General features: G+C 47.1%; 6 protein-coding genes and 1 long non-coding RNA gene across 20 annotated transcripts; 2 read left to right on the plus strand and 5 right to left on the minus strand.

Annotated features, from left to right (window-relative positions):
* Positions 1 to 24,337: 24,337 nt before the first annotated feature.
* Positions 24,338 to 47,951, minus strand: LOC137300246 (coatomer subunit zeta-1-like). Of its 3 annotated transcripts, none has more exons than XM_067969358.1 (10): positions 47,755 to 47,949; positions 41,784 to 41,852; positions 41,592 to 41,673; positions 38,798 to 38,889; positions 35,245 to 35,300; positions 34,313 to 34,390; positions 33,754 to 33,805; positions 30,861 to 30,899; positions 27,494 to 27,526; positions 24,338 to 25,885 (listed from the first exon to the last, which is right to left on the minus strand). In XM_067969358.1, the coding sequence occupies exons 1-10, from the start codon at positions 47,839 to 47,841 to the stop codon at positions 25,838 to 25,840; spliced, it is 636 nt and encodes a 211-aa protein (XP_067825459.1). In that variant the 5' UTR covers positions 47,842 to 47,949; the 3' UTR covers positions 24,338 to 25,837. The 3 variants fall into 3 exon arrangements, 2 of the variants coding, with proteins under 2 accessions (XP_067825459.1, XP_067825460.1); XR_010958047.1 differs by lacking the exon at positions 27,494 to 27,526 and adding an exon at positions 33,520 to 33,627 and having other exon boundaries at positions 25,813 to 25,885; positions 47,755 to 47,951; XM_067969359.1 differs by lacking the exon at positions 27,494 to 27,526 and having other exon boundaries at positions 47,755 to 47,940.
* Positions 47,952 to 63,545: 15,594 nt separating this feature from the next.
* On the plus strand, positions 63,546 to 99,249 carry nfe2l1b (nfe2 like bZIP transcription factor 1b). 3 transcript variants are annotated; one of them, XM_067969354.1, is made up of 5 exons: positions 63,546 to 65,104; positions 86,898 to 87,110; positions 94,462 to 94,551; positions 95,719 to 95,895; positions 96,748 to 99,249. In XM_067969354.1, exons 1-5 carry the CDS (start codon positions 64,601 to 64,603, stop codon positions 98,053 to 98,055), a joined length of 2,292 nt encoding a protein of 763 aa, XP_067825455.1. In that variant the 5' UTR covers positions 63,546 to 64,600; the 3' UTR covers positions 98,056 to 99,249. The 3 variants fall into 3 exon arrangements, with proteins under 3 accessions (XP_067825455.1, XP_067825456.1, XP_067825457.1); XM_067969355.1 differs by lacking the exon at positions 95,719 to 95,895; XM_067969356.1 differs by lacking the exon at positions 86,898 to 87,110.
* Positions 99,250 to 109,146: 9,897 nt separating this feature from the next.
* Positions 109,147 to 124,990, minus strand: cbx1b (chromobox homolog 1b (HP1 beta homolog Drosophila)). Of its 5 annotated transcripts, XM_067969369.1 has the most exons (7): positions 124,905 to 124,927; positions 119,931 to 120,152; positions 119,639 to 119,714; positions 115,801 to 115,975; positions 113,769 to 113,943; positions 112,367 to 112,461; positions 109,147 to 111,755 (listed from the first exon to the last, which is right to left on the minus strand). In XM_067969369.1, exons 4-7 carry the CDS (start codon positions 115,938 to 115,940, stop codon positions 111,614 to 111,616), a joined length of 552 nt encoding a protein of 183 aa, XP_067825470.1. In that variant the 5' UTR covers positions 115,941 to 115,975; positions 119,639 to 119,714; positions 119,931 to 120,152; positions 124,905 to 124,927; the 3' UTR covers positions 109,147 to 111,613. The 5 variants fall into 5 exon arrangements, with proteins under 5 accessions (XP_067825470.1, XP_067825469.1, XP_067825468.1 ...); XM_067969368.1 differs by lacking the exon at positions 124,905 to 124,927 and having other exon boundaries at positions 119,931 to 121,160; XM_067969367.1 differs by lacking the exons at positions 119,639 to 119,714; positions 119,931 to 120,152 and having other exon boundaries at positions 112,367 to 112,458; positions 124,905 to 124,990.
* LOC137300248 (sorting nexin-11-like) lies at positions 124,893 to 240,886 on the plus strand. Of its 6 annotated transcripts, none has more exons than XR_010958048.1 (9): positions 124,893 to 125,075; positions 126,804 to 126,927; positions 130,074 to 130,128; positions 131,940 to 132,026; positions 134,157 to 134,257; positions 135,161 to 135,259; positions 206,870 to 207,079; positions 209,292 to 209,517; positions 209,645 to 209,731. XR_010958048.1 is itself a non-coding variant. In XM_067969362.1 (9 exons), the coding sequence occupies exons 4-9, from the start codon at positions 130,105 to 130,107 to the stop codon at positions 209,733 to 209,735; spliced, it is 612 nt and encodes a 203-aa protein (XP_067825463.1). In that variant the 5' UTR covers positions 124,899 to 125,075; positions 126,804 to 126,927; positions 128,489 to 128,633; positions 130,074 to 130,104; the 3' UTR covers positions 209,736 to 211,959. The 6 variants fall into 6 exon arrangements, 5 of the variants coding, with proteins under 5 accessions (XP_067825466.1, XP_067825463.1, XP_067825464.1 ...); XM_067969362.1 differs by lacking the exon at positions 209,292 to 209,517 and adding an exon at positions 128,489 to 128,633 and having other exon boundaries at positions 124,899 to 125,075; positions 209,645 to 211,959; XM_067969365.1 differs by lacking the exons at positions 209,292 to 209,517; positions 209,645 to 209,731 and adding an exon at positions 240,079 to 240,886 and having other exon boundaries at positions 124,896 to 125,075.
* Positions 147,450 to 164,540, minus strand: LOC137300247 (uncharacterized protein C17orf113-like). The gene is made up of 6 exons (XM_067969360.1): positions 164,347 to 164,540; positions 160,866 to 161,000; positions 158,339 to 158,515; positions 155,499 to 155,684; positions 153,389 to 153,568; positions 147,450 to 150,543 (listed from the first exon to the last, which is right to left on the minus strand). The coding sequence occupies exons 1-6, from the start codon at positions 164,459 to 164,461 to the stop codon at positions 148,733 to 148,735; spliced, it is 2,604 nt and encodes an 867-aa protein (XP_067825461.1). The 5' UTR covers positions 164,462 to 164,540; the 3' UTR covers positions 147,450 to 148,732.
* LOC137300198 (tigger transposable element-derived protein 3-like) lies at positions 165,141 to 179,639 on the minus strand. Its single transcript, XM_067969281.1, has 2 exons — positions 178,850 to 179,639; positions 165,141 to 165,322 (listed from the first exon to the last, which is right to left on the minus strand). The coding sequence occupies exons 1-2, from the start codon at positions 179,304 to 179,306 to the stop codon at positions 165,141 to 165,143; spliced, it is 639 nt and encodes a 212-aa protein (XP_067825382.1). The 5' UTR covers positions 179,307 to 179,639.
* LOC137300251 (uncharacterized) lies at positions 219,087 to 224,883 on the minus strand. The gene is made up of 3 exons (XR_010958049.1): positions 224,777 to 224,883; positions 219,712 to 219,831; positions 219,087 to 219,612 (listed from the first exon to the last, which is right to left on the minus strand). It is a non-coding gene; the product is annotated as an uncharacterized lncRNA (long non-coding RNA).
* Positions 240,887 to 243,793: the final 2,907 nt, after the last annotated feature.

Consider the following 243,793-nt stretch of genomic DNA (forward strand, 5'->3'; position numbering starts at 1 on the left):
AATTTCTCCTTTTCAAGTATTTATCCAACTCACCTTTGAAAGTTATTATTGAATCTGCTTCCACCGCCCTTTCAGCGCATTCCAGATCAGAACAACTCATTGTGTAAATAAAATTCTCCTTTTCTCCCCTCTGATTCTTTTGCCAATTATCTTAAATCTGTGTCCTCTGGTTACCGACCCTCCTGCCAGTGGAAACAGTTTCTCCCTATTTACTCTATCAAAACCCCTCATGATTTTGAACACCTCTATTAAATCTCTTAACCTTCTCTGCTCTAAGGCAAATGATTCCAGCTCCTCCAGTCTCTCCACATAACTGAAGTGTCTCATCCCTGGAACCATTCTAGTAAATCCCGTCTGCGCCATCTTCAAGGCCTTGACATCCTTCCTAAAGTGTGGTGCCCAGAATTGGACACAATACTCCAGCTGGGGCCTAACCTGTGATTTATCCAAGTTATGTATAATCTGCAAAGTTTGAAATGATGCTCCCTCTACCCAAGTCCAGGTCATTAATATATATCAAAAAGAGCAGTGGGCCTAACACCGACCCCTGGGGAACACCACTGTATACTTCCCTCCAGTCTGATAAACATCTGTTCACCACTACTCCCTGCTTTCTGTCTCAGCCAATTTTGTATCCACACTGTCCCTTGGGCTTCAAGCTTGCTAACAAGTCTATTATGTGGCACTTTATCAAACGTCTTTTAAAAGTCCATATACCCATCATCAACCGCACTACCCTCATCAACCCTCTTCATTATTTCATTGAAGAACTCAATCAAGTTTGTCAGACACGACTTGTCTTTAACAAATCCGTGTTGGCTGTGTCATTTGTTCACCCATGTTCTTCCAAGTGACAATTCATTTTGTCCCAGATTATGGTCTCTGGAAGTTTCCCCACCACTGATGTTAGGCTGACTGGCCTGTAGTTACTGGTTTATTTCAGTCCTCTGGTCCCACTCCCATGTCCAGATCCAAGGAGGATTGAAAGATTTTGGCCAAAGTCTCTGCCATTTCCACCCTTATTTCCCTCAGTATCCTAGGATTCATCCCATCCTGACCCGGTGACTTTTCTACTTTGAGTGCTGCCAGCCGTTTAGGTCCCTCCTCTTTATCCATTATAAATGTGAGGTGATGCATTTTGGTAGATCGAATCAGACCAGGACCTACTCCGTTAATGGTAGGGCGTTGGGGAGAGTTATAGAACAAAGAGATCTAGGAGTACAGGTTCATAGCTCATTGAAAGTGGAGTCACAGGTGGATAGGGTGGTGAAGAAGGCATTCAGCCTGCTTGGTTTCATTGGTCAGAACATTGAATACAGGAGTTGGGATGTCTTGTTGATGTTGTACAAGACATTAGTAAGGCCACACTTGGAATACTGTGTACAGTTCTGGTCACCCTACTATAGAAAGGATATTATTAAACTAGAAAGAGTGCAGAAAAGATTTACTAGGATGCTACCGGGACTTGATGGTTTGACTTATAGGGAGAGGTTAGATAGACTGGGACTTTTTTCCCTGGAGAGTAGGAGGTTAAGGGGTGATCTTATAGAAGTCTATAAAATAATGAGGGGCATAGATAAGGTCGATAGTCAAAATCTTTTCCCAAAGGTAGGGGAGTCTATAACGAGGGGACATAGATTTAAGGTGAGGGGAGAGATACAAAAGGGTCCAGAGGGGCAATTTTTTCACTCAAAGGGTGGTGAGTGTCTGGAATGAGCTGCCAGAGGCAGTAGTAGAGGCGGGTACAATTTTGTCTTTTAAAAAGCATTTGGACAGTTACTTGGGTAAGATGGGTATAGAGGGATATGGGCCAAGTGCAGGCAATTGGGACTAGCTTAGTGGTATAAACTGGGCGACATGGACATGTTGGGCCGAAGGGCCTGTTTCCATGTTGTAAACTTCTATGATTCTATGATTCTATTTCTATCTTATCCGATTTCTCTACCCCCCTCCTCCTTTACTGTGACATTCGCAGCATCCTCTTCTTTAGTGAAGACAGATGAAAAGTACTCACCGAGAACCTCAGCCGCATCTTCTGCCTCCACAACATCCCAAAGTGCTTCAGAGGAGCGATTATCAGACAAAAATTTGACACAAGGAGATATTAGGACAGGTGACCACAAGCTTGGTCAAAGAGGTAGGTTTTAAGGAGCAACTTAAAGGAGGAGAGGGTGGTAGAGAGGCAGAAGGGAATTCCAGAGCTTAGAGCCGAGGCAGCTGAAAGCACGGCCGCCAATGGTGGAGCGATTAAAATCGGGGATGCGCAAGAGGCCAGAATTGGAGGAGCGCAGAGATCTCAGAGAGTTGTAGGGCTGGAGGAGGTTACAGTGATGGGAGGGGCGAGGCCATGGAGGGATTTGAAAACAAGGATGAGAATTTTAAAATCGAGGCGTTGCTGGACCGGGAGCCAATGTAGATCAGTGAGCACAGGGGGTGATGGGTGAACGGGGCTTGGTGCGAGTTAGGATATGAGCAGCAGAGTTTTGGATGAGCTCAAGTTTATGGAGGGTGGAAGGTGGGAGGCCGGCCAGGGGAGCATTGGAATAATTGAGTCTGGAGGTAACAAAGGCATGGATGAGAGTTTCAGCAGCAAATGAGCTGAGGCAGGGGTGGAGATGGGCGGGCATCGAAGGCTGGAGATTCAGGGAACCCTTTTGGTCCCCAGAAGCTTCGAGCGGTCACGAAAGCTTCATTTATTCTGTTTGATTAAAGAATATCCCAGAACCCTGAGTAATGAGGTGTTTGTGAATGGTGAAACGATCAGGGTTGTTCAGAGTGGGTCGGATTAGGGTGGGGGAGGAGTAACAAGGATGGTGCCCACACCTATAGGCCTTTTATTCCACAATCCTCTACTTGGCACCATAGTCAGTTATCACTGTGATAATGTCAGATGTTTCTCCTGGCCCTGAAAACAACAAAAGGGGCTCATCCTGCATTTCACATTCTCCAGTAAGCACTAAAAGCACAATGCTTTGGAAAGACGCTAATGATAAATAGATACCAGGAGTATCCAATCATCAGCCGAACTATCCATCAACAGTGACAGACAGCAGAGGCATGAAACAACAGCAGCCTCTAAAACCAGCCCCTCTGCTTTGTTTTGATAGAAGAGATACAGTGGAGTGACAGGATGAAGGCTGAGAGATTAATCAACTCACCCACCAGATCAACCTTTCGCTAAATTTAATAAATAAGATTCCCTTCCCTCATTGGACAGCTGGCTTAATCTGCTCCTTTTTTTTAAGACCAGATGTAGTCGCCTCATCTGCTAGTCGAGTCCCAGTAGCCCGGTAGGAAGCAGATGTTGCCTTGCAGAATTACTGGCAGGCCTCTCCCATAGCTGTCAGGAGCTGCCCTCTTTCTCAAACCCTTTGCCATGGCAACTGCCTCCTGCTGTCACCCTAGCCTGCCTGTCTTCCTTAGTCTGCGATTACTTCCATCTCCCCAGCAGTCGCCAATGCAGCCCAGATTCTAATCATGTAACATTCAGTTCCTGTGGGCCTTAGTCGGAGAGCATTCAACACTCGTCAAAAAAAAAAGAATACAGACAAGATGGTCTCCATGGATACTGGCCTTGTAACCAGAGGAAAAGAGGCCAGCAAAGTACAAGAAATTGCATTGGAGGCATGAGATAGATATAAATTAAATGTTTGCTTACAAGCCATCCAAATTAACTGGCCATTAACCCATTGCTGTTTGTGGGAGCTTGCTGTGTGCAAATAGTCTGCTGAGTTTGCCTACGTTACAACAGTGACTACACTCTGAAAGTACTTCATTGGCTGTGAAGCACTTTGGGACATCTCTGAGATTGTGAAAGGTGCTAAATAAATGCAAGTCTTTTTTTCTATGGCAATTTTGTAGCACTAAATACTGGGCTCCCATTTACAGGGGATGATCGATCCTAGATGTTGCTGGCAGCATTGGGAGATTCAAGACTTAAATCACTGTTCTAGGGATGGGAGATGCAGAACCCTCCTGATCGTCAGGGCTGTGATCGCAGAGTTATATGTGACAAGTCATACATTCCCTTCACTCAATGGGTTCCTTTGATGAAGCTCAGAGACAAAGCATCAAACCCAATATAAATTTAAATAAACTTTCTGTCTCTTTAACCAAGTCAGAAGGATTTGAAAATTAATTCCATATTTCTCACATCTCCAAGGTTAGGAAGCTATAGCCAGGTTGAAAAAAAGCTATTTATTGCAATCAGCAACAACTTGCATTGAAATAGCACCTTTATTGTAGTAAAATGTCCCAAGGTGCTTCACAGGAGCGATTATCAGACAAAAATTGACACCGAGCCACGTAAGGAGATGTTAGGACAGGTGACCAAAAGCTTGGTCAAAGAGGTAGAAACATAGAATCATAGAAAATTTACGGCACAGAAGGAGGCCGTTCAGCCCATCGTGTCCACGCCAGCCGAAAATGAACCACCCAGCCTGATCCTACTTTCCAGCACTTGGTCCGTAGTCTTGTAGATTACTGCACTTCAGGTGCATATCCAGGTACTTTTTAAATGTGATGAGGGTTTCTGCCTCTACCACCCTCTCAGGCAGTGAGTTCCAGACCCCGACCGCCCTCTGGGTGAAAAAAAATTTCCTCAGCTCCTCTCTAATCCTTCTACCAATCACTTTAAATCTATGATGTGGATCTATGCCCACTGGTTATTGACCTCTCTGCTAAGGGAAATAGGTCCTTCCTATCCACTCTACCTAGGACCCTCATAATTTTGTACACCAGGTAGGTTTTAAGCAGTGTCTTAAAGGAGAGCGAGGTAGAGAGGCGGAGAGGTTTAGGGAGGGAATTCCAGCCTAGGCAGCTGAAGGCACGGCCGCCAGTGGTGGGGCGAAGGAAATCGGGGATGTGCAAGAGGCCAGAATTGGAGGAGCACAGAGATCGCGGAGGGTTGTGGGGCTGGAGGAGGTTACAGAGATAGGGAGGGGGGCGAGGCCACAAAGGATTTTAACCAGCACACGTGTTGGCCAAAACGCAGGAAGGTGAATCTCGAAAAATCTGTGGGGATCCCAATTCAGATTCGAACCTCTCCCCTGATGTTCTTGGGGGAGTGGGGAGGTGGGAATTGAAAGGCCATTAGTGGAGGTTTTAACAAGATCCATCAGCAGGTCAAGCATTGAATCTTCAACCAAATCCAAATTGACCCTGTTGAGACTAGGCTGCTGAGGTAAGTATCGCCTCGGGCAATGTGTGAGTCAGGACAGGGGAACTGGAGAGCGGAACAAAGGCTCACGGAGGGCCAAGTTAATCAATATCGTCAAAAGTATCCGATATCATAGACTCTTGCTGAGCTGAGGAGGCAGAAACAGCTGATGAAAGTTATACAATTATAATGTAATTTATATCGTTGAACTAGCTCACACAGATTATTAAGGGTGTGGCAGTGTGGTGGTTATGTTACTGTATCTAGTAATCCGGAGTAATAATATCAGAGAACATTAAATCCCATCGCGGGCAGATTGAGAATTTGAATTGAATTTTTAAAAAAATCTGTAAATAAAGAACTGGTCTCAGTAAAAGTGACCATGAGGCTGTCAGATTGTCATAAAATCCCCACTGGTTCACTAATGTCCTTTAGGGAAGGAAACCTGCCGTCCTTACCCGGTCTGGGCCTATATGTGACTCCAGTCCCCACACCAACATTGTTGACTCTTAACTGCCCTCTAAAATGCTATAGGAACATCCCAAAGCAGTTCGCAGCCAATGAAGCATTTTTGAGCTGTAATTCCAGTTATTGAAGTTCAAACTGCAAATGCCGGAAATCGAGAAAGAGCGAAAGAAAGAAAGACCTGCATTTCTATCGGGCCTTTCATGACCTCGGGACTCCCCAAAGCGCTTTACAAACAATGAAGTACTTTTTGAAGTGTAGTCACTGTTGTAATGTAGGAAACGCGGCAGCCAATTTGTGCACAGCAAGATCCCACAAACCAGCAATGTGGTAATGACCATATAATCTGTTTTTAGTGATGTTGGTTGAGGGAAAGATACTGGCCAGGACACCAGGGAGAACTCCTCGGCTTTTCTACAGATAGCAGCGTGGGATCTTTTACATCCACCCGAGAAGGCAGACGGGACTGTGGTTTAACATCTCATCTGAAAGCTGACAGTGCAGCACTTCCTCAGTATGGGCACCGGGAGTGTCAGCCTGGATTATGGGAGTGAAATTCAACTTTGGCTGGGGTGTAAATGAGCAGTAGTGGATCGGTGCCCAAAGTACACCCTCCCTATGTACACCCTCCCAATGTACACCCTCCCAATGTACACCCTCCCTATGTACACCCTCCCAATGTACACCCTCCCAATGTACACCCTCCCAATGTACACCCTCCCAATGTACACCCTCCCAATGTACACCCTCCCTATGTACACCCTCCCAATGTACACCCTCCCAATGTACACCCTCCCTATGTACACCCTCCCAATGTACACCCTCCCAAAGTACACCCTCCCAATGTACACCCTCCCAATGTACACCCTCCCAATGTACACCCTCCCAATGTACACCCTCCCAATGTACACCCTCCCAATGTACACCCTCCCAATATACACCCTCCCAATGTACACCCTCCCAATGTACACCCTCCCAATGTACACCCGCCCAATACACACCCGCCCAATGTACACCCGCCCAATATACACCCGCCCAAAGTACACCCGCCCAATATACACCCTCCCAATGTACACCCTCCCAATGTACACCCGACCAATGTACACCCGCCCAATATACACCCTCCAAATGTACACCCTCCCAATGTACACCCTCCCAATATACACCCTCCCAATGTACACCCGCCCAATGTACACCCTCCGAATGTACACCCTCCCAATGTACACCCTCCCAATGTACACCCTCCCAATGTACACCCTCCCAATGTACACCATCCCAATGTACACCCGCCCAATGTACACCCGCCCAATGTACACCCGCTCAATGTACACCCTCCCAATGTACACCCTCCCAAAATACACCCACCCAATATATACCCTCCCAATATACAGCCGCCCAATGTACACCCGCTCAATGTACACACGCCAAATGTACACCCGCCCAAAGTACACCCGCCCATAGTACACCCGCCCAATGTACACCCGCCCAAAGTACACCCGCCCAAAGTACACCCGCCCAATGTACACCCGCCCAAAGTACACCCGCCCAATGTACACCCGCCCAATGTACACCCGCCCAATAAACACCCCCCCAATACACACCCGCCCAATACACACCCGCTCAAAAAACACCCACCCAATGTACACCCGCCCAATGTACACCCGCTCAATGTACACCCGCCCAATGTACACCCGCCCAAAGTACACCCGCCCAAAGTACACCCGCCCAATGTACACCCGCCCAATGTACACCCACCCAATAAACACCCCCCCAATACACACCCGCCCAATACACACCCGCCCAAAAAACACCCACCCAATGTACACCCGCCCAATGTACACCCGCTCAATGTACACCCGCCCAATGTACACCCGCCCAATGTACACCCGCCCAATACACACCTGCCCAAAAAACACCCGCCCGATATACACCCGCCCGATATACACCCGCCTGATGTACATCCACCCGATATACACCCACCCGATATACACCCACCCAATATTCACCCGCCCAATATACACTTGTCCAATATACACACTGCCCAATATACACCCGCCCGATATACACCCGCCCAATGGATAGGGAAATTGGGAGGGGTGTATAACAGGCAAGCAATCCGCTACCTCTCATTTTGCACCCCTGCTGATGTTGGATGGTAGCCCTTTGTGCTCGAGTCTCTGGAGTGGGGCCTGAAACCACAACCTTCTGACTTAGAGATGAGAGTGCTCACACTGAGCTGACTCAGACTCGAGCACTCCCCTCGAGGCTCAGCGAGTATATCGGGAGTGTGGGTGCACTCCATTCTGACTAGACAGTCCCGGGCTTGATTCAGCTGATCAGACGGAGATGACTGTGTAGATGAACCCAACCTTTATTCTCACTGCCCCCGGACTGGAGACAGGTTAGAGAAGCTTTGTTTCATTCTACACTGAGAATTGGGCTTGGCTGTGATGCTTTCCATGGTAGAATAACCTGCTCAGGTTCAGTCTCCAGTCTCGTAATTCGAGTGAGGTACTGGACGGCAGGAGGAGAGTAAATGGGAACTTATGTTTTCATTGTTCAGCTGCACAGTGATTGTGGGTTTGTTTTTTGGGGCCGGGCTGTTGTATTGCAGACTGTTTCAGAGCAGTCACCATGGAACGTGTTACCTTGGTTACCACCAGCATTCACCGCTGGGGACAGACACGGTGTAAGACTTTTGGGAAAGTCATTCTGCGGGAATAGAATCTCACTCAGCCTGACAGCAAGATTGCAAAATACAGAGAGACCAGGGAGGCCATTCCAGCTAAATTAGCCCAACAATCCAGTGGGAGCCCCAAAGCCCCTCCTCCCATTCCCACATCCCACTGATTCTAAAAACAATTCCCGCTTTTTCCCTCCACTAGGTTAAAAATCTAGAACTTGCATTTATATAGCGCCTTTCACAACCTCAGGACAGCCAATGAAGTACTGTTGAAGTGTAGTCACTGTTTATAATGTAGGAAATGCGGCAGCCAATTTGTGCACAGCAAGATCCCACAAACAGCAGTGTGATAATGACCAGATAATCTGTTTTAGTGATGTTGGTTGAGGGATAAATATTGGCGAGAGTGCTACCACTGAGCCACGGCTGACACTAACCCGTGCTATCCCAGTTCTGGGAGTGTTTGATGTGACAGTGTGGAGGGAGTTTTACTCTGTATCTAACCCGTGCTGTACTAGTAACCAAATGAGAGTCAGTGCCTGTGGAACAGTCCCCCAGTGAGAGTCAGTGTGTGTGGGACTGTCCCCCAGTGAGAGTCAGTGTCTGTGGGACTGTCCCCCAGTGAGAGTCAGTGTGTGTGGGACTGTCCCCCAGTGAGAGTCAGTGTGTGTGGGACTGTCCCCCAGTGAGAGTCAGTGTCTGTGGAACTGTCCCCCAGTGAGAGTCAGTGTCTGTGGAACTGTCCCCCAGTGAGAGTCAGTGTCTGTGGAACTGTCCCCCAGTGAGAGTCAGTGTGTGTGGGACTGTCCCCCAGTGAGAGTCAGTGTGTGTGGAACTGTCCCCCAGTGAGAGTCAGTGTCTGTGGGACTGTCCCCCAGTGAGAGTCAGTGTCTGTGGAACTGTCCCCCAGTGAGAGTCAGTGTCTGTGGAACTGTATCCCAGTGAGAGTCAGTGTCTGTGGAACTGTACCCCAGTGAGAGTCAGTGTCTGTGGGACTGTCCCCCAGTGAGAGTCAGTGTCTGTGGAACTGTACCCCAGTGAGAGTCAGTGTGTGTGGAACTGTACCCCAGTGAGAGTCAGTGTGTGTGGGACTGTACCCCAGTGAGAGTTAGTGTGTGTGGAACTGTACCCCAATGTCTTCAGTTGAGGAGAAAAAATTGGGGGGAATGCCGAAAACCCAGAGAGATTTCATTAATCTGAATATTTCCCATTACAACAACAACTTGTAATTATTTCGTGCCTTTTATCGCAGTAAAACGTCCCAGGGTGCTTCACAGGAGCGTTAGTGACAAAACCTGACACGAGCCCCGTGAGGAGATACTCGGACAGGAGCCCAACAGCTTGGTCAAAGAGGTCGGTTTAAATCCTCATCCTGAAAATTCCAAAATGTTCTTTTTCCTTTAAGTGATTCAAAAAAACAATCATCGGCTCAAACAGATGTACGAAAGGACAGTGCCATCGGGGTCAAAGGTCAAAGGTCACTAATGTGATCAGGGCAATTAAAGCACGGAAAGTCTTTGTTTTGTGTCTAGCCCGGTCCAGTCATTCACTCCCCTCGCCCACTGGTGCAGCCTGCAACTGACAGAAGTCAATGTCACACGTCTACAGTCTGCCGGTGACTCTCCCGAGCACTTTATCACCAGTGTCAGTGTGTGTACACGTGACGGCCAGTTTATTAACTGTTGGGAAATTATTTATCTCTTAGATGAATATATCTAAGTGTCTGTGTCTAACTTTAGTGTGTCTGTGTGTAAGTCTGTGTGTGTGTGTGTCGGTGTCTGTGTCTATGTACGTGTGTTGGTGTGTGTGTCTGTTTGTGCGTCTGTGTCTTTGTGTGCATCTGTGTGTGTCAGTGTGTACGTCTGTCGGTGTGTGTGTGTGTCTGTGTGTCTGTGTGTGTCTGTGTGCCTGCCTGTATGTGTCCATGTTTGTATGTGTGCGCCTGTGTTTGTGTCTGTGTATTAGTGTGTGTCTGTATGTGTGTTTGTGTGTGTATGTGTGTGTCTGTGTACGTGTGTGTGTATGTGTGTGTGTGCGTGTCTGTCCATGTGTGTGTCTGTGTTTGTATGTGTCTGTGTGTGTGTATGTGTCTGTCTGTCTGTCTATCTGTGTACGTGTGTGTGTGTGTGTCTGTCTGTCTGTGTACGTGTGTGTGTGTGTGTGTGCGTGTCTGCCCACGTGTGTGTCTGTGTTTGTATGTGTCTGTGTGTGTGTCTCTATGTATGTGCATGTGCCTGTCTGTGTTTGTATGTGTCTGGGTGTGTGTGTGTCTGTTTGTATGTGTGTGTGTGTTTGTCTGTGTGTATCATGTTTATGTCTGTGTGTGTGTGTCTGTTTGTATGTATGTGCGTGTGTGTCTGTTTGTATCATGTTTATGTCCGTGTGTGTGTGTGTCTATGCTGCCCCTCTCCTGAGCCCTTTAACTCTTGCTTAGTGTCCTTCAATATATTGCCCGAGTGCTCAAATTTCTTTTGTGAGCCCAGACAGTGAGTGACGGATGGCTATTCAGCTGCAGGGTCTTCACGGTCTGCAGATTTTATGAACTGATGCTCGCTGGGAATACGTATCGGAATTCAAACACAGATGGCAACAAATCCATTTACATTAAAAGGGTTACTGTCTGCACTGGAATAGTGACAGAGGAATTTGATACAAATCTGTTAAATATCCCTACGATAATATTGCACAGCATCGCACACTGGCTCTGATTTGACTGGAGAGAAATTTCTGCCCATGCAATTCTACAGATAGGACTTCTTCCAGAGGGTCTGTGAGGTACAGTTTCAAAGTTTAAAACCCAGGAACAGGGGAGGGACTAAGAAACACCAGGAAATATGCCTGTGGCTGTCCTGAGAACTATTGGGATTATATTGTGATGCAAGAGAACACACTGCTTCTTTAGAGGGATAGAATTGAAAAGCAGGGAAGTTATGTTAAACATGTATAGAACTTTGGTTAGACCACACTTAGAGTATTGTGAACTGTTCTGGTCTCCGTATTATAAAAAGGATATAGAGGCACTGGAGAAGGTGCAAAAAAGATTTATAGGAATGATACCAGAACTGAGAGGATATAACTATCAGGAAAGGCTGAACAGACTGGGGCTCTTTTCTCTAGAAAATAGAAGGCTGAGAGGTGACCTGATAGAGGTCTTTAAAATTATGAAAGGGTTTGATAGGGTAGACGTAGAGAAAATGTTTCCACTTGTGGGGGAGACCAGAACTAGAGGCCATAAATATAAAATAGTCACTAATAAATCCAATCGGGAATTCAGGAGAAACTTCTTTACCCAGAGAGTGGTGAGAATGTGGAACTACCACAAGGAGTAGCTGAGATGAATAGCATAGATGCATTTAAGGGGAAGCTCGATAAACACATTGGGGAGAAAGGAATAGAAGGATATGCTGATAGGGTGAGATGAAGTAGGGAGGGAGGAGGCTTGTGTGAAGCATAAACACTGGCATAGACCAGATGGGCCGAATGGCCCTTTTCTGTGCTGTAGACTCTATATAATTTTAACTCTATGTAATAACAGTGTTCATGTATGAAATATCATATCTATAATAACTAAAAATCCTGTGTCTGTGCACACTTCCTGTCTACAAAACCTTATTTCCCGTTGTCACGTTTTTGTCACACTTTTGTGACAACTTTATTTCCATTCTAAACTCTTCTGTCCATGGAACTTGTCTATGTAAACTTGTCACGCTGTAATTATGCCTCCCCACCAATGGTGGCACTGTAGCCTCAGTGTCGCAGACCTGCACTACAGAGAAAAACTCCTTTGCTCCAACGCTCTCCTTCTCCGCTTTCCAAATTGCCATGAGTTTTGCGAATTAACTGTATCGAATCAAAGTATTATATAATAACAAGGACAGAATGTATGACATTAAAATGGGGTCTTTATTCATTCTCGGGATGTGGGCGTCACTGGCAAGGCCGGCATTTATTGCCCATCCCTAGTTGCCCTGAGAAAGTGGTGGTGGGCCGCCTCCTTGAACTGCTGTTAGTGGGTTTGACACAACTGAGTGTCTTGCTAGGCCACTTCAGAAGGCAGTTAAGAGTCACATATAGGCCCAGACCGGGTAAAGACGGCAGGTTTCCTTCCCTAAAGGACGTTCATGAACCAGTTGGGTTTTTAGACAATCCGACAGCTTCATGGTCACTTTTACTCGCAGCTTTTTATTTCCAGATTTTCACGTTCTCTGGATTACTAGTTCAGCAGCATAACCACTACATCACCGTGGAAATAAAAATCAGGAGAGATGTAAAACGGACGGGTGATTCTCTATCACCTGTTTTACACTATTACACAAAGTCAAAATCTATCCCAGTCTGAGATGGAGAAAGTGGGACAGAGAGGGGGAGTGAGACAGAGTGTGTGACAGAGAGAAAGAGTGAGAGAGAGAGAGTGAGTGGGATGGAGAGAGAGTGGGACAGAGAGATAGTGAGACAGAGTGTGGGATAGAGTGATAGTGAGACAGAGAGAGTGTGGGATAGAGTGATAGTGAAACAAAAAGAGAGTGTGGGATAGAGAGATGGTGAGACAGAGAGAGAGAGAGTGTGGGATGGAGAGATAGTGAATCAGAGAGAGAGAGAAAGTGTGGGATAGAGAGATGGTGAGACAGAGAGAGAGAGAGTGTGGGATGGAGAGATAGTGAATCAGAGAGAGAGAGAAAGTGTGGGATAGAGAGATGGTGAGACAAAGAGAGAGTGTGGGATAGAGAGATGGTGAGACGGAGAGAGAGAATGTGGGACAGAGTGGATCCCTTGTAGGTGATACTGACCATCTCTCGTACTGTGTGTTTTTACAACATTAAAGGACAGAATTGCGATGAACTCTCAGTTATTCCATTAAATGGGACTGGATCCTGCTCCAGGACAGCCCAGCGCGCCACCTTGTGGTGATGTGCTGCCACATCCGTACCCAGGTGCTGGGAGCGGTTCAGGGTCCTGGTGTCGGGGGACTGAATTACGAGGAAAGGTTAGAAATATTTCAGAGTCTTCCTTGAAAGGCAGAGAATGAGAGGGAACCTTATTGAGGTAAGATAGTAAGTGGAATAGAGAAGGTTAATCTCGAGCATTAATTCAAGTTAAACCAGGACAAGGGGACACAAGGACAAACCGGGAAAAGGCAAGTACAGGACTGGTATCCAGGAAGCCCCTCATTACAAAGTGATCAGTACCTGGGGAGGGGAATGCAGCAAAAACTCTGCAGCCATCCAAGGGGCAGTTGAATGGTGTATTAGTGGGTCCCGTGTTTCCAGGGATGGATGGGTTAGATGGGCTGATTGGCCGCCCCCATCTCTACTTCTCTTTGTGTTGTAATTAAGACCCCTGGTCAGCTCCCTCCCAAAGGCAGCCAGTCATTCAGAGACAATCTGCTCGACAGGAAGTGTGGGGCTGTGGCAACAACAACAAGAACAACAACAACACATTTATATAGCGCCTTTAACATAGTAAAAACGTCCCAAGGCGCTTCACAGGAACGATTATCAAAGACAAATTGACATCGAGCCAAAAAAAAGAGGTATTAGGACAGGTGACCAAAAGCTTGGTCAAAGAGGTAGGTTTTAAGGAGCATCTTAAAGGAGCAGGGAGAGGCGGAGAGGGCCCAGGCAGCTGAAGGCACGGCCGCCAATGGTGGAGCAATGGAAATGTAGCAGGATCTAAAATATTGGCGCTCTCTTCAAAGGATGTTCCTGCTCGTGAAATGTTCGTGACGCATCGTCCGATCAGATTGGGGTTGTTAAATATTTAATGATCTTTGTCACAGCCGGTTTGTCGTTCCCGGACACAGAGAGAAAGTTGAGGAGAGACGAGCGATGGCCCTCTGACTCGGCGATCCTAGTGGGGAGTGGAGTGGAACAGGGATCCGGTGACGGATAATCACAGCCCGCAGGCCCGCAGGTCCCCACGGTGCACTGCTCCTTGTCAGGGGCATCGGATTGTGAAATCACCGCTCCAGCCCAAACTGTGGGGTAAAACACAGCGACCTTCCCCTCCACGGTGAGTCAGACGGAGCGGGGGAGTGCTGGACCCCTGGTCTAGTATCATCCAGGGCAAAACTAAAGAGAAAGAAAGAACTTGCATTTATATAGCGCCTTTCACAACCTCAGGACGTCACAAAGTCTTTACAGCCAATGAAATACTTTTGAAGTGTAGTCACTGCTGTAATGTAGGAAACGGAGCCCCCAATTTGGGCACAGCAAGATCCCACAAACAGCAATGACATGATGACCAGATAATTTGTTTTTTGGTTGAGGGATAAATATTGGCCCCAGGACACCGGGGAGAACGCCCCCCTGCTCTTCTTCAAAATAGTGCGATGGGATCTTTTAACGTCCACCTGAGAGGGCAGACAGAACCTCGGTTTAATGTCTCATCCAAAAGACGGCACCTCCAACAGTGCAGCACTCCCTCAGTACTGCACTGGGAGTGTCAGCCTGGATTATGTGCTCCAGTCTCTGGAGTGGGACTTGAATCCATGACCTTCTGACTCAGAGGTGAGAGTGCCGCCCACTGAGCCACGGCTGATGTATCTCCCGATCAGCAGTAGGAACCCTGGATGATTTTTCCCCTTCCAAGCCCAGGGTGTGATTTGCTCCCATCTCTCCCCAGCTGAGGTTAAGCTGCATGGGCTTCTCAGTGGCCCCAGAGTCAGAGAGAAGATTCCTGGCCTCTTGCACCACCCTGTGGTGACGTTGGATGTTGCAGCAGACGGACTGGTGATCGGACTGGTCCTGGTTCAGCACGGTTTGCAGCACTTAACCCTTTGAGGACTGAGTAATGTTTACGGTCAAAATAAAATTCTACTTATTATTTAAACTATTTATTCTAAGACATTTTAACTTGTAATCTGGGTTTTAATCATTTGATATGTGCAGAATTGCTCAGAGATATTAACCCAGTGTGTCAAAGAGAAAGTGACGTGGGACTTACACAAAGACACAGAAGCACAGAGGTACACACAGACAGACACAGAGACAGACACACACACACAGGCACAGGGACAGACGCACACACAGACACAAACAGGAACAGACCCACAGAGACATAGAGATACACATGCAGACAGGCACAGACACAGAGACAGACACACACACAGGCACAGGGACAGAGGCACACACAGACACAGAGACAGACACACACACACAGGCACAGGGACAGAGGCACACACAGACACAAACAGGAACAGACACACAGAGAAATATACAGAAACAGAGACATAGAGATACACACGCAGAGAGGCACAGACACAGAGACAGACAGACACACACACACACACAGGCACAAACACACACACACACAGGCACAGGGACAGAGGTACACACAGACACAAACAGGAACAGGCACACAGATGGACAGACAGAAACACACACTGACATAGAAATATACAGAAAAAGGAGACAGAGACACACACAGGCACAGAGCCACATCAAGACAAACACATACACATAAATGGAGAAAGGTGGTCAGAGAGAGACACATACACAGATAGAAACAGACAAAGAGACAGACACACGTACAGACAGATACAGAGATAAAGGAAAAACAGGCAGATAAAATTGGAAGTAAAGGAACAGGATGAAAGAAAGGGAAAAAAAACAAAGAAAATTCCAAAAACACAATAAATATAAAATGTTATGTTTTTATTGGTTAAAGAGGAATTAGAGATGTTTCATCCCAATCCCTTTAGATGCCAGGAATTGTCTGTTTCATTGACTGTGGGAAGGGGACTGATACTAAGGTTGGGTGTTGCCCTGTGACTGCTCAGGGCTCTGTTTGACTGGGGCCCATTCACCGACAGAGGGGACCCTGCGTCACGCCCACTCAGACATCCCATCATCCTCACAGGCACACACGATTGGTCACATTATGGCGAGCAGCAGCTGATTGGCTTACCAAAGTTGGGGGCGTGGCAGAAACGATTCCTCGAATTAGATATTTACACATTAACCAATAAAAGGACTTTGCACCTTGTCCGTCATTCCTTGCGATTCATGAACAAAACACACACAGTCCTTTTCAGGGAGTATCGAGGTGGTGTTCAGTGATATTGTAATTAGGTCACTGCTGATTTAAAAAGATAATACTCCTTTACAGCTGAGGGTACTATTTGGCCATGGCAGGCTCACTTTCCTGCCACTTTTAGATTCTCCTTCACCCTCATGAAAAAAAGTACCCCACAATCTTTAATCTTCCTCCCTACACTCCTGATGAACCACTGGACCTGGGAATCACTGGACCTGGGAACCACTGGACCTGGGAATCACTGGACCTGGGAACCACTGGATCTGGGAACCACTGAATCTGGGATCCACTGGGCCTGAGAACCAGTGGACCTGGGAAGCACTGGATCTGGCTCTAGATGGAATCACCGAGCAACGCTTCACACTGAGTGACTCAGAAACACACCGGTTCACGTTTGAATGTCCTAGAATCATAGAAAGGTTACAGCACAGAAGGAGGCCATTTGGCCCATCGAGTCCGCGCCGGCTCTATGCAAGAGCAATCCAGCTAGTCCCACTCCCCTGCCATTTCCCCGTAGCCCTGCAAATTTTTTCCTTTCAAGTAATTCCCTTTTGAAGGCCATGATTGAATCTGCCTCCACCACCCCCTCGGGCAGTGCATTCCAGATCCTAACCACTCGCTGAGTAAAAAACTTTTTCCTCATGTCACCTTTGGTTCTTTTGCCAATCACCTTAAATCTATGTCCTCTGGTTCTTGACCCTTCCGCCAATGGGAACAGTTTCTCTCTATCTACTCTGTCTAGACCCTTCATGATTTTGAATACCTCGATCAAATCTCCTCGCAACCGTCTCTGTTCCAAGGAGAACAACCCCAGCTTCTCCAGTCTATCCACGTAACTAAAGTCCCTCATCCCTGGAATCATTCTAGTAAATCTCTTCTGCACCCTCTCCAAGGACTTCACATCTTTCCTAAAGTGCGGTGCCCAGAACTGGACACAATACTCCAGTTGTGGCCAAACCAGTGTTTTATAAAGGTTCATCTGACTTCCATACTTTTGTACTCTATGCCTTTATTCATAAAGCCCAGGATCCCGTATGCTTTTTTAACCGCTTTCTCAACCTGCCCTGTCACCTTCAACGATTTGTGCACATAGACCCCCAGATCTCTCTGTTCCTGTACCCTTTTAGATTTGTGCCCTCTAGTTTATATTGCCTCTCCTCATTCTTCCTACCAAAATGTATCACTTTGCATTTTTCTGTGTTAAATTTCATCTGCCACGTGTCCGCCCATGCCACCAGTCTATCACTATCCTCCTCACTGTTTACCACCTTTCCAAGTTTTGAGACATCTGCAAATTTTGAAATTGTGCCCTGTACACCCAAGTCTAAGTCATTAATATATATCAAAAAAGGCAGTGGCCCCAGCACTGACCCCTGGGGAACACCACTGTACACCTCCCTCCAGTCCAAAAAACAACCGTTCACCACTACTCTCTGTTTCCTGTCCATTAGCCAATTCTGTATCCATGTTGCTTCTGCCCCCTTTATTTCATGGGCCGCAATCTTGATGATAAGCCTACCATGCGGCACTTTATCAAACGCCTTTTGAAAGTCCTTATACACCACGTCAACTGCATTGCCCTCATCGACCCTCTCTGTCACCACATCAAAAAAACTCTATCAGGTTAGTTAAAGACGATTTGCCTTTAACAAATCCGTGCTGGCTTTCCCTAATCAATTCTCACTCGTCCAAGTGACTGTTAATTCTGTCCCGGAATCCTGTCCTGAGCTGGTTGGTGATAGTTCCATACAGCTACATCGCACATAATTCAGGACATTTAAATCTGCACATTATAGGCAGGGGTTTATTTCACGTGGTGACTGTTATCGACACGTGCTATTAACATTCCCACAAGCTCCAATTCCGAATTTATTTAATTGTTAAACTTGTGAATTAATCCCTTCGGACAGATTGTCTGTGCTGCAGTACTGCTGCTGGCCAGAGGAGGACCCCACAGCACTCTTTATTGGACCAGGTTCATCAAAGGAGTCAAGTGATGGGACGTTGAGAGAAGGTCCAATGGATCCAGGTCAGGTAACAACTCAAGTCTCACTCACAAGATTCTTGAGCCACTTACGAGGGAAGAGTAACTCAGGTGGTTTCCCGTTGCCTTCCTCACGGTTTTTATCTTCTCCTGGTTGGGCCGCAACCAAGGCTAAAGAGCTTCGCCTTCCCTTTACGATGGGGAAGGGGGACACCCGCACCCATCCCCCGCTGGACGTTAACCCAGAATTCAGAGCCGGCACTCTGCTCATCCAAATCTCTGCTGCCCCGTATCCTGACTTGCACCGAGTCCCGTTCACCCATTACTCCCGCCCTCGCTGACCGACATTGGCTTCCGGTCGGGCAACACCTCGAATTTAAAATTTAAAAGTGCTGCATTGGTTGGAGGTGCCGTCCTTTGGATGAGATGTTAAACCGAGGCCCTGATTGCTTGTTCTTGTGGTTTAAGTGGATATATTGGAAGAAGAACAGGGGAGTTCTCCAGTTTTCCTGGGGCCAACCAACACCAGCAAATACAAACTAACTGGTCTGTTCCCCTCATTGCTTGTCTGTGTGATCTTGCTGTGTACAAAATGGCTGCCACAATTCAGGACACTCCTGCGAGCAAAAAGCCAGGAGAAAAATCACAGGGGGATTAAAACAATTCAGAGTTTTTTTTCAATTTCCTTGAACACTTTCATTTATTAGTTATAAAAACTGGGTGGGGCAGTTGGAGATTGGAGATCATGTGATGAAACCCCCAGGAATATGTCCAACCCTAGCAGTGCTTCAGGATGTGTCTGAGATCTGTGGTAGGGCACGGAGTGAACGTAACTTATTCCTTTCTCTTGTGGTGTGTGAATCTGCACCAAGCAGCCCTTAAACTGATACCTAATTTGCAATCTCACTCAGGATGACTTTTGTAGCATCTATTATTTTGTCCTGTTCCTCCAACCCAGTCCCACGGCCAGAAGGGCTGGACTGGGACTGCCCCTTCAAGTCTTTATTCCAAGCTGCGGGGGAGACACGCTCTGCTACCCTCCACTAAGTTAGTGTGGATGTCAGCGATTAAGATCATTTTGCCGTGTAATAGATCCATTTGGTTAATGATTACATTTACTTAATTAACTGAATGGCCAAATTACACAGTGCGTAACGATCTTAGATGCAGCAGCGTCCACATTTAAATCCCAGGCATATTGCAGGAAGCCAGTCAGTGCTCCCGGTGTCTCCGCACCGAGCGAACTCTTAAATAAAGCAAGAGCAAGCTTGGCCGCGAGACCGGTCCTTGGCCGCAGGAACGGGTCAATCTGCAAAACGCCCAACTCGACTGATCCCCATTTCTAAATATCACCGTCTCATCTGTGTATTGTACTATCACAACATCAACAACTTGCATTTATACAGCACCTTTAACGTAGTAAAACATCCCAAGGCGCTTCACAGGAGCGATTATCTGACAAATAGTTGACACTGAGCCTCATAAGGAGATATTAGGACAGGTGAGCAAAAGCTTGGTCAAAGAGGTAGGTTTTAAGGAGAGTCTTAAAGGAGGAGAGAGAGGTGGAGAGGTTTAGGGAGAGAATTCCAGAGCTTCGGGCTGAGGCAGATGAAGGCACATCGTTAGTACTCACTTTGGGCTCCATTTTCACTGGCCTCGCCTGGCATTAATGGGGGATAACGGCCTCAGAATGGGGTCAGTCACTTTCTTGCCCCGGGAACCCCAGCGATGCGGCCAGCTCCATTTTGAAAGGGTCCTACCGTCAGGTGTCCAAAGCACCCGCCTGTTTCAGGCGATTGGCCCCTTTTAATATGGAAATCGTGGTCCTAAGACGGAAATATCACCGGAGAAAAGGGGAGCCCTGATGTGACCTCACTGTGCTCATGTCTCAATCACACAATCACAAATATCAAAAATAATATATAACATGCCCGCCTCTCTGGCTCAGTGCCCAGTCTGGGCTCCGCCACACATTCCAGAGTCCTGGTTTTGCCCCCTCCTCTGTGCTGAGCTCACTGATGTACCTGATGCTGTTGACTTGTGTCCCTAAGACACTGGGGTTAATTCCCCCCATTCCTTTCCTGGGCGCCTCACAGTTCTCTCCCAGCTCAGAATAATTTTTTAAAAAAAGTTATTAATAATTTCATTTCTGATGCTGTAACTCTATTCAATCATGGCCTTCAAAAGGGAACTGGATACATTCTTGAAAGGAAAACATTTGCAGGGCTGCGGGGATGGGGCGGGGAAGTGGGACTAGCTGGATTGCTCTTGGATAGAGCAGGTCCGGACTCGATGGGCTGAATGGCCTCCTTCCGTGCTGTAACCTTTCTATGATTCTATTGCATCCCTCGGAGATTTTTTTTGTTTTAACAAGTGCAAAAAGATACTTTCCCCCCTAATTCAGGTCTCTTATAAACCCCAGAGATACAGGCCAGCAGGACCCTGAGGTCTGGAAGTTTAATGGGACTCGGATGTTTGGGCAAAGAGGGTTGTGTGGATGGAGCTGTCGACCGATGGGAATCAGGTACCAGCCCCGGGACAGCAGAGTTCAGTGTGACGGACAGAACTCACTCTGAAACCTCTCGCCCTCCGAATGAGGACAACGAAATACTGGATTTTTTTGCACGTCCACCTGAGTTTTATTTCTCAATATTATTATCATCCATTTGTTTCCCTGCAGTGCCCCGTCTGGGAGTTCACAGGGGCTCCTCATTAATACACCGCACGGAGTAACGCAGTGAATGAGCCTCAGGCGGCTCCTCATTAATACACCGCACGGAGTAACGCAGTGAATGAGCCTCCGGCGGCTCCTCATTAATACACCGCACGGAGTAACGCAGTGAATGAGCCTCAGGCGGCTCCTCATTAATACACCGCACGGAGTAACGCAGTGAATGAGCCTCCGGCGGCTCCTCATTAATACACCGCACGGAGTAACGCAGTGAATGAGCCTCCGGCGGCTCCTCATTAATACACCGCACGGAGTAACGCAGTGAATGAGCCTCCGGCGGCTCCTCATTAATACACCGCACGGAGTAACGCAGTGAATGAGCCTCCGGCGGCTCCTCGGTTCGGCCGTGAATTGATACAGAAAAAGCTGCAAATTCCGCTTTTATTCTGGTGAGAAGTTGCGGGAAGTTGTTCGAATCTCGGGGTTCCGCGGATAAACCGCGCCTTTAACCCGCGGGGCCACAATCTGATACTTTTGCCGCTGTATCCAATGCCCTCATTAACGTCTTATTTGCATACCACGCCTCTTCTCCAGCGATACCCAATCACATCCAACCTTCACTCAACCCCGCCTCTATTTACGCAAATAATTCCAATTACACCGTCTTTTTCCCGCACTGATTGGTCCGCGCTCACACCGTATTTACATAAAGTGGGCGGGCGCCGTATGTTAATCAGCGGACGTCACAATGCCCTGGTTATTGCTGATTGGTGACTTGAACCGCCAGCCCATTATAACAAAGTAGCCAATAGGAAAGAGGGATGCAAATTATCTCCGCCCCCCCCCAATTGGGCGCGGGCTGCGAAACAAATTAAAGGCGCAGTAATGATTAAATGTCGGCCGGTTGAGAATTAAAAGCCGCTGCGAGCCGCTCCGTCCCCAGGCTGAGCGCTGGTCCGCCCCAAAATCTCATGGGCTCCTTCACCCAGCAACAGCTCCAACAGGTGCTTAATGTTTCCTGCATTACAACAGTGTCCACACTTCCAAAACACTTCATTGGTTGTAAAGCACTTTGGGACGTCCCGAGGTGGTGAAAGGCGCTATATAAATGCAAGTCTTTATTTATATATAGAATAACAGATCCCTGGAGTGAGTCACAGACTGGAATCTAATCGAGGGGTTCGGGGGGGGGGGGTTTATATATAGAATAACAGATCCCCGGGAGTGAGTTACAGGCTGGAATCTAATCGAGGGGTTCGGGGGGGTTGAATTTGGGGATTGGGAGATGAGGAGCCAATGATGATTAGTAAGGACAGGGGTGATGGGTGAGTACAGGATGGGATGTGAGTGGTGGAGTTATGTAGTGAGAGAGTTTGGAGGAATGGAGAGTTTGGAGCTGGGTTTGGAGGAATGAAAGTATAGAGGATTTCAGTGGCAGTGGGGTGAGACGGAGGTGGGCTGATGATGTGAGGTTCAGTGGTCCTGCTGACAGAAAGGTGTGAAGCTCAGGTCAAGGCCAAACAGAATATGCTGTGGATTCTGAGAGACAATTGGAGCTTTCAAGACTGAGATCGATACATTTTTGTTGGGTAAGGGTATCAGGGGTTACAGAGTAAGGTACAAATCAGCCATGATCTAATTGAATGACGGAACAAACTCGAGGGGCCAAATGGCCTCCTCCTGTTCCGATGAGGCGTGGCGGAGGAAGGGGGAATTTACAGAAAGACAAGTGAAGGCTGATTTAAACAGGGTTAAAAAGGGCTTTTTTTTAAAACTTGAAAGGTATGTTTTTGTGATTATATCACCGGGCAGTTAATTATATGAAACGTCTCCATATTAAAACATGAGACAAACGGACAACGGAGAGAGAACGACACACACAGACACCCCGATCTTCTTGATGAGAGGTCACCGTGGTAGGTCGATGTCCGACACCCGCGGAACGTGTGCGTGCGGTCGCCAAGGCGATACATGCAGCTCGCTTCCGTGACACGAGGTCGAGGGAATGCCGTGTGGAGTCAAAGCCCTCCACCAGGAGATGGCATCAGACATTGAGGTAAATCTGTGAGATCCGCTTTACGGCTATCAGGAAACAGCTGACAATCAGTCTCACACAACGGGGCAACGTTCCGACTCTGCCCTCCCAAAGAGGAGCCTCCCCCAGGGAGAGCACGCATTGGAAATTGGGACGTGTGCTGCCCATGATGTCGGGGAATCGCAGCCGGAGGACACTTGATGTCCAAGCGTCTCCGACAGGATGGTGGAGTTGGAAATTCCCTTTTTCCAATTGCACTTTTCCCAGAAATTCAGGCCTGAACATTATGATGATCTGTAATGCACTGTAAGGGCGGTGGAAGCAGATTCAGTCGTGACTTTCAAAAGGGAATTGGATAAATACATAAAGGGAAAAAATTTGCAGGGCCATGGGGAAAGAGCTGGGAGAATGGGACTAATTAGATAGCTCAGCAGAGGCAGGATGGGCCGAATGGCCTCCTTCTGTGCTGTATAATTTTAGATCAAAGTGTGTTTCTACTAAATAGGATTCCAGGACTTTTACCGTGATCGTCCATTTTCCCTTGAAAGCCACAAACCCTGAATCTCAACCCCATTCTTGCCTCCCATCGTGTCCCCCATAAGTGTGAACAGCCCATCACTACTGAACACTTGTGTATGGGAGAGGGTCGCCAACTCTTGGTTGGACGTATTCCAGGAGGTTTTGTCACATGACCTCCCGCCATTGGTCACCTGACCCGCCCATCCTCGCAGTGCCCCGCCTTCCCACACTGATTGGAGGGCGAACAGACTCTTCATTACTTGATTGGACGATTCTTGACTGTCAATCAATCAGCCTTTCCCTCCTATCTCCAATATCTTTATAACGAAAGTGGTTCAAAGAAATGCCCCTGATGATTTTTCTCTCTGGTTTTTGCTCGCAGCAGTGTCCGGGAGATTAATCTTCAATTCCGGGAGACTCCGGGACAATCCGGGAGGAATGGCGACCCTAGTGTAAAGGGTGCACGATCGTGCCTTTTTGCACGAGAGGCAGATGGTCACAATGCCTTTTAACCCGCAGCTCATGTCAGAGTTTGATCACCTCCGGGGGTCCCTGCATGCGCTGACATTAAGCACGGGGGGTGGAGGTTATTATACTGGTCCTGGAGGAACCCGTTCACAATCCGGGCCTGTCGAGACTTCCCCTCCCCCTCCCCCCCCCGTGGTGGCCTCGAGGATCGCCCGCTGCAGGTCACAGTCCTAAAAAAAACACACCGTTCATGGAAAAAAGTTGTCACAGAAGTGTGACAAAAATGTGACAACAGGAAATAAGGTTTTGTAGACAGGAAATGCGCACAGACACAGGATTTTTAGTTATTATAGATACGATATGTAATACAGGAACACAGTTATTGCATAGAGTTACAGTTACATAGAGTCCACAGCACAGAAACAGGCCATTCGGCCCAACTGGTCCATGCTGGTGTTTATGCTCCACACGAGCCTCCTCCCTCCCTACTTCATCTCACCCTATCAGCATATCCTTCTATTCCTTTCTCCCTCATGTGTTTATCGAGCTTCCCCTTAAATCCATCTACACTATTCACCTCAATTACTTGTGGTAGTGAGTTCCACATTCTCACCACTCTCTGGGTAAAGAAGTTTCTCCTGAATTCCCTATTGGATTTATTAGTGACTATCTTATATTTATGGCCCCTGGTTCTGGCCTCCCCCACAAGTGGAAACATCTTCTCTACGTCTCCCCTATCTAACCCCAACGTAATTTTAAAGACGCCTATTAGGTTCTGGATCTTAGCTGTGCCCATTGGGAGAGGGAATGGGAAAGTGACCCCTCACTTCCTGCCGTACTGTCTGCCCCGGGTTTTACCAAGACGGCCTGGCAGAGGCTCGAGATGAGTTGGCTAGACTCTCGGCCAAGAGACTCAGAGATCTAGAGGGCGGTGGGGGAGGGGATTGGAAAGCCCAAAGTTGCAAATAGTAGGATCACGATCCAAGAGTTCAGTCTGCAATTCTCTCCCGACTTCATTCAAAAAGTATTCAGCCCTGAACAGATTATCTGGTCATTTATCTCATTGCTGATTGTGGGATCTTGCTGTGCGCATATTGGCTGCCGTGTTTCCTACATTACAACAGTGACTACACTTCAAAAAGTACTTCATTGGCTGTAAGGCACTTTCAGACGACCTGAGGTCATGAAAGGTGCTAAAGAGAAGCAAGTCTGTCTTTTATTAAAATGGGCTCCTGTGTACAGAAATGGACACTAAAACCTGGAGTCATTCAGGAGTTGGATGTTGTGATGGGTGAGACTGTTGGGACTGGACGGGCGGGGTCTGGATGGGCGGGGTCTGGACGGGCGGGGTCTGGACGGGCGGGGTCTGGACGGGCGGGGTCTGGACGGGCGGGGTCTGGACGGGCGGGGTCTGGACGGGCGGGGTCTGGACGGGCGGGGTCTGGACGGGCGGGTGGGTGGGGACTGGACGGGCGGGCACTGGACAGGCCGGGGGGGGGGGGGGGGGTCTGGTCGGGCGGGGACTGGACGGGCGGGGTCTGGATGAGCGGGCAGGGATTGGACAGGTGGGTGGGGACTGGTCGGGCGGTGTCTGGATGGGCAGGCGAGGACTGGATGGGTGGGCGGGGTCTGGTAGGGCAGGGATTGGACGGGTGGGCGGGGACTGGACGGGCGGGGTCTGGATGGGCGGACTTGGTCTGCCTTCCTCGTCTGTATCTGTCTGCTGAATGACGGTGCCACAGTTTGCGATTCTGAATGACACGGTTCACGGTGTTTGACAGACGGGAAGAGCAGAGAGGGGAAAGGGAAAGATTCCCGCTTTATTTTAACAGCGACCATTTAATCTGTTCCTTTGCTGACTGGAGAACCTAGAGAAGAAAAGAAAAAAGACAGGAGGTTATTTAATACACTGACCCTCCTTAAAGTGTCACCGTCAGCACCCCATTTTATTATTGAAATATATTTCGCTTTAAAAGAAACCCGCCCTTGACCTTCTCACCACCTGCCCTCTCACCCCTGCCCTTGACCCCCTTTTGGTCACGTGTCCTAATATCTCCTTATGTGGCTCGGTGTCAAGTTTTATCTGATTACGCTCCTGTGAAGCGCCTTGGGACGTTTTACTGTGTTAAAGACGCAAGTTGTTGTTGTAGTGTCCCGATTGCCCCGTGAATGGTCCCATCGACCCCCTCCCAGTCTGCAGCTGACACCACGATCCCCAAACTGGCCACATGACTCAGAATAAAGCTCCCCGGGGCCAAGACTGATGTCGGGGGGGGGCCCACAGTGTTAATCCATCCAGTGACCCCGGGGCGGGATTGGCCACTGACTATACCAACCCACACCAGCAGATGGTGGTGCAGGCCCAGAGTTCCTGATCCTGGGGGTTCGGGGGTTCAGTCGGGGCCTTTGCTCCCCCGGCCCGGCCCGGCCCTGACACACACTGCAGCCCCCCACCCCGACTCCCCACACCCCGCAAACCCCCCATCTCCCACTCCCCACACCCCGCAAACCCCCACCTCCCACTCCCCACACCCCGCAAACCCCCCATCTCCCACTCCCCACACCCCGCAAACCCCCCATCTCCCACTCCCCACACCCCGCAAACCCCCCATCTCCCACTCCCCACACCCCGCAAACCCCCCATCTCCCACTCCCCACACCCCGCAAACCCCCCATCTCCCACTCCCCACACCCCGCAAACCCCCCATCTCCCACTCCCCACACCCCGCAAACCCCCCATCTCCCACTCCCCACACCCCGCAAACCCCCCATCTCCCACTCCCCACACCCCGCAAACCCCCACCTCCCACTCCCCACACCCCGCAAACCCCCCATCTCCCACTCCCAGTCCCAGTCCCAGCAGATGAGAACTTACAGAAAACTGAAACTAAAGGGATTCAGTCAGGTGGATTCAGGTCAGATCTCCGTTTTATATCCACTCGGTTTCATTCCCCTTTATTGGATTTAAGGGGAAGCTGGATAAACACATGAGAGGGAAAGGAATAGAAGGATATGCTGATAGGGTGAGATGAAGTAGGGTAGGAGGAGGCTCGTGTGGAGCATAAACACCAGCGTGGACCAGTTGGGCCGAATGGCCTGTTTCTGTGCTGTAAATTCTATGTAATTCCCGCCCAGTGCATTGGGTTAAAATTATCCCCTAAATCTCTCGGGCTAACCCACAGCTTCTCCTGGGAGGGGATCGGATGTGCCCCTCAGACTGAGCAGTACAAAAAAGCAGCCTTCCCACGGCTGGAAGGTGGGGTAAATCATTGCCTCGACTTTGCCTCCTGGGAGGGGAGAGGGTAGGTGGGGAGAGGGGGGAGCTGCCCTCCTTGCATTCGATCACACACTCAGGCTGGGGGACCCTCCGTGCGAAACGCTCGTGCCCTGGCACAGGCCTGGACTGGACACAACCCACCCTCTCAGGTACGGGCCGAATGTGTAAAGCTCACACAACAGACATCACTGAGACTTACATTGTTAGTAACTCCCAGCTTCTTGGAGATTTGCTGCACAGGGGAAGACGGAGACAAAGGATTAGAGAGTAACTCTGGGTGAAGGCTGAGATCGATAGATATTTTGGACACTAAGGGAATCAAGGGATGTGGGGATTGGGCGGGAAAGTGGAGTAGAGGTCGAAGATCAGCCATGATCTGATTGAATGGTGGAGCAGGCTCGAGGGGCCGAGTGGCCTCCTCCTGCTCCTATTTCTTATGTTCGAACTTCCACCACAGTCACACCCAGCACACGCATTCACCCAGCGACCGTGACAGTGACACAGGGTTACCTGGACTCGTCATCCCTTGAGTTTAGAAGGTCGAGAGGTGACCTGATGGAGGTGTTGAGAATGATAAATGGATTCGATAGGGTAACTGCAGAGAATCTATTCCCTCTGGTGGGGGGATCCAAAACAAGGGGGGCACAATCTTAAAATTAGAGCCAGGCCGTTCAGGAGTGAAATCAGGAAGCACTTTTCACACAAAGGGGAGTGGAAATCTGGAACTCTCTCCCCCAAAAAGGCTGTGGATGCTGGGGGTCAATTGGAGCTCTCAAGCCTGAGATTGATAAAGTTTTGTGAGGGTATCTCGGGTAATGGAGCCATGGCAGGTAAATGGGTTTGAGGTACAGATCAGCTAAGATCTAATTGAACGGTACAGCAGGTTCGAGGGGCTGAATGGCCTCCTCCTGTTCCTATAATCTCCCTCCCCTCCAGACAAACAGCTATTTTGTTCCTTTTATAACATCACAGTGTTCGCTCACTGTTTCCTGTCATCTTTCATCCCCTGACATCAATACTCTGACATCTGCTCCACATATTCCCCTTCCTGGGGAATTTTCTACCCTCTCCTCTCACACTGGGGGTGGTTACGGGACTCAGTGTCACTGACTGTCCTCCTGTATCGTGCTCGAGGGACCATTCTCCAAGTGTGAGTCTAAACAGTGAGTGTCAGCCGGGTATTTATTTATGTGACGGAGGAGGGGAAATTGCAGTCGAGGCTGGCCACATGCTGACCCGACTTTCACACACACACAAACACACAAACACGCGCACACAAACACGCGCACACACACGCACACGCACACGCACACACACAAACACACACACACACACAAACACGCGCACACACACACACAAACACGCGCACACACACACACACAAACACGCACACACAAACACGCACACACACACACGCACACACACACACACACGCGCACACAAACACGCACACACACACACAAACACGCACACACACACAAACACGCACGCACACACACACACACACACACACACACAAACACGCACACACACACACGCACACAAACACGCACACACACGCGCACACAAACACACACACACACACAAACACGCACACAAACACGCACACACACACACGCACACACACACACACACACACACGCGCGCACACAAACACGCGCACACACACACACACATACGTGCACAAAAACACCCTTAACCAGGCAGCGAAGCGATGTTAAGAAAGCAGCAAAAATTACAGAGAATAAAACTCACAGGAAGGTGTGAGAGACAGACACTGACACACAACAGGAATTGCTGGGATAGACTGGACTTTCACACTGACACAAGGACAGAAAGTTCTGGAGTCTCGATCTCGGTAAATATCAGCACAGTGAGAGAGAGGTGATTTGCCCCAGTTTAGCTCATCTTTCCAAAGAAGCTTTCAGTTCTCCCCATCACAGCCTGTAACTGCCTCTTGAATCACTCCGCAGTTCTGGCCTCCACTCTCTGACCCTGAGTCCATTCAGGTTGTAATCACTCTGTGTGCTATGGGGCTTTCCTGATATCAGTCTTGAATCTGTCTTTTCCCTGTTTCTATCATCGTCCCCTTGTCCTACAAACTCAGTACGGACCAAGAATCTTCACCAGACTGATACCAGGGCTAAAAGGGTTAAATTACGAGGCAGCTTGCATAGACTAGGCTTGTATTCCCTTGAGTATAGAAGATTAAGGGGTGATCTAATCGAGGTGTTTAAGATGATTAAAGGATTTGATAGGGTCGATAGAGAGAAACCATTTCCTCTGGTGGGGGGAGTCCAGAACAAGGGGGCATAACCTTAAAATTAGAGCTCGGCCGTTCAGGGGTGATGTCAGGAAGCACTTCTTCACACAAAGGGGAGTGGAAATCTGGAACTCTCTCCCCCAAAAAGCTGTCGAGGCTGGGGGACAATTGAAAATTTCACAACTGAGATTGATCGATTTTTGTTAGGTGAGGGTATTGAGGGTCACGGTACCAAGGCGGGTAAATGGAGTTAAGATACGGATCAGCCATGATCTAATCGAATGGCGGAACAGGCTCGAGGGGCCGAATGGCCTCGTCCTGTTCCTATGAATCGAACCGGAGACCTTCCCACAATCCACTTGGGTTATCATTTCCTCACACTAGTCGAGGAGTTTGGACAGATAGGATCGTCCCCTTCTGAATCCGTGCTGCCCACTGTTAACCGGGTACAGATAATCCTCGAGATTACTCCTGATAATCGATTCCTTTATTTTACGTGGACTGGAGGTAAGACTAATGGGTCTGTTGTTCCCGGTGTCTGTTTTGTCCCTCTTTTTAATTATAGTCACCACATTAGTTCCAAGCCACTGGCACCTCCCCAGTAGTAAACAATTTTACAACACCAAGTTATAGTCCAGCAATTTTATTTTAAATTCACAAGCTTTCGGAGATTTTCTCCTTCCTCAGGCAAATGTTTCAAGAGCTCCTTGAAGCCTTCAGGCTTCAAGGAGCTCTTGAAACATTTGCCTGAGGAAGGAGAAAATCTCCGAAAGCTTGTGAATTTAAAATAAAATTGCTGGACTATAACTTGGTGTTGTAAAATTGTTTACAATTGTCAACCCCAGTCCATCACCGGCATCTCCACATCATGACCTCCCCAGTAGCCAGAGACTCCCTCCTAATGATTCTCAGTGCCTCACAAATCTCCGCCCTGGTCTCTCTCAACCCTCCGGGATAAATACCAATGGGTTGAATATTCGGGGGTTGGTTCTCCCGATTGTCCACCGTAACTTTGGCGGAAAATCCTTGGAAACCCCGGGGGAGAAGCAGCAGAAATGGGGTTAATTTCTCCCCCTCCTCCCTGTGGAAATTCAAGCCCCCCCTTCAATTCCTGGGGATACTCCCCACACCAGCCTCTCTGCGTGAGGGTCAGTCTCTCATCTTGACTCTCTCAGTGCCTTTTAAATAAAGTTTACATCATTATCTGAGAGTCAGTGATGAAGATGGTGGGGGAGGGGACGTGAATCGGAGGGGAAACACCTTGAATGTCCAAAAGTGTAGTGTCGTCACAAATGGGTCTTACCTGTGCCATACTCTGTTCTGTTAAAGGAGTATCATCGACCTGGAAGGACAGATTACAAGGTCTCGGTAAGACTCAAGCCTAGCAAATAATTAAAGCTACAGGCCCGTCCCGTACATCCTTCAAGATTTATTTTGCACCTTTCGAAATCGGAGGAGGAGAGAAAGAGACAAAAGTTCAGCGCAAATCAGAGGGAGAGAGAAACGATCACTCATGTGAGTGAACAAAAGAAGACCGGACCAACTTGCCTTTCACGGTCTCCGGACGTCCCAAAGCGCTTTACAACCAATGAAGTACTTTTAAAGTGTAGTCACTGTTGTAATGTAGGAAATGCAGCAGCCAATTTGCGCACAGCAAGATCCCACAAACAGCAATGTGATAATGACCAGATAATCTGTTTTTAAATGTTGGTTGAGCGATAAATATTGGCCAGGACACCGGGGAGATCTCCCCTGCTTTTCAAATAGTGCCATGGCATCTTTTACATCCACCTAAGAGGGCAGACAGGACCTTGGTTTAATGACAGCACCTCCGACAGTGCAGCACTCCCTCAGTGGGGGCACTGGGAGTATCAGCGTGGATTACGTACTCAAGTCTCTGGAGTGGGGCTCGAACCCACGACCTTCGGACTCAGAAGCGAGAGTGATACCCACTGAGCCACTGCTGACCCTGTGAACAGGGAAATCGTTATATTAGAGCTCTGGAATTCCCACATGACCCCCACCCCCCCCGATTCTCACTGAGCCCAATTTCACAACGGGAGCAGATTCACAATTCCGAAAATGAGGACTCACGGGGTGGGGGGGGGGGAAATCATGTGTGTCGTAACCAAACCGTAAGCCTGTTTGTAAAGAACGGACTTACGATCTTGTTAGACAGAAGCCGAAGCCTACAGCCGCCTTAATTTAATCGGAGAGCAGGGCAGGGAGAGAGAGCGAGCTCGGGATTTTGGAATACCAGTTCATATCCAGAGAAAATAAACAGAAGAAAATGAGTGTTTAAATCAGAGGATAATGGGAAATAATGGGGAAAATCGTTGGAAGCCCGAAGAGACGGAGCCCCATCAATAACAACCTGCATTTATATAGCGCCTTTAATGTAGTAAAATGTCCCAAGGTGCTTCACAGGAGCGATTATCAAACAAAATTTGACACCGAGCCACGTAAGGAGATATTCGGACAGGTGACCAAAAGCTTGGTCAAAGAGGTAAGTTTTAAGGAGCATCTTAAAGGAGGAGAGAGAGGCGGAGAGGTTTAGGGAGGGAATTCCAGAGCTTGGGGCCCAGGCAGCTGAAGGCACGGCCGCCAATGGTGGAGCGATGGAAATCGGGGATGCGCGAGAGGCCAGAATTAGAGGAGCGCAGAGATCTCGGAGGATATCAACAAAATATATCGGACGCTGTACAGACGCGATTGGCTATTTACAGAACTCATCGAGCTCTGAGAAAAGTTTGTGCCTGAATCGTTAACCTGTCATTGACCCTTGACCTACACTCCCTGACCTGCTGTGCACTTATAGCATTTGCGGTTTCCATTTCGGATTCCCAGGGCTGGTTTCCTATTTACTTTGACCGTTCACTCCCCACACAGGTGTCACACTGCACTCTGGGGGCAACATTCTGGGTGTAAGCCCCATTAGAATTTCAACCCAGACAGTTTATTCCCCTCCTGTCCTCCAGGTGCTGACTCGTAGCCACAAGTCACCTTCTTGCTCTTCACCCAAGGGCTCATTATTCACGTGCGAGCCTAGACAGTGGTTAACAACAGGCCTGTTGAACTATATGGGACATCGCACCCATGCCCGACCCTGATGCACACAAATTTCAGCAGGGGTCACTGGACAATGATCAGGAGCAGGAACCCCTGCTGAGATTATCTCCTCCCCAGTCTCGGGGCCCAAAGGCTAATTGTAAATCCCTTAAGGTGTCAGCCGTGGCTCAGTGGGTAGTTCTCTTGTCAACTAAGTCAGAAGGTCGTGGGTTCAAGTCCCACTCCAGAGACTCAAGCACACAATCCAGTGTAATATTGAGGGAGTGCTGCACTGTTGGGAGGTGCTATTGCTCGGATGAGATGTTAAACAGAGGCCCCGTCTGCCCTCTCAGGTGGATGTAAATGATCCCATGGCACTATTTTGAAGAAGAGCAGGGGAGTTCTCCCTGGTGAGTGGGACCAATATTTATCCCTCAAACAACATCACTAAAAGAATTATCTGGTCATTACCATGTTGCTGTTTGTGGGATCTTGCTGTGCGCAAATTGGCTGCCACATTTCCTATATTACAACAATGACTACACTTGAAAAATTACTTCATTGGCTGTAAAGCGCTTTGGGACGTTGTGAAAGGTGCTATAGAAATGCAAGATTTTCTTTACTTTGCATAGAATTAACAGCATAGAAACAGGCCATTCGGCCCAACTGGTCTGTGCCGGTGTTTATGCTCCACACGAGCCTCCTCCCTATCTGCACATCCTTCTAACTTTCTTTCTCCCTCACTTATGCCTCCTCAGCTGTGAACAGCCAATAGCACCAATTCTCCTGGCTTTCGTGATGTTGTATAAATAGCCAGATAAAGGCACTTCAGTCAGGCAAGTCTCCATCAGGCTGACAGGAACAGCATGCAGTGAGAGGGCGGACTGACATCATTCAGCGATCCACACGTGTACCTGCACTGCCGATCGCTAATTCTGCGGCCGACGGGACTGGTCCTCGCTGTTATCGCTGGTCGTCAGATAGTCGAAGAGAACGAAACCATAGGCTGGCTCAGAAATCGCCTGACACGGAGAGAGGGAGAGAGAAAAAACGGGCAGAGGGAGAGAAAAGAATGAAGATACAGTCGCCAGAAACAGGAGAGAGCAAAGGGGAGGGGGATCGAGGAATGTTCCAGAACAGACACTTACCCTAAAATTCACTTTCTGTATGACCTGCTGTGGATCACTCTCCAAAATGACCCTGTCAGAGGGGCAGAAGGATAGAAATCAATGTAAAAACACAGGACAACACGTACAAAACAGTGGTTTCAGTATGTGACAGACTGTATCTCTACTGATGTTAATCCAGCTCCCCCACACTGTCATTCAGAATTCCAAATTTCCACCACTCCCCTTTGTGTGAAGAAGTGCTTCCTGACATCACCCCTGAACGGCCTGGCTCTAATTTTAAGGTTATGCCCCCTTGTTCTGGACTCCCCCCACCAGAGGAAATAGTTTCTCCCTATCTACCTTATCGAATCCTTTAATCGTCTTAAACACCTCAATTAGATCACCCCTCAACCTTCTAAACTCAAGGGATTACAAGCCAAGTTTACGAGACCTGTCCTCATAATTAAACCCTTAAAATGGGCAGAAACTCACAGGCCGTGGGCCTACAATCTCCCACGATGCACTGCCCACAAACATGGCCGCCTCGGGGCGCGCAGATTGGCCTGAAAAACCACGGAAAACGTTAACGTAGCCTCACCCTCGATCCACAATCTCATCCATGATGAGCAGGACCCCATCCATATTGTCCATCAGAGACTTCTTCTCCACGTTCTTCCTGAAGAATATAAAATGGATCAATAAAAAAATACAAAGTTATGGTTTATTATTTCATTTACTGACCTCCTCACTAATGTGATTGGGCAATGATTGGTACCGGGGAATTACAACAACAAGTTGCATTTATATAGCGCCTTAGACGTCGTAAAACGACCCAAGGTCAAAGAGGTAGGTTTTAAGGAGCGACTTAAGGAAGGAGAGGCAGAGAGGTTTAGGGAGGGAATTCCAGAGCTTAGGGCCCAGGCAGCTGAAGGCACGGCAGCCAATGGTGGAACAATGAAAATCAGGGATGCGCAAGAGGCCAGAATTGGAGGAGCGCAGAGATCTCGGAGGGTTGTAGGGCTGGAGGAGGTTACAGAGATAGGGAGGGGCGAGGGCCATGGAGGGATTTGAACACGATTTAAAAATCGAGACTTGCCAGACCGGGAGCCAATGGAGGTCAGCGAGCACAAGGGTGATGGGCGAACAGGACTTGGTACGAGTTGGGATACGGGCAGCAGAGATTTGGATGAGCTCAAGTTTATGGAAGGTGAAGATGGGAGGCCGGCCAGGAGAGGATTGGAATAGTCGAGTCTGGAGGTAATAAAGATATGGATGAGGGTTTCAGCAGCAGATGAGCTGAGGCAGGGGCGGAGATGGAATTAGGTGGTCTTTCTCATGGAGAGGATATGGGGTCAGAAACTCAGCTTCAGGTCAAAAGGACGTCTGGTTCAGCCTGAGACAATGGCTGGTGAGGGGGATGGAATCGGTGGGGAACGAATGGAGGAATCGGGGGATAGAATGTTTTCACCAGGCTGTAATTACACAGATTAAAGGCTGAACAGGAATGAGAGTTTTAAAGGTCGCGCTTACCGTAGCATTTGGCTCAAAGAATCGAAGAGGCAATTGAGAACGGCCATTAACATCAGCTGCAAACAGACAGACTCCTGTTACACATCACATGATATTCCAACTGGTGTACGTCATGTACTGATACTAATGTGTTATATGGGGAAAACCACACTTACACTGATACAACAACTTGCATTTATATAGTGCCATTAACATAGCAAAAGGGCTCAAGATGCCTCACAGAAGGGTAATCAGTCAGAGGAATGGACGTGAGCTCAAGAAGGAGAGATCAGGAGCATTGACCCAAAGCTCAGTCAAGAGAGCTGGGTTTTAAAGAGGGTCTTAAAGGCGGAGAGGGAGGTGGAGAGGTTTAGGGAAGGAATTTCAGAGTGTGGGTCACAGATGGCTGAAGGCATGGCCACCAATGGCGGGACGAAGGGAGGGACAAGAGGTCAGAGGGCAGTGGACTATAGAATTAGTTACTGGAGAGAGTCACTGAAGTGGACAATGTAAGTGGATTCAAGAGGCAAGTGGGTGAGTTTCCCAGAGAGAGATGGGATTGAGGGATATGGGGAGAAGATATGGGATAGAGTTCAGGTCAATCAGAAAGGGAAGGGACCGATGGGCATGGAGGCCTTTGCCTGTTGTTTATAGGGTGGAATGTCCATTTTGCTATCAATGGTGAACGCAGGCAATCAGCCCATTCTGTTCTTGATTTTCCACTCGGTTCCGTGTCACTGCGATCATTGGACAAATTACTCACTCAGGGTGTAGTCGGGTAAAAAGAAAGAAGAACTTGCATTTATATCGGCCTTTCACAACCTCAGAATGTACAGCCCTTGAAGTACTTTTGAAGTGTAGTCATTGTTATAATGTAGGGAAACACGGCAGCCAATTTGTGCACAGCATGATCCCACAAACAGCGACGTGATAATGACCAGATAATCCCTGTTTTTTAGTGGTATTGGTTGAGAGATAAATATTGGCCCAAGACACCGGGGAGAACCGCCCCTGCTCTTCTTCAAATCGGTGCTGTGGGATCTTTTACATCCACCTGAGAGGGCAGACGGGGCCTCGGTTTAACATCTCATCTGAAAGACGGCACCTCTGACAGTGCAGCACTCCCTCAGTACCGGCACTGGGAGTGTCAGCCTGGATTAAAGCGCTGGAGAGGGACTTGAACTCATGACCTTCTGGCTCACAGCCAACAGTGCTTCAGGACTTGAGTTTTTTTTTCTGGCAGTGACAGGGGCGGTAACCGGAGAACCCCAAACTCACCCCCACCTCACCCGGGAAAATGCGGCCCCCCCAACAGGAATCCCGCTGGTTCTGCCTGTCTTATTCCTGCACAAAACAGGTAAACCTGCCGTACATTGAGAAGTAATTGGGCCCCCGCGACGTCACATCCAAATGGCAGCTGATCTAAAAACCTAAGAGACATCGGTTGGCTTTTGGAGAATGGCGAAGTGCCATGAGGTGGGGTCTGTGCTCCCACCCACTAGGAACAGGAGTAGGCCATTCAGCCCCTCGTGCCTGCTCCGCCATTTGATAAGATCATGGCTGATCTGTGATCTAACTCCATATACCTGCCTTTGGCCCATATCCCTTAATACCTTTGGTTGCTAAAAAGCTATCTTATCTCACATTTAAATTTAGCAATTGAGCTAGTATCAATTGCCGTTTGCGGAAGAGAGTTCCAAACTTCTACCACCCTTTGTGTGTAGAAATGTTTTCTAATCTTACTCCTGAAAGGTCTGGCTCTAATTTTTAGACTGTGCCCCCTACTCCTAAAATCCCCAACCAGCGGACATAGTTTCTCTCTATCCACCCTATCTGTTCCCCTTAATATCTTATAACTCCTATTACAGAGAATTTATAGCACAGAAACAACAACAACTTGCATTTATATAGCACCTTTAATGTAGTAAAACGTCCCAAGGCGCTTCACAGGAGCGATTATCAAACAAAATTTGACGCCGAGCCACAAAAAGAGCTATTAGGACAGGTGACCAAAAGCTTGGTCAAAGAGGCAGGTTTTAAGGAGAATGGTTCCAGGGATGAAGGACTTCTGTTTTGCTGAGAAATTGGAGAAGCTGGGGTTGTTCTCCTTAGAGCAGAGAAGGTTAAGAGGAGATTTGATAGAAGCGTTCAAAATCATGAAGGGTTTTAGATAAAGTAAATGAAGAGAAACAGTTCCAATTGGCAGAAGGGTCAAGAACCAGAAAACACAGATTTAAGGTGATTGGCAAAAGAACGACATGAGGAAAAACTTTTTTACGCAGCGAGTTGTCATGATCTGGAATGAGCTGCCTGAAAAGGTGGTGGAAGCAGATTCAATCGTGGCTTTCAAAAAGGAACTGAATAAATACTTGAAGGGAAAAAATTTGCAGGGCTATGGGGAAAGAGCAGGGGAATGGGACTAACTGGATTGCTCCAACAAAAAGCCAGCACGAGCTCAATGGGCCAAATGGCCTCCTTCTGTGCTGCAACCATTCTATGATTCTATGTGAAAGGGTTGATGGTTGTTACATTTTATAAAGGTGTGCGAGATATTGCATAAATACTTGAAAGGAAAAAATTTACAGGGCTATGGGGAAAGAGCAGGGGAATGAGACTAATTAGATAGTTCTTTCAAAGAGCCGGCACAGGCACGATGGGCCGAATGGCCTCCTCCTGTGCTGTACCTACTATGATACTATAATATCTCACAGGAAAGAGAGAGGATAATTGGATGGAAAGGTGAGATGTAGCAATGCTACCCTGCCTGAGTTATATGTCTGTTGCTCTAACCTAGAAATGACTGTTTGTAGTATTAGAGTACAGGTCTCTGTGACATCTCTTTGTTATTTTAAAACAACCTGCTTAAAATAAATGGGTTAAAATAGTTCACAAAGGAGTATCACTAGAAAGTATTCGTACACTAATATCACACATGGGGTAGATTTTGACTCTGTGCGATAGTGTAAATCACTCTCCCAATACTTCTTCCTGTTGAAGTCAATGGGGAGAGATTTAAAACAGGCTGTCGACTCACTTTCACCCGTTTTACACAATCGCACAAAGTCAAGGTCTACCCCACAGTCATTACTATGTTACAATCCATTACGAATTCTAAGTTACTAGTTAACTTTATGTTACTAGTTAACTTTATGTTGCTACATTACTGTTCCTCTGTTACTTTTTAACTCTACCTTGTAATGCTACTCTTTATTATCTTACTCTTTGTTACTATGTCACTATTTCTTACTATATTACTCTGTTACTACGTTACTCTACATTACCGAGCATTATTATAGAGATGATGAATTCTGTAAAGTGTGAATGCCTCCATTTTCTCCCCAGTTCTTATTGATCCTTATTGTGCCAGTTGTAAGGAAGAGAGCCAGAAAGTGGCTGATACCCTCGAGGCCCCTGCTAGTGTTGCTCTGAGCTGTTCAACCAGGAGGCTCTGTCAGAATGAGCAGGCAACAACTTCCCTCTGCTCTGTGCAGATGTACGTGGTCTCCACGTAGTGCTTCCCAACATGTGTGTGTGGCATTTCACTTACTGAGCGAAAGAAGGGTTTGCTTTTTACCTCATTTTCCTGCGGACTTCCTATGATGTAGAAATACAGATCAACAGAACTTTTATAGATGATGGTCAGTCCCTCCAGGAATGCAATTTCACCTGTATCAGTCAAAGGACAGAGAGGATCAGAATTCTGCCGGGATCATCAAACACTTTTTTCCCTCCAGTTTTCCCCTCTCCTCTCAGACTAGTGCCCAGTCTTCATTTTTAAGCAGAGCTGGAGCCAAAAGGGTTAAATTCTGAGGACAGGTTTCATAGACTAGGCTTGTATTCACTTCAGTATAGACGATTAAGGGGTGATCTAATTGAGGTGTTTAAGTTCATTCAAGGGATTTGATGGGGTAGATAGAGAGAAACTATTCCCTCTGGTGGGGGGAGTCCAGAACAAGGGGGCATAACCTTAAAATTAGAGCCAGGCCGTTCAGGGGTGATGTCAGGAAGCACTTCTTCACACAAAGAATAGTGGAAATCATAGGAACAGGAGGAGGCCATTTAGCCCCTCGAGCCTGTTCCGCCATTCAATTAGATCATGGCTGATCTGTATCTTAATTCCATTTACCCACCATGGCTCCATATCCCTTGATACCCTTACCCAACAAAAATCAATCAATCACAGTCTTGAAATTTTCAACTGATCCCCAGGGTCAACAACATTTTGGGGGAGAGAGTTCCAGATTTCCACTCCCCTTTGTGTGAAGAAGTGCTTCCTGACATCACCCCTGAACGGCCTGGCTCTAAATTTAAGGTTATGCCCCCTTGTTCTGGACTCCCCCCACCAAACAAAATAGTTTCTCTCCACCTACCCTATCAAATCCTTTAATCATCTTACACACCTCAATTAGATCACCCCTTAATCTTCTATACTGAAGGGAATACAAGCCTAGTCTATGTAACCTGTCCTCGTAATTTAACCCCTTTAGCCTCAGTATCATTCTGGTAAATCTGCAATGCACTCCCTCCAAGGCCATTATATCCTTCCAGGTGCCCAGAACTAAATGCAGTAACTCCAGATGGGATCTAACCTGAGTTATATAACTGCAACATAACTTCCACCCATTTGTATTCCAGCCCCCTTGAGATAAAGGCCAACATTCCATTAGCCTTTTTCATTATTTTTTGTACCTGTCCACCAGCTCTTAGTGATTTCTGTACTTGGACCCCTAAATCTCTCTGCTCCCCCACCGTTCCGAGCTGCTCACCGGTTAGAAAATACCCTGGTCTATCTTTCTTAGGTCTAAAGTGTATGACCTCACACTTTCCCACATTGAACTCCATCTACCGTTACACAGGGAGGATTTCATAATCTTATTTTTTAAAAAGAACTTCACGTCAACTCTTGGTGCACATAAACAAACCTGATATCAAAGACGCAGCCACCTGCTTTCCGTAAGCACAGCCCACAAACCCTCAGTGACCTTTGCCTGGTCTCAGTACCTTTTAACTGTTTTACAATTCAACTTGATTGAAACCCCCATCCACTGGCCTTAAACATCCACTCCCTCCACCACCGGCAAACCGTGGCTGCAGTGTGTACCATCTACAAGATGCACTGCAGCAACTCGCCAAGGCTTCTTCAACAGCACCTCCCAAACCCAGGGTCTCCACCACCTAGAGGGACAAGGACAGCAGGCGTATGGAAACACCATCACCTCCAAGTTCCCCATCAAGTCACACACCATCCCGACTTGGACATATATCAGCCGTTCCTTTATCGTCACTGGGTCAAAATTCTGGAACTCTCTACCTAACAGCACTGTGGGAGCATCTTCACCACACGGACAGCAATGGTTCAAGAAAAAGGCCCACCACCACCTTCTCAAGGGGAAACTAGGGATGGGCAATAAATGCCAGCCTTGCCAACGCTGCCCAAATCCCGAGAATGAATTAAAAAAATTCCGGTTTTCCAAAACGATCATCTACGGCACTGCCACCCCAATGTGTAGTGCACCACCCAGTGTGATACTGAGCCAAACAAACCAGACTCCCAGGGCCCCATCTCTGGTCAGTGTGGTATCAGTTGATCTCAGCCAGGCAGCATTATGGGCACCAGGGTTGGCTTCAGTCCCTTTGGGCTAGAGAGGGTGGGTGGGGAATCAGCCAGGGTGCCCATTCCTGATTGCTGTCCAGTAATAGAAACAAGAGTAGGCCATTCAGCCCCTCTAGCCTTTTCTGCCATTCAATTAGATCATGGTTGATCTGTATCTTAACTCCATCTACCTACCTTGGTTCCGTAACCCATAATACCCTTTGCCTAACAAATATCTATCTATCTCAGTTTTGAAATTTTCATTTGACCCCCAGCCTCAACAGCTTTTTGGGGGAGAGAGTTCCAGATTCCCACTCCCCTTTGTGTGAAGTGCTTCCTGACATCTCCCCTGAACGGCCTGGCTCTAATTTTAAGGTTATGCCCCCTTGGTCTGGACTCCCCCCACCAGAGGAAATAGTTTCTCTCTATCTACCCAATCAAATCCTTTAATCATCTTAAACACCTCAATTAGATCACCCCTTAATCTTCAATACTCGAGGGACTACAAGCCTAATTTATGCGATCTGTCCTCATAATCTAACCCTTTTAGCCCCGGTATCATTCTGGTGAATCTGCGCTGCCCCCCCTCCAAGGCCAGTATATCCTTCCTGAGGTGCGGTGCCCAGAACTGAACGCAGTTTGCATGAGGAGCGGATCAGGTTTGACAGTGACGTTCTCCAAACCCAACAAAACCCACAGCCACTCTGAGGAGGGGAGTGCAGGTAGGAGAGATTAGGAGAGGGTAAGCCAAGGTGGGGGGGGGGGCTACACTTACCGTCATTTTTATGTGTCTTGTTGAAAATATTCTTTTCGAAACTCCTTTGTTCCTTGGTGGAGGGATAGGTATCATCGTAATACTGTGGAGAGAGAGAGCGAGAGGGGGAGAGAGAGAGAGAGAGAGGTAGGATCATTCCCATGGATGTCACTGAGGAAACAACACCTTCAAACTGCAACCTTTAGGAGTTACCTTGGCGTACAGCCGCTCCCCATCATTGTCCAGGATGACGATTGCTTTGACGGTGTAGAGAGTCGGCTCCTAAAACCACAGCATGAGGGAAACACAAAGAGCGGACATTTTCAACCAGATCCAACATTGGTGCTCGTTTTTAAAATCGGTTACAGCTTCCACCCCGTCACGGTTTGAGTTGCTGTCAATGCTTCATCTGCTTGCCTACCGGGAGCGTGTTTAGTACCTGAGGGTGAGTCTGCCTGCTGCTATATTTCTGCCCCATGAGAACCTCCATCTCGGGCCCCAACTGGGAACCTGGAAACAGCCCGGTTCAAACAGCAGCAAAATTCACTGAGGGAGGCAGCTTGGGTAAGAGTCTCCTCTCATCCAGTGAGAGTGAGTGACAGGCGGTGCTGGATTTTTGTACTCTGGGAGAGCTCTGCCGACCTGTACCAGTGTCACCCTTTGCTCTCTGTGGCACTGTCTGAGTCAGAAGGTCATGGGTTCAAGTCCCACTCCAGAGACTTGAGCCCATAATCCAGGCTGACATTCCCGGTGCCAGTGCTGAGGGAGTGCTGCACTGTCAGAGGTGCCGTCTTTCAATGAGACATTAAACCAACGCCCCGTCCGCCCTCTCAGGTGGACATAAAAGATCCCACTGCCACTATTGGAAGAAGAGCAGGGGAGTGATCCTGTCCCTTAACCAAGCCAAAACCAAAGAAAACAGATCATCTGCTCATTCGCTGATTGTGGGACAGAAACATACAAAATAGGCCATTCAGCCCTTCGAGCCTGCTCCGCCATTCAATATGATCTTGGCTGATCCTCTATCTCAATACCATATTCCCACTCTCTCCCCATACCCCTTGATGCCTTTTCTGTCTAGAAATCTATCTAGCTCCTTCTTAAATATATTCAGTGACTTGGCCTCCACAGCCTTCTGTGGTAGAGAATTCCACAGGTTCACCACCCTCTTGAGTGAAGAAATTTCTGCTCATCTCAGTCCTAAATGTCCTACCCCGTATCCTGAGACTGTGACCCCTCATTCTGGACCCCCCCCCCAGCCAGGGAAAACATCCTCCCTGTATCCAGTCTGTCGAGCCCTGTCAGAATTTTAAATGTTTAAATGAGATCCCCTCTCATTCTTCTAAACTCTAGTGAATACAGGCCGAGTCGACCCAATCTCTCCTCATACGACAGTCCTGCCATCCCTGGAATCAGTCTGGTGAACCTTCGCTGCACTCCATCTATGGCAACTATATCCTTTCTTAGGTAAGGAGACCAAAACAGCACACAATACTCCAGGTGTGGTCTCACCAAGGCCCTGTATAACTGCAGTAAGACATCCCTGCTCCTGTACTCAAATCCTCATACAATGAAGGCCAGATCTTGCTGTGTGCGGACTGGCTGTCTCACTTGCCTACGTAGTGCTTCAAACGTAATTCATTGATTGTGAAGCACTTTGGGACCTCTTAAAGATGTGATAAGATCCTGTGTGAATGCAAACTCGCTCTTTCTAACCAGCCAGCATCATGATGCTGATCTGCCCTGTGCATCAACCTTACCCCATCATCCAGGGTCCAGGATCAGGCACTTAGGACCCGATATTAAAGGGACCCACGGGTTCAGTCCCCGGCAGTGGGGGGGGCGGGGTGGGGGCCCGGGGTAAGGGAGGCCCAAAGCTTTTTTGTGAGCTTCACTCCTGCCCCTCCTGGCCCACAAGGAAACCTAAAATAAAACGTATAAACTTACCTGCATGGACCTCCTCTGGCCTACGATGCCCCTCCCGGCAGGTCTGGCCTGGTGGGGGGCGGGGGGTAAGCCATCACTGCTCCCCCCCGCTCAGGCCTCAGACTAAAATTGCCAATCGGGACCTGATCTGCATATTTAAAGGGGACCCCTCCAGCTTGGGGCTGGTCAAAAAGAACAGGTTAATATCGGGACCTGGCGGGAAGGCAGGGGGGTTAGTCATTCCCCTCATTTTAACTGGCCCCCCCAACCCTCCCCCGGGCCGGTTTCTGCCAGGTTGTGGTGGGGGGGGGGGAATTAAAATCGTGGCCTTAGTCACAATCACAGCGTGGAAATAATTGCGCAGACTTGGCTCTTAGTTTTGCAGTGGAAATGGGGCATCACTGAACCTCTTTATGTGGCACAAACTCTACACTATAAATGGGACGTAATTATACAGTAAGAGGGAGCAAGGCTCCAGTGGCAATGTCAGGAACAACACACCGTCACAACATGAAAGGTAAACATGTTTTGTAACACAATATTTACTGAGCCTCTGCATCTGGCAGTAAGCCTGAGCTGTCCATTCAACAGAGAGACAGACAGAGAAGGCCAAATGAATCAAACACAACTTTGAACTTTCAAGGGCCTGGCTGACAAAATGATCAGGTCAATGCAACACCAACATAAGGTCTGAGCCAAGGGGAGAAGAGGGCAGAAGTACGGGCCTCTGACTGTCCCTGCGTTGCCCCGATCCCAGTTTCGCTGAAGTACGGGACATGCCAGTTTGCACACCTCAGTCCCAAACCCTTGCTCTGCACACTCAGGTGGAATATTTCAACCCGGGGTGATCAGATGTGTGGCTCAGCGGGTAACACTTTTGCCTCTAAGTCAGAAGATCGAGGGTTCAAGTCCCACTCCAGACACTTGAACACATAATCCAGGCTGACATTCCCGGTCCCAGTACTGAGCGAGTGCTGCATTGCCGGAGGTGCCGTTTTTTGGATGGGATGTTAAACCGAGGCCCTGTCCGCCCTCTAAAGTGGACGTAAAAGATCCCCTGGCACTATTCTGAAGAAGAGCAGGGGAGTTCTCCCCGGTGTCCTGCATTTTATCCCTGTTTATGTTTATCCCTCAATCAACATCACTAAAAACAGATTCTCTGGTCATTTATCTCATTGCCGTTTGTGGGATCTTGCTGTGCACAAATAAGCTGCCATGTTTCCTACATTGACTACACTTCAAAAAGTATTCATTGGCTATAAAGTGCTTTGGGATATTGTGAAAGGCACTTTATAAATACAAGTCTTTCTTCCTATGTTCGCACTTCCCATTCTGGGAGTGAGGGCAAGTGTTTTGTTTCATAGTTGGCTGACTTAGCTTAAGAGTTGTGCAGCCAATCAGAAGTCCAGGATGTAAAGATTGAGAGGTCATTCGCTGACATTTTCATTTCCTGCTGCCAGTGTGTAGAATGGTCAGAGTCTGACCGCCCCTCACTGTCCCACAGCACACGGACAAATTGCCCGAGACTCTCAGGCTTTATAGAGTCGCACATGGGAAAGACCCAGGTTCGAGGACCACACTGACATTGTTCCCATTGTGGAGCAAAGGATATCATGCAGTTAACGAGGCCGCACTCCAAATGGATGTTGTTAATCACTGAAGGAAACAAGCAACATAAATAATGTTGTTTCTGGCCCATACTACAGAGTACACTGGCTATTTAAAGCGATTGGGTACAAAACAATGATAAAGTGTCTGCTAGACGAGATTTCATGTAAATTGTGTGCTAATGTGTAAGGTGTATTAGTGTACAGCACTGGTGACATAGGACGCTAGTGTGTTAGTGTACAGCACTGCTGACACAGGATGTTAGTGTACAGCACTGGTGAAACAGGACATTAGTGTGTTAATGTACAGCACTGGTGACACGGAACATTAAGGCACTAGTGACACAGAATGTTAGTGTACAGCATCTCAAGGTTTGGTAAGATCCTGGTCTGAGCCCTTGGTTTTCTGTGTGGTAATTTCCCACCTTCAGTTCAGGGGCCACAAGGAGGAGGAGTTGGTGAATGCAGAAAATTAAAAATATAAAAAGGAAAAAAAAACTGCAGATGCTGGAAATCTGAAACAAAAACAGAAACGGCTGGAAATACACAGCAGGTCAGTCAGCAGCTGCAGAGAAAAGGTGGGTCGATGTGTGAGGGGGGGTCCCTCCGCGATGGATCTACTTTCCCTCTCAGCTGACTGCCTGTATAAGAGAAACAAAGTGACTTGCAGCAAATAGTAAAACCTGGCAGTGGGACTGATGACCCCCCCCCCCTCCACTCTGGCCCCACCACCCTGCCAACAGTTTCTGACAGGGTGGCAGTGAGACCAGCATTGCCATCCAGCTGGTTATTGAGTGAACTGTCCTGAAATCGCCTCGATTTTAAAATTCTCATCCTCGTGTTCAAATCCCTCCATGGTCTCGCCCCCTCTCCCTATCTCTGTAACCTCCTCCAGCCCTACAAGCCTCTGAGATCTCTGCGTTCCTCCAATTCTGGCCTTTTGTGCGTCCTCCACTCCCTTCACCTCACCATTGGCGGCTGTGCCTTCAGCCTTCCAGATCTTAAGCTAAGGAATTTCCTCCCTAAACCCCACCTCTCTCTCTCCTCACCTCTCTGACCAAGCTTTTGGTCACCTGTCCTAAATACCTCCTTCTTTGGCTTGGTGTCAATTTTTTGTCTGATTACACTGTGAAGTGCCTTGGGACGTTTTACGGCTTTGAAGGCGCGGTATAAATGAAAGCTGTTGTTGAAACGTAGAAAGTGCCAAAATCTGTGTTTTATTTTTAAATAAAAGTCAGTTTTTTCGACCTACTTTTGCACCGTGCGAGGTGTAGACCCTATGTTCATATAGCACTTTATCACCTCTCAAAGTGCGTCACATACAATAAATGACTGTAACATATGCAAACGAGTCCTTTTAGTGTTTAACTTTGCAGAGAACTTAAATCAGCAGCAATGAAAAGGCACAGAAATTAACCCTAATCCCTCCCTCCCATCCGACTTGACTTTCTGAGATTTGTAGGGAACTCTGCACATTCTGTTTAAAAGCAACCTGGTGCACGACTGTTGTGAAAAGGCAGGCTTTAAGCTGCGTTTAGTCACGATGTTTGGAATGGTTGCTCCCAGTGGCTGAACCAGTTCTCTACCTGCGATTCACACCAACATTTCTCTTTACGCAGGCTGCCCGGAAGCGTTACACGTGTCCCCGCCAGCGCCACATCACAGATTGACTGAGGACGATCAGTAAAACTTCACACAGACACAATTCAAATCATTCACCGAGCAGAGAAATCAAAAACTCCACCCAAACTTCACAATACCTTCCATGTCTCCTCGCAGCTCTTGAAGTAACTGTGTTATCAAAAAAAAGTTAACTTTTAAAAAAATATATATATAAAACTATAAATCGTCTTCTGTTTAACAACTGGGAGAGTTTGCAGCCTTTCGCCAGTTCGCCTGGTTTTAGGTCGGAGTTCGGGTCTTCCCAAAACAAAGTTCTGTCATGCACTGACTTTTCTCAGGTACAGAGCCGGAGTGTATGACAGAACCTTCGGCTTGGGAGACCTCGGCACACGGTGGGTCCTCGGGGGGGGTGAGGGGGGAGGAGTCAGGAATAGTCTCATCGGACAGTATTTTTTTTAAATCACCTATTTTTTTTAAAAGGTCGGAATAAAAACCTTTCTTTAAATGTTTTCCTTGCATTTCAACGTGGTATCGACATGATCAGTTTCAGCAGACGAGCCCGGATCTGAACCTGCAAAAACTCCGAACTTTGTATCAAATTAAAATCAACATTTCGACCGATTTTACACCAGCTGACGCTCAGTTTTTTTCTTGAATTTTTTTCCCCCTCCCTCCACACACAAACTGGGAAGGAACAAACCAGCCCTTTAGTTCCATTTTACTGAACCAGCTTCTAATTTTATTTTCACAAACAATAACAAAAACTTAGCAACTGATCTTGTAGCCGGAGTCCGGTGAACTTTTGTTACACAGAGTCTTACTGCCCGGGCTCGATATCTGTACAAACTGGTATGTGAAAAATGCCAGAAAAATAAATCTTAAGCCAAATCAGCGAGGAAAGAAAAGGCCAATCTGAAGAGAAAGGGCTGATCTCACCCTCCTCATAGTCTGGTTCACAAGAGGCATCTCCCACCGAAGGTGACATGGCCTAAAGGGGAGAAAAATGCTTAAAATATTACACACCGTACCAGCGCTGAGGGATCCATGGTGCCGTAGTGCCGACGTGGACAAATCTCGCATCCACTCCCAGCCTCTCTCACTGGCTCCCTTTCCATAAGAGGATTTATTTAGGCTGGAACGGTGTATGACGGGATTCTGGATGACTCCCAGCTCCCAGTAATTGCTCGCTCTTATGCGGTTTGACTCAGATTCCCTTCTTTTTCTCCATTCCAATTGTGTTTTTGGTGAGAGTGCACTGGCAAACATCACATTCACAGTATTCAGTACACGTGGTATACATGCTATGGTATACATAGTACAGGGTGCATGGTATTCTATACATTGTATATGATGCATGGTATAGTATACACAGTAGTGTGCATGGTATAGCATACATGGTATAAGTATGTGTGGTATATTATACATTATATAGGATACTTAGTATAGGATGCATGATATGGGATGCACGGTATGGTATTCAGGGTAAAGTATGCATGGTATAGTGTACAGCATGGATGGTATAGGATACATGGTATACGTATGTGAGGTTTGGCATACATGGTGCAGTATACGTTGTATGAGATACATTGTATAAGATACATGGTATAGTGTGCATGGTATAGTATACATTGTATAGGATGCATCATATAGTAAACATAGTAAGGGATGTGATGGAGAGAGGTTGGAGGCTGGAGAGGAGAGAAGGATCAGCAATATATTATTTTTAGGGATTGGGGATTATTCATATAGAACTTTACCTCAGGAGATTAAATTGGTACAGTGCAGTCCATGATAGGGTGGAGTAGAGTCCCAGCTAGAGTGGAGCAGAATCTATTTAGGGTGGGGAAGAGTCCATTTTAGGGTGGGGTAGAGGCCATGATAGGGTGCGGTAGAGTTTATTTTAGACTGGGGTAGGAGGAGTGGGTTTGATGGGCCAAGTGGTGTTTTCTTGTTCTTAACTTTTGTTTCTTTTCATACATTTGATGTAAAATGATTGAAACATTTATAAAAAACACACAACAATATAAAGCGCAATTAGGCAAGATAAGGATTGCCAATCAGATGACAGTCTTGTTCTTGCATCTTGTTCCGAAGTATGTGCGAGGATTTAGAAGGGCTTCTCTTAGCTTTGACTAAGTTCTAACTGAGGAACCACAACAGAGTCAGGAGCCCCTTTCCTCTGCTTGCCATTTTTATGCCTCCTTACTAAGCAAATCCTGCAGAGATGTTTCTGATTAAAAGCTCCCAGCTCCAAGCATGCCCCCACCCCCTCGCACCTAATTTAGAACAATGCTAGCTGGTTTGTTCTCACTGCTCCCAGTGCTTACTGCCCTGTTTGTGCTTTCCAACTCCTGAGCTCACATTCATGGTGGGTCACCGTGACCTGAGGGGAATGCAATCTCCCAGGGCAAGGGTTTTTCTCTCGTACAGCTCACGTGTCTGGAGGGGTTGCTCCTGCTGCTAGCCCAGGTGATGAGATCTGCACCTTCACCAGCAGGGTCGGACCTGATGGACTGACTGTGAGGTCAGGGAGGGGAAGGTTCTTGCTGCGAGTGACCATCAGAAAAAAACTGGACAGTTTCTGTGCTCCCAGTAAAGCCTGGGAATTACCCTGTGAGACATCATCCTACGAACACTTAATAGAAATGGGTTAATGGGTTAATGCCTCTTGCAGTAGACAGAGGAGTTTGTTACAAACACATTAACTATTTGTAACATAATGTCGCACAGTGGAATTTTCAACTTTAATATTCCTAACAAATTTGCATTTGTACAGCACCTGATTCCTACATTACCACAGTGACTACACTTCAAAAGTACTTCATTGGCTGTAAAACGCTTTGGGGCGTACTGAGGATGTGAAAGGCTCTATATAAATGCAAATTGATTGATTGATTGACTGATTAATTCCTGAGATGAGAGGGTTGTCCTATGAGGAGAGATTGAGTAGAATGGACCTATACTCTGTGGAGTTTAGAAGAATGAGACTTGAAGTCATTGAAACATATAAGATTCTGAAGGGACTTGATGCTGAGAGGTTGTTTCCCCTGGCTGGAGAGTCTAGAACTATTGGGCATGGTCTCAGGATAAGGGGTCAGCCATTTAAGACTGAGATGAGGAGGAATTTCTTCAATCAGAGGGTTGTGAATCTTTGGAATTCTCTACCCCAGAGGGCTGTGGATGCTCAGTCATTGAATATATTCAAGGCTGAGATTGATAGATTTTTGGACTCCAGGGGAATCAAGGGATATGGGGACTGGGCGGGAAAGTGGAGTTGAGGTCGAAGATCAGCCATGATCTTATTGAATGGCAGAGCAGGCTCGAGGGGCCATACAGCCTACACCCGCTCTTATTTATTATGTTCTTATGTAAGTTCTTTTTTTCTGATCACATATGTTGTACAGAGCCTTGGTCAGACCCCATCTGGAGTATTGAGTTCAGTTTTGGGCAATGCACCTCAGGAAGCATATTGGAGGTGGTCCAGCACAGATTCACCAAAATAATACCGGGGATTAGAGGGTTAAATTCCGAGGACAGGTTGGCTCGTATTCCCTTGAGTTTAGAAGATTGAGGGGTGATCTGATCGAGGTGTTTAAAATGTTAAAAAAGATTTGTTAGGGTAGATACGGAGAAACTATTTCCTCTGGTGGGGAAATCAAGAACAAGGGGACATAATCTTAAAATTAGAGCCAGGCCATTAAGGAGCGAAATCAGGAAGCACTTTTACACAAAGGGTGAAGGGGAGAAAAATCTTGAAAATTCCTCTCTGAATCCTTTAGGAATCGAAACTAGTCCAGGAGATCACATGGACCCTGCCTTATAATACAGGGCACCTACCTCTTCTACAAAGTGATTTCCTCCCTAGCCAGAAACAGGTTTCTGTGATCATCCTTAAGGATGAAAGAAACTGGGATTGGGACCTGGAAATGAAACAGTAAAGTACATTAGGAGCAGGTGCAGCTTGATGCCGTGGGAATTCAGTGGGGAGTTTATTTGCAACTGTTTGTTTGCTCCTGCCATCTTAGGATAAGTGTTTATTAAAAAGAAGAATTACTTATTAATTAGCTGTTAGAAATTGTTTAGCTTCTCTGTCACATATTGAAAGGAACAGGCTGACACCAGGTGGTGGAAGAGGGATAGAGTTCAATGTGGGGCTGATAAAACTTCCATCTGACAGGTCCTGGAACCTGCGGTTGATTAATACACAAAAACAACCTTGAAAAGTAACACATTTCATTTGAAGGAACATGGAACAGTAACCTCATTGGTCAGTGTCAGTGAAAGCTCTGAAACATCGATTTGCTCATTTGAAGGAGTGCATTCTAAATCAGTCAATCAGCAATTCTTGTTCGTAACTGGGCTGGTTTTCCAGAGGTAAAGTTATTCCTCTATTTTCCCCATGCATGTTTTGTTTATCATAATGAAGGATGCTGGTGCTCTGCAATCAAACGCTTACTATTTTTCCCACTCTGTGTCGGCATTAAGTCTTCCCAGGTCGTACAGTACAGCTAGAGGCCGAGTAAACCTCCCTCTGTTTTACCCCAATAACGCCCAGTACCTCAGCTCCAAACTCAGAAGAGTGCCCCCTTCTGTACCACTGTGGTATATTGGTGCAGTATCCAGCCAGGTGGCGAGACACACAGAGTACAAACCACTGATGCTCCTCTCCCTCCAGCAAAGGAGAAATATTCAGAGAGGGTGAGTTAACCACTGGTGCGTCTCCTCTCAAGAGCAAGGCAGGGTCAGCCATGGCTCAGTGGGTAGCACTCTTGACTCTGAGTCATGGAAGGTCATGGGTTCAAGTCCCACTCCAGAGACTTAAGCACAAAATATAGGCTGATGCTCCCAGTGCAGGGAGTGCTACAAATGCGATGATAAACTGAGGCCCTGTCTGTCCTCTCAGGTAGACATAAAAGATCCCATGGCACTTTTTCTAAGAACAGTAGATGAGTTCTCCCTGGAGTCCTGGCCAGTATTTATCCCTCAATAAAGATCACTAAAACAGATTATCTGGTCATTTATCTCATTGTCTATGTACAAATTGACATTACAATAATGACTACACTTCAAAAGTATTTGATTGGCTGTAAGATGCTTTAGGATGTTCTGAAGTCACAAAAGGTGACTTTTGTGTAGTCCTTCTTTGAATACTAAAGAGGCCTGAGTATTATGTGCCTGCCTGCTCTCTTGGACAGGGATGGTGCGTGAACAGGGAGAGACATTAAGAAAGGTTGTGGTGTTCCTGCACACAGCAGTGCTTGATGCTAACACTGGGTAGCAAGGTTGGAGGAAGTGCTCCACTCACCAGCAGTGATGTCCCTTCATCTTGATGAGCACAGAATTATTTTGACAAGTCTCTGCTTGGCCTGGGGTTCTATAAAGTTCAGATAGAAACAGATCATTGGTAAACCTCTGCACTGCAGCCCTCTTATTTATACGATGATTCAGTTAGAACAAAATGCAGAGCAAGAACCTAGATTTTACACATTAAGGATCATATTTCCAAACACATTGCTGCCTCTGAATGGAACTTTCCAATGGATCATCTGTATTTAGTGCACTGAATATTCAAAATGAGTAATCAGGGAACATCTTTTACTTGGAGCAGCAATTTGAAACAATGGGAGTAACTGGATAAGTAGTTTGGTCCTTGGGACTTTATACAATGGGAGTAAATGGGAAGGGGTTTAGTCCATTGGGATTCTATATAATGAAAGTAAATGAAAAGGGGTTTTGTGCTTGGAATTCCATATAATGGGAGTGAATGGGAAGGATTTTTGCTCCATTGGGATTCTATATAATGGGAGTGAATGGGAAGGAGTTTGGTCCACTGGGATTCTATATAATGGGAGTGAATGGGAAGGAGTTTGGTCCATTAGGATTCTATATAATGGGAGTGAATGGGAAGGAGTTTGGTCCATTTGGATTCTATATAATGGGAGTGAATGGGAAGGAGTTTGGTCCACTGGGATTCTATATAATGGGAGTGAATGGGAAGGAGTTTGGTCCATTGGGATTCTATATAATGGGAGTGAATGGGAAGGGTTTTTGCTCCATTGACATTCCATATAATGGGAGTGAATGGGAAGGAGTTTGGTCCATTGGGATTCAATATAAAGGGAGTGAATGGGAAGGGGTTTTGCTCCATTGGGATTTAATATAATGGGAGTGAACAGGAAGGGGTTTTCTGCTTGGGATTTTATACAATGTCAGACACCTGGGAGCGGGTTACCTGCTCATCCAATGGGTAACGGTATGTGGGGTGGGGATATTTCATACAATCCAATAATTGCCCTGCTCAGTCCACCCATGAAGAGGGACCTCCGACTCACATTCATTCCTCCCAGGTTACGCTGTGAATAGTAGGGAGTGCGGAGAGCGTGAATAGTGAAGAATCTTAGCTTGAGATAAAACCTTAGTGTAAACATTGGGATTCCAAGCAAGCCCCTCGCCGATTGTGTTGCCAAGCAACAATCCACTTGTTGCTCTCATTGAAATTGACCAGGGTACAGTGACATCTCTGTACTTTTTCTTGATTAAGAAACAGGAGAAAAGGAGACAGATCATTTGAAATAATTACAGCAATTTGAACGGGGACAATGCCTGTCTGTTATTACGATGCTCTCAGACCTTGACTATAAATCACAGCCAGTAATTGGGAGCCACTGGTTACTGAAGGAACTGAGTCAATTCCATGGCTTTGTGTGGACACAAACTCCTGCTCCATCTCCTCTAAACATCAGTGCCCATGAATACATTAAGAACAAATAATGATAAGAAAAACTTACATTTATGTAGCGCCTTTCATGTCTGTCCCAAAGCACTTACAGCCAATTAATTACTTTTGAAGTGTAATTACTATTGATATATGGGCAAACACGGCAGCCAATTTGCGCACAGCAAGGTCCCACAAACAGCAAAAAGATAGATTACCAGTACGTCTATTTCGGTGGTGTTGACTGAGGGATGCATGTCGGACAGGACTCCGAGAGAGCTCTCCTGCTCTTCTTTAAGTAATGCCATGAGATCTTCTGCATACACCTGAAAAGGTACACGGGGCCTCATTTTTTGGGGGATGCTGGGATTTCTGGCAAGGCTGCCATTTATTGCCCATCACTAGCTGCCCTGGAGCGAACCTTTGGCTTAATGGTAGCATTGCTGCCTCTGAGTCAGTAGGCGCAGGGTTTGAACCCTTGGTCCAGACAGTCCCGGTGAGTAGAGACCGGAGCTCCAGACAGTCCCGGGGAGCGGAGACCGGAGCTCCAGACAGTCCCGGGGAGCGGAGACCGGAGCTCCAGACAGTCCCGGGGAGCGGAGACCGGAGCTCCAGACAGTCCCGGGGAGCGGAGACCGGAGCTCCAGACAGTCCCGGGGAGCGGAGACCGGAGCTCCAGACAGTCCCGGGGAGCGGAGACCGGAGCTCCAGACAGTCCCGGGGAGCGGAGACCGGAGCTCCAGACAGTCCCGGGGAGCGGAGACCGGAGCTCCAGACAGTCCCGGGGAGCGGAGACCGGAGCTCCAGACAGTCCCGGGGAGCGGAGACCGGAGCTCCAGACAGTCCCGGGGAGTGGAGACCGGAGCTCCAGACAGTCCTGGCGAGTGGAGACCAGAGCACCGACTCTGAATTCTTGGTTAACATCCAGCGGGATTCTCGTGTCCGGTGGCCCCTCCTCATCATATGGGTTGTGGGAGCCCATAAAACCCTCCCGCCAGACAGGACTAACCCCCCATCGAATGATATAAAGATGGTTGTGGCCATGGAAGGAGTGTTCATGTCACGACCTGTCAGACTGTTAATCAGCCTGTGAATCCTCCCACTACTTCACACTGTTCTCCAAGGGAAGAGCGGGGAAGATATGAAAACACATCTAGTTGCCCTGTTACAAATGAGGGTGTTGCTAGGCCACTTCAGAGGGCAGTTAAGAGTCAACCACATTGCTGTGGGACTAGAGTCACATATAGACCAGACTGGGTGAGGATGGCAGGTTTCCTTCCCTAAAGGATTTTAATGAACCAGTTGGATTTTTACGACAATTCGACAGCTTCATGGTCACTTTTACCGAATTTTGTTTTCTAAACTGTATTCAAATTCTCAAACTGCCCTGGTGGGTTTGAACTCAGGTACTGGGACATTAATAGCATAACCACTACACTGCATCTCATCCGAAAGATGGCACCTTTTTTTTTATTCATTCATGGGATGTGGGATAGGCTGGCAGGGCCAGCATTTATTGCCCATCCCTAATTGCCCTTGAGGAGGTGGTGGTGAGCCGCCTTCTTGAACCGCTGCAGTCCGTGTGGTGAAGGTTCTCCCACAGTGCTGTTAGGGAGGGAGTTCCAGGATTTTGACCCAGCGACGATGAAGGAACGGCGATATATTTCCAAGTCGGGATGGTGTTTGACTTGGAGGGGAACGTGCAGGTGGTGTTGTTCCCTTGTGCCTGCTCCCTTGTCCTTCTAGGTGGTAGAGGTTGCAGGTTTGGGAGGTGCTGTCGAAGAAGCCTTGGCGAGTTGCTGCAGTGCATCCTGTGGATGGTACACACTGCAGCCATGGTGTGCCGGTGGTGAAGGGAGTGAATGTTTAGGGTGGTGGATGGGGTGCCAATCAAGCGGGCTGCTTTGTCCTCTGACAGTGCAGCGCTCCCTCAGTACGGACCCTCCGACAGTGCAGCACTCCCTCAGTACGGACCCTCCGACAGTGCAGCACTCCCTCAGTACGGACCCTCCGACAGTGCAGCACTCCCTCAGTACTGCACTGAAGTGCCAGTCCAGACTATGTGCCCAAGTCTCTGGAGAGGGGCCTGAATCCACAACCTTCTGACTCAGAGGCGAGAGAGTGCTACCCACTGAGCCATGGCTGGCACTTAATAAGACCCCCCTTTTGCTTGTCCTCGCCTTCCCCCCCCCCCCCCCCCCCCAGGTTGGCTCACTCAGACTGATTTTGTGAATGTGCACCCCTCCTGGGCTGAAGCTCCCCCCGGCATATTGGGAATCCATGGGCACGCTCCCACCGATAGAAAACGATGAGGTATGCGGTATCCAATACGCGCCTCCCGTGGGTGAGGTCTGTGCCAGGACCACAAATGCGAACCTTCGGACTGAAGCAAAGCCTCCACGAGTCCTGTCGCAGTGGAGAGCGTTTACCTGGTGAAACATTCTCCATCCCAGGACGCAACATCAATCCGACCTTAGCAATTACTGGAGCAGGAGGGGTGGGACCATGTGTTGGACACCTGATATACATTTTGCTCCAAAGATTAGCATTTTTTTTCCTCTATGCTAACACACAGGCTCCAATCAGTCCAGACTGTTATTAAAATTGCAAAATTGAGTGTGTCAATCTGAGGCTTTTTAGGGACCAAAATTAAGGGACTAAGATTCTTCCATTTTTGGATTTTTTTTTTTTGTTTGAGTTTGAGTGGATGCTCTAGATATTATCTGGGGGAAGATTTTAATCCTGATAGTGTGAGGGAGTTACTGAGACCGATAGTGTGAGGGAGTTACGGAGACTGATAGTCTGAGGGAGTTACAGAGACTAATAGAGTGAGGGAGTTACGGAGACTGAAAGAATGAGGGAGTTACAGAGACAGATAGAGTGAGGGAGTTAGTGAGGCTGATAGTGTGAGGGAGTTACTGAGACTAATAGAGTGAGGGAGTTACAGAGACTGAAAGAGTGAGGGAGTTACAGAGACAGATAGTGAGGAGTTACAGAGACCGATAGTGTGAGGGAGTTACGGAGATTGATAGAGTGAGGGAGTTACAGAGACTGATAGTGTGAGGGAGTTACAGAGACCGATAGTGTGAGGGAGTTACGGAGATTGATAGAGTGAGGGAGTTACAGAGACTGATAGTGTGAGGGAGTTACAGAGACCGATAGTGTGAGGGAGTTACGGAGATTGATAGAGTGAGGGAGTTACGGAGATTGATAGAGTGAGGGAGTTACGGAGATTGATAGAGTGAGGGAGTTACAGAGACTGATAGTGTGAGGGAGTTACAGAGACCGATAGTGTGAGGGAGTTACGGAGATTGATAGAGTGAGGGAGTTACAGAGACCGATAGTGTGAGGGAGTTACGGAGATTGATAGTGTGAGGGAGTTACGGAGATTGATAGAGTGAGGGAGTTACAGAGACCGATAGTGTGAGGGAGTTACAGAGACCGATAGTGTGAGGGAGTTACTGAGATTGATAGAGTGAGGGAGTTACGGAGATTGATAGAGTGAGGGAGTTACAGAGACCGATAGTGTGAGGGAGTTACAGAGACCGATAGTGTGAGGGAGTTACAGAGATTGATAGAGTAAGGGAGTTACAGAGATTGATAGAGTGAGGGAGTTACAGAGACCGATAGTGTGAGGGAGTTACAGAGACCGATAGTGTGAGGGAGTTACTGAGATTGATAGAGTGAGGGAGTTACGGAGATTGATAGAGTGAGGGAGTTACAGAGACCGATAGTGTGAGGGAGTTACAGAGACCGATAGTGTGAGGGAGTTACAGAGATTGATAGAGTAAGGGAGTTACGGAGATTGATAGAGTGAGGGAGTTACAGAAACAGAATCCCAATGGACTAAACCCCATTCCATTCTACACAATTCCTTCCTCAATAATACTTAAACAAAAAATCCTGAGCCAAGAATAAAATATTCCTCAAGTATCCTGTGTTTCTTGAATTGGCTTTGGGTACAGTTCACTGGCACACTGCTGTAATCCCATGATCTTTCCTTGTATATCACATGGGTGCAGTTACCTGGCAGGAAGTTTGTGATTTATAAATGGATATTACGTAAGAAATCCTATCTTATGTACAGTAAAAGAAAGTTCTTCTGTCTTCTTGCTGTTTCAAGCTGTGTGTAAATCAGTACTGGGATTGCAGAACTGGGCACGGAATGTCTCTTTTGTGACTCAGTTTGACGCAGTGCGATAATAAATTCTAATGAATTACTGTATGAGATGTGCTCAATAATCTCACAGCTCTCCATCAGCCAATGGGCAGTTATAGGTGTGACTGTTTGTAACGTTTAGTAAATATATAAAGACAATTTTTCAGTCCTTAGGAACAGGCTCCTTTGAAGAAAGACTTGCCGTCTTTCAGATGAGATGTTAAACCGAGACCCCGTCTGCCCTCTCAGGTGGATGTAGAAGATCTGACAGCACTATTTGAAGAGCAGGGGAGTTCTCCCCGGTGTCCTGGAGCCAATATTTATCCCTCAACCAACATCACTAAAACCGATTATCTGGTCATTATCACATTGCTGTTTCTGGGACCTTGCTGTGCGCAAATTGGCTGCTGCATTTCCTGCATTATAACAGTGACTGCACTTCAAAAAGTACTTCATTTTCTTTAAAGCGCTTTGTGGCATCCTGAGGTAGTGAAAGGCATGATATAAATACAAGTTCTTTCCTTCTTTTACAATTCAGCCACAGTCAGCTTCAACAATACAATTGAATAGTAATTTTAAAGTGTGACACTTCAACAGAGGTTTAAACAAAAAATCCTGAGCCAAGAATAAAATATTCCTCAGGTAAAGGAAGGGGGGGGGGGGGGGGGGGCGGAACGGAGGCAATATAATTTTATTCAAGTTTGTTCCTGGAACTCAATGGCCCCAGATTTATAACTCAATTACAAGGATCTTTTTTTCTCCCCTCATTTTCTGATGACTCTGATTCCACATTGGGACACGGCCCCTCTGGTGCCAACTGCCCCCCCGGTACCTTGCACGAGTGGCCGTTATTCATATATTAGTCTAATCAGTGAGTGTGGCTAGTTATTGGGCCATGTAGGGCTTTACAGCCAAGCCCAATCCTGTCGTCACTCGACTTGCACCCTTTCCAGCAGGGACCACTAGGAACATACAAATGTATGAAAATGTAGGACAGGAAAAGACCAGCTGGTCCATCAAGCCTGCCGCATAGGGTCAAGGGGCAACGTAGTACACCGTGACCCCAGTCCAAACCCTTTTCACCAAACACCAGCCAGCCACACAATGAAGTGCGAGAGGCAAAGAAACAGAGAAAAAGTCCTAGGTCAATTTAGGGAAAAAAAACACTGGGAAATTTCTTTCCGATCCCAGAAGGCGAACGAGCAAGTTCCAGGAGACCACAGGAGTTGTGAGACATGTCTCCCAATACCCCGCCTACTTTCCATATGTAATGATGTCGGCCACAGTCAGGAACTTGTCCAGCTCCCTTTTGAATGTTTGCAGCAAATCTGAACTCACTGCTCAAGCTGGGAAATTGTTCCATGGGTCGACTACTCTCTGTGGAAAGAAAACGCCTCCTGACATCTAACCTAGTTCTAAGCTTATGTAACTTATACTCTTGTCCCCAGTCCTAACCAAGGTCTTATGCAAGGACGGTACAGTATTTCATGTTTTGTATTTATAATCGTTCTGGCAATACATCCTAGATCTCTATTTGCTCTTGCAATAGCCTCTCAACACTGGTCTTTGACCTTCACAGATTCACATATAATAAAACCTGGACCATTCTCCCACTCAGCAGCCTTAAGCTCATACCTCTGCATGTACGCATGAATACACACACGCATAACACTACATTAACCTATATTAAATGACACCTGCCAAATGCTGCCCATTCCCCCATCGCATATATAGATCTGCTTGTTATCAATTTTTCTCAGCTAATGTCCTAACACTTGCACATATCTTTGTATTAGCCGCAAATTGCGGGCTGTTCAGCCAACGCTCTCATCCAGATCGTTGATTAAACCAGTGAAAAACAACAGCCTTAATGATTAATCCCTGTGGGACTCCACTAGTGACCGGTCCCCACACAGAACCGACCTTCTGCCTACGAGAATGCAACTAATTCCATATCCAACTCAAAATCTGCCCACCAATCCCACAGGACTCTATCTCATTAAGTAGCCTATTGTGTTAAGCACCTTGTTAAAGACTTTCTGTGAATCAAGGTACAATGTCAACTGGGCAACCGACACCACAACCCAGGTTAATGCCCCCCCCACCTCCCCCTCCCCAACCCAAAGGCACTGAGGCCAATTGCAGCCCTCCAACTGCCACCCTGCCCGTCACTTTTTTTTAGTACAAAAGGAATAAGTACACTAGCTCCCCAAATGGCTTAGAGGCCCTACTCTTTGAATGGAAGAGCCATACAGATAAGGAAAGGTCCCAGGGTCATTTCCTAGTTTGAGCTGAGTTAGCTGAACTTAGCTAAGGCAGTGGTAGGCGTCGAAAATTGGCCTCCGCTTCCTGGGAAGAGAAGTGGAGTTAGAAATTAGGCAGGGTTATGCTCCCGATGGTGGTGGAAAGTGTGCAAGTTGGATGAGGGCAGGATCGGGCTTGGCTGTAATCTGTCCTGCACTCAAATTACTCACCATCCATACTCACAGATTGGGGGAAATGGGAGAAGAGTACCAGCATGAACTGAGCGAGTTGGAGGAGTGTGCCAGTGAACTGGGCAGGGAATTGGCGAGAATATGGGTTTTGTTCTGTTATTGTTTTAAGATACAAAGAAAAACAATGAATTCTAAAATGGCAAAATGAGTGTGTAGTTTTCAATAATACTGAGCAAATGTCCCTTGCATTGCAGATGAGTAATGCACATTGGCCAATGTTCATTGTAGATTCAAAAATAGAAATGTACCACATAAACTGTCAAAACTCTGAATTTTCTGGGAAGGATGATGCATTTTGAAAATAAATCCTAGCCTTCAACACTGGCACCTGTCTTCAGGCTTCCGTTTTCTCACATTTTATCCCTGAATACCGGTGAAAGAATGTTTGGTAAACCCATAGCATAAGTTAGAAGCCTCTGCACTGCTGCACTTTCTGTGTAATTACTTGTTTTCACGTGTCATATAGTTTATATTCAGGACCGTTTTTGAGTTATTAGCTTTTGGGGGGGGTGGGGGCTATGTCATCTTTTGCTAGTTTTCTACATCGGCACTTAAGCTTCTCGGTCACAGGTGGTTGCGCAGATGACTAAGTGAGATAGAGGAACTCAATACTCTTATAAAATAATCAGTCAATAATCACAGCGATTTATTGCTAAGAAATTCACATTTGCTCTGTCTTGGGAAATTCTATGCAAAATTGTGGTACTAAGGCAACAAATCCTGCTACACATGGCAAGAGATCTTCTGTGGCCAGTGGGCACTGCAGAATTGATAGATAAAATGAAATACTGATTTAGTTTGTCTCTTAATTTAAGTGCCTTGGGATGTTTTACTACATTAAAGGCCCTGTATAATACAAGCTGTTGTTGTTTGATTAGCACTTGTGGTACTGATTTGTTGTCTGGTGGCACTGGGGAACCTGATGCCACCGTTACTAAATTAATTAGAAAGGCTCATGGCAAGTGTTGAACTTACATCGAGTCTACAGCACAGAAACAGGCCATTCGGCCCAACTGGACTATGCTGGTGTTTATGCTCCACACGAGCCTTCTCCCGCCCTATTTCATCTAATCCTATTCAGCATATCCTTCTATTCCTTTCTCCCTCATGTGTTTATCTAGATTCCCCTTAAATGCATCTACACTATTCGCCTCAACTACTCCTTGTGGGAGTGAGTTCCACATTCTCACCACTCTCTGGGTAAAGAAGTTTCTCTTGAATTCCCTATTGGATTTATTGGTGACTATCTTATATTTATAACCCCTAGTTTTGGTCTACCCCCCCCCCATCTTTTAGAATCATAGAATGATACAGCACAGAAGGAGGCCATTCGGCCCACCGTGCCTATGGCTGCTCTTTGAAAGAGCTATCCAATTAGTCCCACTCCCATGCTATTTCCCCATAGCCCTGCAAATTTTTCCTTTTCAAGTATATATCGAATTCTATTTTGAAAGTTATTATTGAATCTGCTTCCACCACCCTTTCAGGCAGCACATTCCAGATTATAACAACTCGCTGCATAATTCTTTTTTCCTCATGTAACCCCTAGTTCTTTTGCCAATTACCTTAAATCTGTGTCCTCTGGTTTCCAACCCTTCTTCCACTGGAAACAGTTTCTCCTTATTTACTCTTATCAAAACCCTTCATGATTTTGTACATCTCTATCGATTCTCCCCCTAACCTTCTCTGCTCTAAGGAGGACAACCTCAGTTTCTCCACGTAACTGAAGACTTTCATCCCTGGTACCATTCTAGTAAATTTCCTCTGCCCCCTCTCTAAGGCCTTGATATTCTTCCTAAAGTGTGGTGCTTAGAATTGGACACAATATTCCAGCTGGGGCCTAACTAGTGTTTTATAAAGGTTTAGCATAACTTCCTTGCTTTTGTGCTCTATGCCTCTATTTATAAAGCCAAGGATCCCATACGCCTTTTTTAACAGCTTTCTCGACTTGTGCTGCCACCTTCAAAGTCTTGTGTATGTGAACCCCCAGGTCTCTCTCTTCCTGCGCTCCCTTTAAAATTTTACCAATTATTTGATATTGCTTCTCCTCATTCTTCCTACCAAAATGAATTACTTCACAGTTCTCTGTGTTAAATTTCATCATGATGTGGAGATGCCGGTGATGGACTGGGGTTGACAATTGTAAACAATTTTACAACACCAAGTTATAGTCCAGCAATTTTATTTTAAATTCACAAGCTTTCGGAGACTTCCTCCTTCCTCAGGTAAATGTTCAGGATCTCCTTGAAGCCTACGCATTTATACATATAGAACAATACATGGTGTTTACAGAATGCCCCTGCAACTGCCCGTTGCCAAGGCAATCACCGTGTTCAGACAGAGAGGTGTCACCTGCAGAACCCCCGAATACACATTCAACAAAAAAACAAACAGGAAAAAAAACAGAGAGAGGCAGAAACATCCGGAAGGCAGAGAAAGCCAGCAAAGATCTTGGGTTCATGTCACGCTACACGTAACCCCACCAGCGAACAAATGTTATCTGTTTTTAATATAATAGGTCATTTGCTGGCTTTCTCTGCCTTCCGGATGTTTCTGCCTCTCTCTGTTTTTTTTCCTGTTTGTTTTTTTGTTGAATGTGTATTCGGGGGTTCTGTAGGTGACACCTCTCTGTCTGAACACGGTGATTGCCTTGGCAACGGGCAGTTGCAGGGGCATTCTGTAAACACCATGTATTGTTCTATATGTATAAATGCGTAGGCTTCAAGGAGCTCCTGAACATTTACCTGAGGAAGGAGGAAGTCTCCGAAAGCTTGTGAATTTAAAATAAAATTGCTGGACTATAACTTGGTGTTGTAAAATTGTTTAAATTTCATCAGCCATGCGTCTGCCCATTTCACCAGTCTGTCTATGTCCTCTACTTGAAACGGATGAGACTTAACTTTCTGTGGCGAGTTTAGTTTGTGTCTACTGCGCAAACACGGCAACGTTACAGCATTCAATGCATTTCAATGGTGAATCAGACAGCGCGATGCCGTTTTCACAAAGCTAACGGCAGAGTGGCGCAACTCAGACAGCAACTTTTGGATATTTGCGTTTAACCACACGTCTGCCCCTCGCCTGAAGTCGCTGCACCATTTGCGCACAATTAGCCTCACTGTTATTTTGACAGCAAATTCTGACCTATTATTTTTAGTGACGTTGTCTTAAAAAGATTGGCACATGTGGTACGGATTGTTTGTCTAGTGACAAAAAATAAACACGTGGCAAGTGGTGAACTTGGATGGCATTCGATGGCTTTCCCCAATGGTAGTGGGTGAACAGTTCACGGGTCACAAGCTCACTGCCCCTCTCCAAAATGGCGCCCCTGCCAACACTTCAAGTCACGTGGTAGCGGCACGGTCCTCAGCTTCGCGGAACGTCAGTCCAGCACACGCATGCGCGACAACCCCAGCGTCGGCCCGACCGAATCTGCAAGTCATGGTGGCGCCTCGAAGGGGGGCGGGGGGGGGATCGGACGGTCGACGAAGCCCAGCCGGCGAGAGTAGCGTCCACCGCGGGGCACGCGGCGACAAAGTTTTAATCAATTAAACGAACGCGTTGAGCGCAGCCGAGCCCTTCGCAGCACTCTCCGTCCACCGCCTCAGGAAAATAAAAGCGAATAGAAAAGAAACAAAGAGAATCGGCCGGGTTACCTCCAGCCAGCGCCTGGGGCCTGAGCCGGCTTGCCGCATAGCAACAGGCCCCGCCCCTTCTGCCGGGCACGCCGATTGGCCGCTGGAGGTGGGGCGGCGGCGAGCCATCTGACGAAGCGGCGGGCGATTGGTCGGGCGACGCGTCAATCAGGCGGCGGGTGACGTAATCCGTCGCCAGGATGAGGAAGTGGCGCCTGGTTCCCTAAAGGGGAGCCGCTTCCTGGTTCTTTTTTCAGTCACAAGTTGAGCACGTTTGTGTGTGTGGGGGGGCCGGCAGCGAGAGTCACAACAAACAACAAGCGCAGGAGGGAAGCGGGCTGGCCGCTAATAAACCACCGTTCAACATTGGGCCTTTCTTTTAATATATATATATATAAAGGCCCTAAACCACCTCCGCACTCAATCCCGGGCCTAGTCACAGAGTGGGAGCAACAAGGAGCCTGGAGCAAGAGTGAAGCCGCTTGGGGAGGAACTTTTCTTCCGCACGTCTGGGCCTTCCGAGCAGGAGGAGGAGGAGGAGGAGGAGGATGAGCGGTGAGGGACGTCGGTGAAAAGGGCGTAGGAGGCCGTCTTTTGGAGCAACATCACAGGGAGAGGGGGGGCAGAAGGCGAACCCCCATTTTACAAATAAACACCCCCCCCCCCTTTCCAGGAGGGAGAGCGGGGCGAAGGGCGGCCCCGCTGGGACTTTTGGCAGAAGTTTCTGTTTCATTGTGCCTTTTTGTTTTAAAAAGAGAGCAGGAGGGCAGAGGCCGTTGACTGTCTGGGGATTGAAGGTTTTTCCCCCCTCCTTCCCCCTCCCCTCCCTGGTTTCTTTATTTAAAACATTGACTGTAATATTGGAGAGGGAAGATGCTCCCCCTGAAGAAGTATTTCACAGAGGGTCTTATCCAGTTCACCATCCTGCTGAGTCTGATGGGGGTCCGGGTGGATGTCGACTCTTACCTGAATGCTCAGCTCCCCCCATTCCGCGAGATCATCCTGGGCCAGAGCTCTGCTTACACCCAGACCCAGTTCCACAACTGGAGGAACACCCTGGACGGCTACGACCTTCACCCCAAGAGCGTGGACCTGGACTACTACTTCACGGCCCGCAGGCTCCTGAACGACGTGAGGGGCCTGGACCGGCTGCTGGTGCCGAGCACCGAGGTCAGCGCCTGGCTGGTGCACAGCGGCAGCCGGGAGGCCGACAGCTCGGTGGCCGCCTCGCAGCCCAGCCTCCCCTTGGCGAACTCGAGCGGGGTGAACGAGGTGACGGACCCGGAGAGCAGCGGGAGAGACAGTAACCCGTCCGAGCCGACCGAGGAGAACTTGGGGGCTGTAGGATTGCCCATGAGCAGCGATTTAACCAAGGAGGTATTTCAAAAAAAAAACCTAATGTACATCTCCAGTGATGAGTGACCCAGTCTGATTCCCACATACAAAAATAAATCAGTTTTATTTTTATTAAAGTAGAAAACTGGGAGTCTCCTACCAGGAAACAAAACTACAGCTCAAAATAGAATCACCCTCCACCCTTTTATATACAGATGTAATCTACACGTGCTCTCTTCAATGAAAGCCAGAATTCCCCTTCCCACTATCAGATTGGCACCAGGTAATCTCGAATCCAGAGAAACAACCATGTTGCACCCAGCGGTTTTTGTTTTGTGAAAGTAAAAACTTTTTTTAAAAAAAAATGTTGCAAGTTAAAGGAAATAAGCCACGGGGAGGGGGAGGAGGGGGGGGGGGGGTGATCTCCGGTTGTTGAGCTGACGCTCGATTTAAAGGGCAGAGCTTGACTAAAATGGCTGCTCAGGAACTCGCAGTACCCGCAAGGCCATGAATGGCAAGTAACCTAAATTGAATAAAATAGCAAATCCAGCACTTGTTTAAATATACTGCGGTTTGAACTTGGTCTTCTCCCCATCTCCATTCCACCTGTTTATTTTTTTAAGTGGGCTATCTAGAAATTTCTAAACTGGGGGGGGGGGGAAACTTTTGTTCCCACGACATTTGTTCCCACACGTTCAGACATAAAAACGGGGACAATGATTGGTCATTAAGGTTTGCAGCTAACTTGAGCAAACATCAATTCAGGCAACGATTGCACTTCTACAAAGGTGGGAACTTCTCTCCTCCTCTCCACCCCCCCCCCCCCCCCCCCCCAAAGTATTCACACCGTCTCCTTGTGTTATCACATTATCTTATCAGTCTGCCATGAATTATGACTTCCTTGATAGTTCAGCTCTTTGGTTAGCTGATTTGTAGTGGTGTTACATTAACCTCAGTGCCCCATGGTTATTAGCAGCAACAACAACTTGCATTTATATAGCGTCTTTAATGTAATAAAATGTTCCAAGGTGCTTCACGAGCGTTATCAGGCAAATATTGACACCAAGCCACATGAGATATTGGGACAGGTGACCAAAAGCTTGGTCAAAGAGGTATGTTTCAAGGAATGCCTTAAAGGAGGAGAGACAGGTGGAGAGGTTTAGGGAAGGAATTCCTGAGCTTAGGGCCTAGGCAGCTGAAGGCACGGCCGTGGAGCGATTAAAATTAGAGATTCACGAGGCCAGAATTGGAGGAGCGCAGAGATCGCGGAGGGTTGTAGGGCTCGAGGAGGTTACAGAGATAGGGAGGGGTGAGGCCATGGAGTGATTTGAAAAAAGGATGAGACTTTTAAAATCGAAGCAGGACTCATTGTAAGCCCAGTAGCCATATCTACCCACCTCCCCTTCACCGGTGGCCTTCGGTGGGCCTCCCACTGTCCTACATGGTTGTGGGCCTCCTCGTGGCTTGCACAGCAGCTGTGGGGGCTTGGATTGGAATTCATTGTTTGTCACGTTCCTTAGTGACGTCCAGTTTGGAAACAATTTGCATTTATATATAGCGCCTTTAACTTCGAAACATCCCAAGGCACTTCACAGAGGCCACATGACCACACGCGAGCAGCTAGGGAAGGTGACCATAGAGGCAGCTTTCCAGGTTACTTTAAGGTTGGAAAAAGATGTAGCAAGGTGGAGGGGTTTAGGGAGAAAGTAGGGTGCAAACAGCCGATGGTGAAATGGAATTGTGTGTGTTGAGGGGGTGGGTGGGAGAGGAGAAAGAAAGGACCGGACAGCCAACTAAGGTCAAAGAAAAGGGTGCCAGCTAGTACAATGGCAGGAGGAAGTTGCAGTGGTAGGGAGGGTGGCATCAGAGGGATCGGTAAATGGGGATGAACATACTGAATGCAAGGTGTTTGGTGACTGGGAGCCAATGGTGTTTCATGAGGGCAGGAGATCATCAGGGAGCATCACAGTTGGAGTTTATGCAAAGGGAGGGACACAGACTGCTGCAAGAACAGTGTTGAAGTCAAGCCTGGAGGTGATGAAGGGGCAGATGAGGGTTTCTGTAGTAGTGGGGGCAAGTTGCAAAAGTGAAAATAGGTGGTCTTGATGGAGAAAGTAAGGGAGTGCTGATGGGAGCTGGAACAAGGCCAGAATCCACTAAGCAAGTGAAAGGGCTTAAAGAGAAAGGGCCTACAGTCATAACGGAATGCATCAGTCCTGTAGTTTTAGTTTCTCTCTCCTCCCACTTCCTTTCCCTTTTTTTGTGGGGATGGAAATGACCTTCACTTGGCAACTGCCCACACTGCAGAATTGAAACCAGGAGCTCATCACGTTGTGAAATACAGGCACAGACATGTCCTGTCACTGCACTCTGCAATAAATGTATTTCAGCGTGTTTAAATGTCCCTCGGGTAATGTTGCTTCGGACTGTAGACCTGGACATGAAGCAGAACTCCCCAAGGCTGATTTACATCAGGGTCCATTTTAAAACTCCAATACTTAAGAGAAATATGATTAAACTTTTGAGTTACATTCTACCTTGCTGCAAACTACAAATTCTGACTATGCGCAGGGAACTGGGTTAAAGTTACCAAACCAATACAGGGGCATTTAGTCAATATTGCTAGTGATTTTGACAGTGCAGCAACCTTAGGTTGCTATCAACTGTGTTGGACCAACTCCCTCGCAATGCCACACTCGCAGACTATTTCAAACCAGGAGCCCCCAAGATCAGCGCACTCAATTTAAGATAACAAAACCGCACAAGCAATAAGAAAAACTCTTTAACTCTCCCCAACTTCCAACCCTGCGCGCCCCCCTCCCCACTCTTAAGGCTTTGGTACTTTGCAGGAGCTCTATTCCACTGGGGCAACTAATGGGCACGTGGTACCTCGCTCAAGTGACCATTATTCACATTTGCCTCACCAATGGGGAGCTATTCCACCTGAAGGAACATTACAGCTGAGCTGATCCTGGGATTGCACGCCAACCACCCACACTTTCAGCAGGGTGCTGGATAGTGATCAGCAGCAGGAACACTGGCTGATTTTTCTCTGCTAGCCCTGTTCACCCATCACACCTGTACTCGCTGACCCACATTGGCTCCTGATCCGGCAACGCCTCGGTTTTAAAATTCACATTCTCATGTTCAAATCCCTTCATGGCCTCGCCCCTCCCCATCTCCATATCCTCCTCCAGCCCGACAATCCTCTGAGATCTCTGCACTCCTCCAATTCTGACCTCTTGTACATTCCTGATTTCCATCGCTCCGCCATTGGCGGCCATGCCTTCAGTTGCTGAGGCCCTAAGCTCTGGAATTCCCTCTCTAAACCTCTCCGCCTCTGAGGCAGTACTGAACGTAGTACTCCAGATGCAGTCCAACAGCTGCTTTATAGGACTACAGCCTAACCTCCACCCCTTTTACAATCATAGAAATTTACGGCACAGAAGGAGGCCATTCGGCCCATGGTGTCTGCACTGGCCGAAAAAGAGCTACCCAGCCTAATTCCACTTTTCAGCACTTGGTCCGTAGCCTTGTAATTTGCGGCACTTCAAGTGCATATCCAAGTTCATTTTTAAATGAGTTGAGGGTTTCCGCCTCTACCACCCTCTCAGGCAGTGAGTTCCAGACTCCCACCACCCTGTGGGTGAAAACATTTCTCCTCAACTCCTCTCTAATCCATCTCCCAATCACTTTAAATCTATACCCCCTGGTTATTGACCTCTCTGCTAAGGGAAATAGGGCCTCCCTAGCCACTCTATTTAGGCCCCTCATAATTTTATATACCTCAATTAAATCTCTCCTCAGCCACCTCTGTGCCAAAGAAAAAAAACCCAGCCTATCCAATCTTTCCTCTAAAATTCTCCAGTCCTGGCAACATCCTCGTAAATCTACTCTGTACCCTCTAGTGCAATCACATCTTTCCTGTAATGTGACCAGAATTGTATGCAGTACTTAAGCTGTGGCCTAACTAGTGTTTTATACAGTTCTAGCATAACCTTCCTGCTTTTATATTCTATGCCTCGACTAACAAAGGAAAGTATCCCATATGCCTTCTTAACCGCCTTATCTACCCGTCCTGCTACCTTCAGAGATCTGTGGACATATACTTCAAGGTCCCTCTGTTCCTCTACTCCTTTCAGTATCTTCCCATTTATTTTGTATTCCCTTGCCTTGTTTGCCCTCCCCAAATGCATTATCTCACACTTCTCTGGATTGAATTCCATTTGCCACTTTTCTGCCCACCTGACCAGTTCATTGATATCTTCCTGCAGTCTACAGCTTTCCTCCTCACTATCAATCACACGGCCAATTTTTGTAGCATCTTAATCATGCCCCCTACATTTAAGTCTAAATCATTGATATGTACCACAAAAAGCAAGGGACCTAGTACTGAGCCTTGTGGAACCCCACTGGAAATAGCCTTCCAGTCACAAAAAAACCCGTCGACCATTACCCCCTGCTCCTGCCACTGAGCCAATTTTGGATCAAGCTTGCCACTTTCCCTTGGATCCCATGGGCTTTTACTTTTCTGACCAGTCTGCCTTGGGACCTTGTCAAAAGCCTTGCTAAAATCCATTTTGTACTCCCATTAGCCATTAACATTCCATTGCACCTTGCAACTTCTTAATCTGGCGCTGGAGATTGATTCAGTTTCCTGCTTTGAAAGCTCAGACTGGAATATCAAGTTGGGAAGAAAACCAAAATTATTTCTTCTCCCATTGTGTGTCTGTCCCATGCACCGTGCCACGTTCGGTAGAATGCTCCCAGACTTCGACCAGTGCCTCTCTGGGTACTCTATAAGACGTACAAGAACTGACTTTGCTCCCCTGCCTGCATTCTGCTTCCCCTCTGGTACTGGCAGAGATTAGGAACTGGTCTGTTTCACCACTCCCAATGTTGCATTTGGCCTCTTGCCACAGATGGCAGGAGTCATTTCTAATTTTGAATATTCAGTCAGGCGACTGCATTTTCTTGCACCTGCTGCATGGATACAGGGTTACTAGAGACTTTGGATTCCGGCTTCCTTCAGGTTGTACATGTGATTTTTATCCCCCTCCCCCCACCCTCCTTTTGTTCACTCATTAAGTACTTACAGCATGAGCTGGGTGGAGCACGTCTAGTCTGGGTGAGAAGATGTACAGATAATGCCTGTGCTGACAGGTATCTTAAGCTCCGTGAAATCAAACTGCCGCCAGCATTTGTACCAAACAGGATTAATAAAGGCACCGTTTTGGGTTCATTCTAAAGATGAAATGAGTTAAACAGACAGTGTCTGCGATCGTTCCAACCAGTGATTTATCCAAGGATAAACTGTTTCTGTCTTGGAGCCTTTGTGAAATCTTTCAGAATTGTTCATGGATTGCAAGAGTTCCAGGAAGTTGGCACCAAATCTGAACCTATTGCAACACTTTATTTAATGGGATACCTGATTGGACGCAACATTCATATTAAAATGATGTGGACGGCCCCAAATCTCTAACTGTAGTGGAACTACATTGGGAGCACCTTCGCTTCCGCATTTTCCTCCCCTCCTGCCCTGAAAGCGCTGCCTCTTGCTGGGGTGCAGTTCTGTGAGTGCTGGCCACCCTCGGTCTCTCTCTCGAGTGCCGGATGGATTGTTTCTTAGGCTATTAAAGGAAGCCAGGGAGGAAATAGCAGATGTTCTGACGATCCTTTTCCAATCCCCACTAGATACAGGGAGGTACCGGAGGACTGGAAGACCGCAAACGTAGTACCATTGTTTAAAAAGGGTACGAGGGAAAGGCCGAACAATTATAGGCCGGTCAGTCTTACCTCGGTGGTGGGCAAACTATTAGAATCAATACTGAGAGATAGGATAAACTGTCACTTGGAAAGGCATGGTTTAATCAGGGATAGTCAGCATAGATTTTTTTCAGGGAAGGTCATGCCTTACAAATCTGATTAAATTCTTTGAGGAAGTGACCAGGAGGATTGATGAGGGTAGTGCAGTGGATGTTGTCTACATGGATTTTAGTAAGGCATTTGACAAGGTCCCACATGGCAGACTGGTCACAAAGGTAAAAGTCCATGGGATACAGGGAAATGTGATGAATTGGATCCAAAATTGGCTCAGTAACAGGAAACAAAGGGTAAAAGTCAATGGATGTCTTTGCGAATGGAAATCCGTTTCCAGTGGTGAGCCACAGGGCTCAGTGTTGGGTCCCTTGCTGTTTGTGGTATATATTAATGATTTGGACTTGAATGTTGGGGGCATGATTGACAAATTTGCAGACGACACAAAAATTGGCCGTGTAGTTGATAGTGAAGAGGATAGCTGTAGACTCCAAGAAGATATCAATGGGTTGGTGGAGTGGGTGGAAAAGTGGCAAATGGAGTTCAACCTGGAGAAGTGTGAGGTAATGCACTTAGGGAGGGCAAACAGCAAAAGGGAATACGCAGTAAACGGGAATATATTGAGAGGGGTAGAGGAAGTGAGAGACCTTGGAGTGCATGTGCACAGGTCCCTGAAGGTGGCAGTACAGGTAGATAAGGTTGTGAAGAAGGCATACGGAATGCTCTCCGTTATTAGCCGAGGTATAGAATACAAAAGCAGGGATGTAATGATGGAACTGTACAAAACGCTGGTAAGGCCACAGCTGGAGTATTGTGCGCAGTTCTGATCACCACATTACAGGAAGGACGTAATTGCTTTGGAGAGAGTGCAGAGAAGATTTCAAGAATGTTGCCAGGGCTTGAAAATTGCAGGAGAGATTCGATAGGTTGGGGTTGTTTTCCTTGGGATTGAGGTGTACAAAATTATGAGGGGCCCAGTTAGAGTAGACAGGAAGTACCTGTTTCCCCTGGCGGAGAGTTCTAAAACTAGAGGACATAGATTTAAGCTGATTGGCAGAAGGATTAGAGGGGACATGAGGAAAAACTTTTTTACCCAGAGGGTAGTGGGTGTATGGAATTCGCTGCCCGAATTGGTGGTAGAGGCAGGGACCCTCAGCTCTTTTAAAAAGTACCTGGACCTGCACCTAAAATGCTGTAAGCTGCAGGGCTACGGACTGGGTGCTGGAAGATGGGATTAGAATGGGCACCTGGTTGTTCTTCGAGCCGGCGAGGACACGATGGGCCGAATGGCCCCCTCCTGTGCTGTATATTTTCTATGGTTCTATGGCCATTCTTCATGCATGAGGCTGGGTGTTTGAGTGTAGCAGGCTATTCAATAGTGGAGGGAAGCACAAGCCAGCTCGGAGTCAGTGAGTAATGGTCAGGGGTGGGAACCCTGTATCTGATTTTGGTTCCACCCCCCCTCCTCACCATTGTGCTGAAGCCAATTGTTATATTACACAATTGCCAACCTGCAGCTGAGAGCTAAATCAGCACAGACTGGTGATCAAACCTGGGACCTGAAGGGTGCTTCTGTTTGAAAAGAAAGAAAGGATTGCATTTATATAGCGCTTTTTGTGACCTCAGGACATCCCAAAGCGCTTTACAGCCAATGGCGTGCTTTTTGAAGTGTAGTCACTGCTGTAATGTAGGAAATCTGGCAGCCAATTTTTTTTTTATTCGTTCATGGGATGTGGGCGTCGCGGCGAGGCCAGCATTTATTGCCCATCCCTAATTGCCCTCGAGAAGGTGGTGGTGAGCCGCCTTCTTGAACCGCTCCAGTCCGTGTGGTGAAGGTTCTCCCACAGTGCTGTTAGGAAGGGAGTTCCAGGATTTTGACCCAGCAACGATGAAGGAACGGCGATATATTTCCAAGTCTGGATAATGTGTGACTTGGAGGGGAGCGTGCAGGTGGTGTTGTTCCCATATACCTGCTGCTCTTGTCCTTCTAGGTGGTAGAGGTCGCTGTCGAAGAAGCCTTGGTGAGTTGCTGCAGTGCGTCCTGTGGATGGTACACACTGTAGCCACAGTGCGCGGTGGTGAAGGGAGTGAATGTTTAGGGTGGTGGATGGGGTACCAATCAAGCGGGCTGCTTTGTCCTGGATGGTGTCGAGCTTCTTGAGTGTTGTTGGAGCTGCACTCATCCAGGCAAGTGGAGAGTATTCCATCACACTCTGACTTGTGCCTTGTAGATGGTGGAAAGGCTTTGGGGAGTCAGGAGGTGAGTCACTCGTCGCAGAATACCCAGCCTCTGACCTGCTCTTGTAGCCACAGTATTTATATGGCTGGTCCAGTTAAGTTTCTGGTCAATGGTGACCCCCCAGGATGTTGATGGTGGGGGATTCGGCGATGGTAATGCCGTTGTTGGAGGCCAATCATCTCAGCCCCAGGACATTGCTGCAGGAGTTCCTCAGGGCAGTGTCCTAGGCCCAAGCATCTTCAGCTGCTTCATCAATGACCTTCCCTCCATCATAAGGTCAGAAATGGGGATGTTCGCTGATGATTGCACAGTGTTCAGTTCCATTCGCAACCCCTCAAATAATGAAGCAGTCCAAGCCCGCATGCAGCAAGACCTGGACAACATCCAGGCTTGGGCCGATAAGTGGCAAGTAACATTCGCGCCAGACAAGTGCCAGGCAATGACCATCTCCAACAAGAGAGAGTCTAACCACCTCCCCTTGACATTCAACGGCATTACCATCGCCGAATCCCCCACCATCAACATCCTGCGGGTCACCATTGACCAGAACGCTTCAGCCTTGTCTTTTGCACTCACATGCTGGACTCCGCCATCATTGAGGATGGGGATGTTTGCAGAGCCGCCTCCTCCCGTTAGTTATTTAATTGTCCACCACTATTCACAACTGGATTTGGCAGGACAGCTACAACACTGGCATTTACCCGACAATGTGGAAAATTGCCCAGGTATGTCCTGTCCACAAAAAGCAGGACAAATCCAATCCAGCCAATTACCGCCCCATCAGTTTACTCTCGATCATCAGCAAAGTGATGGAACGTGTCGTCAACAGTGCTGTCAAGCGGCACTTACTCACCAATAACCTGCTCATCGATGCTCAATTTGGGTTCCGCCAGGACCACTCGGCTCCAGCCCTCATTACAGCCTTGGTCCAAACATGGACAAAGAGCTGAATTCCAGAGGTGAGGTGAGAGTGCCTCGGTTTAACATCTCATCTGGAAGACGGCATCTCTGACAGTGCAGCAATCCTTCAATACTGCACTGAAGTGTCGGCCTAGATTTTGGGGTCGAGTCCCCGGAGTGGGACTCGAACCCACAACCTTCTGACTCGGGTGAGAGTGCAAGCCACTGAGCCATGGCTGACAATTTAGGATCGAGCTTTTGCCTGAGCTCGGGTGGGCACAATGTGGGTGCTGTATAAATTGTCATGTGTATGTACAATCGCTGGCCTGGCTCTTGTCTTGTTAGGTGTACGATTGAATTTGGATCAAGTTTCCATGGATTGGTAGATCTGAGAACTTGTGTGGTATTCTGATTGGCAGGCCCTTGACTCTTGATCCACTAGCCTCTGCTGTAGCATTCTGTCATGGCGGGTTTTTTGAGGTAGAGTTAGAAATGAACAGTGTGTTTCCTATCCGATCTGGCCTGGCTCTCCCCACCCGAAAGTGACTACATAGGCCCTCCCTATCTCTGTAACCTCCTCCAGCCCTGCAACCCTCTGAGATCTCTGCGCACTTCCAATTCTGGCCTTTTGCGCATCCCTGATTTTCTTTGCCCCACCATTGGTGGCTGTGCCTTCAGCTGCCGAGGCCCTAAGCTCTGGAATTCCCTCCCTAAACCGCTCTGCCTCTCTCTCCTCCTTTAAGACACTCCCTAAAAACCTGCCTCTTTGACCAAGCTATTGGTCACCTGTCCTAATATCTCCTCATGTGGCTCGGTGTCAAATTTTGTTTGATAATCGCTGCTGTGAAGCGCCTTGGGACATTTTACTACGTTAAAGGTGCTATATAAATGCAAGTTGTTATATTGGGCTGTTGATGCACTAGTGCTGTGATTCATGTAACATTGCTACTGAGTACAAGTTGCTTCCCAGCCAGAAATGGGGAAGTGCATTGGTTACTGTAAGGGATTGTTACTTAAATGTCTTGGGAGGTAAGCTGTTTCATTGTTTCATCTAGTCATAACCAGTCAGGTCTGTACTTGTAGCTTGTTGATGTTATGGAGCCAAGCAGTCAGAAGGTCCTGAGGAGAAAGCCAATCGTTCCAGCTGCAGTCTTGGCTATGGATTTATGAATGAAATTGGATACATGGGCAGGATATGTGGATATTATGTGTCGCCCTTAGACTTCTGTTGACTATTAAATATGAAGATCCACTCTCTTCCCCTCCCCATGTCAAGTAAGTTTGGCATTCGGGGTTTCCCATTGAATTTTCTGTGTTTAAAAAAAATCCTTTTTCTCCATGAAAAGTTTGGTGTCTCTGTGTCCGAGTTTTCCCCGTGTAAGAAGCCAGCATGGGTGTTCGAGAGTACATTTGGGGTCACTCTCCTGCCCAGTATTTATTCTCCCCCACCCCCCCAAACCTGTGTTGAGATGTTTGGCATCTGCCTGTCGTGAGCCAATGGAGATTGGGAACTTGGGGGTCCTGCCAGTGCCCAGGAACACTTAACGTCACCACTATTTTTATTTGTAGTCTTCTTCCGGTTTCTCTCCTGAAGGTGGTCTCTTGTCATTGGTCGACTACCCCCCCCGTTACCTGCCCGCACTTTCCTGTGAGCCTCGATCAGTGAGACCCTCCGCCTATTTGACTGTGGAGAGCATCGCAACCTAGCCTGATGCTGTTCTTACTTGCCATCCGTGCATAATTTACTGATGGATAGCGATCAGGAGCAGGAACCCTGGCTCCCCCCACCCCCATAGTGAGGCCAATTATAACCTCCCACCTTCAGGCAGTGGCGCGGTGCCGGGTCAGGCAGTGGCGTTATGCCAGGCGGTGCCGGGTGTGGCGGTGGCACTGTGCCGGGTCAGGTGGTGGCACTGTGCCAGGCGGTGCCAGGTCAGGCGGTGGCACTGTGCCAGGTCAGGCGGTGGCACTGTGCCAGGTCAGGGGTGGCACTGTGCTGGGTCAGGTGGTGGCGCTGTGCGGGTCAGGTGGTGGCACTGTGCCAGGCGGTGCCGGGTGTGGCGGTGGCACTGTGCTGGGTCAGGCGGTGGCACTGTGCCAGGCGGTGCTGGGTCAGGTGGTGGCACTATGCCAGGCGGTGCCGGGTGTGGCAGTGGCACTGTTCTGGGTCAGGCAGTGGCACTGTGCCAGGCGGTGGTGGGTCAGGTGGTGGCATTGTGCCAGGCGGTGCCGGGTGTGGTGGTGGCGCTGTGCTGGGTCAGGTGGTGGCACTGTGCCAGGCGGTGTCGGGTCAGGCGGTGGCGCGGTGCCGGGTCAGGCGGTGGCGCGGTGCCGGGTGTGGCGGTGGCGCTGTGCTGGGTCAGGTGGTGGCACTGTGCCAGGCAGTGCCGGGTGTGGCGGTGGCACTGTGCTGGGTCAGGCAGTGGCACTGTGCCAGGCAGTGCCGGGTGTGGCGGTGGCACTGTGCTGGGTCAGGCGGTGGCACTGTGCCAGGCAGTGCCGGGTGTGGCGGTGGCACTGTGCTGGGTCAGGCGGTGGCACTGTGCCAGGCGGTGCCGGGTGTGGCGGTGGCACTGTGCCAGGTCAGGCGGTGGCGTGGTGCCAGGTCAGGTGGTGGCACTGTGCCAGGCGGTGCCGGGTGTGGCGGTGGCACTGTGCTGGGTCAGGCAGTGGCACTGTGCCAGGCGGTGCCGGGTGTGGCGGTGGCACTGTGCTGGGTCAGGTGGTGGCACTGTGCCAGGCGGTGCCGGGTGTGGCGGTGGCACTGTGCTGGGTCAGGTGGTGGCACTGTGCCAGGCGGTGCCGGGTGTGGCGGTGGCACTGTGCTGGGTGGTGAAGGTGATGGTTTGCTACACAGTGCAATCCCTAGTCGTGAGAATTTGTTTTACCAAAATACCACCCAGCGTTTAAAGGGAAGCTGGATAAACACATGAGGGAGAAAGGAATAGAAGGATACGCTGATAGGGTGAGATGAAGTAGGGAGGGAGGAGGCTCGTGTGGAGCATAAACTCCCGCATTGACCAGTTGGGCCGAATGGCCTGTTTCTGAGCTGTAAATTCTATGTAATTGAGAGAGGAAAAAACATTTGTGTGATTTCAGTCTCCTCGGACGGATTTGGACAGGGGGTGATGTGCGAATGCTGTGACTTGATGTATTGTGGTGGTTTCTTTATCTGACTTTGTAGCAGGGCAGGTCATGATTGCTGGTGTTTATCTGTTTTTAAACGGTGATGGTGGAGGTCAAGCAGCTGCCAGTCATGTGTTTTTCAGAAAGAAAGACTCAATATCATCAACAACATTTTGTTCCTGGACTGATTAAAAATAACTGTTTGTTCCAGTATCGTGTGATTGAAGTTCACCCAAACATGTTAGTAACTCCATCTGGTGCCGGCTTATTTCTGTCCCCAGGATTTCTTGGGGATTTCCACACCCAGCTACTGTGCTTATCTACGACACATAGCTGGGCATGGAAATCATACTGGAGCATTGGCAAAACTCCTGTTCATTGTCGTGCTTGAGTAAGAGTACAATGTCAAGGCTTGTCTTGTCTTGATGTGACTCCCCTCTCGCTGTAGTGAGTGCTAGATGAACACTTGGCTCCATGGATATAGAGGGTAAATATAATCAGCTACCTACATAACAGAAAGCCCCAGAACCAACCCCATGTAGTTCACTGGTACTCTCACTTGCAGCAAATTCTGCTGCTTTAATTAGATAGCGGCCCTTTATAAGCAATCTGTTTGGTTTGGGATTTTGTGCAAGATCCTTCAATTTGAGCACTGGGGTGAGCCATTCCTCCCAGCACACAGTGAGAGGGACTCAGACTTAAACCTGAGTGCCAGGACAGCTGGTGGTGCCGATGCTTCATCTGATCCCAGGGACTCACTGATATCCGTCAGTTTACTGAGAACAAAGTTCATAGAGAAAAGCAAATCTTTCAAAAATATTAAGATGGTGATAAAAGGGTTAATAATGTTTATTGATCAGGTGTAATTTAAAAAAAAAATCTGGTATTAAATCATCCAACTGCATTTTGAACAATTTCCTAAAAGACCCAGAGCTTCCCTTCCATCAACGTCCTTTCCACATTGACTGATCCAGCAAGGCCTGCAATTCGACCCCTAACTGGGCTTGTGAAATAAACCAATATATAGAACGACATAATATTGTTCAGGCATCCAGTGCACGGCCAGGAGCGGCTGTGAGTTATCCAATGAGTTTGTTCAGTAAAGGGGAGCTGATTCCTCAATGCAACTCGCTTGCTGAATTCCATGACCTGCTAAAGGGATATAAGATTAACACCAGTGTCCTCTTCACTTGCCGCTCCAGTTGATATTTCTGGGACTTTGTTGCCTTTGCTAGTTTTGTGTCTCCATGGGCAGGGCCCCCAGGATGCTTTCACCCTTTAAGTTCAGAATGAAGGCAATGAATTGCTTAACGATTGAACGATCAGTTCTCCATTTTAACACACACAGATTCTGTCGGGTGTTTGTTTTTGAGGGGAGATTCCAGGAGTCTCTGAAATCCTCAGCTCACACACTCCACTCTTGTACAGCGGAACTAATGGTAGGAGTTGCACCTTTTATCGACTGGCAAGTGGCGGTTCACAGGAAATCGCTCAACACAAACTTGGGGGCAAGTGGGTTCAACTGTAATGTAATGGCTTGTTTTCTGTAAACCACCACATCCACATACTCTGTTTATACATCTGCAGTATCGTGTCGGATCTTCGGGTATTAATATTTTCAGTTGGCTTATTCCTCCTTTCTAATTTGGATGCTGAATGATGGATTGACATAATAAAGTCCTACAAATGGTGTCCTCCTCCAGTTCTTCTACGTGGGCCAGATTGTGGCTTGAGATTCGAGAATGAGGACATTGAGTAGTTTCAAGGGTGAGTTGAGGATGTTGCTGCTTTGTTGGAATTCTTTCCCCATTTTGGTTACTGCTTTTCCAGTCCCTTCTCTTGCCCCCTCCCCTTCTCTTCTCCATCCACCACCATTCCTCCCCGCAAGGGTCACGACCCTGCCTAATCTCTCTTCCCTAGGGGAGGAGACTTGAACATCATGAACTTGTGAGGCTCCTCTATCCTTTTGTGGCTTTGTTTTCTCTCTCTGGACAATCCAGTCTGGGCTCCATTGCTGTTGATAACTGACCATTGTGTACTATTGTGCCTAAATGACCTTGACAACAACAACAATTTGCAATTATATAGCGCCTTTAATGTCGGGAAAAACGACCCAAGGCACTACATGGAGTGCACATATATAAACGTTCCTCCTTGAGGGTGTCATCAGCTATGAGACTATAGACTTCCTCTTCTTTCCTTCTCTCTACTACCCCCTCCATCCAGCCACACCCAACCTCTGTCTGAAGATGTGGCAGCCCGTGTTGGCGCCCAATATGATGCGTTGGCATTTATATGAATGATTGTGAACCGGCGGTGAAAGGACTGCTTGTTTAGTTATAGTTCTGATTGTCTCGGTGCGGTGCAAGACAGGGAGGCTGTGTCTACGGATTTGTTCACCCTATAAATAAACTATTACTAAAAATCACGCCTTGTACACTAATTATATAAAACATATGAGCTGCCAACCGAGCATGTGATTTAACTGCTAAACAACTCCCGTGTCTGTCAAATGCCCCATGCTCACTGACTTTGAACTCTTGTGTTTATTTAATCTTCAATAATGAGTATTAAAATAGTGTTGTTACAGAGGGAGTTCAAGCAGAAACAGAGCACAAGAAAGTTGACTGAAGTTATAAATAACTTTGCAGACAACCCCCCAAAAAATGCTCTAATAGGAGCTAAGCACTTTCAGATTTTGATATGAGAAATAGTCACAACCACGAATTTGAAAATGTTGCTTCTGATTGCATCACATTTCACAAGCCTTTGTTTGGTCAGAGTGAAATTTTTTCCAGTTTCCCTCCACTGCTTAAACTGCTGCAGCTAATTCTTTTTTTTGTGTTTTGGCATCGCGGTAACATTGGTTTGGACAGAAGGGGGCTAGCTTTTGGGCCCAGTATTTTGGGAATGTATTTGGAGGACACATTGTAACTTAGCTGCCAGTCTGGAGCAGGGAATCGATCGCTGGAACAAGTACAAATGGGATAGTGAGCTGCCCCAAAAGATGGGGTTCAGTTTTGGAGGAGCTTCTCATGGGTCATGTTCCTGGGATGGGCCAGAACAGCCACCCACAGGTCCGAGGGGTGGGGGGAAGGGTCGCTCTAGCTGCCTGCCTCTCTTCCGCGGTCTTGTCCGTTCCCAGGTGGCCCTGGAGAGGGACCCGTGTAGTGGACCAGGCCTCCCGCACCCGATAGGCACCGCAGGCGTGATCTGTACAATCGATCGTGACAATAAGATCCTGATCTAGTTTTACTTTATGCTGCTTTTAGTTTGATTGTACTTTGTGTAAGGTCGTATTCTTAGTAGTGCCGGTTTCCGTCGCGGTGACACTGGGCCGCCGGTTTCCGTCGCGGTGACACTGGGCCGCCGGTTTCCGTCGCGGTGACACTGGGGCGCCGGTTTCCGTCGCGGTGACACTGGGGCGCCGGTTTCCGTCGCGGTGACACTGGGGCGCCGGTTTCCGTCGCGGTGACACTGGGGCGCCGGTTTCCGTCGCGGTGACACTGGGCCACCTCAGTGCCACCCCTTTGTGATCCAGTTGAGACCATCATGGTTTAGTTGAAACTGCCATTATATATTATGCTGCTCCTTTTGTTTTTTTCTCATCTTCACAATCTTGGCAAATTTACTTTACTGCTGCTGGAGACCCCTGTCAAGCGCCGGGCTCCTGTCGCGCGAGCGCCAAGGCCCCCATCACGCCCTGAAATCCCCGTCACGCGAGCGCAGTGTGGAGTGGTTCTGAACAGTGATGTTGCCTCTTTTTTTGCTTGTGTGGATAACTTTATTTCTTTGCCTCTCTCCTCTTCCTCCCTTGACCCCTCTTTCTCTTCCACCCCAATTCTACAATGAGTGATCTTCCTTCTAAGATCACTTGAGTAACGTCATTAAACCATAGATTATTACTGGTGAGCAATGGTTGTTCTAAAGACACAATAAATCTTTGGTTCATTCGGCGAACTTGTTTGGTCTGTACATCTGACCATATCTGAGCCTTGTGTGTGCACAAAATCTGCTGTCCTCGGAGAAGATTATTTCATCTATATTTTGAGGGTACCTTTATTTACCCTTCATTTTCCCTTGACTGTCTATCCTCGAGTTCTTTTCTCTTCTTCCCTCTCCTCCACCAGGCATGTTTATTGTCTCACGAGCTCTGCAGCCTGTTCTCAGGTGAGTGGCAGCGTGGAGGCATGCAAGGGTGATTTGTGGAGAGACCTCTCTTCTGTTGCTGTCTGTGGCTCGCTCGCTCGCTGTCCGTCTGTGGCTCGCTCGCTCGCTGTCCGTCTGTGGCTCGCTCGCTCGCTGTCCGTCTGTGGCTCGCTCGCTCGCTGTCCGTCTGTGGCTCGCTCGCTCGCTGTCCGTCTGTGGCTCGCTCTTGTCACTCTCACTCTCTGACTGTCTCATCAGCTCTTAGGGAAACTGTGTCCCTTCTCATTACTCCAGTGTTGATGAGATTAGCTAACATTAAATTGTCCCCGTTATCCTTTTGTCCACAAAAGTGGATTGTAGTACTCAGTCCCGGCTAAACATGAAAACCTAAATGAATGTATATGATAAAAATTTTGCTTAACCGCTGGATCAGAGGCGTTTAGTGACGGCACTTGGAGACTCAAAAGCTTTGACCCTTTAGCTGTAGATAACTGGATCCAATACAACAAGTGGAGGCTGTGCTTAACCTGGGTTTTGCTGAACCATCTATGCCAGTAATGGGCTGTGAATCTTCAAACCAGAAGCTTCCATTGTACTGAGCAGAATTAAAAATACTGCAGAGTCTCTCCTCCCTGCTGTCTTGTGTGCTTTTTAATCTGCTCATTTGTAAGAAGGTTTTAACTACAATGGGTTTACTGTATATTTGAATATAGCTTGTTGTATTTTTAATCATTGATCAACAGATCAGTAAATTACAGTGATCTATAATGTTCCCAGTGATGCTATGATGTGGACTGACCAAAACAAATTGACTAGTGCTTGTCTTGTGCGTTTCGCTTGATCAGTGCCTCGTACAAGCCCCTAGTTATGTTACAACCTGTCACCAGACCAATGGGGCCTCGCCAAACTGTAATGGGAATGTGTGGGTGTTTCATACATTGATATTTCTATTTGGAAATTGGTGAAAATATTCTCCATTGGCAGAGAGCAGTGGGATAGTCAGGCAGTGATTGGCTGCAGTGTGTTACACGGCGCTAATGGATTAATGACTCAACTTTGGGAATTCAGTCTGACTTGTGACCAAATGAACTTTGTCACCATTACACTTCATCAACAACTGAACCCAGAGTGTTGCTGCCTTGTAACACACTCCAGGCAGTGTGATTATGTGTGTAGAGACGTACACGGAGGTAACTCCTGTAATGGGGGAAGGAGTTGGAAAGATGATGTGGTTGGTGTAGTTTTTAAGTTTTTACTTGAAAGGGGAAAGAGGATCACATTGCTCCTTTTATTCTGAATGAAATTCCCTCTCCAGAGGTTGGGCTCAAATTCCCATCTTTTGAAAATTGGGTGAGGGGTTTTGGCGAGGAGGTAACGTGGACAGTTATTTAAGTTAGATGACGGAGCTGATAGGTTGGTAGATACATGTGGATTATGTCCAATTACCATATGATTCCCTGCTACAGTTACACAATTGGGCGGGCCAGTCTAGACTGGCAAACAAAAGCTTTTTGCCCCCCTCATTCGCCCCGCTCTTGGGAGTGCAAAGGGGTTACCAGCAGTCGAGCCAGTGCAGGACGCTGGAACATGCTGACTGTCAGAATAACACAGCAGCAGCTTATGTAAAGTCAAAAATAGCTGTGACCCGTTATCCACGTGGACAGGAGGAAACACTGACGATGAAACGGGTACTTAAATATTATCAACACTCTCTTGCTGTACAAGACAGCAGGAATTATCTGGAGCTGTTTGTGTGAGCTGGATTATTTTAATTTTACTGCAGTATTTTTACGATCGAACTACTTTTAAAAAAAAAAATGTGTATTTCACCATTGTATCTTTTAAGTCTGACTAGTGACTCTGTAAAGCCTCTGTTGGTTTTCTACCTGGGTCACCTTGATCTAAACAGTCTGCTGTTTTAAGCAGCCATTTTTCTCTGAATTGACCACGTTTCTAAGTTAATTAAAATGGGTGAACTGCTGCCACCTCCGCTGGGCTGTAGCCACTGGTCAGCAGAGCTCGTGATTACGACTAATAGTTTGCCTGTTAAAAGCAATCGTCATTTTTTCTGGTTCCATTTTGAAGTCGGTTTCAAGGTCCAATATTTAATCATAAACTGAGCCGTCCAATTCATCAGCCTCGCCTGGATTGTGGCAGGGTGCTGATGGTCTTCACAAACATGCATTTCAAGCACTGTACAGAAAACTCCCGTCATTTTCCAGTGAAATTGGTGCTAGAGGGAAGCTTTTTTTTGGAAAAAAATTTTTTTTTTAAAAGTGAAAGAGAGGCAGTTATTAAATGTTGTTTTCTTCTGACCTGGGCAAAAGAAAAAAATTACAATTGCTCTCTAATTGGCTCGAGTGTAAAGCAGCTGCAATTACCTGGAGTTACCTGTTGAGACCCCTTCCCCCAGGGGGAATGCTGGATTCATGCCTTTAAAAGGACAGGCTGGATTAAACACAGCACCATCTTAGCCACTCAACATCATAACAGCTGCACACCCCAGAATACAACAACAGCAACTTGCATTTATATAGCGCCTTTAATGTAGTAAAGTGTCCCAAAGCGCTTCATAGGAGCGTTATCAGACAAATATGACATGGACCACATGAGATATTAGGACAGGTGTATTTCCTCTTACAGCTTCTCCCTTTTTTCCTCTCCCCCTCCCCAAAACATATTTTCCAATCCCCCGCATGACTGGTAGGCATGGCTTTTAAAATAAAACACTCCCCCTTCCTCTGAAAAAGTGTACGTGTATATTTAAGCTTGCTACATCTCATGGTTGCTCTCTTGCTGTCTGAGACTGGCATGCTGAATTCACTGAAGAAGGCATGCAGCGCAGATGCATCAGGCTGGTTTCCGACTTGCTGCCCTACAGCTGACTGCCCCAGTATGTAAATCAGTGTGGTGCCACCGCATGATGTGGGCAGGAGGGTGGGGGAAGTGACAATAAATCTAATTGTTACTGCCAGGCAGTGCATGACTGTGAAGCTTCTGTCCATTGTATCTAACCTACAGTTTGTGCAATTTAGAACTGTTCTCAAAGCATTGTATGCTTCTGTCTGGGATTTGAAATACAAAAGCAGAATAATTAGTTTTAAACACTCTCTAAAAATCTGGTGGTATTAAAGGGGGGGGGGGGAAATCTATGGGGTTCTTTCTGGCCTGAACATATGTGATGGGGGAAATCTGGGAGCTGATGTGGAGACACCTGATCCCGGAAAAATATGCTGCTGGTAAAATATCCAATTTGTTTTTTCCTTCATGACATTGGGAGAATATTTTGAACAGAAAATAGTCTCTCTCTCTCTCTCTATGATACTCCATCTTTTACAAGGTAGACTTGTAAACTTCAGATCCTTTCTACCAGCAGTAATAATGCAGTTTGTGTATTGCTTTTTAAAAAAACTTTCTTCCTGAGACGTGAGCAACACTGGCAAGGCAGTATTTATTGTCCATCTCTGATTGACCTAGGAGCTTTAAGAGTTAAGCATGTAGTGTGGGGACTGGAATCGAACCAGGTTTTGGGGGGGGGGGGTAAGTTTTCTTCCCCAAAGGACATTAATGATCCAGTTGGGTTTTTGCAACAAAAAATGGCAGCTTTCATGGTCAAATTATCAGATTTATAATTTCACAACAGGCTGAGGTGGGATTTGGACTCACCACCTCCCAGCTTGGTAGTCCAATACCAAAACCACTCGGCTACCATGCAACCTCTGGTTGACAGAACTCCCAGCATGCTGCATTGGCTTCCTGAAACTAGCTGTCGTGAGCTTATGAAAGTCAGTCTGTTTCTCTCTCTCTCTCTCTTTCCCCCCCCCCCCACCTCCCATATCTTGATGAAACACTTGCCGTGATTGAGAGTTGGGCATGTGGAGAGTTGTTGGTGAAATTGGTATCTTTCCGTGACGGTCTGTTGGAACTGTAGCATTCTGAATATTTGGCTTCACAACATTCTGTTCAAATCAATGTTTGGTTCATTGGTAAAATGACACTTAACAAACTCTGCTTTTTGGTGTTACCCAAGACCCTACAGCTACACACAGCAACGTATGGCTTACACATGTCTGGGATAGGGTAGATACAAAGAAACTATTTCCTCTGGTGGGGGAGTCCAGAATAAAATAACGAGGCGTAATCTTAAAATTAAAGCTAGGCTGTACTGGAATGAAATCAGGAAGCACTTTTTCACACGCAGGGCAGTAGAAATTGTGAACTCTCTCTCCCAAAAGGCTGTGGATGATGGGGATCAATCGAACATTTCAAAAACTCAGATTGATAGATTTTTTTTGCTGGGTAGGGGTATCAAGGGCTATGAAGCTAAGGTGGGTAAATGGAGTTGAGGTGCAGATCAGCCATGATCTGATTGAATGGTGGGAAAGGTTCAAGGGGCTGAATGGCCCCCTCCTGTTCCTATGTCTGCCATTATTTTGTAATCTATTAATTTTGCTAGTATTATGTTTTATAAATTTCCTCCTCTTGGGCTGCTGTCTGGGCGGGGGTACAGTTCCATGGGTCCTGTCCGAACCTTGGTGTATCATCGTTCTTCCTATGTGACCCTAGACGGAGGCGGTTCGGGGAGGGGAGGGGTGGGTGAGGGGCAACACAGCCCAACACATCCTGTGTATGGCCCAGCAGAGAATAGTGAGCAGGAGGCTTGGCTGGTTTATCTTCTCCCTCTTCCCCCTCAGCTCATGGATACTGGGATCAATTGTAGCAACCTTACTCCTGCCTTGGCAGAGATCAGCTCCCTTGGCATAGACCAAGATATGAACCCGAGCTCTTCCTGCACTGCACTGTCAGCACTGCAGTGGATGGTGCAATTACCCAACTGAACCGCCCTTTTTTGTTTTAAATTATAAAACAGGGCAAATTTAGAGAAGCTCTAATTCTTGGAGTCTGTAATATAAAGATTTCACAAACACCCGCTGTTAGACTTGATCAGAAATTTCATACAGATGCACTAAAGCTCCAAGAAAATACTTGTGTTGGTTGGTAGCCATATTTAGTTAACAATTAAAGTCTGGAGTGTAAGGGCCATTAAACCCGCTCGATCCAAAATCCATGCCTGATTGTTCTATCTCATGATTGCACACTCACACAGTCAAATTCTTGCACGTGCACTCACACACAGTCAAACTCTTGCACGTGCACTCTCACATTCTTGCACATGCATGTGCACTCACTTTCTCTCTCTCTCACACACACACACACACACACACACACACACATCTCCAACTTTGGGCGCTTAAGTTCCTTCCCCTACCTCCCTTGCGAAATAAAAAAAATCAGTTAGTGTTGTAAGTATCTCTCTAACTCTCAATCCTCCTCCTCAACACAAACCAGCCCAGCTTTTTAAAGGAGTCAACTCACTTCTCGGGGAGTCTGTTCCACAAGTTCAGTATCTAGCTTAATGCCCACTGGTGGAAATTAGAATGTGATCCCTCCTTCCTGCTGTCAGACCAGAGGGAGCTACGGATGCTCCTGTTTCTGCTTTGAGCTGCTCATTGCTTGTTTTACAACTGACGGTGAAAGTGTGTTGCTTTGATGCTGGAATAAATATTGGCTACAGACGGAATTATTGGAATTCTCTGGTTCTAGGACATTGATCTGATTGATATCTTGTGGAGGCAGGACATAGATCTGGGCGCTGAGAGAGAGGTATTCGACTACAATTACAGACAGAAGGAGAACGAACAAGAGGAGGAGGAGCAGAGCAACAAGAATGAAGAGAAAAGTGAAAACAGGAGGAGTGGATTGTCGCAGGGAACTGTTCAAGTGGATGGGGAGACAGGAGAAAGTGTTCCTGTTCAGGTACTGGTTCATAGCTCAGGAGTGTTAGTTTAACCTAACCGACATTCTGCCATCTAATTCTGGCCGTTCATAGAATCGTGCAGCACAGGAGGAGGCCATTCGGCCCATTGTCCCTGTGCCGGCTCTTTGAAAGAGCTATCCAATTAGTCCCACTCCCCTGCCCTTTCCCCAAAGCCCTACAAATTTCTCCTTTTCTAGTATTTATCCAATTCCTGTTTGAAAGTTATTATTGAATCTGCTTCCACCGCCCTCTCAGGCAGCGCATTCCAGATCATAACGACTCACTGCGTAAAAAAAATTCCTCCTCATTTCTCCTCTAGTTCTTTTGCCAATTATCTTAAATCTGTGTCCTCTGGTTACTGACCCTCCTGTCAGTGGAAACAGTTTCTCCTTATTTACTGTTATCAAAACCCTTCATAATTTTGAACACCTATTAAATCTCCTTTTAGCCCTCTCTGCTGTAAGGCGAACAATCCCAGCTTCTCCAGTCTCTCCACATAACTGAAGTCCCTCATTTTGATTGGTGTTGCACTGCCAGAATTTGCCTTTTCCGTGATCTGTATATTTCCTGGCCAGCATCTAGTTACACGGTTTAATTACAAGCCTAAGCACTACCAGCCACACTCACTGTTTAGACAGCATTACTAGGCCGTGACTAGCCAAGCTGCAGGGATCTGGTAACACGTTGTCACAATCACCCTATCCCAATATTTTTGCTTACCCAAGTAAAGCGTGAGCTGGGTATGTACATTGGAAGTTTCCTTTTGACCTGCACTCCAACATTCCCAAAGGCTGGATCCCCAGGAGGCATTAAAACGGAATGATCAGAACATGTCTAGGACTGTTTGAACTAAAGTTTTAATTACACTTGGCTTCTCTCCATCAGCTAAATAAAAAGGGAGCTTCAAAGAGGCTCTGTGGTACAAGCTGCAAACTGAAATTCCATCAATGTCCGTCCATCACAGACTGGGAAACGGCAGGGCCTTGTTTCAAGTAATGCAGGAGTGCCACACTACCTTATAGCATAGTCACTAGGCCAAACAATCCAATTGTGTACCTCATTTTACTTTTTCAGTCAAAAAGTCTGACTTTATAACTCTTAAGGGGATAAGAAAATCACAATGATTTCCCCCTAAGCCACCTCCTCTGACCATGTGACGAAGCCCCTTGCTGTGGTGAAAGCTGAGTGAAGTCAGTAACTCGATGTAGTGAACAATAGGTGTCAGCTGTGACTCAGTGGGTAGCACTCTTTCCTCTGAGTCAGAAAGTCGTGGGTTCAAGTCCCACTCCAGAAACTTGAATACAAAATCTAGGCTGATGCTTCATTGCAGTACTGAGGGAATGCTGCACTGTAGGAGGTGCTGTCTTTCAGATGAGTCGTTAAACCGAGGCCCCGTCTGCCCCCTCAGGTGGGCGTAATAGATCCGATGGTGGTATTAGGAAGAACAACAGGGGAGTTCTCTATCTGGCCAATATTTATCCCTCAACCAACAGATTATCTGATTATTATCACATTGCTCTTTGTTGACCTTGCTGTGCGCAAATTAACTGCCTCGTTTCCTACATTACAACAGTGACTACACTTCAAATAGTACTTCATTGGCTGTAAAGCACTTTGGAACATCCTGAGATCGTGAAAGTGGCAAATCTTTTATTTTAATATAGGTGTAACCTCTCTTCCTACCAACTTTAACTTATCAGACAACTGAATTTACAACTGAACCCATTTTTATATGGTTTAAAGTCAATGCAATATTCCTTTGCTACCCCGCTAGGGTGTAATGGGGGTGAATGGCTGAATGCAGTGTTCATAATCTATTGTTATGCAGGAAAGCTTCCAAGATATCTAATACTTGTGAGAGACGATGGCACTTTAAGCTATTGTACTACATCTGTTGCTGTTGAGGCAGGAGTATGGGAACCAGAGTATCATTCTTCCAGCAGTTCATAATTTCATGACCATAAATGGAAGTATTGTACTCGCTTCGGTGTTGAACATGCCTTCTTGAGGCTCCCTCCTGCATTCTAAGTATGAGGTGTTGGGTGAAGATTCTGTTATTTGGGAGGGATTAGAAACTGCTATCAATCTGCAAAGATGAGCCAGTCAAATGGTTTTATAAATCATTCCAAATATTGAATGTGTAAAGAAAGTTCTAATCAATACTCTGTGGTGGTCCAGTAATATTTAATGATTAGAACTTGTAATTCTTTGGAATATCATCAGGACTGAAATGCTATGGAAACTGAACACGCTGACTCTGCACGTACAATACCATTGATCATTGAGGAATTCTATAACTTTGTATGACTGTGCTACTACTTGTCTATCTTAATGATTAAGGTACCACCCAGTGTAGCACTGAACTAGAGACCAGAAATTCATTGATGTTTCCATTCATGTTGTATGATGAGCCAGAACGGGGAGGGAAGTGTTTTCATTTAAGCGTTTCATGTGCGGTAGCTTTATTTAGTGATACAACTCCTGGTTGTGGATGCTGGGGGAAGAGGGTAGCAAGGCTGATTCATTTGAGCCTTGTAATATACTGGTTTCTACCGCAGAGCACAAGGATTGGTTGAGATAACTTCATCTAATGTTTTTTTTATTCGTTCATGGGATGTGGGCGTCGCTGGCAAGGCCAGCATTTGTTGCCTATCCTTAATTGCCCTCGAGAAGGTGGTGGTGAGCCGCCTTCTTGAACCGCTGCAGTCCGTGTGGTGAAGGTTCTCCCACAGCGCTGTTAGGAAGGGAGTTCCAGGATTTTGACCCAGCGATGATGAAGGAACGGCGATATATTTCCAAGTCAGGATGGTGTGTGACTTGGAGGGGAACATGCAGGTGGTGGTGTTCCCATGTACCTGCTGCCCTTGTCCTTCTAGGTGGTAGAGGTCGCGGGTTTGGGAGGTGCTGTCGAAGAAGCCTTGGCGAGTTGCTGCAGTGCATCCTGTGGATGGTACACACTGCAGCCTCAGTGCGCCAGTGGTGAAGGGAGTGAATGTTTAGGGTGGTGGATGGGGTGCCAATCAAGAAGGCTGCTTTGTCCTGGATGGTGTCGAGCTTCTTGAGTGTTGTTGGAGCTGCACTCACCCAGGCAAGTGGAGAGTATTCCATCACACTCCTGACTTGTGCCTTGTAGATGGTGGAAAGGCTTTGGGGAGTCAGGAGGTGAGTCACTCGCCGCAGAATACCCAGCCTCTGACCTGCTCTTGTAGCTACTGTATTTATGTGGCTGGTCCAGTTAAGTTTTTGGTCAATGGTGACCCCCCAGAATGTTGATGGTGGGGGATGTGGCGATGGTAATGCCGTTGAATGTCAAGGGGAGGTGGTTAGACTCTCTCTTGTTGAAGATGGTCATTGCCTGGCACTTGTCTGGCACGAATGTTACTTGCCACTTATGAGCCCAAGCCTGGATTTTGTCCAGGTCTTGCTGCATGCAAAAGCTTGGTCAAGGAGGTAGGTTTTAAGGAGGGTCTTAAAGGAGGAGAGAGAGGTTTAGGGAGAGAATTCCAGAGCTTAGGGCCTAGGCAGCTGAAGGCACGGCGCCAATGGTGGAGCGATGAAAATTGGGGATGCGCAAGAGGCCAGAATCGGAGTAGCACAGAGATCCCGGAGGGTTGTAGGGCTGGAGGAGGTTACAGAGATAGGGAGGGGGCGAGGCCATGGAGAGATTTGAAAGCAAGGAAGAGGATTTTAAAATTAAAATTTTAGTTAAGCAACTAAACGTCAGATGCTATACCCCGGAGTATCAGCAGCAAGGCAATGAAGACTCACCAGGCTTTTTAAAAAAAAAAATTATAGTATGACCTATTTAATAATGTGTTTAGATGTGTTTAACTGAGGTCTTACTACTGTGAGAAATGATAAATGAGTACGTCATGTGATGTGGAAGTCCTGCGACAGAGCTGTCTGCTGTATTCACACACCCCACACACTGTCACTGTGAATAGATCCTTGTACTTGTAACTTTAAACAAACTCCTCATGCTGTTACATTTTCAGTGGATGAAGTGTCCTTTTTAATGTATTTTCCTACGTAAGCAGTCCTGTAAACCACATTATTCAGGCACAATAACGTGTGATCTCTGGTAGAGGAATAGCAAACAAATGTCCTGTTTCAGAGTTGGGGGGGAGGGTTGTTGTTTCGCAGGGTCAGCCGTTTGGGACAAAAGCCATTGCACACTCAACAATGCGATGTGCACACTCAACAATGCGATGTGCACACTCAACAATGCGATGTGCACACTCAACAATGCGATGTGGGGTTTAAGGGCGATCCCAGTTTGCACGTGGCTGTGCTGTTTGTTTGGCGGTGGGTGGGTTTGCTTTGGTTTGACTCGTTCCACAGCTGTCCTTACAATGAATGAATTACAGTTTGTGTTTTGAGGCTTTTCAAAAAAGAAAATAAGTGAAAATGGGTTCTAATCTGGCTCAGAACTTATGAATGAGAAGGTGGTTCTAAACTACAACGTCCAGCCCCTGGTGAGTGATCTCCTACCCTTGGTATCTTCAGGAATATTGCTGTGTCACGGAGGGGTGCTCCTTTGGATTCTGGCAAACAATCTAGCTTTGCTAGTGCTGAAAATTAGGACCTGTGGATAACCTCACCAATTTGCAGTTTCCGTGGGAAAAATTGGGCATTTGTGGAATGTGAACTGCCAGGTGCTGGTTAAAAGTTACAAGAACAAAAAAACAGACTTTGACGTACTTAGTCACTAACCCATCGCCGTGCCCACATGCATATTTTTGTCTTTATCATTCTTTGCTTTATACTTGTGCTGACTATTTTGCTAATTTAGAAAGACGTGGCATTTACACAACGTCTTCTCAACTCTGGCAAGCTTAGTGAATTATTTTGAAGTGCAAATATGGCAGCCATTTTGCCCACAGCACGATCCCACAAACCGCAGTAAGGTGAAATAATGAATTAATTTATTTTTGGTGATTGAGGGAGGAATGTTGCTGGGGGCACTGGGCGAACTCTCTGCTCTTCAGATAGTGCCTCAGCATCTTTAACAATTACCTGAACACTCTACTTGATGCATCATCTGAAGGACAGTGCAGCACTCCCTCAGTACCGCCCCTCCGACAGTGCAGCACTCCCTCAGTACCGCCCCTCCGACAGTGCAGCACTCCCTCAGTACAGACCCCCCGACAGTGCAGCACTCCCTCAGTACCGCCCCTCCGACAGTGCAGCACTCCCCCAGTACCGCCCCTCCGACAGTGCAGCGCTCCCCCAGTACCGCCCCTCCGACAGTGCAGCGCTCCCCCAGTACCGCCCCTCCGACAGTGCAGCGCTCCCCCAGTACCGCCCCTCCGACAGTGCAGCGCTCCCCCAGTACCGCCCCTCCGACAGTGCAGCGCTCCCCCAGTACCGCCCCTCCGACAGTGCAGCCCTCCCCCAGTACCGCCCCTCCGACAGTGCAGCACTCCCCCAGCACCGCCCCTCCGACAGTGCAGCCCTCCCCCAGTACCGCCCCTCCGACAGTGCAGCGCTCCCCCAGTACCGCCCCTCCGACAGTGCAGCACTCCCTCAGTACCGCCCCTCCGACAGTGCAGCGCTCCCCCAGTACCGCCCCTCCGACAGTGCAGCACTCCCTCAGTACCGCCCCTCCGACAGTGCAACACTCCCCCAGTACTGCACTATACTGTCAGCCTAACTTGTATGCTTAAGTCCTGGAGTGGGATTTGTACCTACAAATTCTGACTTAGCGAGTGCTAGGAACTTGGCCAAACTAACACTTTAAAACGTTGCAAAAAGGAAAATACAGCGTTTCCTGGTCTGTGAATTATTTACCCAGTAGCTCCTACTTTGCATTCCTGCCGGCTGCAAATGTGGAAATAATTTTGAAGTTGTGATTATTTTAACCATCTTTCAAGCCTCTAAATACTACCTATTGCACTTTTACAACAAATTAAAGTTATCTTTCTTAAGTGACACTATCACTATCTAATGGAGTACAGGTGCTCCTCTTGTGTCATTTGGTTTAAGGCAACCCTGTTACGGTGGAGTGGTTTAGTGTAAAGGAGATTTTTAAATGTTTCTATGTACCCGTTTTCTCTTCTCACTTGCCTTCTGTCCAAGTGCACACCCAGGAGACCTGCTCCCAGGCCTCGGCCAGCATGATTGTTTTATTCAGTTTCTTTTTAGATGATTGGCGCCCACTGTGGCACAATTGAGATTGTGCATTCGCTGTGTGAGGAATAAGGGGGCGTGCCTCACTGTCTTTCCCAGGGTTGTGTAACTGGGGTTGCATGCCTGTGTCTAATAGAGGGGAAGGGGTCATTTCTAGTTTTGTCCATGCTGTCATTGGTGGTGCTTCTCAGTTGGGTCATGGAGGGCGCAAGAGAGGGCATCAGGAAGATGAACACTCAATCGCTAAAGGTTCTTGCAAACTTCCTCATAACTAGTTACAGAGCAGTATTGGTGCTGCTCCCAGCTGATAATCCAGGGAAGTTGAGTCATTGAGGGAGTGGAAGAGAAAGAAACTGGGAAAGTTTAAAAATGAGAATGATTAGAACTTTCTTTGTTTAAATGATTCTGTTCCCAGATGTTAGATCCAGCAAAAACACTTCCTTTTTATAAAAAAGATGCACATTGCAAAGGGATGAACACATTGGTTTTAAAAAAACAAATTCCTCTACAGTTTCAAGTTTCTCACCATTTAGAAAATACTCCGATTTATCTTTCTTGAGTCCAATGTGGATGACCTCACACTTGCCCACTTAGATCTCCGTCTGCAGTAGTTTTGCCCACTCACTTAATCTGTTGATGTCCATTTGCAGCTTCCTGCTCACGTCTACACTACTTACTGTCTCTCCTAACTTCGTGACATCTGCAAACTTGGATATACAACTCTCTATTTCTTCATCCAAGTCATTGTTAATATGGTGAAAAGCTGAGGCCCCAGAACAGACCCTTGGGGAAGTACCTTGTCGCATTCTGCCAATCAGAGTACTTTCCCTTTATCCCCACTCTGTCTCCCACCTACCAACCAACTTCCAACTCAAGTCAAAAGGTTACCTCCAATTCTGTGCGTTCTCATTTTTGCCAATAATCTTTTGTGTGGCACTTTATCGAAAGTTTTCTAGAAGTCCATTTAGATAATGTCCATAGATAGTCCCGTGCCTATCTTATTAGTGACCTCCTCAAACTATTTTGCTTTTTCTTTCAAAATTCAATCTTTAAGTTTAGCCTTACAGTTGATACTTTGGCTGCATGTATGGTTTTATAACTGTCTCCCAATCCCTTTTTACTCTGGCGGTTTACGTGTGCATACGTTTCTCTTGCTTGTTGAAAGGCAGTTTCGGCCACTCTGCTTGCCGACGCTAATCAGAACCGTTGCTGTTTTGCCAGGTGCCGGGATTGGCGGAGCAGACAGCACCTTCCTTCGAGGAGTGCCTGAGACTTCTAGAGGAAATATTCCCTTTCGCGGAGGATTCTGAGGTAAGTGAGTCAGTCAGAGAATCATGTGGTAATGTCACGTAATGAGATTTAACTTAGAACCGTAACAGCTGTGCCACAAACACTGCACCCAGGTTAGGTGTTCCCTGTGGGCCTGTGTATCTTCAGTAAGTGGATGCCTGGCAGTAACTACAAAGCTGTCATCTCACTGGGGGCTAGAGTGCATCATAGTCTCGATTGTACATGTTTTTTTGGAAGGAGCAATGTTTCTGGGTTTTGGTCATTGAGACCAGGGATTGAAGTGGAGGCAGGGCAAAGAGCCAAAAGCTGAGTCTTGGCATCAGAGGGTTGATTAATGAGGAACAACTGAAGAAGGAAATGCTGCCTGTTTATAGTCAGTCGGAGGTGGGTGGGACCTGACGTTGTAAACAGTATGGGAAAAGTAAATCCAGAACACTGCTTCGAGCTAAACCGTGGCAGGATCATGTCGAGGGTCAGCTGGGGGTAGGGGGGAGGGCAGCAAATTAAAGACTGGAGCCAGCAAGTTCTTCAGAGAGTGATGCACAAGTAAAACCAACTTCCAGGTAGTATAATGGAGGCAAAAACCCTGGAGTCCTTTAGAATGATGAGGTGAGGAGACCAAAGATTCTTTCTGGCTGGATTGACTAGGATGAGCCACAGGGACTTCCTCATTCCACACTAGCTCATTATCAAGTGGCTTCTGACTATCGTTGGATCCTGCAGATTAGCCTTGTAGCCCTGCTGGGTTGTACATAATACATATTGCAGTGTATGTGTTGTCAAATTTAGTTTCAGATCCATTGATTCTGCTTCATCTAGTTGACAGTAATCTCTGAGTTGAGCCCGCGATGAGATTCATACCGAGGCAGTAATCATTGTACAATCGCTGCAAATTTATCAAGTGCGAGATACATTTATCTTTATACTACTATGTAGTTAAACCAGCCAAAGGTGGGTGCCTATGTGGTGTGATGCGATGCTAAGCTGTCTGTGACTGCAAGGCTCGGTTCACGAGGAGCAAACTCTCGCTGCTGTGGTGAATGTAGCAAATCCTCGAGCAAAGTGGCTATCGCTCCCGATCGAGCAGCCCTGTCGAGGCAAGTGTCGCACTCCGTGCTGCATATCAACACACCGAGATACGTTGATGGGGCACAGCATAAGACTGAATTTCATGTCTTCTGTTATCAGTTTCCAGCAGCAGTGTCTTCAGAGCTGAATGAGGCTTTAGACAATGCTCTGCCCAGCACCAGCGACTGCGTGACTGCTGGCTCACAGACGACCCTTCTTCCACCTCCCTTGAGGCCAGAGACTCCTTTAGACTTAGAACAGCAGTGGCAGGACCTCCTGTCCCTCATGGAGCTACAGGTGAGCATGTTCCGAACTGTGCGCAGGGTTTGTTCTGTTCTGCGTCGATGTGTGCAGGTACATTGTCCGTGCTTTGGCTGGTCGAGGGTGGGTTTTCTTAATTAACACTCTGTCTGGTGCAAGTAGTCCAGAGGTATAATCCAACCCTCACCAGGTTCTGCCTGTGACCCTAAGACAGTATATGCAATGAACTGCTGTAATGGCATTGTGGGTAAATGCAGCGCCCAATGTGGTACTGATTGATGCACAGCCGGGAATAAATTGCTGAATCAGCTGATGCAATAGGAGTGCTATACATGGGTGTGTGTGTGTGTGTGTGTGTGTGTGTGTGTGTTGAGTGAGGACAGATTGAGCTTAAAGGTGATGCTCACCACAGTCAAATAGCCTGCCAACACTCAGTCTAGGCTCATACATGGAGGATGGGCATTTGGGCAAGGTAGCGGAGGGCACTCAATGCCCGTGGAACCATACTCCAGCATGAGTCGATGCCTTCAGGAGAGGAGAGGAAAAGCTAGTTACACTTGCAGTGGGTCTTTCTGGTGGGTCCAATGCAGTGTGGTTTGGTAGGACATGGGAATTGTACAATGAGTCCCTGTTCATCAGGGGAGCTGTGGGCAAAAGCTGAACACTTCCTCCACAAGGACTGAGAGAGCGAACAGTCGGAGGGCCAAGTATCCCTGCTCATTCTTCTGCATCTGTTCTATCAACTGTTCTATAGTTGCCCACCACCTGTTGAGCACCGCTGATAGAGGCATGAAAACAGATTTTGGAGGTCGTGCACTCTATCAGGGCAAGTACCAGAAATGTGTGTAGCGAACTTATTTTTAACTATGTTTTGATCCTTATTTGCAGGATATGGAAGTGACCAATGGTGCAGCATCGTCGTTCAGTAACGACTCTGGTACCGGCAGTGGCGACTTGCCCACAAACTACAACCAAACTCCAGCTGCAGCTATTAATCAGGATGTAAGTCTCCACGATGCCACTTTGCCTCAGTGCGGCCAGGACTTCCCATCCTTCTTCAATGCAAACTTGGAGAATCCTTCCATGGACAACAGTCATGGCCTCCTGCGGCTGGCGTCTACCAATTCCACCAACTTTGACACCACCTTTGGCTCCACCAATTTCACGGGGATATTTTTCCCGCCTCGGATCAACGGAACCAGCAACGAAACTTCCGGCTCCAGCTTGCCTGACCCTCTGTCTAGTTTGCTGGATGAGGCGATGCTCGATGAGATCAGTTTGATGGACCTTGCCATGGAAGAAGGCTTCAGCCCAATGGAGGCCTCGCAGATTGAAGAGGAGCTGGACTCTGATTCTGGTCTTTCCCTTGATTCCAGCCACAGTCCCGTTTCTCCGAGCAGTTCAGAATCCTCTTCCTCTTCCTCGTTCTACGAGGAAGGAGCAGTGGGATACAGCTCTGATTCTGAAGCTGTGGACTTCGAGGTGCCCGAAGGTGCGGTCGGGGGCTATCAACCCGAGTACAGCAAGTTCTGCCGAATGAGTTACCAGGATCCAAGCTATTTCCACTCACTGCCTTACTTGGATCAAGTCAACCACAACCACACCTACAACCTGCCCCCTGGGGCCTCTGCCTCCAATCAGCAGTACCACCCCGGACCCGGAAAGAAATCGGGAATAAAGGAAACCCATTCCAGTCGCATGGATATACATCTGGGCCGGGATGAGCGCAGGGCCAGGACATTGAAGATCCCATTCTCCAACGACAAGATCATCAACTTGCCCGTCGATGAGTTTAACGAACTTCTGTCCAAGTTCCACCTCACCGACGCTCAGCTGACTCTGATCCGTGACATCAGGCGCCGGGGCAAGAACAAGCTGGCAGCCCAGAACTGTCGCAAGAGGAAGCTGGACACCATCCTGAACCTGGATCACGACGTGGACTACCTGAAGAAGCAGAAGGCCAGGCTCCTGAAGGAGAAGGTAGAGTTCGTCAAGTCCCTGCGCCAGATGAAGCAGAAGCTTCAAGAGCTTTACCAGGAGGTGTTTGACCGCCTGCGGGACGAGGAGGGGAGGCCTTACTGCCCGAGCCAGTACTCCCTCCAGTACGCGAACGATGGCAGCGTGCTGGTTATGCCTCGGGCACTGATCTCTCAGCAAGGGAAATCGGACAAAAAGAAGAGCAATAAGAAGAAGTGAATGCTGCAGCCAGCCCTTGTGTCTGGCTTTGAACTGAACTCGAAAACTCAGCGAGAGGCAGCGCCTCAAAAAAGCTGCCGCTGACTTTAAAAAAAAATAGACGACTGACATTCGCACCTTCTCGTTTTGAATATATCTCGCAAATCTGACAGCTGCAGGTCAGTTAGGATGGAAAATATCCCAGAAGGGTCGGTGACGAGAGCTTTATATATTGAGTTGATAGTTTGCTTTTGACCACAGCTAGAGAATCAACAAGTGTCTCAGCACGCCTGTTGTGTCCCTGGTGTGAAAAATGGGCATGTGTGTGGGTGTGCGTGTCTGGTTTGGAGGGCAGAGCGAACGGCCTCTGGGCGGAGGGGACGGGTTCTTTCTGGCTCCGATCCAGACTCTGTGGCTTTGGGTGGGAAACTGTTCAGTCCAAACGAACAAAGACAAAAGCCGGACCACTCCCACACAGTTTACAGACACAAGCCGGAAACTATGTGTGTTCAGTTGTTACTTGAATATTTCCCTATTTTTTTAAACTAAGGACTTGATGCGTGAACTAAGGAGGAAGTTTATTCGCAGGTGGGCTTTTTTTTTTATTTTAAAGTTTAAACAACTTCTAAACAGCTGCGTTCATTTTAAATCTTAGATGGTAAAAGTTAGTGATGGAGACGGTTTGGGAGCTGGGTAACGTTCAGTTATGTAAGAGAGAACACCCACTCCGAGTCGCACTGCTGCCTGGGCTGCTGCGGGACTCTCTGACTTGACGTACCAAACCTGACCCTGCTCTGCAAGGAATGGATTTAGCCAACTGGTAAATGTCCAGCATGGTTTAAAGAGACAGCCTGCTTTCAGCCCTCAGAGCGATGGTGATAATTATTAAGTGCAGAAGTCAAACCCTGCAAGTTTAGTTTTATTTCTGTTGTACAGTCCGTTCATTTGGGACGAAGGGGTGATTTAATCTTACTTTATTCCTTCATAGCCTTGCACTCCACACAGCCTGGGGCAGATGAGGAGAGGGTCCTGTGGACCCTTTTGTCGGAGGCTGTGTCGAAATCCAAATTGAGGTGGGGCCCAGGTGATTATTGCTCCACTTCCCCATCAGCAAGGCAACTCTTCTCCCCCCCCCACCCCCATCTCTCTTCCCCCCCCCCCCCATCTCTCTTCCCCCCCCCCCCCATCTCTCTTTCCCCCCCCCCCCATCTCTCTTCCCCCCCCCCCCATCTCTCTCTCCCCCCCCCCCCATCTCTCTTCCCCCCCCCCCATCTCTCTTCCCCCCCCCCCCATCTCTCTTCCCCCCCCCCATCTCTCTTCCCCCCCCCCCATCTCTCTTCCCCCCCCCCATCTCTCTTCCCCCCCCCCCATCTCTCTTCTCCCCCCCCCCCATCTCTCTTCCCCCCCCCCCCATCTCTCTTCCCCCCCCCCCATCTCTCTTCCCCCCCCCCCATCTCTCTTCCCCCCCCCCCATCTCTCTTCCCCCCCCCCCCATCTCTCTTCCCCCCCCCCCCATCTCTCTTCCCCCCCCCCCCATCTCTCTTCCCCCCCCCCCATCTCTCTTCCCCCCCCCCATCTCTCTTCCCCCCCCCCCATCTCTCTTTCCCCCCCCCCCCATCTCTCTTCCCCCCCCCCCATCTCTCTTCCCCCCCCCCCATCTCTCTCCCCCCCCCCCCCATCTCTCTTCCCCCCCCCCCCATCTCTCTTCCCCCCCCCCCCATCTCTCTTCCCCCCCCCCCCCATCTCTCTTCCCCCCCCCCCCATCTCTCTTCCCCCCCCCCCATCTCTCTTCCCCCCCCCCCCCATCTCTCTTCCCCCCCCCCCATCTCTCTTCCCCCCCCCCCCATCTCTCTTCCCCCCCCCCCCCATCTCTCTTCCCCCCCCCCATCTCTCTTCCCCCCCCCCCCATCTCTCTTCCCCCCCCCATCTCTCTTCCCCCCCCCATCTCTCTTCCCCCCCCATCTCTCTTCCCCCCCCCATCTCTCTTCCCCCCCCCCCATCTCTCTTCCCCCCCCCCCATCTCTCTTCCCCCCCCCCCATCTCTCTTCCCCCCCCCCATCTCTCTTCCCCCCCCCCCATCTCTCTTCCCCCCCCACCATCTCTCTTCCCCCCCCCACCATCTCTCTTCCCCCCCCCCCATCTCTCTTCCCCCCCCCCATCTCTCTTCCCCCCCCCCATCTCTCTTCCCCCCCCCCATCTCTCTTCCCCCCCCCATCTCTCTTCCCCCCCCCCCATCTCTCTTCCCCCCCCCCCATCTCTCTTCCCCCCCCCCATCTCTCTTCCCCCCCCCATCTCTCTTCCCCCCCCCCATCTCTCTTCCCCCCCCCCATCTCTCTTCCCCCCCCCCATCTCTCTTCCCCCCCCCCATCTCTCTTCCCCCCCCCCATCTCTCTTCCCCCCCCCCATCTCTCTTTCCCCCCCCCCATCTCTCTTTCCCCCCCCCCATCTCTCTTCCCCCCCCCCATCTCTCTTCCCCCCCCCCATCTCTCTTCCCCCCCCCCCATCTCTCTTCCCCCCCCCCCATCTCTCTTCCCCCCCCCCCATCTCTCTTCCCCCCCCCCCATCTCTCTTCCCCCCCCCCATCTCTCTTCCCCCCCCCCATCTCTCTTCCCCCCCCCCCATCTCTCTTCCCCCCCCATCTCTCTTTCCCCCCCCCCCAATCTCTCTTCCCCCCCCCCAATCTCTCTTCCCCCCCCCCCCCAATCTCTCTTCCCCCCCCCCAATCTCTCTTCCCCCCCCCCCAATCTCTCTCCCCCCCCCCCCAATCTCTCTCCCCCCCCCCCCAATCTCTCTCCCCCCCCCCCAATCTCTCTCCCCCCCCCCCAATCTCTCTTTTCCCCCCCCTCAATCTCTCTTTTCCCCCCCCTCAATCTCTCTTTTCCCCCCCCTCAATCTCTCTTTTCCCCCCCCTCAATCTCTCTTTTCCCCCCCTAATCTCTCTCTTCCCCCCCCCCAATCTCTCTCTTCCCCCCCCCAATCTCTCTCTTTCCCCCCCCCCCCAATCTCTCTCTTCCCCCCCCCCCAATCTCTCTCTTTTCCCCCCCCCCCCAATCTCTCTCTTTTCCCCCCCCCCCAATCTCTCTCTTTCCCCCCCCCCCCAATCTCTCTCTTTCCCCCTCCCCCCCATACCTCTCTCTCTCCTCTTTCCCCCCCCCCCCTCCCCAAGGTGTTTTGCTCAGTCCGGCCTGACTGAGATGGAACAACTGACCTTTGGGATTTGAGACCCGAAGTCTCTGGCCGCTTGCTAATGCATGGTGCTGCTAAGGTGCAGGTTATTTAACTAAATTATCAAAGAACAAGGCAGTAATACTGTGAAAAGATGACTGTGTGGCCATAGGACTGGAATTATGATGTATAATGTATGAAGCGAGATGAATCTGTGTTTGTTCCCACCTTCCCCCTCTTAACATTCTTCCCAACACCGTGTATTTTCTGGGGTCTGGGTGGGTAGTGTGGGGGGTGGTGCTGAGAGCCTGTATCTGACCTTTCTCGATGACGCTGTTAACTGGTGGTGTGGAGGAGCAGCAGGGGCTGTCCTTCACCGCCCCTAGATGGTCACGGCTGAGACCTGGAGATCTGGTCGTCGAGGGTGTTGTGGGGGAGCATGTGTTTCTTCCCCCTCTGCTCCCACGATGTCTCTGTGCTGCATCTTGGTGGGGAGTTAGGGGCTACCTCACGCGATCTTTACGAACCGAATGCGTTAACATATTAACCTTGTGTGTATCTCTCCCTGTATTTCCGGGTTCCCTGGCCCAAGGCCCACCAGATAATCTGGTCCCAGACCTCTGCTGTTGGGACATGTGCCTCGAAATCCTGGCACCCCCTCCCCCCTCCCCCACCTTTCCCCACTTCCCTTTTTTGAGAAAGTGCCTGGTCTCTCCTTGGCGGACTGCATTACCCCTGCTCAGGTCACCATGTGGGGAACTGCAGGCCCGAACCGCAGCTCAGAATCCACGCCCTGTTTGCGATTTAAGACAAGGACTCTGGAGTTGAGATGTGTCTTTGAAATGTTGCTACGTTGAGTTTAGAGTGGGGGAGATTTCCAGACTAGCCAGTGAGAGGTTTTTAACTAGATTTCAGTCGTGAGCTTTAAAACAGCAATCCGATGGTTTATTTAATTGGTAAGTGCAGATTTTTCAAACTTGCAAATGAAAATCGATACCAATGAATGTTTGGTCAGTTTTATCTGTGCTTCCTGATTTCATACCCTGGAAAATGCAGCCTGATGTTGTCTGAATACTAACCCGTTCATATCGAACCACTGTGCTGTTTTAATGGTGGACAAAATAAATGGATTAACACCTCTAATGGATAGAGGGACTCTCTATGAACGGGATAAGTGTTCAGACGGTGTCTCACAGAACAGCTTCCAGGTTCATCACAGAACCAGGAACACAGAACGCAGAACAATCTGCAGTTTTCACTCAAAGGATATAGTGCAGGGAAGAGTTGCTGCTTTGCAGAGTGGAAACCTTTTTATACTTTTGATCATAAACTGTGTGATATCAAACTGTAACTAGCTCAGGGCCGTAATATGATGGTGATCTAGAGAATGCAGAAAATGAAAGGATGTGCTTCAAAATCAAAGTGTTCCCTGTTGGTAATCTCCACAGTCTTGTGTTAGTTTCTTGTTTGGGAAGAGAGGTGGGGTAAGATGGAGGAGGGATTCATTTATTATAGTGAAAGGATGCTAAGTGTGTGCGAGAGTCTGGCGGTGTTTCAGTCTAAACGCTGGAATCGTGATGTTCTCCGGTTCCAGCTGCATGGCCGACCTCAACTCCCCCCTCTCCCGCCCCCCCTCCCCTTCCCCCCCTCCCCCCCCACACACACGCACCTCTGAAGGCGACTGGTTTCTGTGCTGATGGTGAGCACTGCATTCTGTGACCTGATTGACGGTGGATAATGTGGAGGTTTATTTTTAAGAACTGGCTTTTGGCGTATAGATATTATACTCTAGGCGTATCATACTCCCGATAAAGAGAAACCTATAATCTTTAGACAGGTTGGCTACAACTCCATGTACACTGGCTGTCGACGCACCCACGCTCCAGTATTGAAAGTGGCCTGGCATGACTGCGAACCATTATATCGTCTCACTGGCCCTGCCGCTCCTGCATGGCATGTTCTGTTGTGATGAAATAGCCATCATGGACACTCTGCCATTTTCACTCTCGGGTACCGGAGATTGAGGATGTTCTGATTCACCTCCTCCTCCCACTTTGCCAAAACAAACAGGTAACAAGCAAGAAAGGAGACTTGTGATCGACACGCAAGAAGTTAACTGAAAAGTCTTCTCCTCCTTCTGATTCTCCGCTTTTCAGTTTCTGTTGGATCTCACGAAATGACGTCTAGTCATGGGTCAGGTGACGCTGCAGTTTTCCATTCCCTTGTGTTCGTTTACTCCCTGTTAAGTGTGTTTTTAAAGATACGTAACCCCCTTTCTTCATTTTGGTGTGTATAAAGATAACCTAATTGAATAGATTTGAAGTTCATAACCTACATTATCAATTTATCTATATGGAGTCGTCTTATTTGTGAGTGTGAATTTGCATTTTTAATTATACGGCTAATTTCTGTCCATCTCTCAGTTGTTGAAAATCAGTTCTATACTTGAGTGACGTGCACTGTACTGAGCTGTCAGTCCTTCAGCACCCTGCTTATGATGGTCAGAATGTGATTAAAATCTAGGCTGGGATGGGACAATGTCCGATGTCCCTCAGGTCCCCTTGGTGCTGCTGTGGGTGTTTTACAACATCAGTACTTTCTCGGCAGTTTAAAGAAAGCAGCTTCACCTGAACAGTTCACTGCACGGACCTTTTAATCTGATTGGGGCTCCCTCTGCTCAAGCTGTTTTGCTCATTTAAAATCAAATTTTACGTAAACGACATTTTTGTCCTCGCTTGAAGGCAGCTTTACAATCCACGTAAACACACGGTTACCTTGAAGTCAGCTCAGACAGTGGAAGCTGGCATTGATTGTGGGGGCAGGGGTAGAGAGAGAGGCCGCTGTAACTGAGCTGAACCCTGCCCTCCTCTGCGTCCAGCTGGAATCACCGGACAGGGATCGGAATCCCAGGTTGGAGTTCTGCTATTCCCAAATCCTCATCCTGCCCCAGGAATGTTGAGACTCACTGCACGACCTGCAGTGCTGTTGGGCTGGACTGAAAGTGTGAGTGGAGCACGTGGCGTGGGTTAAAATCACTGCTGCTGCAACTCACAGGGTTACATAGAATTTACAGCACAGAAACAGGCCATTTGGCCTAACTGGTCTGTGCTGGTGTTTATGCTCCACACGAGCCTCCTCCACCCCTCTTCATCTCACCCTATCAGCATATCCTTCTATTCCTTTCTCCCTCATGTGGTTATCTAGCTTCCCCTTCAATGCATCTATGCTAATAAGACAAGTATGAGGCAGTCATGAACTCTGAATCAATTCAAATGGGGATAAAGTGAGCCCTGCTAAATTTTGTACACAGCTTCCTTGGGTTTGTGACTGTTCACTGTTGGGCTGTTCCGTGAAGGTGAAGGCAGATCGTGCGGGTAGGAGAATGTGTTTATTTCGGGACAGCAGAGTTTGCGTAGCTTAACTGCTTCTAGCTCTGTCCAGCAGAACACCACACCAGGTAGGCAGGCAAATCCTTGAGGATTCCTGCAAACAGGAAAAGGCTGCGTTGAAGCTCAAAATAGTGAGCAGGTAACTGGACCTGTCACTGGAGAGATATGTGGTCGACCCTGCATTATATTGCTGCACTCTTACCATCTGTCACTGGCCAACACTGGTTACATCTATTTTCCTGCAACGCGAGCTGATTTCTAACCCTTTAGACACGTGCCCATCTGTCTGTTTAAAAAAAAAAAAAAAATCAAGGCTTGAAATGCACCAGGTTGTACCCTGTAAGATGCTAAGCTGGCAACAGGCGTGTTCAAGCCTGCTCGATGGATCTGGATATTCTCCGATCATACATTTCCAAGGTTCTGTGCTCGAGTATAAGACTGATCTGCCGTCGTTCCCCAGGTGTCGATTGCTGAGGGGAGGTGGTGGGGTGGGGGGTGCATTTTCTAGAAACTGAAATCATGGTTAAAGCTGACTCCGCACTCTGGGCAGCTCTGAGGGGGTCTTGATGTCCTGATCTGGTGGCATCTGTTCATCAACATTTGCTCAAAGGAGGTTACTGAGGAGCCTTGTTCTCCCAGCTCTGTGTGTGTGATTGTTTCCTTCACTTGTGTATAAATTTATCACTGTTGGTCTCTGCAGAATAACCAGTAATTTCTCTGATTGTCTTTTGGTTTTTGTACTTATTTATGTAAGTTATGGATGATGGAGTCTCTCTCTCTATTTAATTATTTTGTTTTCTGTAAGATTTGTGCAGATATCTGATGTTGCCTGTAACAAAAATATGTCTGATTTTTCTTGGCTTGGCAGGGGAATCTCTCTCAAATCTGTTGTATATTTTTCTTTACATGGATACTTGCAGCAAACCAGGATTGTTTGGGGAGGGAAATTCAATAAATTAGTTATATTTTCACATGTTTTTCAGGCTAATTTTTTTATTTCCCAGAACTCTGGATGGCTAAAAGTGAAAGTAATTCTATCTGAGGCTGGAGTAGATTTGAAGGTGGAGGAGGTGGGGGGGAGAAATGAGAAATGTTCGTCTCTGCCTCGCAGTAGAAAAATGTGAACCTGTTTTGGCAGAGTTCCTGGATGGGTGGTGTATCGGAGTTTTACACCTGTTGTTCTCCTCGTAACAAGTGCCTGATGTCGGCCGGAGTGAAGTGATCATTCCATCCACACCCTTGGCTTGTGGGAGTGAGGGGGGATTTGTTGCTGGGGCTACGCTGACTGCCCTCACAGATGGGCATGGTGCAGTGATTCACTTTTCGGGCCATCCACCACCCCTGGTTCTTATTGCCGCTCGCACCCCCCACCACCTATAGATACGGGTAAGTCTGACGAACAACATTCAGTCCTATCACTCAATCAAGTATGAATAGATGAATGTGTTATCTAGGAACATAGGAATTGCTAGGCGAAAAAAGACTAAGGTCCATCCAGTTCACCTTCTACCATCCCAGTAATCGCATGATCCAACGATAGTGGAGTTGTTGACTAGTCAGAGCAGTCGATCTCTATCAATGAATCTACGACAGACCCAGACATGAGGCGAGGAAACACCCAATGGTAGAGAGCTTTGGGAATCATAAGTCTGAAGTCACCTTGTACCTCCCGAGCAAACTGCACTTACCACATTCCATGTCTCAAATTACTGTATCCCAAAAAATGATTTTCCAATGAATCACCATTCTCTGCCTATGGTGTCAGGCTTGGCTCAGTGGGTAGCACTCTCTCCTCTTGAGTCAGAAGGTCGTGGGTTCAAGTCCCACTCCAGTTTTGAGCACATAAGTCAGGCTGACACTCCCAGTGAAGTACTGAGGGAGTGCTGCACTGTCGGAGGTGCCGTCTTTCGGATGAGACGTTAAACCGAGGCCCCGTCTGCCCTTGCGGGTGGACGTAAAAGGTCCCACAGCATTTCAAAGAAGAGCAGGGGAGTTCTCCCTGGTGTCCTGGCCAATATTTATCCCTCAACCAATGTTACTTTTTAAAAAAACATTATCTGTTTGTAGGATCTTGCTGTGCGCAAATTAGCTTCTGTTTCCTACATTATAACAGTGACTACGCATCAAAAGTACCTCATTGGCTGTGAAGTGCTTTGAGACATCCTGAGGTTGTGGGAGGTGCTGTATAAATACAAGTTCTTACTGTCTCCCTAGGGAGCCTGTTCCATAGATTTGCCACTCACTCACTGAAATAATGTTTCTGTCGGTTAGTTTTGAATTTACTCCCCTTATCTGCATATTTTACAATATATCAACAAAGTTGAACTGTTTCAGCCAGGTGTTTCTTCCCATGACCTGCTGCCAGACTGCCGTGTGTAAAAGGGGTGGTGTCCAGGCCTCACTCTGTACCTGAACCACTGCACATGGGGCGTTGGTGAGCTGAGAATCTTTAGGGAAAGACCACTTGGCTGTTGATTTGATTGCAACCCCCCCAAATCCTTCTTCCTCATTACACCCCTCACCCCCAATCCATTGTGCTGTTCCCAGTCTGGGAGATACTGTGATTATGTGGCTAGGAGTGACAATGGGGTTTAAATTGCAGCTGACAACCATACTTGTATCAGTACAGAATTCCTTCCAGCTGTAACATGCATGGATGGGATTTCTTGAATCACCAGGCACAGCTCTTCTCTCTGAGTGGAGTGTGTAAAGGGTGGGAGACCCAGTAATCAAAGAATTTCCAGGATGGGCATGCAGCTGTTCCTGTATAACTATTTACAGTGCCTCAATGGTTGCTGTGAGGTAGCCATCTACAGCATTAGCATGAACCTAACTCCACTTTGAACATCACCCGTCCCTTCAAGGTAGACTTCCTTCTGGCCTACAATCCTCTCCATTGAGTAGGAACAGTAAATGGAAACAGGTAAATCAGTTACAATAGAAATCCCACAGTGGCTGCATATCTGATGACAAGTGTATAAGGGAGCTTTATTCCACATCTAACACACATAAATGCACGTTTTTACTGTAACTCTTTCATGACCTCAGGTTGTCCCAAAGTGCTTTACTGCCAATTAAGTACTTTAAATGAAGCCACTGTTGTAATGTAGGAAATTGTGACAGCCAATTTGATAAATCTGTTTTCGTGGTGATGGTTGAGGGACACCAAGGAGAACTCCCCCTGCTCAAACTGTACTAAATGGGTAATGTTGGATTTTTCCCCTATATCAACCCCTAATCCTTTACACTGGATGCAAAATGATTCATTCTCCATCACTGACACCTTCAACTTGAAGAATGTAATGGGGGAGTGGGGGGCGTGTTAATAGGGCACTGGGAGGAGGGATCAGGAGGGGCGTGTAATGGGGCACTGGGAGGAGGGAGGGCGTGTAATGGGCACGGTGAACTGCTCTCACCTCTGGGGCCTCCAAGGCCCAATTTGGAGGATGAAAGTCTGCTCCTTGTGATTTTGCAAAACCTCCTCCATTTCCTCAGTTAATAATTCACTAAAAGTTGTTTGTTGACAAAGAAACAAAATCTTTTGGAAGGAGTTGAATTTCCAGCTGCTGTGGTTAAGTTGCAGATGTGCCAGGTCTGTGCTTTGGCAAAATGTAGAATCGAGTCTTCTGCTTTTTAAGAACAAAACAGTGATTTCATGCAACTTCAGCACAAGCACACCTGGAGTCTACTGCTGTTTAGACTCAAGTCAATGTTGTGACTAGAATTATTGTAGCTGAACACTATCCTGTTTCTAAAGACTTGCATTTATTTCACGCCTTTCATGACCTCAGGGCATCCTAAAGCATTTTACAGCCAATGAAGTACTTTTGAAGTGTATTGTAGGAAACACGGCAGCCAATTTGTGAAAAGCAAGATCCCACAAACAGCAATGACCATATGATCCTTTCAGTGATGTTGGCTGAGTGATAAATGTTGGCCCAGGACACGGGTAAACTCCCCTTCACTGGGAGGTGAACAGGGGAAGGGTTTGTAGATCAGGTCTGTATTTATCTGGCATCGACTGTATTACGTTACAACATTTAACGACTAGAGAAGCTGTTTCCCTCCTCACTCCACGTTATCTGACTCTAGACATCTACACAACACAGGCAAACCTGGTGGGTCTTCAGTTTAACATTCCAGGAATCTTCACGTTTTATGAGCCAAGCCTTTCCACACACACTTGAGCCTAATCCAGTCCTCAACATCCACTTTCCAGCAGAGGTCACTGAGTGACAACCAGGACCACAAGGGGGAGCCCTTGCTGGGTTCTTACTTATAAATGGCCCAGGGTCAAATGTTGAACTCCCCTCTCCAGACAGAGATCAGCTCCTGATTTTCCACTCCTCCTCCTCCTCCTCCTCCTCCTCTCTTGACTTGTTGAAAAGTTAACGTTCTTATTTCTCTCTCCACAGATGCTAAAATGATTTGATACCTTGGGGAGGGGATAAAGAGAGCAAGGAACACAAACAGTCCCACTTACCACATCTGCAGTAAATGATCACAGATTAGCACTTGTCTAATTACAAAAAAAATAATGACATTCAGACAGAGATAGGTGTTTTTTCTGTTTTATTACACAATAATATTGCGTGCCTGTTAACCAACACACAGGGTGCAGTGTCGCAGGAGCAGGTATCACAATACTGAATAGGAATTCTACAAAAACAGATCCTTTAAAACCAGCTAAAATCAGTTCTCTTGCTAAAGACAACATTCGATGATTAAATGTGAAATCGGACAGAAGAGCTGCAACGTATGAAAACTAGGAAATGGCAACCAATACTTTAGTTTCCATGCTTGTGTTTTTCCTTCCACAAATACCTCAGACAAACAACTCCCACCCACCCCGATTAAAAAGAGTACTAATGAAAACATAATTAGTCTTACCCCAGTAACACAAGAACACTTTGTCAAAATCAATACTTTTCCTGCATTAGGACAGTGTTGGAGTTCTGAAGATACAGCCAGCTGGGAGGGGCCATCTTGGGAAAAAGCAGCCACATCCTTTTCTAGGCCTACAGTACATGGATTATATTGGACGACGCACTCATTCTCACCCCAACTCCCCTGAAAAAAACAAGACGACTACTCGCGCCCCCTCCTGCACGGCTAGTATTCAAAGCAGAATTACAATCCTACAGGGGAAAAAACAGCTGTATGTTTTTTTTTGGTTTGTGACTTCACGACTGGGGTGGAGGTACACTACAACAGTGGAGGGTTTTATTGGCAGGATAAATTCCCCGCCCCTCACCATCCCACTGACTGACATCCCCAAGATCAGTATCTCAGCAGAGGGACTGTGCGACAGTGAAAGAGCAGATACAAACCAACAGCCCAGTACTGCACTCAGGTATCTGTGCCACACAGACCTCCCCCCCGACAGTAATAGATAAAGTAACAGTTTATAAAAATAAAAGTAGGTGGTTTCACCAACGAGAAGCAACTGAGTTGATAATGAAAAGGTAGCCTGGGGCTGAAAGCTGCTGAGCTGGAGGAGTTCCAGTCACTTCCAGAGCGAGTGTCACTCCCCCTAGTACCTACTCTACTGCTCCCCTGCCAAGGACATGGATCATCTCTGCCCACGCTGTGTCATGCTCTGCAGAACTATCCGGAAATGAAGATGGAATTATCAGAGCATGAGACCGCACACCCTCAAAAGTCACTGGTCCACAGATGGTGACTCAGGCCGTGGGGAATATGCTACTGTACAGTGGGGTCTTTTCATATTTCACAACCTGCACCAACTGTAACCCACTTGTGTGTAATATGAACAGAAAATGCTGGAAAGGCATCGTGGGCCCCTTGGACCAGATGGGTTAATGCTTCAGGTGCAAACCTCTACCTGACAAAAAAACGGTCCACACCCTAAAAACACTGACCTGCCTCTTCTCCATCCGCAGACTGCTGTGTCTTTCCACTGTCTCTGGTTCTTTCTGTGCTATAAGTCTGCATTCCTTACAAAGTCCCAGACCAGCAGGGAAGGCTCAGCGATTCAGTCACTGGGCAGTGGAAGCTTTGATGCTCATTTGTTGCCAAAAATGAGCAGGTATTAATCAAAGTAAAATAAAATATCGGGAAGCCACAAGAAGACGCGAGCGGTTTTGGTGTAAAGACACCGTCTTTAAGCAATAGATTTCAAAGGCCATCAATAATCTCAAGTATTTGACCCTTTTAAGAGCACCTGCCCCACTAACTTGGGTTTATCATTTCACTGTGCTGTGTTAAACAGTCTGTGTTGGCCCAACAAGAGAGTCTCGACAACTGAAACACTATCTAAAAACAAAGACAAAAACCCAGAGGAGGGAGACAGTGAACTTCACTGCACCTCTCGAGTTGGTTTAAAAAAAAACACACGCAGCCACCTTGCTATCGAGCGACACTCAGCTTCTCTGCGGAGACCAGCTCGGTGCTGCTGTGTGAAGGGGGGGGGGGGGGGGGGAAAGGAGACTCCCAATGGCAGGATATTGGCGGGCAGGAGCCACTGAATTTCCCCCAAGGTGCTAGTGCAATTACCAGACAGCCACTTAGGGGTTTATAAAGCAGTTCCCACTCCTCACAAGACGCCAGTCAGATGAATTCTACCCAGTAGTCCTGCAGTTCTAAGGACATGCGAAGAAAAAGGACCAGGGGGGAGGTGGGGGGTGAAGAAGAGAACTTGAACCAAAACCGCCGTACGTCATATTAAAGAGCCAACTACTTAATGGTACATCAGCCCCTACAGACTCCTTTCCCGTTTCCAGGGCTCAAACCCTACGCTACAGGCAAGGTAACTAGTCTACAATTCACTGGCTTCTACATCAGTTGTTATGCAAAACATGGAGGAAAAAATAATCATGCTGCATTTAAAAACACAATCCCCCTCCCGATCGGAGACAATGATATGGGTCTGAAAGGAGTTGAGAAAAGGTATGCCCAGAGGACTATACATCTGTACAACTGAAAACCACTTTGCTGAAAAGTTGGGATTATTTTCTCGTTTTGTAAAATATTAATGGGAGGTGTACGAGCCTCTTCTCCCTCGGTTACTTTTCCTCCTTCTTTTCTTCCTCTTCAGATGGATACGAATGCCACGTGAGACGCTCCTCATAAAATGAGATGACCACCTGGGGACATTTGACGTTTGCTTCTTTTGCCGGGACCAAATCAGCCTCGTCAGAGTTTTTCCTGGACAGATGGGAAAAAAAGAGTTTGTTGTTAAACAAATTTTAATCCGACCCGGTCTGGTTTCGGCAGTTACATCGCAGGCCTGCCCAGGCTTGTCCAGCTCACAGCTCCTCACATTTACAGACTATAATACACATAAAAAAAATTCTTTTGGTGAATGTTTTGTGCTCAGGGTCAGGAGTCAGTGCTGGGGACTGGAACACTCCCCATCACCCAGTGCCCTTGTTAAATACTCCCAGTGAAAGTGCAGCATGGCCTAGGTGACAAAGGGTTAATCACCCCTCTGTGGTCTTCCAGAACAGGACTGCATCACTTTATTTCCCCAGGGGAAAAAAATTGCAGGGCTCTGGGATTAATTGGAAAGCCCTTTCAAAGAGCCGGTACAGGCACAATGGGCCGAATGGCCTCCTTCTGTGCTGTATCATTCTATGATTTCCCTCCCTCACTAAAGCCATTCTTTGGATTACTAATTTAGCGCAAGTTAGGGGTGGTTTTGTGGACCCAGGCCCCTCCCTGCACTATCGATCGAGCTCTCAGCCTCTTTTCACAGCGGCTTCGTTCAGTGTGAGGTTAAAACTCGTCAGACACGAATCTTAAAAGCTGGAACTCACCACTTCATGAGGAACATGAGCTCTCCGCTCGAGTCTGTCGCCCCAATAATACGCTCTGGCTCCAGTCCTCTGGCAAAACCCCTCGGCTTCTCCTGCTGCAAGAGAAACACATTAGAGCTCGAGCGGGGGTGGGGCGGTGGGCGGGGTGTCAGACCTGCTAAATCCCATCACCGTATCGAACCAAGAAATCCACACAGGGAGAGCAACATTTGTCCAATACAGTGCAGGGGGGACCGAGCTCGCAGGGCTACCTGGAACATTGTAGCAAGAATCCCAGAACTTAGTGTCAGCCTGACCGTCCAGGTCCCATTGAACGGCCAGGCTGTCTGGTCAACCAACAGCGGCCTGGATATCGTGGAGCTGACGGGATCTGGTACTGAATTTGCCAGAGGATTGAATCTTACATTGCCAAGAGTTTTCATTACTGAGCACCTCAACCCCAGACACCTTGCTTATCACCCCGCCCCGGTCACAGTACCATGCAGTGAGGTGGGATTAAATTGCTGCTCTGCGCATGTTGCTTTTATTCTCTTAACACAAGCTCCAGACTTTCCACTGGGCGACTTCAGTTCCTGCACATCATTGGTCAGACGGGCCCCTGGGTCAAGGGTTAGGGATGGAGGCGAGAATGGGCTCGCGATTTAGTCCAGGGAAACGGTGAGGGGATGGCAGACACAGATCCCCCAGACCCAGACAGAACCTGCAGATACAGACTAACTCCCTCATCACCAGAATAATTCTTACTCGGAGATTACAGCAAAGGAAGAGGCTATTTATCCCCCTGTAACAATAGTATCATAGTAGGTACAGCACAGGTGGCCGCCATTCGGCCCATTGTGCCTGTGCCGGCTTTTTGAAAGAGCTATCCAATTAGTCCCATTCCCTTGCTCTTTCCCCTTAACCTTCTCTGTTCTAAGGAGAACAATCCCAGCTTCTCCACGTAACTGCAAGTCCTTCATCCCTGGTACCATTCTAGTAAATCTCCTCTGCACCCTCTCTAAGGCCATGACATCCTTCCTAAAGTGTGGAGACCAGAATTGAACACAATACTCCAGGTGAGGCCTAACCAGAGTTTTGTAAAGGTTTAGCATAACCTCCTTGTTTTTGTACTCCAAACCTCTATTAATAAAGCCCAGGGTCCCAATCCTTTTTAAACAACCTTTTCAACTTGTCCTGCCACCTTCAAAGATTTGTGTATGTGCACCCCCAGGTCATTCTGTTCCTGCACCCCCTTTAAAAAAAGAGTACCAAGAAAGATTTTGAATTTTCTTTTCTTTTAAAAAAAAATTAGGCCTTTACTCTTTTTAAACAAAAACACCGTGCGTTCTTGTCTCGAGGCTCATGGCCCCCTAGTCTGTGCAGGAGATGGAAGAGCAGGCTGGTCAAAAGCACATCGACTGACCTCCTCTCTCTTCTTCTTGTTTTTATTTTCCTCAGTTTCAGTATCTGACTCCGCTTTCCGTTTGGGCCCCTCGGTTCTATCTGCGCCGTCATGTGCTATTTTCTGGGACTGTAAAAACTCTGCGATGAGATCTGGGCAGTCGAGATTCTCCTCAGGCTCCCATGTGTTGTCGTCACTGAAAAATAATTCAGTTTACAGATTACAGGACACCAGCGATTTATTTGGTTTATAAACACTGCCCCCTCCACACCATATTGGAATACAGTGAACAGGAATCACCCGGAAAAGCTCAGCTCCCTTCTGTCAGGAATCTGGAGCAGGGACAACATACAACCACCCCCCAGGAATCTCTTTCCCACTCCACATCATCCCGAGATGTTTCCCAGACCTGCTGCTCACTGCAGTCATTGCCCAGGACCCAGTGTTTAATCTCAGAGCCCCAGTCTCACCCTGACTCTGCCCCAGGAAAGGCGACCTGGGTGTGGATGAAACGTTAGCTGAAAGAAGTGAAGCAGCTAAATGGGGGAAGTGATATAATGGGGCTGGGGGAGGCAAAGCCCTAGGGAACAACCCATGCAACCTGGTCAAATTTGCAGAAAATACTCGGTTGGTGTAGTGGTGGTGGTGGGGGGGAGACAGTAAAATAAAAGGAGGCAGCCACGGACCTAGAAAATTTATTCTGCAAGTTATCTGAACAGTAGCACATGAAATTCAATAGAGACAAATTTGCAGGGCTATGGGGAAAGGGCAGGGGAGTGGGACCAATTGGATAGCTCTTTGGAAGAGCCAGCACAGACACAATGGCCCGAATGGTCTCCTTCCATACTGTATGATTCTATGAACTGCCAAGTACTGTTCAATGGAAGGAAAATGAGAGTCACAAGGATGCTACAGACAGTGCAGAAATAGCTAAAGGTCAGGGATCCGGGGACAACAGATTCGGCACTTAAGATGGCAGCTGACAGGTGACCTTTAGCGGTACACAAGATAATTAAAGGACACTACTTGATCTCTCCAGCATTGCACATTGAGTCAAGTTCAAGTGAAGAAAGGTTAGAGGCAGGAGATAACTGGAGCAGGGGATTAATTTAATACAGAGCCGTGAATCCACATGGAGACTAAACTACATTTTGCACATAGCTTTCCCCAGCACAGCACAGAATATATCACACTTGCAATCCAGTCCATAAAAGCCAGGCTGTTGATACTGTGCAACATCCTACATTGAGAGTGAAGCAGCCCAAACATGGCAAATGTTGAACAGTGCAAGACTCTGCAGCTTTACTTTAGTGTGACTACCTGTTACCTACAAGGATTTAGCCTCCACTCCCCTGGCAGTGTGCCCACAGCCTGGCACTTACAGGGGAAATCACAAGAGCAAACCAGTGACCTAACGACTTGATTTCTCTGTGCCTCGTGAACAGCTCTCAGTCGGGTTATGGAATCTCTCAAAATCCCATTTTTGGCCCTTCTTCCCCAACTAATGTTCACAGAATAACCGAACGAGAAATGTAAAAAGTGACCTAACGGTCCCGGTGAATCAATGCACTTGCCCCAGTTGTACGGAGATAGAGGCCCCAAGAGAGGGGCCCCACTGTAACCTCTGGTCTGCAACCTCTGGCTTGTGTCGAGTTAAGTGATCCCAGCTTGTGCGGTGCAGTTTTGGGGGGGGGGGGGGGGCGCGAAAAAAAAAGAGTAAACAGGAATGGGGAAGATTTGTTGGTGACAGTGGGACAGGTCACTATCCACTCGAGTGAAACCAGTGTTCCAAGAGTTAACACATTTGATAGTTTTGCTAGAAATAGTGACAGTGGAATCTCTCGCTGTCCCCTCCTTACCCAGTGACTTGGGATGGTAAATGTGCGTGTGGGTATCCAGCAAGGACAGGACCCGGTTTGGCCACAATGCTCCCCATAACTGAACAGCCATCTTGATGCTCCCTGCTCTCAAGAAACAGACATTATGAAGAATGGTTGCTTAGCCTGGCCAGGGGTTGTGAATGGAGCCAGCTTAAGGACTGTTAGATACTCACTCCGAGAATCCTTTCCATTTGAGGAGATATTCCACTTTTCCTTTCACGATACGTCTGTCCAGTACTTTTTCCACCACGTACTCCTCCTCCTCCTCCTCTAGAACCTCCTCCACTTTCTTCTTGTTTTGCTTTTTCCCCATCGTGTCCAGTCGTAAATTGAGAAGCGAAGCTGAGGCTGTATAATTAAAAAAACAAAATGTTTAACTACATTTAGAATTTGGACAGCAATGAGTAGAGGGGCTCCTGTCAATCAGAACTCACCTTCCCCCATTCTTTTTAAAAAAAGGAGAGAATCCCGGGGACTGCTAGAATGAAACTGAGCACCAACTGCAACTTCACAGGATAACGGGCGATTTAATAGGTGTTCAAAATCATGAAGACTTTTGACAGAGTAAATGAGAAACTGTTTCTAGTGGCAAAAGGGTTGGTAACCAGAGGACACAGATTTAAGGTAATTGGCAAAAGAAGCAGAGGCGACATGAGGGAATAAAAATTTCCACAGCAAGTTGTTATAACCTAGAATGCATTGCCTGAGAGGGTGGTTGAATAAATAACTTTCAAAAGAGAGTTGGATAAATACTTGAAGGGGGAAAATTTGCAGCGCTTTGGGGGAAGAGCAAGGGAGTGGGACTAATTGGATAGCTCTTTTAAAGAGCCGGCATGGGCACGATGGGCCGAATGGCCTTTTCCTGTGCTGTATCATTTGATGATATGAGGAATTGACACGTTATATAAATGTAATAGCGTTTGAGGCGTTGGGGGTTAAAGGAACATTGTCAGGGCATTGCAGAAGGAGCTTTACTCTACATCCGACCTGTGCTGCACTTGATAACAGTGCATTTAAAAAAAAATTCTTCCACTAGTGCTTTGTTTTCAATCTTCAGAGTCCCCTGCACTAGGTGCCAATTCGCAAATGAAGGATATAGACATGCTCCTGTAGAACAGTATCAGTCAGAGCCGTGGGGGAACGAGGGGAACTGAGCATGTGCAACAGAGGATGTCTCCAGCCTAGTCTGCACAAACCCAGACAAAAGAAAGCAAACTGTTGAAATTCATTTCTGTAAAAGTTACATAGTCCGAGAGGCTGACAACAATACAGGAAGGTCACCTCCTCGTTTCTCCAGTCACTGTAGATCGGTGGGCCCGGCCCCTTTTCCCACCCTCTATTGTTTCTCCGGGTCCCATTTCTCCTCACATCCACCCCACCGATCAGCTTCTTGCCTGCACTGAAGGGCAATCTTATCCCCTTTTTAAAAAAAGGTAATTAATCTGCTCAAATTTCACAGGTAACAATTGGGGATTCAAAAAGTGAATTCCCAAAGACAAATGATGGCTTTCCTCAACACCCCCCCCAACTCCGGCGTGACTATTGACAGCACTGTGTGAGCCAATGAGGTGGAGCTGGGGCAGAACTTAAGGCAGGACCGACAGCAAACAGAGTCTATTTAGTCTCTGCGAACTACAGCAAACAGAACTCAATGACCGAAACTACAGCAGACTCCCGATACAAGCAGGATTATTTCTCCAGCAAAAATGTAGCGAGTGGAGGATAGTTACATAATATAAATTATGTGTGCAAAATCAATCCCAATCACTTACAGCAGTGATTGACGGGGGAATTACCCAATCATCTCCATTCTGGCCGGCACTTGAGGTGCCGCTATATTCAGCTTAAGTATTGGGTTGGAACGGTGAGTTTGTCAGTGCATGCAGTTAATCAGACATTTGCACTCTCTGTTCATACTGCAATCTGCTGGAATGTCGATCAGTCTATGGCGTATCGAGGTCAATGACGAATCAGTGACCTCGTGCAAAGCACAGGCAATGGTGTACCCTGCAGACCAGCCAACCACAAGGCATTATAGACACCATAACTCAGATTGAGGCAGGGCACTGGGAGCTCAGTGAGCTGCAACTTCAGAAATCATATTGACTTTTGAAAGTTAACAAGTTTAAAAAAAGCTGTTAAAAGTCATCTTTAGTGGCTGAACATTACTTCTTCCCCACAGAAATGTCACAGGAAAATCTAAGAAAGCGATCGCAAAGTTTTGGGGATGAGGATCTTTTGGATGAGGCGACGCGTTGGCAAGCCCAGCTGATGGGGACTGAGAGGGAGAGAGCTCCTAGACAGGTGAGTCCGGCTGATGGGGACTGAGAGGGAGAGGGCTCCCAGACAGGTGAGTCCGGCTGATGGGGACTGAGAGGGAGAGGGCTCCTAGACAGGTGAGTCCGGCTGATGGGGACTGAGAGGGAGAGGGCTCCCAGACTGGTGAGTCCGGCTGATGGGGACTGAGAGGGAGAGGGCTCCCAGACAGGTGAGTCCGGCTGATGGGGACTGAGAGGGAGAGGGCTCCCAGACAGGTGAGTCCGGCTGATGGGGACTGAGAGGGAGAGGGAGAGGGCTCCCAGACAGGTGAGTCCGGCTGATGGGACTGAGAGGGAGAGGGCTCCCAGACAGGTGAGTCCGGCTGATGGGGACTGAGAGGGAGAGGGCTCCCAGACAGGTGAGTCCGGCTGATGGGGACTGAGAGGGAGAGGGCTCCCAGACAGGTGAGTCCGGCTGATGGGGACTGAGAGGGAGAGGGCTCCTAGACAGGTGAGTCTGGCTGATGGGGACTGAGAGGGAGAGAGCTCCCCGATAGGTGAGTCCGGCTGATGGGGACTGAAAGGGAGAGAGCTCCCCGATAGGTGAGTCCGGCTGATGGGGACTGAGGGAAAGGGAGAGGGCTCCAAGATAGATGAGCCTGGTGGTCGAAATGCTGAGCGCCACATCGGTCGTCCCACGATCGGGAGACCAGTGCAGAAAGAAATACGACAACCTGACCAGGGCAGAGAAGATAAGCATTCTCAGGGATTCAAGTCAGAATTCACAATTCTGTGATATCATCAGAAGTTGTCTCTCTGATTTTCTTTTTTAAAAAAGACATGAGCTGGAAAGGAGTTGTCCTTCTAATTCAGTGTTTGTAGGGTGGCCGGGAAGGTTAGGTGCTTTCAAGACGAGATCTGTTTGTTTGCTCGCTCGATCAAGGCAGAACCAAAAGGACAGCATGTTATAAAGTCTGTTGCCGTGGGAGACCGTCTTTTCAGAGTGGCCAGTTGATTTGACAGCTTCAGTGTCTGCTGAAGAAAACACGACAATGACTGAAAAGAAGCCCATCAGATCGACACCTGTTCCTCGCACAAAGCAGCCCACTGAACCGGTTCACCAACTCCTGGCCCCTCCCACTCTGCACCAGACACCCCACCCCACAGGCAGTCACAAAGCTCCAGCCACCACCGTGGAGCCTGCAGGAAACAGGAGAGACAGGTCAGGGGGGGGAAAGGGGTGCCCTGGTCCGCGAGGCAGGAGCGACGTCAGGCCTGGTGCAAGGATGACCGGGAGCATCGCAGGTATCTGCGACATCTGGGGACCACCTGTTGACTCTCCTCTGTGGCGGGCTGGACAGCATCTGCCAGGAGGTTGCGCGAGGAGCTTGACTGATTAGAGAGACCCACCTCAATCCACTCACCCCATCTCTTCTGTCTTCAAAGGGCGTATGAGCCAAGTTTATGCAACCCATCATAATTTAACCCTCTAAGCCCCAGTATCATCCTGGTGAATCTGCACTGCACCCCCAAGGCCAATACATCCTTCCTGAGGTGCGGTGGCCAAAATTGAACGCAGTGTCTCCAGATAGGGACTGACCAAGGCTCTGTACAACTGAAGCATCATTTCCTCCCACCTTGAGATAAAGGCCAACGTTCCATTAGCCTTTTATACCCTGTCTACCAGCTTTAAATGATTTGTGTACTTGGACTCCCAAATCTCTTTGCTCCTCTACAGATACCAGTTTCTCACCATTTAGAAAATGTCCACTTCCTCCTGCTCATTCTGCCCCTCAGCTGTCCCTGAGGCTCGCTTCGAACTGCACAATCTGTTGTAAATAGTTTGACATTTTAAATGGTTGTTCTGGTTATAGTTTTGTTATAAAAAGTTATTTGGCACGTTTTGCTGTTTCAAAGTTGTTTTAATACTGTGGAACAAATTTACATTTAAAGTGTTGTTACAGGAAATTTTTCCAAGCTATTTATAAAACTATGCACTACTTTTTAAAAATTGACTGCCTCAGTACAGTGTCACTACCGCTGACCTTTCACACCTTGGTCACCTTCCATGTTGCACCTGCTGCGTTCCTGCCCATCAGTGCTGCTGTATGTAGAGGAGTGTGCAACATGCCTTGTGTGTTTGCCGGTTTTAAGACAGTTCAGTTTTCAGGAGTTGTTTCAAGTTATTCTGATGAGAGTTTACTGCTTTTTTTCCCCCTCTCATCTCTGTTTCCACTGATGTTGTTTGCTGACCGTTCGGTATTGCACTGAATAAAAGATCAAATTGTTTAAATCTTGCCCGTCCTTTTTGTGCAGTCAGGTCACCACGGGAATCATTCCATGTAGAAATTGTTCCAGACTTCCCGATCCACCTCCATCTCGTTGGTGGGACTTCAGGGGGGTGGGGGCCACACACACATTATTAGGTTTTTGGACAAATTATCAGAAGGTTGTGGGTTCCAGTCCCACTCCAGAGACTTGAGCCCACAATCTAGGCTGACACTCCCAATTCTGTACTGAAGGAGTGCTGCACTGTCGGGGGTGCCGTTAAACCAATGTCCCGTCTGCCCGCTCAGATGGATGTAAAAGATCCCAGGGCACTATTCGAAGAACAGCAGGGGAGTTCTCCCCGGTGTCCTGGCCAATATTTAACTCTCAACCAACACCAATTAAACAGATTATCTGGTCATTATCACATTGCTGTTTGTGGGATCTTGCTGTGCGCAAATTGGCTGCCGCGTTTCCTACATTACAACACTTCAAAAAATAGGTACTTCATTGGCAGTGAAGTGTTTTGGGACGTCCTGAGGTCGTGAAAGGCGATATATAAACGCAAGTGTTTCTTTCAATTGTATCAAACTGCTTCAGGGCAACTAAGGATGGGCAATAAATACCAGCTTTGTCAGCGACGTCCACATCCAGAGAATGAATTTTATAAAAGACAATTCAACGCCAGGCTCCATTTTCAAATGTCGAGAGAAGAGAAAGTACGAGAAACTGCTTTCCTTCTTCTCCCCCCACCTGGCAATCATCGGATTTCAAAGTTTACCAGTAGAGGGAGGCTGGATCCAGTGGACAGTGAATATGTAGCAACTCCAATATGCTGGAAGCTTATTTGTGAACATGTTGGTCTAAGATTCAAGACCAGGGGAGCTGTTTCTACAGGGCTGTTTACAGTTCAGGCTAAGAGCCACAGGTATCAAGGAGAAAGCAGTAAATAGAACTTTTATTTTATAGATAGTGCCCTTCACCACCTCAGAATGTCCAAGAGCGCTTTACAGGTAATTAAGTACTTTTGAAGTGTAATCACTGTTGCAATATAGGAAATAAAGTCTAAATGTAAGAATGTGTTTTATCTATTTTAACAACTTGTGCTGAATAGAGGCAGGATATCGGATCAAGCCCACTACATAAAATGAGTACGACACCACTGATTTAGAGGAATTGCAATAGCAAACTAAACGCCAGCCAGAGAAAGCAAATGTCAAAACAACCACCAGTAAAACTGAGCAATTCAGTTTCACAGTATACAATGAATTTTTCAGCCAAGGGACCAGAATTACTCAGAGTGGTTTCAGTGTCATTTCTCATCAAAAAGAAATGACACTCACTCCTAATTTGAGCAGGCAGCAAATGTCATGCTCATTTTGTTTTTAACCCTTCCAACAAAGAGTGCGGCAAGTTTCTCACCGCGGAATATTAATATTCACCCAAGCACCAACCGCTGCGCTCCAGTACAGGTGGGCAACAGTCTAATGAGTAGCAAAAATTTCACCTGGTTAGAACATTTTTAAAAAAAATTGGTCTAAGATGGACGATACAGCCAGAGACAGATGATTCTTAAGGAATTGAAAAGGTGTCAGTGCAGACATGGAGATGTGCACTGAGGCAGGGAAAGGCTGCTGCAGCCGAGAATTAGAAGAGGAAAGCTGATGCACTGAGCGCTCGTATCCCAGGATCGCCATCGTCCCCTTCCCACAACCCGACGTGCTGCCGTTTCAAACCCGGAATATAACTCAGCCCCAGGCTAGCTGGAGGAATTTACCACCCATCTCCCAGCACCCATGCTTAGAAGTGGCAAAACATAAGACATTTTATGGCCACATACAAAATGTGAGGACGCAATTCTGTGGAGCATTTACATCGCTCAGAGTCACAGAACACTCATTTAAAGTTTGAAAAAAATTGCTCGACTGTGAATAGCTTGAAGCTGCTGGGTTATGCGAGTGGGCAGGAGTCAAACCAGTCCTGCCCCGAGGTGGGCCCTGCGGACCTCAGGCCTGTTTTCCAAGTAAAGAAAGTTCTCAAACGGTGGTGGGATTTTAGGATGAAACTACTTGCGACAAAGTCGACCAGATCCCCCTCAGGGAGGTGTTCCTGACCCAGGCCCACATACTCTCAGCCTCCTGTCGGTACACACCAGCAGCTTTACAAAATCTTCGTTACAACTGCTTTTACATGGTCACCATCTTAAACTTGTCTGGGAGGCCAATGTCACTGAGCCGATATTCACACTCCTAAACTTGGCTCCCTTATGCCAGCTACAGATTGTAGACACCTAAGAGACTAGAGTACGCTACCAGGATACAGGAACGCGGCGTCAATCGGAACCTTGGAAGCCAGCTTACAGACCCAGTCTCCTGGAATCTGAATTAAAACCGCACCAGTATAAGAGCAGCTTTACTTCACAGTACTGGCAACACATGGCACATTCCATTGTACCCTGGCAACACCTTTACTGATTATTCTATATAAATAACGTGAAGCACACCCACCGTGGGCCCATCTCCTCACTGAGCAGAACAGCAGTTTACTCTGTTGGACTGCAGCGGTTCAAGGTGGCGGCTAACCACCACCTTCTCAAGGGCAATTAGGGATGGGCAATAAATGCTGGCCTTGCCAGCGACACCCACATCCCATGAACGAATAAAAAAAGTCACCAGAGGCTTCGATGAAGGTGTCAGCAGTGGCTCAGTGGAAGCACTCAGCCCTCCGAGTCAGAACGTTGTGGGTTCAAGTCCTACTCACCTAGGCTGACATTTCAGTGCCAGTACTGAGGGAGTGATGCACTGTCGGAGGTGCCGTCTTTCGGATGAGACGTTAAACCGAGGCCCCGTCTGCCCTCAGGTGGATGTAAAAGATCCCACGGCACTATTTCGAAGAGTTCGCCCCGGTGTCCTGGCCATTATTTATCCCTTAATCAATATCACTAAAACAGATTATCTGGTCATTGTCACACTGCTGTTTCTGGGAGCTTGCTGTGCACAAATTTGCTGCTGCGTTTCCTACATTACAACAGTGACTACACTTCAAAAGTACTTCATTGTCTGTGAAGTGCTTTGGGTTTTCTGGAGGTTGTGAAAAGCACGATAGAAATGTAAGTCTTTCTTTCTTTCTTCTTACACCAGTCACCAAACCTGAGCTGGATGATGAGAGTGTGCCCTGGAAACAAGCTACCTTCCCTCGCATGCCTGCTTTGTGGGTCAGAAGGATGTGCATTAAAAACCCATGATTCCCAGCAGAGTAAATTATTGAATGAGTGCTGCTGATCAATGCCAGGGGGAATTCAGCCCCACAATGTGACAATAACCAGATAATCTGTTTTAGTGATGTTGGTTGAGGGATAAATATTGGCCAGGAAATTTCTGTGAAATAGTGCCATGGGATCTTTTAGGCCCGCCTGAGAGGGTAGACAGGGCCTCGGTTGAATGCCTCATCTGAAAGACGGCACCTCCGACAGTGCAGCACTCCCTCAGTACTTCACCAGGAGTGTCAGCCTGGATAATGGGGCTCAAGTCTCTGAAGTGGGGCTCGAACCCACAACCTTCTGACTCAAGAGGCGGGAGGGCTACCAACTGAGCCACGGCTGACACCATAATGGGGAGAATTGGACCGGATTTGTTGAACTGGATTTTTTTTTTGTCAGTGTAACCTGCAGGTGGTGTTTGCAACTTTAAAAAAAAGGTAATGTTTAAAAATGCAAACCCGTACCTTTTAAAAGAAGAAGCGACCGACGTTAATAATGCATTTTAAACAGTCTTCTAATCCCACGGTTATTGTGTCTAAATCTTTTTTTAAAAATGCAAAATTTTTTTTTGGAATATAAATAATAAAAACACACAAACAAACAAAAGGCTTCTTCACAACCCGCCACGGTTATCGAATTGGGCGACCGCGCAGGCGCGGGGAAAAGCAAGATGGCGGCGGCCCCCGCCGAGCATGCCGGGAGATGTAGTCCCCGCCGCTGGAGGCCGGCTCCCATGGTGCTCCGCGGCCCGGCTCGAATGCTTGAGCGAAATGAGGGGGAGTTTAAAATCGCAAACTAACCCCAATGTTGAGTCAGGTTTAGGTTCGGGATCTGCTTAAAACACCGGAATCATTGGCTCCCGGCGGCTGCAGAATTCGGACTTAGGACATGATTTGCCGTTGGACAGCGCGCGCATGCGCGGTGACGCGAGGCGGCGGACGGACTACAATCCGCGCGCGGCAGAGAGAAAAAAAAAATAGGAATTAAAAAAAAACCCGGGTAAATAAAAAAGAAATTATATGCACATCGGGTGTTAAAATGCAATTAAAACTAGGATCATAAACTAAATAATGCATTGCATTTTGCCCCATTATAAACACGCATGCGCGCGCCAATCAAAGCAAGTTTGCATTAATATATAAATCAAATTTAACATTTTAAAAAAAAAATCGGTGAGAGATTTTTAAAAAATCAACAAATTTGACCGCGGCGAGTGAGAGAAGGAAAGCACAATAACAAATAAAAATGTTTTTTTTTTGCTCAAGCCGCGGCCTACGGTGAGGGAAAGGCACGAAACCCCGACACACAATAAAGCCCCGAGGCCGCCTTTTCCAGTACCCGCCTCAGCAGACGGTGGAAGTCGCCGCTCTATCGCGCGCAGAGCCTTCGCTATCTTTTAAAAGAAACAAATAAAAAGAAAGAAAATCTCCCAATCAAAAAAAAAAAAATTTAAAAAAAAAAGAGTGCGGGGGGGAAAAAAAAAATGCTTTACCCATGTTGCCGCTGAAGATGGTGGCCGCCGGAGAGTCGGAACTAATCCGCGAGGAAAGGGCGAGGACCCGGACTCCGGAGGGGGCGGACCGCGGACCTCTGATGCTGCACACCGGAAGTGAAGAGGGAGCCAGAGAGAGAGAGAGATTTTGTTGACAGCTGTTTTTTTGAGGTAAATTCTGGGGTTTAACGGGCCTGCTGCAAACTCGGCTAATTATTAACTGCTGCACCTTACCTCCAGCTTTAAGTGGTTATTTCACTGCTGCAGATCACTGGCCTTGCTTTAAAAAAAAAAGCTCTCCATTTATATGAAAAGGTTTTGGAACATGGGAACAGGAGTAGACCTTTTAGCCCCTCGAACCTGTTCCGCCATTCAGTGAGATCACGGCTGATCTGTGACCTAACTCCATATGCCCGCCTTAGCCTCATAATCCCTGATCACCTTTGGTTAACAAAAGCCTATCAATTTCAGATTTAAAATTAACAATTGAGCTAGCCTCAACTGTTTGCGGAAGAGAATTCCAAACTTCTCCCACCCCTTGAGTGTAGACCTGTTTCCTAACTTCACTCCAGAAAGTCCTGGCTCTAATTTTTAGGCTATAATCCCCTAGTCCTAGACTCCCCAATCAGCGGAAATAGTTTCTCTCTATCTTCCCCATCAGTTCCCCTTAATATCTTGACAGCTTCGATCAGCTTAGTGGCTGCTAGATTGTCTTGACTGCAGACTGTGTGGTCTGGTCAGCTCCCTGGGATGCCTTTTCTAATAAAACCCTATAAGGATACTCTGGGTTGCCCCGGGGATGCAACTAATAGAAAACTAAGTCATATAAAAAAACAAAGGAAACTTAAATTAAATAATAATAGCACCACAGCAATACAAAAGCATAATACTGCAGGTGCAGGAAATCTGAAATAAAACAGAAACTGCTGGAAACACTCAGGCAGTGTCTGTGGAGAAAGTAACAAAGTTAACGTTTCAGGTCAATGACCTTTTGACAGAACTGAACAAACTTAGAGATTTAACAGTTTTTAAGCAAGTACAGAGCCAGGGGGAGGGGAGGAGAGGAAAGAACAAAAGGGAATGTCTCTGATAGAGTGGTGGGCAGGAGTGATTAAATTGTAAAAGGGATAATGGCGCATGGCAAAACAGGTGGTAATGGGACCTCATAATATTGCCACCTGTATCCAATATGCCCTCTAGTCCCTGCGGTGCCCACTTGTTGTGAAAAGCCTCGAACATAACAGCAGACATTGTGTGCTCTTTCTCCAGGGCCAGCTCCTGGAATAGGGTTCAATGCTCCTTTGACCCCCTGACAATTATTAATAAAGCTTTAATCTGAGGGGACTCAATCCAGTTAAAGTGGGAACTCAGGCTAGGAATTCCCTCAGTACTGCTGCACTGGACTGTCAGCATAGATTATGCACTCAAGTCCTGGGGTGGGATTTGAACCAAAGTGATGCATGTTAGTGCTGGGAAGTGTCAGCATCAATCACTCCCAGTTCGGGTGTAGGAGAGATTAGATACAGAGTAAAGCTGTATTCTGTCTCAACTAAGATCAGCTAACTCTGGACAGGTTGGAGATCAAACTTGGCACTTTCCTGGTCTGTATTCGCTTGCTGAGCAGCATCTGATTTTTAGATGGTGACTATCTGTTTAATCTGTGACTGCCTGTAATTGAAGCAGTTCAGAGGTTTGTAGAAATTGTTCTCCTGTAGCTTGATCCCTCTGTATTTCAACTGTAGCATTTCTGCACCTGAATCGATCAGGTGATGCAGCTGAGGAAAAAAAGGTCAAGTGTGCAGACTCTTTATGAATGGCCACATGTTTTTGCTGTTTAAACAAAAAACAATCTTGGAAGTTCTAACCTAATATCATCATTTTTTTGACCTGCATATACAGTGAATGTCAATGCCAAGGGAGCTGATTGGAATAAATTACTGAACCTGACAACTGAAGGAGCTGAATTACAAAGGAGGGCTGATGCCACGCTCACAGCGGGAAGCTGTGCTCACAGAGAGTGCAGGTTGGAGAATCGATGTTACAGAGTTGTCGCACTTTTCCGGCCTGCAGTCCCACGGGCAGAGATTCCTTGCTTGGAGCTTGGGTTGGAGAATTGATGTAACGGTGTTGTCGCCCCATTTCTGACCCATGGTCCCTGCAACAATGGCTTATTAATCTGCTGCTGAAACCCTCATCCATTCCTTTGTTACCTCCAGACTCGACTATTCCAATGCTGTCCTGGCCAGCCTCCCACCTTCCACCCTCCGTAAACTTGAGCTCATCCTAACTCGCACCAAGTCCCATTCACCCATCGCCCCCTGTGCTCGCTGACCTACATTGGCTCCCAGTTCGGCAACACCTCGATTTTAAAATTCTCATCCTTGTTTTCAAATCCCTCCATGGCCTCGCCCCTCCCTATCTCTGTAACCTCCTCCAGCCCTACAACCCTCCGAGATCTCTGTGTTCCTCTAATTCTGGCCTCTTGCCCATCCCGATTTTCTTCGCTCCATCATTGGCAGCCGTGCCTTCAGCTGCCTAGGCCTTAAGCTCTGGAATACAATCTCTAAATGTCTACGCCTCTACCTCGCTTTCCTCTTTTAAGACATTCCTTAAAACCTACCTCTTTGACCAAGCCTTTCCTAATATCTCCTTATGTGGCTCCGTGTCAAATTTTGTTCAGTAAGTGTCATGGGACGTTTTACTATGTTTAAAGTGCTATATAAATGCAAGTTGTTGTTGTTATTTGCTGGGAGCAAGGGTTGGAGAATTGGTGTTACAGAATTGTCTCCCTGTTTCTGACCTGCAGCCCCGCGAGCAGAGCTTCCTCGCTGGGCGCACGGGATCGTGGAATTAACTGTACACTATTAACCCAGGGTGCTTCAGTAATCTTATTGTGTCAGCTGTCGACACCAGCCTCCAGTGTGATACCTCCTTCTATCCAGTTTCTGCCAATGATGTAGGGATGATCTGTTTTAATTGGCAGTATAATTATAAACATGGAATTCTGCCAACTCATATCCTGGGAACTGTGAACCTGCCAAAATATACCCTTCCTCCAACAAGCTGCAGGCTTTTAAAACCCACAACCTTGGTGTCACTAATCACTACCTTGTCTCCTCTTGTTGATTCAACCTTGTTAATGTCCTGCACTGTACATCTTGGCCCTTCACCACAGTTTTTCGATTTCAAAAAGGACTTCTAAATTCACCATTTAAAATCAGATTTAAACCAGGGAAAGAAAAAACATCCTCATGGTATTTATTCACTTCTCCTCCCCCATCTCTCTCTCTTTCCTTAAGCCATTGGATAGGATCAGGAAACAACAACCCTGGGTGATTTTTCTTTCCTCCCAACTCCGAGGTGCTGAGACCGATTGTACCATGTTTACAGTTGCCCTGGTGAGATAATCCAGTGGACCGGAATCTGTTCTGAGAATGGTGCGTCTTTGCCAACTGAGAGGTGGGAGACAGGCCCACATTTTATCAGTCTGTTGCACATTGCCTCCACTCCCACACCCAAACTATGGGTTGTGAAATAACAAATTAAGAATGAGCAAAGCTCAACTTTGCTCTATTTTGGAACAGGGTCTTGGACTTGCTGCTGCCTGTCAGTGTTATTCAGATGAGAAAGCGAGAAGCGGGAGAGCTGTGACTCTGGGTAGAAACTCAGTGACTGGAATACCAACTGCAACACTGATAGTTGGCTAAACATTACATTGAAGGCCTGCCGGTGAGCTTTAATGGCTGTTTATCATCTTAGTCACAGTTACTCAATGGCATTGTAAAAAGTAAGATGATTATCATTAGTTTAGTCAAAGAAATGTAAGGGAATGAATATTATTCTCGGGTTTCTTTTCCACATTTGTACTTGTACCTATGACTGAATTGAATGTTATTTTTGCAGGTTTTGTGCAGTCAGCACCGCTTTCACCAGAATGATACCGGGGATTAGAGGGTTAAGTTCTGAGGACAGGTTGCATGAACTAGGCTTGTGTTCCCTCGAGTTTAGAAGATTGAGGGGTGATCTAATCGAGGTGTTTAAAATGTTAAAAGGATTCGATGGGTCAGATACAGAGAAACTATTTCCTCTGGGGGGCGGGGGGAGGAGGAATCAAGAGCAAGGGGACATAATCTTAAAATTAGAGCCAAGCTGTTCAGAAGTGAAATCAGGAAGCACTTTTTCCACACAAAGGGGAGTGGAAATCTGGAACTCTTTCCCCCCCCCCTAAAAGGCTGTGGATGCTGGGGGTCAATTGGAGCTTTCAGTATTGAGAATGATAGATTTTTGTTGGGTAAGAGTATCAAGGGATACGGAGCAAAGGCAGGAAAATGGAGTTGAAGTGGAGATCAGCCATGATTTAATTAGGAACATAGAAAGGAAGGAACATAGGGACAGGAGTAGGCTGTTTAGCCCCTCGAGCCTGTTCTGCCATTCAGTGAGATCATGGCTGATCTGAGACCTAACCCCATATACCCGCCTTAGCCCCATATCCCTTGTCGCCTTTGGATAATACAAATCTATCAATTAACAAAAATCTACCAATTAAATGGTGGAGCAGGCTCGAGGGGCTGAATGGCCTCCTGTTCCCATGAACTGAAGAATGCTTTCAAAACCGTCCTGTTTCTCTCCTCTCCCTGTTGTGAAGGTGCTGACTCTTGGTTGCAGTACAGGTTTCATGGGCTTGGCACTTCTTCAGTGCTTCATCCTACACAGCCATGCTTCACCTGTGAGCCTAGACAGTGCATGTCAGCAGGGCATTTGACACACATGGGCAGAGGAGGAGGGCACATCACAACTTAGCTCGGTCCTGTCCTTGCCACTGCAAACATAGGCACCCTTCCCTACAAAAGTCACAAGATAGGGATCAGAAAGCCCAGGGGCAACTCAAGCTAATCTCGGCTGAGAGCTGCTAACTCAGCACAGACCCTAGTCCACAAAAATATTTCTTATCAGAGATTCATGGCCGAGCTCTGAACCTCTCTGTTGGCTGTGATGGAGTCTCTATTGGAGATGTGGAGGGAGGGGAGATTTCCAAAGGTGGTTTCAGTAAGAGGTTTTTTTTTTCAATTGAGCTTATTTTAATTGTGTTTTAGTAAAGTATACCGACTGAGAACTTACAGCCTTGATGTAAAATTCAACTGTTTAATTTGTGATTCTGTGCACTGACAGACGGTGCCCTGATTCTTCAACTGAAAACAAAATGATGAAAGACCAGGAAGAAGAGGTGAGATTTATTTCCTGAAATTTTCTCCCCTTTAAAGGTGTCCACTAACGCTGGCATCTGTCCTCCAGTACCGCACCCAAGAGGCTATCTCTTCATTAGTGAGCCCAGAGAGATAGTGTCAGCAGGCTAATCGACATAGGAAAGGTTGAACAGGCTGGGGCTCTTTTCTCTAGAAAAGAGAAAACTGAAGGGTGACCTGATTGAGGTTTTTAAGATTACGAAAGGGTTTAGTTGGGTAGACATAGAGAAATTGTTTCCATTTGCTGGGAATCCAAAACTAGGGGTCATAAATATAAGATAGTCACTAATAAATCCAATAAGAAATTCAGGAGGAACTTCTTTACGCAGAGAGTGGTGAGAATGTGGAACTCGCTACCACATGGAGTAGTTGAGGCGAATAGCATAGGTGCATTTTAGGGGAAGCTAGATAAACACATGAGGGAGAAAGGAATAGAAGGATATGCTGATAGGGTGAAATGAAGTAGGGTGGGAGGAGGCTCGTGTGGAGCATAGACACCAGCAAAGACCAGTTGGGCCAAATGGCCTGTTTCCGTGCTGTAAATTCTATGTAACCACAGCCGAGCCTTATCTTGTCTTCGCTCGATGTACGTGTGCACACTTTCCAGGGGCGGTTACAGCACAGTACTTGGCGTCCCTGCTGTGCTTTGTGTTCCCTCTACCTAGTCCAGCTGTGTTGAGGTGAATTGCAGTGCCCCAACTGTTTTCATTATCCACTAACTACATGCATTACGTATCTCTGCATTCCATACAAATCCATGGTAGACTAGGTATGATCTAAAATTAAGGTAAGGACTAAAATCCTGCTGTCTGTATCCTAACTCGCACCAAGCCCCATTCACTCATCACCCTTGTGCTCACTGACCTACACTGGCTTCCGGTCTACCAGTGCCTCAAATTTAAAAGTCTCATCCTCGTGTTCAAATCCCTCCATGGCCTCGCCCTTCTCTATCTCTAACCTCCTCCAGCCCCAACATCCTCCGAGATCTCTGCGTTCATTCAATTCTGGGCTCTTGCGCATCCCCCACTTCCTTCGCCCCACTGGCACCAGCTGTGCCTTCAGCTGCCTGGACCCTAAACTCTGGAATTCCCTCCCTAAACCTTTCTGCCTCTCTCTCCTCCTTTAAAACGCTCCTTAAAATCTACCTCTTTGACTAAGCTTTTGATCACCTGTCCTAATATCTCCTTTTTTGTCTGTGTCAATTTTTTTGTCTGATTATGCTCCTGTGAAAACAAAATTGGACATCGAGCCACATATTAGGACAGGTGACCAAAAGCTTAGTCAAAGATGTAAGTTTTAAGGAGAGTCTTAAAGGAGGAGAGAGAGGTTTAGGGAGGGAATTCCAGAGCTTAGGGCTGAGGCAGCTGAAGGCATGGCTACCAACGGTGGAGCAAAGAAAATCGGGGATGCGCAAGAGGCCAGAATTGGAGGACGGCAGAGATCTCGGAGGGTTGTATTGCTGATAGAGATTATAGAGCTAGGGAGGAGTGAGGCCATGGAGGGATTTGAAAACATAGATGGGACTTTTACATTTGAGGTGTTTTGGATGTTCTGAAGTTTATGGAGAGTGGAAGATGGGAGGCCAGACAGGAGAGCGTTGGAATAGTCGAGTCTGGAGGTACCAAAAGCATGTATTAGGGTTTCAGCAGCAGATGAGCTGAGGCAGAGGCAGGGGCGGAGATGGGCGATGTTACGGAGGTGGAAGTAGCAGAAACCCACAGCATGGCAGCTATGCACAAAGCCAATCTGTGTTGTATGTAATGTGTTTAACACTGAAACTTTGTGTTCGTAGGAATTCATCACTATACGAGTACAGGACCCAAGAATCCAAGACCAGGGTTCCTGGGCTTCGTACGTGGATTATAAAATATTCCTTTACGTGAGTACAGTGCGTGTTGTTTGCTTACAAGTGTTTAAAATGATAAAGCGATTCGATAGGATAGATAGAGAGAAACTATTTCCTCTGGTGGGGGAATCTAGGGGACACGATCTTGAAATTGGAGCTAGGTCATTTAGGAGGCAAATCAGGGGGCATTTTTTCACACACAGCATTGTGGAAATCTGGAACTCTCTTCCCCCAAAGGCTGTAGATGTTGGGGAACAATTAAAATTTTCAAGACTGAGATTGTTAGATTTTTGTTGGGTAGGAGTATCGAGTGATATGGAACCAAGGCGGGTAGATGCAGTTGAGGTACAAATCAGCCATGGCCTAATTGAAAGGCGGAACAGGCTCAAGGGGCTGAATGGTCTCCTCCTGTTCCTTGTGATGCCCCACCCCTCTGACCCTGGCCTTGCATCACGGTGGAGTGTGTGGCTGGGTTGTCAGCCTTGGCCCACGTCGCTGCCATGCTGCAAGCTGGCCACTGGGAGGCGAACGAGGGCAGTCCAGAGATGAGAGTCCCTGTGGGGCACGACTTGGCCTCGGATTGGTACCTCTTGCCAGCAGCATAACAGTTCGTTAACCCCAGGGAATCAAACCTGTGTCCCGTCACTGCTTCTCCGCTCCATGAATGTTTCCAGATCCACTTGGTAGTGACCCAGTCCTGGTCTCTGCATACAGGAACTCAGCAGAGCAGGGATCAAAGCTGCTTGTCTCGACTCCAGGACTCCACTTCCTGGTCTTCCAACATGTAGCGCCATTCCCCCCCCCCCGGGAAGGCGGTGACTCTTGCTGTGGCACGTTTCCATAGATACCAGGTATCATCAGCACTTCGTCCAAGCAGCAGTTCTTCATGTGTGAGCCCAGACAGTTAGTGCTCATAGGCTATTGGACCGTGGGGTAGAAGCACCACATGGAGCCTGGTCCTGTCCTCGCCCGACATTCACACTTGCGCACTTGCTAGCAGGAGTTGTTGGACCCCGATCAGGAGCTGGAACCATGGCCCGTTTCCCTTTCCCCTAGGCCAGTGGTGTTGAGGTTAATTATCGTGCCCCTATACCCCCCGATATTGCGGCCCCGTCACAGTGTGACTGACCCCATCCCCCGATATTGCGTCCCTGTCACGATGTGACTCACCCCACCCCCCGATATTGCGTCCCTGTCACGATGTGACTCACCCCATCCCCCGATATTGCGTCCCTGTCACGATGTGACTCACCCCATCCCCCGATATTGCGTCCCTGTCACAGTGTGACTCACCCCACCCCCCGATATTGCGTCCCTGTCACGATGTGACTGACCCCACCCCCCCGATATTGCGTCCCTGTCACAGTGTGACTGACCCCATCCCCCGATATTGCGTCCCTGTCACGATGTGACTCACCCCACCCCCCGATATTGCGTCCCTGTCACAGTGTGACTCACCCCCCCCCCCCCCCACCCCCCGATACTGTGGCCCTCCAAGGATTAGATTATGAGGAGAGATTACATAAACTAGGCTTGTATTCCCTGGAATATAGAAGGTTAAGGGGTGATTTGTTTGGGAGATTTTTTAGGATTTTGAAAGGAATTAATAGGGTAGATAGAGAGAAACTGTTTCCACTGGTGGGGGAATCTAGGACAAGAGGACATAACCATAAAATCCGAGCCAGGACATTCAGGAGAGAAGTTAGGAAACGCTTCTTCACTCAAAAGGTGGTAGAAGTGTGAAATTCTCGCCCACCAAAAGCAGTAGATGCTCGCTCAATCAACAATTTAAAATCTGAGATTGATAGATTTTGTTAGCCAAGGGTATTAAGGGATATGGAGCCAAGGCGGGTGGATGGAGTTTGGAGTTTGGATACAGATCAGCTATGATCTCACTGAATGGCGGAACAGGCTCATGGGGCCGATTGGCCTCCTCCAGTTCCTATGTTCCTATTCCTGCGCCAGCTAAGATCAGCTGACTCAGTACAGACCAGAGATTGAATCTGGAACCTTCCTGCTCCACGTGGGGCTCAGTACCACGCTGGGCACGTCATTTACCCAGGACCGAGTGGGCTACTCGGGAGGGAGTACAGATTGTTACTGTTTGTCTGCTAGTCAAAATCAACAAGGTGAACTGACAGGCCACTTGCTGCACTCTTCCAGACAAACAGCAAGGCTTTTACTGCAAAGACCTCCTGTGTACGGAGACGATATCGGGAGTTTGTGTGGCTGAGGCGTCGGCTCCAGAAGAATGCTGGATTGGTGTAAGTACAGCTCGGAACACTGGAATTAACGGGACTTGGTGGATGATTTTAGAGACTGGGTCCCCTGAAAAGGCGTGGTGTGGTATCCCGGTAATTATTCTGGGATCACTCCGTCTTTTGGATGAGACGTTCAACCGAGGCCCCGTCTGCCCTCTCAGGTGGTCGTAAAAGATCCCATGGCATTATTCGAAGAAGAGCAGGGGAGTTTTTCCCACTGTCCTGGCTAATATTTATCTCTCAACCACATCATTAAAACAGATTATCTGGTCATTATCTCATTTCTGTTTGTGGGAGCTTGCTGTGCGCAAATTGGCTGCTATGTTTCCTGCATTAGAAAAGTGACTACACTTCAAAAGTACTTCATTGGCTGTAAAGCACTTTGGGCCGTCCTGAGGTCGTGAAAGGCGCTATATAAATGCAAGTTCTTTCTTTCACTCCCGCTGACCAGAACTGACCCAGCTGGAGTTTGCATAGTTAGTGGGAAGACACCTCACAGTGTCAGCCGTGGCACTGTTGGTAGTGCCGTGGGATCCTCTCTGTCCACCTGGGAGGGCAGTCAAGGCCTCGGTTTAACATCTCATCTGAAAGACGGCACCTCCGACAGTGCAGCACTCCCTCAGTGCTGCGCCGGGAGCGTCAGCCTGGATTATGTGCTCAAGTCTCTGGAGTGGGACTTGAACCCATAACCTTCTGACTCAGAGGCGAGAGTGCTACCCACTGAACCACAGTATAGAAGGAAACCGACCAATTCCCTTCATGAATTGAACTTGGCTCATCTCTTGCCCCACTCCAGTCATTTGTTGTCTGATTGTTTGGGAGGGACGTACTGATATTAATATAGTGTCACATTCTCCTTTCCCAAAGTACAGTATACAAAATTCCACACTTCTTATGTTTTCGCAGATCTCTCCCAGAACTGCCAGGGAAGAATCTATTTTTCCAAGTGAGCAACAGTGAAGGCATAGAGAGAAGGCGACAGGGTCTGCAGCAGTTCCTGGAAAAGTAAGTACAGTGTGAGGACTGTAATAATATTTCATCTAGTTCGGCCACAACTGGAATATTGTGTCCAGTTCTGGGCACCGCACTTTAGGAAGGATGTGAAGGCCTTAGAAAGGGTACAGAAAAGATTTACTAGAATAGTTCCAGCTATGAGGGACTTCAGTTAAGTGGAGAGACTGGAGAAGATGGGGTTGTTCTCCTTAGAGCAGAGAAGTTTGAGAGGAGATTTGATAGAAGTGTTCAAAATCATTAAGGGTTTAGATAGGGTAAATAAAGAGAAACTGTTCCCATTGGCGGAAGGGCTGAGAATCAGAGGACACGGATTTAAGTTGATTGGCAAAAGAAATACTTTTTTACGCCGCAAGTAGTTATGATCTGGAATGCGCTGCCTGAAAGGGTGGTGGAAACAGATTCAATCGTGGCTTTCAGAAAAGAACTGGATAAATATTTGAAGGGAAAACACTTGCAGGGCTACAGGGAAAGAGCAGGGGGAATGGAACTAGCTGGATTGCACTTACAAAGAGCTGGCAGGGGCTCAATGGGCCGAATGGCCTCCTTCTGTGCTGTAACCATTCTATGATTCTATGATTTAGTGTGCGTTGCTGATGACCTCAGACACACAGAGTGTTTCTTTGTGTGAGCAGCATGCCTTTTAAAATTAATCCAGATTTATATTCGACAACAACTGTACTTGCATCTTGTCAAGATTCCGTACTTTGTTTTTATCTCCAATTTTTCCTCCCTCCGCGGCAGGGTTTGATTTCACAGGCACCCACACATTTTCAGTATTTCTCTTACTTGTCTATTGTCAGTGTGTGAGCTGAGACAGTGAGCGTTGGCAGGCTAGAGAATGGGCAGAGAGCCCGATCCTGCCCTCCCCAGTAACCCAAACATGCACAGCAGGGGTTAGCGGACACTGATCGGGAGTGTGATCTGAAGTACGGAGACACTACAGCCATTCTAGGTGAGATCAGCCATCTCAGCACAGATCAAGGGTTGAGCCTGGGACATTGTACATCATTTGAGTCATTGGAGAGCTTCGAGCATCTGAACTTTGAAGCACACGGAGTCCTGGACCCCAGGAACATTTCAACAATGAAAACTTGCACTTTCATTACAAGATCATAGGATAATTACGGATGGGGAACGGCCATTCGGCCCATCTTAATTTGTCCATTCAAAGAGATCCTATATTTCCCCCCATTGCAGCTTCCTATCGTTACTTAAGTAGTTCCAGGGTTTTCACCTCCATTACTCTATGGGAGTTCATTCCATGTCTTGACCACTCCTTGTGCGAAGAGGAACTTCCTGATAGCAGTCTTAAATTTGTCTTTTACTAGTTTGAATCTGTGCCCCTTTGTCCTACTCTCGCAATTTAATTTAAAGTAATGATGTAACATAGTCAAATATCCCAAAGCACTTCACAGAGGTTTTAAAAAAAACAATGGTAGGTGAAGGGTTGGGGGGTGACTGAAGGCAGTGGCTTAAACTGGGTTAATTTGAAGTGAGTGCTCATTTAATATTTTATTCGAGGACTGAATTCCTCGAACCCTGTGGGGCTTCTGGCCGGCGTCGACTCTGTCCCAGTCACGGGTTGGGGGGGGGGAGGGAGGTGGGTATTAGCATAAATGGGGCGGGTGCCCGTGATATTTACGGTTCTCCCTTGGGCGTATGCTCCATGGGGAGCCAGGAATATAAGAACGTAAGAAATAGGAGCCAGGAGTAGGCCATTCGGCCCCTCAAGCCCGTGCCGCCATTCAGTAAGATCATGGCTGTCCTTCGACCTCAATTCCACTTTCCCACCCGATCCCCATATCCCTTGATGCCCTTAGAGTCCAAAAATCTCAGTCTTGAATATACTCAACTACTGAGCATCCACTGCCCTATGGGGTAGAGAATTCCAAAGATTCACAACTCTCTGAGTGAAGAAATTCCTTCTCATCTCAGTCTTAAATGGCCAACCCCTTATCCTGCGACTATGCCCCCTAGTTCTAGACTCTCCAGCCAGGGGAAACAACCTCTCAGCAACTACCCTATCAAGCCGCCTCAGAATCTTGTATGTTTCAATGAGATCACGTCTCATTCTTCGAAACTCCATAAAGCATTGGCCCATTCTACTCAATCTCTCATCATAGGACAACCCTCTCATCCCAGGAATCAATCTAGTGAACCTTTGATGTACCGCCTCTAAGGCAAGCATATCATTCCTTAGATAAGGAGACCAAAACTGTACACAGTATTCCAGGTGAGGTATCACTAAAGCCCTGTACAATTGTTGTAAGACTTCCTTACTCTTGTACTCCAACCCCCTTGCAATAAAGGTCAACATGCCATTTGCCTTCCTAATTGCTTGCTATACCTGCATGCTAACGTTTTGAGTTTCTTGTACGAGGGCACCCAGATCTCTCTGAACACCAACATTTAATAGTTTAATATTCTGTTTTCCCATTCTTCCTACCAAAGTGAATAACCTCACATTTCCCCACATTATACTCCATCTGCCACCTTCTTGCCCACTCACTTAATCTGTCTATATCCCTTTGCAGACTCTTTATGTCTTCCTCACAGCTTACTTTCCCACCTAGCTTTGTATCGTCAGCAAACTTGGATACATTACACCCAGCCCCTTCATCTAAGTCATTAATATAGATTGTAAATAGCTGAGATTCAAACACTGATCCTTGCGTCACTCCACTAGTTATAGCCTGCCAACCTGAAAATGACCCATTTATTCCTACTCTCTGTTTTCTGTCCATTAACCAATCTATCCATGCTAATATATTACCCCCGACCCCATGAACCCTTATCTTGCGTAACAACCTTTAAAGGCACCTTAACGAATTCCTTTTGAAAATCCAAATATACTACATCCATTGATTCCCCTTTACCCTGCTCGTTACATCCTCCAAAACTCTAATAAATTTGTCAAACATGATTTCTCTTTCATAAAACCGTGTTGACTCTGCCTAATCATATTATGATTTTCTAAGTGCCCTGTTACCACTTCTTTAATAATGGATTCCAGCATTTTCCTGACGACTGATGTCAGGCTATCTGGCCTGTAGTTCCGTGTTTTCTCTCCCTTCTTTCTTGAATAGCAGTGTTACATTTGCTACCTTCCAATCCGCTGGGACCGTTCTAGAATCTAGGGAATTTTGGAAGATCACAACCAATGCATCCACTATCTCTACAGCCACCTCTTTTAGAACCCTAGTCTGTAGGTCATCAGGTCCAGGGGATTTATCGGCTTTTAGTCCCATTAGTTTCTCCTGTACTTTTTATCTACTGATATTAATTACTTTAAGTTTTTTTTTTATTCGTTCATGGGATGTGGGTGTTGCTGGCAAGGCCAGCATTTATTACCCATCCCTAATTGCCCTTGAGAAGGTGGTGGTGAGCTGCCTTCTTGAACCGCTGCAGTCCATGTGGTGAAGGTTCTCCCACAGTGCTGTTAGGAAGGGAGTCCCAGGATTTTGACCCAGCGACGATGAAGGAACGGCGATATATTTCCAAGTCGGGATAGTGTGTGACTTGGAGAGGAACGTGCAGGTGGTGTTGTTCCCATGTGCCTGCTGCCCTTGTCCTTCTAGGTGGTAGAGGTCGCAGGTTTGGGAGGTGCTGTCGAAGAAGCCTTGGCGAGTTGCTGCATTGCATCCTGTGAATGGTGCACACTGCAGCCACGGTGAAGGGAGTGAATGTTTAGGGTGGTAAGTTCCTCACTCTCATTAGCCCCTTGGTTCCCCACTATTTCTGGTATGCTTTTTGTGTCTTCTACTGTGAAGACAGATACAAAATATTTGTTTAACGTCTCTGCCATTTCCTGATTCCCCATTATAATTTCTCCTGTCTCAGCCTTTAAGGGACCAACGTTTACTTTTGCTACTCTCTTCCTTTTTACATACTTGTAGAAGCTCTTACAGTCCGTTTTTATATTTCTTGCTAGTTTACTCTCATTCTATTTTCTCCCTTTTTATCAAAATTTATTGGTCATCCATTGTTGGTTTCTAAAACTCTCCCAATCCTCAGGCTTACTACTCCTCTTGGCAACATTATAGGCCTCTTCTTTTAATCTAATACTATCCTTAACTCCATTAGTTAGCCACAGATGAATCACTTTTCCTGTGGAGTTTTTATTTCTCAATGGAATGTATATTCGTTGAGAATATTGAAATATTTCTTTTAAATGTTTGCCATTGCTTATCTACTGTCATCTTTTAGTCTAATTTCCCAATCTACCTTAGCCAGCTCGCCCCTCATACCTCTGTAATTGGCTTTATTTAAGTTCAAGACTAGTTTCTGACTTAAGTACTTCACTCTCATTGAGCGGCTCTTTGCACTGGGCTCGAAGACAATCGTAGCTTTTGAAACCCCTGCCGATACTGAATGTGCTGTATTTGCTAGAACTGGGTGGGACCTGGCTCACATTACCTTTCCTGAGGAATTCCACCATCCCACCCCCCTTTCTCTCCTAGACCCAGCAATTTCGGGATCCAGCTCTCCTGCTTCTGTTACAGCGCCACTTTTATGTTTTAGAATTTGAACATCCTTTCTAATTGCACTTTGTGATTCAGTGCCGGGAGGATGTGTGTTGGTATTTGATCTCTCTTACCTGTTTTGATTGTATTGGCGTTTTTAAAATAATTTCACGGCTCTGCGAATTTAAGCTGACGTGAATGAAGTCTCCAGCAAATTTCATTTGTTGTTTAGGGCACCATCTGGTGGCAGACTCTAGCAGCACTGACTCATGCTCACAGCACAGGTTGGCTCAGGGTCCAGGTCTGAACTCTGCATCTTTGCTATTTTAAAACCAAGGTTATTGCAGATTGTAAATAGTACTAAAAATGATTGTGTATTAAAAAACAAAAAAATTCTTTTTGAAACTTTGAGCCACAGATTAGCATCTCCGTCCGTCTTGACTGGACTCCGAGTCGAGAGCTGGTGTTCAGGTGTTCTACCTGTCCGGCAGGTTTCCATTGTAGGGCCTGGTTTTATTTAGCTCTGTTTTTAAAAATGCAAACCAATAACTTATAAAGTTTACGCTACTTTTTAAATTCTCAACTGATCAGCCACATTATATAAATTATACATAACTATACAAGTCAGTGACAGCTGTGGCTCAGTGGGTAGTGCTCTTGCCTCTGAGTCAGAAGGTCATGGGTTCCAGAGACTTGAGCAGAAAATCTAGGCTGACACTCCCAGTGCCAATACCGAGTGAGTGCTGCACTGTCGGAGATGCCGTCTTTCGGATGAGGCATTAAACCGTCTGCCTTCTCAGGTGTACGTAAAAGATCCCATGGTACTATTTTGAAGAAGAGCAGGGGAGTTCTCCCTAGTGTCCTGGCCAATATTTATCCCTTGAGCAATATCACTAAAACAGATTATCTGGTCATTATCACATTGCTGTGTGTGGGATCTTGCTGTGCGCAAATTGGCTGCCGTGTTTCTTATATTGTAACAGTGACTGTACTTCAAAAGTACTTCATTGGCTATAAAGCGCTTTGGGACGTCCTGAGGCCGGAAAAGGCACTATATAAATGCAAGTCTTCCTTTATGAAGTGTGAATGGAGCAAATTCAACTGGGACTTGTGGCTTGGGAAATGTAGCGCACTTGTGGTCTGTGGTATTGAAGGCAGAAGGCTCAACAGTGGAAATACGTGCAATGGATTAAGGATGAACAGTCTGCCGAACACAAGCGATCGATTGAGATGGTTTATTGTCCTTTAGTTCTTTACCTGATGTCCACACATGCACTTTTCAACAGCTATTGCTGGATCGGGAGCAGGGATCCCGGCTGATTTCCCGCCTTTCTCCCTATCTCAGAAGCATTGACGCCAGTTGTACAGCCTGTATGAGCACCCTAACTAATCTTGACGAACTCAGCACAGACCAGAGATTGAAGCCGGGGTCTCCCGGACCTGCATGGCTCGGTCTGTTGTTTTCCATAGTGCACAAAGTGAAGGGCAATAGGCAGGCATACAGTCGTGTGTAGGGTTGCCAACTCTGGTTGGACATATTCCTGGAGGTTTCATCACATGACCTCCCTTCTCCAACTACCCTGCCCTGTGAGTCAAACAGCCGTTTTTCCCCATCTCCAATATTTATGTAACAAAAGTGTTCAAAGTAAATGTAAAAAACATATAATTTTTATTTTAATGCCCCAATAATTTTTCTCCTGGGTTGCTTGCAGCAGTGTCCAGGAGATTAATCTTTAAATCCTGGAGGCTCTAGGACAATCCTGGAGGGTTGGCAACTCTAGCTGTGCCACTCCTGAGATCTGTCACTGCCTCTCTCAGGAATGTCTCAGGGCACTTCGCGTACAATGAATTACTATGAAGTGCAGAGACCTGTTATGTAGGCAATGAGGCAGCCATTTTATGTACAGCAAAATCCCACAAACAGCAATTTTATGAACAGCCATTTGGTGTGCGTTTTGGTGGGGTTGGTCGATGGGGACCAGGACACTGGGAGAAGTCCCTGCTGTTTTTTGAGTAGTGCAATGGGATCTTTAACATCAGGTTTAACATCTTGCCAGAAGTGCTGGAATCTCCGTTAGTACAGTAACTGCCTGAGATTATGCGCTCAAATCCTGGAGTGGGGCTTGAACCCACAACCTTCTGGCCGAGAGACAAGAGCGCGACCAACAAGAGAGCGACAGTCAAAAGCAACGACACGGTGATTTCACAAAAACGGTACATCGCGTGTCATATTGTCCGTGGAGCCTACTTGCCTCATACAAGTGATGATTAAGAGGGTAGAAAGGGCGCTTTCCTCTATGTTTAAACCATGTTTACAGAGTATATGTGTGGCATACTACCGGTACTTTTTTTTTCTACCAGTGTGCAGACGGCAGGAAACTGCTTCAGCTGTCACACTGGCAGTGAGGTTTAGCAGCAGGTGAATTCCTTTCACTGTGTACTCTGTACTTGACATCGTTGCCATGGGGACTGGGATCTTTTGGCTTTTTGCCCAATAGATTGGGAGGGGGATGGGAAACGGTGGTCACGTGGGGAGGGGGAGGGGGAGGGGGGGTTCATGTGCGACTATACAAAAGAAACTAACAGTAAGACAAAGCAATGACCATTTTTAGAATGGAGTGGGGAAGGCAGGAAGCTGTAAAGATGTAGCTGCATGATACTCGACCTTAGTCTACAACATGCAGCCGCGATCTGAAATCAGTTATTTTAAAATCGTGGGGGGAGAAAAACGCTGTGTATTTATCATTTGAGTGGAATCTATATTTTGTAAAAGGGAGCAAAAATAACTGGACCATAAGATTGAGGCTCGATAATGAGCAGCAAGGCAAATAAAATATAAAGCAAGCTGCGAATGCTGGGAATCAGAAATAACAAAAAAATGCTGGAAATACATAGCAGATCATTCAGTAGCTGAAAAGACAAAAGCAGGATTAATAACTCGAGTGAAGACCCTTCATCAGAACCTATTTTAGAAGCAAGATTTTAAATTTTCATGGAAAGGCAGAATGCAAACCCCAAACACCAATTCAAAAATCCTGGAATCCTGTGCAATTAAGAACCAAATTTGACTTTATTCAGTTCCCATAAATCAGTGGCCCTGATGACGAGCCTTTCAGTTTCCTGGGAAAGACCAGGAAATCTGAGTATATCTTATTATAAAGGCAGCTTGAAAACACTCCAGTAGGCTGTCTGTGCTGTGCTGCCTTTGTATCAAAGCCTTCACGGGAAGTACGAAAAAATAAACAAGAGCTGGAGAACTAAATGGCTTTTGTCTTTTCAGTTCCCTTTAGACTGTGCCAGTGGTCACTGGAGACCCACAGCTGGCTGAAGCACCAATGAGAAACCTGTCAAATTCACCAAGGCTGGGGTGGGGGAAGACCTCCGCTGTGGGCAATCCCACCTGCTCTCTGCTGTCTCCTGTCCCTGGAATTTCAGCCCCCTGTATTCAACTGTTGGAACCAAAGTAATAAGCAGTTTTTATTTCCCTCCTCCCAATATTCACTGTTCCCCAGGTGAATGCCAGTCAGGCATGACTTGGTCCAAATGCCTGCCAATCACCTGTCTGTAACCGACTGCCCGGAGGAGCATGAAAGTGGTCATCCAGCCGATATTTTTCCCACCCCCACTGTAAGTCAGTATAGGTTCCTCCTCGGTGCTCCCCTCACCCCGCCCACCCCCCCCCCCCCCATGACTGACATCAGGAACCCACAGGTTTTTGAGCCATGACTCGGGTATGACAGTCGCCATTTACCAAGTGCGAAACTGGACAAGGGGAGGGACTGTGGCTTGAGTCCAGATGCTAAAGATGAATTTGTTGCAGGCCTTCATTTAACCCTAATAGAATCATAGAGCACAGGAGGCCATTTGGCCCATTGTGCCTGTGCCAGCTCTTTTGAAAGAGCTATCCAATTAGTCCTACTCCCCCTGCTCTTTCCCCATAGCCCTGAAAAAGTTTCAAGTATATATTCGATTGCCTTTTGAAAGTTATTATTGAATCTGCTTACACTGCCCTTTCAAGCAGCGCATTCCAGATCATAACAACCTGCTGCATTAAAAAAAAATGTCTCCTCTGGTTCTTTTGCCAATTATCTTAAATCTGTGTCCTCTGGTTACTGACCCTCCTGCCGCTGGAAACAGTTTCTCCCCATTTACTCTATCAAAACCCGTCATAATTTTGAACACCTCTACTAAATCTCCCTTAACCTTCTCTGCTGTAAGGAAAACAATCCCAGCTTCTGCAGTCTCTCCACACAGCTGAAGTCCCACACAGTTAATACCTCCGCATAGTGATGCACAGAAATAAGTGAGCAAGGGAAAACAAATTTCTATTTCAAAACTAGATCTTCAGTAACCAATTTACATCATTGAAATTTCCAGGCAACCCACTCGAACACCAGACCGTCTGATGGGAAACCCCAGGCCCAGCTGCAGTACCCCGGCTCATAGCAAACAACATCATCCTTTTAAAACTGCTTTTCCATTCCACACCACAAACTCAACAACAAGGTTTTAAGCATTTTCCGAAGTGCTTTTATTTGATAATAACTATCCTGTGAAACATTTCCAGGCACCGTGAGAAAACGCCAGCCTCTGACAGGATGTCCTGTACTCTCAGTACGTTAATCGAGGCAGCGAGCAGTCTGTCTGTGTGTGTCTGTCTGTGGGTGTGTTTGTCTGTCTGTGTGTGAACCTGCGCCAATGACCTGCAACCAACACGGCTTTGGTTTCGATGCTCTTGTCTTTCTCCCCGGTCCTTCCTGATTCCGATTCCACGGGTATGGCCACTACTTCGCCCAAGGGGCTGTTATTTGTGCCTGCGTCTAGACGGTGGGTGTTGACAATTGACTTTGGGAGGGCATCACGGCCGAACCCAGCGCAGCCCAGTCCTCACCTGACATCTACAAGCATGCATTTTCCATCGGGATTCACTGGGTCGTGATTAGGAGCAGGGACCACAGTTGATTTTTTTCTCCTCTTTAACTCAGGGGTCACGTTCAGATCACCTAAATCAGAACAGACTGGGGAAGGCACCCGGGATCTTCCTGGTCTCTTGTGGCTCAACCACTGAGTGGTTAAAATCAGTGGGGGAGCTCGAGTTGGGTTGTTTTAACTCTAAAGATTGTTTTCCGTCCAGTTATCATGATCAGCAGGAACATGGGTTTGGTGGGGGTGCCACATCAATATGTGAAACACACAATATTTAACTTCCTGCTGAAATATAAATCGTTTTTAAATTGGAAGCCAGCGTGAGAGATACACACAATCCTTTTTCTTACAGAGGTAGTTGTCGTGGCCGACAATTATCCCTCAACTAGCATCACTAAAAAACAGATTATCTGGTCATTATCACATTGCTGTTTGTGGGACCTTGTTGAGTGCAAATTGGTCGCTGCGTTTCCTACATCACAACAATGACTACACTTCAAAAATACTTCATTGGCTGGAAAGTGCTTTGGGACATCCTGAGGTCATGAAAGGCGCTATATAAGTGCAAGTCTTTATTTCTATAGTGTCCCACCTGCGAGGAAGGTGTAATTACAGCTGCAGCCAGTATGAGGTCCCTGTCGCTCCCAAATGCCTTTTGATAATCTGGCAGCTAATGGTGCCATGTGCATGGAGGCTATTGTGTCAGTTGATCCTAGATATAGGAAACCGATCTGAAATTGACAAGCGTGCTGCTGAAAAGGTTATCCTCCAGCTTTTCTACTCCACCTCTTTTTAAATCCTCCTTACCTGCCACCCCATCAGCAACCAACTAGTGACTTTCCTCCTTTTTGGAAGGGGTGCGGTTGGGAGGTCATCTGGTCTCTTTGGGGCTGGTTTGGCTCCTAGATGACCCGGCGGGTGATGGAAGACTGGAACCAACCCTCTGTGGTAGACTCAGTAACCTTGATACTTGAGCCAAGCAGACAGCAGTACTCCAGGGTAGTGTTGATGATTGTTTGCCTACCTGGTGCCCGAATGGGAGCAGGAGGTCCTTGCCTGCTGGGATTCTTCTCACTCTGCTCCAGGTAGCCCTGCAAACCAATGTTCTTACAGGTAGGATGGTCCTAGGTGGACAAGCAGAGGGACATTTACCAATGTTTTTTGCTGTTAGGCCACATGTTTTGTAGCTGGTTCAACTCCAACAGAACTCCAGCTCACCCTTGGACGTCCATAAGCTGGTCCCTTTGTCAACAAGTAACCATGCTTTCTGGAGTTAAGTAAGTGGAACGTGTCACTATGGGAGGAGAGAGTGCTTTCCAAATCGGGAAAACAGAAACTCTGCCTGTGTAGTTTGCCCTGGAGGCTCTGAAACATGGTGATCGATTAATGTGCACGATTAAAAATAAAATTCCCATCACACACCAATCCCCAGCTGGATAGGCCTCTGCCAGCATTACTTTGCAGCCATCTGCTCAGAGTGTAAAGGGATGGCTGGAGTTACCTCATCCCTCACCTGCTCTCAGTTTCGACCAAGATGAGGAGCCCTGGGAGCGATGGATGCCTCTTGAGGTGGAGGCTGAATTCCTGACTCTCTTATTTTTGCTCTCGATGTGCCCCTAGAGGAGTGGTCGATCTTATTGGGTAAATCAAGGGGGATGCATATCTTGGGCATTCTGTTTGGACTGTCTCAGTACCATGCCGGTTTGAGGCATTTACCCATTAAGCCATCAGGGGGAGCTGCCTGCAGAGTACTTTGTAGAGCAGATCTTCTGGAGATTGAGATCAAATCGAAATGAATATATTTTCACAACAAATCTAGCTTGCTCCAGGGCACATCCATAGCCTCGTGCACCAGCTCCTCAGATTGCTGGCATCCTCCCCAGTGATAGTACTCCCAAGTGGGGAGTTCTCCATTGCACTGTCTGAGAAGGCCCTAGGCAGAGTGGGAGCTGCTTCCTCTGTAGAAAGTCAGCCAGATCCACTCCAGCCCACTTCACAGGTGTGGGAGAGACCTGGGAATGAATCATCTCCTCACATTGCATCAGAGGAGCAGGATGCAGCTGGTAAAATCTTAAACAGAATCAGAAAATAATTTAGTAAGCAAAGAAAACGTTTATATTTTTTGGGTGAATTTTGAGCTCATCTAGATATAGATATCTTTGCTGGGGGAATGGAGCAGCTTCCATTTAAGGAACAGTGCAGTAAAGTTCCCTTTACGCTGCCCTAAACAATATACCTTAATCTGAAGCACCGTCATTCGTTCCCGGCACCAACCATTGTGGTCTTTGGGTGAGATTGCCAAATTAGGGCAGTTTTTGTGCTGTGGGACAACACCCGCTGTAAACTGGCCTGGAACTGCCCTGTGCAGTTGTCACAATCGGGAATGCGCTGCCTGAAAGGTTTGGTGGAAACAGTTTCAATAGTAACTTTCAAAAGGGAATTGGATAAATATTGAAAAGGAAAAATTGGCAGGGCTATGGGGAAAGAGCAGGGGGAGTGTGACTAACTGGATAGCTCTTTCAAAGAGCCAACACAGGCACGATGAGCCGAATGGCCTCGTTCTGTGCTGTAAGATTCTATGACCCTTGTAGTCAACAGACTTTCATCCCTCCAGTCCAGGCTGAGTTTGAACTACAGTCCCAGAGATAAAAGCCCAGTGTTCCAACTCACAAGAGCATCCGGTTCCCCTCAAAATCCTTTAATATTCTTGTAACATGATATACTAGTATGTAAATTTAGTAACAGATTAAGGGCATACTTCCCATTTAAAAAAACACACACAAAACAGAAAAGAGATACAAGTGTGTGATTGGAATTCACAATTTTAACAGAAAGCTAAGGCTTCCAGGATAAATGCCTCAGATTCATCAGAGCACTTGAATAGGCTGAATCAATCAAACAGAAAAGACTACAGAGACTCGAGCACAAAATCTAGGCTGACATTAGTACTGAGGGAGTGCTGCAATGTCAGAGGTGCCTTTCAGGTGAGACATTAAACCGAGGTCCCGTCTGCCCCCTCAGACGGACGTAAAAGATCCCACGGCCACTATTTCGAAGAAGAACAGGGGAGTTCTCCCCGATGTCCTGGGGCCAATATTTATCCCTCAACCAACATTAATTAAAAAAACAGATTATCATCTCTTTGCTGTTTGTGGGACCTTGCTGTGCGCAAATTGTCTGTCGCATTTTCTACATTACAACAGTGACTATGCTTCGAAAGTACGTAATTGGCTGTAAAGCGCTTTGGGATGTCCTGAGGTCATGAAAGACGCTGTATAAATGCAAGGCTTCTTTCTTTCCTTCTCGTCGTTTGGCTGAGTTTCTCTAATCCGATAAAATAACCGTGCCCACCCCTTCTGTAGAGCACTGTTCCAAAAGTTTGCGATCGATCTTGTTGATTTATTTAAAGGGGTGAGAGAGATAGATCATACAGGCTGAATACTACACGGATTAAGCTGCTCGTGCAATTTGACCCTTTCTTTTGTGTTCGTGATTCCTTGGTGGGTTTTTAAGTCAAAAAAGAGATCAGAGAATCATTGCAGTGAATAACTCAAATCTAATTTTCTGGCCAGCTTTTCTAGCTCGGCCAACACCACCAAAGCCAATTATTCCTTTCATTGATGTTTGTGGGATCTTCCTGTGCGTGAAATGGCTAATGCGATTGCGTACACAAGAACAGGCACTGCACTACATTGTTTGTCAAATGCTTTTGGAGTGTTTTTGAGAGATGCGGTAAGGTGCTGTATAACTGCAAGCCTTCCCTTTAAAGGGAAAATGCTGTATTGATCACTTTATTACTACCCTCCAGGAATGGACATGAGGTTTGAAAGGCGACAAGGTTGTCAAAAAAATGCCAAAGTCTGTACAACTGGTTATCAACAGTGTCGACTTTTAGAAATAAGAGTGGGGCCGAAAGTGGGGTCAGACTATGGATGTTTGGCCCAGAGTGTGTCTACATTTTTGGCTGTCGTGTCGTGTTTGGGACTCCCAAGACTTTGCCTGTAGCCCCACATAGGCTTCCCTTCTCCTTCTCGCTTATAACAAGCACAACAAAAGCACGAACCAGTGTAAGCCTCTAACTGCTTTGCTGCGGTGCCATGTTGCCTTTGTTGGACACCCACTTCGAATATGCAGCTGCAAAGTTGAACTCCTTGATTGGAGGCCCATGAATTGAGATCTTGATCAGGTTCTCCAACGACTTGCTGGTCAGTGAGTTCCCAAGTTTGGTCTTCAACATGTGCTGCCTGCTGAACGCTCCCTCAAGATCGGCGGTAGGAATGGGCAGAGCCAGGTACCGCTCTGCCAGCGAACTGACCATGGGAAACATCAGTCTCTGCTTGAGCGCGAGCTCGCACACGTCCTTGGCGCTGGTGAGCGCGTGAACGCCCGGCTGGGATTCCACAAAGTTCATGAAGCTGACTAGCTCCTGTTTGCAGCTCATCTCGAAATCGTCCTTGTCGCTCTCGTCGGAGAGCGAGGAGAGGTAATCAGTCACGGTCTGGATGTGCCGGTTCTTGGAGTCGGAGGCGTGCGCGGGGTCGAATATCGCGGTCATCGCTGTCATGGTGGCTGCGTCTTTGGGTTCCGAGAACCTGGCCTTAAGGTCACGTGTGAGCTCCTCGACGAAAGTTCTGCAGGTGCTTTCCGCCTCTGTCCTCTGGCGGCGACCTGCTTTTATTCGGTGGTTCTGAAACGTAAAGGAACAGTCAGCGAGACCATCATCCCACATGTTGAGTGGCAGTGCGGCCAAGAGGTTCTTGAGCATTTCGCCAGCACTCTCGGCGCTCAGTTTATTAATAGTGGTGACTGTTGATTTCAACAGGGGGTGTACGATTGAGAAGTCGACGTCAGAGGTCTGGTAACTTTTACACAGAATGTACAGCTGGTGGAGAATGTCGGCCAAAAAGTGACTACAGTGCAAAAATTTGTAGGTGCACATAGTCTTTGCTAGTCCGGCAGCTCTGGCCGACCGACTGTTGTGGAGCACGGAGACGAGGTTACCAAAGTTGCGGATTACAGCTTCAACTGATGCTCTGACTGTAAGCCACCTGGACGGAAAGATATCCTTGAACGGACTGCTCTGTTTGTGTGTGTCTCTCAGTATTTTTTGCATGGCCTCGAGCCCATCCCTGTTCTTTGGCAGATCAACAAAGTGTTTGTAAATGGAGTCGAGAATTTGCTGGTACTTCACCAGGTAAGGGAGGGTGTCTGCAGCAGACACACTGCTGAGGGCTAATCGATGAGCAATGCAGTGGATGGATAAGAGACCAGGTGCCTGTGCCTTTAACTGAGTGACCACACCGTTCTTGCATTCAGCTGTGACAGCAGCACCGTCAATTGCGAACCCACACATCTTTTTCATGTCTAGATCTTTCCCTTTGAGCACATCGGCTAACTCTGCCGTCATCTTATCCGCCGTGACCTCCTCCTGCAGTTTTTTTACTGCCAAGAAGTAAGTTTTGGGCTCATACCCTCCTCCAATGTGCTCTATGATTCGGAGGTATAGGAAAAGGCACGGCTCGGCGAAACAGTCTTCAGACTCATCGATCAGGATACTGAAACAGTTACTGGACCGAGCCCTTTTCAAGATTCCTTCATCAGTCACTTCAGCTATGGCCTGCTGGAATTCCTCGATCGACTTATCGCCCTGGTAGGAGAGAAGCTTGTCGGAGTGAAGCCCCGCCAGGTCGCTGAGACCCTGAATCAAGCACAGCTCATTCAGAGCTTCTGTAGAGGGGTTGGGAATCATCTCTTTGGCTGCAAAATACACATTGCGGAGAACGCACGTGGCAGCTTGCTCAGACTTCTTGAGGCATTCCTCTTGGACCTTGACTGCGGTGTTGCTTTTTTTGGCAGGGTGCAGGCCTCCTTTATAGCTGGTCTCGCCTAAGATAGCAAAACAGAAAGGAAAATACATAACAGTTAAAAATTTGTGGAGACTCTGCCTCGTGATGGGCTACGGGTTCCATGTGTGTTGGGTGCCCTGTGAGGTCTCGCCAAAAGGTCATTCTTTATGTATGAGCCTGGACCATGAAGTCTAGTTTCTTCTGACTGCAGTTGTAATAATGCTGATGGTAACCCATTAAACTTAAAACAGATTAACATGTGAACATACATACGAAAACGACGGACAGGTAAAGACCCACTGGTCCATCCAGCCTGTCCTGTACAGTCATGCACCATGATACAGACATTTCCCATCTCACCAGAGCCATGAAATCCCCTGGGAGAGGCGGAAAGAAACAGCAGATTTAAGGGTAAGCTGGATAAACACATGAGGGAGAAAGGAATAGAAGGATATGTTGATAGGGTGAGATGAAGTAGGGCGGGAGGAGGCTCATGTGGAGCATAAACACCGGCATAGACCAGTTGGGCCGAATGGCCTGTTTCTGGGCTGTACATATTATGTAAAACCCAGGCCCATTAAGGGAAAATAAAATCTGTAAAACTCATCCCCTACCTCCCACCTCAGGCGATGGAAACTAGTCCAGGAGACCACCCTGGCCCTGATTAATGTTATCAGGTCCCAGGTGATTTCCGCCCCAGCCAGAAATGGGTCCAGCTCTCGTTTGAAGGAATTCAACGAATCAGTGGTCACTGCATGAGCTGGCAGTTTGTTCCTAATGTAGAGCAGCAAACCACCAATTCGAAGTACACAAGGTCGTGTCTGTGAGGCCGGGCAGCAGTCTCTCTTAACGCTCACGGTTGCATTTAAATAACAATGATTGGAAAGTCTATGCTGCAGTGTTGGCAGGCTAATTGAGGGCACCACACGTCCATTCACGTGATATCTCCTGGGGTGGGGAGTCATTGGATATTGATCAGGAGCAGCTATCTCTCCTTCAGCCCACAGAGGATGACGTCAGCTGTAGCACTTCCACTGCAGCCCCCGTCTGAGATCAGCTAACCCAGCACAAACTGTAAATGAAACATGCGCCATTCTGAACTGAGTGGCGTTTTGCTCCTGCAAGCTGTGCCAGGACTCAATGGATCATCAAAGGCGAGTTCGTATTTAGACTTTAATGAATACCGAGCCCACCATTAATTCCAACCTCCAGCCCCAGCACTTTTACTCTACCTGCTTAGGAACAGGAGGAGGCCATTCAGGCTCTCGAGCCTGCTCCGCCATTTAATTAGATCATGGCTGTTCTGTTCCTCAATTCCATTTACCCGCCTTTGATCCATATCCCTTGATACCCTTGCCTAATAAAAATCTGTTGATCTCAGTCTTAAAAATTTCAATTGACCTCCCAGCATCCACAGCCTTTTGGGGGAGAGAAGTCCAGATTTCCACTACCTTTTGTTTGAAAAAGTGCTTCCTGATTTCACTCCTGAACGGCCTAGCTCTAATTTTAAGACTATGCCCCCTTGTTCTGGATTTCCCCATCACAGGAAGTAGCTTCTCTCTATCTACCCCATTGACTCCTTTTATCATTTTAAACACTTCAATCTGATCACCCCTCAACCTTCTATACTCAAGGGAATACAACCCAAGTTTATGCAACCTGGCCTCATAATTTAACCCTTTTAGCCCCAGTATCATTCTGGTGAATCTGCACTGCACCCCCTCCAAGACCAGTATATCGTTCCTGAGGCACCGGTGCCCAGAACTGAACGTGGTACTCCAGATGGGGTCCGACCAAAGCTCTACAACTGAAGCATCACTTCCTCCCCTTTGTCTTCCGGCCTTCTTGAGATAAAGGCCAACATTCCATTCGCCTTTTTGATTACTCGATGAGCTAACTCATGACAAACCAGAGATTGAACTTTTTTTTGCATTATTTGTTCTCAGAATGTGGGTGATTTTGGCAAGGCCACATTTATCACCCATCCCTAGTTACCTTAAAGGCAGTAAAAATCAACCATGTACTGTGGACTGGAGTCAGGTGTAGGCCAGACCGAGTAGGTGTGGCATGTTACCTCCCTGAAAGACACTAATGAACCAGTTGGGTTTTTACCTGACAGTTTTCAAGTTAATTTTTTCCTGGTTCGAGCCCACAAATGTCCAGATTAGGACTTTCTTAGTCTGTGTGGCCCAGTACCTCACTGGGCAGCAGATTTGCTTAGACTTTCCGGTCAGCACTGTACTTCTATGAATGCTTAAAGTGCTCAAAAGAAATTTAATGCTTGCGTTAAAACAGCACAGCAACAACAACTTGCATTTATATAGCGCCTTTAATGTAGTAAAACGTCCCAAGGCGCTTCTCAGGAGCGATTATCAGACAAAATCTGCTGCTGAGCCACATAAGGAGATATTAGGATAGGTGACCAAAAGCTTGGTCAAAGAGGTAGGTTTTAAGGAGCGTCTTAAAAGAGGAGGTAGAGAGGCAGAACAGTTTAGGGAAGGAATTCCAGAGCTTGGGGCCTAGGCAGCTGGAGGCACGGCCGCCAATAGTGGAATTGAAGAAAATCAGGGATGCGCGAGAGGCCAGAATTGGAGAAGGAGAGAGTTTTCGGAGGGTTGTAGGGCTGGAGGAGGTTACAGAGATAGGGAGGGGCGGGGGCCATGGAGGGATTTGAATACAAGGATTAGAATTTTAAAATCGAGGCGTTGTTGGACCGGGAACCAGTGTAGGTCAGCGAGCACAGGGGGTGATGGGTGAACGGGAGGGATTTGGTATGTGTGTGTTCAGCACTCGTATGTGACCGGCACTGGTTGGAAATTCTACCTCCGCACTCGATGGGGGGGATTGCTTCAAGGTTCAATTAAAACTCTGCCACGCAAATGTACCTTTGTAAAACTGACTTCGCTTCTTGGACGCGGAATCCTCCCTCGCCTGCCCTCCGTACTGGTTGCGAGAAATATCAGCTGCCGGATCGAAAGAGTGCGATCCTGGGAGCTCACTGTACGAGCCTCGTAAAGGGCACTGAGCCCCCAACTGCTGAAGCACTTGCGCCAGTGTCTGCTTCCCTGAGAGAAAGAATAATGCAAGAAATAGTTTTTATTTTTCTCTTCTTCCCCCTTCCCCTTCTATCCTGATGGTGCTGATTAAGGCAGGCTACAGTCCCATGGGTGTAGGCTGCTGGCTATAGCCTGACTGAAGGGGCCAATTCTTGTGAGCTTGTCCCCCTGCAAGTTTAAATGTTTAGAGAATCTGGACGGTTGTCTGCAGTGTAAGTGCCTCTTTAAACCTGACTTGGCACCGTATCGGAGTTACACCGTGTCTGCTACCAAACCCAAGTGGTGTGAGACTGCCTGTGCCTACCACTGCTCTCTGGATCCATCAGTCCCAGTTCATATGGTAACTTTAGCATCGTTGTGGCAACCATTTTTTGCAGCGATGCTAAAGTTGCAGGCAGGGATTTTTAGCTTGTGCGTTCGCGAGCCCTCGATTTTCCTGTGAATTCCCTGACAGGGAATTCCCCATCAAAGAAGAGCAGGGGAGTTCTTAGTGTCCTGACCAACATTTATCCCTCAGCCAATATCACTAAAAACAGATTATCTAATCATTATCACATTGCTGTTTGTGGGACCTTGCTGCGCGCAAATTGGCTGCTGTGTTTCCCTACATTACAACAGTGACTACACTTCAAAAGTCCTTCATTGGCGTGAAGCGCTTTGGGATGTCCTGAGGTTGTGAAAGGCGCTATAGAAATTAAAAATCTTTCAGTGTGGGCGAGCAGACACCCCATAAATTCTTTATAACTCCTGGATCATCCTGGAGAGCAAAGATAACTCAAGGTTCCTTTTCTCCATTACCAGACACTTCCTTAAACTCCTCTCCCTTGCCCCCTCACCTATTAACAACACCACCCCACCAATACTGCTCTGGAACATCAGTCCAGATTATGTGCTGGAGTCCTGGAGTGGGGCTTCTGACCCAGAGGCAAGAGTGTATCAACTGAGTCAAGCTGATGCTTAAATATAATTCAGTTTGTTGTATTTCCTAAACTACAAAAAGGAAAATGTTGGTTCCCAGGATCCTGGTCACTTGGAGATTGCTTTGAAAAGAAAAGAAAGTCAGGGTGTCATCTTAAAGTCACTTCAACCCCAAAGAAATAAAGACTTGTATTTATATAGTGCTTTCACGACCTTGGGACGTCCCAAAGTGCTTTACAAACAGTGAAGTACTTTTGAAGTGTAGTCATTGTTGTAATGTAGGAAACGTGGCAACCAAATTGCGCACAGCAAGATCCCACAAATAGCAACGAGATAACATAAGAACTAGGAACAGGAGTAGGCCATACAGCCCCTCGAGCCTGCTCCGCTGTCCAATAAGATTACAGCTGATTTTCTACCTCAACTCCACTTTCCTGCCCTATTCCCATATCCCTTGATTCACTCAGTGTCCAAAAATCTATTGATCTCAGTCTTGAATATTCTCAACGACTGAGCATCCACAGTGCTCTGGGATAAAAAGTTCCAAAGATCAACAATCCTCTGAGTGAAGAAACTTTTCCTCATCTCAATCCTAAATGGCTGACCCCTTATCTTGAGACTATGACCCCTAGCTCTAGATTCTCCAGCCAGGTGAAACAGCCTCTCAGCATCTCCCCTGTCAATGACCAGATAATCTGTTTTTACTGATGTTGGTTGAGGGCTAAATATTGGCCCAGGACACCTTCCCTGCTCTTCTTTGAAATAGTGCCATGGGATCTTTTACACCCACCTGAGAGGGCAGATGGGGCCTCAGTTTAACATCTCATCCGAAAGATGGCACCTCTGACAGTGCAGCGCTCTCTCAGTACTGTATTGGAGTGTCAGCCTGGATTATGTGCTCAAGTCTCTGGAGTGGGGCTTGAACCCACGACCTATGGACTCAGAGGCAAGAGTGCCACCCACTGTGCCATGGCTGAAAGGTTTACAGTTTACTGTAAGTGGTTCTGTACAGTGACCGTACCTTTGTAAGAAGGAATGCTTTGGCTCTGACGTTCTATGGATGGGGATTCTTCCTCTTGCAATATCCGCTCGTGCCTGTTGCGCACAGCAATTGTGCGATAAATTGGGGTCTTGGTTCTCATGATCTCGTCGGAGGGATTGTCTGAGGGGCACGGTCTGTGTCTGTGATCTGGCAACTCTTCTGGACCTGTCAGACGAAAACACAATTACTTTTGAATGGTTGTTGTCTACAGGCAGGTGAATTACTGCCCATTCCATCTGAATTTTTCCCGAGACAGTGGTGACCTTACTAACGAACAGCAAATATTAACAGCTGCTTTGAATTTTGTTTTGCCAGTTTTCTTCTCTTTCCTCTCTTCTCTGGGTACAGTTTCGCAGGCGTCAGTAAACCTCTGCTACCTAGTCCAAGTCACTGATTCTTCACTTTAGAGCTCAAACAGCGAGTGCTGGCTACATCCGGTCCTTTCCTCACAAGACATCTGCAGGTTCTGATAGAGGTCTCCGGAAAGCAGGAGTAGAGCTGGGCTAATTTTTGCCTTTCACAGCCTGGAACACTGCGTAACCTAGTGTGTAGGGATCCGTGCTATTTATCTACCCATCCATTTATCTATGTAAGCTTTGGTTTAGTGGTAGCACTCTTGCTACTGAGCCAGAAGGTTGTGGTTCCATGCCCCACTCCAGAGACTTGAGTACATAATCTAGGCTGACACTCCCAGTGCAGTACTGAGGGAGTTCTGCACTGCCGGAGGTGCCGTCTTTTGGATGAGACGTTAAACCGGGCACTGACAGCCATTTCAGGTGGATGTAAAAGATCACATGGCAAAGATAACTCAAGGCTCCCTTTCTCTATTATCAGCCACATCCTTAAACCCCTCTCCACAACCCCTGAATCCTCACCTCTAACAAGTGCAAGGAGCTCATGGATTTCTTTGTCACCAAGAGAGAGACCAATCATTCAGCTGTCTCTGGTGGTTTCCCCCTTCCCCTTGCCGATCAATCCAAATCTCTGCCCAGCCCTGAACCTCACTGCGCTCTAGTTTCTTCCCTCACGACCTCTCCAATCTAATCTCATTCACAAGATTGACTTTCTGCTCTTTCGACCCCATTCCCATTAAACCTCTGGGATTCCAACCTAGCTGGCGGTGTAAATGGTTCCCTCTCGTCAGGCACAGCCAGCCCTCCCTTTCAAAATCACAATCATCACCGCTCTCCTCAAGAACCCACCATCAGTCCCTCTGTCTTCACTAACTACAGCCCCATCTCCGACCTCCCTTTCCTCTCCAAGATCCTGGAACATGTTGTTGCCGCCCAGATCCATGTCCACCTTTCCCCAGCTCCCTGTTTGAGTCCCTCAAATCAGTGTGTTCCTATAATCCTCTCCATTACAAAGACCACCTATTTTCACCTCCGTAATGTCGCCCGCCTTGCTCCAGACTCGATTACTCTAACGCTTTCCTGGCCAATTTCCCATCCTCCACCTTCTGTAAACTTCAGATCATCCAAAGCTCTGCTGTACATATCCGATACGCATCCATGTCCTGCTCGTCCAACCCACCCGACCTCAGTGACCAAATTAGCTTCTAGCCCCCCCCCCCCCCCCATCAAAAGCCTGTTTTTAAAATTCTCATCCTTGTGTTTAAATTCCTCCATGACCTTGCCCCTCCCTATCTCTGTAACCTCCTCCAGCCCAACAACCCTCCAAGAACTCTCTGTTCCTCTGACACTGACCTCTTGTGCATCCCCCTCTCTTTGCCCCACCATTGGCGGTCATACTTTCTATCGCCAATGGCCCCACACTCTGTATTTCCCTCCCTAAACCACTCCACCTCCTTTAAGACCCTCCTTAAAACTCATCTCTTTGGTCACGTTCTTGATCACTGCTCCTAATCTCGCTCTTTGACTTGGTGTCTGTTTTTCCTTACACTTCTGTGAAGCCACTTGGGACATCCTTCTATGTTGAAGGCACTATATAAATGTACATTGTTGTTCTTGTGTATTTTCCTAGTTGGCATATCGATAATATCCGGGGCCTCTAGTTTATGTAGTGGATGAATAAGTCAAATTCCACTTTTAATAGGTGGGAATTCTCGGGTTTTTATTAGTGTTGAGGATCGATTCCGTGATTTTGTCTTGATTTTCCATGAAAACAATGGCCTCTCTTCTAAGGAGCTGCTATTCCCTAGAAGTCACTGTTCGCACATTAATTCAAACAAGCCAAAACACATATAGTAATAAGACACTGAGCTTATTAACAAGAGTAAATGAATGAACAGAATGCCAGAGTGATCAATGCTGAAACAGTGAGAGTTCTGTTCAATAGTTAGGGCTGGGATGCTCTGATTGCAGGGGGTTAGACAAAAAGATGATACCAGAACTAAGAGGTTATACATATCAGGAAAGACTGAACAGGCTGGGGCTCTTTTCTCTAGAAAAGATGAGGCTGAGGGGTGACCTGATAGAGGTTTTTAAAATTAGGAAAAGGTTTGATTGGCTAGACGTAGAGAAAATGTTTCCAATTGTGGGGGGAGTCCAAAACAAGGGGCCTTAAATATAAGATAGTCACTAATAAATCCAACAGGGAATTCAGGGGAAACGTCTTTACCCAGAGAGTGGTGAGAATGTGGAACTCACTCCCACAAGGAGTGGTTGAGGCATTTGAGTATAGATGCATTTAAGGGGAAGCTAGATAAACACATGAGGAAGAAAAGAATGGAAGGATATGTTGATAGGGTGAGATGAAGTAGGGAGGGAGGAGGCTCATGTGGAGCATAAACACCGGCACAGACCAGTTGGGCCGAATGGCCTGTTTCTGTGCTGTAAATTCTGTATAAAAGATCTCACCTCCGTAGAATGAATAACTGTGTCCGGGCTGTTGAGGACTCTCTTCCTGCTTGATCCGTTTTACAACGTGATGGGTGCTTGCTACTCGATGAATCGTGGGCTGCGTCAATGGGGCTTCATCGGATGAGGTGTCTGACGAGTCCGAGGTAAACTGTGGATCCTGCTGATCTGAAGGAACTTTTTGTGGAAATAAAAATGGGTAACAGCGACAAGCTTTCGAAAGTTCACACGGTGTCGTAGCTCAATAGGTCGCACTCTCGCCTCTGTGTCAGAAGGTTGTGGGTTGAAGCCCTAATCCAGGCTCTTGAGCACATAATCCAGGCTGACACTCCCAGTGCCAGTACCAAGGGAGTGCTGCACTGTTGGAGGTGCTGTCTTTCGGATGAGATGTTAAACAGATGGACATAAAAGATCCCATGGCACTATTTCCTGGTTTCCTGGCCAGTATTTATCTCTCAACCAACATCAGTAAAACAGATTATCTGGTCATTATCACATTGCAATTTGTGGGATCTTGCTGTGCACAAATTGGCTGCTGTGTTTCCAACATTAGAACAGTGACTACACTTCAAAAGTACTTGACTGACGGTAAAGTGCTTTTGAGACCTACTGAAGTCGTGAAAGGGGCTTTTTATAAAAATAAACACTTGAACTCCCATTTCAGGGTTAGGTTTTCAGACCAACTAAAGCAAGCAACTTTCATCTTCCTGGGACCTCGTGTAAAATTTAATGGAGACCTATGTGCTTTGATCTGTAGCTGCTCCAGTTCTGTTGTTTTGATACTGTCTGATAGTTGAGACCCTCCTCCATAAGCCTCTGATCCTCGAAAGGAGATTTAAAGAAAAATCAATTTTCCTCTCCCCTTTCCTGACTCTTGGCGGTGTTACAGTTCCATGGGTTTTTGCAGCCCTTTCTGTACTTCACACAAGTGGACACTCTTCAAGCGTGAAGCCAGACGAGGAGTGTTTACAAGCTATTCAACTGGGTGGGCGTCACAACCCAGCCCAAACCTACCCTCACCCACTGTTCACAGATGCGCGTTTTCCAGCAGGGGTCACTGGGTAGTGATTAGGAGCAGGAACCCTGGCTGCTTAACTCTCCACTCCCCTCCCCACCCCCGACATGGGGACACTGAAGCCCATCTGACCGTAGCTGACTAGTTAACCACATGCACTACAGAGGTTCAAGAAGGCAGCTCAAGACCACCTTCTCAAGGACAATAAGCGATGGGCAATAAATGCTGGCCTTGCCAGCTACGCCCAGATCCCATGAATGAATTTTAAAAACTCAGCATTGACAAGGGTTCAAGCTTATACCATGGCCTGTACCGCTCAGTACCACACCACATGGTGCATGTCATCTCTGATCCATCCAGGGAGACCTTTAAATGTTTTTTAGTCAATTTTCTCCCCTTTCTTGGGAACCTGAATCATGCCGAGGTGCGGGTTCCACAGGCCTCAGTCATCCTCTGATACCTCACCCACGTGCAGTTCTTCACGTGTGAACCTAGACAGTGAGAGTCAGCAGGCTATTCAGCTCATGGGGGCGTCACAGCTGAGTGTGATCCTGTCCTCACCTGACACGCATGCACTCACACGCAAACACATGCGCACGCACACACACCAGGAGTGGTCCCTGAATAGCAATCACGATTGAGAAACCCTGGCTGATTGTTTTTTCCCACCCCACCCCCTCCATAGCCCAAGGATACTGAGGCAAATTGCTGAGTCCCACTGCTGCCCCAGCTGAGATCAGCTCAGCACAGAGCAGGCATGAAACAGGTCACCTGGTCTGCATGATTCAACATTTTAATTGTGAGCCATTGAGGGGGTCATTTTCTGTTATCTTTTACTCTCTGTTTATTTGTTGATCTTGGGCACAAATGAATAAAAAAGTAATTAAAATAACACTAACAATGACCTTAAGAGATGTCCTGCCCCTCCTGTGCACCCATGGGTCACCAAGGAGTAGTTATTGCTCATTCTGATCCAAGTCCTGCAGAGCCTGGGACCAGTGGAGTATTTAACACCTGATATCATGTTTGCCATGTATTTTAGAGAAAGGCCAGAAACTTATCTAAGGAATCTTACAACACCAGGTTATAGTCCAACAGTTTTATTTGAAAATCACAAGCTTTCGGAGGCTTGCTCCTTCGTCAGGTGAAGTGTGGGATTCCTTGAAGGTTACCGCATTTATAGTCAGAGAACAATACCTGGTGATTACAGATAATCTTTCCAACTGCCCGTTGTCAAGGCAATCAAAGTGACAACGGGCAGTTGGAAAGATTATATCTGTAATCACCAGGTATTGTTCTCTGACTATAAATGCGGTAACCTTCAAGGAATCCCACACTTCACCTGACGAAGGAGAAAGCCTCCGAAAGCTTGTGATTTTCAAATAAAACTGTTGGACTATAACCTGGTGTTGTAAGATTCCTTACATTTGTCAACCCCAGTCCATCACCGGCATCTCCACATCACAGAAACTTATCTGCCAGTGATTTGCTTGTTAAACAGGAAGCCCTTACCTTTGTAAAACTGATAGGTGTGGCTGCGAGAATCCTCCTCTGTCTTGACTCGCTCGCCTTTGCTCTGGCCGCCTGATGTTGGAGTCTCATTCGAGGTTCCGGGCATATCTCGTTGACTTCGCAGATCTAACGGTGCTGGGAAGATGCAGTTAAAAGGGATAAACGTGTAGCATTGTTGCAACTTGCATTTATATAGCGCCTTTAACATAGCAAAAAACATCCCAAGGTGCTTCACAGGAGCGTTATCAAAATTTGACACCGAGGCACATATGCAGGCAATTTGGACAGGTGACCAAAAGCTTGGTCAAAGAGTTAGGTTGTAAGGAGCATCTTAGAGGAAAGAGAGGCAGAGAAGTTTAGGGAGAGAATTCCAAAGCTTAGGGTCTAGACAGTTGAAGGCACGCCCATCGATGGTGGAGCGATGAAAATCGGGGATGCGCAAGAGTCCAGAATTGGAGGAACACAGAGATCTCGGAGGGTTGTAGGCCTGGAGGAAGTTACAGAGATAGGGAGGGGTGATGCCATGGAGGGATTTGAAAACAAGGTTGAGAATTTTAAAATGTAGGTGTTGCCGGACTGGGAGCCAGTGTAGGTCAGCAAACGCATGGGTGAACGGGACTTGGTGCGAGTTAGGATACGGGCAGCAGAGCTTTGGATGAACTCAAGTTTACGGAGGGTGCAAGATGGGGGCCAGCCAGGACAGCATTGGAATAGTCGAGTCTAGAGGTAACAAAGGCATGTACACACTCCTAGTCCTGAAAGGCAGGTACCTTTTTATGCTGAGATGTGCAGAGTTGGAATTCGTTGTCATTCCTGACCCATTCAAGCCCCACTTGAGCACATAATCTCGGCTGACGCTCCAGTCTCTGCACCTTCACAGGCACTGTTCTCTGGATGAAACATTAAACCGAGGCCATGTCTGCTTGTCCTGCTTTTCCAGGGAAAGATGGTGAAGGGCCCAGGTCACAGTTCTCCCAGAGCTGGCTAACGTTCCTCCCTCAGCCAACAACACCAAGAAACAGATTGCCTGGCCACTCATCTCATTGCTGTTTGTGGGATTTTGTGTGCAAAATGCCTGTCATGTTTTCCTTTATAACAGTGCTTGCAACTTAAAGTAACTTAATGTATGTGAAGTGCATTAGGATGTTACTGTGATTACACACTATATAAATGCAAGTCTTCACTCCCTCTCTCCTTTTTCTTCTCTTTCCCTCCTTCCTTCTTACCTTCCTTTTTTTCTCCTTCCCTTCCTTCCATTATTTTACCCTATCCTTTCTCCCTTTCCTTCCCTCCCATCCTCCGTTCCTTACTTTCCGACCCTTCCCCCCTTTCCTATCTCCCTTCCTTTTTTTTGCTTTCCTCTTTTCCTTTTGTCCTTCCCTTCCTTTCTTCCCTTTCCTCCTCCTTCCATCCTTTCCTCCTTTCCTTTCTCTTCCATTTTCACTTCTTTCCTTTTCCTTCGCCCCTCCCTTACTATCTTTCTCCCTTCTATTCCAAGCCTGTCCTTCCCTGCCCTCTAATCCCTTTCTTCCCGTCCATCCCTTCCCTTCCCATCCCTCACTTCCATTTTTTTCCCATCTATTTTGGTCCCTCAGGCACATATTTCGAAAGGAACTCTTAAATTTGAAAGGAGCTATATCTAATATTGTTGTATGACTAATACTTTATTTAATGTCCGGAGGAGAGATTAAATCCAAGAAATTCCTGTTCTGTATAGCTGAATGGTAGAATCCAATTGTCTCCTTACCTGTCCCCACTGAAGGTGTTGATTCATAGCTAACCTTCATATGTCGGCCTTGACAGTGAGTGTTGACAAGCTATTCAACTGCAAAGGGCATCACAGATCACAGACAAGCCTGATCTTGTCCCTCCCTACCTGATGTTCACACACATGCACTTCGAGATAGTGATCAGGAGCAATTACCCTGGTTAATTTCCTCCTCCCTAACCCAGGACCACTGAAGCCAATTGTAATACTACTACAGCCTGGGATCAACTAACTTAGCAGAGGCCGGGGATTGAATCTGGGATCTTTTTAATCTGTGTGGCTCATATACTCACTGCTTTAACTGGGCGAGTATTGGGGGAGGGAGGGGGGTGGGTGAAAAATCATCGCATTATTTCTTGACTAAATTTGCAGCAATAACCTGGCAATCGTTAATCATTTAACAAGAATGTTAGTCTGCATTAACACAGAGGACAGTGATTGCAATCGCTGACATAGAAACTGACTTAGAACTGAACCAAACCCACCCCCAAATAAAATTGAAACTGCATATATTGGAAAACACCAGCCGATTCCAGCGAGCAATTGCGAGCCATGTAATCTAATCTGAGAGTTCAGATGACTGTAATAAACTGCACCTTCTTTGCTCCGCTGGTTCGAGATGTCATTTGACATCCCCCTTCCCCCTGCCCCCCAATTAGATTAATGCCTTGTAAACACTCCCAAGTATCCATTTTTCTCCATTTAAAAGCCCAGGGAAGGCCTGTGTCCTGATCACAGCCCAGCTGGGAAATTTATCTTTTGGTGTCTAGTATAATGTATGGTGATGGAATGGCTGTGATAAGTGAGATGATGTCAGCAAAGTTACATAAAATGTGCCCACTGTACATACAGGGGTGTAAAAGAGTGCTGCCAATAAGGTGCAGTTTATTATTTGAATTAGAAGCAAGTTAAACCTGTTTACTGTCTGCTCCCATTTCTCGACTGTGTCCATTGCTACAAAAATGCACATCAATCACAAAATAGTGAGGTCCATGGAAACAAATTCAATTTACTGTAGCTTAATGCAGAAATTGGAGGGATTAAGGTTTTAGTATTTTCATTGTTGTTGGTTTATGTTGGAGTCAGTAACATTCATGTGGAGCCATAGAGAAAGGCTGGCATGGCCTGTGTCTCCTGCTACATGCACGCTCGCTCGCTCCCATGTACACGCTCTCTCTCTCACACAAACTCAGTCACTCTCTCTCACACACACTCTCTGTGCAACCTCGCAGTGTAACAATTGTATAGTGAAACAAGGACACGCTACAAGATGTTTCCACTTGTGGGGGAGACCAAAACTAGGGGCCATAAATATAAAATAGGTACTAATAAATCCAATAAAGAATTCAGGAGAAATTTCACCCAGAGAGTGGTGAGAATGTGGAACTCGCTACCACATGGAGTAGTGAGGCAAATAGCATAGATGCATTTAAGGGGAAGCTAGATAAACACATGAGCAATAGAGGAATGGAAGGATATGCTGATAGGGTGAAATGAAGTAGGTGGGAGGAAGCTTGTGTGGAGCTATAAACACCAGCAAAGACCAGTTGGGCCGAATGGCCTGTTTCTGTGCTGTAAATTCTTATGTAATTCTATGTAATTTCTTCATCATCAGCAAATGAGAGGAAGAGAGCTCAGTCCCCGATCCCCTGATCCCACCCTCTGCCCCGAGCTTTGGCCGCTCTCGGCAATCCCGACCACGGAAGCACCCACCTGTGTAAAACTGACAGCTGTGGCCTGGTTGCGGGGAGACCTCCTCTTGCTTGATCCGCTTGTTTTTTTGCTGAGTGGCTACATTTTGCTGAGCCAGGGGGTGCGCTGCCGGCATCTCGTCGGAGGAGCTGTCGGATGACCTCGCCGCCCGCCACTCACCATGCTGGTTATTGGGCGCCGGTGGAAAGACGGCAGTGCCTGGAATTAGAGGGGGGTCTGTCAGCGGCCGTACCGTAAGGTGCAAAAGGGATTCACTCAGCCTGCAGGTAGATGTTCAAACCACAGCCAAAAAAAGCAAAGGGAAGGTATGGAAAAACTATTTCCTCTGATGGGGGGAGTCCAGAACAAGTGGGCATAACCTTAAAGTTAGAGCTAGGCCGTTCAGGGGTGATGTCAGGAAGCACTTCTTCACACAAAGGGGAGTGGAAATCTGGAACTCTCTCCCCCAAAAAGCTGTTGAGGCTGGGGGTCAATTGAAAATTTCAAAACTGAGATCGATAGATTTTTGTTAGGTGAGGATATTAAGGGTCATGGAACCAAGGTGGGTAGATGGAGTTAAGATCAGCCATGATCGAATTGAATTGAAGGCTGGAGGGGCTGAATGGCCTCATTCTGTTCCTGTGTTTACCACTATTTGTAAAAAAAATGCCTACTGATGTAGAGTCCAAAGAATCACATTACTGCAGCCATTAAATTAACAATTTCCAGTTGACATTTTTTTTTAAAGTAATAATTTTGATGCTATGTGGGATGTTCGTAGATTGAAGTGATCCACCCATCCTCGTTTGGGTAAACTAAGACTCGCCTGTATAAAACTGTGAGTCCTGCTCCTCCTGCTCAGCTCCCTCTGAAGGCTGCTCGCGAGAGTCTTCCTCTGCTTCATCCAGTGGTTGTGTTGTTGTTCCCTCTCCATAGTAGTCTGGGACAGGCTGTCCATCTTGCAGGTAGAGAGATGGATGCACAAACACAGGAAAACCTGAAACGGCCAATACGTATACAAATTAATATTTGTGCTTTTTCTTTTATCTCCTGTCCCAATGGCGATAGCGCGTACTTAACTACAGCTCCTTGAGTACACTCTAGTACCCCACTTAAATGGTATCTTCCATGGTTTTATAAATCTCTATGCATAGATTTGTTGGAGCACGGAAAGCTTTGCCACAGGGAGTGGTTGAGGCAGAGGCCATTACAACTTTCAAGGGAAAAGTGTATAAATATTTGAAGCACAGGAAAATACAGGGTTATGGCAAGAGAGTGGGGTGAAGAGATTAGTTTTGGATTGCTCTAGCAAAGAGCCAACACAGACATGATGGGCTGAACGGTCTCCTTCTGTGGTGTAAACGTCTGTGGTTCTAATTCCTCGTATCTGATTGTAGAATGTGAGTCCTGGCAGGATATTCGCCTGATCATCTCCATGTCCGATGTCCAAACAACAACTTGCATTTATATAGCGCCTTTGACATAGTAAAACGTCCCAAGGCGCTTCACAGGAGCGTTATCAAATAAAATTTGACACCGAGCCACATAAGAAGATATTAGGACAGGTGACCAAAAGCTTGGTCAAAGAGGTAAGTTTTAAGGAGTGTCTTAAAGGAAGAGAGAGAGGCGGAGAGGTTTAGGGAGGGAATTCCAGAGCTTAGGGCCTAGGCAGCTGAAGGCACGGCCGCCAGTGGTGGAGCGATGAAAATCGGGGATGTGCAAAAGGCCAGAATTGGAGGAGTGCAGAGATCTCGGAGGGTTGTGGGGCTGGAGGAGGATACGGAGATAGGGATAGGCGAGGCCATGGAAGGATTTGAACACAAGGATGAGCATTTTAAAATCGAGGCGTTGCTGGACCGGGAGCCAATGTCGATCAGCAAGCACAAGGGTTATGGGTGAACAGGACTTGGTGCGAGCTAGGATGCGGGCAGCAGGGTTTTGGATGAGCTCAAGTGTACGGAGGGCGGCAGTTGGGAAGCTGGCCAGGAGAGCATTGGAATAGTCAATTCTGAGGGTAACAAAAGAATGGATGAGAATCACGACGGCCAGCAGCCAGATCAGGCTACTAGTCCAATATACTAAAGTCTTGTCATCACTAGAACCTAAGATAAGTCAAGGACAGGAAATAAGTACTCGCCCCTCTACTCTGCCACATGGCATCCAACTGTGATTTGTGCGCCTGCCTTTATTGCACTGCCTGGCTGATTATTCTAGCCATTTATCACCCTCTGTGTGATGAAGTTCTTTCTGCTATCTGACCTAAATTTATTTTTCACTACTTTTATATTTGACCTCTGCTTCTATCATCCTGCTGTATTGTAAAATAATATTTAGGATTTCCTTTATCTAAGCCATTTAATACTTTATATACTTCAACCAGATCCACCTTAACCATCCTCTCTTTAGATTGTAGCGACTGTGGTTTTTTTTAATCTTTCCCCATAACTCATTCCCCTTACACCTGCAATCATTCGTGTATGCACTATTTTTAAAGAACATCCTTTTATAAAGTGAAAAATAAATCAAACGGTAACTATGAACGATGTTATGAGCAGAAGCATGGAAAGGCCATTAAGCCCATCTAGCTTGCTCCGTCCAGAGTCCGTGTGTGATTATTCAAAGCTCCCTCCAGAGTCCCTTTATGATTACTCGAACATGGGCTTCGCCTCCCCTTCCAACTACCTTTTGAACCCCTTGTCTGTGATGCTGTCTGTAGTCGAATATTCTGCTGGCACACATTGTCAAAGCTGACACTGCTCATTTGGGTGAGGTATTGGGAGAATGGCCGGTATCTGTGGAACTATACCCAGCAAGGAGTCAGGAGAGAAGAAAAAGTTTGTGAGAAGAATTGGCAAGCAAAATGTGTTTTGAGTACTGATATCAACAGTGATGGAGCTAACAGATGAAGTTATCGAGTCTAACAGTGTGACAGAGACAATTAACACACAGCTGATTGAGGTGACACAGTTCGGCTGGAATACATCAGGGGTAAAGGCAAAGGGCCAGAAATTCCTGGGCAGTCTTGAATCTTGGCTAGAGTTCCTGAACCTGTCTAGCCCTCAATCCCCTTTCTCAACTGATATCAGTGCAGCTTCTTTTAATGGTGTCAATTGACCCTGACTCAACTCCCTTCTCTGGGAGTTTCACAGGAGACATTATCCTGCCAGTGTCTCTAACCCTAGATTTTTGTTAGGCAAAGGTATTGAGGGTTGCAGAACCAAGGCGGGTAAATGGAGTTAAGATGCAGATCAGCCATGTTCTGGTTGAATGGTGGAACAGGCTCGAGGGGCTGAATGACCTTCTCCTGTTCCTATGTCGGAAATCACAGGATCAGGCTATTTTGAATATTTTTGGCTGGCGCCCACTTGACTAGCCAGTGTCAGCAGGCCTGTGGGGCTCTGCGATTGACTGTGTTCCAGAAACTGGCTTCTCAATGTACAAATTCCCCCCTCCCCCCAAGGCAGTCAATTTGCACACAGCAAGGTCCCACAAATAGCAATGAGATAAATGACCAGACAATCTGTTTTAGTGATGTTGGTTGAGGGATAAATATTAGCCAGGATACCTGCTCCTCTTTGAAATAGTGCCGTGGGTTCTTTTACATCCATCTGAGAGGGCAGACAGGCCTTGGTTTAACGTCTTATCTGAAAGATGGCACCTCTGACAGTGCAGCTTTCCCTCAGTATTGGCACTGGGAGTGTCAGCCTAGATTATGTGCTCAAGTCTCTGTAGTGGGACTTGAACCCGCAACCTTCTGATGCAGAGGCGAGAGTGTTACCCACTGAGGCACTGCTATACAGACTAGGAAGTAGTAAAACCATGGTCTCTGCTGAATAAGCTGATTTCAGATGAAATGGCAATTGAGGTCACTACAATTGGCATCAGTGCCCCTAAATGAGGGAAAGTGGGGGAGAAAACAGCCAGGGTTCCTGCTCCTGGTCACTGTCCAGTGACTCCCTAATAAAATGTGAGTGTAGATGTTGGGTGAGGCTGGACTGACTTTGTGTCCTACATGGTCTAATAGTTTGCCAACGCGCAAACGCACATACTGTCCAGATTGTGACAGGAGAAATGGATGCTTGGGCAAGATGTCACAGGGCAGCTGTTGCCTGCGGAAGTGTACCTTGGCATGATTCATCCCTTCAGGGCAGGAGAAGGGAAAATTGGAAAAAACAGAATGGCAACAGCCGATCGAATGTTAATGCCCCCAGAGCATGTGGCGCTGCGAGGGTTAAGCACATTACGCTCCAGCCTGTACATATATTTTAATTTTCAACTATTTCACTGACGCTCATGTAATTTAGTAAATCATAGTCACAATGCCGCCCTCTTATTGGAAGATAAATGCAGAATTAAATTTTATTATTCCTGAAACACGAGAACCTACAGGGACTAAAAAGTAATATTGAGGGAGAGGAGACAGTGGGTGGTCTGAGTGGAGTGGATTGAATAAAGCCCTTGTGCTGGCTTGATCATATTACTGATTTCTAATCGCTCAGGCATTCTCAGCTACCCAACAACAAGAGCAGTACAGCTCGGCTTCAGGACAAGAGAAAATGTGATGAAAGATTCTAGGCTTTTACAAAGAAAGGGAATGGAAAGTGGTTCACTTCCTGGTACCGTTGAGTCCTGATAAGATCGTCTGTATAATGCAATGAGAAGCAGTTTAACATTGAATTCTCATTGCTGTAGTGCTCCCATGAACCAGCCACTGCCTCGTCCCCGATAAGATCAACTTCCATTTCATGACGTACAGTGTGACCTTAAAGAGGACTTGATTGTATCTAAAAAGAATGAGGTTTTTTTAATCGGGCTTGGGACTGCTGAAATAAAAAACAACAGGATGTGATTTTTAATATAGATAATTTGTACAAAGATCCTCTTCTGTTGGCCTACATTGCATTAACCCACCAAGTGCCACATTGCCTTGTGTGGCTTTGGGTATGCTTTGCATGTTTGGAGTGGGAACAAGCTTCGAGCACCAAGTGCGCTACACTGGATCTACCGCAAAGCTCAGCTTTCATTCCCATTCCCCTCACCCCCCCAAAAACAACAACAACTTGCATTTATATAGCATCTTTAACATAGTAAAATGTCCCAAAGCGCTTCACAGGAGCGATTATCAGACAAAATCTGACACCGCGCCACGTAATGAGATATTACAACAGGTGATCAAAAGCTTGGTCAAAGAGGTAGGTTTTGAGGAGCGTCTTAAAAGAGGAGAGAGGCAGAATGGTTTAGGGAGTGAATTGCAGAGCTTAGGCCCTAGGCAGCTGAAGGCACGGCCACAAATGGTGTATAATTGTTCTGTGGAATTATACCCGGCAGTAGTCACTCCTTGTTTTCAAATCCCTCCATGGCCTCGCCCCTCCCTATCTCTGTAACCTCCTCCAGCCCTACAACCCTCCAAGACCTCTGCATTCTTCCAACTCTGGCCTCTTGCGCATCCCCGGTTTTCTTTGCTCCACCATTGGTGGCCGTCTTTAGCTGCGTAGGCCCTAAGCTCAGGAATTCCCTCCCTAAACCTCTCGGCCTCTCTACCTCTCTCTCCTCCTTTAAGACTCGGTTTTAAACCTATCTCTTTGACCAAGCTTTTGGTCACCTGTCCTAATGTCTCCTTATGTGGCTCGGTGTCAAATTTTGTTTGATTACGCTCCTTTGAAGCGCCTTGGAATGTTTTAGTACATTAAAGATACTATATAAATGCAAGTTGTTGTTTCTTTAATGTGTGATATCATGAGGATTGAAATCTTTTAAAAATACTTCTGATTTTTTTTTTACAATTGCTTTAGTAACATAACCACAGTCTTTGGAGGTTTGAAATATGTTAAAAAATCAGATGCTTTTGTGTGTCTCAGTATTGATGTAAAGATGCTGATTTTGTAACCTCATAAAACATTTAAAGAGATTGGTATTATGTTATGAAGCCTGTGCTGGCTTTTAAATCAAAAACTGTCAAATATCACGATCAACCATGCATAGTTCAATTTTCAGTGTTCAGTTTTGTTTGTTGAAATCATGAGCTGGAATGTTGTAGTATTATTACTATGTTGTAAAATATTTACTTTAATATTTTAAGAGTACTGTTTGCAGTTTTATGCTCCACATTATTGGAAGGATGTCAAGGCCTTATAGGGTACAGCACAGATTCACTAGGATGAGGAAATACAAATACAAATTAAGACTTGGAAAATTGGGGCTTTTTTCATTAGAACAAGTCAGATTATGGGTGATGTGATATAAGTGTTTGAAATTATGAAAGAATGAGACAGAGTGATAGAAACAGGCTGTTTGCAGTAGTTATGGGGTCTAGAACAAAGGGCCGGAGATACAAGAGATTTAGAACAGAGGGCAACAGACATTTCTTTATACAGAGAGTTGTGAGGCTGTGGAATTCACTTCCACAGTTAGTGGTTGAGGCAGAAATTATGTCAACATTCAAGGTTAGATTGGATGAAGGAAAAGGGGATAAAGGGATATGGGAACAGGGTGGGTAAATGTGATTGGAACTATTTGTTTGCGTGGAGGGTAAACGCTGACACGGACTGGTTGGGCTTAATGGCCTGTTTCCATGTTGTAACTCCTTTGCATTTTTGTATACATGGGCCAGCAGAGTGGGACATCAGGAAATTTCATCCTCTTGACTTACTTCACCTACTCTCATATTCTTTTCAACCTTGGTGGTTTCCTGCCCAATGGCCATTTTCCCTTCTTCTAGGTTTTTTAATTTAAAAACAATATTGATTGTGTTATTTCCCAGTAATTAACTGTAAATTTATCACTTGATAATCTTGCAGTGATTATGCTGTGATCATTAATTGCACTGAATTGGGGGTTGGGGTGGGAGGGGAGAGGGTTGCACTTAGCAAGACGAAGGATGTTAGCGCTGAGGAATGGAGCACAACAACAGGAGGATACCATTCAGCCCCTCAAGCCTGTTCCACCATTCATTTAGACCACGGCTGATCTGCATCTTAACTCCATTTACCTGCCTTGGTTCCATAACCCTTTATACCCTTGCCTGACAAAAATCTTATCAATCTCAGCTTTGAAATTTTCATTTGACCCCCAGCCTCAATAGCTTTTTGGGGGAGAGAGTTCCAGATTTCCACTACACTTTGTATGAAGAAGTGCTTCCTGACACCACCCCCTGACCGACCGAGTTCTAATATTAAGGTTATGCCCCCACCAGAGGAAATAGTTTCTCTTTTCTACCTTATCAACTCTTTTAATCATCTTAAACACCACAATTAAGATCACTCCTTAATCTTCCATACTCAAGGGAATACAAGCCTAGCCTATGCAACCTGTCCTCATAATTTTCATCTTTTTCTGCTAAGAGTGCATATCAGATATGCATAGGATGGGTGTAGCATTGGTTACAGGTGTCAGCTTGACTCAGTTGATAGTAGTCTTGCGTCTGAGAGGTTCAAGCTCCAGGAATTTGAGCTGATAAGCTGAAGCTGACACTGCCATGCCATGCTGAAGGAGTGCTGTATTGTCAGAGGTGCTGTGTCTTTGGATGAGATGTTAAGCCGTGGTCCCAATCTGCCTATTCATTGGACCTTAAAGATCCCATCGTTCTATTCAGAGAATAGCAGAAGGTTCTCCCGGTGTCCTGGCCAACATTCCTCCTTCAACCAATACCATTAAAAACAGATTGACAATTCATCCTGCTGTTTGTGGGACCTTGTGCTGTGTAAAATGGCTGCCTCGTTTACAGAACAATAGTCACTTTGCTTAAGAGTAATTCATCGTATGTGAAGTGTTTTGAAATGTTTCTGAAGCCTGATTAGTCACTATACGAATAAAAGTCCTTTCTTTCATGTAAAATCAAGCTCCCCCTGTACTAACCCAGCAATGCACCTTAACTCCAACATAGAACAATTGATACTAGCTCAATTTATAAATTTAAATCTGAGATAGATAGCTTTTTGGCAACCAAAGGTATTAAGGGATATGGGCCAAAGGCAGGTATATGGAGTTAGATCACAGATCAGCCATGATCTTATCAAATGGCGGAGCAGGCACGAGGGGCTGAATGGCCTACTCCTGTTCCTATGTTCCTATATAATCAATTCGCATCACTGCACCAGTTTGAAGTTTTCCATTTCCCAACCCAATCTTCTTGTGGTCTCTATGAGTAACATTACCTATTTGTGCTGAACTATAACAGTTTTGTTCTATGGATTCAGACTGCAGCATCTCACAAAGCATCCTTACAAGCACCAGAGAGGATATGTTAATAGGGTGAGATGAAGTAAAGTGGGAGGGGGCTTGTGTGGAGCATAAACACCGGCATAGACCAGTTGGGCCGAATGGTCTGTTTCTGTGCTGTAAATTCTATGTAATTCTATGAAACATTTTTTTAGAAAGGTATTGTTTATACCGACATTAGATTGATCACCATATGCAGTATTCAAACACAGATAATGCTTGTGGTCCAAGACTGATCCTCCTGTGGGTCAGTCGATTGAAACTGAATACCATGGCCATTTAAGCATATTAGCATAATCAAGTCAATAGAGTTAGAAGGTCCCCATCCAAGTACAATGAGAACAATGAAACATGCAGACCACAGTCTTCCTGAAAGATACATGGTGCCCTGTCCTGAGGCATGAATATTAGCCAGACTGTACTGTAAGTTTTATCAGCAAACAGTCACTGACCTTACCTCTATGTGTGCAATGTGACCAGCAATAGAGAATCCAATTGATAATCTAACCAAGATAAAAATGCTTCATCTTTGTTGCAGCTCGCACCACCCCCTCTGCTTCCTAGTGCTTTTCCTCCTCTTCCCAAACCCCTTTTTCCTGCTGTCATGCGTTTCTAGAGAGTTGAGAACTGAAATCTTATATTTTTCTTTGCCCTCTAATGTGTTTTTCAAAAGCGGTGCATTGCCCTAAATGCATTAAATTGCACCATTTAAGAAATGGTAAGCAAGGTGCATTTATATCCTTGCAGTCGGGTTTTACCTCAAGTGGTCCTCATCCCTACACAATTTTCTTGAAACTCACCCCGGTTACTGTCTCCATGCAAATAGGATGTCCGTGAACAGCACTGCAGACTCTCTGGCAACTAACATTAACCTTTAGTTTCCCGGCAATTGAAATGATCCATACTGTCTGCAGATGTAGTTGCCTGTGCACCCCTTCTGCTTCCCACATTTGATCTACTCCTGACATGAAGCTGCTGACTCTTGCTATGCTACTGTCCACAGGTAGCAGCTGCCATCCAGTACCTCACTGGTCAACAACAACTTGCATTTATGTAATGGTTTTAATGTGGTAAAACGTCCCAAGGCGCTTCACAGGAATGATTATCAGTTAAAATTTGACACTGAGCCACAGAAGGAGATATTAGGAAAGGTGACCAAAAGCTTGGTCAAAGAGGTAGGTTTTAAGGAGCGTCTTAAAGGAGGAGAGAGAAGTAGAGAGGCGGAGAGGTTTAGGGAGGGAATTCCAGATCTTAAGGCCTAGATGGCTGAAGGCACGGCTGCCGATGATGGAATGATGAAAATCAGGGATGCGCAAGGGGCCAGAATTGGAGGTGGGCAGAGATCTTGGAGGGTTGTAGGGCTGGCGGAGGTTACAGAGATAGGGAGGGGAAAGGCCATAGAGGGATTTGAAAACAAGGATGAGAAAGGTCATTCTTCCATAGGCACTGATTTAGGAGAAGCAACTGCTCCCGCCAGTGTCAATATCAGGTTGTAATGCACCCTTAAATCTGATAAAAAAGAAAAGAATGAAAGAACTTGCATTAACATTGTGCCTTTCTCGACCCCAGGACATCTCAAAGCACTTTACAGCCAACAAAGTACTTTTGAGGTGTAGTCAGTGTTGTAATGTAGGAAACCCGGCAGCCAATTTGCCCGTTTGATGCCTTTTGCTCTTTGCCTCACTCGGGGAAGACTCTTTTCTGTATCTTACTGGCTGCCTGATATAGCTGCCTTGTCCACTTTCAAGGTTTTTATTTCAGAAATGAGACCACCTTGAAGCTCACTCTCTATCAGTTTGTATGTACACGCAAATCTTTGATTTTCAGTTGTGCAGGGTTTAATTCAGTGCCAGCAGCAAATCGGACTTGCGATCCAGGCCTGTTTTTAATCTTAACTCAAGGATTTGGTTGTATTTCTTTTAATGTTTTTTTGTTTGTTAGAAAGCATGAATAGGCTGCAGTATCATAGTAGGTACAGCACAGAAGGAGGCCATTCGGCCCATCGTACCTGTGCCGGCTCTTTGACAGAGCTAGCCAATTAGTCCCATTCCCCTGCTCTTTCCCCATAGCCCAGTAAATGTTTTCTCTTCAAGTATTTTCCCTTTTGAAAGTTACTATTGAATCTGCTTCCACCACCCTTTCAGGCAGTGCATTCCAGATCATTACAACTCACTGCGTTAAAAAAAATGTTGCTTCATGTTGCCTCTGGCTCTTTTGCCGATCACCTTAAATTTGTATCCTCTGGTTACCGACCCTTCTGCCACTGGAAACAGTTTCTCCTTATTTACTCTGTCAAAACCATTCATGATTTTGAACATCTCTATCAAATCTCCCCAGTAATTTGGGGGATTTTCTTTTACTCTAAATAAAAGGTGGGTTTCATTATCAAACCAAAAAGCTTGGCACTTATAAAGGCAATGGGATTGGGATGACTTGATGCCATATCTAAGCTCTGATGTGGAGATGCCGGTGATGGACTGGGGTTGACAATTGTAAACTAATTGTATCTAAGCTCAGTCTGTCAGTCCATAGTGTGTACTCAGAGTGTACTCAAAGAAGAAATGGACCCAGTGAGCATTTCACAGTAACCCCTCAGTAATTTTTTCTCTTCTGTTTTCTCACCTTTCCTCTCCTGGAGACCTTGGGTCCTTGGTGTGGTAATATTCCTATCTCTGTAACTTCCTCCAGCCCAGAGGGGAAAAAAAGCCAAGGTTTTGCTCATGATTTGCTGTCCTGTGACCCCCATCAGCTGAAAGCGTGTATAGATATCAGGAGTGGGCAGGATCTGGCTCAGCTGTGGTGCTCCCTATGGTTGAATAGCCTGTTTGACAATCACTGTCTAGGTCCACACATAAAGATTGACCACTTGAAGGATGACTGGCATCTCTTGAACTGTATCTGGCAAGAGTTAGCGTCTTCAAGAGACGAGGGGCTAAAACACTTTTATTTTCTTTTGCATTTCTATCGCGTCTTTCACGACCTCAGGACCTCCCAAAGCGGTTTACAGCCAAAGAAGTACTTTTTGAAGTGCAGTCACTGTTCTAATGTAGGAAACGCAGTAGCCAATTTGCACGCAGCAAGATCCCACAAACAGCAATGAGATAAAGCCCAGATAATCTGTTTTAGTGATGCCGGTTGAAGGATAGATGTTGGCCAGGACACCAGGGAGAACTCTCCTGCTCTTCTTCCAATAGTGGCTATGGGATCTTTTATGTCATCCTGAGAGGGTAGACGAGTCCTCGGTTTTAACCTCTCACCCCGAGAGACGGCACCTCTGCCACTGCTGCACTGAAGTGTCAGCCTGGATTATGTGCTCGTCCCTGGAGTGGGACTTGAACCCACCACCTTCTGACTCAGAGGCGAGAGTGCTACCCACTGAGCCACAGCTAACAAGATGGCAGTGGCGGGACAAAGAAGAGATGGGAGAGAGTAATTAGAGGCAAATAGTTTAAACTCGGGGTGCAGGGGTGTGTGAGGTGCTCCGGGGATACCTGAACATCTGGATCTAAATGATTCCCTGATGATCTCTCATACCTCGCCATTAACATTCTCTGGAGAGAAAGACTTTTCCACATGGCTTTGTGCCTGACTCACTTTTCAACTTGTTTAACTTGTTAAACTCATCTTCGCTCCCTCCCTCTCCTCCCCCAACTTCCTTTGGTTGCTATTAGTTTCCTTTGCTACAGCACAATGTTCTAGTCTCGGTTTCTATCAAGATTGGTATCCCTGTCGATGAGCAAACTGCACTGCAACAGGGAGAGAAATGGGCGTGGAAAATGAATGAGGGAGCCAGTTCTTGAAAAAGTGATGGAGCTGCTTAGAATATAAAGAAAATGTGTGACCACCTCCGCAACACGGCCTGTCTCTGCTCCTGCCTCATTATCACATTGCTGTTTGTGGGACCTTGCTGTGCGCAAATTGGCTGCTACGTTTCCTACATTTCAATCGTGACTATACTTCAAAAGTACTTTGATATGTATTAATGACCTGGACTTGGGTACAGAGGGTATAATTTCAAAGTTTGCAGATGATACGAAACTCGGAAATGTAGTAAACAATGTGGAGGATAGTAACAGACTTCAGGAGGACATAGACAGACTGGTGAAATGGTCAGACACATGGCAGATGAAATTTAACGCTGTGTAGTGATACATTTTGGTAGGAAGAATGAGGAGAGGCAATATGAAGTAAATGGTACAATTTTAAAGGGGGTGCAGGAATAGAGAGACCTGGGGGTGCACATACACAAATCTTTGAAGGTGGCAGGACAAGTTGAGAAGGCTGTTAAAAAAGCATTGGGATCCTGGGCTTCATTAATAGAGGCATTGAGTACAAAAACAAGGAAGTTATGCTAAACCTTTATAAAACTCTAGTTAGGCCTCAGCTGGAGTATTGTGTTCAATTCTGGGCACCACACTTTAGGAAGGATGTCAAGGCCTTAGAGAGGGCACAGAGGAGATTTACTAGAATGGTACCAACGATGAGGGACTTCAGTTATGTGGAGAGACTGGAGAAGCTGGAGTTGTTCTCCTTAGAATAGAGTAGGTTAAGGGGAGATTTGATAGAGGTTTTCCAAATCATGAACAGTTTTGATAGAGTAAATAAGAAGAAACTATTTCCAGAAGGGTCTGAAGGGTCCAGAAATTGTTGGCAGAAGGGTCGGTAACCAGAGGAAACAGATTTAAGGTGATGCACAAAAGAGGCGACATGAGGAAAGATTTTTTAACGCAGCGAATTGTTATGATCTGGAATGCGCTGCCTGAAAGGGTGGTGGAAGCAGATTCAATAGTGACTTTCAAAAGGGAATTGGATAAATGTTCGACAGGAAAAAATTTACAGGGCTATGGGGAAAGAGCAGGGGAGTGGGACTAATTGGATAGCTCTTTCAAAGAGCCAGCACAGCACGATGGGCCAAATGGCTTCCACCAATGCTGTACCTAACAACATATTATGATACTTGATTGGTTGTATTATACTGATGTGCCAAACCTGGTTGGTAGATCAGACCCCCCCCCCTCCCGTTTCCCCACCTTTAAAATGTTATGCTCCAAAATGGTTCAGCTGATAACTGAACTGTCCACGTGAAACTGAGCCATACAGAGCCAAGAAGATTCCAGGCTTCATCCCTAGTTTGGGCTGAGTTAGCTGGGGTTATACAAACACTACACAGCTTCCGGAGGGAAAGAGAAAATTAGCCGGGGATCCCGCTACTGATAGTTATCCAACAACCCCTGCTGAAAAGTGAACGGGTGTCAGGGTCGGGCTTGGCTATGATGCGCCACGTGGTAGAATAGCCAACTGACGCTCACCGCCCATGCTCATTTGTGGTGAAGAATGAGCACTTGGATGAGATACCAGCACCCGTGGAGCCCTGACCCAGCAAAATCAGCACCTTCACTAAAGGGGGTAAAGATTGGAAGAAAAACCAATTGATACTGGGGCGTACCTTTAAACATTTAAGCTCAGTTAGCACCGCGAGACTGGAAATAAGTCTTGTTCGAGTTGATGTGGGCTGAATGCAACCTCGCAGTGTAACAATTGTATGGTGAAACAAGGTCATATAGGGATCTGTGGACAAGCTCAAGCTACCAGATGTTTCCACTTGTTGGGGAGACCAATACTAGGGGCTATAAATATAAGTTAGTCACCAATAAATCCAATAAGGAATTCAGGAGAAACTTCTTTACCCGGAGAGTGGTTAGATGTGGAACCCGCTACCACAAGGAATAGCTGAGGCAAATAGCATAGATGCATTTAAGGGGAAGCTAGATAAACACATGAGGGAGAAAGGAATAGAAGGATATGCTGATAGGGTGAGATGAAGAGGGGTGGGCAGAGGCTTGTGTGGACCATAAACACCGGCGTGGACCATAAACACCGGCATAGACCAGTTGGGTCGAATGGCCTGTTTCTGAGCTGTAAATTCTATATAATTCTATGTACCAAACACATTGGCTGAGTTATGTGGCTACAGAAAGCAATAGGAAGGTTGGAGTTCGCCGTTCCCCAGCAATGAAGCGAATTTCTCCAACTCCCCCACACCAACTTCTTGTCCTGACAGATTTCTAATTTGATATTCAGAGGTGGCCCTGGATACACAGGATCCTATCGAGTGGTAACTCAAGGTAAACATGGCCTGGCATGGTAGCTGTGGTGTAAACCAGGTTTTGCTGCTTACAGCCCTGGTCGTTTGTTATAGATCCCTGTTCGAGAAAAAATTGGGGGCGGGGTGGGGAAATGGGATAGTGACAGTTTTGAGAGACATTGATCATATGGAGCGGGGTGATCAGCAAAATAAATATCGTACCGGTCCACTGCTCGCCCGACCCTCTGTATTCGCTCTTCTCCTTCGGAGTGCGCTTGTACGCAAGGTTGTTGCGGTTCTTCCAGCGGCACAGCCACCCGTTGGTGGGTTTGAACTCGATCCCCATCTCCTCGGCCAGGGCCTTGGCTTTGGCCATGAGCACCGGCCCGGAGATGGGGCCCTCTTCCTTGCTGGCGGTCCAGAACCAGCTGAGGAGAGCGTCGTCAATGGTCTGGTTCTTGCCCTCCCGCTTGCGCTTGCGCTCCAGGTTGCCCCCTCGGAGCCACTCCTCCAGGATCTCCTCTTTCTTCTTGACGATTTTGGAGATGGCGGAGGCTGTCAGCCCGTACTCCCGGGCGATCTCCTTCTGCTTGAAGGAAGGGTCGTTCAGCTTCAAGATGATCTGGACTTTCTGAGCCAGAGTGATGGCGGTCCTCTTGATTTTGATCGGGTTCTCCATATCAGCGCTGAAACAGCACAGAAACGGCAGAGAGTACAATAGCGTGTTTATACAAAGAGAGTCTCTAAATTCCTAACCATAATCCACGTTTTTTTTTAAAATGCCTGTCAGCCGGTGCGGTTGTATACTGGATGTTTTTTTTCTGCTGTAGGTTCAGTTGAGTGAGGAAGGAATCAGCCAGCATTTACAGCACGGGCATAATGGAAGCTAACAAGCTCCAATGTAGCTGCTTGCAGAATGTGGAGAAAGAATGTGCTTCTCAGCCTTGTGCTGCACAGATCAGGAACAAAGAGGTCTGTGAAACGTGAAGTTGATGCTGAGCAGGCTTTAGGGATGTGCTTTGTGATGTAAAATAAGTGATCTCATCTGAAATTCGACACCACAGCCCAGCCCTGATAAGATCATCTCCAATTTGCTGACGCGCACTTGTGATCCTAGGCAGACGTTGATCTTATCAGGCACCGGCAGTACGTAAGGGAAATGGATTGTGGCTTCTTAACAAAAAATTTTAACAAGGGAGAGGGAAAAACACACACTTAAGTTGATCCTATGCAACGGCTTATCTCCAACAGGCTCCCAGTACATTAGCAGTCAGAGAGCAGGAGGAATATTTTAAATAGGCCTTAACCATCTCAGTACTGAATAATACCCAGCATAAAATAATAATTAAAGACAAAATAAAAAAGGCACGTAGGTTTTAATTGCCACACTAAAAATTGAAAAATAAATGGATTATAATAAGGAACAAGGATGGTTGGCTTTACAAAGTGTGGAACAGTCAGTGAGTAACAACAAAGAGGGAAAGAGAAAGAGGGCGACACAGAGAAAAAACAGACATACAGAGAAACATACACAGTTATAAAACCGAGAGACACGCACAGAAAAGAGACACAGAAAACACAGACATAAATATAGAGAGAAAACAGATGCGCATGCAGAAATACAGAAAGAGAAGTATGTAAACACTCAGAGACACACGCACAGAGAAACCAGAGACATACAGAGAAACACATGTAAAACACAGACCTATACACAACTACAGAACACAAAATACAGAACTAGACACACACACAAAACATAGACCTAGACACACACACATGTGCAGAGAGAGAGTGACAAAGCAGCTCGTGAAAGCGAGAGACACATGCATACAGAAACAGACAGAACCCAAGGAAGATCGAGAGACACACACAGAGACAGAGAAACCCTTTGCTATTTGATCTGTATGTCTTTGAGCTCATGCATGAGGTGAGAAAAAACAAAACAAAAGTTTTAATCACTGGAGGTTAATGGAAATAGACTGGAACGCCTCAAAACGGTTAATCCTGAACAGGATGTGGTCTTAACCCTTCAAACACTAGGCTTCCTCTGTAGCTGGTAAATGAGAAAATATGTTTTCCAGCGCACCTTAAATGATCAATTTAAAACAAGACAAAAGAGGCGGGGAAAAAAGCTTTTAAATAGCAATATTCACTCAACAGTAATAATCCCAGAATTGCATGTAAGGAGTTGGTTGTATGTATGTAGAGGATTCTGATACATGGTTCGCTCAAACCCCCATCAGATTATCTTCAGCTGGCTTGTAGTTAAAAGAGCTGTAATAGCCTGGCTATGGATAAATGGTGTGAGGCTTCGCTTATACTCAGCAAGACGTGGGTTCAACCCTTAACCCCTTCGCTGGCCCAGTTTGTCAATGGATGAGATCTTATTACAAACACTTGAGCTTCTGATTCGACCAGAATCTCCCGTTCATAATACAACTTTGGAAAGAATTTTATTTTTAAAAGGCTGAAATTCTCCTTGTAGGCGCGCGGTCAGTTTGATGCATTTTCCTGCGCAGGACGTCACAAGGTGAACGCAACTAAAAAAAAATACCGACTCCCCCCCCCCCCCCCAAAAAAAAATACCGCCCCCCCAAAAAAAAACAAGTGTTTGTTTTGCCCAATTTTCTCTCTGTTTCCACAACAACTTGCATTTATATATTGCCTTTAACATTGTAAAACGTCCTAAGGCGCTTCACAGAAGCGATTGTCAGACAAAATTTGACACCGAGGCACATGAAGAGATATTAGGACAAAGAGCTAGGTTTTAAGGAGGGTTTTAAAGGAGGAGAGAGAGGTGGCGAGGATTAGGGAGGGAATTCCAGAGCTTAGGGCCTAGGCAGCTCTTCCCTCTTCTCCCGAAGGCACCGTCTCCTACCTGGGTAACGTTCCACGAATGACAGGAATTCTTCGGTTACCTCACCCAAGTAGCCGCCCTTCATGTGTGAGTCCAGACGGTGAGTGTTGGCAGGCTATTCCACCACGAGGGGCATCCCAATCCTTTCCTTGCCTGATACATGCACACCTTCTACCAGGGCCTCACTGGATATTAAATGGTTATAGAGAAGGTAACCTAGAATATTGGTTTAGAGTAAGCAAACAGTAAAGAAACAGGACTAAGATGGCATCAATATAGTTAGTGAAAAGTACATTTGAAACCAATCTTAAAAAGAACTTTTTTTACTCAATGCGTGAGAAATGTTAGGAATAATCTGCCAGGCTGGGTCAGAGACAGATCCATTAGGGACATTCAAAATACAGCTGGATGAGAGAAGAGGAGAGCCAAGGTATTATGAAAGAACTTGCTTTTATATGGCGCCCTTCATAACCTCAATACGTCCCAAAGCACTTCACAGCCAATGAAGTACTTTATTGAAGTGTAGTAATGTAGGGAAATGCGGCAGTCAATTTGCACACAGCAAGATCCCACAAATGACCAGATAATCTGGTTCAGTGATGTTGGTTGAGGGGTAAATGAAGGATGGGCTTTGATGGGCTGAGCATCATTTCTCATCCGTGACTTTTCTCCAGTTTTTCATATTAGAGATAAGGGGGAAAAGCCTGGCTGATTTTTTGTTTGTCGTCCCTCCTTAGCCCGGGAGCATGAAGACCCATTGTTACCACATCCAATGCCACTCCAGCGAAGAAAAATCCAGGAGTTAATACCATCTGCTGGAGGTATTTTGCTTAAACCTACGTATATAGGTTTACGCTGATGAGGGGTTAAAGTTGAATGCTTGTTTTAGTTACCATGGTGAAGGTAACATGAACATGCCTCTGTGGACCTCCAGTAGTTACCAATGAACTGAAGGACTATCACACAAAGTATTCACTGATAAAACAAGCTGCTTAATCACATCTGACGCTCTGGCCGTTCCTTCCCTTTATATATTTCGTTTGAACATATATTATTTTAGAATGATCGCCAAAAGTACAATAAATAATATTTTTGAATTTTTTTTTAAAAAGCATCAAAATAAGTTACCCATTTTTCAAGTGAGTTCCATTTCACCATTCAATAGGGTCCACAATTTATCTTATAAACACAGTCCAGCTTTTCAAAAGCTGGAGAGCCCTTTAGGTTTGAATACCAACGTGGCAAGATTAGGTTACGGCTTCTATAAGATGAAAATACAGTTGTGACTGGGATAACTTATCAGTGATACCATACAAAAATTGATCTTTTGTTTCCCGTCAGCTGACTCCAATCAAAAGCACTGACAAAGGGAGGGGTACAAGACAATAAGGAAGAGAAAAGCAATACGTAACCAGGCTTTGTGGCTGATAGGCGGTGTAGTTTGACTTTTAAACCCAACACTGCAATCAAAGGCATGTAACCGTTACCCTGCTATTTTTGAGAAAAATGTTCACTTAACAGATGAAAGACAGAAAGAACTTGCATTTATATGGTGCCTTTCACAACCTCAGGACTTCCCAAAGCACTTTTGTCCCAATGAAGTACTTTATGAAGTGTAGTCACTGTTGTAATGTAGGAAGCGCAGGAGCCAATTTGCACACAGCAAGGTCCCACAAACATCAATGTGATAATGACCAGGTAATCTGTTTTTTAGTAATGTTGGTTGAGGGATAAATATTGGCCCAGGACCATGGAGAGAACTCCCCTTGCTCTTCTTTGAAATAGTGCCGTGGGATCTTTTCACGTCCACCTGAGGGGGCAGACATGGCCTCGGTTTAACATCTTATCCGAAAGACGGCACCTCCGGCAGTGGTGCACTCCCTTAGACAAGCCATGACAGAGTGACCTGATTGTACTGTGCCCCCCTGTTTATGTGTACAAGTAGAGTTGGTCTCCATGTAGCGAAAGCCCAGTGCATTTGTGCAGGATCGGATGACCATTTGACCAGTGGTCATCCATGAAATAATGATACTTATTTGTTTGCCATGGGCTTATTGCAGCTCTATGGATCGTTCCCTGGAGTGTCAAAGTGGGTAATCCTTCCTGCACCCATTTCCAGAGGGTTGGTTGGAAGTTTCCTGCGAATGGACCTCGGTCAGCAGACTTTGGTTGGCCTGCTCCTGTGTGGAACATGTCAGTTTTCTGGAACTTTAACCAGCAGCAGACCTGTAACTCAGGGCTTGTCAAGTATTTTTGTTCTGGTTAAACTGCTTTCAGTGGTTAGAAGATCCTGTTCCTTGACTGTTCCGGTTCCCTGGAGCAGGGGATGACGTTATAAGGAATAAGTTATAGAATTCTGGAAAACCAGCAAGGGACTTACAGGAATTGCAATCTAATTACAAGGTTCAGACAATAACTAGGAGTGGTTTTATAAACATCATTTCAACCCTTTGACTAGCTTTCAGCCTTATAACACACTTCCTGTCATCTTACAGAACTTAACTACAATAAAGGAAAAACTTGCATTTATAATTGCACCTTATGAAAAATATCCCAAAGCACTTTATGTACAGTGAGTTACTTTGAAGTGCAGTGGCGGCAAAAACAGCAGCCACTTCATGTACAGCAAGATCCCATAAACAGTGAATGAAATGAATGAACAGGCGGTCTTTTTTTTCTGGCGTTGCTGATTGAGAGAGGCATGTTGCCCAGGACACAGGCAGAACTCCCTGTCCTTCTTCAAATAGTGCCATGGGATCTTTAACACCCATCTGAACATCAGAAGGACCACTGGGGCCTTGGTTTAAAGTCTCATCTGAAGGACTATTGGTGGGAGAGTCCCAGCTTCTCAGTCTGGCAATGGCCACACAATCTCCTTTGTGTAATGGTGCATGAGGTCTCACCAGGGAATAATGTGCAGTGGATACAGGGAGATGTTCTGTGCTGTTAATGTATTCATACAGGCTTATTACTTCTGACCTCTTGCACATCCCCGATTTTCATCGCTCCACCACTGTCGGCCGTGCCTCCAGCTGTCTAGGCCCTAAGCTCTGAAATTCACTCCCTAAACCTCTCTGCCTCACTACCTCTCTCTCCTCCTTTAAGACGCTCCTTAAAACTTAACTATTTGACCAAGCTTTTGGTCACCTGTCCTAATATCTCCCTATGTGGCTCCTGTGAAGCGCCTTGGGACCTTTTACTACATTAAAGACGCTATATAAATGCAAGTTGTTGTTGTTGTCACTTTGTTGAGCAAATCAACCATTGTATCGGAAAGATTAATTTTCAAAAAATTGATGCAGACACGGAGGTTGTTATTAATAGACCTTTCATTATAGTTTACTTAAAACCATAGCCCAGAAATTACTGTGACGATATCAGTGTATGAAAGCTTAACGTGTTTTAATGGAAGTGTTAGCCGTAGTGCATTTCTAGGTTTATAACTTTACAAATTTGCCAAGGGACCATGACATTTTTAAATTGCAGCAGTTTCCCTGAGCAGTGCTTCTAATCTCACTGCAGGTTTCCACTAAAAATGTCAGCCTCGGTGTCTGCTAAGTGAGTAGAAATGAAAGAAAATAAAAATGAACAGCACAGCACAGAGATGAGGAGATGCTCATCCCCTCGATGGTCCAGTGGGTAATCTCCAGATTGGAGGAGGGTGGAAGAACAGGCAGGGTTTCTGCTCCTGATTGTCATCCTATAACTGTCCCTGCCTGTAAAGTACATGCTCATGGCTCTCAGGTGAGGACAAATTGGGCTTGACATCCGTCTTTCAGATGAGACGTTAAACCGAGACCCCATCTGCTCTCTCATGGTGGATGTAAAAGATCCCCCTGCACTATTTTGAAAAAGAGCAGGGGGAGTTCTCCCCGGTGTCCTGGGCCAATATTTATCCCTCAACCAATATCACTAAAAACAGATTAACTGGTCATAGTCACATTGCTGTTTGTGGGAGCTTGCTGTGCGTAAATTGGCTGCCGCGTTTCCTACATTACAACAGTGGCTACACTTCAAAAAGTATTTCATTGGTCGTAAAGCTCTTTGGGATGTCCTGAGGTCTTGAAAGGCGCTATATAAATGCACGTTCTTTCGTGTTGCCCTCCATAGTCAAGCAACCGACCAATACTCATACTTGCAGAATGTCCACTTGAACGAGGAGCCGATAGCTGTCGAACCCCAACAAGAATCAGCTGCTTCAGGAGAGGAGGGGAGAGCAATTCTTGTTAAAAGTCTTTCCAAAGTATAACGTCACTCTCAGCTACAAAAGTTTTCACGTAGGAATGTAGGAACAGGAGGAGGCCATTCAGTCCCTCGAGCTTGTTCCGCCATTCAATCAGATCTTGGCTGATCTGTGTCTTAACTCCATTCATCCGCCTTGGTTCCGTAACCCTTAATACCCTTGCCTAACAAAAATCTATCAATCTCAGTTTTGAAATTTTCAGTTGACCCTCAGCCTCAACAGCTTTTTGGGGGAGTGCTCCAAATTTCTGCTACCCTTTGTGTGAAGAAGTGCTTCCTGTCATCACCCCTGAACGGCCTGGCTCTAATTGTAAGGTTATGCCCCTTTGTTCTGGACACCCCCACCAGAGGTAATAGTTTCTCTCTTATCTACCCTATTAACATTTTGCCTGCAGCCTGCTCCTTGCGGTGAACTGGAAAGCAAGTGGAAACTTGGCAAAAGGGAAGGTGATGGAAAATCGAATATTAAGTGTGCCTGACCTGAATCCTGTCTCTCTCTCTCTCTCTTGCTCCACTCCCGTTAATCCTGCTTTGTGTAACGCTCAGCTCATTTCTGGGCCCACCCAGTGATTGGAAGTGTTTTTGAGTTTGTAAACCATGGTTAGTGCTTTTACAGCTAGTTTGAACCCTGTCACCTCTGCGATTCAATGTCCTAATTGCTGTTGTAAACAGCTGTATGTTCTTTAACCTTAACTAGCCAGATGAGATGGGGGTTGGTGGAGGAGGTAACAGGTATTTACTCAGAGATAAAGCCTGCTTATGTCGCACAATCGCTAATGGCTCAGGTTACACAAGTCTGAATTCTTTTTTGGTGTTGTAATTATATTTTGTTGAAGCTTATGCACTTAGGTAACCTCAGATTTATATCCATGTGTTTGTTCCGTGTGTAAGGTTCAGCAGCTGCTAATATAGAGAGTACCCTGACAACTGGGAACATTGCGAGAAAACTCATTCGGTTCATCGGGAATAGGGCATAAAAGGGGGGTTTGTGTCAGAGATTCGCAAGATCGTTTGGGAGTACTTTGGGCTAAACCAACATCCACTCACGTGGGCTCATCAACAGCAACTTGCATTTATACAGCGCCTTTAATGTTGTAAAAATATCAGGCGCTTCACAGGAGCGATTATCAAACAAAATTTGACACTGAGTCGCATAAAGAGATGACCAAAAGTTTGGTCAAAGGGGTAGGTTTTAAGAAGCGACTTAAAGGAGGAGAGAGAGGTAGAGAGGCGGAGAGGTTTAGGAGGGAATTCCAGAGCTTAGGGCCTAGGCAGATGAAGATACTGAAGGAGGCTATTCGGTCCATTGTGCGTGTGCTGGATCTTTGAAAGAGCTGTCCAATTAGTCCCACTCTCCTACTCTTTCTCCGTAGCCCTGCAAATTTTTCCTTTTCAAGTATTTATCCAATTCCCTTTTGAAAGTTACTATTGAAGCTGCTTCTACCACCCTTTCAGGCAGTGCATTCCAGGTTCTGAACTGTACAGACCAAAGAGGCCTTAGGTTTCTCATGTGGTCAGTGCTGGGTTAGCTGATCACAGTCAGAGTGGCAATTGGGGCGTTAGAATTTGTTTCAAAATGGGGGTTAAAAAACAGCCAGGGTTCCCCCTTCTGGTCATTATTAAATGATCCTTGTGTGTGTGTGTGCGGGTGTGTGTGTGAGTAGGTATGTGTGTGTATTGGGTGTGTGTATTTGAACATGTGTGTGTATTGGGCATGTGAACGGGTGTGTGTGAGTGGATGTGTGTGTTGGGTGAGTGTATGTGTGTTGGGCGTGAGTGTGGGTGTGTGTGTGTTGGGTGAGTGTGTGTGTGTGTATGTGTAAGCGGGTGTGTGAGTGTGTTGGGTGAAACATAGAAAATAGGGGCAAGAGTAGGCCATTCAGCCCTTCGGGCCTGCTCCGCCATTCGAAATGATCATGGCTGATCGTCTGACACAGTACCCCGTTCCCGCTTTTTCCCCATATCCCTTGATCCCTTTACCATTAAGAAATATATCTATCTCCTTCTTGAATATATTTAATGACTTGGCCTCCACTGAGAACAGGCACGACCTCAGTACTGCTCCCTTACCCACACTGACACTCAGGCCAGCATTTTTTGCTTCTGTGCTTGACATCTCACGATTTTCTGCTCATTAAATGGCAACAGATCATAGAATCTTACAGCACAGAAGACGACCATTTGGCCCATCGTGCCTGTGCCGGCTATTTGAAAGAGCTATCCAATTAGTCCCACTGCCCTGCAATTTCCCCATAGCCCTGCAATTCTTTCCTTTTCAAGTACATATCCAATTCCCTTTTGAAAGTTACTATTGAATCTGCTTCCAGCACTCTGCTACCACTGAGCTACAGCTGACACCTAAAAAGTAGCAAATACATTTCGTGGAGGTGGGGAGGCAGCATTGGCCCTGCACTGGTTTGTCATGGTCGTGGAATTATGTAGACAACAATTCTTCTGACATTCCTGACGGGACCGAAGTAGTTAACAGACTGATGCATGGTAGACACAGAAGAGATGCTGAGTTAGCTGGTGTGCATATCGCTGTGGTTCTTCCAGAAATTCCTTGTTGATGACAGGAGGGTTTGTTAATTATTGTTGGTGGTAATGTTACCAACATTAAAGTGGGATCCTCTGCATTTTTACCCAGGAAAAATAAAGCTGATTGTATAAATGGGACTTTTGATCGTTCATCCAAACCTTCAAAGCCCACAGCATGAAATGTGGCTGCACCGTCACAGCAGCAACTACGGCAAGTTATACGGAGCCTTTAACCCAAAAAAAGTCCCAAGGCGCTGCACAAATGGAAATAGGTAAGGGGATGGGACAGCAAGGGACAGGAGAGGGAGATGAGCAGGGGTGACTGAAAAATGGGGTTTGAGAAGATTGGGATTTAAAGGTGGAGAGAGAAGTGGAGAGGGAGAAGTGCTAAAAAGAAAGAAGACTTGCATTTATGTAGCGCCTTTCACGACCTCAGGACGTCCCAAAGCGCTTTACAGCCAATGAGATACTTTTGTAGTATAGTTCACTATTGTAATGTAGGACAGAGAGAGAGTAGGACTGAGGCAGCTGCAAGCCATGACACCCATGGTGGGGCAAAGGGGGAAGAGTCAGAGGACCGAAGAGTGGGGGAAGGGGTGTAAGATGGAGGAGGTTGCAGAAACAGGGGTGGTGAGGACAAGGATGGATTTGAAGACAAGGATGAGGATTTTCAATTCAATGTGTTGGAACAGGGAGCCAGTGTCAGTCAGGGTAGATGGAGGTGATGGGAAGCGGGACTTAGTGTGGGACAGGCTAGGGGTGGCTGAGTTTTGATGTAAGGATCACCTGTTTATTTATGCTTTTCTCCGTTCCCCCCCCTCTCCTGTTGCTGGGATGTATGGTCCCCCGTGAAAACAACCTCCTCTCGCCCAAATGGCCATTCTTCATATGTGAGCCTGGACAGTGAGTGTTGGCAGTGTATTGGACCATCGGGGGAGGGGACGGGGGCATTACCCCAAGGCCCAATCCTGTCCTCACATTTTCCAACAGGAGTCACTGCATAGGAGCAGGATCCCTGCGGATTTTTTTTTCTCTTCTCTCCAAACCAAAGGCTCTGATGCCAATTGCTGTGTCCTAATCGCTGCCCCGGTTGCGATCAGCTAAGTGCAGTTATAGAAATTGAACATGGGATCTACTGCTCTTTATCAGCACCATACCATGAGGTACATTTACTCATAAGCCGTGGTGAGGAGCTAGACCTCCCTATTCAATGAAAGAAGAAAAAAAGACTTGCATTTTTATAGAACCGTTCACAAACACAGGACGTCCCAAAGCACTTTACAACCAATGAAGTGTAGTCACTGTTGTAATATAGGAAACATGGCAGCAAATTTGCGCACAGCAAGATCCCACAAACAGCAATGAGATAAATGACCAGATAATCTGTTTTAGGTGTTGGTTGAGGGATAAATATTGGCCAGGACATCAGCGAGAACTCTCGTGAGATCTTTTACCTCTACCAGAGAGGGCAGACAGAGCCTCAGTTTAATGTCTCATCCAAAAGGCAGCACCTCTGACAGTGCAGTGCTCCCTCAGTACTGCACTGGAAGGGTTGGCCTAGATTATGGACTCAAGTCTCTGGAGTGGGACTTGAACCTACGACCTTCTGCCTCAGAGGCAAGAGCGCTACCCACTGAGCCAAGGCCGACACTTTTTGCCTGCTGAGGTGGTAGATAGATGCCTTGTTCCCAGCTCTCTACAAAGCCCATTCATCGCCCAGACTGCGAGAAGCTAGAGAAAAGTGCCCAGTTCCCCACCTGACTCCGTTCTACCCTCCACCCCCGGGCAAAACCTTTGCTCTACTGCTCTGCCTGGCACACTGCCTGTGGAGCACTTACCCCTCCCTCCTCCTCCTGAGCTGCTTATCTGGAACGTTGGAATGGCTGTTTGACTCACCTCAGTAATGCTGCTGATGCTCCTACACTGGCTGCGAGACTCACACTCATAGTGTGGAGTCTGTTTTATCTGTTTAGATCACATCCTGTCTGGAATTAGAGCAGACAGAATTAATCTTAAACTTCCTGCCAGGGGGAGGATAAAACTGAAACACAGCAACACACAACCTAATTCAGTATGAAGTTAAACAAAGCCAGGAGTTGTTTTGGAGCTCGTTTAAAAAAAAGAGACCAGTCCTGCCCTTAATGCTGGAGCTTTTTTTTTCCCCCGAAAGGTGAAATGTTTATTTTTTTTCTCTTCCCCTCCTCTCCTGAATGGCAGCACAGAAAACATAAGATGCCGAGTTTTGCTGGAATACAGATCCACAGGAGCCAGCCGCCCTCTAGCCCCTTCGCAAGTTAAACCTAGCAGCTACTACCTATGTTTATACAGCGTCTTTAATTGGCTTCACAGAGGAGAACGGGATGGTGAGCAGCAGTAGGATGATTTCGGGGAGGTGCCCAAACACACAGTCAAAAAAGGCACGTCTTAGGGAGGAAGCTTTTAGTGGCGGGGAAAGGGCTTTAGGATGGCAGTTCAAGGGTCTAATGAGTGTCAGCAGGTTAATTAACCATGAGGTTATATCTGAGACTGATCCTGACCTCACCTCAATGCCCACGCCTCAATTTTCTAGCAGGGGGTCATTGGATAGTATCCACGAACAGGAGCCCTGGCTGATTTTCCTCGAATCAAGCCCAGGAATGCTTGAAGCTAACTGCAGCACCCCAGCTGTGGCCCCATCTGAGACCAGATAACCGTATGTGTACAGTACACAGCAGGTAGGAACATAGGAACAAGAGGAGGCCATTCAGCCCCTCGAGCCTGTTCTGCCATTCAATTAGATCATGGCTGATCTGTATCTTAATTCCATCTACCCGCCTTGGTTCTGTAACCCTTAATACCCTTGCCTAACAAAAATCTATCGATCTCAGTTTTGAGATTTTCAATTGACCCCCAGCCTTAACAGCTTTTTGGGGGAGAGAGTTCCAGATTTCCACTCCCCTTTGTGTGAAGAAGTGCTTCCTGATATCACCCCTGAACGGCCTAGCTCTAATTTTAAGGTTAAGCCCCCTTGTTCTGGACTCCCCCACCAGAGGAAATAGTTTCTCTCTACATCTACCTTATCAAATCCTTTAATCAACTTAAACTCCTCAATTAGATCACCCCTTAATCGCCTATACCCAAGAGAATACAAAGATAAAAGTTAACGATTCACTCCCATGTGGTACTGTACAGCCTGTGTGTGTCTCAGTGTTAACTCCTGTACATGTACTGTACATACCGGGTAAAGGGAAATGATGCACTCCATACTAAGAGATTAAACCTGGGGCCTTCCTGATCTGTGTGGTTCAATATCACATAGGTTGGTGCATATACTAACCAAGCTGTTAGGGGAGTGACTGTCAGCCTTTCAATTGTGTTCTTGAAACGCGATCCTGCACTCTGTGAACTGCATTCTTGAATGCATTTTGTTAATTATTTTACATTCTGCTTTCTGTTGCAATATCTCCTTTTTTTTAATAGGATTGGGTTGAAACCCAATAATAGCTGTAATCTGTTTCCTCCTACACACCTTCTAAATCAGGTTGAGTAGGCAGAGACTGAAGGCTCGAGCGGTTGCTGAGCGCTTGTATTAATGAATAGGTAGCCTGTTAGAAACAGAATCACTGCCGCTTTGAACAAGTAAAGCACTGTCTTGAAATCTTTCTGGACTTTTCTTAGAAGACAGGTTTCCAGTAAAAGCCTCGGAGTCTGTTAAATGAACAAAAACGAAAGAAAATAAAACTGGAAACCACAACACAGAGGAGGGGAGATGTGCTCCTGTGGTCCAGTGCTTACAGCAACACCTGGTGTAGCAGTAGGCTCAATGCATGGTCTGTACTGAGTCAGCTGATCTCAGCCGGGGCCCCGATAGGGGAACTACAGTTAGCCTCAGCATCCCTCCATGTCCTCGCCCCCCCTCCTTATCTCTGTAACCTCCTCCAGCCCTACAACCCTCTGAGATCTTTGCGCTCTTCCAATTCTGGCCTGTTGCGCACCCCCCACTTCCTTCGCCCGTCATTGGCGGCCGTGCCTTCAAGCTCTGGAATTCCCTCCCTGAACCTCTCCGCCTCTCTCTCTCCTTTAAGTCGCTTCTTAAAACCTACCTCTTTGACCAAGCTTTTGGTCACCTGTCCTAATATCTCCTCATGTGGCTCAGTGTCAAATTTTGTTTAATAGTCACTCCTATGAAGTGCCTTAGGACATTTTACTACATTAAAGGCGCTATTTAAATGCAAGTTGTAGTTGGAGTAGGGAGTGGGATAGATTAGGCAGGTGCTCCTGCTCCTGATCACTATCCAGTGAACCTTATTCGAAAGTGCATCTGTGAGGACAAAATCTGTCTCCGCTGTGACGCTCCTCACGGTCAAATAAACCGCTGGCACCCAAGCCTGGATGTTCCAATTGGGGTTAAAATAAATGCTAACAGTACCGAAAATCTGGGCCTCGTTGCCTAGGGTCAGACATGAAGAATGGCTGATTGAATGAGGTACTGGAGGGCAGCTCGTGTCTGTGGAACCTTACCCCAACGAGAGTCAGCCAGCACCTTCAGGAAAGTTGGGGCAAAACAAAAAAACACAAAGAGGAGAGTAATCTGAAGTGTGCTTGGAGTTTATCCCTCTCTTGTGCCTGTGCTGCCAGTGTCCATGTACTCACAGCTATAGGACATGGCTCTCGTGTGGAAAGATACCATGAAGCGTCTTTCATTTCTTCGCGCACTGGCACTTTGTGCTGTGTGACAATCCATTGAGGAGATGCTGTCACCATTTCCATTTCTTCCTCCCTCCCTCCCTCGGCTCGTGGCCAGGTACAATGCTGTATTAAATGCCCAACCCAAGCTCCCCAGACAACTGAGTAACTGGCTAGGCCACTTTACCGGGCATTAAGGATCAAACCCAGAGTGTGAGTTGAGTCAGGTGTAGGCCCAGACTGGGTAGGGGAGGCAGGTTTCCTTTCCTGAAAGGCATTAGTGAACCCAGCTGGAATTTTACAGTGATCCGGAGGCTCTGGTCATGTTCCCAAAGCCATTCGGTTTGGGACTATTTAAGTTCACAACTTGCCATGATGCGATTTGGACTCAAGACCTCTGGGTTGATGGTCTAGTACCATAAGCACATTGCTCTACCCATTCTACACGTTTGACCTTGGGTCCAATCCCATACTCATCAGACATCCATACATGCACAGCAAGGGCCAGTACAATACTGCACTGCTTATTGTGGCAATACTGTCACGGCAAAGAACAATGAAAGAAAGAACGTGCATTTATATAACTCCTTTCAGGATGACCCAAAGCACTTTACAGCCAAAGAAGTACTTTTGAAGTGTCAAAAGCAAAATACTGCGGGTGCTGGAAATCTGAAATGAAAACAGAAAATGCTGGAAAAGCTCAGCAAGTCAGGCAGCATCTGTGGAGAAAGAAACAGAGTTAACGTTTCAGGTCGAAGACCTTTCGACAGAACTGAAAGATGTTAAAGAGTTAAAGTTTTTAAGCAAGCACAGAGCCAGGGAAAGGGAAGGGAGGAAAGAACAAAAGGGAAGGCCTGTGATAGGGTAGAGGGCATAAGTGATTAAATGACAAAAGGGATGGTGGTGCAAGGCAAGGAGGATGGGAATGGGACAGGTTAGGAAACAAAAGATCGGTCTAGAGGAGCTGTAAAAGTGGACTACACTTTTGAAGTGTAGTCACTGTTGTAATGTAGGAAACGCAGCAGCCAATTTGCGCACAGCAAGCTCCCACAAACAGCAATGTGGTAATGATCAGATAATGTGTTTAGTGATGAATATATTGGCCAGGACACTGGGGAGAACTACCCTGTTCTTCTTCGAAATAGTGCTGTGGGATCTTTTACGTCCACCCTTGTCTCGGTTTAACGTCTCAATCCAAAGGACGGCACCTCTGACAGTGCTGCACTCCCTAAGTGCTGTGAGTGTCAGCCCGCATTATGGGACTACAAGTCTCTGGAATGGGGCTTGAACCTGTGACCTTCTGACTCAGAATCAAGAATGCTACCCACTGAGCCACGGTTGACACCCAGGAGTGCGTGGGACTGTGAATCTGATGTTGGGGGAAGCCCTTCTGTTGCTGACAAGTATAGAGGTTTCGGCGCTAAACAATGGAACCCAAAGACCAGCACGCAACGGAAATGGTTAAAGGGGGAAAGCAGCACACTGGGACAGGAACAATCTCTTTAAAGAGGTATTAAAGCACCTTGAGAGACGCCAATAAGTTGACAGGTATCACCCACCCTTTGTAACATTTAGCATTGTGTAACAATTCAATAGACACTTCTGCTTTCAAGTTGCAAGTCTGTCCCTGCTCAGGTTGCCACCTTTGCCAAGTCCAGAGGACAGGGTGTGGTCATAGCTCGGGTTCTGATGTTCACTCTGTTAGTGATTCATTAAAAACCTTCATATCTGAATGACTCCACATCATGTACAGTCATTCAGTTATTTAGGGAAGAACTCTTTCCCGAGTTCTCTTAATAACTGAAACTATTAAGTTAAATCGGGACAAGTTGGTGAGTGGGTAACTAAAGGGCATAGAATCTGCAGCACAGAAACAGGCCACTCGGCCCAACTGGAATTTGCCAGTGTTTATACTCCATGCGAGCCTCCTCCCCCATATCCCTCTATTCCTTTCTTCCTCATGTATGCATCAAGCCTCCCATTAAATGCATCTATGCAATCTGCTTCAACTGTTACATGTGGCATCGAGTTCCACATTCTCACCACTCTCTGTGTAAAGAAATTCCTTCTAAATTCTTTATTTGATCTTTAAGTGACTACCTTATATTTATACCCCCTTGTTCTAGTCTCACCCACAAGTGGAAACAGTTTCTCCACATCCACCCCTATCAAATCCCTTCATAATTTTAAAGACTCTCTATCAGGTCTCCTCTCAGCCTTCTCTTTTCCAGAGAAAAGAGTTGCAGCCTGCTCAATCTCTCCTGAATAATGTCATCATATCGGATGGGTTCAGCGTGGGGTGAGGAGCAAGCAGAGCTGATCGAGAGCTGAGAGACTGCCACTCAGATATCTGGCTTCTTCTGTTGATTCCTTCCTTCATTCTGTCATAAATTTAAGATCATCAGTAAAAGAATGAGTCGAGAGGTTAGAGATTTTTTTTCTGACAGACGGTTGCTATGACACAGAAGGGTAGAAATTGCAATGTGTCACACAGCCCTAATCCTGGTATAATTCTTGTCCCTGCACACGCAGTAAAAAAGAGATTAAACTTACATTTATACAGTGCTGCCTCGCGTCCTTGGAACATCTCAAAGTGCTTCACACGCAATGAATCACTTTTTTAAAGTGCAGTCACTGTTGTTATGTAGGCAAATGCAGCAGTCAATTTACGCACAGCAAGGTCCCACAAACAGCCAGTTAATCTGTCTTTGGAGATGTTGGTTGAGGGAGGAATGTTGGTCAAGACAGAGCGATTTCCATGCTCTTTAAATAGTACCGTGCGATCTTTTACGTCCGACTGAGCAGGCAGATGGGTCTTTGGCTTCATGTTTGATCCTGCACCTGTGACAATGCAGCACTCCCTCAGCACTGCATTGAAATGTCAGCCTAGTTCATGTGCTTAAGTCGTGGAGTGGGGCTTTAACGTACAACCTTCTGACTCAAAAGGATGAGTGCTACCAACTGAGCTAAGCTGGCACTGAACAATGCAGTAAACAACAAGAGAAATATTAAAAGAGTCAGCATTTCTTTGCAAAATTTTTGTTATATTGTTGAAAATGTTTGTTGGAAAAGTCCAAGTGATTGCAATGCTGCCTATTAAAGCCACTGAATGCAAGGCTCAGGCAAGGTTGGAGTTGTCCCTTTTAAGGACGCCATTGGTTCTTCAATTTTTTTTTAGGCTTATTTCAGTTTACTTTATTTCCTAAGACCAAAAGCAGTGTGAATTTGAGGTGCAATAAATTTCCTTTAAAGTCCTGTTGGCGCTTGTGGAGACAATAAGTTGTCTCTCCAGATCCAGAAGATAGAAAATGGGACAAAGATTTAATGAAAATAGTGCTGCTTCCAAGTCTGAATAAAAACTGGCCCAAAAGTATCTAAAGGAAGACCTGCACTCTTAAAGGGATTGAATTTCCACAGTGGGGGTTCTCCCGATTGCACACGTTGACTTCAGCGACAGATCCACAGAAGCTTTGGGGGAAATGGTGTAAACGCCAGAGTTGTGCTGACTTAGTGAGTTATTCCTTCACAGGAGCAATTATCAAGCAAACTTTGATAACGAACCACACAAAGAGATATTAGGACAGGGGACCAAAAGCTCGGTCAAAGAGGTAGTTTTTAAGGAGCATCTTAAAAGGAGGAGAGAGAGGCGGAAAGATTGGGGAGGGAATTCCAGAGCTTAGGGGCTAGGCAGCTGAAGGCAGCAGATTCAGATGATAGTAACAGTGCCTGGGGAGAGATGTGAAGTTTAGAACAGCATGAATTGGCATCTGTAATGTAATTCTTATAGGCAGTCAGAAAAGGATAGGGGGCAAACTTGGTCCTGTGCTGGGGCCCAGCAAATGAACACTTAAATTACCTGAAGGGGGGAAAGGGCTAAGGGGAAAGAGCAGGGGGAGTGGGACTAATTGGATACCTCTTTCAAAGAGCCAGCACAGGCACGATGGGCCGAATGGCCTCCTTCTGTGCTGTAGCTTTCTATGATGCTATGAACGCACCCCTTTTAAGGGGGCACCTGTGGTCCATTGTTACTTTAAATATTCTTGACAGTTCTTTAAACTGGCAGCAGCTTTGTCTTAAATATAACATGACCACATTGTGATACAGTTCTTCTTTTGGGTCCCGTGAGAGGTGTTACCTTTGCTAAAGCCGACAAAAACTTTGGAGAAAATTTGTACAGCAGCTGCGTTTGCTCAGTGCAAAATCCATACAGCCCAGCAGGCAGCCCTGTGTCCACCAGTGACCCCAAAAGTAGCAGCCTCCAGCAAACCAGGCCCATAAAAAGAAAAAGGACGATCTCCAAGATTTACAAAGGGAGATCCCAGCCAGGATTTTATTCACATTGCACCAATAATAAATTGTGATATCATCGCAGTTCACTGGCTCCCTAACATCTTTAGTTGCTGTTTTGAAAACAAAAATCCATTGCAACTGTGGATCAGTACTTCCCTTATGATTTTCTCTGCCCCCCCTCCCCCCACAGTATCCGGAAGGTACTCCCTCGTGTTGGGTTATGGTTTTATGGTCACTGGCTGCACCCAGTACCTCGCCCGAGTGGCCACAACACTCATACTTTTCTAGCAGGAGTCCTGTAGGTAACAGGAACAGAAACCTGCTTTATTGCTCCCCCTCCCAAAATCTGCCACCTGGGAACCTGGGCAGTGATATTGGCTATTAGGGCAGGGGGGGGCATCAGGCCTCAGCCCCATCCTGTTCTCAGCCAATGTCCCACATGCTCACTGTCGAACAGGGGCCCTGCATAGTGCTCAGGAATTATTGTATTTCCCTGCCTCGTAGCCCAGAGGTGCACTTGTTGCCTTGGCTTTTTTTAATTATTCATTCTCGGGATGTGGGCGTCGCTGGCCAGGCCGACATTTATTCTTGAACCCCTGCAGTCCGTGTGGTGACGGTTCTCCCACAGTGCTGTTAGGAAGGGAGTTCCAGGATTTTGACCCGGCGACAATGAAGGAACGGCAATATATTTCCAAGTCGGGATGGTGTGTGACTTGGAGGGAAACGTGCAGGTGGTGTTGTTCCCATGTGCCTGCTGCCCTTGTCCTTCTAGGTGGTAGAGGTCGCAGGTTTGGGAGGTGCTGTCGAAGGAGCCTTGGCGAGTTGCTGCAGTGCATCCTGTGGATGGTACACACTGCAGCCACAGTGCGCCGGTGGTGAAGGGAGTGAATGTTTAGGGTGGTGGATGGGGTGCCAATCAAGCGGGCTGCTTTGTCCTGGATGGTGTCGAGCTTCTTGAGTGTTGTTGGAGCTGCACTCATCCAAGCAAGTGGAGAGTATTCCATCACACTCCTGACTTGTGCCTTGTAGGTGGTGGAGAGGCTTTGGGGAGTCATGAGCTGAAATCAGCTGGGAATCAATCTTGGGACTTTTCTGGTTTGTGTTACTCAGTGCCACAGCAGGCCGTATATATACAGCTCAGCCATCAGGAAAGCCCTTCTGAGCTCCAATTATTTAAGAGTAGAGCCAATCGATGGACATTCTACATTGGTAAGGAACCACAATATGCACAGTGCCTGACCCAATCCCGAGTAGCAGTCAATGTCATCCAGTTCGCAATATAAAGTGTGCCAACTAAAATCTAAATACTACGCAGGCTGGATTCGCGTGTTTTTGGAAACTGGCCAGTCTTTCTGGTTATATTCTCCCTTCCTCTCCTGAAGGCATTGATTGCTCACTGGTGTACAGTTCTAACTCTGCTCTGTGGTACCTTGTCCGAATGGTCATTTGTCCTGTGTGAATCTGGACAGCGGCGGTCTGTTTTTGACTCTCAGGGTGCTCGTCAGTTGGACGGCTGGCCAAGAGGCCCCCGCGATCTCATTTAAATTTGGCAGGCGAGCTGCGGGGAGCCAAACAGGCAACTGGCCGGATTGAGGCCTTAAGATCGTGCTGCCAACGCGATTATGGGGGGGAGTGGGGTTCACTATCGTGGAGGGTGGGGGTTGCAGTTGCAGAGGGTGGGGGCCCCAGGGTTGCAGCGGCCCTGATTATTTTTGTGGGTCACTCCTGCTCCTCCAGGGCCCACAAAAATAATTCTACAGTTATCTTTAGCCAGGCTTTATCCCTTCCATTGCCCGTGGAGCTGGTCAGAGCAAGCGCAGCCCAGACGCTCAGCAGTTCTGACCTAAAATGGCGATTTGGGTTCTATTTAACTCAATAGGATCCCCAATTTCCATATTTAAAGGGGCCTATCGCATGAAACAGGCACATTGGACACCCGGCGTTGAGCCCCTGTCAAAATGGTGGCGGCTGCATCACCGGCGTTAACAGGGCAGGACTGCGACCGGCCCCATTCTGAGGCCATTCGCTGACCCCCCCCCCCTCATTAACAGCAGGCGAAGGCGGTGAAAATCGACCCCTGTGAGTGTTGGCGGTCAAACCGGATACTGCTCTCACCTGACCGCCACACTCACCCACTTCCAGCAGAACCAACTTTAACATGTGTACAACCACCCCAGAAATCAGGCCATGGATTGAACCTAGGTCCTCTGTGGCTTCTGTGCCTCAGCTACTCACTGACGTAAACAGGTAACTGGGGGGTGTTGTGTTAGCTACTTTACTGGATTTATTCTCAGCATTCCTCATGTCACTTTTTCCTCCAATCTTGTGACGTTTCTTATTCCTGCAGGTGTACTATTCCACTGGGCTGGGCACACTGCCATACCCTGTCCAATTGGCTGTTCTTGATCTGCGAGCCCACACAGTGACTGTCAATGGTACCCAATTCCCCACATCATTAGCTGCGCTGTTAAACAAAAATATTTCAGATCAGCTGTGATCTCATTGAATGGCGGCACAGGCTCGAGGGGCTGAATGGCTTACTCCTGTTCCTGTGCACCTATATTTGTCGGCTGATCTTAGCTGAACCAATGACAAGAGCGCTACAGTTGGGTTAGAGAGGGAAAAACTCGTCCAGAATTTGCATTTCTGATTGTGATTCAGTCATCTCTACTGGATGTGTGCATGTGTGGCTCACCTGGGCAAATAGCCTACTGACATTCAATTCTAGTGTCACACGCGAAGAATGGCCACTTAGTGAAGGAACAAGAGGGCTACCAGAGCCTGTGGAACTTTACCCCTGCGCGAGTCAGCGTCCTCAGGAGAGGAAGGGAGAAATAGGGGGAAAAGTTTTGCAAGGTTGGGGGGAAGCCGGCAGGAATTTCCAGCGCTGGATGATCCCAGACCTAGAGAGTGCTGAGTGCCTGAGCACATGTGAGAGCTGGCTTTCTGAGTAGTTAGTTACCCATCAGCAGATTAATATTTAGGAAAGTGAGACTGAAGAGGACATTAAATCTTCTGCTTAAACGTGCATTATGTGCAAGGACTGTGAAACTATATACTTAATACAATTACCCCAAGGCTCCAAGATAACTTACATTGAATACCCAGGACACTCCTCCCATGCCTGTTTCCTGACACTAATTCATTTTTATCATTTGATCTGTGCTTCACCTACTGACAGGCTGGGTTGAAGAAATTATTAGCAGGCTTTTGTCAAGTGCGTTTGGTGCTGATGCTGAAGCAAGTGGAAAATTCTGGGTGGGATGGACTTGATTTTTGTTGGTCCTTTCTTGCCTTTTTGTATGTCTGTATGGACACCTTCCCTCCTGAAGGACTTGCATTTATATAGCACCTTCCACAATTTCAGGACGTCCCAAAGTGCTTCACAGCCACTGGAAGTACAAAAGCAAGCGCTTTTTTTTTGAAGTGTTGTCACTATTGCAATGTAGGAAACGCGGCAGCCAATTTGCACACAGCAAGATCCCACAAAACAGCAGTGTTGATAATGACCAGATAATCTGTTTTGAGAGATAAATATTGGCTAGGACATCGAGGAGAACTCCCCTGCTCTTCTTTGAAATAGTGCAGTGGGATCTTTTATGTCTACCTGAGAAGGCCGGCAGGGCCTCAGTTTAATGCCTCATCCGAAAGGCGGCATCTCCGACAGTGTAGCACTCCCTCAGTACTGGCAATGGGAGTGTCATCCTGGATTCTGTGCTCAAGTCTCTGGAGTGGGACTTGAACCCATGAGCTTCTGACTCAGAGGTGAGAGTACTGCCCACTGAGCCACGGTGAAGTTGTTGACTCTTGCAGGTATACAATTCCTATGATACCTCCACATGAGTCCGGACTGTGGAAGCCATCACAGCTGATCCAGTCCTGTCCTGACCCATCTCCGACACATACACGCACTCGCGCTCTTTGCAGCAGGACTCACTGGATAGTGACCAGCAATGGGAACCCTACCTGATTTTCCCCTGTCTAGTGCAGGTGTGTTGAGGTCACTGGTAGGTTATCCTAATGGTAGCCTGCAATCTGCTAACACAGCTTGGACTAAGGACCGAAAGTGGGATCTTCCTCGTCTGATTGATCTGTTCGTGGCTATTTTACATTTCTGCCCCCTCGATCTGGTCTCACCCACAAGTGGAAACAGTGTCTCCGCATCCACCCCTATCGAGCCCCTTCAGAATTTTAACAGGTTCTCTTTCCCAGAGAAATGAGTCCCAGCCTATTCAATCTCTCCTGATCTAATTGTAGAGCAGATAGTTTCCGAGCTGTCCTGAAAACGTCTAAAATGTAAACCAGACTCCAAAAATTCTGTACTTTAAAATTGAGCTCAGTTTTCTCACTTTGTAGGGAACCACAGAATCTGTAGTCCAGGATCCACCTTAGAGTGTGGTCTGCCTCCTCACAGTCCTGTCATGGTGCAGCCCGTCATGGTGCATATCCTATGGCAGCCCCTTTGAAATACACCATTAGAAGTGAGGGTGTCGCTGGCAATTCCGCTAAAAATCTATCCGCGATATTTTGCTTCTGCTAACAATCTGGTTTTGGGGCATGGCAAAAGTTGGCAAACTCCGTAAGAGTTTTTTTTGTGTTGCTGAGTCAGTTTTGGAAGAGTGGAGCTATAACCGGTGCCCTGACACTGCGCTCCCCGTTTACATTTCTATCGCGTGCCGTTCTCCGTTAAATTGGCAGCCAAAAGCAGTGTGTGCAAATTCAACTCCTCGGCACCAACATCCCTCGGTTTAAAACCACGATATTCATTGAAAGATGTCAGCACAAATGCATGGAGAAAGGTTTGTTTTATTTCAACGGAATTCCTCAGAAAAGATGCAGGTAATAGTTGACCCAATATTCACTTATTGGTGTAAATCTGTTTCAATTCCTTAGAAACTGGTGATAATCTCACCAGGTTGTTAAAGCGCTAACAGCATTCAAATTACATAGAATTTACAACACAGAAACAGGCCATTCGGCCCAACTGGTCTATGCCGGTGTTTATACTCCACAAGAGCCTGCTCCCTCCCTACTTCATCTCACCCTATCAGCATATCATAGGAACATAGGAACAGGAGTAGGCCATTCAGCCCCTCGTGCCTGCTCCGCCATTTGATAAGATCATGGCTGAACTGTGATCTAACTCCATATACCCGCCTTTGGCCCATATCCCTTAATACCTTTGATTGCCCAAAAGCTATCTATCTCAGATTTAAATTTAGCAATTGAGCTCGTATCAATTGCCGTTTGCGGGAGAGAGTTCCAAAGTTCTACCACCCTTTGTGTGTAGAAATGTTTTCTAATCTCGCTCCTGAAAGGTCTGGCTCTAATTTTTAGACTGTGCCCCCTACTCCTAAAATCCCCAACCAGCGGAAATAGTTTCTCTCTATCCACCCTATCCGTTTCCCTTAATATCTTATAAACTTCGATCAGATCACCCCTTAACCTTCGAAACTCCAGAGAATACAACCCCAATTTGTGTAATCTCTCCTCGTAACTTAACCCTTGAAGTCCGGGTATCATTCTAGTAAACCTACGCGGCACTTCCTCCAAAGCCAATATGTCCTTCCGAAGGTGCGGTGCCCAGAACTGCTCACCGTACTCCAGGTGCGGTCTAACCAGGGTTTTGTATAGCTGCAGCATAACTTCTGCCCCCTTGAACTCTAGTCCTCTTGATATAAAGGCCAGCATTCCATTAGCCTTATTGATTATTTTCTGCACCTGTTCATGACACTTCAATGATCTATGTACCTGAACCCCTAGGTCCCTTTGGACAGCCACTGTTTTTAACTTTTTACCATTTAGAAAGATATCCTTCTGTTCCTTTCTCCCTCATGTACTTATCCAGCTCCCCCTTAATAGCATCTCCGATATTCATAGATCCAGATGTAGATTTGGGTATGAGTGGGGAGCACTCTAGTGGTGGGAGTGGAAAATGGCATGTAAGTGAAATTTGAAGGGATGGAAACAATTAAAGGGAAGTGTCATAATAGGGTGATAAAAATTCTGTAGGCCTTTAGAAAGACAGTAAAGTGTAGTCACTGTTGTAATGAAGGAAGCACAGCAGCACATTTGCACACAGCAAGGTCCCACAAATAGCAGTATGATAATAACCTGATGATTTGTTTTTAGTGCTGTTGGTTGAGGAATAAATTTTGGTCAGGACATTAGAGAGAACTCCCCTGCTTTTCTTTGAAATGATGCAGTGGGATCTTTTACGTCCAACTAAGAGGCCAGACTGGGCCTCGTATTAACGTCTCAACTGAAAGATGACGCCTCCGACATTGCAGCACTCCCTCAGTACTGGCACTGAAGTGTCAGCTTAGATTTTGTACTCACTTCTCTGAAGTGGGACCTGAACCTACGACCTTCTAATTCAGAGGCCAGGGTTAGTCATAGAGTCATAGAGTTATACAGCACGGATAGAGGCCCTTCGGCCCATCGTGTCCGCGCCGGCCATCAGCCCTGTCTACTCTAATCCCATATTCCAGCATTTGGTCCGTAGCCTTGTATGCTATGGCATTTCAAGTGCTCATCCAAATGCTTCTTGAATGTTGTGAGGGTTCCTACCTCCACAACCCTTTCAGGCAGTGAGTTCCAGACTCCAACCACCCTCTGGGTGAAAAAGTTCTTTCTCAAATCCCCTCTAAACCTCCCGCCTTTTACCTTGAATCTATGTCCCCTTGTTATAGAACCCTCAACGAAGGGAAAAAGCTCCTTAGTATCCATCCTATCTGTGCCCCTCATAATTTTGTACACCTCAATCATGTCCCCCCTCAGCCTCCTCTGCTCCAAGGAAAACAAACCTAATCTTCCCAGTCTCTCTTCATAGCTGAAGCGCTCCAGCCCTGGTAACATCCTGGTGAATCTCCTCTGCACCCTCTCCAAAGCGATCACATCCTTCCTGTAGTGTGGCGACCCGAACTGCACACAGTACTCCAGCTGTGGCCTAACCAGTGTTTTATACAGCTCCATCATAACCTCCTTGCTCTTATATTCTATGCCTCGGCTAATAAAGGCAAGTATCCCATATGCCTTCTTTACCACCTTATCTACCTGTTCCGCCGCCTTCAGGGATCTGTGAACTTGCACACCAAGATCCCTCTGACCCTCTGTCTTGCCTAGGGTCCTCCCATTCATTGTGTATTCCCTTGCCTTGTTAGTCCCTCCAAAGTGCATCACCTCGCACTTTTTCCGGGTTAAATTCTATTTGCCACTGTTCTGCCCATCTGACCAACCCATCTATATCGTCCTGCAGACTGAGGCTATCCTCCTCGCTATTTACCACCCTACCAATTTTTGTATCATCAGCGAACTTACTGATCATACCTTTTACATTCATATCCAAGTCATTAATGTACCCACTGAGCGACGGCCGACACCTTAATGACCTTGTCACCCTGGGCTAGAGGGAGGAAATCAGTCATGGTTCCTGGTCTTGGTATCGATCTGGTAGTCCTTGCTGGGAAGTGCACACGTTGGTTTTTGGGTGACGATAGTTTCAGATACAATTAGCATTGCCAACCCTCCAGGATTGTCCTGGCATCTCCAGGAGTTAAAGATTAATCTCCAGGACACTGTGACGAGTAAAAACCCAGGAGAGAAATCATAGGGGGCGTTATAAACAAATTATGTCTTCATTTCCTTTGAACACTTTTGTTTATTCATTTTAATAATATTGGAGATGGGGAAAAGGGACTGTTTGACTGGGTGAGGCGGTTGGAGATGGAAGGTTATGTGACGAAACCTCCAGGAATACCTCCAGAGTTGGCAACGGCTAGGTACAATGCCCTCCGATTTGGATATCCTGCTCTCTAGGCTCAGACATGAAGAATGGTCAGTTAAGTGATGTTTTGGATGGTACGCAGCAAGAGTCAGCACCTTCAGCAGAAGTGGAGGAAAGAACACTGGAAAATAAAAAATAAACTGCACCACTTTATGAGGCTGAGTGGAGATGCACCATGAGAACTGAAACGGTTTTGCAGATGGGAATTCTAATCCTCGCATAACTTTCTCGCACGGTTTTCTTGACGGAGCTAGCCGAGTCATATCATAGTATTATTGTAGATACAGCACAGGAGGAGGCCATTCAGCCCATCGTGCCTGTGCCGGCTCTTTGAAAGAGCTATCCAATTAGTCCCATTCCCCTGCTCTTTCCCCAGAGCCCTGTAAAATTTTTCCCTTCAAATCCATTAATTTTAGTTTACGGAGCTGAATGTGTGAGTCAGGGCATTGATAAAACAAATCTATAGCCAGACCCCCCCCCCGACGTGTTGCTAAGCGCAGTGTGGGTAATTTGAGCCAATGGGAAATGATGTTATCAGGGTCTGTCTGGTATTCTAAATAAGGAAAGCACGTGCAAATAGTCTGAATGTGAACTGAATGTCACAGCAATCCTCACACAGGGAAATCAACAGACTCTGGTGTTCTGTGAGTGTGATTTCAATCAGCTCTCTCCAGATCACCGTTCCGCTCTCTCAGAAGAGCAAGACTGTTTTCATTCTCTGTTTACGATCACGTATGCAAAAAAATCAGACCTGATAAAATGATATACAGAGTTTCGTAGGTCACGTTGTGAACAGGGCTTAATGGGCCTGCTGGTCTTTTCCTGCCCGTAATTTTTGTATGTAACAGGCCGAGTAAAATCCAAATGCTTGCATGTCTGGATGCTTTTTGCCATATTTCCCTTTCCCTTCCCCTTCTGAAGGTGCTGACTCTTTCTGAAGCAAAGCTTTTTGAGCCCTATCACCCGAGTGACCGTTCTTTATTTATGGGTTTTTAATGGTGAGTGCAGCAGGCTTATCAACCGTGGGGGGCATCACACTGAGCCCGATCTTGTTCTCACTCCACATCCGCACACAGGCACCTTCCAGCAGGAATCACTGGATAGCAGTCGGGAGCAAGATCCCTGGTTGATGCTCCCTCCTTAAGCGAGCGATGCTGAGGACAATTGCGGGGTGGCAGGTGTGATCAGCTAAATTAGTCAAATTCACTGCTCTTGATCACTATCCCGTGACCCCTGGGGTGTGTGTGTGTGTGTGTGTGTGTGTGCGCGCGCGTGTATGTGTGCCTGTGTGTTCGCGTTTGTGTGAATCTGTCTGTGCGTGTGTGTGTGTGCGCTTGTCTGTCTGTGTGTGTGTGTGTGTGCGCTTGTCTGTCTGTGTGTGTGTATGTCGAGTGAGGACAGAATTGATTTCAACTGTAATGCCTTCTTCCCACGGTTAAATACCCTGCTTATGTTCACCGTCTCAACCCACATAGAACCATACAGCACAGATGGAGGCCATTCGGCCCATTGTGCCTGTACTGGCTCTTTGAAAGAGCTTTCCTATTATCCCCTTTCCTTTGCTTTTTCCTCATAGACCTGCAAATTTTTCCTTTTCAAGTATTTATCCAATTCCCTTTTGAAAGTTACTATTGAATCTGCTTCCACAACCCTTTCAGGCAGTGCATTCCAGATCATCATAACTCGCTGCGTAATCATGGGGAATGGTCACTTGGTTGAGGTATCAGGGCAGCTGGTGCCCGAGGATCCACGCCCCAAGGAGAGGCAGCACCTTCAGGACAGCACGGGAGAAATTGGAGAGGGGAAGCGCTCCTCGAAATGTATACTACTCAAGCCGTACGTTTCTCTTTGCTTCTCTCCCTAGGGTTCTCCACACGACGCTCTTTCTCTCAGACAGTCAGCTCCACCTCTTCCTGCAGACGCAGCTGTCCCTGGCGCAGATTGAGGCTTGCGTCCAGGGTGACACTCCTTTCTCTGTCACCGAGGCCATCCTCGATAACGCCACGTCCAAAAAGAGAGTTCTGGACCGAGAGGACGCAGAGGCTGTCGGCCCTGTCGGGTACGAGGGTGAAAGGTAATCGAGCATCTTGTGAGTGTTAGGAGGTGGGAAAGGCAGGAGGCGATTGACTGTGTAACTCACGCCATGTTGCACATTAACCTTACCTCATCAACGCAGACACAGAACAAATCCAGACATCCACTGACAAAAGAACCAGAGGGGGAGATGAGCAGGAGGATTTTTTTTTTAAGTAGCGAGTTGTTATGATCTGGAATGCGCTGCCTGAAAGGGCGGTGGAAGCAGATTCAATAGTAACCTTCAAAAGGGAATTGGATAAATACTCAAAAAGGAAAAAATTTGCAGGGCAATGGGGAAAGTGCAGAGAAAGCGGGACTAATTGGATAGCTCTTTCAAAGAGCCGGCACAGGCACGATGGGCCGAATGGCCTCCTTCTGTGCTGTAAGAATCTATGGGGGGGTGCAATGAAGTCAATGGAGCTGAATATCAGACAGGAAATAAAACGGGCGCCAGATGCGATTCTGCCTGTTTCACATCCCCGCTCAAGTCAAATTTTGCCCCCAACAATTCTATGACTTAAAGGCACAGTCACATTGTATTCAAGTAACTTTCACTGATTTTACACAAGCAGTGAGCTTGTTGCTTCTCTGACTGTCTCCATTAGCAAATTCCTTTTTCCTAAGTGTGTCCTTGATCTCCAAAGAGCGGTGAACCTGTGTGCAGTGTGCTGCTTATTTATTCTTCAACTGTTTGAAGAGCAGCTAAGCAACATTCACGGATTCTCCGAAACTCCTTTCGAGGGCACGATGCAGAGCTGTCATGCCGATTGCCGGTCTGTGCTCAGGGAACTGGTTTTGCCCCGGGTGGCAGTTAAACACATCACAATTATCCTCAGCACCACTGGGCCTGGTACGGCAAAGTCAGCCAGGGATCCTGCAGCTGGTCACTGACCAGTGACTCCTGCTGCAAAGTGCATGTTTATGGCTGTCAGGTGAGGACAGGATCAGGCTTTACCCGTGATGTCCTCCAGTGGTCAAACGACGGCTGACACTCACTGTCAATTTAGCAAGGTACTAGAAGGACAGGAGTCCCTGGTGGAACTGTACCTCCCCATAAGAAGAAAAGACTTGCATTTATAAAGCGCCTTTGTCGACATTAGGGCGTCCCAAAGCGCTTTACAGCCAATAAAGTACTTTGAAGAGTAGTCACTGTTTTAATGTAGGAAATGCAGCCAATTTGCGCACAGCAAGATCCCACAGACAGCAGTGAGATAATGACCAGATAATCTGCTTTAGTGATTTTGGTTGAGGGATAAATATTGACCAGGACGCCAGGGAGAACTCCCCTGCTCTTGTTCAAAATAGCAGCAAGGGATTTTATGTCCACCTGAGAGGGCAGACGGGGCCTCGATTTAACGTCTCATCCAAAAGACGGCAGCTCCGACAGTGCAGCACACCAGGAGCACAGATTGTGTGTTTAAGTGTCTGGAGTGGGACTCAAACCCACAACCTTTTGACTCAGAAGTGAGTGCTACCAACTGAGCCAAGTTGACATGAGTCAATGTGAATGGATAAAGGAGAGGGGAACCTCTGAAAATAAAAATAAGTGACCTGTAGGAATTTAATTATTTAACAATAAATCAGATGTGAAAGTGATTTTTGGTGAGTTGTGATGGCTCACTACCCTGGCGCAGCAATACACAGGGGTAGCTGATAGCTCTCCCAGTTCACAACAGTATTGTTCTTGATCAGATGGCCTCCCTGCCTCTCATCCATAGTTAGTGCACAGCCAGGAGAGAAAGGAAAACACAAAGCAAGTGCATGCTTAAACTAAAGTAGGAGAACACTCAGAAAAAATGTATTTTCTTCCTTCATTTTAAGTTCCCCTGCGCCACACATTTTAAAAAAAAATCATTCTTGGGATGTGGGCATCGCTGGCAGGGCCGGCATTTATTGCCCAACCCTAGTTGCCCTGAGAAGATAACCGAGTGGCTTGCGACGCCATTTCAGAGGGCAGTTTAGAGTTGGTGTTGGACTGGAGTGACATACAGGCCAGACCAGGTAAGGACAGCAGGCTTCCTTCCCTAAAGTGAACCGGTTTGGTTTTTGCGATAATCCGACAATTTTTACTGGTGCCTTTTATTTCCAGATTTTTAAAACCGAATTCAAATTCTCAAGCCTGCCATGGTGGGATTTGAATTCATGTTCTTTAGATTATTAGTCCAAGCCTCTGGATTACTAGTCCAGTAACATATGCTTTACACGACCAGTCGCTGCACTACCAAAGAGGGTGCCCAGATGAGCAGCTGATGGTATCTTCCCCCCACCCCAACTACATCAGTCACAGGATGACACAGGCGAGTGGCTCTCTGTCTGAGATTCCCCCTCTCCATAAAGGAAGGATCTGCCTCCTTTGGAATGACGAGATCAGGAACTCTTTGGGTAAGGGGATTGCAGCACTGGTCACGGTCCTTTGCCCTGCAGACCAGTGGCCTGGTAAGTGCCAATCGTCTCTGGGCTAATTCTGACGGGCTAGTGCTACGCGCTACTGCAATGCGATTCCAACCTATAAGAAGTTAACCCGTCTCAGGAACTGACTCGTGTGCTTTTTGTTTGTGTCCAGCTCACCTTCTCACATTCTGGTGAGTGACATCGAAAGCAGCTCACAGATCCCTGCCACACAGGAAGAGTCATCTGCCTCAGACAGAACATAAGGACCAAGTTGGAAGTATATGTTCTGCATTATTGTGAAACTACCCCAGGTCCTCGACATGCAATGATGTCTTGTCACTCTTTCATCATCAAATGACTTAAAATACTGAATGGATTAAACACAGGCGCATGTGTAGCTGTGACCCTGGGCTGTGCAACACCGAAGCATTGGACTTTGAACTGACTGACATTCACTGTTGTCTCTCAATGCGAGGGTAGCAGAGTTAGTTAGGAGAAGGAATTCCCACCAAGTTCAAGAATGGCTTCTGATGCAGGATGTTTGTGGACTGACTTTGATGGGCGTCCCTCGCATGTGGCACCCTGCCAGCTGGATGTCTCGTATTCCCAGTGAGGAGGATATTGTGCTTTAGTTACCTCCAGACTCGCCTATTCCAATGCTGTCCTGGCCGGCCTCCCACTTTCCACCCTCCGTAAACTTGAGCTCATCCAAAACTCTGCTGCCCGTATCCTAACTCGCACCAAGTCCTGTTCACCCATCACCCACTGTGCTCACTGACCTACATTGGCTCCCGTTCCGGCATCACCTCGATTTTAAAATTCTCATCCTTGCTTTCAAATCCCTCCATGGCCTCGCCCCTCCCTATCTCTATAACCTCCTCCAGCCCTACAACCCTCCGAGATCTCCACACTCCTCCAGTTCTGGCCTCTTGCGCATCCCTGATTTTCATCGCTCCACCATTGGCGGCCGTGCCTTCAGCTGCCTCGGCCCTAAGCTCTGGAATTCCCTCCCTAAATCTCTCAACCTCTCTCTCCTTCTTTAAGATGCTCCTTATAACCTACCTCTTTGGCCTGAGTCAAATTTTGTCTGATTACGCTCCTGTGAAGCGCCTTGGGACGTTTTTACTATGTTAAAGGCGCTATATAAATGCAAATTGTTCTTGTTGTTGTTCAGAGAGCTACATTGTACGTGACTGTGGAGAATGATTGAATCCTGTTAAGTGAGTCACCTCCTGTGGGTGCCTATGTTTGCAGAGCAGAGCAATGTTTGGTGCATGGAATCACTTTTTGTTAGCTACCACCTTCTGCTCAGTGAATATTTTCTTCCTGCTCATGAGGATTGATAGAAGGTGGAGTTTAGAAATAAATGCCCCCACCCTTGTCCCCAATATATGTCATTAAAACTACTCAGCTGAAGAGTGACGAGGGCACAAATGATGCCAAAGGAGGTGATTTTTCAACACTATTCTGCTTTTAAACCACTGTGGCTGTGTGCAGGAATTGTGATGCTCCTGACTGACAGAGCTCTGAGCTTGTGGAGTAACTTATATCTGAAAAATAAAGTGGCATCAAATGATGTTCTGGTTTACAGAGGATACACACACTGTAGCCAGTATTGGGGCCAGCGTATGAAAAAAGACTGGCATTTATACAGCGCCTTTCATGACCTCAGGACATCCCAAAGCACTTCACAGCCAATAAAGCACTTTTGAAATGTAGTCACTGTTGTAATGTACGAAACACAGCAACCAATTTGCGCACAGCAAGATCCCACAAACAGCAATGTGATAATGACTAGATCGTCTGATTTTAGGTGTTGGTTGTGGGATTGGTAAGCACAGCAGGGAGAACTTCCCTGCTGTTCTTCGAAATAGTGCCATGGGATCTTTTACATCCACCTGAGAGGTCTCCGTTTAAAGTCTCATCCGAAAGACGGCACCTCCAACAGTGCGGCACTCCCTCAGTACTGCACTGGGAGTGTCGGCCTAGATTATGGGCTCAAGTCTCTGGAGTGGGGACTTAAACTCATGTCCTCCTGCCTCAGAAACGTGAGTGCGACCCACTGAGCCACAGCTGACATAGCTGAAGATTGGTAAATTGTGTTTTGTTGTGTTGTGTTGTAAATGGGTCGGGGGGAATTTCTATAAGTTCCATTATCCCCCTCCCCACCTAAAACTGTTTGATTGTGTGGAATAGTGAAAATGAGCGGAGATGTAAACAGCTAGAGATCGAAAACAGAGCATCTAATTTTGATGCTGTTTTTTAGTTTGAAAGAGGGGATCAGCAGAATCTGTAGCACACTGTACAGAAGCCTATAAAAGGTGACAGTTTTCACTGACAGGGTATAACCAGTGTAATTCATCTGCAACCAAGTCTTTAGAAATAACAGAAGAGGTAAATGCTGTTTCTGTACTTTGTTTCAGAGAGTGGTAATGTGTCTGCTAATTAAATAAAGAGAATGTGCACAATTATTTAATCCAGAACAAAGCAGTCCGCTTGATTGGCACCTTACCACTGGCCTTAAACACCCACTCCCTCCACCACCGGCGCACCGTGGCTGCAGTGTGTTCTATCCACAGGATGCACTGCAGCAACTCATCAAGACTTCGTCGGCAGCACCTCCCAAACCCACGACCTCCACCACCTAGAAGGACAAGGGCAGCAGGTGCATGGGAACAACACCACCTCCAAGTTCCCCTCCAAGTCACACACCATCCTGACTTGGACATTTATCGGCCGTTCCTTCATCGTCGCTGGGTCAAAATCCTGGAACTTCCCCACCTAACAGCACTGTGGGAGAACCTTCACCACACAGACTGCAGCGGCTGGCTACATTGAAGTTAACGGAAATGAAAATCAGGAGAGATGTATAATGGGCAGCCCTTTTTACCCAGGAACCAGAAAGTGACATTGTTCTTTGTTCAAAAGTGCAATTCATAAAATCATACTGCACAGAAGGAGGCTATTCAGCCCATCGTGCCTGTGCTGGCTCTTTGAAAGAGCTATCCAATTAGTCTCATTCCCTGGCTTTTTCCCCCCCAGCAATTCAGTGACTTCTGCTGGAAAAGCATGTGTAGACCTTGGGCGTGGACAAGATCGGCCTTGATCATGATGCCCCGCGCAGTCAAATATCCCGCTGACACTGACTGCCTAGGTTCACACTCGAAGAATGGCCACCAGCAAGAGGCTGGTGGTTCCCATCGAATTGCAGTCCAACAAAAGTCAGTGCCTTCGGGAGAGGAGGGGAGAAAACTTGGGGAAAGAACAATTGTTTTCTCTTTAAAAAAATGTTTTTAAAAATATCTATTTATAAACAGAAACTGAATGTGAATGTTGCAGATCGCGTGTGATAACCAATCGACCTCTGAGTTACAAGTCACTGGTGAGTGAGTCACCTGCACCATTTACTGGGTTGCCAACTCTAGTTGGACATGTTCCTGGAGGTTTCATCACATGACCTTTGCCCCCCCCCCCCCTGCCCATACTGTCTCTGGTGCCAGTGAATGCTATCTTTTTTTTGTTACTTTTACTAAATTAAAGATTGTCACTTATTTGCAATGAAGTAGTATGAACAAAAGTGTTCAAAGAAAATGGGGAAAAAAACAATTTTTTTAATGCTTCATATAATTTTTCTCCCAGATTTGCTCGCAGCAGAGTCCAGGAGATTAATCTTGAATTCCTGGAGACTCCAGGACAATCCTGGAGGGCTGGCAACCCCCTACCCATGTGTGAGCTTTCTCCCCTACCCCAGTGTTAATGGCTAACTATTGCCAAGGGCCACAGTGCCAATCAGGACCTTGCTTGAGGGCTACTGTCATGATTTGCAATGCACCATACAACGGACTGATGGGACATGGGCTCACTGCACCTGCAGTCCCTCCCACCGAGAGCGCCGATCGAGCACTTACCAACCCAGTCCAGGGAATTCCCCAGGGGAAGCGGGGGGAAAATTACAACCGGCGAAACGATTGGTTTTTGAAAGTCCTGAGTCAGTTCGTAATCATGTGGGATGTGGCGCATTAAGCATTTGTGCAGTGATACCACAAACGATCATTTCTAGGATCATTAGCTTTACTTTAATAGCTCTTTTGCATTCACTGTATGGAGCTTGCCTCAAAATAACATTCCTTTGCCTCCTAATGCGGGGATGCAAGAAAATAAATTTACAAGGCTGTGGAGAAAGAGCAGAGCAGAAAGGAGTGGGGCTAATTGGCTAGCTCTACCAAAGAGCCGGCACAGGTACGATGGACTGAATGGCCTCCTTCTGTGCTGTATCCTGTTACGATAGGAGAGGGAATGGCTCCGAATCCAAGCTCAGCCAACGTGTCACGGTCAGGGTGGAGGCCAGAGACGTGGAGCCTCAAGTCTGTTGAGAGCACTGGGCTTAAACGAGAAGGCTGAGGGGTGACCTGATAGAGGTTTTAAGATTATGAAAAGGTTTGATAGGGTAGACGTAGAGAAGATGTTTCCCACTGGGGGGAGTCCAAAACTAGGGGCCATAAATACAAGATAGTTACTAATAAATCCAATAAGGAATTCAGCAGAAACTTCTTTACCCAGAGAGTGGTGAGAATGTGGAACTCGCTCCCACATGGAGTAGCTGAGACGAATAGCATCGATGCATTTAAGGGTAAGCTATTTAAACACATGAGGGAGAAAGGAATAGAAGGATATGCTGATAGGGTGAGATGAAATAGGGAGGGAGGAGGCTCGTGTGGAGCATAAACACCGGCATGGACCAGTTGGGCCGACTGGACTGTTTTTGTGCTGTAAATTCGAATGTAATTCTATGCAAAAATGGACCTAAGCAGTAGTATGAGCACTACTGCGATAGATGATCTATGCAGTGGCCTCAGTGCCCTGCTTCCAGCTGTAAAATAAATCCCTGTATAATATCTATTGGCTAGAGAATTTTCCTGGTAATCAACTGCGAATTATTTCCCAATTAGACCTACAGTGAAGATGTCACAGTCATTTACTCATCAACTGTGAGCATTATCGCACATCAGCAAGATGGATGCACACTGACACTTGCTATTGGACGGACACGCACTGCCAGCGCAAGAAACACACTCAAAACAGAAAAAGAAACTCTACAATATATATTATAAATGATAGCAGGGAGTGATTTCCACCTAGTAATCTAATCTCAGGATCCAGAAGATTCGATTACTGCCTTGCAATCGCTCCCTGGTATCCATTAATCCTTATACTATGCTCCCTTGTGAGTCTTGTGACAGTGTTACTCAGTACTGATGGTATCAGAGACATCCCTTGTATCATAGACTACATACAGCACAGAAGGAGGCCGTTCGAAACATCGTGCCTGTGCCGGCTCTCTTAAAGAGCTATCCAATTAGTCCCACTCCCCCACTCTTTCCCCATGGCCCTGCAAATTTTTCCTTTTCAAGTATTTATCCCATTCCCTTTTGAAAATTACTATCTAATCTGCTTCCGCCACCCTTTCAGGCAGCGCATTCCAGATCATAACAGCTCGCTGCATAAAAAAAATCCTCCTCATCTCCCCCTCTGGTTCTTTTGGCAACTATCTTAAATCTGTGTCCTCTGGTGACCGACCCTCCTGCCAGTGGAAACAGTTTCTCCTCATTTACTCTATCAAATCCCTTCATAATTTTGAACACCTCTATTAAATCTCCCCTTAACTTTCTCTGCTCCAAGGAGAACAATCCCAGCTTCTCCAGTCTCTCCACATAACTCTCATCCCTTATAAATCTCCACTGCCATGACATCTTTCCTAAAGTGTGGTGCCCAGAATTGGACACAGTACTCCAGCTGAGGCCCAACCAGTGATTTATTAAATGATTTGTGTGTGTTTTTTTCTAATCGCCCTCCCCAGAAGATGCTGAGGCAGATTTTTGTTTTCATCGTCTGACAAAGCATTTCACCTGTCCGTTGTAGAACCCACCTGATCTTCATTCCATTGATTTCAGTGGAATGAAAATCGGGCAGATTCTATAAATGGCGATCTCACACCGAGGCACCTTTCCACATCTGCCAGTAAGTACCTCACCCGAATGGCCACGGTTCCCATGTGAGCCCCAACAGACAGTGTTGCCAAGCTATTCCGGCACAGGAAAGCATCACAGCCGACCATGAGCCTGCCCTCACCCAACACCCATACACCCCTCAGCAGCACCTCCCAAACCCGCGACCTCTACCACCTAGAAGGACAAGGACAGCAGGCACATGGGAACAACACCACCTGCACGTTCCCCTCCAAGTCACACACCATCCCGACTTGGAAATATATCGCCGTTCCTTCATCGTCGCTGGGTCAAAATCCTGGAACTCCCTTCCTAACAGCACTGTGGGAGAACCTTCACCACACGGACTGCAGCGGTTCAAGAAGGCGGCTCACCACCACCTTCTCAAGGGCAATTAGGGATGGGCAATAAATGCTGGTCTTGCCAGCGACGTCCACATCCCATGAACGAATTTAAAAAAAATACACGGCAGGAGTCACTGGCCGCGAATGGGAGTCTGACTTTGTTTTTCCCTCTCGCTGATCTGGGATAATACAGAGTGAGTATTGACGCCACTGTGTCAGCCAATGAACTGGAGTTGGGGTGGGACTTACAGCAGGACTCACAGCAAACAGTCTATTTTACGGCAAATAGAGTCTATTTACGGCAAACAGAGTCTCTACGAACTACAGTAAACAGAACTCATGACCAAAACTATTGCAAAGTCTCCCAAGAAAAGCAGAATTATTTCTCCAGCAAAACGTAGTGAATGGAGGATAGTTACATAATACAAATAATGTGCATAAAATCAATCCCAGTCACTTACATCAGTCATTGACAGGGGAAATGACCCAATCATCTCCATTCTGGCCGGAACTTGTGGTGTAATAAGGCTGATTGTAATATCTGCTAAGTCAGCACAGGCTGAGGTTTAAACCTGGGACCTCTGGTCTGCGTGGCTTTATACCACATCGGGCAGTGTTTCTGCCCATCGCCACCACTGTACGCATGTTTCGCATTTAAACCCCCTAATTTTATGTTTGTAAAAATTACAGATAGTGGAGAGTAAATCAAAGGTTGTAGTTTACTCTCTGCGATCAAGTGAGCACTGAGCACATACCTCAATCTGCATTTGAACCATTTATTTTCTGGTTTCAGACATGTTGCCAAGTACTTGCCCAGATAACTCAGTTAGTAAATGTACGACTCAGTGCAGGAAGGAGCCAGCTAGACCAGAAAGTACCGGCGATAACCCTTGATCTGAACTCAGTTAGCTGATCCCAACCAACAATAACAATGTGCATTTATATAGTGCCTTTAACGTAGTAAAAATGTCCCAAGGCGCTTCACAGGAGCGATCATCAAACAAAATTTCACACTGAGCCACATAAGGAGATATTAGGACAGGTTGACAAAGCTTGGTCAAAGAGGTAGGTTTTAAGAAGTGTCTTAAAGGAGGAGAGAGAGAGACGGAGAGGTTTAGGGAGGGAATTCCAGAGCTTAGGGCCCAGGCAGCTGAAGGCACGGCCGCCAATGGCGGGGCGAAGGGAGTGCGGGATGCGCAAGAGGCCAGAATTGGAGGAGCACAGAGACCTCGGAGGGTTGTAGGGTTGGAGGAGGTTACAGAGATAGGGAGGGGCGAGGCCATGGAGGGATTTGAACACAAGGATGAGAATTTTTAAATTGCGGCGTTCCCGAACTGGGAGTCAATGTAGGTCAGCGAGCACAGGGGTGATGGGTGAAGGGGACTTGGTGCCAGTTAGGATACGGGCAGCAGAATTTTTTGGATGAGCTCAAGTTTATGGAGGGTGCAAGGTGGGCGGCCGGCCAGGTGAGCATTGGAATAGTCAAGTCTGGAGATAATAAAGGCATGGATGAGGGTTTCAGCAATAGGTTATATTTCAATTGGCCCTGATTTCACTGGGACACCGAGGGGAAAAATCAGCCAAAGATCCTGTCCAGTGACGCTGGTGGAAAGTTCGCCTTTGGACATTGGCCATGATGCACGCCATAGTCGAATGGCCTGCTGACACACACACACAAAGATTGGCCACTGTGACGAGGTACCAGAGAGGCTGCCATTGTCTTTAGAACTGTGCCCCAGCAAACAGTCAGCACCATCAGGAAAAGAGAGAGATCATTGTCATGAGAACGGCTCTGTGTAGAGGGTATTTAAAATCATGAAGGGTCTCGACAGAGTAGATAGAGAGAAACTGTTCCCATTGGCGGAAGGGTCAGGAACCAGAGGACATTGATTTAGGGTGATTGGCAAAAGAACCAAAGGTGACATGAGGAAAAACTTTTTTTTACACACGGAGTAGTTAGGATCTGGAATGCACTGCCCGAGGGGGTGGCGGAGGAAGATTCAATCATGGCCTTCAAAAGGGAACTGGATAAGTACGTGAAAGGAAAAAATTTGCATGGCTACGGGGTTGGGAGGGGGAGTGGGACCAGCTGGATTGCTCTTGCATAGAGTCGGCGTGGACTCGATGGGCCGAATGGCCTCCTTCTGTGCTGTAGCCTTTCTCTGGTTCTATGATTATGTGTAAATTTTCCAGCACAAGGAGAGTCATCTTGACACTGCACTGCTGTTTTGTGCCCTCTAGTGGCTGGTTGGAAAGCAGCATTAGTTGATGCCTGGAGTAGGGTAAGAAAAGGAGAAACAAATTCTTTAAATAATCTTCTGATCCTCCTGGTTCAGTTCTCATCTCCTGATCCCCGGTCTGTTCTCGAACAGTACAATGGGGCTCAGTGGAGTGGGGAAATCGGCCAGGGTTCCTGCTCCTGATCACTATCCTGCTGGAAAGTGTGAGGATCTGGATGTTGGGTGGAGATGGGATCGAGCTGACGGCTCCCAGTTGGACAAAGCACTGGAGGTCAGCGTCTGTAGGACGGGCGGCTGCTGCGGGAGAAAAATGGAGAAGGAAGAGATTTTTTTTTTAAACTAATAAACCACAGCAGAAGATTCATATCGAGTCGTCTCATGAACCTGTTGGTTTGGTATTTGTCTGCACGGTAGGGGGGCTGAGAGAACCGTGACACTCGACATAATGTCAGCAGTGAGTTTATCAGCTTGTTGTCTGGCTGCAGGGTGAGCTATCGGCAGATCCCTGCCCCTCGTTCATGCAGACAGAGAGAGGAAAAATAAAATAAAATATAATACACAGAGCATAATGCAGTCAGCAGCTGGGAAATAAACTGCACAAACACAGATACAAAGACCCACTAAATTGCAAGACTAAGTATGAATAGCTATAGAATATGAAGTGTGAGGGCAGGAAGAGGGGACCCTGTCAGATTGTAATGAAAAGCATCACCAGTCTGAAATACCTTATGAATTGGATTTCTTTTTTTGTAATTAATTGACCAGTCGGAGACACTTATCGTCACGCAGCGTGCACATTCTCTTTGGAACTGATTCATTTGAGTGCTGACAGTTTTCGTATTAACCCTGGCAACAATGAATTGTTCTGCTTATGGCTTGTAACAGTTTGAAATTACACACTGGCCTCTGGCAGTTCCATTACTGAGAAGGGAAGGGAAGCCACAGCCTGATGTCTGGCTGAACACGTTTAGCCTCTCTGCTCTTACCAGGGAGAGAAAAAGATTAAGCGTCCGAAAATTCTCCGAAAAAAAGCAAGCGATTAGATCTCGGGACCTCACCGTATAGTGTAGAAGCATCTTTAATGTTTTTAAAAAATCAGTAAACTGCACCGTACTGTCCGACTGCTAACACTGGACATGTCTTGGGTGTGAAATTTTTTTTTGTGTCAAATTTCCTTCCCTCCTCAAACCATTGACTTCAGTTGGGGTGTTGGCAAGCTATTCAACTGTAGGAGGCATTGAATGAAAAAGAAACATCTTGCATTTGTATAGCGCCTTTCACGACCTCAGGACGCCCCAAAGCGCTTTCCAGCCAATGAAGTACTTCTGAGATGTAGTCACTGTTGTAATATAGGAAATGTGTCAACCAATTTGCGCACAGCAAGGTCCCACAGACAAGGAGAACTCCCCTGCTCTTCTTCAAAATAGTGTCCGTGGGATCTTTTACGTCCATCTGAGAGGGCAGACGGGGGGCTTGGTTTAACATCTCATTTGAAAGACGGCACCTCTGACAGTGCAGCACTCCCTCAATACTGGCACTGGGAGTGTCAGCCTAGATTTGGCAAGGGAAGAAAAGTGTACATATTTATAAAATAGATAAAAATCCCCCCCCCCCACACATAGATGACCCTTCCCTTTGAATCAGTCTTACCTGGGTGATCACAGTGACACATTGGGAGCAGGAGGACCTGTCGGGTATGTTGAGGGATGTTGCCCAGCGGCTCCATGCTCTCTAACGCTCTCTCTGTCTGACGAGTCTGGATTGAACTCACTAAGGGCCGAAAATAGATTTTCAGTTTTTAAAGTACGCGGATCTTTGTCTCTAATTAGCCCAGTCGCCCCAGAACAGTCACTGACAGGCAGATTACGCACAGGTGGGACAAAGGAGGCAAGGAGTTTAAGCAAGGGCACCGAATTAGTATCAGGAACCTCAGATACTTGTGAGATTAGAGAGATCACGGTCTGCAGTGCCCCCTTTTAAATTTACACAAGTGGGTCTTTTGTGTCATTCCCCGATGACAGGCCGGAGGATACACTGTTTTATTAGGAGCATTATTCCCAATCATGCACAATGTACTATTTCTGCTACCAAGTTGGAGATACCTGTAAACAAGCTTTGTCCCCTTAAAGCCCAGTTGAAGCTGTAAATAAGCACATTCTGAGGTCAGTCAAAGGCTAATTGCACTTGGGCACATTCTGGGATAGATATTTTCTGTTGCTGGGGAAATTTCTTTGAAACCAGCAGGAAATGACTGGCTTTCTTTCTCCTCTTTGTCCATATTTATATTGAAGTGTGACAGAGAAATGTGCATTTTATGACCAAGTGAAATAGACACCTCTCCAAACTGATACATCTCTTTGTCTTTATTACATGCCAGGGAAAATGCAACAGGAAGTAAGTGTAGCATGTACTGGAAGTGTGCTACTTTTAATATAATATAGCAGATCCTGCATGGCGTTGGGCATGGTGAGTCCACACATATCCTGTTTTATAATAACTGAGGTGTTATCCACAAAATGCGATGGGGAAAGTGTTACAGGAAGTAAACGTGACACTTACAGGAAATGACGAGGGGCCATCAATTTAAAATGATCATTAAGAGTGAGGAGGGAGGTTAGGAGAGATTTACTTACACAAAGGGTTGTTTTTACAAGGAGTGGATGAGGCAGAGTTTATTCGGTGTGAGCGGAAGATGCATCTTTTAAAAGAAAATTAAATAAATATTTGAAGCAGAGGAAGATATAGGGATGGGGGAGGGAGCAGGTCAGTGGGATTAGTTTGGGATTGATACAGGGCTACGGGAAGAGAGCGGGGCAGTGGGATTAATTTGGGGATTGATACAGGTGTAAGGGAAGAGAGTGGGGCAGTGGGATTAATTTGGGATTGATACAGGGCTACGGGAAGAGAGTGGGGCAGTGGGATTAATTTGGGATTGATACAGGGCTACGGGAAGAGAGCGGGGCAGTGGGATTAATTTGGGATTGATACAGGGCTACGGGAAGAGAGCGGGGCAGTGGGAATAGTTTCGGATTGCTCTATCAAACAATTACCTCCTTCTGTGCTGATCTATTTTCTCTGGTCTCTGTGCATTGTAACTGCATTAAGTGAGTGCCCCGATGTCACGGGCAATGTTTAAACAAAAAAAATGTTGGATGCAGACAGAAGGGTAAATAATCCTTTCAGCACCGACTGATATTTCCAGGTTACCAGTTTCTTACCAGTCAGCTTCAAACAGTCTAAACTTAACATGTTACATATTCCCGCCCCCCCCCCCCCCGATTCTCTCCTACTGCCTCTCGCTGGGGGGCCGTTCCCTGACCTCCCCGCATGCCCCCCCCCCCCCGCCTCTGTGGCACAGGTCCATGGAGACATCCTGCAAACGTCGGAGTGGGAGTCAGCAGGCTCTTTGACGAGGGGAAGAAGCATCGCTGCCGAGTCCAATCCCGTCCTGACCCAATGTCTGTACTCTCCCACTTTCCAGCGGGGGTGGGGACCAAAAGCAGGAATTCTCCCCCCCCCCCACCTGATTTTACCCCTCCCTTGAGGCCAAATGTAGGAGCTTTGCACCCACCCAGTCTGAGCCCACCATCTCTAGCGTATTGTCATGTCTGCACTATTACCAGGTAAAAACAACGCCAGGTCACAGCAAACTGTACGGACGTCAGGTGAGGACAGGCGTGGTGCCTCTGCAGTCAAATAGCCTGCCATTTAAAGCGAGGAAGACTTGCATTTATATAGCGTCTTTCATGACCTCAGGACATCCCAAAGCATTTTACAGGTAGTGAACAGAAGTACTGTTGAAGTGTAGCCACTGTTGTAATGTAGGAAATGTGGCAGCCAAATTACGCAGAGCAAGATCTCACAAATCGCAATGTGATAATGACCATCTGTTTTAGTGATGTTGGTTGAGAGATAAAAATTATCCAGGATACCAGGGAGAAATTTGTGAAATAGTGCCAGCAGATCTTTTACATCCACCTGAGAGTGCAGATGGAGCCTCACTTTAACGTCTCATGTGAAAGACAACACCTCAGTACTGACCCTCCGACAGTGCAGTACTCCTGACAGTGCAGCACTCCCTCGGTGCTGCCCTTCCGACTGTGCAGCACTCCCTCAGTACTGCCCCTCTGAAGGTGCAGCACTCCCTCGGTACTGCCCCTCTGACAGTGCAGCACTCCCTCAGTACTGCCCCTCTGACAATGCAGCACTCCCTCAGTACTGCCCCTCTGACAGTGCAGCACTCCCTCAGTACTGCCCCTCTGACAATGCAGCACTCCCTCAGTACTGCCCCTCTGACAGTGCAGCACTCCCTCAGTACTGCCCCTCTGACAATGCAGCACTCCCTCAGTACTGCCCCTCTGACAATGCAGCACTCCCTCAGTACTGCCCCTCTGACAGTGCAGCACTCCCTCAGTACTGCCCCTCTGACAGTGCAGCACTCCCTCAGTACTGCCCCTCTGACAGTGCAGCACCCCCTCGGTACTGCCCCTCTGAAGGTGCAGCACTCCCTTGATACTGCCCCTCTGACAGTGCAGCACTCCCTCAGTACAGCCCCTCTGACAGTGCAGCACTCCCTCAGTACTGCCCCTCTGACAGTGCAGCACTCCCTCAGTACTGCCCCTCTGACAATGCAGCACTCCCTCAGTACTGCCCCTCTGACAGTGCAGCACTCCCTCAGTACTGCCCCTCTGACAATGCAGCACTCCCTCAGTACTGCCCCTCTGACAATGCAGCACTCCCTCAGTACTGCCCCTCTGACAGTGCAGCACTCCCTCAGTACTGCCCCTCTGACAGTGCAGCACCCCCTCGGTACTGCCCCTCTGAAGGTGCAGCACTCCCTCAGTACTGCCCCTCTGACAGTGCAGCACTCCCTCAGTACTGTCCCTCTGACAGTGCAGCACTCCCTCAGTACTGTCCCTCTGACAATGCAGCACTCCCTCAGTACTGCCCCTCTGACAGTGCAGCACCCCCTCGGTACTGCCCCTCTGAAGGTGCAGCACTCCCTCAGTACTGCCCCTCTGACAGTGCAGCACTCCCTCGGTACTGCCCCTCTGACAGTGCAGCACTCCGTTGGTACTGCCCCTCTGACAGTGCAGCACTCCCTCGGTACTGCACTGGGAGTGACGAGCTGGATTTTGTGCTCAAATCTCTGGAGTGGGTCTCAAACCCTTGACCTTCTGACTCAGAGGCGAGAGTGCTGCCCACCAAGGGAGAATAGGCCCCCTTCAGCTGGACTCCGGGAGGTGCCCCAACGCGAGTCAGTGCCTTGAGGAGAAAAATTCAATGAAAGAAAAGAAAAATAAAGGACCGGCAGTCCAGCCTTTCCACACAAGGCCGTGCGCCGGGAAGGTTGGAGACTGCTGCAAGGCTGAGGGAAAGAGCCGATAGCTCAGAGATAATCGGTGGCTGCAGATGATAAAACGCAAGTCATCTGCAGCCATTCCCACTCGGGCCAGCTAATCACCCCATCACTCACCACAGACGCCATATCTGCTCCACTGGACAGTGAACCTCTCCTAATTACCTCCCCACACCGGGCTCCACATCTACGCACAGTCATTTGCTCCCAAAGCAGCTGGCTCTGTTATTGCAGCTCAGCCCATTACTTTTCATTATCTGCCTGCTCCCCCCAACCCCCCCCCCCCCCGGACGGAACAGGCTCGTAGTGGGGGTGGGGGTGGGGGTGGGGGAGGAGGTGAGGGAGGGAGTTGGGAGTTTATTTGGTGCGAGCGGAAGATGGATCAGAGAAACAAAGCCGCCCCGCGATCATAACAAGCAGGAATAATTCGAAAAATGCTCGGAAAACACGCAGCTTTTTGAGGGCGAATTGAAAATATCAGATCAGCAATAATTAGCAAATGGGCAAAGTGCTTTTTTCCACGTCAAGGCTGAATTTCTCTTCCCTCCAATTAAAAGAAGGAACTTGCATTTCTATAGCACCTTTCACCACCTCGGGATGTCCCAAAGCTCTTTACAGCCAATTAAGTACTTTATTGAAGTGTAGCCACTGTTGTAATGTAGGGAGACACGGCAGCCAATTTACGCACAGCAAGCTCCCACACACAGCAATGTGATAAATGATCTGTTTTTTAAGTAATGTTGATAGGGGGATAAATATTGGCCAGGACACCGGGGACAATTCTTTGAAGTCCACCTGAGAGGGCAGGTGGTTTAACGTCTCATCCAAAAGACAGCACAACCGTCAGTGCAGCACTTCCTCTGTACTGACCCTCCGACAGTGCAGCACTTCCTCTGTACTGACCCTCCGACAGTGCAGTGCTCCCTCAGTACTGACCCTCCGACAGTGCAGCACTTCCTCAGTACTGACCCTCCGACAGTGCAGCGCTCCCTCAGTACTGACCCTCCGACAGTGCAGCACTTCCTCTGTACTGACCCTCCGACAGTGCAGCACTTCCTCTGTACTGACCCTCCGACAGTGCAGCACTTCCTCTGTACTGACCCTCCGACAGTGCAGCGCTCCCTCAGTACTGACCCTCCGACAGTGCAGCGCTCCCTCAGTACTGACCCTCCGACAGTGCAGCGCTCCCTCAGTATTGCACTTGGAGTGTCAGACAAATTTTACGCTCAAGTATCTGGAGCTGGACTTAAACCCACAACCGTCTGACTCAGAGGCGAGAGTGCTACCCACTGAGCCACGACTGACACTATTTGTCACTACTACAACAATCCATGTTGGAAGTGCAATTGTACGTACGTCAAGGAGGACAAGATGGGTTTCGGCTGTGATGCCCCCCTGCTGTTGAATAGACACTGTCTCGGTCCAGAAATGACGAATGGACACGTGGGTGAGTTACTGGAGATAACCCATTAAATCAAGGAGTCAGCACCTTCAGGAACAGAACAGAGAAAATTAGCAATAAAAAAGAGGGGAGAAAAGACTTTAACTTGATAAAAACGGATAATTATCTGGAGCAATTCTTCTCACTCTCAGAGGTACATAATCACACAGACAGCCACACATACTGTGACTGCTGCAGAGTGGAGTGCTGACGGGAACACCATTATCAAACTGCTCGTTCATCCCATCAGCTCCCTTCAGTTGAAGGCTTGATGTGACTGTAGAGTCTGGCTTCTTTCAAGTGTCATTAATTTTTCAAGCAGGCAATTACACCTCACTGTCTCCGTCTCATCCAGAGAGAAGTTTAAATCAGTCTCACAAACACGCACACGCACACACACACAAACACGCACACGCACACGCACACACACAGACAGAAACAAACACACACACACAAATGCACACACAAAAACACATACAGACACACACAAAGACGCACATGCAGAAACTCAGAAACAGAAACAAACACACACACACAAACACACAAACACACACAGACAGAAACAAACACACAGAAACAAACACACGCAGCCAGAAATACACAGACAAATGCACACAGATGCAAGTACACAAACACAGGCATACAAACTGCAATGCATAGTAACACACAACACACAAATATACACACAAGCACACACAGAAACATAAACACACACAAATATACACACAAGCACACACAGAAACATAAACACACACAAATATACACACAAATGTCACTCCACATATGCTCACACTGAAAAGGGGGGTTCACTGTACATCACCCCTCGTATTTATCCCCTCACTGGAAGGGGGAGTCTGCCACACTCCTTGTATTTACCCTGACACCAGGACTCCCCAGTGCCGAGCTGTTGTAATCCATCTAGTTCTCACCATAAAGAAGTTGCCTCGGTTACAGAAAACAGGCATCAGAAATAGGGTCACAGAATCTCACTCCGTGCAGGGTCACTGATTCCGACCTTCCCATAAAAACACAGTCCCCTCCACCACCCCCCGATGTCCTGGTATGTAAATGTGGAACTCAGGGTGCAAATATAAACGGTCCAATTTTAAAGGGGGTGCAGGACCTGAGAGATCTGGGGGGGTGAGTACACAAGTGTTTGAAGGTGGCAGGACAAGCTGAGAAGGCTGTTAAAAAGGTATTCCTGGGCTTTATAAAAAGAGGCATAGAGTACAAAAGCAAGGAAGTTATGCTAAACCTTTATAAATCACTGGTTAGGCCCCTCCTGGGAATTGTGTCCAATTCTGGGCACTGCACTTTAGGAAGGATGTCAAGGCCTTAGAGAGGGTGCAAAGGAGATTTACTAGAATGGTTCCAGGGATGAGGGACTTCAGTTATGTGGAGAGACTGGAAAAGCTGGGATTGTTCTCCTTAGAACAGAGAAGGTTAAGGGGAGATTTGATAGAGATGTTCAAAATCATTAGGGTTTTTGATAGAGTAAATAAGGAGAAACTTTTTCCAGTGGCAGGAGGGTCGGTAACCAGAGGGCACAGATTTAAGGTGATTGGCAAAAGAACCAGAGGGGAGATGAGGAGACTTTTTTTACGCAGCGAGTTGTTCTGATCTGGAAAGCGCTGCCTGAAAGGGCGGTGGAAGCAGATTCAACAGTAACTTTCAAAAGGAATTGGATAAATATTTGAAGGGGAAAAATTTGCAGGTAAGAGCAGGGGAGTGGGACTAATTGGATAGCTCTTTCAAAGAGCCGGCACAGGCACGATGGGCCGAATGGCCTCCTTCTGTGCTATATCATTCTATGATTCTATGAAATCCTGTTCTTGACCCTCGCCCCCCCCCACCCCCACCCCCGCACTAGCACGGAGTGGACAGGCGTTGCGGCTTGGCTATGAAGCCTCTGAGGTTGAATAGCCGGCCTAGGCTCACTGTCACATGACGAGTGGATGAGGTACTGCGGAAGGTGATAGCAGAACTGTACCCTAGGAAACAGTTGGGGAGAAAACTGGCAATAAATAATAAGTGGGTGTGAGGGAGCTCAGTGCTCTGTGCTGCTGCTGAGTAATAATACAGCGGTGTTAATTAAAACTGTCGGGGTCTCTCAGCCTCCTTGAAAACAGCGTGCCGCAGAGTCAAATGTTCTCCATTACCTCTCAGTGTGACAGAGCTGCAGAGGGACAGAGCTCGATGCTCTCCGAGTGATAGGAACTTGCAGACGCACATAAAATGAACATAGCAGTTATTAAAGAACCAGCCTACGGAGAGATCTTGAAGATATCTAATCTTCATCATAATCTGTGAGCTTTAGTCTCAACCATTACTTCCTTGATTTTATTTTTTCAATTGAGGCAAACTTTTTCTCTCTCTCTCTCTGGAGTGGTGAGTGACCTGAACAATTCAACGTCGTTTAATGTAACGGGTGTGGTTCTGAGACTCTCTGAGCTCCACCTGCATTGGGTGTCAGCCGTGGCTCGGTGGGTCTCACTCTCGGCTCAGAGTCAGAAGGTTGTGGGTTCAAGCCCCAACTCCAGGGATTTGAGCACAAAATCTAGACAGAGGGAGTGCTCTACTGTCAGAGGTGATGTCTCCCAGATGCGATGTTAAACCGAGGCCCCGTCTGCCCTCTTGGGTGGACATAAAAGATCCTGTGGCCACTATTGTGAAGAAGAGCAGTTAAGTTCTTCCTGGGGCCAATATTTATCCCTCAACCCACATCACTAAAACAGATGATCTGGTCATTTACCACATTGCTGTTTGTGGGATCTTGCTGTGCATAAATTGGCTGCTGTGTTTCCTACATTACAATAGTGACTACACTTCAAAAAGTACATCATTGGCTGTAAAGTGCTTTGAGACGTCCTGAGGTTGTGAACAGCGCTGCATAAATACAAGTTTCTTTTTTCTCCAGGCACTGGAGAAAGTGCAAAAAAGCTTTATAAAGATGATACCAGAACTGAGAGGTTATAACTAACAGGAAAGACTGAACAGGCTACGGCTCTTTTCTCTAGAAAACAGAAGGCTGAGAGATGACCTAATAGAGGCCTTTAAAATTATGAAGGGGTTCGATAGGGTAGACGTAGAGAAGATGTTTCCACTTGTGGGGGAGACTAAAGCTCAAGGCCATAAATTTAAGACCGTCACTAATGTATCCAATAAGGAATTAAGATGGATAGATTTTTGGACACTGAGGGAACCAAGGGATATGGGGATAGGGCAGGAAAGTGGAGTTGAGGTAGAAGATCAGCCATGATCTGATTGAATGGCGGAGCAGGCTCGAGGGGCAGTACAGCCTACTCCTGCTCCTATTTCTTATGTTCTTATGAATTCAGGAGAAACTTCTTTACCCAGAGAGTGGTGAGAATGTGGAACTCGCTCCCACAAGGAGTGGTTGAGGCGAATAGTGTAGATTCATTTATGGGGAAGCTCGATAAACACATGAGGGAGAAAGGAATAGAAGGATATGCTGATAGGGTGAGATGAAGTAGGGAGGGAGGAGGCTCGTGTGGAGCATAAACACCAGCATAGACCAGTTGGGCCGAATGGCCTGTTTCTGTGCTATTCTAAATTTCTGTTCTGTTCTATTCTATTTTCTTTCATCATGCTGAGCTCTATGTAAAGGGGATGGATCTGATTAAAGGAGCTGTGGCAGTGGCTTGGTTCCCATTGGTGTTTAAAGCAGGCTGCATTGAGGAGGCATTTTTAAAACGCCCGATGTCCCCACTTTGTTCCGTTTATGCTGCCTGGATCGGCCCAGTGTTCTGATTACACACCGCGGTGTGCATTATGGAGATAACAGTATCCCAGCGAGCAAAAGGGAGAGCGATCATTCCTCACACCAGCCCCCCAAACCCACAACCCCCTCAGACTCGCCCGGCCTATAGGCAGTGTGCTTTTAATTGGCAGGCAGTCCCACTGGAGGTGACCCTCAGAGAGGGCAGCAGCTGTCTGCTCACTGGCCTCCTGCAAGAGATGTCACTCTTCCTGTCACCCGACCCTCCCGGTACGCAGCCTTCAGCTCCCAACAGAACTGGAAAGGGCCGACTGCTCCCATAAATATCCAGTGGATCGACACTGTCAGGGCCGACATCGTTGTAAGGGGCACATCGCAGGTTCAGTCGCTCCGCGTCTGGACTCCACACACCGGCGCAGATAAGCACACACGCACACATATGTAGTATGTATGTGCACATAGGTAGCATGTGTGCGAACATATGTAGCATTTGCATGCACATATGTAGCATGTGAGGGCACATATGCAGGATGTGCGTGAACATATGTAGCATGCAGCACACATGAACGCCAGTGCATACACACTCGTGTGAAAAAATGGACTCATGTACACACTCAGGGTATGGTGGTGTAGTGGCTATGTTATTGGACTAATAATCCAGAGAACGTGAGTTCGTATCCCACCAGGGCAGTTTGAGAATCTGAATTCAATCTGGAAATAAAAAGCTGGTCCCAGTAAAAGTGACCGCAAAGCTGCGGATTGTCATAAATACCCAACTTGTTCACTAATGTCCTTTAGGGAAGGAAACCTGCCGTCCTTACCCAGTCTGGGCCTATACGTGACTCCAGTCCCCACACCAACGTGGTTGACTCTTAAGTGCCCTCTGAAGTGGCCTTGCCAGACTCTAAGTTGTATCAAACCCCTTCAAATAATTCAGTGGTTCAAGAAGGCGGCCCACCACCACCTTCTCAGGGCAACTAGGGATGGGCAACAAATGTCGGCCTGGCCAGCAACACCCACAGAATGAATTTAAAGAAAACACATATACATGTGTGTGCACACAGTGACTCCACACCCCTGTGTCTGTGTCAAGACAGCATGGAAACTCATACATAACCATGGTTCATGCCAAAATACAAAGAAAGAGGAGAACAGCCCATTCGGCTCACCCGGTTCATCAGATGGTACAATCTTGTGCCCCTCTCCACAACCACTGGTAATGGTAACTCCTGGGGGAGGGAAATATCTGTGGGCAACTTCAACAACAACAACTTGCATTTATATAGCACCTTTAACATAGTAAAACGTCCCAAGGCGCTTCACAGGAGCGTTCATCAAATAAAATCTGACACCGAGCTACGTAAGGAGATATTAGGACAGGTGACCAAAAGCTTGGGCAAAGAGGTAGGTTTTAAGGAGCGTCTTAAAGGAGGAGAGAGAGGTGGAGAGGTTTAGGGAGGGAATTCCAGAGCTTAGGGCCCAGGCAGCTGAAGGCACGGCCGCCAATGGTGGAGCGATGGAATCCAGGAATGTGCAAGAGGCCAGAATTGGAGGAGCGCGGAGGGTTGTAGGGCTGGAGGAGGTTACAGAGATAGGGAGGGGCGAGGCCACGGAAGGATTTGAACACGAGGATGAGAATTTTAAAATCAAGTCGTTCCCGGACCAGGAGCCAATGTGGGTCATCGAGCACAGGGGGTGATGGGAGAACGGGACTTGATGCGAGTTCGGAAAACAAAACTCTGGGGGACCATTGTTACCCATGATACTCACCAGAATGGACTTCCACTGTGCTCTGTTAGCACTTGTTCCAATTTGGTCTCAGAAGCTAAGCAAGAATTAGGCTCGGTTAGTACTTGGCTGGGAGATCACCTTGGAATACCAGGTGCCCTAGGCTTAACCGCAGGAACTGGAGGGAATAGCGGACATCGGTAATAATAAGTTTATAAGTTTCCTTTGTTTTGTTACGGGGGAGTCCAGAACTAGGGGCCATCAAAATAAGATAGTCTCTAATAAATCCGATAAGGAAATTCAGGAGAAACTTCTTTACCCAGAGAGTGGTGAGAATGTGGAACTCGCTACCACAAGGAGCAGTTGAGGCGAATAGTGTAGATACATTTAAGGGGAAGCTCGATAAACACATGAGGGAGAAAGGAATAGAAGGATATGCTGACAGGGTGAGATGAAGTAGGGAGAGAGGAGGCTCGTGTGGAGCATAAACACCAGCATAGACCAGTTGGGCCGAATGGCCTGTTTCTGTGCTGTACATTCTATTAGTTGTGCACCTCTAAAAAGGGGGCACTTTTGCTTGGTTTTTGTTTGATGACGCTTGGGCAACCCAGTGTCTCCTCATTGATTTGTTTGAAAAAGGCATCATTGGACATACCCCTCTCCCCTCCAACCTCCCATCTCCTACCTCCCAGTCTTACTCACTGACCATTGTGGCTGTGACCGGGAGTAGCTCCTTGCTGCTCCATCGGATGGCGTTCTTGAGCACGGCTGGCTCTGCCTTCTCAGATGGGCAGGGTTAGCTGAGTGAGGCACATATTTTACATTAATATTCATTGCAGTGAGTGTTACGCGTCTCGCTCCCAGCTGACTCTCTCTCTCTCTCGGAGGTGCTATGGGAACCAGACACTCTGCTGCTTTGAACCCCCTTGGCCAATGTTCACGTGTTGGCCTGCACAGTGGAGTCAATTTTCCACTTCTGTCACCTGTCGTTAACGGGGCTGTAACCGTCTATCAGACGAGACATTAAACCGAGGCCCTGTCTGCTCTCTCAGGTGGACGTAAAAGATCCCATGGCCACTATTTCGAAGAAGAGCAGGGGAGTTCTCCCCGTTGTCCTGGCCAATGTTCATCCTTCAACCAACATCACTGAAAAAAACAGATGATCTGGTGATTTTTCTCATTGCTGTTTGTGGGATCTTGCTGTGCGCAAATTGGCTGCCGCGTTTCCTACATTACAACAATGACTACACTTTGAAAGTACTTCATTGGCTGGAAAGCGCTTTGGGACATCCTGAGGTTGTGAAAGGCACTGTATAAATGGGGGTCATTTCTTTCTTCACAGCCTCAATATGGGGTCGGTAGCATTAGCGCCTTGTTAATCCCAGTGTAGTGGTGTTAGGCCCCTTTAAATATGCAAATCAGGATCCTAGGACTCCCCCCCCGCCCCCATGCCATTTCACAAAGAATGTACAGCACAGAAACAGGCCATTCGGCCCAACTGTTCTATGCTGGTGTTTATGCTCCACACGAGCCTCCTTCCTCCCTTCTTCATCTCACCCTATCAGCATATCCTTCTATTCCTCTCTCCCTCATGTGTTTATCCAGCTTCCCCTTAAATGTATCTATGTTTTCCCCTCAACTACTCCTTGTGGGAGCGAGTTCCACATTCTCACCACTCTCTGGGTAAAGAAATTCCTCTTGAATTTCCTTATTGGATTTATTAGAGACTATCTTATTTTGATGGCCCCTAGTTCTGAACTCCCCCCACGAGTGGAATTTTAGGTCGGAGCCTGTGCCATGCTCACTCCAATCAGCTCCATGGGCGATGGCAGAGAAGAGATTTGGTCACAGTATGTTTGGGATTAATTTTGTGGATCTTGGAGGATCAGGAGTGACCCTTCCTGGGGTCAGTAAAACCGGGTGATATCGCGAGTTCAGACCTGCCGATCCTTCATCACCCGTTCCATATGAGGGAACTGAGCAACAACCACTAGCATTTATATCGCGCCTTTAAGGTAAAGCAAAACATCCCAGGACCCTTCACAGGAGCGATTATCAGACAAAATTCGACACCGAGCCACATAAGGAGATATTAGGACAGGTGACTAAAAGCTCGGTCAAAGAGGTAGGTTTTAAGGAGTGTCTTAAAGGAGGAGAGAGAGGTAGCGAGGCGGAGAGGTTTAGGGAGGGAACTCCAGAGCTTAGGGCCGAGGCAGCTGAAGGCACGGCCGCCAATGGTGGAGCGAAGAAAATCGGAGATGTGCAAGAGGCCAGAATTGGAGGAGCGCAGAGATCTTGGAGGGTTGTAGGGCTGGAGGAGGTTACAGAGATAGGGAGGGGGGAGGCCATGGAGGGATTTGAACACAAGGATGAGAATTTTAAGTTTGAGGCGATGCCGGACTGGGAGCCAATGCAGGTCAGCGAGCACAGAATTCCCTGTGAGAACATCAGGGAATCGCATCCAGCCTCATTCAAATCCCTTTTCCATTAATTATAATATTTTAATAAAGATCTTGCACAACATTTTTAACAGTGTTTTAAGCTGGACGAAAGATTTGTCACTTTGCGATTCTCCACCTGGTCGCTCAGCCTTCAATTGCTTAGAACACTAACAGCACGAGAGATGACTTCTGGTCTCTGTCTATTTACTAACCCAGTGGCAGATCTCAGCAGAAGGTTTGCCAGCTGGCAGACTTGTTTAAAACCTGTGTTACTTGCTGTCCTGCAATCAGCGGAGGGAGTTCACACCTTTAAATGACTCACAACTCCCTCGCTTCCAATTTGACTCAAAACAGCAGCTGCTGCCCTGTCAACATCAGCTGGTGTCAAAAAGCTCTCTCTCTGTCTCTGTCAGTTTCTCCCTCACTCTCTCGCTCTCTCTCTGTCTGTCTCACACTCTCAGTCTCTGTCCTTTTCTCTCCCTCTCTCGCTCTCTCTCTCACTTTCAGTCTCTGTCTCTCTCTCTCTTTCTCTCTGTCTTTCTCGCTCTCCCTCTGTCTTTCTCGCTCTCTCTGGCTCACTCTTTCACTCTTTCTCTCTCTCTCTCTCTCTTTGTCTTTCTCTCCCTCTCGCTGTCTCTCTCTCTCATTCTCAGTCGCTGTCTCTCTCTCTCTCTCCGCTCTGTCTCTGTCTCTCTCTCTCCCTGAGCAGTACTCATTCATTTCGAAGCTGGTTTTAAACCCAGAGCAGTCCGAGTTGGACTGATCCCCGGTGAGAGATGTTCGATGTGGATTCCACTCACGGGGAAAACCTTCAAAACTCTCCTGTCACAGGAGCTGGCCAAGTGGCATTAACGCAATTATCACCTCCTCTTTCTTACCCTCTTCTGTCTCCCAAATTCTGTTCCTCCCTTTTGTCTCTTCACTGCCCACTTGACCGTGGGATATTTGGCTGTTTTCTCTGACTGGAGAGTTTTTTTTTATTCATACTTGGGATGTGGGTGTCGCTGGCAAGGCCGGCATTTATTGTCCATCCCTAGTTGCCCTGAGAAGGTGGTGCTGGGCCTCCTTCATGAACCACTGTTAATGGTTTGATGGAACTGGGTATGTTGCTAGGCCAGTCCAGAGGGCAGTTAAGAGTCAACCATGTTGGTGTAGGGACTGGAGTCACATATAGGCCCAGACCGGGTAAGGACGGCAGGTTTCCTTCCCTAAAGGATGTTAATGAACCAGTTGAGGTTTTTACGACAATCTGACAGCTTCGCGGTCACTTTTACTGCTACCAGCTTTTTATTTCCAAATTTTTAAAAATGAATTCAAATTCTCAAACTACCACGGTGAGATGATGAACTTATATTCATCTGGATTATTAGTCCAGGCCTCTGATTACTGGTCCAGTAACATAACCGTTACACTACAGCACCATTTCAAAACTCTGGTGCCAACATCAATGTGAAGCTATTAATATAAGCTGTGAGGAGGACACAAAGAGTCTGCAAAGGGATATAGACAGATTAAGTGAGTGGGCAAGAAGGTGGCAGATGGAGTACAGTGTGGGGAAACGTGAGGTCACTCACTTTAGTAGGAAGAATGGAAAAGCAGAATATTTTTTAAATAGTGAGAAACCATTAAATGTTGGTGTTCAGAGGGATTTGGGTGTCCTTGTACAAGAAACACAGAAAGTTAACAAGCAGGTATAGCAAGCAATTAGGAAGGCAAATGGCATGTTGGCCTTTATTGCAAGAGGGTTGGAGTACAAGAGTAAGGAAGTCTTGCTGCAATTGTACAGGGTTTTAGTGATACCTCACCTGGAGTACTGTGTACAGTTTAGGTCTCCTTATCTAAGGAAGGATGTACTTGCCTTAGAGGCGGTGCAGAGAAGGTTCACTAGGTTAATTCCTGGGATGAGAGGGTTGTCCTATGAGGAGAGGTTGAGTAGAATGGGCCTATACTCTCTGGAGTTTAGAAGCAAGAGAGGTGATCTCATTGAAACATATAAGATTCTGAGAGGGCTTGATAGGGTAGGTAATGAGAAGCTGTTTCCCCTGGCTGGAGAGTCTAGAACTAGGGGACATAGTCTCAGGATAAGGGGTCGGCCATTTAAGACTGAGATAAAGAAGAAATTTCTTCACTCAGAGGGTTGTGCATCTTTGGAATTCTCTACCCCAGAGGGCTGTGGATGCTGAGTCATTGAGTATATTCAAGACTGAGATCAATAGATTTTTGGACTCTAAGGGAATCAAGGGATATGGGGATCGGGCGGGAAAGTGGAGTTGAGGTCGAAGATCAGTCATGATCTGATTGAATGGCGGAGCAGGCTCGAGGGGCAGTACGGCCTACTCCTGTTCCTATTTCTTATGTTCTTATATATACATCTTTAATAAGACCAAACAGAACACACAACACTTACTGAACCTGACACTTTTAATGTTCTTCCTGTTTAGCTAGCAAAGGAAGCCTGGAGTTTGATACCAGAACTGAGAGGTTATAACTATCAGGAAAAACTGAAAAGGTTCTCTGGATTATTAGTCCAGTAACATAACCACTACACCACCATACCCTACAGCTATACAAAGCCCTGGAGCACTGAGTACAGTTCTGGGCAGCGCACCTTAGAAAGGATATATTGGCCTTGGAAGGAGTGTAGCGCAGATTCAGCAGGATGTTACCAGGGCTCCAAGGGTTAGATTATGAGGAGAGATTCCACAAACTAGGCTTGTATTCCCTGGAATATAGAAGGTTAAGGGGTGATTTGATTGAGATTTTTAAGATTTTGAGAGGAATTTATGGGGTAGAGAGAGAGAAACTTTTTCTGCTGGAGGGGGAGTCCAGGACGAGGGGACATAACCTTAAAATCAGAGCCAGGCCATTCAGGAGAGAAGTTAGAAAACACTTCTTCACACAAAGGGTGGTAGAAGTGTGGAACTCTCTCTCACAAAAAGCAGTAGATGCTAGCTCAATTAATCATTTTAAGTTGGAGATTGATAGATTTTTTTTCCAGGGGTATTATGGGATATGGAGCCAAGGCGGGTGAATGGAGTCAGGATACAGATCAACCATTGAATGGCGGATCAGGCTCGAGGGGCTGAATGGCCTCCTCCTGTTCCTATATTCCTATGTTCTACCCATTATGCAGGAAGCAAGATGAATGTTGGGAATCTATCACTACAGGCCGGAGAATTTGATTTTAGAGCCGTCGCTCTCACTCTCACTATTCTGAACCTCCCGAGACCTCCAACACTCTCTCTCCACACAGCTCAGTTCATTTCTGGTCTGTGTACTTCCGCACTTGAGCTAATCAGGCGAGGTTTGAACGAAAGAAATGCTTTTATATATTCTGTTTTACACATTGCAGTGACAAAAGATGTATTGTGTTTAAAATCTTTCCCTCCCATTAGCAGAATCTTCGTCGGAAATGCACAAAGCACTCAGGGGTAAGAGAGAGAGAGAGAGCAGATAGATAACGCAGTGATTAGCAAAATATGGTCACTGACGCCAGATTATTCTGCTCGTTCTAAATAACTACTGACCGGCATCAAAGTAAAAAGATACAAACTTTGGCCCTCAGTCCCCAGACAGGTAGGAAAGCAAACCATTGGAGGGAGTCGAGGCCCCTTTCATCTGGATGTTAATGAAACTGTCAGTGCGTTGTGTGTGCGTTGCAGCTGACATTTGTACAGTGTCCCCAGCTGATCTTTAAGCTTCTGTATTACAGGCTGCACGATCCAATTACACGTGCATTTTAAATTTAGCTGCTGCAACATCACTCCCAGGTAGGATTGACAGTGTCAGGCCAAGGGACTGTGAGATGCTGTGAAACAATTAATCTTAAAACTGCTAATGAGCAAAGATAGGCCAAAAGCATTGGAGCTTTACCCAAGTTTTAACAGTTCTCTCACTCACAGACACTGACATTCTATGTTTCTCTTTCTGTCCTCCATCTCTCTCTCTCTGTCTCTCTGTTCTCTGTCTCTCTGTTCTGTGCTCTTTGTCTCTCTGTTCTCTGTCTCTTTTTCTCTTTGTTCTGTGCGTCTCTGTCTCTTTGTTTTTCTCTGACACTTTTTGTCTCTTTCTTGTGTTTTCCTGACTCTTGGTTTTGCTCTGGCTCCCTTTCTATGTCTGACACTCTCTCTTGTTCTGGGGCAGGGGGTCAGAACAGGCTGAACAGTATCAGTGCCGGTGCTGGTGTTGGAGCCAGTGCCAATGCTGGTGTCAGTGCCAGTGCTGGTGTCAGTGCCAGTGCTAGTGCTGGTGATGGACCCAGTGCTGGTGCTGGTGTCAGTGCCAGTGCTGGTGTCAGTGCCAGTGCTAGTGCTGGTGATGGACCCAGTGCTGGTGCTGGTGTCAGTGCCAGTGCTGGTGTCACCGCCGGTGCTGGCGTTCGAGCCTATGTCAGTGCCGATGTTGGAGCCAGTGCCAGTGCTGGTGTCGGTGCCAGTGCGGGTGTCAGTGCTAGTGCTGGTGTTGGAGCCAGTGCTGGTGCAAGAGCTAGTGCTGGTGCCAGCGCTGGTGTTGGCACCAGTGCCAGTGCTGGTGTTGGAACCAGTGCCAGTGCTGGTGTTGGAGCCAGTGCCAGTGCTGGTGTTGGAGCCAGTCCCAATGCTGGTGTCAGTGCCAGTGCTGGTGTTGGAGCCAGTGCCAGTGCTGGTGTCAGTGCCAGTGCTGGTGTCAGTGCTGGTGTCAGTGCCAGTGCTGGTGTTGGAGCCAGTGCCAGTGCTGGTGTCAGTGCTGGTGTCAGTGCCAGTGCTGGTGTTGGAGCCAGTGCCAATGCTGGTGTCAGTGCCAGTGCTGGTGTTGGAGTCAGAAACACTTCAACCTGAGAACTTGCTCACTCTGTTGCCAAAGGTGAGCCAGTGTGAAAAATGATCTTTATTAGCGCTGCTCTCTCCCCCTGTCTCCTGAAGGTTTCTGCTGGAGTTCAGTTCCATTCGCATCGACAGTGCTCCATCACCTCGCTCCAGTGGCCATTATTCGTGTGTGAACCTGGACAGTGAAGCCCAATCCTACCCTCAAACGACCTCCACACACGCTCACTGGTAATGATCAGAAGCAGGAACCCTGGTTGGTCGTCCCCTTTGCCCAGGTCAGGGACACTGAGGGCAATGGTCTCGCCCTGGCCGACACACATCTAACTGCTCTGTATGGCTCAGCTACTGAATGTTCTGCCATCGAAGGAAGCATCTCCCTCCTCCCCTGGAGGTTCCTCGCTCCTCCTGCAATGGAGTTTCACAAGTGTCGGCAGGTCCTCTGCGCTGAGTGCTGGCAGGCCGTTCAACCGTGGGCGGCATCAGAGACAATCCTGATCCTGTTCTCACCCAAAAACCGCATGCAGGAACGTTCCAGCCGGGGTTACTGGATAGCGAGCACGAGAGGGAAACCAGAGCCAGCTTCCTTTAGGGATGGGGACCTCTGCCTACACTAACCATTGGCACAGGGCACCTCTCCTCCAGCCTGCCTATTATCCAGCTGTTGGTCGTCCCTCCAAACACGCCAGGCAGTGGAATTCTCATTAGGAAACCCATTAATGCCAGTAATGGTCCTTGGGGCAACAAAAAAAAAACAATTGGCACACTAGGCTCATTGAAACTAAGTGCCAGCAGAGAAAGGATTTTTTAAAAAGGCAATGCGGAACTGTCCTTAAAACTAAAAATAAATCTTACCAGTCCCTTTAAACTTATTGCCCCATAAAGCGCGGCGCCTAGCAACCCTGGACACTCATTAAATATGCGCAGGATTTTTTAATCTGGCGCTGACTGACATAATGGTCGGAAAATGAGCCGCAGGGCATAATTAATTCATTTCTGCATCTCATTATAATATCATTATTATAATGACCTAATTATAATTATAGCATTATTATAATGAACCAATTATAATATTATTATAATAATAACCTCATTATAATATTATTATTTTGAGCCCTTGTTTGAGGAATTCCCTGCGTGTGATGTGGAGATCCCAGCGTTGGAAGGCTCCACCCTCTTTTTCTGTTCCGTTACACCCCTTGAATGAGGGCATTAACATCACAAACACCAGCAGCCCTTCCACCCCCCCACAGTCTCCAGGCCTGTCCTGCGTTCTGTGCTGAGTTAGCTGATCTCTCCCAGGTAGATTGGGGATGCTACAATTGGCCTCAACACCACAGAGCTAAGAAGCACGTAGGATCAGGCGGCGTTCCAGCGATCAATCCAGCAACTCCAGCTACAAAGTGCACATGTGTCAGTGAAAGACTGAACTCGGCCGCGATGCCCCCCACGGTCAAATAGCTGGCCGCCACTCACCATCTAGGCTTCCACTCGGGTGAGGTTCTTGCGGGGTGCTGACACCCGTTGGAACTTGTAGCCCAGCAAAAAGTCAGTGCCTTCAGTAGATAAACTGGGAAATTAAAAGATTGGATGTACAGTAAAGAAGGAGAGACTTGCATTTATTCAGCACCTTTCATAACCTCAGGGTGCCCCAAAGTGCTTTACAGCCAATGAAGTGCTTTTGAATTGTAGTCACTGTTGTAATGCAGGAAACATGGCAGCCAATTTGAACACAGCAAGATCCCACAAAATGAGATAATGACCAGATAATCTGTGTTTTAGTGATCTTGGTTGAGGAATAAATATTGGCCCCAGGACAAACTCCCCTGCTCTTCTTTGAAAGAGTAGTTGTTGGATCTGAGAGGGCAGATGAGGCCTTGGTTTAAAGGCACTCTCTGACAGTGCAGCACTCCCTCAGTGACTACAGTGGAATATCAGCCTGGATTATGTACTCAGTTCTCTGGAGCAGGACTTGAACCCACAACCTTCTGACTCAGAGGTAAGAGTGCTACCCACTGAGCCATGGCTAACGCTCCCCTAAGGGTCTGTCGGAATTTCCCACACCTGGCTGGGCCTGTTCCAGGCTTTAATTTCTTGCATTTTCAAGGGCTTTTGTAGGCCATGGTCAGGCACAGGCGAGGAGCTCGGTTTTAACGAAAGCTTTGTCGCAGGTAGGGTACGGCACTCAGAGCTTCCATCAATCACATCTCCGCACTGCTCCGATTCATTAGCAGGGTAAGGGCCTCCACAAACAGCCAGAGAGCAGTGAGACACAAACGGCTGGAAATATTTGATTTCAATCATTGGGCAGATTAGCTACAGGCTGAGGGGCAAGAAGGAACTTGCCTTTAAACTGCTATCAGCTGTTTGATTGAGGTGAGGGCATCCCTTTTTAGGTTAAAAAAATAAATTGTAGGAGCACTTCTTTGAATAGGCGATGACACGTGGATTATATTTAAGATGATGAGGACAGGCCCTGCTCATATTTGTACTGTTTTATTTCACAGGGTGTGAGGAGGAGGTGAAATGATTCACGGGAAGCCTGAGAAGTAGAGGGTTGCCAACCCCTCCAGGATTGTCCTGGAGTCTCCAGGAATTAAAGATTAATCTCCAGGACGCTGCTGCAAACAAACCTGGGAGAAAAACCATAGGGACGTTAAACAAAATCGTGTGTTTTTTTCATTCTCTTTGAACACATTTGCTTATTAGTTATCAAATATATTGGAGGTGTCAAAAAAAGAGGCAGTTTGACTGACTGTCAAAATCATCCAATCGGGTAACGAAGAGTCTGTTCACTTTTCAATTGGCCGTGGGGAGGAGGATGGACGTGTCGGGTGACCAATGACAAGAGTGTGGGGGCGGGGCGATTGGAGGCAGGCGGTCACATGATGAAACCTCCAGGAATACGTCCAACCAGAGTTGGCAACCCCCAATCAAGAAGATCTTATTTGCCAATGCTCGAACTCACTCCGGCTACGTAGAAGGTGCTCACAAGAGGGATTCGGCCGAAGAAGGCCCTTTGGCCCATTCAGCCTCATCCTCTCCCAATACCAGCCCTGCCGTCTCCCTATTACAGCATCGCGCTGTTTCCTAATCGAGTGCAGGGCTCTGGCCTCACCCACCATACTGTCGTTGAGGCCAGCTGTTGCTCGCTCTCTGTGTGTAAAGAAAAACTTTGTGATATCTGCCCTAAACCTCCCTTCATGCCCTGACCCGGTCATCCTGGTCTTAAAAGCTCTGTTCTGGGTTTGCCTTCATTGTAATATTACTGGTTAAAGACACTGAGTCAGAAGGTCATGAATTCAAGCCCCACTCCAAAGATTTGAGCACACTATCCAAGCTAACACTCCCAGTGCCAGTACTGAGGGCGTGCTGCACTGTCAGAGGTTAAACCGAGGCCCCGTCTGCCCTCTCAGGTGGACGTAAAAGATCACATGGTACTACTTTGAAGAAGAGCAGAGGAATTCTCCCCGGTGTCCTGGCCAATGTTTATCCCTCGACCAGTATCATTATATGATGCCTTTCACGACCTCAGGATGTCCCAAGGAGATTTACAGCCAATGAAGTACTTTTGAAGTGTAGTCAATGTAGGAAACTTGGCAGCCAATCTGCTCACAGCAAGATCTCACAAACAGCAATGAAATAAAAGATCAGATAATCTGTTCTTAGTGATGTTGATTGAGTGATAAATATTAGCCAGGACACCAAGGCGAACTCCCCCTGCTTTTCTTCCAATAGTGGCTGTGGGATCTTTTAAGTACGCCTGAGAGGGCAGACGGGGCCTTGGTTTAACGTATCATCTGAAAGACGGCACCTCTGACAGTGCAGCACTCCCTCAGTATTGGCACTGGGAGTGTCGGCCTGGATTATGGCGCTCAGGTCTCTGGAGTGGGACTTGAATCCACGACCTTCTGACTCAGAGGCGAGAGTGCTGCCCAAGGCTGACACCGTACAGTTACAGCTCGGCTCCTGTGGGTTTCAGCTCAACTGATTTTGGCCGTAATACCCAGAATCCTGTTTGCTTTGTTTATCGCCACCTCACAATGTTTGGACTCGGTGAGCAATGAGTGAACTTATACCCCAGGGACCCCTCCAACTCCCCCCTGAACAAGGTCTGTCCCACTCAGGCAGTCCTCGAAGCCTACGCATTTATAAATCACAGAACAATACATGGTGATTACAGATAGTCTTTGCAACTGCCCGTTGCAAATGCGTAGGCTTCGAGGAGTTCCTGACATTTACCTGAGGAAGGAGGAAGCCTCCGAAAGCTTGTAAATTTCAAATAAAATCGTTGGACTATAACTTGGTGTTGTAAAATTGTTTACAATTGTCACCCCCAGTCCATCACCGGCATCTCCACATCATGGCCACTCAGGCAGGTCACCTGCTTCCCATTCCTGCTTCCAACATGCAGCAGCTTGCAAAGTCCGCACTGATTTTCATTTGCTGGTTGAACAAACGTTCAGCCCCAGGGAAGGGTCAGCGATGGAAGGGAAGGGAGCGGCAGAGGAACCGATCTCAAGTTTCCACATGTACACAGAACGCACTGAAGCAGCAGATCGCTGACCTCCATTCCTCACTCTCGCAAATGCTGATCTACTCAATTATTCCTTCAAAACATTTCAGTTTAACACCTTGTTACTCAGAACTCGCCAGACTGAGCCCCTCAGATGGGTTACACGTTTAGACAGGTCCACCCATGACAAACAGAGAGTAAAGGAAATGAAAATCCCACAGACTGAAATAAGGGGTTCCACAGACACTGACTCTCACTGGGGGACAGTTCCACAGACACTGACTCTCACTGGGGGACAGTTCCACAGACACTGACTCTCACTGGGGGACAGTTCCACAGACACTGACTCTCACTGGGAGACAGTTCCATAGACACTGACTCTCACTGGGGGACAGTCCCACACACACTGACTCTCACTGGGAGACAGTTCCACAGACACTGACTCTCACTGGGGGACAGTTCCACAGACACTGACTCTCACTGGGAGACAGTTCCACAGACACTGACTCTCACTGGGGGACAGTTCCACAGACACTGACTCTCACGGGGGTACAGATCCACAGACACTGACTCTCACTGGGGGACAGTTCCACAGACACTGACTCTCACTGGGGTACAGTTCCACAGACACTGACTCTCACTGGGGGACAGTTCCACAGACACTGACTCTCACTGGGGTACAGTTCCACAGACACTGACTCTCACTGGGGTCAGTTCCACAGACACTGACTCTCACTGGGGTCAGTTCCACACGCACTGACTCTCACTGGGGGACAGTTCCACAGACACTGACACTCACTGGGGTACTGAGGCTGTATCTGTCACAATTGTATTTGTCGTAGGGGTACCGGCTGATGAAGCACAAACCGGGAATTGAACTGGGATCGTCCTGGTCCGTATAGCTCAGCTAAGCCTGCTGAACCATCAGGAATTCCTTATTCCACACCGGCCCCTGGGTTAACAGCATGTTTGGAGATCAGTCCCTCCCGGGATCTCAGCCCAGGAAATGGCTGCTGCTGTTCTAGAAGGGGTTAAAATTCTGACCTCGCTGTAACACCCTCTGTCTCAGACAGCCATTTGCAAACACTTGATTTGCTCACAGTTCAGCCCGAGGTGAGAGGTGTTTTCACAGGACATGCAGTGGGGGGAAGCAGAATAAAAGGAGAGAGTTCTGTAAAGATGAGATGGAATTCTGCCTCTCTCTCTGTGACTAATAAATACACGTCAGACAGGAGTTCAAATCAGGGAGCGTCAGAGGCTCCAGGAGTTAAAACCATGGGAACAGCCAGTGAGAGAGGCTGAGATTAAAGAGTCAATTCTCAAAGGGAAACCTCGACAACCTGGGCCTATTTCTGTATTGTGGAGCTCGAGACTTTACGCTGCTCAGCACCAGAGAAAAAAGCCCTAATTTCCAAACATTCTCTTCATAACTCCAAAGGGTACAGTTTTAAAGGGGGCACAGGAACAGAGAGACCTGGGGGTTCATAAACATAAATCTTTGAAGGCGGCAGGACAAGTTGAGAAGGCCGTTTAAAAATATGCGTATTGGGATCCTTGGCTTTATAAACAGAGGCACAGAGCACAAAAGCGAGGAAGTTATAAATCACTGGTTAGGCCTCAGCTGGAGTATTGTGTCCAATTCTGGGCACCGCACTTTAGGAAGGATGTCAAGGCCTTGGAGAGGGTACAGAGGAGATTTACTAGAA

The sequence above is a fragment of the Heptranchias perlo genome, chromosome 30 (genome assembly GCF_035084215.1).
Source record: "Heptranchias perlo isolate sHepPer1 chromosome 30, sHepPer1.hap1, whole genome shotgun sequence".
Classification (NCBI taxonomy): domain Eukaryota; kingdom Metazoa; phylum Chordata; class Chondrichthyes; order Hexanchiformes; family Hexanchidae; genus Heptranchias; species Heptranchias perlo.

Coding starts and splice junctions, on each gene's coding strand:
- LOC137300246 (XM_067969358.1), bottom strand. CDS start 47,841: ATGGAAAGGGAGCCAGTGAGAGAGGCTGGGAGTGGATGCGAGATTTGT. Junction 30,900..33,753: donor TACAGAAAGTGAATTTTAGG/GTAAGTGTCTGT, acceptor CTGTCCTTCCAG/GTCGATGATACTCCTTTAAC. Junction 27,527..30,860: donor CAGAACAGAGTATGGCACAG/GTAAGACCCATT, acceptor TCCCCTGTGCAG/CAAATCTCCAAGAAGCTGGG.
- nfe2l1b (XM_067969354.1), top strand. CDS start 64,601: ATGCTCCCCCTGAAGAAGTATTTCACAGAGGGTCTTATCCAGTTCACC. Junction 94,552..95,718: donor CTTTCGCGGAGGATTCTGAG/GTAAGTGAGTCA, acceptor TTCTGTTATCAG/TTTCCAGCAGCAGTGTCTTC. Junction 95,896..96,747: donor TGTCCCTCATGGAGCTACAG/GTGAGCATGTTC, acceptor CCTTATTTGCAG/GATATGGAAGTGACCAATGG.
- cbx1b (XM_067969366.1), bottom strand. Junction 113,944..115,800: donor AAATGGAAAGGATTCTCGGA/GTGAGTATCTAA, acceptor ATTATTTTTCAG/TGACGACAACACATGGGAGC. Junction 111,756..112,366: donor CTCATGTTCCTCATGAAGTG/GTGAGTTCCAGC, acceptor CCATCTGTCCAG/GAAAAACTCTGACGAGGCTG.
- LOC137300248 (XM_067969362.1), top strand. CDS start 130,105: ATGATGAAAGACCAGGAAGAAGAG. Junction 132,027..134,156: donor ATTATAAAATATTCCTTTAC/GTGAGTACAGTG, acceptor GCACTCTTCCAG/ACAAACAGCAAGGCTTTTAC. Junction 135,260..206,869: donor CTGCAGCAGTTCCTGGAAAA/GTAAGTACAGTG, acceptor TTCTCTCCCTAG/GGTTCTCCACACGACGCTCT.
- LOC137300247 (XM_067969360.1), bottom strand. CDS start 164,461: ATGCCGGCAGCGCACCCCCTGGCTCAGCAAAATGTAGCCACTCAGCAA. Junction 161,001..164,346: donor CAGCTGTCAGTTTTACACAG/GTGGGTGCTTCC, acceptor GCATCTTCCCAG/CACCGTTAGATCTGCGAAGT. Junction 158,516..160,865: donor CACCTATCAGTTTTACAAAG/GTAAGGGCTTCC, acceptor TTCCACAAAAAG/TTCCTTCAGATCAGCAGGAT.
- LOC137300198 (XM_067969281.1), bottom strand. CDS start 179,306: ATGGAGAACCCGATCAAAATCAAGAGGACCGCCATCACTCTGGCTCAG. Junction 165,323..178,849: donor GTCGGGCGAGCAGTGGACCG/GTACGATATTTA, acceptor TGGCCGTTTCAG/GTTTTCCTGTGTTTGTGCAT.